Source organism: Leucoraja erinacea, chromosome 11 (genome assembly GCF_028641065.1).
Source record: "Leucoraja erinacea ecotype New England chromosome 11, Leri_hhj_1, whole genome shotgun sequence".
In the NCBI taxonomy this organism is placed as follows: domain Eukaryota; kingdom Metazoa; phylum Chordata; class Chondrichthyes; order Rajiformes; family Rajidae; genus Leucoraja; species Leucoraja erinaceus.
The window spans coordinates 28,059,699-28,348,056 of record NC_073387.1 but is presented as its reverse complement, the minus strand read 5'-3'; positions in this window follow the sequence as shown (position 1 = coordinate 28,348,056).

The following is a 288,358-nucleotide window of genomic DNA, read 5'->3' as shown; positions in this document are numbered from 1 at the left end:
TACAAACTCCGTATAGACAGCACCCGTAGTCAGGATCGACCCTGGGTCTCTGGTGCTGTAAGGCAGCAGCTCTACTGCTGTGCCACCATGCCACCATGCCACCCTATTCCTGTGGTGGAAGATTGCAACCTTCACATGGTCCGCCCTATTTCGACGAATGCAATCAAATAAGATCAAATAGAACAAGTTGTCCGACAACTTTAGGCTGTGCACGCTATACGCAAGAAGAAGAAGACCCTATTCCTCTCTATTATTTCTCTAGGACTATGAGGCTGTATGGTCAAGACCAAATTGCATCTCTTGAATTGCAACATGATCAGATCAAGATAATCACAATAGGTTCTTCAGATTCATTCAATAGTTCAATCTGATCATGCACTAATTATGTAGAAGACATAGAACAATTATATTGCAAATGACATTTCAGAAGGGTGGAAGTTCACTTTCATTTTTTCTGTAGGTGATAAAATACACAAGTTGGTGAAAACCTTGCTGGCTTCCAACAACATTTATAGAATGGTGACAGCAGGATACCCCCACTCCTAGTTCTGTTGTTCAAAGGTACATGTTGAACAGCAGGGAGCAGCATCCAGATCATCTTTTGCAGACATTGGTGCAGTTTTGAGGCATATTGCTGAACACAGTGAGTTTGGAGATGATGCATTGTTCATGGAATCCAACATGTGCGTACTGAAAGGACACTGCTCAATGAGTGAAATGGAACGGATCCTTATAATAATCCTGGAATAATCGGACAAGAAGCTTAGTTTAATTCCATTGCTTTTCACTTTAACTTGGCACATTTCTTTCACGTCAGTCAGAAGGGGGGGGGGGGGGGGGGGGAGAAGTGTGGGGGGGAAGTGGGGGGGGAGAAATGGGGGGGGGAGAAGTGGGGGGGGGAGAAGTGGGGGGGGGGGAGAAGTGTGGCGTGGGGAGAAGTGTAGGGGGGGGAGAGAAGTGTAGGGGGGGGAGAAGTGTGGGGGGGGGGGGAGAAGTGTAGGGGGGGGGGAGAGAAGAGTGGGGGGAGAGAAGTGTAGGGGGGGGGGAGAGAAGAGTGGGGGGAGAAGTGCTTACATTTTTTCCCCCCAATGAGCCAATGAAAATGCTCGGTCAGCAAAGGCGATTAACTAAAACTACCTACGACTAGCTCGACTATCTATAACTACATGGTGACCCCACTACAACTGCACCTATGACTACAAAAGTATCGATTGTCTCCATGACGACCATTTTTCAACGTGTTGAAAGATTTCTGGCGACCATACTGAGGCTGCGACTAGTTCCCAGAATGCGGGAACTCCTCGCGACCATGAACGACACTCACCAGAGACCACCAGCGAGCATGTGGCGAGCATGTGGCTATCATGTGGTGAGCCTAAAAAGTCCTGCACTCGCCTAAAAAGTTGCCTAAGTGGGACAGGCCCTTTAGGATGGGATTTATGATTATTTGGAAAGGCAAAAACTGAAGAGAATGAATCAGCAGGGTTTTGTGCATGAGAAATTCAGCCTTTTAATTCTGATTATGTTTAGGATGGCACAGTGATGCAGCGGTAGAGTTGCTGCCTTACAGTGCCGGGAATACGGGTTCAATCCTGACTGTGGGTGCTATCTGTATGGATTTGGTTCGTTCCTCCTGTGACTGCATGGGTTTTCTCCAGCAGTGGTATATAACAGGGATTGGTGCTGGGATCTTTTTATTTGTCATATCTATGTGGCTTAGAGGAGATTTTCTGTGGTCTGATATGTAAATTTGTTGATGATACAAAAATGATAGTTACAAATAGAGAGAAGATAGACGCAAAAAAGCTGGAGTAACTTAATGGGACAGGCAGCATCTCTGGAGACAAGGAATGGGTGATGATTCAGGTTGAGATACTTCTTCAGACTGGTTATTGATAAGGGAAACTAGAGATATAGACGATGAGATAAAGATCGTTGAATGAAAGATATGCAAAAAAGTGAAGATGATAAAGGAAATACCATTGTTTGCTGTTTGTTGGGTGAAAACAAGAAGCTAGTGTGTCTAGGGCGGGGGATAGAGAGAGAGGGAATGCTGGGCTACCTGAAGTTAGAGAAATCAAACCACTGCCCAAGCAAAAGATCAGTAGCTGGTCCTCCAATTTGCATTTTGCCTCACTCTGACAATGGAGGAGACCTAGGACAGAAAAGTATGTGTGGGAATGGGAAGGAAAGTTAAAGTGTTTTGCAAATAGAGAGAATGGTTGCCTACAGGTACAGAGGAATATAGATCAGCTGGAAATGTAGGTGAAGCAGTGGCAGATGGAATTTAATTCAGACAAATGTGAGGTAAAACACATTTGGTTATTTATTACTGACAAGACAAACAGAAAACGACAGGGACTTTATAAGTATTGATGTACAGAAAGTCCCCAGGGTATGAGTTAAAGATACAAGTTGATAGGGTAGTGAAAAAGGAATTCAGCTTGCCTAGCTTCAAAGACTGGTTTTGAGTACAAGAGTTGGCACATCAACTGCAGCAGTTGTACACACAGTGATTAGACTACAACTGGAATATTGTGTGCAGTTCCAGTCACCACACTATAGAAAAGATGCAGTAACACAATAAAGAATGCAGAAGAAATTCACCAGGATGTTGCCTGAAATAGAAGGCTTTATTTACAAAGAGCTTTTGGATAGGCTGGGATAACTCTGACAGGAGCACAGGAGGCTGAGGGGTGCCCCCAGAAATGTTCACAAAATTATGAAGGCAGAGGTAGTCTCCCAAGGGGAGGTGGGTGAGTGGGTCTAAAATCAAATACATTGTTTTAAAGTGAGAAAGGAAATATATAAAGAATAATTAACGGAAAATGGTGAGTATATGCAACAAGCTGCCAGAGAAGGTGGTCGAGGCAGGTACAATTCCAGTGTTTAAAAAACACATTTGTACAAATACATGGACAGAAAAGGAAAATAGTGATATGGGCCAGGAAAATGGGGTAGTGTAGATTGGTATCTGCGTCGGCAAGGACATGCCACGCCAAAGTGCCTATTTCCCTACTGTATGACCCTCTGCCTCCCTGTATACAATAAGAACGCAAAGCATCTTTACCTTGAAAGTCCATATCTGCGTAATTAATCTCCTGCAGAACCGTCAAGGGGCAGCAGAAGCAGAACCTTCTAACAGTGCATAAATTCATGAGAGGCAGAGATAAGGTGAATGTACACAGTCTAAAACTAGAGGGTATAAGTTTAAGATGAGTAGAGATAAGATAAAAGGCACCTGAGGGAGAACTGTTTTGCATAGTGGTGCATATATGGAATGATCTGCCAGAGGAAGTGGTTGAGGCAGATGCAATAACAATGTTTAAAAGATATTTTAAAAAGTTCATGGATAGTGCATAGGAGCGTGAATGTAAAGTAAGATATAATTTTTGAATTACTCCTAAAAGTCCTATCTGCGAAGCCAGGAGGCTAAATTTCCAACATGCACCAATATTTCATCTTGTACTTCTGCATCAAACTTCTGGTGTGGGACACTTACAGAGAACGGAGGAGTCATGCAAGTAATAGAGATACAGGAGCAAAATCAAAAACATGATATCATGAAAAGAGAGGCAAAAAGAAGCAAAAAAGGGAAGGGAAAGTGAATGAATGCTTTTTAGAGATTAAATTATGAAGAATTAAATAGAGGCAAGTTACAGGAACTGCAATTCAAAAGTGCATGTTGGTGTGTAACATCCCACAAGACCAACTATATGCAAGATAAAATTTTATGTCTTATAAATATTTTGTCCAATAAAAAAATGAAATAGGCCCTCACCTAAGAGACATCTGAGCAAGAGACAAGACTAATAATTGAAATTCAGTTACTTTCAAAATATGTTATTGTTCTTGCATGGTTAAGAATCTAGTATAAATGGGAACTGGCAACATTTTGCTTTAATGTTGACCTAGACTGAAAAAACGCAGCAATAAATACATTAGAAATCGTTGAAGTATTACAACCACAGTTAAAGGTAATAAATAATTCTTCAATAAAGATGAAAATTATTGAATATAATCAGTATTCACACATGCTATTAACTATTTATGTTCACTTTCAAAAGACCAAATCACAGTCCACTAAATGTTGTTGATATACAAAGTATTTTTGATAACACATTTTCAAATTATCTCAGGAGCATTAATCCTATCATTCATTATGCTGACTCCATACCAACATGCCTAAAATTAAAGATTAGGTTACTTAGATCATTCAGATTCAAATTCAATTTTAATTGTCATTGTCAGTGTACAGTACAGAGACAACAAAATGCATTTATTTACTGGTCTCAGTTGGTAACATCTTTACATGAGTTAGAAGTTCATGGTTCAACCCTATGAAGACATCAGTACAATTTAGGTGAGCATTTCAATCCAGTACTAAGAGAAAATTGTGACATTCAGATGAAAGTTTAAACCAAGGTCCTATCTCCAACTCCCAAAGTAGACTTGTGTATTTACCCAAAATGTTGATTTAATACATCTCCTTTGGCCAAAACTACCAAAAACATGAATGGTCGTAGGAAGGAATTGCAGATGCTGGTTTCAACTGAACATAGACACAAAATGCTGGAGTAAATTAACGGGACAGGCAGCATCTCTGGATAGAAAAATGGGTGACGTTTTGGGCCGAGACCCTTCTTCAGAACACATTATTGGTCATCAGCTTGCTACTTGTTTTTAGACCCTTGCTAAGCATGAATCAACTGCTGCACTTTATTTGACAATACTTCAATATTAATTCATTGATTATAAATTGCATCTTCATCCAGTGGATGTTGCTCTGCAAATGCCGCCCCTCTTGTAATTTCCCAGGTTAATTGTCTTTAGCCTTTGTATGCCATTACTTATACAATCCCTGCATTTGACCACAAGTACAGCCTGTCCTGCTGAGTTTTTCCAGCCCATTCTGTTTTACTTTGATTGGCAATTGACCAGTAGATTCATGGACAGTGATGTTAATATTAACTAAAGCGCTCTTAATTCCAGAATTAATTGAATTTAAATACCCTAACTCCCATGTGGGATTTGAACTCATGTCTGAATGCTGGTCCAGTAACGTGACCATTGTTGTTGCTGTTACGTCTTCTAATTGGCTGGAGGGGAACAGAGCGAATGCTGCACAGCCAGCCACCAATGGTTATTCATCAGGAATAAGTCACCTTCAGCTTTAGAAAGGCCAGCTACTGCCTTGTAATTCACATCATCAAAGTGTACACTTCTGTAGCACAGCAACTAGCTGCATCTCTAATGCAGTTATGTTGCCACCAAAAGGCCTACACTTGATTGTAAATGCACCAAATTTACATTTATATATATATTCTATGAAATAAATAAAAATAAGCAAAAATGAACGGAGCAGTGAAAGGGATTTTATAATTAAATGAATGACAGGCACCCCTGTCAGATCTTCTCAATGCCAGAGCTGCAAGAGCCCTGAGTTTAATGCAGGCCTTAAAATGCAACATCTGACCTTGGTAGCAGCTTTTATCTGTCGAGTTCATTCGTCAAAAACGGTATATTCAATATTTATTTGGATTAAATTTATTGTCTCGGATACATTTTCATGAATGCAATGCCAGAGAAAATGTTGCAAAGATTACATAAATCTGTATCTGTCAGAGGCTGTCTTTTGGCTCTGGTTTGTGCAATGTGAATTCAGGGTCCCTTGAGTCAGTCCGGCAGAGTCTTATGCAAGATAATACCCACCTATCACAGTAGAAGCTATCCCCTCATTTACAGGAAAAGATCAACATTTGCGACTGTCAACAAAGCACTGAAAGAAAGCCACAATCTGCCTGGTTTAACAACTTCTAGTAACAACTTCTAAATACCAAATGCAAACATTTAACGACTGCAAACCTGAAATTGAGAAAAACTCTCTTGTAGCTAATGACAATGAAAGGAAAGAGAAAATAAAGTTACACGCAATAGGTTCAATTTTTTCATACAGAGAGTTGTGAGTGTGGAATTCTCTGCCTCAGAGGCCGGTGGAGTTCGGTTCTCTGGAAACTTTCAAGAGAGACCTAGATAGGCTCTTGACGATAGCGGAGTCAGTGGATATGGGAAGAAGGCAGGAAAGGAGTACTGATTGTGGATGATCAGCCATGATCACATTGAATGGTGGTGCTGGCTTGAAGGGCCTTATGGCCTACTCCTGCACCTATTGTTTATTGTCTATTGAATTCTTCCATGAATTTTGAATCGTGTCCTTTTAATGAAATTTCTCTTGTTCAGTTTCACTTCATGTAAAATAAATACTAATATTTCAATACATAGAAAACAAATCACAACACTAAGCCCACTGTCAGCCATCTTAATTGTGTACATCATAAGACAAAAGTGTGTTTCATATTTCAAACCTATCATTTGGTTGAAAACATTAGAAGTTTATTTTACTTTAAAATTATTTTAAATTAACTCCTTGAGTAACATTTACTCTCAAACAATTCAAAGATTTGAAGTTATAAGTAAGTGAGAAACATAAATTACAGTGATGTGTTCTTTAGGTTTTTTAAATCAGTGTAATAATATGCCAGAAGCAGTAATTAACTGTTCCATACACTCTGTTGAGATGAATAATACTTGCACTTGGCAAGCTGCAAGAAAGCTGTCATTTCACAGATCAAGATAGTTAACCATCAGTTACTCAACGGTCTGAAAGTCCTCCCTTATCTTTTTTGCATAAAATGTTAGGCAAAACACAGGCCCCATTGTATTGCCCATTATCTTGTACTATTATGTTGCAAACAATATGCCCTTATTAAAAGTGGGGAGGATGTTGGTATCCCTGAGACTCACAGGGTCATTCAATGCTAATTTGATCCAGCATGGCAATAAATCCTGTGCAAGTTACGAGTTGGATTCATCAATGCTCCTTGACAGTCATCTGCTTGGCCAGCGTTCTGCTTGGTCTGCCTATAAACTAAGACATTCATTGTGCATAGTCATCTCTTTCTTTGGCAGCTGCTCCATTGATGTAGAATGGAGTCAAGTGTTGAATTGTCATATGCATCAGGAACCAAACAATGAAATTCTTACTTGCAGTAGCTTTACAGATACACTAATGCAACAACACAACAAATAAGTATACCATAATTATTAACATAATAACTGTGACTGTGCATAAGCTGTGAGGTGTGGCTGGAGGCTTGCAATGCTATTAAGAATGCTGGGCTATTTGAAAGTTAGACACCCATCCCAAAAGTTGGAGATTACCTCTGGGTGTGGTGACTGAAGCTGATGATGCGAATGGTGACAGATAGGAGTTTAAGATGCATTCACTAACACTGGCCACATTTTAAAGAACAGCTCATGTCCATGGGACATCACTATTGTGAATTGACTTTTCTGACATTAACCACATGCCTGTCTGGCTTACTGCTCCCTGTGGATTAGATCACACCTCTCGCCCTACTTTACTTTTTTACCAAGGCTTCTTTATTGCATTTGAATCTCTGCACTCTGAAACTCCCAAGTTTAACCTCCCAATTTTCCTCAGTCTGCACTTATCTGAAATAAATGTAATCTGCCATTCATTTGCCCACTTTGCTGGTTCAGTTAGATCTTGTAAATAATTTGCTGTGTTTCCAGCAAATCCCACTGGATTGGCATCTACCACTCAGTCACATAACATAGATGTTCCACTACAAGAGGCACAGATTAGCTTTAATTACCAGTATCTAACTTTAACGTATACTACCCACTTGCAAAATGTGTGCCTGTGGTTATATGTAAGGTGATTCAACTACACAGTTATTGCCAACTGATCACTGAGCAACAGCCAAGTCAAATGACTAGTACTTCACCAAATTGCTATTGGTTAATCGCACAGCACAGTCTCAATGTATATTTTCCATCCTTATCTGCTTGACCCCCCACAGATGCAAATGATATAGGAATATAATAAGATTACAGAGACTACTAAGTGATAGAGAGAGCTAGATTTAGCTCTTAGGGCTAAGGGAATTAAGGGATATGGGGAAAACGATGGAATGGGGTACTGATTTTGGATGATCAGCCATGATCATATTGAATGGTGGTGGTGGCCTACTCCTGTACCTATTTTCTATGTTTCTATGTTTCTATAATAGCAAGAACCTTCAAAAGACATCTAAGACATGCCAGACCTCATCCTCGTGTTCCAGTTTCACACTCCTGGACCACTCTCTGCTGCTGCTGCTCCAGTGGATTTCCCACAGAATCCAAAGAGGCAGCAGAAAGCTCTAGTCACACAGACAGGGTGACCTGACCACCCTGCTGAAATAATTTATTTATTATATATTTGAAAGCTTTTATGATTGGAATTAATTTTTTGATATACACTTGGTTTTTCCCTGTGCAAACTGTAAGAAAAAGCAATAGTGTCAATCTTTTTGTACAGTTTCAAAGGACACGAGACATTAACCTGATCCCAGGCATTACTTAAAGTTTTGTGAAGGTAAAGGGCATTGACCAGAGTTCAATGGCCCCAATACCATTAACAGTGATGCCTGTGTGCCAGGGAGTGGGGCCTTATTGGTGGTCAAAACAACAATAAAGTGAGGGGAGCCAGGGTATCTATGTTCAACACACCAGAGGAACATTTACCTGATTTATGGTATTTCAGTCATGGGTGTGCACAGGAACAGTCTTTACGGAGATGCACGGAACTGCAGACATTTGATTCTTGAACAAAACACAACATGCTAGAGGAACTTAATGTGTCAGGCAATATCTATGGAGGAAATGGACTGAAGACGTTTTGAGTGGAGATCCTTCTTTAGTCTGATAGTAGTGGGGAGGAGAAATCTGGACAAGAGAGGTGAGGACGGGAGAATGCTGGCAAGTGATAGGTGGATACAGCTGATGGGGGGTTTGAATGCCAGATGGGTGGAGTAACTCACACAGGCTAGAGATGAAAACATCCAAGGAGTCTGGTGGAGTGAAAGGTGAAGACCAGGGGATCTCTAAACCCCCACCAATAAAAGCAAGCATACCATGTGCCTCTTGTTTACCACTCTATTAGTGTTGCCACTATCAGGGACTTGGACCCCAAGATTACTCTGTGCATCAAAGCTGCTAAGATTCATGCCATTAATTGTATATTTCCCCCATATATTCAACCTCCTAAAGTGCAACACCTCACAATTGCTCAGGTTAAACTTCATCTTCCATTTCTCCGCCCATTTCTGTCGCTGAGTATATCCCGCTATAACCTTTAACAGCTTTTCTCACAGATTGCGACCCCAGCAATCTTGGTGTCATATGTAAACTCACTAACCAGCCAACTGCATTACATCCAAGACATTTATTTATATCACAAACAGCAGGTACCAACACGGACCCCTGCAGAACTCCACTGTTCACAGACTTCCAGCCAGAATACATGTTCCACTACAAACCTATGTCTTCAATGGGTAAGCCAGTACTGAATCCACATGTCCACGTCACCATGGATCCCATGCATCTTAACCTTCTCAGTCACCTTTATCAAATGCCTTACTAAAACCCATGTCGACAACATTCACTGCCTTAACCTCATCGATCACCTTTGTCACCTACTCAAAAAACTCAACCATTCATAAGACCTAACCTGCAATGAACAAAGCCACGGACTGTCCATAATTAGCCCACTCTCTGCAAATGCATCTAAATCTTATCCTGAAGAATTCTCTTCAGTATTTTGCTATCACTGACCTCAGGCTCACTGGCCTATAATTTATTGGATTCTGAAATGAAGGAACACGAGTGGCTACTCTCCAGTCCTCCGTGACCTTGCCAGGGGATAGAGAAGATACAAAGATCTTCATCAAAGCCCCTGCAAATTCCTATATCCTCTCTCTCTCACTAACCTGGGATAGGTCCTATCAGGCCCTGGGGATTTACCACTTTAATGCTCTTCATGAGCTCCAACCCCAGCTCTTCTAGATCTAAAACTGCCCTAGCATATTGGTAATCTCCACACTGATCTCAATGTCCACCGGCTCAAATTATTATCGGATTTCTATTGAAAATGTTCAATTAGATTTCTAGATTGACTGATTTGATTTGGAAATGGTTGCAATTGAATCCATTTGAGATAAGAATTTCGCAGACTCATCATTCTGAAACAAAGTTGCTACATGTCTGAATTTCTGACTAGAATGTGGGTCATTACAGCTGATATGAAATATTTGAGGGAAGCCAAGGGAAATTGACAAATGTAGCTTCAATGAGGCTTCTATGTCATGAATGGGTATTGGCGCATGTGTCATTAACATGGTGATGATGCCAGTGTTAATAGCATCAGTTCATATTATCTGCATTGGTATATTTGGTGTTTTAGACTGCAATGTATGCAGTGGGCAGGCAAACCCAGAAATTAACATTCAAAAGTAATTGATGGGTTCTAAAATTACACGGAGCTTGATGATGGTGCAAAAGGTACTATTTAAATGCACGTTTTTTCTAACATTGTTTGGGTTACAGTGAAGGTGACAAAAAGAGTAAATGATTTTGTGACAAGATTTTTTTGTTCAAATGTATTGCTTTGTGTGTTTCTATAGAGAACATGCCAAACTATGGGTGTGAAGCTCAGTCATTGTCTAACAATAAATGAGTGGTGTTAAACTCGTTTAACACCAATTGGCCAAGATTGACTGGCAATTAATTCTAAAAGGGTTGACGGTGGATATGCAATGGAAGACATTTAAAGACTGCATGGATGAACTACAAACATTGTTCATCCCAGTTTGGCAAAATAATAAATCAGGGAAGGTAGTGCATCCGTGGATAACAAGGGAAATCAGGGATAGTATCAAAGCGAAGGATGATGCATACAAATTAGCCAGAAAAAGCAGCATACCGGAGGACTGGGAGAAATTCAGAGACCAGCAGAGGAGGACGAAGGGCTTAATTAGGAAAGGAAAAATGGATTATGAAAGAAAACTGGCAGGAAACATAAAAACTGCCTGCAAAAGTTTTTATAGATATGTGAAAAGAAAGAGATTAGTTAAAACAAATGTAGGTCCCTTGCAGTCAGAAACAGGTGAGTTGATCATGGGGAACAAAGATATGGCAGACCAATTGAATAACTACTTTGGTTCCGTCTTCACAAAGGAAGACATAAATAATCTGCCGGAAATAGCAGGGGCCCGCGGGTCAAAGGAGTTGGAGGAATTGAGTGAAATCCAGGTTAGTCGGGAAGTGGTGTTGGGTAAATTGAATGGATTAAAGGACGATAAATCCCCAGGGCCAGATAGGCTGCATCCCAGAGTACTTAAGGAAGTAGCTCCAGAAATAGTGGATGCATTAGTAATAATCTTTCAAAACTCTTTAGATTCTGGAGTAGTTCCAGAGGATTGGTGGGTAGCAAACGTAACCCTACTTTTTAAGAAGGGAGGGAGAGAGAAAACGGGGAATTACAGACCAGTTAGTCTAACATCGGTAGTGGGGAAACTGCTAGAGTCAGTCATTAAAGATGGGATAGCAGCACATTTGGAAAGTGGTGAAATCATTGGACAAATTCAGCATGGATTTACGAAAGGTAAATCATGTCTGACGAATCTTATAGAATTTTTCGAGGATGTAACTAGTAGCGTGGATAGGGGAGAACCAGTGGATGTGGTGTATCTGGACTTCCAGAAAGCTTTCGACAAGGTCCCACATAAGAGATTAATATACAAACTTAAAGCACACGGCATTGGGTGTTCAGTATTGATGTGGATAGAGAACTGTCTGGCAAACAGGAAGCAAAGAGTAGTAGTAAACGGATCCTTTTCACAATGGCAGGCAGTGACTAGTGGGGTGCCGCAAGGCTCAGTGCTGGGACCCCAGCTATTTACAATATATATTAATGATCTGGATGAGGGAATTGAAGGCAATATCTCCAAGTTTGCGGATGACACTAAGCTGGGGGGCAGTGTTAGCTGTGAGGAGGATGCTAGGAGAATGCAAGGTGACTTGGATAGGCTGGGTGAGTGGGCAAATGTTTGGCAGATGCAGTATAATGTGGATAAATGTGAGGTTATCCATTTTGGTGGCAAAAATGGGAAAGCAGACTATTATCTAAATGGTGGCCGATTGGGAAAGGGGGAGATGCAGCGAGACCTAGGTGTCATGGTACACCAGTCAATGAAGGTAGGCATGCAGGTGCAGCAGGCAGTAAAGAAAGCGAATGGTATGTTGGCTTTCATAGCAAAAGGATTTGAGTATAGGAGCAGGGAGGTTCTACTGCAGTTGTACAGGGTCTTGGTGAGACCACACCTGGAGTATTGCGTGCAGTTTTGGTCTCCAAATCTGAGGAAGGACATTATTGCCATAGAGGGAGTGCAGAGAAGGTTCACCAGACTGATTCCTGGGATGTCAGGACTGTCTTATGAAGAAAGACTGGATAGACTTGGTTTATACTCTCTAGAATTTAGGAGATTGAGAGGGGATCTTATAGAAACTTACAAAATTCTTAAGGGGTTGGACAGGCTAGATGCAGGAAGATTGTTCCCGATGTTGGGGAAGTCCAGGGCAAGGGGTTACAGCTTAAGGATAAGGGGGAAATCCTTTAAAACCAAGATGAGGAGAACTTTTTTCACACAGAGAGTGGTGAATCTCTGGAACTCTCTGCCACAGAGGGTAGTTGAGGCCAGTTCATTGGCTATATTTAAGAGGGAGTTAGATGTGGCCCTTGTGGCCAAGGGGATCAGAGGCTATGGAGAGAAGGCAGGTACGGGATACTGAGTTGGATGATCAGCCATGATTATATTGAATGGCGGTGCAGGCTCGAAGGGCCGAATGGCCTACTCCTGCACCTAATTTCTATGTTTCTATGTTTCTATGTTAACATTATATTTTAACAACAAAATCTTTTGTATTCATGTATACGATAGTCATAACTTTTTTCTCCAGCCAGAACATCGAGAATTTATCCTTATTGCACAATTATAATGAAAAAAGCCCAATAATGGAAGCCTTTATGAGAGGAAATGCAATATCATATAAATCATCGTTCCCCACTTTATAGTCCACATAATGAGTTGTTTCATTTTACTCTGAGATATACAACTGGTATATTGAGTTCTGGCCAGAAGCCTTTCAGGAAATTAGCATTCATACATTCATTTTTTAAATCTCTACACTACCATGCATAGCAGTACTATAAATCTACCACTTTTCAAAGGTTTCTTTAGGATAACCAGAAGAATAAATGAAAAAACGAAATGAAATGAAAATCCGGTTAAGTAACATTTATCCACATGCTTAAGGGGCTGTCCCACTTGGGCGACATAATCCGCGGGTTCTGGCGAGTTTATCCTCGCCTCATACTCGCAGCATGGTCGACACAAGATCGTAGGAGGTCTTCGTAACTCTCCTTCATGCTCGAGAGTGGTCTCCATATACTCAAGGCCTCAGCTAGGTCGTGCCGTTTTTTTCAATGTTAATAAATGACCACGAGTAAAAAAAAGGTCGCCATGGAAAAAATCGATACTTTTTTCACTCGTAGGTTTAGTCGTAGTAGGTCGTAGTAGGTCGGCATGTTAATCATAGGTAATCGAGGGTATTCGAAGGTAGTTGAGGGTAGTCATAGATAGTCTTCATCATAGTCGAAGGGAGGTCGAAGGGAGGTTGAAGGAGATTGAAGGAGGTCGTCTTCCCTCTCCACTATTCGGTGTCCAATTTTCCCGAAGTTAGTCGTAGCTAGTCATAGCTGGTCTTCAACTTAGGCGCAGGAGGTCAAAGGAGGCCTTATACGTAGTCGAAGGAGGTCTTCAACATGTCATTTTTTTCAAACTCTTCTAAACTCGCCAATTAGGTCGCCCAAGTGGGACAGTCCCTAAATAACTTTAAAAATATAATGAAATTATGTTTCATGCAATATCTCATCCCTTGCTAGAGGTGGAGAGAGAATCCAGTACAAACTGTGTTTTGCAACCGTGGACCAGGGTTAATTGTCAAAGTATTCAAACCAGGCTTTTCAGGAGGCCTTTCGGGTAAACTTATGCGTTTCCAGATTAATGGTAATTTGGATATTACTATTAATCCCGGTGTTCCACAGGGGTCAGCGCTGAGTCCGCTATTCTTCATTTAGTATATCAATGACTTGGATGATGGAAGTGGCTGCCTCGCCAACAGTCTGCCTGTCCTTTCTTCTTTTAGTTATTTTAATTATGTGTTAAAAAGTATGTTTTAATGTTCCTTGGTTTGTTTTATGTGGGGGGTGGGGGGTGTGGGGTTGGAGAAACTTTTTTTTTCAATCTCTTATTGGTGGAGGGGCAGGTAGTGTAGAGAAGGCAGAAGGACCTGGACAGGTTGGGAGCGTGGGCAAATAAGTGGCAGATTGAGTACAGTGTAGCAAAGTGTGGAGTCATGCATTTTGGTAGTAGGAATAAAGGTGTAGACTATTTTCTAAATGGGGAGAGTATTCAGAGGTCCAAAGGGACTCGGGAGTGCTGGTGCAGGATTCCCAAAATGTTAATTTACAAGTTGAACCGGTTGGAAGGAACAATGCTAATACATTGCATTTATTTCAAGAGGGCTTGAATATAAAAACCCTGAGGTAATGTTGGGGCTTTATAAGGCACTGGTCAGACCACATTTGGAATATTGTGAGCAATTTTAGGCCCTATTTCTTAGGAAAGATGTGCTGGCATTGTCGAGGGTCCCGAGGAGGTTTATGAGAATTATCCCAGGAATGAATGGGTTTATATATGATGAGCGATTGATGGCACTGGGCCTGTACTCGCTGGAGTTTACAAAGATGATGGGGGACCTCATTGAAACCTACCGAATAGTGAAAGATCTGGATAAAGTGGTAGAGGATACGTCCATGAGGGGGAGAGTCTAGGACCAGATGCCATAAAGAAAAGAGATGCGGAGGTATTTCTTTAGTCTGTGGTGAATCTGTAGGATTCATTGCCATTGACAGCTGTGGAGGCCGTCAATTAATATTTTTAAGGCGTAGATTGACAGGTTCGTAATTAGTACGGGTGTCAGGGGTTATAGGGAGAAGGCAGGAGAATGGAGTTGAGAGGGAAAGCTAGATCAGCCATGATTGAATGGCAGGGTAGACTTGATGGGCCGAATGGCCTAATTTTGCTCCTGTGTTATGATCTCATGAACATGAATATGGAGATGATCTGATAATGTGGAAACAAAGAAATGCAGGTGCTGGTTTACTAATAAAAGGTGTTGGAGTAACTCAGCAGGTTGATGATCTGATAAGCTGTGTATTTCTTAACTTGAGGAACAGCATACTGCACTGCTTCAACGTACAAAATAATGTATTATTTAGTGTTGAGCAATTTCTGCACAATCCATCACATTTAACAGTTAACTTTATTGGAATTCAATTTATCTATTCTTCAGCAAGATCATATCTTTTTTTCAACTGAAGCATTAAGTGTAGTTTTGATTCACTGAACACCAAAAAGACCAGAGGGAAAAATGGAAGGTCGGTTCCAGTCTTTATTTAACTGGACGGTTGGTTTTAGAAAGGAAAAGTTAATCAACACTGTTTAACAGTGTGCTGCAGGATTGCTAGGTAGTGAGCTTGTATTGTATGAGATGCCATTATATAATGATGCAATAAAAAAAGATAGCAAATAATTTAGATAAGTTCATGAATTTTATAGATAGGAACACCTGCCAGAAAGTTTAAGTGGATGTTTCTATATTTTTTCCATTTGTTTCACACTTTTTTGTACCACTTTCCACGATGGCATTTTGAAGCCTCAGTATAGCTTTTAATATCACCCTCTCAAGACCATTAAGGAAACTGGACGTTATTGGGGGGGGTGGGAGATTGCAACCTTCTAGTGAGCCGCCCTGTTTCGACGAATACAATCAACCTGGCGTGGACAATCAAATAAGATCAAATAGAACAAGTTATTCTACAACTTTAGGCTGTGCACGCCATATGCAAGAAGAAGAAGAAGAAGAAGAAGGTTTTAGGAATCTGGTACAGAAAAGGTGATGCATTCTGATAGCATGTTTTTTATGATGCATCTGTAGAAATTGGGAGGAGTCATTTGCCGAACTTTCTTAGTCTTCTGAGGAAACAGGTGGTTAGATGTACAGCATGGAAACAGGCCCGTCAGCCCACTGAGTCTGCAAGGATCAATGATCACCCATACACTAATTCTATCCTACACATTAGCCAATTAACCAATAAACTTGCACGTCTTTGGATTGTGGGAGGAAACTGGAGAACTTGAGTAATCCCATGCAGTCGTAGGAACAACATACAAGCTCAGTATGGACAGTACCCATAGTCAGGATCAAACTCGGGTCTCTGGCACTGTAAGGCAGCAACTCTATCACTGCACCACTGTGTCACACCTGAAAGCCAGTTGGTGTGCTTTCCTGACCATATCTTAGACATGGATGGATCAGGACAAATTGTTGGTGATATTAACATCTAGGAACTTGAAGCTCTTGACTAACTCAACCAGCAGCATTGATGCAGACTGCGGCCTATACTCCATCCTGCTTATTCTAGATTGAATGGGATCCAAGGAGAGATAGCTGAATGGATAGAAAATTGGCTTCATGGAAGGAAGCAAAGGGTGATGGTGGAAGGTTGCTTCTCGGACTGGAGGCTAGTAAATAGTGCTGTGCCTCCGTGTTTGGCGCTGGGCCCATTACTGTTTGTCATCTATATCAATAATTTGAATGAGAGCATACATGGCAAGATTGTCAAGTTTGTAAATTATACAAAAGTGGGTATTATTGCAGATAGTGAAGATGATTGTCAAAAATTGCAGCAGGATCTTGATCGGTTGGCTAGATGGGCTGAGGAATGGTTGATGGAATTTAATACAGAGAAATGTGAGGTGTTGCATTTTGAAAAGTCCAACATGGGGAGGACTACATGGTGGATGATAATGCTCTGGGGAGTGTTGTAGAGCAGAGGAATTTAGGAGTGCAGGTACATAGTTCCTGGAAGGTGGCGCCACAGGTACATAGATAGGTTAGTCAAAAATACTTTTGGCACATAGGCCTTCATCAGTCAGAGTATTGAGTAGAGAAGTTGAAAGGTCATGTTAAGCTATATCCGATGTTCGTGAGGCCGCCTTTAGAGTATTGTGTTAAGTTCTTGGCACCATGTTATAGGCAATAAGTTGTTAAGTTGGAAAGGCTACAGAAAAGATTTACAAGTCTATTGCCAGGATTCAAGGGTCTGAGCTATTGGGAAAGGTTCACAAGGCTGGGATTATTCTTTGAGCACAGGAAGATGAAGGGTGATCTTATAAAGGTGTATAAAATAGATAGGGTAGACGCTCAGAGCTTCTTGCATAAAGTAGAGGAATCGAGATCCAGAGGTCATGTGTTTAAGGTGAAGGGGAAATTATTTAAGAACTTGAGGGGTAACTTTTTCACACAACGGGTTATGGGTGTATGGAACGAGCTGCCAGAAGAGGAGGTTGAGGTCGGGACTTTCTCAACGTTTAAGAAACAATTAGACAGGTACATGGATAGGACAGGTTTAGAGGGACATGGGCCAAACATACTGTAGGCAGGTAGGACTAATGTAGATGGGACATGTTGGTCGGCATGGGCAAGTTGGGCCAAAAAGCCTGCTTCCACACTGTATCACTCAATTACTCTATGACTGAATTGATAACTAGCTCCTTTGTTTTGCTGACATTGAGAGAGAGATTGTTTCTGTGTGGATATTTATTACTTATTACACAACATTAAATTCCATTCACAAGTCCTCAGGGAGAAAAATAGCATTCCATATGTTTCATGACCCAGAAAATATTCAAGAATGGGTTGATAAATAACATTCACAGCATGTAAATGCTGTTGGACTAGACAGCAGGCCAGTTACTATGCTGAAGATGTACTTCAAAGCTAGATGCATCTATGGCCAACAAAAGGCACTCTAATCACCTACCCATAATATGAATGATATTAACATTGTTTGCCCCCTCTTCTCATATTCAGGAATCACCATTAACCAGACATTTCACTGAGCTAACATATAAATACTTTGTAGAAACAAGAAACGACAGATGCTGGTTCATACCAAAGATAGACACTAAGTGCTGCAGTAACTCTTTGGGTCAGGCAGCATCTCTGGAGAAAAAGGATGGGTTATGTTTCGAGTCAGGACCTTTCTTCAGATTGAAAGTTCAAAAGCTGCCACCATCACCATCATGTGTAGGAAAGAACTGCAGATGCTGGTTTAAATCGAATATAGACACCAAATGCTGGAGTAACGCAGCGGGACAAGCAGCATCTCTGGAGAGAAGGAATGGGTGATGTTTCGCATCAAGACCCTTCTTCAGTCTGAAACCTGACTCACTCCAGAGATGCTGCCTATCCCGCTGAGTTGCTTCAGCATTTTGTGTCTAGCATCTCCATCACCTTCTTAAAGGGAACTTGGGATGCAAGATAAATGCTGACCTTGACAGTGGCTCCCGCATTGTGTAAAACTCCAGAAGAATATAGATGGAGAAATGGCAGGTAGAATTAAATGCAGTGAACTGTGAGGTGAAAGATTCTGGTAAGAATAGAGAATTTTGGGGTGTACTTACATTTGGAAGTAATAAAGAAAGTCGAGAAAGCTTTTAGAAAGATATGCTGAACCCTGAACTGCATAAATTAAGATATAGAAAGGTGACATTGGTGATTCCTGTATTAAGTGGCCACCCTCAGCAGACCTTGAACAAATGGAAGTTAAAAGCCAATCCTACGCTGGTACACACATGGACCAAACTAATTAAAGATTGTTATTGTTTTTTTGCTCTCTCTGATGTATATTGTACAGATGGATTATTATAAAATGATGATTCAGTATGAAGAGACATGTTTTCAAAATTGTAGGACTATTTATTTAATTAATTACATTAATTCATCAGTTGTTATTGGGTAATTTGTACTTGCTTCTTGTGATTGTTCATCCAAGCATTAGGCTTATCGTGTGCTGTATATCCATGCCATTCCCATGGCTTTATCTTGATTACAAATATGTTCCAAACTGTTCTACAGCCAAAGACATAGTTTTTAACATATTATTATTGTTGCAATCTGGGAACAACAAAGAACATAAAATCTTTATAAAATACCAAATAGGCCATGCATACACTATTGTGGAAAATTATCAACGTCGTACAAAGGATGCAGGGAAAATTGCTGTAATGGTATCAGCGATGAAAAATAGTAAGATTAAAAGAAAACTTACCAGTTTGAAGTTTGATCGTTATTTTATGAGGAGTAACGTTGAGGGAATACGTGAAGAACCCCGCCAGGACGCATGCATGTCATTCTTCAAAGCAGCGGTGTGAAATCACAGATAACTGTAATGACTAAACATAGTAAGATTAGAGAAGAGATACCAGTTGAGTATATGATCAAGGGTGGGAGCGAAGGGCACGTATTCCCTCAACGTTACTCCTCATAAAATAACGATCAAACTTCAAACTGGTAAGTTCTCGTTTAATCTTACTATTTTACTTCGGAGTCACGTGAGTGACTACATGAAGATTTTAAAGCTCTGTGATTTCATGCCGTGGAAACGAGTCCATGCATCACATCTGCCTTGATTATGGGGAGAATAGAGTTAACATCATTAGACATCAATACGATATTGAAACCCAATGATAAATATATTAACACCAACTATTGCCCCTATTTATGGGGTAAATTATATTACAGAACTTAAATTTGTTTCTGCAAATGTTCCAGGTTCAATGACTGGTTTGTTATAAAGTCATTGGAAAGTTTCCTCCGTTGACCATCCTGCTGTCTTGAGGATTTGGTCCATAGGAACGTTCAACTTCATAGCTGCCAATGTAGCTGCAGCCCTGGTGGAGTGAGATTTAAAAATGCTAGTGTCTACTCCAGCCTTTATTAGGACCTTTTTTAGCCATCTAGAGATGGTCTGGACTGTCACTGTTTTGAGTGGCTGTTTGTAACTGATTAAAGTGACATTTCTTTCCCTCTGATGATCTTAGTATACTCCATATATAATAGTAAGTGTGTTACAATACAGAGACGATCATCTGTCGGATAGGCCCTGAATTCTGTTTTTAGGCCTGCTGACCCCTGTCTGTTTTGTTTGACTAATTCATTGATGTGAAAAGTTAAATTTCCAGATGAAATAGTCATGTTGTCCAGCCTTAGTTTCTGTAGTGACTGGACCCTTTGTGCCGTGACCAAGGCCATCAGCATGACTGTTTTCATAATCAGTTTCTGTAGGGACAGAGCTGTAGCTGGAGACCAGTTTCTTAACATGGTCAGTACAATGCTCACATCCCATATTTGGGAGTACCTGGTTCTTGGGGGATTAACATTAAAATGCCCCTCATGAGTTTGGTTAGCAGGGTGTGTCCCAACAGAATGCCGCTCTGTTCCTTGCCACAGGTATGTTGACAGAGCACTTCTGGCGCAGTTGATGGCACTATAACTGAGCCCCTCATCGTAATGGAGGCTTGCCAGGAATTGCAGAATAGACGGGTGTTCATAGATCTGTGGGTGATGTTTATCGTTGTGACAGTACTTCCCATTTCTGGATGACACCAAGTACTGTTTTTTGGTGCACTGTCTGTGGGCCGCTGAAATAATATCTACTGTTTGGTCCGTCAGTCCCAGGTGTAGTAGAGGTGCTTTCAACTCTATAAATTAATAGGTTTATATAATTATGACATGGGTAACTACCCCTTGTTGCGGGAAGAACCAGTAAATTAGGTCTATGATGGATGGTGATGCATGGTTCTAAAACCATGTCGTGTATCACAGGGACCCATGGTTGAGTAGGCCAATCGGGTACTATCAAAATACCAGATGCGGAGTCTACTATATATTCCTAAATACCCGACTGATGAGGCAGAAGGAGGGAATGCATAAATAAATAATCCCCCAATGCAGCGAAATGCATCTATACCACTGCCCCAGGTTCTGGTTCCCATGAACATAATTTGATAACTGGTGAGAGCATGGATGCGAATAGGTCGATATCTGGTGTTCCATACTGTGCTGTAATTTCAGCAATACATTTTTTATCCAACATCCATTCAGTGTTTTCATAGAATTAGCGAGACCTGTTGTCTGCCACTAATTCAGTTTACCTGGTAAGTAGGTAGCTGATATCCAAATATCTCTCTGGATACACTATTGCCAAATTGTGTCGGCCAGATTGTCACATGATGTCGATATGTTTCCATCCATATGGTTGATATATGCTACCACGGTGGTGTTGTCAATTTGTAGTCTAACATGCTGGTGATATAACCCAGAACAATATGACTTAAAGCCATGGAATGCACTCAACATTCCCGGGTAGTTTATGCCCAGTTTTTGTAATAATGATGCCTCCTGTGCATTCCATCTCCCCCATAGCTGGAGATGGAATTGGTAGCATCCCATCCAAGTGCACTGGCATCAATATGTAGTTCCATAGATGGGTAGCTGATAATGTTTGGATCGGAACAATGCCTAATGTTATGTTTCCATCATTTTAGTTCCATTGTGGCCTCTGTTGGTAGCTTAATTGGTCTGTCAGAATGACCCCCATAATTTTTGAGTGCACGAATGTTTACCCTCTGTAATTTTTGATAATGTAAAGGTCCGATTTGTGTGGCTGGAAATGCAGCCACTATAATGCCAATTATTCTTGCTACCAGTCTGATGGATGGTTTTGTTTTGCTGCAAGCATCCATTAAGGCTGTAACCTTTTCTTTCGGCAAAGTCACTGACATGTGAACTGTGTTAAGTAACATCTGTGGTCACCTCTAATGGGTACTGTATAGTAAGCATCTTTTAATACGATGCTTGCCATGTAGTAACCTAGGAATCAATTGCTTAGCAGTAACAAAGGTTCCCATCTAGTAATGAATATATAGTACGAAAGTATTCAAATTAGTCAAATCTATGATGATGTGGCAACCACCATCTTGTTTATGATAAAGATGTTGGACACAAACTCCTGTGATTCGTGTTGGATATCCTCCATTACTCCTTTTTTACATGGGCACTGTAGTTCAGCATGCACTTTTGATTTTTTTTTCTTTTTTTTTTCTTTTGCCTGTAAGCATGAACATTCGGTTCGGTACATGCTGAACTGGAGGATTATGTTTTGTATAAATTCTATGGTATAACCCTATACTTCTGAAAATATAAGTGTCGGTAGTTAATTTATTCCATGCATCCAGATAGAATTGTAATCTCCCACCAACCTCGTAAGGAACCAGACCCACCTACCTCCATGGTTACTATTGGTAGGTTTGTTACTTTTTCGGCATCCTCCGTGGATGTTGAGGTGCCGGTGTCTGGATCTGTAGTTGGGTCAGTGTTGAGGGCTAGCGCATTCCCCAGGAAGTAGTTTTTAGACGTTGCTTTAATGAGCCCCAGGGTTTTACCCTCTTTGTCAAGTTCTTTTACCTGTTTTGATAAGTTGCCTCCAAATAGTAATATTGATGGTTTGGAGGTTCCAGGTTTGCATAGGCCTGCAAATTAGGGTCTAAAGCCGGTTGGATGGCACTTCTTCTAATGCTGTTTACTCGTATTGGTAGTTGCAAAATAAAGCCAGTGCATCCTGGTGATCTTGTGTCATGTCTTTTTGTTTATTGTGTGGGCGAAATCCGTAATTCCCGCTGTTAGGACTTTCAGAACTTTCTGTTGTTTCAAGTCCCTGGCTCTGCCATGTTTTCAAATACACTGGTTGACACTGGGAACATTCAGTGTTTTGCAGTTCCCTGATGGTAAGTGTCTTCCAATAGGTTTTCTTGCACCCCATGTGCACTAGGGGTATGTTCTGCACCCCTCTTCAGGTTCAGCCCAGAATTGACCCCCTATACTCCCCTCTGATGAGGGAGAAACACTGTGCAGCCCTACAAGAGGTACTGCTGTAGGACTTACTAGCTGCCCCCTGTGACTAGTCTCCATCTCCCGGAGCCTGCCACTTACCTGCTCCAACAGCCTCTCCAGCTGGCTCCGATGCTCTCGGGCACTGGCCACTCGCTGCTGCTTCAGTTCCTGCAGCCGCTCCAATTGGCTCCAATGCTCATGGTCACTGGCCGTCGTGGCTGCTCCTGAAGCCGCTACTCCTGAAGCCGCTCCTCCTCCAGTTCCTGCAGCCGCTCCAACCGGCTCCAATGCTCACGGGCACTGGCCGTCGCAGCTGCTCCTGAAGCCGCTCCTGCTCCAGTTCCTGCGCTCAGACCAGGATTGACCCTCCGTGCTCCTCTCTGATGAGGGAGAAACACTGTGCAGCCCCACAAGTGGTACTGCTGTGGGGCTTACTAACTGCCCACTGTGGCTAGCCTCCATCTCCCGGAGCCTGCCACTTTGGAGTATTTCCTCCAGCAGCCGCTCCAACTGGCTCTTATGCTCTCGGGCATAGGCCACTCGCGGCTGCTGCTGATCCTGCAGCCGCTCCAACCGGCTCCAATGCTCACGGGCACTGGCCGTCGCGGCTGCTTTTGAAGCTGCATTCCTGCAGCCGCTCCAACCGGCTCTAATGCTCACGGGCACTGGCCGTCGCAGCTGCTTTGTTCCCCGCTCCCAGCCGCTCCAACCGGCTCCAATGCGCACGGGCACTGGCCGCTCGCGGCTATTCAGAGTCGGACTCATCGGAGTCAACGACTCTGTTGGTTTTTTGCTTCGCTCTACCGGCAGGCCGTGGCCGGTGTGGGAGCGAAGTCGGGCACAGCTGTTTTCATTACGGGAGATTGGCGTGCCGTTGGCTGCTGCTGCCGGCTGCCCGCAACTCCGCGGTTCTCCCCCGCCAGCTTTCTCGCAGCTTTCGTGGATCTGGTCCATGTCTCCACCTGTAAAGTAAGTGGAAGGAATGCAGAGTCTCCTTACCTGCTGTTCCCAACTTTCAATTCTGGAACGCAGAGTCTCCTTACCTGCTGTTCCCGGCTTTCAATTTTGCCGCTAAGGGGAACGTTGTTCCCCCTGCTGTGACTCGTTGCAATGCATGTAGCGATATGACACGCATGCGTCCTGGCGGGGTTCTTCACGTAGTGACTCCGAAGTAAAATATTGAGTATGCAGTGAAATCCAGGGAGATTCTCCAGAGTTATAAAGGAAGAATTGATATACATAATCATTACTATTTTCATTATGTGCATGAGAAAAAATCTATGAAGACTCAAAATCTATGAAAACTGTAGATGCTGGAATCTTGAGCAAAGCAGAAAGTTCTGGAGGAACTCAGTGGGTCATGCAGCATCTGGGGAGGGAATGGACAGGTGACAATTCCGGTTGGGACCCTTCATGAAATAATCTATTTTCAGTTATGAGGATCAATAACCAGAAGATACAATTTTAAAGTGATTTGCAAACTGAACAGAAAGGCTTTGAGGAAACGATTTCTGCAGCAGGTTTTTCTGATCTGCAATTCACTGCCTGAAACAGAAATGCAAGGAGTGTCAATAATAACCACCCAGAGTGAATGAGATGAGTTCTGGGAGTGTAATTAAATTGGATTTGTACCTCTCTTGGTGGGTAGGATGGAACTGGGCATTTTTTACTTATTGTGTTGTCAATGGTCAACTATATAGTCCATGAGAAAAGACAGCGGGATGGGACTATTTGGATATTCTTTAAAAGAGTTAGCATAAGCATAATGGGTTTAGGTCTCCCTTCTCATCCTCATTCTATGAATCTCCTATTTTGTCAGTTACTATGTCAAATTTGCCCCTTGACATGAAAAGATATTTCAATAAATACACAATTCTACATTTTAAAATGATTATTTTCACTCTGAAGATATTTGGCGCTGAACAATTTGTTTCAAGTTAATCAGAGTAATCAGTCTTGCTGTGCTTGTGAATTATTAGTTTCTATCTGAATCCAATGTAATTGCAGGTTTATCGGCTTTTATTTCACTGCATTGTTGAGCTGCAGCTAAACCTTCTGCCATTAATTGGGAAACCTGGATTTGCAGTTGAATTTGAAGAAGAAGAAGATAAACTCTACTCAGATTTCCAATCTGCATCTGTGCTTATCTTTATAATGAAAGGCCTAGTGCCAACTTTGAAGTAGTATTGCAGGATTATAGGTTGCAATAGCTTAATGTGTTCACCAATCTATGGTCAGTTACCTATTAAAATGGATGTCTCAGTAGATATTAAAGAGTCAATGAGTCATAAAGCCGAACTATTTGGAGGTGTCTCACATCTCACCACTTCTTTTGAAGTAAACTTCAGTGATAAGTGGTGCAATATCAGTAATATAGCACAGACTCATTGCTATTTAAATCGAGAAGCACAAGTGAATCTCATTTCAAGTGATTTAGAAGCAGCTCTCAATAGCGCAGTGAGTAAATGCACTCACTGGTTGCTGTGTTAAGTGAGCATCAGCATCAGGTTCCATATTTAAACCTATTTCCAGCTTCAAAGTTACTGGACCTAAGGTGGCAAATCAATGCATTTGCACTAATTGTTTCCATCATTAGTTTGGATGAAGAACAGTCAGCCAGAGTGGTCATTCATTTTTTTAATTGTTATTTTGTTACCCTCTTATCGGGGTGCGAGTGGTGCAGATGTACCGCAGCCTGACAATAGTATAACTTGCTTAAAGTTGCCAATACGACTCAAAGCTTGGGTCTTGGAAGGGGATTCATGCTGTAACTCAGCTGCGAGAAAGGCTAAAAAATAAATCAGAAAATATCAAATGTATAGGGCAGCAAAATTGGCCCCAAATTTCAGTATGATTTCAGTTCACGCTTCAGAAAAGCTGAAATGTATTTGCTTAACGACAAACACAACATCTTCCTGTGATTGTATTATTAAATAGAATCAATTCTCTGTTGCCAGTAAGAATTATATCTTAAAATACATGGGTTCTAAGACTGTGCAGTTGTATTAACCTAGCTGCAAATAAGATTATGTAAAATATAAATATCTCAAATGTATTTGCAGACTTTAGCCTGAGTAACCAAATATAAATACATGTAAAATGTCTCTAAAATAACATTATTAGGTATTGGTGTACTTTCATTGGTTTCTTATTAAAGCAAATATATGAAAAGGTTTTATTAAAGTCATTGTATATTGAAGAAAATGAACAGAATTGGAAGCTTTGTTGTATTAATTTGCTAGACTTTACCCAGTGTTTTGACCCAGTCCCTAATCCAGGCCGTGAACTCTGAAATCCTGAAAACGACAAGCATAAATTGCTTTGGTTTAACATATTTCAGGTTAACATTCCCTGACATTTTTTCAAGGGTTTGGCTTGTTCTGTCATGATTGTGTTGAGTAAGGCAAAACCCAACATTTGTATACACAGATGAGGGATTAAAAACAGTAAAGACATGTGAATCCACATAGTACCTTCAATATCATTAGCCAAGATCTTGTGGCATATCTGTGTGTAATCTGGGTTTAAACTATTTCTTTATGCTTTTAATTACCCCTCTAAAATTGGATTATAATTTAAAAACCACACAAAGTATTCAATTGCTACGTGATAAGAATACTCTTCAATGTTGAACATAATTTTGTTGGAGGTGGGGGTGCTATGGGGTTGTTGGTGGTGGGTTGAACTGAGGGGGTGTGGAGAAGCTGTTGAATGATCTTTTTGAACCTACTCCATGCCTTTCTTCTGCAATAAGAGAAAAACATGTCTCCTAACGGAGTCGCCTCACAAAACATGTCTCTTAAGGGAGAGATAGTTGGATTCTTGATTAGTAAAGGTGTCGGAGGTTATGGGGACGAGAATGGGGTTAGGAGAGATCAGCCATGATTGAATGTCGGAGTAGACTTGATGGGCTGAATGGTCTAATTCTACACTTATCACTTATGAACTTATGACCTTATAACATTGCCAAAAAAAAGCCACAAAAGTATTAGAATGTAGTTGCCCAATGCTCCTCGTGCTCAGTATTTGTTTAAATAATGTTTCTGACTTTAGCTGTAAAATCAAACAACATTATGCTAATTGACCTTAATTAGCCAGTCAGCAAAGATAGCAGCTTTTGTTTCCCAGTTTGTTATCTAGTAAATCTTTATCTCAAGAATAGGATGCAACATTTAAAATTGTAGTTTCATAACATATGTACTGAAGAAACAGTTTAATAGTTGATCTATGACAATGATATTGAAGCTCTTGGAGGATTTTTTTGTAAATTGCATTAAATAAGATGAAGGACTCGCAAGAAGGTCACACGAAGGTCATGTGAAGTTCATTGTCTAGGAAGGAACTGCAGATGCTGGTTTAAACCAAAGATAGACACAAAAAGCTGGAATAACTCAGCAGATCAGACAGCATCTCTGGAGAAAAGGAATGGGTGACGTTTCAGGGGTTGAGACTGAAGAAGGGTCTTGACCCGAAAAATAATCTATTTCTTTTCTCCAGGTGAAGTTCACTTTCAGTTTTTAAAACAGCAGCATAAATGAAAATATTTTTCATGAATTCCCAAACAAGCCACAAAAGCTGGGTGCATGTCTTCTTATGCAGCTCCTTATGATGAATGATGACTTGCTTTCACTCCGGTAATGTGAGGTCAATGTAGGAACTGTAGGTTCATCCAAAGATGGGCAGAAGGTGCCTGACGAGACAGGTGGGTGGGTGCGTGGTTCATGGAGTGGTACACTCCTACCACCACTCACCTCATTCATGGCTTTAGGTTCTCAATATTATCCCAAGTTATCTTTCTTCATTTTGAATGGCCATGAGGCAAAGATTCCCCAGAGGCAGTGGGAATGTTGCTTCGCTTCAAGGACATTTGGAACACATTCCAGAATTGTTTCCTCTGCCCGCCCAATAATTTCTTCCTGTGATAATGTACTGATGAGACAGCGTCAAGATTATTGCAGCTCCACGAGTAAATAAATAATATGTCATGTCTGAAGAAGGGTTTCGGCCTGAAACATTGCCTATTTCCTTCGCTCCATAGATGCTGCTGCACCCGCTGAGTTTCTCCAGCTTTTTTGTGTATCTTCGATTTTCCAGCATCTGCAGTTCCTTCTTAAACAATATGTCATGACCATTGTTTACATGTGAGGAGGTAATCTTGTTATGTGCACTTTATTGACAAACCCAAAATTAATTATGTATCCCTCAAAGTCCTGTCAAAATGGTGTTGGGACCCTGATGTACCAATTACCATTGGAAGCAGTGTCTAAAAGTAGTTTAGAATCATCATGGTGTTATGGAAGTGGAATCGTCACCAGAGTGAACTGGGGAAGGGTTCCAAATATCCTTTCTTAAATAATATAAATAATAGAATGTTTTGATATTCAGACAGTGGTATGGTAGTTTTCATGGATACAAAGATTTCCTTCACTTTCCAGATAGTTTATAACTGAATTCAAAGTAAATTGGAACGCTGTCGAAGTTGATTTTGATACAAGGAGCAGACCAACTTCATGCTGTTTGCTCATTTGCATGATTGCAGTGTGTAGCCAAACTCAGCTGTCCCTCAGTGTTTCACCGCGGCAGGTGCTGAGTTTAGTGAGTGACTGGCACTGGCAGTCAACCCTAGCCTGGGATTCTTAAAGGGCAGATGAATACATCACAGTTGTTACTGACTTCATAAGAAAATGTGTGGAAGAATGTGTTCCCATGAAAACCATCTGAGTGTTCCCCAACCAGAAGCCTTGGATGAACCAGGAGATCTGCGTTCCTCTGAGGACCAGGTCTCAGGCATTCATGTCTGGTGATGCAGAGTCATACAAGAAGTCCAGATATTACCTTGATAAGGCATCAATAATGCTAAAAGGGGCTTTCACTCTAAACTGGAGGATGAAATAGATGTTCGGCAGCTGTGGCGGGGTTTGCACACCATCACTTCCTACAAGGGAAGATCAGGGGTTAGCTCAATTGACAGCAAAGCATCACACCCAGACAAGCTCTATACCTACTACCACGCTTTGATAGGGAGAACACTGATGTGCCTCCCGAGCCCCCAAAGCCCCCCCGATGATATTACAGTCACAGTCACAGAAGCCGACGTTAGAAGATCCTCGGAAAGCGTCTGGATCTGATGGTATACCTGTAATGGTCTTAAAACTAGTGCAGAACAACTGACTGGCGTTATTGTGGACATCTTCAACCTCTCATTACTGAGGTCTGAGCTTCCCACCTGGGAATCAATAATACGAATGCTTCAATGACTACTGATAAGTGGCACTAATGCCCGCGGTGATTAAATGCTTTGAGAGGTTGGTTATGGCACATATTAACTCCTACCTGAGCAAGAACTTGAACCTACTAAAATGTGCTTACTGTCACAACCGGTACAATCTCCCTGGCTCTCCACTCTGCACCGGACCGCTTGGACAATAAAAACACAAACATCAAGAGATTCAAGAGAGTTTATTGTCATTTGTCCCAGATAGGACAATTACATTCTTGCTTTGCTTCAGCACAACAGAATACAGTGGGCATGAATACAGAACAGATCCATGGTGTCCATATACCATTATATATATATATATATATATATATATATATATATATATACACACATGAATAAATAAACAGATAAAGTGTAAATAAACAGATAATGGGCTATTAATGTTCAGAGTTTTGTTTGAGTTGAGTTTAATAGCCTGATGGCTGTGGGGAAGTGGCTAATCCTGAACCTGGACTTCACACTGTTGTTTATAGACTACAAACAGCGTCCAACACAATCATACCCACCAAACTGGTTACCAAACACACGGAACTGGGTCTTTGCACATCCCTCTGCAAATGGATATTTGATTTCCTTATCCTTATCAACAGACCACAATCGGCACGAATTTGCAGCAACACTTCTTCCTTGGTATCCATCAGCCCATGTTTGGTGTTGAATGATGTGTGGCTTATATTGTAGATTTATGCCACACTATGCTTCACGATCTGAATTATGTTACAGCAGCTGCACTTGCCTTCCCATACAGGAAGGCACTATAATCACACTTGGTGAATACTTCTTTCTATTTCAGAAGTCTCTTCATCGCATTCTCGGCATAATTCTCCCTTCATATGGGAATGCCCTTCAGGTCGAGCAAGTAAGAAAGAAATAACAAAACAAAGGTGGATGTTCTGGTTGTTGGGATGTGGTCCAATTATAGTTTTGATGTGATAAACATTGCAGTCAATTTTTATACAGCAGATACCTTCCCCTTCACCTTGAATCCATATATTCTGGTCCTCGATTCCCCAACTCTGGGCAAGAAACTCTGTGCATTTACGTGATCTATTCCTGTCATGGTTTTGTATACCTCTGTAAGATCATCCCTCATCCTCTTGTGCTCCAAGGAATAGAGACCCAGCCTACTAAACCTCGCCCTATAGCTCACCCTTTAGTCCTGGCAACATCCTTGTAAATCTTCTCTGAACCCTTTCAAGCTTGACAATATCTTTCCTATAACATGGTGCACAGAACTGAACACAATATTCTAAATGCAGTCTCACGTGGGGGATCGGGAAGGCACATCAGTATTCTCCCTATCAAAGCATGCGTAAAACGCATTGAGCTCGTCAGGGAGTGATGTTTAGCCGATAATCGAGCTGCCTCCTGGTTTCGCCTTGTAGGAGGTGATTGCATTCAGGCCCCACCACAGCTGCCGAACATCTGTCTTGTCCTCCAGTTTGGAGCATAAGTCCGTTTTGGCCTTTTTGATGGCCTTACCAAGGTCGTATCTGGACTTCATGTAGGCCACTGTATCATCGGAAGTGAATGCCCTGTGTCTGGACTTCAGAAGAGTGCGGATCTCAAAGTTCATCCAAGGTTTCTGATTGGGAAACACTCGGAAGGTTTTTGTAGGGATGCAGTCCTCCACACATTTCTTTATGAAGTCTGTAACGACTGTGGCATATTCGTTCAAGTTTCCGAGTCCTTGAACATTGCCCAGTCTACAGACTCCAAACAGTCCTGGAGTTGTTCCTCTGCCCTCCCCAACCAGCTCTGTACAATCCTCACCTTTGGGGGTGCGCTCTTCAATTGCTGCCTGTAGGCAGGAAGAAGCAGCAGTATGGTCGGATTAACCGAAGTGAGGGCGAGGGATAGAACGATAGGCATTCTTGATTGTGGTGTAGCAGAGGTCAAGGGTGTTAGGTCCTCTGGTGCAGCAGGAGACATGTTGGTGGAAGTTAGGGAGTGATTTCTTTAGGTTTGCCTTATTGAAGTCCCCAGCAATGGTGGTAAATGCCTTGGGGTAAGACGTCTGGCGATTGTTGACCACGGCGTGCAGCTCGTCCAGTGCCAGATGGACGTCTGCCTGGGGTGGGATGTAGACCGCGGTCAGGATAATGGAGGTGAATTCCCTTGGGAGGTAGAAGGGACGGCACTTCACCGCCAGATGTTCGAGGTGTGGAGAACAGGAGTTGGACAGGACTGCCACATCTGAGCACTATGCAGAGTTGACCATGAGGCAGACACCCCCTCCTCTCCCTTTCCCAGATGCCAGGGTACGGTCCATACGGTGGATGGAGAACCCTTCAGGCTGGACCGCTGATTCTGGGGAGCTGGGGGTGAGCCATGTCTCTGTGAAACAGAACACAGAGCATTCCCTCAGCTCCCTTTGATAAAGCAGCCTTGCCCTTAAGTCCTCCACTTTGTTTTCAAGGGACTGTTGGCCAGTAGGATAGTAGGGAGAGGGGGCCGAAGTCCCCTGCGCTTCATTCTGACCTGAAGTCCTGCCCATCGGCCACGTTTCCGGACACAATGGACACAATGGAGGCTTCCAGGTACTGTGCTTGCTGTACCTGATGTTTCTGCGGACCTGCGCTGGAACAGGGATTCCCTCACAGATGACAGCTCCAGCTCTGTGACGAATGGAGGTTCCCTCAAACCTCACCAACGTCTTATACAACTGCAACATGACCTCCCAACTTCTATACACAAAACTCTGACTGCTGAAGGCCAATGTGCTAAGAGCCTTTTTGACTACCTTATCTACCTGCGACTCGACCTTCAAGGAAGCATGCACCTGCACTCCCAGATCCCTCTGCTCTACAACACTTCCCAGAGGCCTATCATTTACTGTGTAGGTCCTGCCCTTGTTAGATGTCCCAAAATACAACACCTCACTTCCCTTATTAAATTCCATCAACCATTCCTCAGCCCATCTGGCCAATTGATCCAGATCCTGCTGCAATCGTTCACAGCTATCTTGTCCATATGCAAAACCACTCACTTTTATATCATTAGCAAATTTGCTAATCTTGCCCTGTATGTTCTCATCCAAATCATTGGCGTAGATGACAAACAGTGACGGGCCCAGCACCGAACTCTGAGACACACCACTAGTCACATAAGATTGAGTTTGGCAGGCAGAAGGTTTTGAGGACAGACAGAAAACTGATGGAGCAATGTAGAGGTTGTGTGGTAGAGGAAGGGGATGGGTGAAAAGGAAATCAAATAGTATGAGGAAGACATTAGTCGGGGGTGGAATCTAGTAATAGGGTGGAACAGGATGAAATCACTAAGAATATTGGGGGAAAACAAAAACTTACTTTAAGATCTCATAGAACATTCAGCAAGGCACTTCTCTGCCCGACCCCTGGCACCATATTAGTAACATTGAAGTGTGCTGGTCCACAGCAGAGCTGACATCCATCATAGACTGTGAATACACAGTGGTATTTGTTGTTTGTATGCCAAGTGATCTCTGTGCAAATGCCCATATGATAGTTTTCAAAGTGCATAATGTATGCTCTATGGATTGTTTGATTGTAATCATGTATTATCTTTCCACTGTCTGGTTAGCACGCAACAAAAGCTTTTCATTGTACCTCGGTACACGTCACAATAAACTAAAACTGACAACTAAAACTGATTAAACTAAAACTGAAAACTGAAGGAATGGGTTTCCAATAAATTTCAATTGTATAGCACATCAAAACATTGTACCATATGAATGAATTACAAAGCCAATGATCTTCAAAAATATGAATAGATTTTGTTTCTGAAAACTTGTTTAACTAGATAAAGGTGGTGCCATTGTTGCATTGTTGGTGCATTGTTGCAGTCTGCATGACAATTTGGACAGTGCTGAAACAGATTTGTACAAAAATCTAGATATATTTAAAAAAAAAGTTGTATTATGGAATTAAAGTTAGTTGATAGACACAAACCTAAGACAGTGCTGATGAGATGCAGAGAAAGAATTTGGCAAGCAAAAGGAGGATTGAATGGTTTCTAGAAGACAAAGCCATATTAATGGAAAGGGCAAATTAGTAACAGTTGTAAATTAACATGGGAGAATATGAGTTAACACATTTGGAGGGAGAAACTAGGAGGATAATATAAATGGAAAGGTATTAAAGGATGCGGCCAAGTAAATTTCTGCCCAGTCACATGGTAAATGCATTTATACAGTAGAGCTGTGCACTATTCTCAGCTTGTGGAATTCCGTTGTCATGAACAGCTTTTCAGAAACAAAATGCAACACCCAGCTGTTACCTATCTCATAATTGGCACAAACAATTCAGTAATTTTTTATCTCAAGGGTTCAAATACAACATTCTTTGAAGCTTTGATTACAGTAATCCATGGTTACAAAACAATTGTTCCATATTTTAGAAAAAAATAATGCAAAACTATGAGTGTGAAATGATAATTACAAATAGATACAACATTTTAAATATCGTGTCTTAGCAATTTTTCTTTTGCTATTTGTATTAAGCATGAAATCTGATAACCAATTTGCATTGAATCCCAGTTTTGAACTTTAGTCGTGGAATCAAATTTCAGAATCAATATTGATGGGTTACTACATCTTGCAATCAGTGCAGACAACAGTGGCTACATTTCTGTCTAATATATAATTTTGGAGCCATATGACAGAAAGAACATAGGCAGCAAAAAAATGGTATTTGTCAGGAGAAAAATGGAGATCTATTTTAAGGACTTTTTAACTGTGTTTTAATTTTGTCAATACAAGAACACCATTTGGGAAGTTAGTGATGAATGGTTATTAAATGATCAAGATCAGATTACCACGACTTTATTCACTACATTGGCATGTTGAAGGCATGGGTTGAGATTTTGCTAAATGAGACCTACCATTTTCAATGTGGATACTCTTTTACCCCACACTTACTGTACATGGTTTTGCTCCACTTTACTGCTACCTTAGAATACTGAAGACCTGATCAGTGAGGCCTAATGAAGGCACCAGCATTTTCCACAAACAAAGTTTAGTTGCATGGATGGGTCACAGCAGGTCATGCATGTATAATTGTGGAGGAAATCTTTCTCATGTTGCTAGTTTTGCTGTCAAGCTTTTAAAATAATCCTGGTTTCAAGATACAATGCAGAAACAGGCCCTTCGACCCACCGAGCAATCCCCCCACATTAACACTATTCATCATACACCAGTGATAATTTACATTTATACCAAGCCAATTAACCTACAAACCTGTACGGCTTTGGAGTGTGGGAAGAAACTGAAGATCTCGCAGAAGACCCATGCGATCAGGGGGAATGTACAAACTCCGTACAGACAGCACCCTTAGTCGGGTTCGAACACGGGTCTCCGGCGCTGCAAGCACTGTAAGGTAGCAACTCTACCACTGCACCACCGTGCCGACCTGATGTTCAAACCTACTCCACGAGGTTGCCCACTGATTTGTCAGAAGGCCAATCATTTAGTTAGCTCACCACTAACCTCACAAGGGTTAGAAATAACAGCCTTGACAGCCAGGTCTAGACCCTGAATAATTTAAAGGAAAATCAGCAACATTAAAAAGTTGATTAAGATGAACTGTTTGCTAACTTTTAAAATATTATATATTATTCATTAAAGAAACAAAATTACTTAAAACAATTAAAAACTCCTAAAACGTGACTAAACACAACTAATTTATATATATATCTATATATCTACATATATATATATTGCCCCTATAGATATATAAATAATTTACTTTGTTCTTGCCTTTCTTTTTTAGTAATGTCCAACAAATTGAGTAAATGACTTCACTGATGAACAATTAATGATGCCCACATAAAACAGTTAATGTCAAAAGATGGAAAATTAGTTAAATCTTGCAAGGTAATTAGAAACTGATAAAAACCAAAATAATCCAGATGCTTGAGATCTGATATAAAACGATGGCAGGACTAAACAGACCATGCAGCATCTGTGGAAAGAGAATCAGTTAACATTTTAAACTGATGAAAGGTCTTTGACCTTTATATCTCTGTTTCTCTTTCCACAGGTGCTTCTTAGCCTGCTGAGCATTCCAGCATTTTCTTTCTGTTTCATATCAGAAATTGAGTTGAGTATACGAGCAAAGAGGTCCTTCTGTAGTTGTACAGAGCCCTAGTGAGACCACACCTGGAGTATTGTGTGTAGTTTTGGTCTCCCAATCAGAGGAAGGACGTTCTTGCTATTGAGGGAGTGCAGGTTAATTTCTGGGAAGGCGGGACTGTCATATGTTGGTAGAATGGAGGGGCTGGGCTTGTATACTCTGGAATTTAGAAGGATGAGAGGGTATCTTATTGATGCATATAAGATTATTAAGGGTTTGAAGACGATTGAGGCAGGAAACATGTTCCAGATGTTGGGAGAGTCCAGAATCAGGGGCCACTGCTTAAGAATAAGGGGTAAGCCATTTAGAACGGAGATGAGGAAAACTTTTTCACACTGAAAGTTGTGAATGTGGAATTCTCTGTCTCAGAGGCTGGTTCTCTGGATGTTTTCAAGAGAGAGCTAGACAGAGCTCTTAAAGATAGCGGAGTCAAGGGATATTTGGAGAGGGCAGGAACGGGGTACTGATTGGGGATGATCAGCCACGATCACATTGAATGGCAGTGCTGGCTCGAGGGGCTGAATGGCCTACTCCTGCACCTATTGTCTATTATATATTGTCTACTGAATAAGTTTAAATCTAAAACGTCACCTATCCCTTTTCTCCAGAGATGCTGTCTGACCCGCTGAGTTGCCCCTGTTTTTGTGTCTATCTTCAGTTTCAAATTAAATTGGGTTGGAACCACAACTTGAAAACAAAATCAGAGATCTGAAGGGTAGGTTTCTCACAGAGGTTAGCAAATATTTGGAAAAAGGTGGTGGTAATGGAAACAGATGCTGTTACTACTACAACAATGCTATCACAATATTTAAAAGGTATTTGGATAGGTACTAGTACATGGATGGGAAAGGAATAGACAGATGTGGACCCAATGCAGGCAAATGGGAATAGCATCACAGTCAGTTAGCATGGGAGAACTGTGATTTACCAATATTTTCCTAAAGACAGGAATCTAGAGATGAGAACATTAGTTGTGCAACCAGTGGAACATCATCACGACTAAAAGGAAGAGAGAATTGAAAGACAGGGCCACTTTGTGAGAATAGGCTGAAGAAGGGATATCAGTGGGAGCTAGTATCTTCACTTTGTGGAACAGCAACATGACTGGAAACTAAGATTCTGCCAGGATCATGTCACTGAGATGCTCCAGCCATAGAACTGACCTTGGACTACTCAGATATGAGACTAAGAGAATCACATGACAGCGATGGTATAATGGCCTTTTGCTCCTTGGACATTAGCAGATGCCAAGGAGCAGTGGCATGCATCAGCCTTGTGGTGCAGGTTGCAGCTCATTGTTGCATTTCAGACATCATAGAGATGCTCAGCTAAAGGAGAGGCAAAGTATTTTCCTTCCTATTTGGATGTTATGAATGAATAACTGATAGTCATAGAGTTATTCAGAATGGAAACACAGCCTATGGCCAAACAAGTCCACACTAACCATCAAGCATGCATTTATACTAGTTTTAATTTATTCTCCCACATTCTCATCAACTTTCTCCAGAATCTAATACCCACCTACACATAAGGAACTATTTACTGTGGCCACAAACCTGGGATTTTTGGGATATAGGAGATAAATCCCAGGGGAAACCCATGTGGTTACAGGAATAACGTGCAAACTCCACGTAAAGAGCAATAATGCCAGTGTGTAAAAGCTCTGAATTATGATTGTGAAGCATGCAGGATGTAATAGAACAATGTGAATGTTGGGTATCAGTCCAGAATGGCAGCAGTTACTGGTAATAATTCATAGTAAATCAATCAGCTTCTCAAGGTATTAGTGCTGTTAGTTTGATCTGACATTTGAAGAAGCAGTCAATGACCTTAACCAATGACCTTATGCAAAGTCATTGAACATTTTGCCACATTGCATGCCGTCCATCAAGACTTGACATTTGGTATTAGATCCTAATGCTGTCTGCTCTCTTTCCTCCTGATTGTATATCTGGAAATCATTGCTCCTTCATTTCACCTCCTTCACAATTTATGGAACACACTACCACAATATATCACTCTTCACAGTCTCCCATTAGTTTCTCGGACAGAATGCTGACCTATACCTTCTTCAACCACAATGAACTCTCCCTTTGAGTGATGTGTGAAGGCTTTAAGCATTTCAAGCTAATTTTAATTGATGTAAGTCATTCACGATACTGGCCCATTACCAAAGCTTCCAGCCAATGAAGCTAGAGCTGGCTGGAAGCTACAATCATAATAATGAGCATGCAAGTTGGCCTGCTGTTTGCATTTCTCTCCACAGGCACCATTAAGTTGCCCAATGCCCATTTTCGGGGTTACTGAACTTAGCCCCCAATAATTTGCTTATCAGCTGTGCTGTCAAAATGATTGAAATATAGCTCTGATATTTAAAGATATTTATGATTATCATTAAGAAATTCTATTCTCCCTTCACTGAACTGTAATTTAAATCAACCCTTTCAAGCGGACGGCATGCATGAAACAGAAGTGTGAAATCTGCACTTAATCCTCACCCTCACTTTCTTCTATGTCCCAGCCACAAATCAGTTCCCAAATGATAATTTTGCTTCTAAAAGCTTTTAAATATTTTAGACAAATGTTGGTAAGTAAAAATGGTTTCTTATTTAATTGGTTTGCCAGATTGCTATTAGTTTTAGAATATTTGTACTTTAAAATCATGTTTAGGAAGCATATGTTTTCATTCCTTTCAAAATGTATATAGTGCTTAGACAAAGGCCTACTTTACAAAATGAAACCATGCTGTTTTAAATTTTAAATGATGCCAAACTATATTTTATTTCTCTGGATCTAAATTTATAGCTATATAGGGCTTTAAAAATGACAACTTCACAATCCTTCTTGCATTTTCAATATTCTCAAAGGAATTATATAACTATATGCTTATGGTTCATGACTGATAGTTTAAAACATTGCCAGTCAGTAATCACATTACTCAGCTGCAAGTCAATTGTCTGATAAACTCAAATGACTTTTGTCTACAATTTATTAATTTTCAGATTGTGGCAATTTGTACATTGTAAAGCAAGAAGGCTTGATGTATTCATAACCTACACAGAACACTACAACCTAGTATAACACCTGACACTTGGTTATGTTCATACAGAAGCATTGTGGTTTTCCTTGATTGCATTGAACTGGAGATAACAAACTAGCCATTATGCTGTTTCAGATTTGCTGCTAACTTTTTGGGGCTTAACCAGAAGTGATGATTTGCTAACAAGTCAGTGATTAGTGTCACCATTATGCTTTTTAGTTTAGATTTATCAGATTGGTAATACAGCATCAGTAGGCTAGCCAGAGGGCAATGCATACTCAACTCGTAAAGGAAATGGTTAGAAATGGAGAGTGCAGTTTGGAATAATTGGACTTTTCACAGATTTTATTATGAATTCAGGTGTTGTGATGTGCAGCAGGGCAAATATTTAACACAGGATTGCTGAAGGGGTTTTGAAGTAATGCTTATAAGATAAAGCAGTTTCCTCATACATAAAATAAAATTCATTTTTTCAACTTTCTGATTCGGATGCAATTGCCAATCTGAATCCAAAAGTGAACCATCTTTTTTTCTCAACTTTGTGCTCAAAGCTACTTAGAAATTGATGATTTAAAATTCATGCAATGCTTCAAACATTGTTTTAATAATAAATTACAAAGGATGTTCCCCCTGTGGATCAGGCAACATCTGTGGTGGGAGATAAACACAAAAAGCTGGAGTAACTCAGATTTCTGTGGCGGGAAATGGACAGACAATGTTTTTGGGTGTGGAAGGGTCCCACCCTGAAATGGTGTCTGTTTATTTCCCTCCACAAATGCTGCTTCATCCATTGAGTTTCTCCAGCTTTTGGTTTTGGCCAAAATGCCAACATGTGCATTCTCATTCCTCTCCACTGTTTTCATAATATTTGCTTGAAACATATAATTCCCTTATATATTTTTGTGGTGACAGTGCATTTTATTAATATGGCTGGAAATGGGGTTTAACACAAAAAAAATCGGTAAATTAGCCCTCCTGCGTTGATTGATTAAAATAACTGAAACTGATTTTCAAAATATTCAAAACTGTTTATTATCGTCAGATGTACGCAATAATCGTTCTTTTGCATTTTTTTAAATGTACATTCAAAAGTTTTTGAGGTGCACCCCATGTACAAAAGAACCAACTAATTTTGGAATCTCCTCAAAAGCTTGCAGATGAATGGAATTAGCAGAAGCCCCCAGGGCTGATGAATTCCATCCAGGTAGGTGTGCAGTTTTATCTCAACTTCCTGTGCAAATGGTGGTGATGATTCAAGTTGAATGCAAGTTGTGCCTAAATTCCAGAGAACTGTTGTGAGGATTTAGCTGATTCAAATAAGGCAATGAAAACATTTCTTTCAGGAGAAACCACCAACGCAATACCTGACCACCTGAGTGGCTAGTGTAGCTTTGTGGATTTACCAATCAGCATGAATTATTTCTTTCATTCTTGGCTCTGTTAAGTGTAGAAGGTGATGTATGTAAGAAAACACTCACATGTTATTTTTTGTCAAAGGTTTCCTTAGTCCAATTCAGTCTTTTTCTATGGACCTCCAATTAATTTGCATTTGTTTGGATGGGCTGTGGATGGAGGGTCTCTGAATACAGTTTTACTTCAAGTCAAACAACAATAATCTGCCCAAGTTTTGTTTTGCACGACTTTCCACAACTTTCATTTTGAATATAGTAAAATATTCTGAGACTGTTCTTACACAAAATTTGATTTGGTTTCAAAGGAGAAATATTACGGCAGATGGAAAATAGATGAAGAAATAACAATTATTTTTGGAGGCATATAGAGGAATAAAGACAGAAGTCGAAGGAGGAAGTGTCATAGTTTGGGGGCCATGTAGTTTAAGGGGATATCTAGGTAAAAGCATAACCCGGAAGTAATAGGTGAATGGAAGTTGGTGCAGCATTTGAGTTGTACAGAAGTCTGTATATGAACGAAGATAAGAGGCTGACCATGGTAAAATTACCATGGTGGAATCCATAGATAAAATAATGCATTATAATTTCAGAGGCACTGACAAAAGGAGGTTGCAGTTGATGCATGAGCCCATGCCCCTCATTAGTTGACCATGAGGGTGGAAAGTGTCTCTTTCATCAAGGGAGAACATTTTGGACTTTAGTGAGAGAAATAAGTGGTAACACTTTTGAGTGGTCGGCAGTATTTTCGGAAATGTTCATGGACTGTTGGAAGTTAAACATCTAAGAGGCCAATCCTGATCATCATGGTTTAAGAAACCAAACACTATGCATATAAAAGAATATAAATAAAACGAATGAAATAATAGTATGATTTTATTGTATAACCTTTAGCGTTACTGTCGTATTCGCGTCAAAGTGACAATCTTGCTCAAGCGTGAACTGCAGGAAATGGTTTCATTAATTTTGTGAATCATTCTTTTGAGTTGCCATCATTTCAATGAAAGTACTGAGATCTGCTGAAGGCCATCATAACTCTTGATGTCTCTCTAGCTCTCTGTGTTCTTTTCTGCTGCAAAGAGATGACCCATTAATTAAAATTATTTGTGCAGAACAACTGAATCAAGGGCATCTATTGACAGGTTTTAGGTTGAAGAGACAAAACACTGAATAATTAATTTATGATTATATAATACTCTTACAAAAATTATGTAGAAGCACTGGTGCATTGACAATTTTCCTGTATGAGACCACGGCTGAAAGACCACAGAGGTCAGGAAATTTAACAGGCTGGGTTTTCGTCCAGAGAATTAAAGTCAGGGAATTATGGAAGATTTTAAGTAGATATAGAAATGTTTTGAAGTCTCTCATAAATGGATGCAGGGTTACATGAATCTAATATTGTGTCTGATAATCTTGTAAAGAATTCAAAACAACCTACTTTATGCACAAGTGTTTAAGAAAGAACTGCAGATGCTGTAAAAATTGAAGGTAGACAAAAATGCTGGAGAAACTCAGCGGGTGAGGCAGCATCTATGGAGTGAAGGAATAGGTGACGTTTCAGGTCGAGACCCTCACCAGTCTGAAAAAGGGCCTCGACCCGAAACGTCACCTATTCCTTCGCTCCATAGATGCTGCCTCACCCGCTGAGTTTCTCCAGCATTTCTGTCTACTTTATGCACGAAGTGAATGGGATATGGAGCAGTCTCTCACTTGGTTAGTTGGGGCAATTAAGTCACCTTTAAGGAGGAAACTAGGTAAGCACTTTAGGAAGCAATGAAGAGAAGAATATATTGGTCAAGGATATAATATCAAATGTGAAGAGGATTGTTGTCCAACAGGTCTCTAGAACATGAGCGGTTTACAGGATTTTCCATGCATACATTCCTTCTCTCTTCCCTGAAATAAATAAAATAGGTAACCTCTGGGATTCCAAACCTAGAGAGGAATTGATAAGCATTAACCCAGAGCTAAATGATAATGTTGTGATAATTTTATCACGTTATTCCCCTGTTTTCTGTCTTGAAAGCTGGTCCTTGTGCATTATTCCATGCTGTTTTCTTGGCAGCAAATGTAAAATGTCATAGAAGAAGGAGCAATAGATTGCAAATCGACATCAGCATAACTTGCAGATACTTATTATATAATAATTCACATTTTTTCTATGATTAGGAAATATAATTTTAAACATTTCTTAAAAGATGACATTTTGACAGTGACGGAAATTAATGCCTAAATTCAGTTTTGCATTGGCACTCAGTAGTAAACTACTTTGAAAGTAATTGCCTGAAAAATGATTTTTGATCAAAAAAATGTTCTTCCAGTTGTTTGCTGCATGTGAACAGGATGCTGGACAGAAGTTATCTATACTACTAAATCTCTGACCGCTTTTGGCCCACTGTGCTGCAATTTCCGACAGAACGCCACCACCTACGGCCATCATCTTTGGCCACCTCGCTCAGAGCCCCCCTCCGCCTTATGGATGCGGAGCATTTTTCCCATCGATGACAAATCAGAGACATATTAATGTTTTTTAAAAATTCTCTCTGCTGCCCCTGCTGAAGGGAGGGGGAGGAACTATAAAACCAGGAAGTGGTGTGCCTCACTCCGTCTCTGCACGATGGATGAAGCCTAGGGTCATGCCTCTCTGAGCTCAGAATAATACTGAACAAATGTCTACACAACCGTGAGTACCCTTAATGTGGTTTGAAAATGAAAATATGGTTTGTTTGAAGTAAAAAGGCACTGCCTGCAAATGGTTGTTTGGGTGCTTTGGCTTGAAGTTGAAAGGCACTACTTACTGCAAATGGTGGCTTGGGCGATTTGGCTTGAAAGGCGCTACTTACTGCAAATGGTGGCTTGGGTGCTTTGGCTTGAAGTTGAAAGGCACTACTTACTGCAAATGGTGGCTTGGGTGATTTGGCTTGAAGTTGAAAGGCACTACTTACTGCAAATTGTGGTTTGGGAGCTTTGGCTTGAAGTTGAACGGCACTACTTAATGCAAATGGTGGCATGAAGTTGAAAGGCACTACTTACTGCAAATGGTGGCTTGGGAGCTATGGCTTGAAGTTTAAAAAAATCACCATTCTCTTTGCTGCCCCTGCAGGAAGGAGGGGGTGAGACTATAAAATCAGAAAGTGGTGTGCCTCACTCAGTATCTCCAAGATGGATGAAGCCAAGGGTCACGTCTCTCTGAGCAACACTGAACAAATGTCTACACAACTGTGAGTACCCTTAATGTCGTTTGAAAATGAAAATATGGTTTGTTTGAAGTAAAAAGGCACGGCCTGCAAATTGTTGTTTGAGTGCTTTGGCTTGAAGTTGAAAGGCACTACTTACTGGAAATGGTGGCTTGGGTGCTTTGACTTGAAGTTGAAAGGCACTACTTACTGCATATGGTGACTTGGGAGCTTTGGTTTAAAGTTGAAAGGCACTACTTACTGGAAATGGTGGCTTGGGTGCTTTGCTTGAAGTTGAAAGGCACTACTTACTATAAATGAGGGTGGGTGATTTGGCTTGAGGTTGAAAGGGACTTCTTACTGCAAATGGTGGATTGGGTGCTTTGGCTTGATTGAAAGGCACTACTTACTGCAAATGGTGGCATGAATTTGAAAGGCACTAGTTACTGCAAATGGTGGCTTGGGTGCTTTGGCTTGAGGTTGAAAGGCACTACTTACTGTAAATAGTGGCTTGTGTGCTTTGGCTTGAAGTTGAAAGGCACTACTTACTGCAAATGGTGGCTTGGGAGCTATGGCTTGATGTTTAAAAAATTCACCATTCTCTCTGCTGCCCCTGCTGGAGGGAGGGGGGGGGGGGAGACTATAAAACCAGGAAGTGGTGTGCCTCACTCAGTCTCTCCAAGATGGATGAAGCCAAGGGTCACGTCTCTCTGAGCTCTGAATGAAACTGAACAAATGTCTACACAACTGTGAATACCCTTAATGTGGTTTGAAAATGAAAATATGGTTTGTTTGAAGTAAAAAGGCACTGCCTGCAAATGGTTGTTTGGGTGCTTTGGCTTGAAGTTGAAAGGCACTACTTACTGCAAATGGTGGCTTGGGTGTTTTGCTCGAAGTTGAAAGGCACTACTTACTGCAAATGGTGGCTTGGGTGCTTTGCTTGAAGTTGAAAGGCACTACCTATTGTAAATGGTGGCATGAAGTTGAAATGCACTACTTACTGTAAATGGTGGCGGGTGCTTTGCTTGATGTTGAAAGGCACTACTTACTGCAAATAGTGGCTTGGGTGCTTTGCTTGATGTTGAAAGGCACTAACTGCAAATAGTGACTTGTGTGCTTTGGCTTGAAGTTGAAATGAACTATTTACTGCAAATGGTGGCTTAGGTGCTTTGACTTGAAGTTGAAAGACACTACTTACTGCAAATGGTGGCTTGGGTGCTTTGGCTTGAAGTTAAAAGACACTAATGCAAATGCACTTACTTCCTGTTTGCACTCTATATTGATTTTAGATAAAACGCTACCACTCTCGGCTGTCATTTTTGGCCATCTTAGTCCCCCCCTCCGCTGAGCAGGTGCAGAGAATTCTTCCCATCAATTAAAAATAAAAGTGTTATTAGTGTTTAAAAAATGTTGAGAATCTCTCTCCTGTCAATTACGCACTGAAAGCCACACCTTTTCCAGTGGGAGGGGGAGGGGTTATAAAACCCGGAAGTGTGGGTGTGGCTCAGTCTCTGCATGATGGGGGAGGGAGAGGTCATGACTCTGTCTGAGCTGTAAATCAACTGAACACACAGAATGTCTACTGAACTGAGTTTGGTGTTTTGTGTGGATTTATGGTGGTTTCACCTTGCATGAAATGGTATGAAGCTGCATTTGAATTTGGTGGCCTTGGACCCTGCCTGAAGTGGAATGAAACTGCACTTGAATTTGGCGGCCTTGCATCCTGCTTGAAGTGGTATGAAACTGCACTGAATCTGGTGGCCTTGCACCCTGCTGAAAGTGGTATGAAACTGCACTTGAATTTGGTGGCCTTGGATCCAGCTTGAAGTGGTATGAAACTGCACTTGAATTCAGTGGCCTTGCACCCTGTTTGAAGTGGTTGGAAACTGCACTTGAATTCGGTGGCCTTGCACCCTGCTCATAGTGGTAAGAAACTGCCCTTGAATTTGGTGGCCTTGCACCCTGCTTGAAATGGTGGGAACATGGATTTGAATTTGGTGGCCTTGCACCCTGCGTGAAATGGAATTTCAAGGAATAGTCATGAGTCAACTGCCAGCCCACCAGCCGTGAGTGAGCTGCCAGCAGATCAGGCTTGTGGGACTGAGCTGCCACCCCAAGAACCCATACCAGCACTCCAGAAACCCCCCGACTGGCCACTAATATTGGAATTGGTGGAGAGGTGGAATATTGCATTGGGGGACCAGCCCTCCTGTGTGAACATGCGACCCAACAGGTCCCACTTAGTCTAGTCTTTTAATAGATTTATGTATTCCACTGTTGGATTTATGAAGAGTATTCTTTTACTATTTATGCAACAGGCATTTCTTCCTTACCTTAATTTTCATAATAAAAATTGTGTATAAATTTAGAGATAATATAAAGAGGAATTAGCGTAGGAAAGAACTGCAGATGCAGGTTTAAATCGAAGGTAGAACCAAAATGCTGGAGTAACTCAGCGGGACAGGCAGCATCTCTGGAGAGAAGGAATGGGTGACATTTCATGTCAAGACCTTTCTTCAGATTGATGTCAGGGGAGTGGGCGGGACAGAGTTAGAATGTAGTTGGAGACAGTAAGACTGGTGGGAGAAGTGGCAAAGGGGAGGGAATGGAGAGAGGGAAAGCAAGGGCTATTTGAAGTTAGAGGTCAATGTTCATACTGCTGGGTGCAAGCTACCCAAGCGAGATATGATATGCTGTTCCTCCAATTTGTCCCCTTCCACCCAAACCACCCCCTCCCCAGGTATTTTCCCCTGCAACTGCAGGTTGCAACACCTGTCCCTTTACATCCCCCTCGATTCGATCCAAGGACCCCAACAGGCTTTTCAGGTGAGGCAGAGGTTCACTTGCACGTCCTCCAACCTCATCTACTGTATCTGCTGTTCCAGGTGTCAGCTTCTGGACATCGGCGAGACCAAGCGCAGGCTCAGCGATCATTTCGCTGAACACCTCCACTCAGTTCGCTTTAAACTACCTGATCTCCCGGTTACTCACCACTTTAACTGTCCCTCCCATTCCCAATCTGACCTTTCTGTTCTGGGCCTCCTCCATTGTCAGAGTGAGGCCCAGATGCAAATTGGAGGAACAGCACCTCATATTCAGCTTGCATAGCTTACACCCCAGCGTTATGAACATTGACTTCTCTAACTTCAAATAGCTGGAGTTACACCAGCATTTTGTGTCCAAGAGGAATTGGTGATTAACTTCCAGGTGCAATCGCTGCCATTTAGTTTGATCTTGGCTGGACTATAACAAATCCATCTATTTTTCATTACCCCATGTACAACAAATCTGCAGTTCTATCCTGCATAAATCCCTAGATATTTTGGAATAGTGCCATAAATAAACATAATCCAAAAAGTGAAACTACATGGGAAATTCCCCCATCCCTTAAGCAGTGCTGCTGCAGAACAACCTCTGTGCATGCACAATGGGCATGGCAAAACTAGGTAAGTATCATGAGTTCAGGACCTTCTGTGCCGTTAGACACAGTAACCACAATAACGAACAGTGGGATGGAATGGGGTCAGGTGGATAGATTGGGTCAGAATTTACTTGCATTAACAGATGGGAAATGGGAATAGGTATTCCACATATCCAATAGAAGATGGGAGCTGCAATGATTTCATAGGTTGGCAATTTAATGAATGATTTGAGCAGTTAGACACCCCTCCTCTTAATAATTAGAGTTTTCATTCAACTGCTGAAGACTTGCTGGTTACCAATTGTATTTATTGGCACTTTCCTGATAGCAGCTCAGTTTAAAAACCCAGATACTTTAACTGTATCAAAGCATCCTCCTTCTGCTACAAATGCCTGTCCAAGATGTACATTTAAATATTGAAAGATGACGACCAAATATTGCACAGCATTTAATATCACAAATGTACAACTAACTATTTTTGTGCAAAGCACACAAAGGACCACACTATAAATTTAAATGCCACACTCCTAGATAGATTTCCATTTTAATGCCTATTACACAAAAAAAAATCCTACGTTTATGAAATGTTATGTTAACAATTTTTTCTACTTATACCCCAATACTTTCCAGTTGGCGGGGTTCAAGTAAAAAATTGACGACCTCAATTTCTGTTTCAAATTGTGTGTGTGTTGAACAAATAATCAAAAATCAAAATAAAACTTACATTAAATAACTCACATAAATTCCATTTAGGTTCCATTGAAATTGTGCAATAAATACATTATATTGAGAAAGAAACTGATATTGATGCCTGGAACATTTTCTTTTCACACTTGCCTTATGTTCGCACAAAAATGTAATCTGCTTTCATTTTGCATAATGGTGCTGAAATTAACAGGGAACTTGGATGAATGAGTGCATAATAGAGCCATGCACTGTACTTATCATTTTGTGCACCTTGGTTTTAATCTGGCCAGGCAGATGAATTCGAAGCTTTCTTATTCTCAAATGATATCTAAAATACTGTATTTATTAAAGGAAAATTATTTTTATCTGGCCACCAACCATAGCACTAAAATATTCAAGAAATAAATGGCTGGGTTGTGCAAGAATTAACTAAAAATTAAGATTGCCTCTTTGATTCATTAATCCCTCTACTTATTGCAGAATCCATGAGGCAGTGCACCATTTCAGTTGCAGTTCTGGCTCAGATCAATGAACATAGCATGTGCCAAGTATAAAGATGTTACCTTTCTGGTCTGCAGGACCATTACAACTCTGTCAGTATATATATCCATTAAATAGAAAAAGCATACTAGTGCAATGTTTGTGAAATCTTGAAACATGATGCACCTTCAGTGTAGAATGCAGAGGGGAAAAAAAGTGATTTTGGACTAATGGGAAATTTAAAATTTGTTATAAACCATTGGCAGAAATTCATTGTCACAATCCATCAATGACTATAATTACTCTTTCTTAAAAATAATGGAATATTGGTAATGGTAATGGTTTATTAGTGTCATAGAGGCTCCTCACTCAACTTGTCCACACCAGCCAACATGTTCACCTATTCTAGTTCCACCTGTCTGCATTGGGTCCATATCCCTCGAAACCTGTCCTATCCACGTACCTGTCTAAATGATTCTGAAGCCTGCCTGAACTACTTTCTCCGACAGCTCGCTCCATACATCCACCACTCTTTGTGTGAAAAGGTTGCCCCTCAGATTCCTATTAAATCTTTCCCCACTCATCTTAAACCTATGTCCTCGGGTTCTTAATTCCCCTACTTGTCATGTATTGAAATGCGAGAAATAAAGCTTTATTTTGCATGCTATCCAGTCAAAACCTACCATACATGAGTACATTTGAACCATATGCAAGCACAACAAGTAATGTTTTTATTTCATATCTCAGGTTCATTGTTGGTGATTTATGAATTCCATGAGGGCGAATTTCTGTTGTCCAAATTAGTAACATAGTAAAATGTAATTTAAAAAAAAGGAACAGCAGACGCTGGCTTATACCAAAGATAGACATGAAATGCTGGAGTGTAAGTGGGATGGGCAGCATCTCTGGAGACAATGGATGGGTGATGTTTTGTGTGTTGTGACCCTTCTTCAGGCTGATTATAAGGAAACTGGAAGAGAGAGGAGGGGGACCCACTGAGTTAATCCAGCATTTTTTATCTATGTTTGCAGCAATGAAGGGTGGGCATGTGGTGTGTGAGGGGGGGGGGGGGGGGGGGGGGGGGGGGGGGGGGGAAGGGGGGGTTGAGTGGGAGAGGTACTGTATTTGCCCATTAATGATTGTGCGTGGGTGTGTGGCTTTGAACAACTCTGTTACAAAGGGAATGAAACAGCAGAAGATCTATAAACCAATTTGGTAGCCATTCTTTATTACAATGATGTCCCAATGGGCTGCAATAGCCAGTCTTCACGCAATGTAGTACTTAAGTCAGCACTAGAAATTATATTGTTCTCCTCTGAAATAGTTCATGCTATTTCCGAGCCCTCTGGACTATGTAAAGAAAGTGAAATGTACCAACAAATAAAACATGAAATTAAGGGCAACAAAATAATCTGCTCATAAATCTTTGCATTTATTGAAATTTCAATTTGGATATACATCTTATATGCATTGTAATTTAAAATGTTACATGAACAAAGACTTGAAGGATTCTGTTAGAACAATGCAAACGGTTTTATAGTAGAAGCAAAGGACTGCATTTGCTGGTTTATTTAAAAAAGACACAAAATGTTGGAGAAACTCAGCAGGTCAGACAACATCTCTGGAGAACTTTGATAGGTGATGTTTTGGGCTGGGATCCTTATTTAGACTGATCATAGGGTAGAGGAAGAAAGCTGGAAGGTAGAAAGGGCAGGACAAAGTTTGGTAGGTAGTAAATTGATACAAGTGAGGAGTGGGTTGGGGAGGTTGATAGGCAAATGGTAGATAAAGGCCTGAGATGAAAAGACAGTATGAACGAGACAGCAGTATTGAAGAGTTGCAAAATAAGGGAGGTTAGTGGGGGAGGAAGGGAGGGATGGTTTGTAGTTACCTGAAATTCAATGTTCATACCATTTAAGCTACCCATGCAAAATATATAGTGTTATTGCTCCAGTTTGCATATAGCTTCACTCTGGAATGGAGGAGGCCCAGGACAGAAAGGTCAATATGGAATTGGGAAGAAGAGTTAAAATTGTTAGCAATCAGGAAATCCAGTTGGCCTTGGCTGACCAACACTAGTGTTCAGCAAACCGGATGCTGAGTCTATCCTTAATATTGGTGAGTGGTGTTTTGGATGCAGAGGCTGGTGGGGTGAAAGATGGGGACCAGGGGATCTCTATCCTTGTCTCAAGAGAGGGGGAGTGAGAGCAAAACTGCAGAAGATGTAGGAGACACAGGTGAGAAATCCATCTATGACAGCAGGGGGAAAACTATGTTTACTAAAGAATGAGGACATCTTAGATGTCCTGGAATAGAAAGCTTAATCTTGGGAGCAGATGAAGAGGAGACAGAGAAATGGAGAGAAGGGGATAGCATCTTTGCAAGAGGCAGGGTGGGAGGATGTCGTCCAGATAACTGTGCGAGTTGGTAGATTTGTAGTAGATTTAATAGAGTATTCAGTAACACTTTTATAGTGCTTTCTACTTTAAGAAAAAAATATTTAGTTGTATTAAGATAAACATCAGTCATTGAGACCACATCGTTTTCAATGAGGTATTTCACAATATTCTCTGCAAAGAATGGGTCATAGAATTTTCAACAACAACTCAAAAATATTACGGTAGTAAATAGTTAAACCTGTGTATATTTCAGACAATGATAGCTCAGATTTTTGATACATTGAACATTACCATTGTTCAGCAAAATGCTGCATGTCTGCAAAATCGGTTGGGTTGTAATTATTTTGCCTGTGCAAAACTATCAAGGTAGATCTAAAGATTTATGTGACCGATATCTCTTCTCATTTTTGAGAATATTTATTCACCAGCAAATACTCTTCAGATAAGCTTTTCTAAATTCACTCTTGCTTGCATGAAGTTGGGAGATAAACTCACTGTCAAGAGCCCACAGTTTTCCCACTAATATAATAGAAAGCCATGCAACAATGCCAAAGATAGCAGGGCCGTTAAATATTGTCTTTTGCGAAGTGTTTTTCTTCCATAAATAAAACAACTGCGAGTGTCCATGTTATATGCCTTTCGATTCATGCATCCTTGAGAAATCCCATGACTTACAGAATGCTTTACTGCTATTTTAAATAATGAACACAATGGTGAACGTGTCAAATTGACTGTTCTGCATAACACGTTCTCCCTGTGACTATGTGGGTTTCCAGTGGGTGCCTCAATTTCTTCCTGCATTCCTAAAATGTGCAGGTTGGTAGATTAATTAGCTGCTGTAAATTGCCCCTTGTGTCGGTAAAGTGTAAAATTTGGGGGACAGTTGACTAGAATGTGAGGAAATTAAAATTGGATTAGCATAGGATTAGTATAAATGTGAGCTTGATGATCAGTGCAGCCAAAAGGATTGTTTCTTTGCTGTATGAATCCAATATGAATTAAAAATTTCAAAACCTAGAAATATAATTTAAATAGGCATTTCAAGGGAATAAGATAGTTGGGTAACTATTTACTGATCATTAGTCATTAGTATATTTATTTGTCATTTGGACCCCTGGAGGTCCAAATGAAATGCCGTTTCTGCAGCCATACATTACACACAAATAGACCCCAGACACAACACAATTACATTTTACATAAACATCCATCACATAGCTGTGATGGAAGGCCAAAAAAACTTATCTCTCCACTGCACTCTCCCCCCCCCCGATGTCAGAGTCAAAGTCATAGCCCCTGGCTGGCGATGGCGATTGTCCCGCGGCCATTAAAGCCACGCCGGGTGGTGCGAGGTCGCACACCGGGTCTAGATGTTGGAGCCCCCGGTGTGCGCTCGCAGAGTCCCACGGCCATTCCAGCCGCGCGGGGCAGTGGTGTCAGGCCCCGCTCCAGGAGCTCAACCCCGCAACCCGGGCGGGAGAAGTCGCCGTTGCAGGAGCCCCGAAAAGCGGTCTCCCTCCAGGGACCCGCGGGCTCCCGGTGCCGCCGTCCGCAGACCCGCAGCAGCAGCCTCCCAATCTCCGGAGGTCGGGCAGCAGCAGCAGCAGCAGCAGCAACAGCAGCTCCTCCACCGCTCCACCCGCTCCGGACTCGGCCAGCCCCGCGACGTCGACGGTGAGTCTTAGCACCAGAGTCCCCGGCTTCTTCCTGTTGGAGGCCGCTCCTCATTGCGGCCCCAACGACCCCACTGAGACCCGACGAGAAAAGGTCGGGTCTCCAGTGCAGGGAGAGATTTTTAAAAGTTTCCCCCCCCCTCCCACCCCCACCCCCGCACCCCCCACACACACACACACACACACACCCCCGACATAAAATAACAAAAACTACATTAAAACACAGACAAAAATAATAAAAACGCGGACAGGCTGCAGAGGCCGCTGCTGACCAGAGTCGCGCCGCCTACCGGATCAGGGAGAGAAGATGGTGGTGGTATGATGACCAGCAGATGTTGGGAATTTAGGCTGGTGGGAACAGATAGAGGTAAAGGTTTGGTAGTGGAAATGGGTCAGAGATATAAGGTGGGGTCAAATTGGGATTGGAGAAAAGCTGATGCAACATAGTTTAGTTGACATACCTAAGGTAGTTTCTAGCGATGGACAATTAGATTTGGGATGTTTCCTTCAAGTAAAAATGAGGCATATCTCATGGCTGAAATGTTACTTCTGCAGACTAGCTCAAGAAAAATGCACTTGTGGCTCGCATGCACGGATTGCCATTGTAAATAGCTCGTTCTAAGCTTCCCCTGGTCTAGTTTCAGTCAATAAACTACTGAGTCAAGCACTTGCGCATCTAAACTTTATTTTGGAAAAACACAATAATAGTTCCCCCCTACTATACCTAACCACCGGGGGTACAATCCTTGTATCTACTTGGCCAAGCCCTTCTAGCCTCGTGCAAGCAGAGACACTCGGGTCACGCAGTCCCAAGCGTCTTCCAGAAGATCAACACAGGACCTCATGGGAGCTACCTTTTATAGGTCCCCGAACCTTGAGGGGTGGTGGTCTCTTTACAGTCCAATAACAGATATCGACCAACACAGTACATGATAGACATTTCCCTAACTCAATAATACAGTAACTAATACAATGTATTCAAATGGAGCTTCTGGAAGGAAGCAAAAAAACAATAACATTTGCCCAGATATTCAAGAAACCCCGACAAGGCTCAACACTTAACCCAATCAACATCTAGCAAAGTAAAGCTTTGCAACAATATTTACAATGTGTACGTCTGGTTTGCATTCACCCAATCCGTTTCATGCAATTTACACCTAATCGTAAGAATCTGCAGAGGTCCCATTCTTTCCCTGCAACTCTCATCTAGGCTCCAGACAAGCTGGCACCATTCTGCAGCTTGACCCATTTCTGCAGAAGTCACATTTAAATTGACCAAATGGCCAAGCAGCCCAAAAGCCTTTACTCAATTTTAGTGTCGTGGCATCTCCAATTTGGCCAGAATTAAAGGTGTATATTGTATGCTATCAATCAGCACTTCATGTGTCTGAGTATCAGGGAATCAGATACATTCTGGAATGAAAATCACCAAACATTTGCAAGCCACAAAGAGTCCATGATATTCTTTTGTAATTGATTTTGCCATAAAAATATCAGGATTTTACAGAATGCAATGATTTTGTTGGACATGAGAACTAAAGATTTTCATTTTGTTTTTTTGTTTGATAATGGTCAAATTTTTAAGCATTTTCTCTTCGTTTTTAATCTAACCCAGAGTTGAAGGTAAATCACACATGCAGGAAAATATGCCACACTGGTTTCTTTGATATCTGTTCAGTATATTTCAGGATAAACAATCAAATAGGAACAATAGAAGAAAGAAAGGTTTCCATTTATAACCTCAGTTCATCTCAAAGTAGCATCCAACCAATTGATGCTTCCATGTGGTGATTGCAGCAGTCATTTGGCATGATCCCACAAATAGGAAAGTATAATTAATCAATTGATTTAGAGTAGATTGGGCTTTGTAAGCTAAGCTAGCATTTAATTTCCAATCTTTAATTGCCCTTAGAGTAGATTGGGAGTACATTCTTAGTTTAGGAGAGATCCATTCAAGAGCCTAATAAGAGTGGGAAAGAAGCAGGTCGTCTGAAGAAGTGTCTTGACCTGAAACATCACCCATTCCTTCTCTCCAGAGATGCTACCTGAGCTACTCCACCTCTTTGTGTCTATCTCCAGTTTAAATCAGCATCTGCAGTTCCTTCCTACTCAAGTTGTTCTTGAATATGGTGGTACGTGCTTTCAAGCTTTTGTATCTTCTGTTATGTAAATAACTTCGAATATAATTTTGCTGCACACCCATGAGTGTATAGAGCAGGAAATTAGATATTTTACCTGACTCTAAGAGGGTGGAAGGTGTAATTCGTCATCGAACAAAAAAAACAATTTTTTCAATGGCACAGCATTCTCTAACACAGCTCTCAAGTGTGAACCTTGGCTTTTGTGTTTGGTTAAGAGGAATCTGAACCTACATCTGTGAGTTAAGAAGACTGCTAAATTAGCCTTTGTAGATATTCAGAGTACATCTATGTCCGTATTAAATTATCAATTGAATCGTATACAGTTTTAATTGGAATATAAGAGCCTACACATTGTTCTGATCATGTCAATTAAGAGGAATGCAGTGTTAAGTCCATGTATAAAATTGATAGACACACTAAAAGCTTATGCGTTGTGTGTGATCCCCTTTTGACCTACATTGGATTGGATTGAAATTTATCCCATGTATAGTGTAAACACCAATAGGATCGACCAAGTTAAACTAAAAACAATATATGTGTAGGAAGGAACTGCAGATGCTGGTTTAAACTAATGATAGATATAAAAGGCTGGAGTAACTTTGCGGGATGGGCAGCATTCCTGGAGAGAAGGAATGTTTCAGGTCGAGACACTTCTTCAGACTAGTCGATGTTGGTATTGTGGAAATAAAACGGGGAAAAATGGGCTTGGAATTAATCCCCAGGCCAAGAAGGAATTGGAGAGAAATGTAATTCAGAACCCGGGTTTCAAGTCTCAGATCTTTTCACAGATTGCCCAATCAAGTGACAACTGGTAGCTTAGATAGTCAAATGCCGTGAAGGTTTAAACAGTAAACATTGGCCTTACTTTATCTCTTTTCATTGTGTATTGATTATGTGCAGGAGCCATCTCTTCTGTTTTCCAACACCAGTTTCTCACTGTTAGGGTTGAGGTCATACATACCATGTCAGTAATGAATGCTACACGCCAAGAGTCAAGACTATTTCATTGTTACTTGTCCCAGATAGAACAATTAAATTATTACGCAGCAGCACAACGGAATATGTAAACATACTACAGTAAACAATAGGATAAATGAGAAAAAATGTTCAGTGTGTGTAAATATACACATACTCACATATACATTTATTATTGTCGTGTGTGTGTGTGTGTGTGTGTGTGTGTCAGAAATTCAGTATGTGCTGCCTGCATGAATTGCAACTATGCAGGATTCTCTGCTAGCTAAGGTACTTAGGCCATATTATGACATTACTAATATCACATAATAAGTATTGATTACAACGTGGGGCTAATCAATGTTGCTTTGGTCTCTGCATCAACTAGACTCTATTCTTTTTTGCCTTCATGATCACTTCTGTGTGAAACGATAGCATCAATTAACTTAATTTTAAGTTCATAATTTGTTAATCATTTTAATCTTCACTTGCTTATTAAAATTGCGACAATGTCATATTATAGTCTGCTAATACTTGCAGTCTACAATTAAGACTTCCAATTTTCCTTTTAATGATGAACTTTTATCTGATTTTGATGTATATCTTGTCTGATTTCCTAATCCATTTCCTTATGCTTTTTGTATTAAATAATATCTCCCACTGTTCCCTCTTCTGCAATGTTGTTAAATGGTGCAGATTTGTAAACAAAAAAAATCCTAAAACCTCCTCCAATATAATTCTACATTTTAATACCATCCAGACAAAATGAAATGTGTATTCACGTATTTTTTTTAATATACTGTACACAACCTCTTTATGTTGGACTGCTAGCAGCACTGTGTTGAAATGTTATTGTGGGCTTTGTTTATCTGTGCACCAATTAACTATTTGTTTTACCAGAAGCAACAATATACCCATCAAATTCAGTTTGAGCCCCAGCACCACTGGCAAAATGCATGGGATCGTATGAGGGACACATGAAGTTGACTTATTTCAAAATATTTATTTCTCCATTATTGCAGTATTTGGGTTAGTGGGGCGTAGTACTTCAAATACATGCAATAATGGAGAAAGTTTCCTTTACTTTCTCCATGCTGTCAGCATTTTGCACAATGGTGATATCAGTTACATAGATGCCAATATCAGTTCAGTGCAACAGCATTCATCATATCTTCAAACATGCTTAAAATGTCCTCCACTGAACTACTTCTATTAGAATCTTTCTGATTTAATGGGATATTGCATTAATGGGAATGTGGGGAGAATAATATGAGATCCATCTAGCATTGTTTTAAATGGTGCTTGATGATCAGTGATGACTTGGTCAGTTGAAGGGTCCAGTTCTCTACAGTATGGCAATTCTTCACTGATAAAAAATACAAATGGCATGGAGAGCCCATCGACATTTCATGGGACCCCCAGCATCTCCAATCTACCCCTCACAGGGCCTGAGATGAGATGTTTAATGGAAAGGTTCTCTGCAAAATAATGTCTTGTCCACTGTACCAGAATTGTCTCAAACATGCCTCAATGTGTATTGCCGGAATACAGAGATTAAAGGATGGACTCGTTAGAAGGGTGGGGTCATTAGGTACAGAGCTCTGGTAGATAGCAGTGAGAGTTGATGGTGGTAGGTACTACGTGGTGGAAGATGCACGAATGGAATCAGAGTTGATTTGAAAAGCCTAAGAAACATTGGTAGGGATTTGGGTACTTTGAGTGACCATAAAGAATAATTCATAACACAAAGCCAAGCCAACTTACAAAAATTGGTGGCTTTGAATTCCGTCACAACAGGTTAGATCTGGTTACCTATAAGTAACCCAGAAAGTGACATCAACTCTCTTGTTAAGACGGTTCTGATTGAATTGTGTACCCCTTTAATTCTATCACCAGTCTGCTTTCTAATATTCCATTATGATTTTTCTTCACTTGTATTAATTGTAATGCACCTAATTCTACCTTAAACGTGGATTTTAGTACACAGTTATGGTCATAAAAATGTTAAATAATCTTTTAAGTACATTAATTCCAAATAACCTCCTTTGGATTTTTCTCACTGGTTCTGTATTTGAGCCTCATTCTTACCAATTCATTATTATTGTAAATTCCCTTTCATGAAATACTTTCTCTAATCCATTCTTCATTAGAGGGCTTTTAATAAATTACTTTAACTATCTCTTCTCCAGTAAATCGCTAAATCTTCTTTCATATCTCTCATCATAAGTACATCCTCCCCTCAATGGTAAATTAATTCTACAGTCTCTTCTATGGTTATTGATGGTGTTCAAGATGGTGTAGACACACAAATCGGTATGTGTCTAATTTCCCTCAACAGCATCTCATACAGATTTATCATCATTTCGGTTTCTATGTTCAATGTTCCTGTATGTAAATTTGTAAAGTTGCACATCTGGACCCCAAACTGCATGCAGTTTATATATTTAAAATTATAGATTTTTGTATCTCATCAAACTTATTTACTTTCACATTACCATTCACATTACAGAATATCAGTCCATTTTAGTATCTTAACGATATCCTGCAGGGAAAAGTTACCTATCAGATAAATACTTATATCTTGTCTAGTAATTGAGTACACATCTATTATTTTTTTCCAACATTGGCATGTCCAATTGTATCTTTGGCACTGGACCCACAAAAACAGCATGAATAACTTTACTGCTTACTTTTTAATTTGCTGCACACACACACATGGTATGGATTTTCAGTTTAATTATGTGTTTTATGAAGGATAACATTAAATATTCCATCAAACATATCCATCATATCAACAACATTATTATAATCCACTTAAGCCTGAAAGTATGCTATTTGAGTGTTAACACATATTTACAACACATTTCTAAGAAATTGTTTATTAATTTAACAGGCACTATAATTTTTTTTAAATAAAAAAGTGAATGCGTCTGCTAATGTAGTGGTGAAATGAATTTTGTGTAATTGCATTAAGTGTTCATGCATTAATAGTTAAAGAGCCCATTTTGTTAATCCCAACAACATCTTGAAAGAACCTGGATAGGTTTTCAGACAAAACTTGTTTTTCATAATACCACATTAGTTTACATTTGTTTTGTTTATTTTAGCTGAACCTGAATTACTTCTGTTTTGGCATGCTCCATAGATTTAAATTTTTATGAAAAATGAACCTTCTTGAATCATGAAGACATTCAATGGGCTTCAAAATACTTCTGTAATAATATGAAAATTCAATACGTTCTGATGCTCATTGCGGATTGGGGGCATGCAATGTTGTGCAATGGCCAGAAGAAAAAGTATTCAGATGTTTTTCTTCGCCCTGAGGTGTTTTAGTGTGAATAGGGATAGTTGTATGTACAGCAATTTAACAATAATTACAATAAATTAATTAGCATACATTTGATTACTACACATTACTATAAATAGTCAGTCTCTAACAGAAGTACCAGGTCCATTGCATAACTGTTGTGGAGAAAATTAAGGAAGTGGATGAGGGAGGCTTCATACTTACTCCAAAGATGCTAACTTTGAATTGGACCTCTTCACTGTTTGATTAAAATGGGTGTTCAGTAGGCTTATTCTGCGAAAGGCCACAAATAAGTCATTGTGGGATTGATTTTTATTACTATTATTTTGGCACAGTAACGGCAGCAGTTTGAACCGTCACATCAAAGCACATAAACCACTTCTTTAGCACTTGGAATTCATTGTTAAGAATATTGGAACCTGTTTCTCTATTCCATAAACATTGTCCCCTGGAAACCCACTCTTTCCCCACTACCAGAGGAGCAATGCCTGCCCATTGTTCTAGAACTGCTGCCTGCATCTTCCCATTGATAATGCTTATTTATTCTAATATTTAAATTATTTGGAATGTGCAAGTAAATCACATTAACCAGCTTGTAAAGATCTGTTGGTTTCTGTGGATTCTCTAGATATATGAACTTTTCACAGGGATCCAGCTCAAGAATTGCACCAATGGAGGGGGCAAGAGCTCAGGAGATGTGCCAGTGAGAAAGGGAATGGAGAACAGTCAGGCTAGGCCAGCTGGTTGACCCTTCTCTGGTTCCTATTCTTCCTTATAAAACCCAACTATCATTCCGAATATTTGCTGCTCCCTGGAAGAAACCCCATGAGCATCCAAAGACTCTGTTTTTCCTGAAAGAATGGAAAGTAGCAGTTTTAGGCATGTGCCTAATCTGGCAGAGGTGCTGACAGTCTCTCGGACTCAACAGGTGATTTTCAGCACATATAGACATCCATGAGGCAACTCCAGATCTAACCTGGCCCTGGTTATGCAGAGGTGAGGGCTGAGTGTGTGTGCTTGTATCCTGCTGCCATTGTGATCAGTGGACTTGACTGGATCTCATTTGTTTCTGCACCACTGCTCTTCAGAGAACAATGTTCCCCTGATTCTTTCCTGCTACCCCAACTGCCTCCACATTCAACCAGCTCTGATAAGCTTAAACCACCAGAAGCATTTTCCCTTCTCCTCCCCTTTCAGTATTTTAGAAGTGACCATTCCCTGTGTTACTCCCAAGTTCACTCTTCCATCCCAACGACCACTCCCCATCTCACAGCAACTGCAAGAGGTGCATCACCTATCCTTTCATTTGTTCCCTTCCCAACATCCAGGGATCCAAACAGTCCATCCAGGTGAAACAGCTATTCACTTGCATATCTTCTAATGTTGGCTGCTGCACATTGGAGGAAACAATGCAAGTTTGGTGATTGCTTTGCAATGCACCTGCATCTAAACTACTCCAGCAACCTTGAGGTCTCGGATTTCAGCCACTTTAAATTTTCATCCCGCTTCCACTCCAACCTGTCTGTATCCTCCCGCACTGTTACCAAGATCCACTTAGTGCTTGATGAACAAAACCTTGTCGTTGGGCTGGGCAGTTTGCAGTCAGATGATACACTGGGATATACAATAGTGGAGTTTAATAAATGATTCATGTGCAGACAGATGAGATCAGTTCAGCTAGGCCCCTTAGACAAGCACCAGGCCACTATCTCTAGCACCATCACTGACTTCATCAACTCCGGCCCACTGCCTCCCCACCCCAAGCCTCCAACCTCATCATTCCCCAGCCCCGCATGGCCCTATTTTACCTTCTCCCAAAATCCACAAACCTGACTGTCCTGGTAGACCCATTGTCTCTGCCTGTTCGTGCCCTACTGCATTTATTTCCACATACCTCGACTACATCCTATCCCCCCTGGTTAAATCCCTCCCTACCTATGTTCAAGACACATCACATGCTCTCCGTCGTCTCCAGTAATTCCGTTCTCTAGGCCCTCATCCCCTCATCTTCACCATGGACTTCCAGTCACTCTACACCTCCATCCCCCACCAGGAGGGTCTCAAAGCCCTCTGTTTCTTCCTCAATCGGAGAACCCACCAATCCCCGTCTACAGATGCTCTCCTCCGCCTAGCGGAGCTGGTCCTTACCCTTAATAACTTTTCGTTTGACTCCTCCCATTTCCTCCAACCACAAGTTGTAGCTGTGGGCACGCACATGGGCCCCAGCTACGCCTGCCTCTTTGTAGGGTACGTCGAAAAATCCTTGCTCATGACATACCAGGGCCCCATTCCCGACCTCTACCTCCGCTAGCTACATCAACGACTGCATTGGTGCTACCTCCTGCACCCACACACAACTCACTGACTTCATCCATTTGCACTAACTTCCATCCAGCACTCAAATACACCTGGACCATTTCCGACACTTCCCTACCATTTCTAGACCTCACAATCTCCATCGCAGGTGATAGATTACTGACCGACATCCACTATAAGCCTACTGACTGCCATGGCTGTCTGGACTACACTTCCTCCCACCCTGCTTCGAGTAAGGACTCCATCCCCTACTCCCAATTCCTCCGTCTACATCGCATCTTCTCCCAGGATGAGATGTTCCACACCGGGGCATCGGAGATGTCCTCATTCTTCTGGGAATGGGGGTTCTCATCTCCTAACATAGATGAGGCTTTCACCAGGGTTTCTTCGATACCCCATGACACTGCTTTCTCTCCGCATCCTCCCCCACATAACAAGTACCCTCTAGTCCTCACCTTCCACCCTACCTGCCGCCACGTACAACAAATAATCCTCCGTCATTTTTGCCACCTCCAACGTGACCCCACCACTTGCCACATCATCCCATCTCCTCCCCTGTCTGCTTTCCGCAGAGAACACTCCCTCTGTAACTTGCTGGTCAATTGATCCCTTCCCACCCAAACCACCCCCTCTCCGGGCACTTTCCCTTGCAACCACAGGAAATGCTGCACTTGTCACTTTACCTACCCCCTTCAAGGACCCAAGCAGTCATTCCAGGTGTGACAGAGGTTCACCTGCACCTCCTCCAACCTCATCAATTGCATCCATTGCTCTAGATGTCGGCATCGGTGAGACCAAGCGTAGGCTTGACGATGGCTTCGACGAACACTTCCGATCAGTTCGCAATAACCAACCTGATCTCCCGGTGGCACAGCACTTCAAAACCCCCTCCCATTCCGAAGACTCAGTCTGAAGAAGGGTTTTGGCCTGAAACGTTGCCTATTTCCTTCGCTCCATAGATGCTGCTGCACCTGCTGAGTTTCTCCAGCATTGTTATCTACCTTCGATTTTCCAACATCTGCAATTCCTTCTTAAACAGCTAGGCATCATGTTTGGCACAGATATTGTAGGCTGCAAAATAAAATGATCCTTTTCTAAGCTGAAACAGTGCAGTTCTTACATTTTGATTTTCTGGATTTTCTGCCCTTATTTCAGATTTCCTGCACAATGTTGCATTGAAGCAGTTTGATAATGTAATTGAAGGAATTGTCAATGCCACCATTAGCCCAGCACCCTATTCTCTTTCACTTCCATTGTACATTACAACACTAAAATGCAGCCTTGGTTTGTTTTCTAAATAGGATATTGCCCCTCTGACAAAGGATGCTATTTCCCCAAGAGTGAAGATATTAATTTTATCCTCTGAACGTGTTAAAACAACATATTAATTGTTTGCATTGCAGAGGGATCAATCATTGTTCGTTAATTTTATGAGGCTCTTTGCATTGAAGTTTATTAAAGTAAACAACACTTACAAGTCAGAACAAATACATTAGCATTTAATTGATTAAATCTGATGCACTGTTGCTTTCTAAGGATTTCTAGGATTTACTAACATATTTTACTCATTTTGATGGGGTCTTCTCAATGGGTTTCTAAACACAGACATCCGTAGTTTCTGAGTTAAGGGCCTGTCCCACTTAGATGATTTTTCAGTAGACTGCCGGCGACTATCACGTTTGTGGCACTTGCCAGAAAAACCGGGAACTGGAACAGTGACTGTCAGAGTGGAACACACACACGCACACACACAAACACATGGTAAAGGCGGCGGCCAGCGAAAGCGGGGGAGTGACCATACTGAGTCCATGACTAGTTCCCAGAATTTGGGAACTCCTAGTGACCATGAAGGACACTCACCAGAGACCACCAGCGAACATGCGGCACATATGTGGTGATCATGAGGCGATCGCAGTCTCCTACACTCGCCTAAAAAGTTGCCCAAGTGGGACAGGCTCTTTATGTTACTGTATTGAAATTAGGATAATGCAACAATTATGGTATGCATGCTGGCATGTTGGCATGGGACTACGCATTTGAGACTGCACGACAATGTGCATATGCTCTTGGAGCCCACAGAATATGTAACATTAACAAAAATAGAAGTACCAATCCACAGAAATAAAAAGGGTAAGCACACATTATCATATTCACAGAACCATGGAGACGTACAGCACAGGAAGATGCAGTTTATCCATACCAACTGAAACAAAAGTATTCACACAGATTCCACTTTCCAGCTCTGTTGATCATTTATGGGTGAAAATTCATTCACCTGAGCCATTTATTGTCCTCAGCCTCCCCAACTCTTAAAAATAGGCATGGCCTATTCTATCTTACATAATAGTTAAATTAATCCAGATTTGACAACTATTGTAACCGCATTTCCATCTCATTTTTCCTGCTGTGCACAGTGCTCCAGCTGTGAGCAGCTCATGTGGAACATGAATCCTCTACTCTCATACTGTAGGTCTTGGCTGGTGAGGCGAAGTACTCAGTGTATCTTCAGGCATCTGTGGACCCAAACTCCATTCCCTATTCTTTTACCTTTTGCAATATCTTATCCTTTACCTTGGATTGTGTCTTTTGCTTTGCCATGCACTTCCTGGGATGAAGTTCTGTTCCGCTCATCTAATGAGCCCATTGACATCATCCTGAAATCTTCATCCTATTCCACTCTCTGCAAACTTCTTCATCAAGCTCACCTTATTCAGAAGCATTTAAGATACAAATATTGGTTTTGGCTTAATTTGAGGACATTACTGAGGATGAAGGATTTTTGTCTTCTCTTGTTAATGATTTAATACCAATTGATACAAAACTTGCATCATTTGGATTATTTTGATGTTGTACCTGATTTATTAATTTTATGAACTGCAGAGTGTTGTAAATAGTTGCTCCAGTGACTTTGGTTCAATCCTTTCCTCCGGTGTTGTCTATGTGGGGTGCGCATGTTCTTGTAACCGCATGGGTCTTTCCTGAGTACGCTAATTTCCCCCCACATCCCAGAGATGTGTGGTTAGTTAGTTAAATATGTTGCCTTAGTGTGTAGGTGAGTAATAGAATCGGGGTGGAGTTGATAGGAATCTGGAGAGAATAAAGTGAGTTTGAAGAGGGGCATGAGGAACGCCAAAGCAGCCTATAAGCAAAGGATTGAGAGTCACTTCAACAACTCAGACTCCGTTGCATATGGCAAGGTATACGGCACATCACCAATGACAAGACCAATACCAACAAAGCCACCAGAAACAGTGCCTCTCTGGCAGAACAGCTCAACCACTTATTTGGCTGCCATGAGAGAAGAGAGACGGTCATGCCCACTACTCTAGCTCCAACACCCAACAGCCAGACACTCATCATATGCACTCATCATATCACACACACACTACGGAATGTTAACATAAGGAAGGCAGGTGGTCCGTACGGAGTCCCAGGACAGGTTCTCAGAGACTGTGCTGATGAGTTAACTGACGTATTTACAAACATTTTCGATCAATCCCTGGCACAATGCATGATCCCCACATGCCTAAAAACATCGGAAATAGTGCCAGTTCCGAAGCAGACAGCCATAACCTGTCTCAACGACTACAGGCTAGTTGTACTAACACCAATAATCATGAAGTGCTTGGAGAGATTAGTCCTTAAGCACATCAAGGCCGCTCTCCCATCAACCCTGGATCCACACCAATATGTGTACAGAGCTAACAGATCAACAGATGACACCTTTGCCACTGCCCTCCATACTGTACTGCTTCACCTAGAAAAACAGGGAGCATATGCACGACTGCTATTTGTAGATTACAGCTCTGCATTCAACACAACCATACCCAGTAGACTGGTCTCCAAGGTGTCCGACCTAGGCTTCGAACACAACATCTGCCTTTGGATTAAGGTCTTCCTAACGTACTGGCCACAGTCAGTCAGAATGGGACCTCACCACTCCCCCACTGTGACACTCAGCACAGGAGCTCCACAAGGCTGTGTGCTGAGCCCCCTCCTCTACTCCCTCTATATCTACACTGCTTACCGACCCACAGCATGAACACCATCATTAAATTTGCAGACAACACGACAGTGGCGGGGTTGATCATTAACGGCGATGAGTCAGCTTAGAGAGAGGAGGTACAGAGGTTAATAGGCTGGTGCTCAGAGAACAATACCAAGAAAACAAAATAGCTCATTATTGACTTCAGGAAGAAGCAAGGTGACCATCCCCCACTGCACATAAATGGAGTAAGAGTGGACAGAGTCTCCAGTTTCAGGTTCCTGGGCACCCACATCTCAGGTGGTCAACTAACATGAACTCCCTGGTGAAGAAGGCACAACACCGGCTTTACTTCCTAAGATCACTCAGGAAAGTCAACTTGCCACAACAGCTGCTAGTGTTGTTCTACCGCTGCGCCATAGAGAGTGTTCTGACACATGGCATCCTGGTGTGGTATGGCTTCAGTTCTATACTGATGCCATACTGATGCCATTCAAAGAAGTCTCTGCAGAGAGTCATCAACACAGCCCAGAAGATCACCAACACACATCTGCCTGCCCTGGAAGAGAGCTATAGCTCTTGTTGCTTGCGAAGGGCATCACGCATCCTAAAGTACTCATCTCATCCCGCACATCACTTGTTTGCCCTACTGCCCTCAGGAAAGCGTTACAGGTCCATCATTTCAAACACCACAAGATTAACAAACAGTTTCTACCCCAAGGCCATCACCACTCTGAACTCTGCACTGAATACACATCCCCCATAGCCAATATTTTGTACTGCTATAACACTATACTGTGAAATATTGCACATTCTGACAACAAAAATTTTATTGCCATTATTATTTGTCGTTATTATTTATCTGATATGTTGGAGCTCCGCTCGGGCAGTGCGCCTAAAATTTCGTTGTATGTATTTACAATGACAATAAAGTGCATTATTATTATTATTATTATTATTATTATTATTATTATTATTGTTATTAATGTTGGATAAGAGAAAATTGCGATTTAATGGTGGGTATGAGCTCAGTGTTTCTTTGGAATATGACTTCGACTATGAACTTGAGTTTAACATATAGGCCAATGGCCTTCAATTAGTTTTATTCGAACCAATTCTGATATCGGCTAACTTGTACATTATAGGGGTCATCCCATTTTTTCTGAAATATTTTGTATTCTTCTTCAGCAACCAATGACTAACTAGTTGTGAGTCACATTTTTGACTGTTCTAAACTGTTTATTGCTGCCTGTGTGTTTGTAAGAAGAAAAGAACACACTGAGTGATCATTAGCTTAGATGTGTTAATAATCATTAAAATTCGGATCCTCGCAGCAATTTAAAATTACCCACTTTTGTTTCTCAAATTATTCCAAACTACCTTCTGTTTGTTGATTATTATCACTAAATGACCAAGAAATTCAGATGCAGAATACATGACTTTTATGGACTGTAGGTTTGATTTAAAGTCTAAAAATAATCATATCAGTGTGATTTTATCTCAGGCACACAACATAATCTAACTCTTGATCATGTGTGTGTGATATGCTCAAACATGTACAAGCACAGGTGACTTCCATCATTTCAAACTCCCGAATGATATATTGACTAAGAAATAATTTCAAATATATGCAATTGAAGTTAGTTGAAGTTGACATACAGTATTGACAATGTCTGAATGTTTAGAACTCATCTTTCCTGAACCATGAAGTGAAAGTTACTTTCTCTGAATTGGGACATGAATGCTTTAGTAATTGTACCACTGGGCCTCCAACATGACCAGCAGGAGAGCGGCCAAGTTTAAAGCCTCAATCACACAGAGAATGTCAAACAAGGATGGTTAGAAGTGCTTAAGAAGGAACTGCAGATGCTGGAAAATCGAAGGTAGACAAAAGTGCTGGAGAAACTCAGTGGGTGAGGCAGCATCTATGGAGCAAAGGAAATAGGCAACGTTTCGTGCCGAAACCCTTCTTCAGACAAGTGCTATACCACTAATTGTCTTTTTTTTAACCTAACACCACCTCCTTTGGGAACAATGTATTCAAAGGCAAAGTGATGTGGTGACAGAGAGTTAATAATAATAATAATAATAATAATAATAATAATAATAATAATAATAATAATAATAATAATAATAATATATTTTATTGTCATTGCACATAAGTGCATCGAGATTTGGGTATGCAGCTTCCATCCGACATCATAACTTAAGTAACTACTAAAATTTAGGTTTAGATGCCCCGAGAACATGGTTTGTACAAAGAACATTACAACAGTAAAATAGTCAAAGCAGACTAAAGTGCAGATGTGTCTGTGCGACCTGACCATCCAAGGGAGACAGTCCGTGGGGGTGGGGGGCACTCAACAGGGCCGGTTCAGAGCAGCTATAGCTCTAACACCTTCTGAGCCACAACTATTAGCCAAGACGTGTCGAGGTAAAGGCCGCTGATGCCTTGAGCTTCTTAGTCTTTATTCCAGGTGTAAGGATTCATCAATGCCTCCATTGTATATGGAACATTACAGATAATCTTTGTTCAGGAAAAAGGAGATTAATTTGTTTTTTTCTGGAAAACAGAGCAGCAGGTTATGTGGAGACCAAGATTTGGATCCAGGATTTACAAGGATCTCAGGAATGGTGGACAACATCCTTGTGTCACCTCGCATGCCAACCCAAACAGCTTCATGAACAGCAAAGACTAGCAGCTTCGGAACATCTAGAATGTGTGTTTAAATCAACAAAAATGTTTTTAAATGATTTAAATCAACAAAAGAGCCTGTATCTGGGAAGCTTCTACAAGTTCCTGAAGCAGTCTGCAGTGTTTACTATATTTCTGCAGATATCCCAACTTGATAGCTCCTGGGGAAGAAGACCTATCCTTACATTCCATTCTGGTGTACTGATTATGGTGGGAGCACAATGCTATCTACAACCATAAACCATGAGCGACTTGGTGAAGAGTGTCATTTGGATTCTCAAATGTTGTTTCCTGAACAACCCAGGAAGGACCATGTGGTACTGGCCAATGAAGGTCTCTTGCTTCTTTGCTGCATACATCACAATCCCACTATCATGGGAATACAGCCCTTGCTTTTAGTGCAGCATTAGGAGGAGGAAGGTGGGAAATGATTTATGCAGAATGGGATCTGTGTCCCACCAATACAAGGCAGAAACAACAATGAAGTACATTCCTAAGTGCAGCAAGACCTTGGCACCATTTGAATGTTTCTTCATGGTTCATCTGACCATTTCCAGATGACTTTCAAGTGTATTATCTTTATCCATTCCAAAACAACATCAAGGAAACACCATTGACCAGAAAGATACCTGTTCCAAGAACTTAACCAGCATGTCTCTATGAAGACAAAAGTATACATAAGCCTCAATTTGCTACATAACTTTGACACTGCTGCAATTTAAACATTTGGTTCCATTTGATATTGGAATTATGGAAATAATAAATTTCATTACATTATCTCATTGATGATCAGAGGGACGGCTAGGCATTAGGAAATTCTTGATCTTAATGTCCTCCACTCCATATCCATGCAACTAGCATAAAGGAATATTACCTTTACCAAAATTCTGTTGATTCTGGAATCATCTCAGCAGATTGGAGGATAGCCAATGTAATAGCATAGTTTAAGTAAAGAGGTGGAGGTAAAATAGATCATTGCCCATTAGTTAGCCTGATATCTGCTGACAAAATGTAATAATTCATTACTAAGTATACAGTAACAGGGCACTTAGAGAAAATGGTAATATGATTAGCCAGTCACCATAGTTTCATGAAGGGAAAGTAGAGTTTGGCAGAGTTTTTAAAGACGTAACTATGACAGGGAATCAATGGAAGTAGCATACTTGGATTTTTTAAAGCCATTTGAAAAATTACGAACAAAATTTTGTTTCATTAAATAAAGGAGCACGAGGTTGAGGTTTAGCATGTTAGTGTAAAGGGCTAGTTCATGGGCAGAAAGCTGAAAGTAGGAGTAATCAGCACATTTTCAGGTTAACAGATGGTTACTTGTAAAGGACCTGAGAGGCCAGTCATGGTAATTAAAGTACTCACGATGTATATTAATGCCCTATATCTAAATCATTAATGCCTACTCTGAAAAATCAACATAAAACAGTCCCAACTGTAATAATTTAATATCATCCTGCGTCCATTTCAGTATTTCAATTCTAATTTTAGAATAATTTCTTAATTTGATTCTATTGATCCTCTACAGTGTTTGCCATTGAGTATTCCTCCAATTCAAATTATGTAAGAGTTCAGGATCGCATCCAAAATGAAAATTAACTTAAAAATCATTGTTTGTTCTTCATGATTCAAGTATCTCAATTGGTTAGATCATACTTGGAATGATCTCTTTAGTTGTAAGCAAACTAACAGCTTGAGAGAAAACAAGACTGTGGTGTGACCCAACTTAAGGATTTTGAATGCTTTTTATAGGGGAGGTTGATAAATTATTTCTACTTCCAAGAAACAGAAGGTAAGATAGTCACCAAATAAGGAACTCAGAAGAACCTTTTAATGAGTACTAGACCAAGTGCAGACCCGTTGGGTCTGTTCCTCCAATTCCCGGTTGCGGTGGGGGGGGGGGCGGCATGTGGCATCACACTCACTAGCCACCCCCACACACACGCTAACTACCGTTGCTTGATATAATATTAATATTATTAAGAGAGGGGGGGTAGAGAGTGAGGGCAGAGAGAGAATGGAGGGGAGGGGGGAGAGAGGGGGAGGGGAGAAGGGAGGGAGGGAGGGAGGGAGAAGGGGGGGAAACGGAGGGGGGAAGAAGGGAGGGGGGAGAGGGGTAGGGCCGCCCAGCAGCCGTCCGCCGCAGCTCTGGGCCTCAGTTCCATGGCCTCGACATCCTTGGCACATCCTCTCTGTACCCACGGAGCCAGCCGATTATCTCCGGGGCATCACAGAGGACCGATTCCCGAATGCTTCAGACCCTGAGTACGGGGAGTGGGGGGAGGGTGGAGTGGGCAGGCGGGCGTGGTCCCCAGTGAGCCTGCGGGCCGCCAACGAGGCACGGAGCAATCTGAGGAATCTGGGGAAGTGGAGGAGAGCCGGGCGGCTATTACTCCCTCTGGATCTTTGGTCCGCAGCACAACGGGAGGCAAAAAAAAATGACTTGGGGGACTTGGGGGGGGGGGGGCGTGGGAGAAGGGTGGTGGAAAGTGCGCTTGCGCGTTGAGAGCATCTGCTTTATTTATTCGAGTGCGGGGAGGGGGGGGGGGGGGGGCAGTGCCTCCGTATTGTGAACAACTTTATTAAAAATCTGGAGAAATAATTGATCAAATTTAGGGAGGAGTCGATTTCCGAAATAATAAGTAAAATCGCCACCGCAATATGTAAAAATCTCAGCGTATTTGTGTCTGGTTTTCGAGGAAAAAAAAGTACATTTCAAAGCCACACACACACACACACACACACACACACACACACACACACACACACACACACACACACACACACACACACACACACACACACACACACACACACACACACACACACACACACACATACACACACACGAAGAAGTGAATGGAAGAATATACAGGTGTTTAAATTTAATAGACACAAAATGCTGGAGAAACTCAGCAGGTCAAAGAGACATAGAAAATAGATGCAGGAGTAGGCCATTCGTCCCTTTGATCCAGCATGGCCATTCAATATGATCATGGCTGATCATCCAGAATGAGTACCCTGTTCCTGCTTTCTCACCATATCCCTTGATTATGTTAGCCCTATGAACTACATCTAACTCTCTCTTGAATACATCCAGTGAATTGGCCTCTGACTGAAAGTTTTTCCTCATCTCAGTCCTAAATGGCCTACCCCTTATTCTTAAACTGTGACCCCTGCTTCTGGACTGAATGTTCCCCAACATGGAGAACATTTTTCCTGTATCTAGACTGTCCAATCTCTTAAGAATCGTATATGTTTCTATAAGATTCCCTCTTATCCTTCTAAATTCCAGTGAATATAAGCCCAGTCAATCCATTCTCTCATTATATGTCAGTCTCGCCATACCGGGAATTAACCTGGTGAACATCCCTCAATAGCAAGAATATCCTTCCTCAAATTAGCAGACCAAAGCTGCACACAATATTCCAGGTGCGGCCTCACCAGGGCCCTGTACAACTGCAGTAGGACCTCCTTGCTCCAATACTCAAATCCTCTTGCTACGAAGCAAGAAGCTTTCTTCACTGCCCACTGTACCTGCATGCTTACTTTCACTGACTGATGTACAAGAAAACCTAGGTCTTGTTGCACCACCCCTTTTCCTAATCTTGCACCATTCAGATAATAATCTGCCTTCTTGTTCTTGCCACCAAAATGGATAACCTCCCATTTATCCACATTGTACTGCATCTGCCATGCATCTGCCCACTCACCCAACCTATCCAAGTCACCTTGCAGCCTCATAGCATCTTCCTCGCAGCTCACACTGCCACCCAGCTTTGTGACATCTGCAAACTTGGAGATGCTATTTGAGTCAGGTGTGTTTGAATTTGGTAGGGTAAGTAAAGGTTTATGTTGAACACAGCCCAATTGAACTGTTTTTTGTAATACATTGAGGTGTGTAATTGAAACATCATGATTATGGTGCTATTTTTACTTTTTCTCTTGTCATTTCTTATTGCCAGGTTTTTGGTAACAGATAAAACATGCTAGTTCTTATAATGAAAGCGTACCAAGTGTTGTGATGAATGCAGCTCAGTGGTGATATATGGTGCAGTGAAGGGAGATTGGTCTGATGGTTTTAAAGATAAAATTTAATGTTTAAACACAGTTCAAACTAATATTATGCTTAATTGTTCAGCTTGAATTCTAATTGTTCTTCTGTAAGTATAGTGAGATCTCTGCTATCAAATCACTTTTTGTGCACTAAGCACATGTTTCAAACATATATTAAGAAGCAGTCATTTTTTGAGCTATTGTTAATTAATTGGTACCTTTTGCTCCTCATAAGACATTCTCCTGGGAGAAAATAGAGATAAACTCATAAACCGCATACATCATAAGATTGGTGAATGATAAAGGATTGGCTTCAAAGGACTTAAAAACGACTGATTTTGGAATGTTTTGCTAGCATAGCCATATGGAAAGGAAGTTTCCCCTTATGATGAAGAGCATAATCAGGGGCCATAAGTGTGAGAGACTCATCAAGAAATCTAAGAGGGAACTCAGGAGAAATTTTCAGTAAGAAAGTGAAGCTCACTACCACACAGATAATTTGAATCAAATAGTCCAGATAAATCCAGTGGGGGCGCTGCAATGGCGGCAGCCCTATCAGTAGCGCGTTAGTTTTTTCAACTTTTTTAACTTTTTTAGTATGTTTTAAAGTATGTTTTTAATGTTTCTTTGTGTGTTTTGTGTGGGGGGTGGTGTGGAGGGGTGAGGGGGAAAACTTTTTCCAGGTCGCCTCCCCGTGGCCTAACAGCAAGGATCGGCGCGGCCTTTCCCGGAGACGTGCCCGGGGCTTCAGCGGCGGGCGCAGCGTGGACTCTCGGCATAGAGCAGGCGAGCCCTCGCTGGGGCTCGCTGGAGGGGAGTGCTCCGTTTCGCTGGCCCAGGGCAGCCGGCAGCCTGAAGCAGCGGTCTGCACAGCTCCAGCTGGCGCGGCATCTACAGCCCGGGATCCCTCGTGGGGGACCCAGGGGAAGAAGAAGCCATCACTGCCGGCCCGCGGCCAACTTCTACCGCGGGCCCGGCGTGAACTTACCATCACCCCTGGAGGGGAGCTTCGATCGCCGATCCTGCAGTCTGCGGTGCTTCTGTCTGCGGTGCGGCGGGGACTTTAAATCTCCGACCGCCGGCCTGCGGCCTACACCAACTTAAAGCCGCGGTCTCCGGTGGGGAAGAGCCGACTCTGGACTTACCTGGACTTGTACCTTGTCCTTTTACCATCTGGACGCCTGCAGCAACGGCTGTGGAGGGTTGAGGTCCTGACCACAGGGGGAAATGGAGGAGGACTGGCCAAATTGTGTGCCTTCCACCACAGTGATGAATGCTGTGGTGGATGTTTATGTTAAATTTTTATTGTGTTTTTGTGTGTGTTCTTTATAATTGTACCGCTGCTGACATATTAATTTCACTTGCACTTATGTGCAATGTGACAAATAAACCATATTGTATTGTTGTATTGTAGGACAAGACTATGAAGGAAAAGCAAAGAGGGTTGCAAATTGGATTTAGATGAAAGAAGATGGGAGAAGATGTTGGCAAGGTTGCACCAAATGGCCTGTTTCTATGAAAAAATATCATGAGTAATCCTCTGTAAATAAAGCTTCATGAGAAGATATTTAAAGCAGTACATGCATGACAGATGCCCATGCAACCAAATATGAGAAAAAAATAATTTAAACTTCATTGCAAGTGACTACATTTCAAAAGTATTTGGGAATCATGTCGGGACAGCCCAGAGATGTGAAATAAGGTTTATATCCCCCCCCTTTCTCCTTTTCTATCTCTCCCATTTCTTCCCATCTGGTCCTTCTTACTCTCTGTTACCCCCTCTTTTTTTAAACCCCTATATCTTTCTTTCTTCAGCATTCATCAGTCCCACACAGCAGGAATAAAAAAGGGAACACATCTGAGGCTGACACATCTAATAACCTAATGCTATCTTCACTTAATTCAGTAGAATGAATCACACACACACAGATCTTACTGTACTTTACTAAATTATCATACATTTTCCACTGTGCAAAGTTAAAGAATAAGCATTTGTTGAACTGTCTCTGATTTATTGTGAAATTTAAATACTTTTTCTAACTATGCAATTAAAAAAATATACTAGGTTATTTTGATGGTTAAAATAACATCTCATCTCCATATTAGGAATAGACTAGACTAAATGGGACCCGTTGGGTCCCAGTCACCAAGGGGGGGGGGGGGGGGGGGGGGGGGGGTGTGGGGGGGGGGGGTTGTGGAGTGGGAGGGGAGGTGTGTATGTGGGTGGGAGGGGGTGTGGAGGGGAGGGGGTGTGGAGGGGAGGGGTGTGGAGGAGAGAGGTGTGTGTGTGGGTTGGGGGATGTGGGCAGGAGGTGTGTGGAGGGGGGTATGTGTGGGCAGGGGGTTGTGGGGGGAGGGTGTGTGGGGGGTATGGGGGGCAGGGGTTTGTGGGGGGAGGGGGGTGTGGCAGAGGGGTGCGTGTGGGTAGGGGGAGGGTTGTGAGGTTTGTCAGGGTTGTGAGGGTGTGTGGAAGAGAGGGAGGGATGTGTAGGGGGGGTTGTGGGGGGGATGGGTGTGGGGGGGGAAGGGGGTGAGGGGCAGGGGGGGGGGTGTGGGGGCAGGGAGGGAGAGAGAGCTCAGAGAAAAGACGGGGGAAGAGCCATGAGGGAGAGTGCGGTATCACGGGGAGCGGGGCAGGAGCCAGCGAGGGGGACCAGAGGGGAAGGATTGGCGGTGCGATGGGGACTCTCAGAGGGCTTTGGCCGCTAGCTGCTGCTCACTTCACTGGTCACTGGGCGATTTGCTGGTCGCTAATCGTTCTCCTCCGCCGGGATCAGAGTCTCCTCTTTCTGTTTGGCCACACCGGCGCCATCTCCAACTCCGCACTGGGCTGGGCTGGGGCTGCGCACGCGCAGTTTTAACAGCTTCCACCGATGGGAAGAAAACTTGGTGCAATTGCAGCGCAGCCAGCGCAATAACCTGGCCCTCAACACCAGCAAAACCAAGGAACTGATTGTGGACTTTGGAAGGAGTAGGAGTGGGACCCACAGCCCCATTTATATCAACGGGTCGATGGTTGAAAGGGTCAAGAGCTTCAAATTCCTGGGCGTGCACATCTCTGAAGATCTTTCCTGGTCCGAGAACACTAATGCAATTATCAAGAAAGCTCATCAGCGCCTCTACTTCCTGAGAAGATTAAGGAGAGTCGGTTTGTCAAGGAGGACTCTCTCTAACTTCTACAGGTGCACAGTAGAGAGCATGCTGACCAGTTGCATCGTGGCTTGGTTCGGCAATTTGAGCGCCCTGGAGAGGAAAAGACTACAAAAAGTAATAAACACTGCCCAGTCCATCATCGGCTCTGACCTTCCTTCCATCTAGGGGATTTATCACAGTCACTGCCTCAAAAAGGCTGACAGTATCATCAAAGACCCACACCATCCTGGCTACACACTGCAGGTAGAAGGTACAGGAACCTGAAGACTGCAACAACCAGGTTCAGGAATAGCTACTTCCCCACAGCCATCAGGCTATTAAACCTGGCTCGGACAAAACTCTGATTATTAATAAACCATTATCTGTTATTTGCACTTCATCAGTTTATTTATTCATGTGTGTATATATTTATATTATGGTATATGGACACACTTATCTGTTTTGTAGTAAATGCCTACTATGTTCTGTGTGCTGAAGCAAAGCAAGAATGTCATTGTCCTATACAGGGACACATGACAATAAACTCACTTGAACTTAAACTTGAGAACTATGAGTAAGCTGGCAAAAAATCGTAGCGCTATCGCGTACTGTTTTTGTGCAAATAGCGTGACTGCCAAACCGGAAGATAACAAGATCAGAGTTTTATTTATGTATAGATAGATAATACTTTCAAACAATTAAATAATTAAGAAATGCATTTAATATGTTTTCCTCTAAATTCTCATACCCTTTCCATCAATGATTTCATTCAGTTATTCTTTAGCTCTTCAAAAATTTCAATAATGTAAAGTCGTAATATTGTCACTTCTTTTTTGAGATACCTTGAAAATTGTATTTAATTTGTCATTGAGATAGTTTCAGTTAATTAACATATGATTTTGGCTGTTAAAAACAGTTGCAATCTCCTCTCATGTAGGCATGGTGCTGTTTATGGAATTATCAGATTTGAGACAGAAAGATAGTGCAGAAATAAGTAATTTGTCCCGTTGTACTGGCTCTATCTTCCTTCCTTTCCTCATACTCCTCAGATTTATACCCTTTGAAATACTTTTGAAAGAGTTTATATTTGATTCTGCTTCTACCATTCTTTCAGATGTTACATTCCAGAGTTTAGGAACAGTGTTGATAACTATCAGAAATTAAAGCACATTTTAATTACAAAACTGGAGCTTCATTATTATCCCTGGATGGAATTGGGTCACTAATTTGCTCACACACCAGTTTCTTTCTATTTCTGAATCTTTAATTCCTGATGAGTATTCATGAAACTGGATTCCTAAATATTGTACCTCGCTCATGTAGAGCCGTTCCCAAATAAATACCTACTTTAGCATTTTTATTCAAAACATGATTTGCAGCTTGGCCTTCAATATTACCATTTAGAAACAAACTGAAATAACTCAAAAATATCATAATTGATATTTGGCACAACTATATATTTTTGAATTGGTATTTTTTTAAGTGATAAAGCTTAAATGCGCATCGCTGCAGCTAATTGCAATTTGGTTCTATGATTTAATATTATCTAAGTGACATTCTGGTTGTATATAATACCACAATGTTATCACATACTTGACGAGATAAGTCTGGCAGCAGAGGGTTCCTATCTTATTGACCTCCATTCCATAACTAAGCAACAAAGAACTAAACGTTTGAAACCCTGTTAAAAGTGAGAATAATGTTTATGGATGTTTATTTTTGATTATCACCAAGAACAAAATCTGACTGATTGGATCACATATTTCTGATGAAGGTCTCCTAAGTTTTCTTCCATTTAATTGAACGTTTGGGAAACCAGCCATCACCCATACCAGGTGCCTTTTTTTCCCCCATACTCCTCTTTCCTCTTTACAAGCCCCATACGGGCAAAGTGTGGATGACAGTGGGGATGGGGAAGCTTTATACAAGAAACAGCAAGTTAAATAGAAAAGAATGGGTCTTTCATCTTTGACTGGTTTATCATCTGGAACACAGCCTTGCATTTCAGGAGGACCTTGGAGTAGACCACAAGATCAGGTGAGTGCCATGTTGACTATGTGATTTGTGGGGAAGGTTGATTAGAGGGGGTCTTTGAACCCAGATGAGTTTGAAGATTTGCATGAGCTGCAAAATGGAGTCATAAGTGATCGCAGATGCTGGAATCCTGAGCGAAAAATAAACTTAACAAGTCAGGCAGCATCAATGGAGGGAAATTAGATGACATATTCCTGATGAAAGTCTCCTAACTTTTGTTTCATTTAATTTAATGTTTGGGAAAATAGTCATATCCTACACCACACTATACATTTCCATGCTGCATCAACTGATGAATCCCCCCAGCAGTCTGTTTACTAATTGCTGTTTACTTAGAGCTTCATAGGGTTGGAGAATTATTCACTTGTTCTCTTAGTCAACAAACAAAGCTATGTGGACACCAACCTTGCCTCCCACAAATGCTGCCCCCTTAAATCTTCAAACACTGGGGTTTCCTGAAGCTGGGAGGCCTGATGGTCATATTTTTCAATCACCCTCTTCCCCATTTCATCTGGGCATGTAAGAAGTGATTCTGTTGAGGAACTTGTCAATTCATTGTATATAGAACAAAGAGCTGCTTGTGTTAGTTATAGTCAGCAATCATTTTTAATATTCTCATTGTTTACTGCTGCCATTAAGATAACAAGCTATCACATTCAAATTAAATCTGTACCTTGTCAGGATGACTTCTTCATACTGATGAAGTGAAGAGAAACATAGAGCCATCAGTGGATTTTGGAGATTGTGGGTGTCAAGTGTTCCTGGGCCCTTTAGAATGAAGTAATATAATCCTCCCCGTGTCAGGGAGTTAATATTCAGACATAATTTCAAATAAATTATGACAACTTTCAAATATTTGCAGTATTACTTTAAAATCATATCTGTCCTAGTTCTTTATGCTCACAAAGATAAATCTATCCTCTTTACCCCTCTATTCTTAATAATATTTTACAATCCACACAGTATGATTTGTTTAATCCACATTGTAATGCATCGAGATGTTTAACTAAAATAGAATATAGAAGTGGCCATACTATCTTAAGTATCATATTAAGGACACCGGGAGAGAAACCATTTGATATTTGATCCTCTTTAATATACTGCCATGAGATCATCTTGGATAACAGGCATCTACGTTCCCCATCTCTTTTTACTTTCTTGAGACTACTCTCACTGCAACTCCTTGCTTCACCCACACTTCCCACTCAACCTGCCTCTGTAAATTGCTCTGAGCATGTAGGGAGTGGATGCAGAGGGAGAACACAGAACTTGTGTGAACGAGGGAGTGATGGCTGGTGACCATCTTTGTTGGACCAAAGAGCCATGCTGTATCTCTCAACTAAACTAAACTTTCTCTACAGGTATCCCAGCTGCTCTTTCAGGTGAAATAGAGGTTCACAAGCTTGTCGGTTACATTTAGTGCTCCCAATGTAACCAAGCGTAGACTAGATGATCATTTCACTGAACAATTGCTTAATATTTTAACTCCCCTTCTCATTTCCATAATGGCTGACATTGCCAGAGTGAGGGGACATGCAAAATGGAAGAAGAGCACCTCAAATTTTACTTGTGTAACTTATAGTCCAACAGTATTAACATTGAATTTTGCAGTTTCCTCTCCAGCCCCCCTCTCTCCCGTTTTCCATCTCCAGTGCACCAACTCCACCATCTTCCCCGCCCATCCCTTGTTCTTTTTTTCCTCTCTGTACACTCCTCTCATATCCATCAGTCCCATATTTTATTTTATCCGCTCTTTCCGCTCGCTGTCCTCTTGCACCCATATTTCTCCCTTTCTCCTTTTTATCTGACACTCTTTTGTCTCACCTTTTCACCTCTCTGCTTTGTCACTCTCTCCAACCATCTGTTAATCCAGCTCCCCTCACCTACAGTATATCCGCATATCACTTGTCAGGCTTTTCCGCACTCCCACCTCTCTATTCTTGCTCTCTACCCAATACTCTATCGGTCTGAAAAAGGGTCCTGACCCAAAAAGTTGTCTATCCATTTCCTCCACAGTAGGTAGCTCAAGATGTACAGCAGAATAAAACTTTAGGAATGCTTAAAATGGATGTGTCAATATAACTTTCTTACAAACTGTAGTAATTTCTAATGCTCAGTGAAGCAGCAGACTATGCTCAACCATGCTTCATAAAACCATTGCAATAAGTGACTACATGGTTTGTTTTAGTGTTGTCACATGGGTAGAAATGTAATTCAGTATAATCCCCAAATCCTTGTTTAAATGTGTCATGAGGTTGAAAAGTTAACAATTCAACAGATTTTCAACATTACAGTTCTCCCTCATTATCATCCTAAATTATGCTTTTAGAGGGAATTCAAGAGGGGCAAGAGTAATGGACACTACATTACAGCCAACACTAGGAGCCTTCTGAGAACAACTAGTGTTACTTTTGCATGATTTTCTTTCCTGTTTACACTGCAGTCATGCACTACCAAACACAGTTACAGTAGCATTAAAGCACTGGTGAGCTTTCACTTGCCAGTACAGTATTCTTTATCAAAGCAAGGTGCTGTAAGAACTCAGCAGACAACATCTGTAGAGGGGGATGCATTGACAATGTTTTGCTTTGTGACCTTTCTTCAGCATCAAAAGTCTCTCGTGTCTCCAGTCAGTTCTCTTTCTCAGCTTGTGGAAAAATACAGAGAGGTTTTTAAGTCATCTGAATATCTGATGCTTATGCACTAACTCTGATCAGATATACACCCAATGTAAGGCTACACAATAATATCTGGGATTGGGATATCATCCATTATGTGTTCGTTTTTGAGATCAAACTTGTGCTTGCGCCACCAAATGGAAAATGTTATTCCTAACTTCAAATAATCAGGTTCTACTGAACAAAGAAATTTCAACTGCAGCATTTTCCCTCACAAGTAAATTGCACAAATGGCAACATTAATGAGACCTATTTTCTTCCTGAATATCTTACAAAATTGTATCTTCCAATCATGTTTTTGTTGATTTTACACAAATAAATTGAAGATGAGCAAAAAGGAAAAGTGACCTGAAAGTCTGCCTGATAATATCCATGAAACAATATATCATGAAAGTGGATTGCTTTATATTGCTTCCTCGCCTTTACTTTCGTCTTTGCAGCTATATACTCTGAATTTTTCATTTGATTTGCTCTGCACTTCATTAGCTTGAGATAGTGCAGTCATTGCTCAAGGATGTTACTTCAGAGACACAACCAAAACATATGGTCGTGCTGCTGGAACTATTTAAGTGGTTGAGTTCAGTTTCACATTTATTTGAAGTTAAATTATTGAACGGCAGTTGCATTAACCCAGTCTTACACTCTTTGTTGTATTAGCCATTAAATTGACAAGCCCTCTATTTTGCCTATGTTTAGGTACTAAGCATTCAAAATCAAATGTTACTTCTCTGGAAGTTATAAATAATAAATATGCCTCTTGGCGTACAACTGTCTTAATTTTTTGATATTTAAAAGAACCCAACTGTCATTCTATCTTAAGGTGATTACGGAAGCATCTCTAAAAGTGCATTCTATTGATGGAATCAGAGAAGTATAATTTCACCCCACTATCATGATGTACCTTTTGTCATATGGAGATTAAATCTTTTGCGTTTGAAAAAATGAATTTAAGAAATTTATAATAACAGAACTCATAAGGTCAGATATATTTCAAATGAATTTATAGGGAAAGGACTGAGCTAATGATGTTTCCCTTTCTTGTAAATCCGCTCAACCTACTCAATCCATCCTTCAGTCTTCATTTAAACACTTGGTAACTATAGATTGTCAGCTTTTTACGGGGACATGGTATTACAGATTGATGTGTCATCCATTACACCAAGTTATTGTAACCATTCAGTTCAAATAAAAATAGATTTGCACAAAATAAACATTTCTGGTTTTGAATTAGCTTGGATTTGTTTGCAACTGGAAGCGTTTCAATCCTATCATAATAGATATGTACTGTAGGGAGGCTTAGTGGATAGACTTGGCTGATTTTCTATCCATTAACTTGAACGAAAAATTGGAAACAGTTACGGTATTACTAATGAACCAAGTTGGCTCAGTTGTTTGGTAGAATAGACTGATTTTAGATCAGAATCACTGTATGAATAGTACGGGAAACTTGTAAGGTCCAAATTTATTATTGGGTTGATGGGCCAATGCTGTGCCTGCAGCATTTCCACTAATATTTTTTAAATGGAAAAAAACGCTTTAGATTGGTGAATTCAGTGCTGAGAGCATCAAATATAAGGTTATATCACAGAAAGCAACATGCAGTGGATGGAGGAAATCTGATGCCAAACAGAATCACAGGAAATGCTAGACATGGAGGGAAAAACAGAGTTGGTGTTGCAGTTAATTGTTTTAATCAGAACTAGAGAAAGGTCAGTGGCACAACAAGTGTGCAGTCAGCACAGGGGCTGATAAAAGCGGGAGCTGCCAGGATAACACAGAGTCTGCCTGAACCCCCTTCTTCAAACCCAAAGCTCAGTGGCCAGGATAAACTTGAGATTGCCAAAGCCTCCACTTGAGGCATGGGTGAACGGCAGAGAGAAGCCCGTGATTTCCACACCTCCCCCTGGGCAGCAGGGTGATTGCCAACGTCACCGCACATGCGCCCTGGTGTGAGGGACAGTGCCCCCATGCAGTTGTGAACTTCCTTACCACTTAATAAAATATATCTCCTAAGTTCACCCTAGTGTGAGTGTGATAGAACTATTTTCTTATTTGTGAGGGATGACTTTGAAATAATCTTCCACGATGACCACTGACCAGTTTTGCCAGAATATCTGAATGCCTTTCTTGTTTAAATGGCTCGTTAATGACAAGGGCGATCATTCTCAGCTCACCCCTTTGAGCTCTGTGATCCATACTTCGATGATGACTGTGGTGAGGTTTGTCGATGTGTGATGCTGACTTATGCTGAGTGCCACTTGAATGAACTGTCAATGACACCTTCCATCAGCTAGCTGAGGATTTGGAGCCTACTGATCAGATAGTTGAGAAGGCTTGGTCTTTTTTCCAGAGGCTAAATGGTTATGGGGTAAGCTTGTTGAAAAACAGATGGATCATCAGCACAGATATAGGGAAGATGTTCCCCAAGTAAAACAGTCGTCAACTCGCGTGGTAGGCGATTTGAAACTAAAGTGGGGAGACATTCCTTCTCGCAGCAGATGATGAATGTTTGGAATTTTCTTCCCTGGAGGGCAATGGGGGTTCAGCCATTTAAAACTGATCAGTAAATCTCTGGATATCTTTGGAATCAAGCAACAGGGAAGGAAAATGGTGTTTGAGTTAAAAGATGACCATTAAATTTCTGAATGACGATAAAGGCTCGCAAGGACTAAGTAGCCTGTTTATATTCTTATTTCTTATGCATACTATTGAATTGAAACTCTGGATCTGTCCTCTGTTTTGGTCAGAATGGACACAGAGATTGTAATGAAGTCTGACAATTTTACTATAAAGTATGATTCTATGAGCATGAATCTTTCAGGGTGATTTGATGTTGGGACAGGTTTCACAATTTCAGCAATGGTCCCGGGTGTTCACGAAAAGGGGCTGTAATGTGAACTCAGCTTTATCATGAATTGGTCTGTGTATGGATGAGACCAAAATGTAATGAACTATTTGATCAATGGACTATAAAAAGTCCAATGAACAGTAATTTATATACTGTGAGAAATAGAGTCTGCAAGCATTTGCAGAAAATAATTTTGAACCTGGTGATAAGGAGAAATCTTTTTTCATTACTAAGTACATGGCTTAAATAAATACTGCATGCATAGTAAAATTTCTGAGCTCCTTAAAAGTATGTACCACGTGAATGAGCATAATTTAAAATAAATACTTAAAGATCATGTACAACCAAAAAGGATCCAGGATCATTATTTGGCTCATTGAAAGGCATCGGCACACAAAAAACACAATTTTTAAAAAATCATTAAAATATAATTATGAATGGTCAGTTGACAAGTTTCCCTTGGCTATGAAGATAAAGACATAAAGAAAAACAGAACGGAAATACTTTTTTTCTCTCTGAGTCCCTTTTGCCTTTCAAGCACTCGTTTTTACACTAATTCTACCTTCACCTATTTTATTCTTGTCACTGCCATCAGCTCCCTCCTCAGATTCTTTCACTTGCCTTCACCTTCAGGGAAATTTATAATGGACAGATAACTTACCAACCTGCATATTTTGGGGATGTGGGAGTTAACTGGAGCACAGGGACCGTGGTCACAGGTAAGATGTGCAAACTCTACAGAGATAGCTTTGGTTGGCAGGATTAAATCTGGGCCATGAGAGCTGCAAGCCAGTGGGTCGACCTGCTGTGTTGCATCAAATCTTGAGGAGAACTGCATTTGATAGCCTGGTATATCCAGACCTGTGAGAGAAGATGAGCAAAGGTCTCCAGACTCACATGGATCTTTTGGTAAGGTGTCCTAGTAAGCTAGGGATGGTTTGCATTATGTGCCATCTGGGCTGTTTCTGCAATAGTAACATGCCTATAAAATATAATTGGTTGTGTATGAGATAACTAGCATATGTTAATTCCCTCTGGAGATTTTGAACATGGGACAGACGCTTTAAACAAGACAATGTGGCAGGTCATGTCTCACTAACTTGATTGAGTTATTTGAGGAGGTGACAAAGAAGATTGAAGGTTAGGTGGTGGATGTTGTATGCATGGCTTTTAGTAAGGCTTTTGATAAGTGTGTAAGAAAGTGTGTAGATATTGGTTTAAACCGAAGATAGACACAAAAAGCTGTAATAGCAGCAGGCAGCATCTCTGGTTAGAAGGAATGGGTGACGTTTCGGGTTGAGACTGGTTAGAGATAAGGAAAATGAGAGATATAGACGGTGATGGGGAAAGATAATGAACAATGGGATAAGATTCCTCATGGTGGGCGATCCAGAAGATTAAGATTTATGGGATTCACGATGACTGGCTTTTTCATAGAAAAACACAGGGTTGTGGTGGAAGATAGATATTCTGAACGGAGGTTTGTGACAAGTGAAGTTCCACAGGGATATGTGCTGGGGCATCTGCTCTTCGATATATAAATGAATGACCTGAGATAAATGTAGATGGGTTGGTGAGTAAGTTTGTTGATGGCACCAAAATTGGAGGATTTGCAAACAGTGAGGAATGCTGCAGATGGTACAGTGGGATACAGACCAGCTGCAGGAATGGGCAGAGAAATTGGAGATGGAGTTTAACCCAAGCAAGTGTGAAGTGATGCACTTTAGAAGGTTGAATGCAAGGAGAGAGTATACAGTTAATGGCAGGACTTGCAGATTTGACGTGCAGAGCGATCTTGGAGTCCAATTTTATAACTCACTGCAGGTGGCAGTAAAAGTCGATAGTAAAGGGAAAAGTTTAACGGAGACTCACAGGGCATGTTTTTTTACACAGAGAAGTGGGGGCTTGGAATGTACTGCCAGAGGAGGTGGAGGAGGCAGATACGATAGTGGCATTTAAAAGGCTTTTGGATAGGTACATGGAATTGCAGGGAATAGAGGGATATGGATCATGTACAGGTAGATAACCATATAACCATATATAACCATAGAACAATTACACCACGGAAACAGGCCATCTCGACCCTTCTAGTCCGTGCCGAACACATAATCTCCCCTAGTCCCATCTACCTGCGCTCAGACCATAACCCTCCATTCCCTTCCCATCCATATAACTATCCAATTTATTTTTAAATGATAAAAACAAACCTGCCTCCACCACCTTCACTGGAAGCTCATTCCACACAGCTACCACTCTCTGAGTAAAGAAGTTCCCCCTCATGTTACCCCTAAACTTCAGTCCCTTAATTGTCATGTCATGTCCCCTTGTTTGAATCTTCCCTACTCTCAGTGGGAAAAGCTTTTCCACGTCAACTCTGTCTATCCCTCTCATCATTTTAAAAACCTCTATCAAGTCCCCCCTTAACCTTCTGCGCTCCAAAGAATAAAGCCCTAACTTGTTCAACCTTTCTCTGTAACTTAGTTGCTGAAACCCAGGCAACATTCTAGTAAATCTCCTCTGTGAAGAGATGAGATCAGTTTAACTTGCCATTATTTCGGCACAAACATTGTGGGCCAAAGCGCCCGTTCCTGTGGTGTATTGTTCTAGGCTCTATGGTTAGAAGAAGCAGGTCTTGAACAATTGTCTCATGTATCAAATCAAAGGAACTATTAAAGGATCTAACTGAAGGATCGCAATGATGCCATGAACCTTTTGACAGAAATTTGTGCAGTGTTTAAAGGCTACACAAATCTAAAGATTAAATTCTGGCATGTGCTATTTGCTATATTGATACCGTTTCAATTTTCTCGGATTACTTTATTCCGCGTTGTGTCTGTTTCTGAATGTGAGACTAGCTTTTAATGGTGTTCCATGGGTTTGATGTATTGTGACATTTAGACCAGAGCATTATCAATTATATTGTGGAAAGAGCTACATGCCTGAATATTTAACTGCGGTCTATCAACTAGAGGATATTGTAGAAGGTACAGTATGTGTAGTTAAATACGATTGCGATTCTAATGCTAAAATATACTAGACCAAGCGCAAACCCGTTGGGTCTGTTCTCCCAAAGTGTGGTCGGGGGGGAGGGGGAGAATGCGGCGTCACACACACTAACTACCCCCCGCCCCCCCGCACACACGCTAACTACCCCCCTGATATTATATTTATATTATTAATTTGCTCCTTTTACCCCACAACCGCCCACTGACGCATAGCCCCCAAAGCGCAGGCGTGTCTAGAGAGGGAGGGGGTAGAGAGTGAGAGCAGAGAGAGAATGGGGAGAGACAGAGAGAAAGGGGCAGAGAGAAGAGGGCAAGAGACAGAGGGAGAGGGAGTGGAGGAGAGGGAGGGTGGGTGAGGGGGGAGAGAGATGGGAGGAGTGAGAGAGGGGAGGGGAGAGAGGGGGGGGGGAGGGGGGGGAGAGGGGGGCTGAGAGGGGGAAAGTGAAAGGGGGAGGGGGGAAGGAAGGGGGAGAGGAAGGGGGAGAGGTGGGGGGGAAGGGAGGGGGAGGTGGGGAGGGGATGGAGTGGAGGGAAGGGGTGGAGGGGAGGAGGGGGGGCAGGGCAGGAGGGAGATGGGGTAGGGGAGAGAGTGGAAATCGTAGTGTGGAGGGTGGGGGAGGAGGGGGTAGGAGGGAAAGTGGGGAGGGAGGGGGAGATGTGGTAGGGGAGAGAGGGGGAAGAGTGGGGGAGAGGGGGAGGGAGAGAGGGAGAGAGGTGGGGGCAGTCCATTTATTCCCCACCCTATCATTATTCCCTATCACCCCTACTCCTCTCCCTCTATTCCCACACTCTCCCTCCTCACCCCTATTCCCCCCTCTTCCTCCCTACTCCCTCAATCCCCCCACTCCCCTCTTCACCTCCCCAGGATCTCGCCTGTCCTCCGGATCTGCAGAACTTGCTCGTTCACAGAGAGGAACACAGAACATGCAGGAGTCAGAGAGCCAAATGCCAGCACGCGTCGGGGGGGGGGGGGGGGGGGGGGGGGGGGTGTGTGTGATGACGTAACTCGGCCTCGCGACGCCCACAGCCATTGATAACTGCCAGCTGACAACAGCCCTTTAAAGCCGCTAAGGCAAATGCGTTCGCCCAGGAGCAAACGTTGACAGCAAAGAAGCACCGGCTTCTGACTCTCTGGAAACCCACAGCTGGAATGAGCGCGCAGGGGATGGGAGGAGCGTGCAGGCGGGCGGGGCTTCACGAGCTGCACCGGCTGTGAGGAGAAAGTTCAGCAGAACTTATGAGGAGAAGTTCAGCGCGCGAGGAGTCGCTGTCCGGAGATCTGTAGAACAAAGAAGCTACAGCGGAATGCAGCTGTAGAATCTTTGTTCTGCAAAACTTTCTCGATCTTCCTGTGCCTTTAATCCACAGCGGTGTGGGGCGGGGCCAGACGCAGGTGGGCCTGGATTGGTGGGCATGTGGGCATTGTGACGTCAGCAGCAGGTGAGCGGCAATTATATTAAAAAAATTGAGTTTTGTTAACAATTTTATTCAAAATCTGGAGAAATAATTGACCAAAGAGTGGATTTCTGCTCGTAAAATACCCACAGAAATTGTAATAATCTCCGTGTTTTTGCTTTGAAATCTGTTTCAAATTGTAGTCTTCTACACTTAAGAAGAAATATGGTATGTTTGCTTTAATTGCTGGGGGCATTGAATATAAGGGTCGGGAAGTCATAATGCAGCTACTTATGACTTTGGTTAGGCTTCATTTGGAGTATTGCATGAGCTCTGCTCGCGCCATTGCAAGGAAGATGTGGAGGCTTTGGAGAGGGTGCAGAGTAGGTTTACCAGGTCTGCCTGGATTAGAATATTTCAGCCACAGGGAGAGATTGGATAGACTTGAATTTTTTTGCTCTGGAAATTCTGAGGTTGAGGGGAGCCTTGATAGAAGTATATAAAATTAGGTGTGGCATTGCTAAGGTAGACAGTCAGAACCTTTTTCCCAGGATGGAAATCTACAACACTAGAAGGCATAGTTATAAGGTGAGAGGGGGAAAGTTTAAAGGCAAGTTTTTTTACACAGAGTAGTGGGGCCCTGGAACTTACTACCAAAGAAGGTGATGGAGGCAGATACGATAGTGGCATTTAAAAGGCTTTTGGATAGGCATATGGAATTGCAGGGAATAGAGGGATATGGATCATGTACAGGTAGATGAGGCCAGTTTAACTTGGCATTATTTACGGCACAAACATTGTCGGCCAAAGGGCCCGTTGCTGTGGTGTATTGTTCTATGCTCTATGGTTAAAAGATGCAGGTCATGAACAATTTTCTCATGTATCGAATCAAAGGAACTATTAAATAATATGACTGAAGGATTGCAACGATGCCACGGACCATTTGACTGAAACTTGTGCAGTGTTTAAAGGCTACACAAATCTAAAGATTATATCCTGGTATGTGTTATTTGCTACATTGATACCTTTTCGATTTTCTAGGATTACTTTATTCCATGTGGTGTCTGGTTCTGACTGTGAGACTAGCTTTTAATGGTGTTCCATGTGTTTGATGTATTGTGACATTTAGACCAGAGCATTATCAATTTTTTTGTGGAAAGAGCTACATGCCTGAATATTTAACTGAGGTCTATCAACTGTAGGGTAATGCAGAAGGTATGTGTAGTTAAATGCGATTGTGATTCTAATATATAGTGTAGAAGATTGCAATTTAAAATCTGTTGGATGCTGGATGATGTGGAAGTGAGTGAAAAGATTGAGAAGCCACTTGGCTTCTATTGCTATTCAGTGATTTCTGCTGGAAACTACCTGTAGGAATAGGTTTTGAATGATGATCAGATGATTCTTGTGTGTGATGTCTTCCTTCGCTCAAATATGTAGAATAGGAACTTGAAGCCATAAAACAGCTAAAACCAGAACTTTCAGAAGGACTATGAGTGCATGGTCAATATTAAAAAAAAACGTTATCTTACCACTGGTATCATATGATGGAAGTGATGCAATGTAAAACCTTTATCCTTGGAAATGAATGTGGAAATAAACTGTTACATTTGAATGTTTTCTTGACATAAAAAACTTAGCTAAAAACCACATGCAACAACAAACCTGAATTTTTTGTACATATTAGAATGGAAGAGGGTCAAGGCTCTCTGTTGAGAGCAGAAAGTAAGATAATTATTTTACACTGGACGTGTCATTTCTGTCTAAAAACAGGGAGTACCATGAAGCTATAATGAGCCAATGAGAGAATGAAAAACTATTCCTGGCTTTCCGATTTCTTTTTATTACCTGTAAACTTTGCACTTATCAAAAAGAGAAAGTGTTTTGAAAAATGGTGCAATCTTTGTGCTTAGTTCAGAACCAAGTATTTCCTGATAGGTGAACATCTGTTACAAGAAGAATAAAGATAATTTCTGAGTGCTTTAATAATGTGCTTTAACATTAGAAGAACAGCTTGTACTGCCCCAAAGAGACAATTTCACATTATGTACAGGCCAGCTGCAGTCTTCCGTAATATCAGAACATAACACAATTTCTTGATTCGAATTGCAACCCAATTTCAGTTAACTCCTTGTACCACAATGTGATCTTAATAACAGTTCCGCTCCAGGTATCTCTGGACTCATGCTCTGTAAATACCATAATTTGTTTTGTGGACATTTGTAAATGAAAGTCAGTTGATGCAGATGCCGTTTTGTCTATATTTTCACATTTGATAGAAATTAGCAGCAATTGTTCACAATGTCACATCCAATATACCATGCAGAACCACTCACTAAACTAGTTGGTCCATGCCAGCATTTGTGCTCATTTAACTCCTAATTTTATGTGTGTATCCAATGACTCAATCCATTCTGTCTGTTTCTAGTTTTCTGTGCATCAAACAGTTCTATGCTGGAGGCATGAGAGGTAGGAATTGTTTATTCAATATATAAAATGTATTGTTTTTTTTTTGTTTTAAAGCTATGAACACGCAATCCTGAAGATTAACGCAACAATGGAATGAAAATTCCAGATGTCTACTGATGTTCAAAAGATAGATCATTTGTGGTTAATGCCATTCTCTTTATGATCCAGCTGGATCTTCCTCCAGTCTATTTCCTATAACTGCTCTCAAGAGCGACCGCTGTTGCACGTGACTTGCTTTATTTATGTTTGCAGTTTTGTGTCGTTATTTCTGGATGCAGGCGGATTAACCTTTATTCATGTACATGATCACTTTTGAAGTAGCTGCTTAATGTTGAAGCTGATATACCTGATTGACTGGAATTAGGGGGGAACGAATTGTCTCCATTGCTCATCCCTCAGCACTCACACTGGCCTGCTGCCTGTTAGCAATGTAATAACATAGTGCTGGCATGGAAGACCAGAAGGCTCTCAACATTGTCTATGAAGTTATCTTCCTATGATAAGTTTGAGGAATTTATCTCAGTATATATAGGATGACTGCACATGGGGCGGCATGGTGGTGCATTTGGCCTTGCAGCACCAGAGAACCGAGTTCGATCCTGTCTACAAGTGTTGTCTGTACGGAGTTTGTACGTTCTCCCTGTGACCACATGGGTTTTCTCCAGGTGCTCTAGTTTTCTTCCATATTCCAAAGACGCACAGGTCTGTAGGTTAATTGGCTTTGGTAAAGATTGTAAATTATTCCTAGTTTGTAGGACAGTGCTAGTGTGCAGGGATTGCTTGTCGGCGCGGACTTGGTGGGCTGTACCATGATGCAGAACATGTCATAAAGGCTGAAAGGTCTGTTGCATTGAATTATATATTGTAAATTGTTTAAACCTTTTTGAATGTGAATGATTTTATTTTTTAATTGCGTTAAGTATCTGTATGCGATTCCCAACTGACAATACTGCAGATAAGAAACGACAGTCTTATTTCCAGCATCTGCAAGTCTTGCTTGTGGGCACCTATGAAACACGTTCTTGTTTTTCGGATTCCTAGTTGCATTGCCTTCATGGCGGTCACTTTTGGTGAAAGCAGAAACTTGTGCAATACCATTCGTTTGTGTTAGAAGCAGTAATAGATATCAAAAACATAGATAGAATCACTCACAGCAGCCGAATAGCACTAGAGTACATAGAGATATATCGGGTGCAGGAATCGGCCATTCGGACCTTAGGAGCCAGCCAGCCGCCAATCTAATGTGATCACTTGGACGATGATCGCGTGCAAGTGTCAGGGTCACCCTGGGTCTGCTCGTTCTACCGGTAAGAGCTCTATATATACTGGATTTATTAGCCCCTCATTGCGGATGGATAGAAACGCAGAGCGAGCCTCACGGAAGCTGGATGGCCATGCCGTTTGATTTAGTTTTAAGGGTATTACAGCCATGGGAAAACAGGCCATCAGCACACAGACGATCCATGCCGCCGAAACAATAACCCCGCCGATCTAGCCCCTCATACGGGTAAGATCTCAGTCATACAAAACTGGGTCAACTTTATAGGAAGCAACCTAACCTAGCAAGACTGCAAGTCTTCGGAATGTAGTAGAGGAAGGATAATCTTGGCAGAACCCAGAGGAAAACCACACGTGCTATCAGCCATCAAATGTCACCAGAGGGTAGCACACGCGTCAAGGGACACCACGTCGTAGTGACTGCCACACCTTTCCTCTTAGAGAATGGGTGGCTGTAAAGGGGAGTGCCTACGAAGGTTAGGGGGGATGTGGAGAGAGGGAGGGAGGGGGGACTGAAGAACAGGAAGGGGCATCGGGTATGCCCGTTGAACGGCTGCGCGTCGAAGAGACACCGAGTCGCGGCCGCTGTCTGCACGCGCAGTCCCGCACAAGCTCCTGTGTCGATTGATCATAAACTGCTACCTCTGAGGGCCTGACCGCCTATGTCGTTGTGTGCTGATTGCTGTATGTGAGACAGAAAGGATAAGCGGGCAGGTGGGTCTGTACTTGGTGTGAAGCTACTCGCATAGTTGTGACGCAGAGAACTTGGTACGGTGGCGGCACCAGTGAGACCAACCGCTGGCGCGTTGTTCCCATCATGCATCGAACCTGTGGACAGTGAGGGTTCAGGTGCCGTTGTTAAATAAATCCACGGTCTTACAGGGATCTGCAAATGTACTGTTGGTGTCGTATGGTGATCGGGCAGCAACAACTTTTACTTTGTTCCAGGGAGGTAATGCAGGGAGTGATTTGATATGAGCAGAATATAAGAAAGGGTCCGCGCAGCATGGAAACTTGTCCTTGTCTGTACTTCTGTGAACATTCCCAACGTTTGGTCAGAATGGTTATGTTTTTTTTTTGTAGTGATGGGCGGTGTGTTTTTTTCGCCTTCCCCCCAAAAATGCACAGGGATTAGTTTTTTAGTTCCGGGGTGCCCCCTAGGTGCAAAGCCCCCCGTGGTAGGTTTTGTTTTCAACGCATGTGATGATGTTATGGTAGACATTTGGTAGACGAATATAAATATGAGAAGGAGATAGAATAGTGGTGTGGCTCGTGTTTTTTGATAGAGAGAGTGTGAATTTAGTTTTTGTTTTGATATCAGAGGGTTTAGTAGAGAGTAGCTAGAAGATAGTTTTTTTTTAAAAGTTTTTTTTTGTAGAGAAAGTTTAATGGAGATGTAGCACTTAGTAGGTTTAGTTCAGTTAGTAGGGTTCTACGAGATGTTAGGTTGTTTTGCCTAGGTGTAGTTTTCGATTTGGGCCTACGAGGGCGGGGTCGTAGAAAACGTGCACCAAGGAAACGTGGCAAGTGATTAGAGAGTTCATGTTTTTTGCCCAGGCAGATGTTTTGTTTAGTTTGAGCTTAGAGATGTTTAGAGACAACGAAACATTTTTGTAGACCAAGGGTCAAAGTGTTAGCCCCGATTGTGCGATTGGTAGTTAGAGATCTCATAGAGCTGATAAGGGCGTAGATTTGTGGTAGCTAGTAGTAGATTGTAACAGAGATTGTACCAGAGGTCAAGCCAGATCAAAGCACAAGAGCGTGTTGAAGCATACGCTCCGCCATGCAATATGAGGTTCTAGCCTATGGGACAGATGAAGGTAGGGAAGTTTAAGGAGATATGCTGAACGACAGGCGCACCCGCCCACGAGAATGTTCCTACACAGGCAGACTACACTCGTTTTTTGGACTCTGACATACAAAGGAGTTTCATTTGTTCTCGGGTATGGTCCGTGTCACCCAATACGGCAGAATTACAGAGGTGAGTCTTCCATGTTTACCAATGTGCTCTTAGCAGAAGGCACAACTAGGATAGTGCAGGGAATAGATTCGAGGTGTCGAGAGTACGTCTAGGATGTAGTTTTTTTAGGATTTTAGTTGGCCAAACATTATTCGACCACAATTTTTAGAGCGTTTAGTTATGCTGTATAGTTCTATATTCTAGTGTCTATGTAGCTATTTATCATTTAAGTAGAAACCGGTCACAGGACATTCACCCAACAATATTTTAGTCCAGACTTGAGGATTCGGGACCCTTGAACGACTAAATCCCTTTTATTGTGTTGCAAAGCATTGTTACTCCACTACAGTAGATATGGGGATGACATACAATTAGGTTACCCAAGCTAGCGATGCGGTGTTTATTGTAAGATGTAGACCAATATAAGGTACAGTGCGGGTCATATTACCATGACATAGATCACTGACTTATGAGTCTTAGCAAATAGGCAGTTCTAGGATTGTGGCGCAGCGCAGTTTAAAGAACAAGTTTGGTGGGTAGATGGAGCTTCTTCCTGAAAGGTCAAACCAGAAGATTAACTTTTGTTTATTTTAATCACATTAGTTTTTGACTTAAAGAATGCATTGCCAGGTGGAGGCAGATACGATAGTGGTGTTTGAGGCTGCTAGAAAGAGTCACTTAGTCACCACTTAGTGACGGCACACATCACTTCTCAGGTTTGGGGCTGTGAGGGAGTGCCCAAGAAGGATATGATGCAGGAGAGTGGGATGTGAAGAGAAAAGGTGAGGAGGGACAGAGGAAAGGGAGGGGTAGGGTTGCACAGTGCAGTGAAGGAAGGAGGGAGCCAAACAGCATGGCACAATAAAGGCTAGAGGGAGGGCCTGATAATTGGAGATTAGGAGTCAGGGGGAAAGGGCAGGTTGGGGGGCTGGAGGAAAGTTGGAAGCAGAGAACATGGTCCTCTGTGCCTGCGTAGTGGTTCTTCATTACCCATCATGACAGTCTTTGCAGATTCCCGGGTCAATGTCAGTCATTGAAAGTGTTCAAGAAGGAACTGCAGATGCTGGAAAATCAAAGGTAGATAAAAATGCTGGAGAATCTCAGTGGGTTTTTGTCTACCTTCAGTCATTGAAAGCCTGTTCGGATCTGTTTCAGCAACAATAACCCTTAGCTTAGTGTGAACTATCTTTATTAACCACAGTTTAAGAATAAGGGGTAAGCAATTTAGAACGGAGATGAGGAAACATTTCTTCACACAGAGAGTTGTGAGTCTGTGGAAGTCTCTGCTTCAGAGGGCTGTGGAGGCCGGTTCTCTGGATACTTTCAAGAGAGAGCTAGATTAGGCTCTTAAAGATAGCGGAGTCAGGGGATATGGGGGGAAAGGCAGGAACAGGGTACTGATTAGGGATGATCACATTGAATGGAGGTGCTGGCTCAAAGGGCCAAATGGCCTACTCCTGCACCTGTTGTCTATTGTCTATTACAGTTTGGCTTTGAACTGTTGTAGTCACTCATGACATTGCTTATTGCTGATGCTGACAGCAAATTAACAGCACAATTAGTGTGGCTCTCCACAGCCTTCATCTGAACAAATGGGCAGCATTCATCAGAAGCAAAATAGAGGTAAATCATCCACTGGAGTCGCAGCAGCTTTCTGCGCGCCATTAAATTACAACCTTGTTCCTAAGCAAGTTTGTTGGTTCATCACCTTCCTTTTAATTAAATGATCATTGGCATGCCATTTGACTAACTACAAATCTAAGAAGTGAAAATATTTAGTCACAATTACTACTTATGTCACAATCTTAACAGTTCTACCATGGAATTACTCTGAAATTTAGAAGAGTGAGAGGGGATCCTATAGAAATATATAAGATTATTAAGGGTTTAGACACGCTAGAGACAGGAAACATATTCCTGATGTTGGGTGAGTCCAGATCCAGGGGCCACAGTTCAAGAATAAGGGGTAAGGCATTTAGAACGGAGATGAGGAAACACTTTTTCTCACAGAGAGTTGTGAGTCTGTGGAATTCTCTGCCTCAGAGGGTGGTGGAGGCCGGTTCTCTGGATACTTTCAAGAGAGAGCTTGATCACATTGAATGGCGGTGCTGGCTCGAAGGGCCGAATGGCCTACTGCACCTATTGTCTATTGTGGCAAGAACATTATGTTTGTGCATTGTTAATACTGTGAATGATATGAATTCATGGCCATTGTCTCGTCTGCACGCAGCAACCACGCATAATTTGAAAGTGCACAAAGTACCGAATCAAAAGATTTCAAAGAAAATTCTGTTGTATGGAGTATACAAGGGTGGGTGACAGTGATTTTTTTAATGGCCCAAGTTCAATACTAAATAAATCATCTCAGAGGTGTAACTGTTATCAGGAATAACTTGCACATTTTCTTGATTTTGTTCATGTGTAGCTTAAGAATAGGACAGCAAAGTGGTGCAGCAGTTAGCGACGCTACCTCACAGCAACAGCGACCTGGATTCAGTCCTGACCTTGGGTGGTGTCCGTGTGGATTCTGCATGTTCTCTGTAGAGACATGCTCGTGAGTTAGATTGGCCCTGGTGTAGGTGATGGCAAGAGATGAAAGCAATGGGCATGTGAGGGACAATAGGTGGGTTAATAATGGGACTGTTCATGATGATAAGATAGGAGACCATTTAGCCCATGAAGTCTATCTCACAAGAAAATCTGAAGAAAAATCATCCATCCCCATCTGATGATCTTTCAGCTGCATGTGAGCAGCATCAAAACAGTGGTATATTTGCTAATATATTTGCAAATGAGAATGAAAAAGGTATTGAATGTACATATCCTGGAGAGATTATTTTATTTATCCATGCAAACTTAAGTTTATGATAAAAATAACCTAGATTTGAGAAATTGTTTGCTGTTCCCTATTGGACTAGTTTCAATAATTAATATTTTGTATCCCTTGCCCTTTTCAAATTGGCTATATGTGTACCTAATGTTTACACACCCCAACTTTAGGTTCTGGACATGAAAGCAATGTCAGTGCTGTACTGACTGAAACCAAACAGCGGAAAGAAAGCAATATTTAATTCAGATTTTAATTATCATGAAAATTGTATATACAGTGTGCGTCTGTGTGATTGGAGATGCAGTTTGTACATTCCCAGAAGCTTGACCAACATCAATATGAACCAAAATGGGTAAATATCTCCATTTTACTGCTTGTATTGCCCAAGAAATCTCTTAACTCATCTCCCGTGAAATGGTTAAAATGAAGTCAGGGGCTTCACTCCTTTATGGGTGCTAATGGAAAATGTTGCAGGCAGTCAACAGAATGTGTGTTGCGAGAAATAATGTGAAAAGTAGTGTATTTTTCCAGCACTGATGCTACTTCAAAACAGTATTGTCAGGTATGTGGAAAAAGGCAATTTGTCAGCATGAGCACAGATAGAAAAGCTATCTCTTTTTACCAGGCTTTTTATGCACATTTAAATTACCTTCACATCCCAGAGTGAAAACAATTTCCAGTATGAACACGACATAAGAAAGTGGTTTTATTATGTATCTGTTGACTGAATGCTCCAAGTGACTCATTTTTTCTTATACTCAACACAGGTTTGCCCACTTTACATTCATATATTTGCATGTCCTATCATTTCTTTGCTCTTTTGTGTAATATTGGATTTCAATCCTGCTGGTCCCAATCTTCATCAGTTTATCTTTTCATCAGCCAGGTTCAAACTGCGACAAGGTGTTCGATGTGATCGTTGCTGCAAACATACCTTGACGTTCATCAAAATCACCGAGTGACTGCCTAACAGATTGATTGTAGTGAAGAACAAAAGATAATGACAGATCTTACTCATTCTTTGAGCGAGGACGGTCTATTTATAATCATTTGGTTCTGGGTATCAAACTGATTAATGACTGGCATCAGCAAAAAAAAAATAGTTAGCCCTTACATAAATGTGCTACACACGAGACCAGTACTGGGTTGTCAGGGTCCAAATGAAACACATTTTCATTTTATCATATATAAATGATAAGTATTTGAAATGCTTAGTGCCTTGGTTCTTTTATTTTGCACGAAAAACGTTTTACCTCACAGAATGCATTTCGTTGTCTCTGTACTGTACACTGACAATGACAATTAAAATTGAATCTGAATACTGCTTTTGTGCTAAAATCAAATTACCAGAAGAACTCAGTGGTTTGGCCTGGAGTTGTTGGCATTTCAGGTTGAGACCCTGCACAAAACCGATGAGAGTATTAACCTGTCGAGAATTCCTTTCCCCCACAGATGCTGTTGAACTCACTGAGTTCCTCCAACAGTTTGATTTTTGCTCCAGTTTACAGTATATGCAGTCTCTTGTGTCAACCTTGTTGTGCTAATTGGTGTAAGAGCACCAGCTCAAAAATAGAGAGTAAAGCCCATTGTTGCAAGTTAATGAGGAGATTTTTGGTTACACTGCCACAAATGATCTTCAACAAGCCAAGGGCTGTCCCCAGCTCTTGTATCAAGGACATCATTATCTTTGCTGTTTAGATAAAGATCAGAAAGGGTTTATGAGCAATGCAAAAATGAATCAGTAGCAAGAGATCACCAGCAAGATATATATATACAGGAGTAATCCAGCACAGTCTTCATGTAAATGCTGCAAAAGATCCTGCTACACAATTATTTGCCAAGGATGGTACTGCAACCCTCAAGTGCCTTCTATCAATTAAACAGTCTCCATCTCTCAACTCACAATCTATATACTCACAATTATTCCACTATAATTTCTATCACTGCAAGCTATCAACATGCTGTAATCATATTTACTCAACACAGAGTTCACAAACCTAAATGTAGTTGTGCGTAAGCAACATAGTTATGCATAAGGAACATAGATATAAACCTAACCAAAGTCTATTTTACAGAATGCATACCAATACAACTGAGACAAAAGTAACTGCAAATAGGTGTAGAGGAAGGAACTGCATATGCTGGTTTAAACCGAAGATAGACACAAAAGCTGGGGTAATGCAGCAGGTCAGGCATCTCTAGAGAAAAGAAGTAGGTAACGTTTTGGGTTGAGACCCTTCTTCAGACTGAGAGTCAGGGGAAAGGGAAATAAGAGATTTAGATGATACATGGACCAAATGAATTAAAGATATGCAAAAAGCATGATGATCAAGGAATGGTGGAGCCCACAATGGTCCATTGATGGCTGTGGGATAGGTGATAACAAGTTATACAGACAGTAAAACTAGTATGATGACTACGGTGGGGTGGGATGGAGAGAAAGGGGATGCAAGGTTACTTGAAGTTAGAGAAATCAATATTCATTTTGCCAGGTTGTAAGCTGTCCAAGCTACAGGAAATAGAATATTGACTGATGTCTATTATAAACCTACTGACACCCACAACTATCTAGACCAGTGGTTCCCAACCTTTTTTAGCACATGGCCCCCTTGGGCTCTTTAAATTTTTTTGTGCCCCCCACCCTGACATTATTAGCGGAAAAAAGGTGGCACCCTTCATTGAACCTAAATCCCCACATTTTTCTGTGCCCCCCCCTGAAATTTGCCATGGTCCCAGGTTGGGAATCACTGATCCAGACTACACATTCCCACCCTGCCTCCTGCAAAGATTCTATCCACAACCCCCAATTCATCTGTGCCCAATATGAGGTGTTCCATACCAGGACATCCAAGATGCCCTAATTCTTTAGGGAGCAAGGGTTCCCCTCTTCTATCATAGATGAGGCCCTCACTCGTGTCTCCTCAGTACCCTGCAGCTCTGTTATTGCTCCCCAAGAACCAGGTCACAACAGGGACGGAATCCCCCTAGTCCTCACATTTCACCCAATCATCCATAGCATACAGCACATAATTCTCGGCCATTTTCGCCACCTCCAACGGGATCCCACCACTGTTCACATCTTCCCATCTCCACCCCTTTCTGCTTTCTGCGGAGACCATTCCCCCTGCAACTCGCTAGCTAACTCACCCTTTCCCACCCAAACCAACCCCCTCTCCCCAGGTACTTTCCCCTGCCAACCGCAGAAGATGTAAGACCTGTCCCTATACCTTTTCCCTCGACTCTGTCCAGGGCCCCCCGACAGTCTTTTCAGGTGAGGCTGAGGTTCAATTGCACCACCACCAACCTCACTTGTTGTATCCACTGTTCTAGGTGTGGACTCTTATACATTAGCAAAACCAAACATAGATTGGGAAATTATTTTGCTGAACACCTTTGCTTAGTTCACCTTGCCTATGTGTTCTCCCATTTGCCAAACACTTTAACTCCCCTTCCCATTCCCATACTGATGCATTTAACCTCATTAACTTCACCACCAATTTCCATCGTGCACTCAAATTCACTTGGACCATTTCCGACACTTCCCTCTCCTTTCTTGCACCTCCTCCAACCCAATCTAATGTATCCATTGTTCAAGGTGTGGACTCATACATTAGTGAGACCAAACGTAGACTGGATTATCATTTTGCTGAACACATTCACTCAGTCCACCGGGACCTACCTTTCTCACGTAGCACACAGCTAAACAATGGCTTGTTAGAAAAAGTCTCAAGAAGAATCTCGACCCAAAATGTTACCCATTTCTTCTCTCCAGAGATGCTGCCTGTCCTGCTGAGCATTTTGTGTCCATCTAATGGCTTGTTTACTTTTTTGCATATCTTTCATTCTTTGTTCTATATTTCTCTATGTCATCTATATCTCCTGTTTCCCTTTCCCCTGACCCTCAGTCTGAAGAAGGGTCTCGACCCGAAATGTCACCCATTCATTTTCTCCAGAAATGCTGTCTGACTGGCTGACCTGCTGAGTTACTCTAGCTTTTTGCATCTCATTTCAGTTTAAACCAGCATCTGCAGTTCCTTCCGACACATACTAACCTTTCTGTACTGGGACAAACACAAATTGGAGGAACAGCACCTTATATTTTGTTTGGGCTATTTACAGCCATGTGGTCTGAATATTGAATACAGACACAAAATGCTGAGGTAACTCAGTGGGACAGGCAGCATCTCTGTAGAAAAGGAATAAGTGACGTTTCGTGTTGGGATCCTTTTTCAGAAGTCTTCTTCAATATTCTTCAGATGAATATAGATTTCTCTAACTTCAAGTAACTGTTGCAAGTCCTTTCATGAGTATTTTTGTAGTGGTATAAATAAAAGATAGATCTATGCTGAGGATATTTTCTGAGTACTGCCAGACATAAAATAGGCATTCCTTTTAGGGGTATGAATTTAACAGCAAAAGGCAAATGGCTGTTGAATTGCATGATCAGCACAGTACAACATTACAGTACTCGTTGAGAGCATTGTGTAATTAGGTTAGGGGAATGCTCACAGACAGACTTGAGTTTGGAACTGCAGACTCAAGGGTGTGAGAAAAATTGCTTTGAGACAATAAGATGACCTTCGGGAAAATACGCGCGTTTATCAATTGGCAGAAACCTGCCGGTGCAACTTGAAGCAATTAGTGAGTCAACAGGATGGAATGCGAGTTCAGCGCACGATACACAGGAAATCTCCAGAGGTGACAAGAGAAAACAAAGCTACGGCAAAATATGCTACAAGAACTTGAGAGCATCAGAACAATGGGAGGAAGCGTGGGATCCTCAGGAGTGAACTGTTTCCTACGTTGGCTTTTATCATGTTATTTTTTAATGACTGAAAAAGCACTTTGAAGAAGAATCATTGAAACAGAAAAAAAACATCAGAACAATTGATTTCACCACGAACAGTAGATGTCAGTGATGTTAATATTTTTGATTTGGAAAATGAGGAGTCACAGGTTAACAGGAAGGTGAGATTTCAAATAGATGTGGCACATCAGTGAAATGCAATTTCACTTCACTTATGTAAGAAATTATCCAAAGATTTAAACCTGACCATGCGAAGATTGGAGCTTACGTTAAAGTTCATCTTCCTGTTGGAGGACAGGTAACACCATTAAGTCCGTGATTATAAATATGAATTGAACAGTAATCTTATGCCTAGTGACACAATAAGATGTCTGTTGGATAGAAAGACAATATTGGTCAAGGATATTATCAATTATAATGAGAATAATGTAATTTATAGAACACCATTCAATAGAGTCACGGAGTAGGATTTAAATAACCATAATCTACTAACCAAGTGAATATCCGCATGTTTTTGGTAATGGAATTAATAATTTGAAGAAAAGTAAGAAACAAAGCAATGAAGCAGTAAAACTTGTCAAAATGCATCATATCAGGTCACAGTCTTTGAGGCTAAACTGAAAGGAGCACTAGGTGGTTCAATCAGGCAGCATATTCTAGCTTCAATAACAGCACTAACTGCTTGTGTCAATTCAATAGTGGCAATATCAAAGAAGAGTGGTTCAATGCCTGAATGTTTAGATACTGAAGACTTGAATAAACTCATAATCCACTTCCAACAACCAAAAATGTGGCTAAAGACCTACATGGAACTAACACTTCTTCAGTTACTAAATGTTCCCTGAATCAATGGGCTTATTTATGATCCGGGACATGCATATCTCTAAAAAATCTGTCCTGGACTCAGCACATTGACGGTGTTTCGAAGAAAGCTCATCAATGTCTCTACTTCCTTGGAAGATTGAGGAAATATGGTATGTTGATGAATACACATTATACCTTCAATGGTGTACCACAGGGAACATATTGACTGGTTGCATCATGAACTGGTTAAGTAATGAACTCCCGGGAATGATGGAGATTACAAAAAGTAGTGCTATGTGCTCTCGTTGTGCAACTCCAAGATTGTTTTGATTCAGAAATAAAACATTACTTTTTTTTAGGGGAAGGATGTTAAGGAGATCCATGTGCTCACTATGTAAAGACTGTTGCAGGGGGTCACATGAGTATGTTTATTTATTTAAACAATTCCAGAGCTCTTGGGTATTTGAATGCAGCAAATAAAGCAAGATAGATTTTACCTAAATTGTCAGAAAGCCTTTGATAAGGTGCAACATGTGAGGTTGCGCTGGCAAAATGCGAGCCCATGGTATCAAAGGGGAGATACTAGCATGGATAGCAGTTTGGCTGGATGACAGAAGGCAAAGAGTGGCAATAAAGGGGGCTTTTTCTAGTTGGCTGCCAGTAACGAGCAGAGTTCCGTAGGGGTTGGTGCTGGGGACACTACTCTTCCGGTTGTATATTAATGCTTTGGACGAGGGAATTGAAGGATTTGTGGCCAAGTTTGCAGATTATACAAAAATAGGTGGAGGGGCAAGTAATGTAGAGAAAGCAAGGACTCTGTAGAATGACTTGGACAGGTTGGCAGAGTGGGCAGATAAGTGGCAGATGGTAGACAGTGTAGCCAAGTGTGGAGTCATGCATTTTGGTAGTAGGCATAGACTATTTTCTAAATCTAGAAATTGGAGGTGCAAAGAGATGGGAGTGCTGATGCAGGATTTTCTCTAAAAGTTAATTTGTAAGTTGAATCAGTAGTAAGGAAGACAAACACAATGCCAGCATATATTTCAGGAGAACTAGAATAAAAAAACAGGGATGTAATACTAAGGCTCTATAAGGCGCTGGTCAGGCACATTTGGAGTATTATGATGAATTTTGGGCCCCATATCCAAGGAAGGATGTGCAGGCTCTGGGTCCAGAGGAGGTTTACAAGTTGATCCCAGGAATGAGTGGGTTAACATATGATGAACGTTTGGCCGCACTGGGCCTATACTCACTGGAGTTTAGAAGGTTAACGGGGGACCACATTGAAGCTTACCGAATAGTGAAAGGCCTGTATAGAGTGGATGTGGAGAGGATGTTTCCACAAGTGGGAGAGTGTAGGACCAGAGCTCATAGCCTCAGTATTAAAGGATATTCCTTTGGGAAGGAGATGAAGAAGAATTGATTTAGTCAGGGGGTGGTAAATCTGTGGAATTCATTGCCACAGATGGCTGAGGAGGCTATCAAATAATATTTTTAAGGTGGAAATTGACAGATTCTTGATTAGTATGTAAATCAGGGGTTCTGGGGAGAGTGGGATTTGGAGGGAGAGATAGATCAGCCATGATTGAATAGAAACATAGAAACATAGAAATTAGGTGCAGGAGTAGGCCATTCGGCCCTTCGAGCCTGCACCGCCATTTAATATGATCATGGCTGATCATCCAACTCAGTATCCCGTACCTGCCTTTTCTCCATACCCTCTGATCCCCTTGGCCACAAGGGCCACATCTAACTCCCTCTTAAATATAGCCAATGAACTGGCCTCAACTACCCTCTGTGGCAGAGAGTTCCAGAGATTCACCACTCTCTGTGTGAAAAAAGTTCTCCTCATCTCGGTTTTAAAGGATTTCCCCCTTATCCTTAAGCTGTGACCCCTTGTCCTGGACTTCCCCAACATCGGAAACAATCTTCCTGCATCTAGCCTGTCCAATCCCTTAAGAATTTTGTAAGTTTCTATAAGATCCCCTCTCAATCTCCTAAACTCTTGAGAGTATAAACCAAGTCTATCCAGTCTTTCTTCATAAGACAGTCCCGACATCCCAGGAATCAGTCTGGTGAACCTTCTCTGCACTCCCTCTAATGCACACATTAATTCAAGTCAGACTGTGGTTAGTCACATGACATATAAATGGCGTCAAATTGGGAAAAGGGGAGTACAACGGGATCTGGGGGTCCTTGTTCATCAGTCAATGAAAGTAAGAATGCAGGTACAGCAGGCAGTGAAGAAAGTGAATGACATGTTGGCCTTTATAATAAGAGGAGTATAGGAGCAAAGAGGTCCTTCTGTAGTTGTACAGAGGCCTAGTGAGACCACACTTGGAGTATTGTGTGCAGTTTTGGTCCCCTAATCTGAGGAAGGCCATTCTTGCTATTGAGGGAGTACAGCGCAGGTTTACAAGGTTAATGCCCAGGATGGCGGGACTGTCATATGCTGAGAGAATGGAGCGGCTGGGCTTGTACACTCTGGAGTTTAGAAGGATGAGAGAGGATCTTATTGAAACATATAAGATTGTTAAGATTGGACACGCTAGAGGCAGGAAACATGTTCCCGATGTTGGGGGAGTCTAGAACCAGGGGCCACAGTTTAAGAATAAGGGATGCCATTTAGAACGGAGATGAGGAAACACTTTTTCTCACAGAGAGTTGTGAGTATGGAATTCTCCGTCTCAGAGGGGAGGTCGGTTCTCTTGATACTTTAAAGAGAGAGCTAGATAGGGCTCTTAAAGATAGCAGAGTCAGGGGATATGGGGAGAAGGCAGGAATGGGGTATTGATTGTGGATGATCAGCCATGATCACATTGAATGGCGGTGCTGGTTCGAAGGGCCGAATGGCCTACTCCTGCATCTATTGTCTATTGTCTATTGACACAATTCTGAAGGGGTATTGTCTTCAAGCCATAACTATTGGTTGCACATGATCTTACATATGTTAGAAACAAGGGACTGCAGGTGCTGGTTGGCCAAAACAAAACAATGTGAAGAAGGTTACCGACCCGAAACATCACGTCCATGTTCTCCAGAAATGTTGCTTTAACCACTGATTACTCCAGCACTTTGTGACTTATTTTGCTTTTGCTGCAACATATATAGAGATGTATAATGCATATCCATTTTACCATTGACACAATCTCCATCAATGCATTTCAGAAGCATTGAGGGGACAATGGCTTTCAGATACATCAATTGACATTGTTAAATGAATGATTGCTGACAATCATGTACTATCATGGCTAACTGATAGAGGATGGGCGTACATACTGCTCCAATCTGATTCAATCCCTCTTCCTCTTATCCCACACTATGACATTATATTATGCCTCCATTCATTAACATGCCTTGTCAGCATCTAAATGTGCCATCAAACCCCCACACTTCATCATGACCATGTGTTTTTACCTTCATCATTGTAATATCCCAGATGGTACCTTCCACCCATCTTGCAGAGGAGCTAGAGTCTGAGATTGAGGAGAAGGGGGACTTTGCATCCCTGCATTCATGCTCCTACACAGGTGCTGGGAACTCATGGAATATAGATGATCGAGTAAATATATCATGGTTTTATAATGGATTACTCCCAGGCCATGGACAGAGGATAGGTAGTGCACCAACTCTCAGAGGGTGAGATCACACACACTGGCCACGAGGAGACAGCCTACAGTGGCGTTGCGGTAGAGTTGCTGCTTACAGCGCCAGAGACCTGCAGTCCCCATGATGCTGGACTTATCTGCGGCCCTGGGCTTGGAGACTGTCACAGCAGCTGAGCATTTCAAGGTAACGTAAATATTCACAAAATAACCGGATGCTTGCCTTCAGGTCCTCTCACAATTGAGCATGCAGTACAACCAATGGAACTATCACTAAAGTACCATGCTCCTTCTCCCTGTGACCATTTGAGTTCCCTCTGGGTGTTCTGGTTTCTCCCATGTTCCAAAGAAAAGCTAATTTTACTTCGGAGTCATGTGAGTGACTTCGTGAAGACCCCGCTTCCAACGCATGCGTGTCATATCGCTACACGCATTGCACGAGTCAACAGGAGGGGGAGGACGTCCCCCAGTAACGGGAGAGTACAAAAGGACCAGCAAAAGGCAGGTAAGGACTCTACATTTTTGGATTTACAGGAAAATGGATAGAGTTAAGAAGAAGCGGCCTGCAAAGAAGCTGCCCGACAAACGCGTGGAGAACACGGGTGAACGGCAGAAACAGCAGCCGCCGACTATGGATACCTCGGCAGAGGTACCAGCTGTGCCAGAAAGCGTTCTGGCACCGCCAAAATTTATTGCCCGGGCGGGAGGAAAAGTTCGGCGAAAGACTCACCACCTGGAAGAGGCCGACTTTGTGCCACAGCGGGAGACCAGCCCATATCAACACACTACGGCTGAGGAGCGGGAGACAAAACAAACCTGCTATGAGTGGGTGCACACAGAGCAGCCACAAGACACCGCGGACCGGGAACACAGTCAGGAACGGTATGGTCAGCGGCCCGATGAAGGAAGCCCGCAAGCCAGCACCCGTGAGTACCGGGGACGGGAGCAGCGGGGATATAGCAGAAAACAGCACATTGCTGAAAGCCTGCAAGATTTGGGGCAGCCTAAAATGCCTAGTGCAGCCCAGCACAGAGAGCACTTAAAGGAGCTGCTCGAGGAGCTCATTCACAGTGGCAGTCCCGAGAAGGAGACTTGCCAGAGTGGGCAGGCAAGCCCCATAGGGGTACCCTGTGAGGGACCCCCACAAATCTCAGACTCCTCGGAGGAGAGTGGGCAGGACCCTGATGGGCCAGAGCCCGACAATACAGAGGCCCATGATCCAAATACAGCAGGGACTCTGCTGGACATGGTGGCCACTTATTTTATGCCAAGTCAAACAGGGGGAGACTTGGATCCCAGGATGGCAGCAAGTATAAACTATATGTCTGGCCACAAGCTACAACAGGAAATATTTACCGAAACTCTGGCCAGACATCTGCCACCGGGAAACTGTGAGGCATTACAGGTGCCCACCGTGAGCCAATCTATTTGGCAGCATATGGGGAGGAACATAAGAACTCAAGACCTCAAGATCCAGAGAACACTTAAGGGGCTGATGGCAGGTATCACGGCCTACACCCGCACCTTGGACAAAACAGAGCTCACCAAAAATCATCAGGACGCACTAGCTCTGTTTTGCAATATGCAATACGAATTAAACAATATGCGGAAGACTGCCATTCAGCCAACACTAGACCCCAGATATGCGCCTATCTGCAAACAAAAAACCACCAATACATCAACCCTTTTATTTGGGAAGGACTTGACCGCACAAGTCAGAAAACTCGATGACGAAGCAAAGGCACTGGGGCTCATTAAAGCCAGTGCAAAGGCCTATTTTGGAGCTAGATATCAGCCACATACAAGACCTAAAAATGTGGCTCAGACCAGTCGCAGTTCCAAAAATCAAAATTACCAACAGCAGCCTTTTTTAGGGTATGGCCAGGCCCGGCCACCCTGTAAGATGCGGAAGCCTCAACCTCACACACAACCCCGAAGGGATATCAAACCAGAACCCCCCTTTTTCAGAAAACCAAAGAAATAATTTAACCACCAGTAACCATGGAGGTAGGTGGGTGTGGTTCTTCTGTAAAAAAGGGACCCACTATGGTGGGGGGGAGGTTGCAATACTACAGCTATGAAAAATCACTACAGACTCGTATATTCTTAGCAGTATTCAAGGTTATCTGATAGAATTTACTTATCCCAAAAAAACCCCAGTACAACATACACCAGAAAGGCATTTTGTCCTTACAAAATCTGAACAATCTAAGGCCCACATGGAGCTACAAAGATTGTCCTCAAAAGGTGTGATTGAGCATACTATTCATGAAAAATTAGAATTTGTATCAAACATCTTTATTAAAAATAAAAAAGATGGGGGTTGCAGGATTATCATTGACCTTTCTACCCTAAACACATTTGTTCAATATTTTCACTTTAAAATGGATACTTTTATTACTGCTAAAGAATTAGTGTCAACTGGGTTCTATATGGCAAGCATTGATTTAAAAGATGCATATTATACAGTACCCATCAGAAGGGATCACAGACGGTATTTGAAATTTAACTGGATGTGGGAATCTGGCAATATAGAGCCTTACCAAATGGGCTAACATCAGCCCCCAGATTATTTACTAAAATTCTGAAACCAGCTTTGGCTTTGTTACGTAAATAAAGCCATAGGGTGATGGCATATTTAGATGACATCTTTATTGTTGGCACAACTTATGAATTGGCATATCAAACAGTGCTCGCCACAAAACTATTGTTTGAACAACTAGGGTTTGTAATCCATCCAGTTAAGTGTAAATTGATACCAGCAACTAATATGGATTATTTAGGATTCACCATTAACACGGTCAATATGTTAATAACTTTACCAATAGATAAAGCCGCAGCCCTACAGGAGGATTGCAGCGAGCTTCTTAACACCTTCAGACCCTCCATTAGACGGGTAGCCCGAATAATTGGGAAAATTGTGGCCACTTTCCCGGCCGCACAATTTGGGCCATTACATTATCAAAATTTGCAAAGAGCCAAAATTAGAGCACTCAAATTTAACAAGGGTCATTTTGATAGACCTATGGAGCTGCCTACGGAAGCTATCATTGAACTACAGTGGTGGGTTCATAATATTAGGTATTGCTTCAACCCCTTCATTATTGACAACCCGTCTATGGTATTACAAACAAATGCCAGCGCCATTGGTTGGGGAGCCACTAACTCTGTTTCCAGTTGTGGAGGGAGATGGAAGGAAGAAGAGGCAGTATTACTTAACTCACGTGGCATTAATTACCTAGAGATGTTAGGGGCTTTTTATGGCCTTAAGTCATATTGCTCAGCAATTAACCACCAGCATGTACGATTACAAATTGATAATACCACCACAGTGGCATATATTAATCACATGGGTGGAAACATATCGACATCTTGTGATCAATTGGCGAATTTAATTTGGCAATGGTGTATCCAAAGAAACATAAGGATATCGGCTACTTACCTACCAGGTAAGCTAAATTTAGTGGCAGACACCAGGTCACGCAAATTTAACGAAAACACGGAATGGATGTTAAATAAAAATATATTTGCTGAAATTACAGCAAAATATGGCAGACCAGATATTGATTTGTTTGCATCTAGGTTGAATCACCAATTACCAAGGTATGTGTCCTGGGAACCAGACCCTGGGGCAGAAGCTACAGATGCTTTCTCTTTGCATTGGGGGAATTGTCTCTTTTATGCATTTCCCCCGTTCTGCCTCATCAATCGGGTACTAAGGAAAATTCAACAAGACTCGGCATCTGGGATTCTCATAGTACCCGATTGGCCTACTCAACCATGGTATTCAGTCATACAGGGGATGGTATTAGAACCATGTTCCCTTATTGGACATAGCCCGAATTTATTAATTCATCCAGTGACTGGGGGTAGCCATCCATGCCATAAGACTATGGATCTGTTGATTTGTAGAGTCTAAAAGACCCACTACACGGCATGGGGCTGTCAGACAGGACGATGAATCTCATCTCATCTGCTCAAAGACTGTCAACAAGGAAGCAGTACCTTGGACACATAAAGAAATGGGGCTTATACTGCTTGCACAACAACCTGGACCAGAGGGCCAACAACATTCCGGCTGTATTGGAATTCTTAACGAGCCTCCATCATGATAACCGATTGGGCTACAGTGCCATCAATAGTGCAAGAAGTGCACTTTCCAATTATCTGGCACAAGGATTGGAGCGGAACACGGTGGGAACGCACCCCCTGGTAATAAAACTTATGAGGGGCATATTTAATGCAAATCCTCCTAAAACCAGGTACTCCGAAATCTGGGATGTGGGTGTCGTTCTAAACATGCTGAGGAGCTGGTCGCCCATGACAGCATTGTCACTCCAGAAATTGACCATGAAGATGGTTATGCTCATGGCACTAGTTACCGCTCAACGAGTCCAGTCATTAAGCAAACTGAGACTTGACTCCCTGATCACCTCACCCGAGAAACTGGTGTTTATCATACAGGAACTAATCAAACAAAACAGACCAGGTTCATCGGGTCAAGTGATCGTATTCATGGCGTATCCATATGACGAACAACTGTGTATAGTAAGGCACATCCAATTATACATCAAAAATACTAAGAGTATACGAGGTCAGGAAATGGCCTTGTTAATCAGTTACAAGAAACCGCACAAAAGGGTCACGACCCAAACTATTTCAAGGTGGCTCAAATATGTCCTAAAGATGGCAGGAATAGATACTGATGTTTTTAAATCTCATTCCACCAGGGCTGCAGCAACATCCGCAGTGAAAATGCTGGAGGTGCCCACGGACCAGATCCTCAGAATGGCAGGATGGTCATCCGAGAGGACATTCCAAAGATTTTATAATAAACCAGTTTTGGAGCCATCATCATCATTTTCAGAAACCATTTTACGTTCAACCATATAATTTGCCCTAAAGAATACAGGGCTATGATTTCAATTAATAAATTTAATTTTGTTTTTTACCACACAAGTCTTTGTATAAGTGTGTTTTAAACTTACTAATGATGCTCTCTCCCAATACCCAAGGCAGTTGTGAAGCATGGACTCGTTCCACGGCATGAGGTCACAGAGCTTTGAAATCTTCACGAAGTCACTCACGTGACTCCGAAGTAAAATAGTAAGATTAAACGAGAACTTACCAGTTTGAAGTTTGATCTGTATTTTATGAGGAGGAACGTTGAGGGAATACGTGCCCTCCGCTCCCACCCTCCTATGATCATATCACAAACTGGTATATCTTTGATAATCTCTTACTATCTTAGGTCATTATAGTGTTTCTGTGACCTCACACCGCTGCTTTGAAGAATGACACGCATGCGTTGGAAGCGGGGTCTTCACGTATTCCCTCAACGTTCCTCCTCATAAAATACAGATCAAACTTCAAACTGGTAAGTTCTCGTTTAATCTTACTATTATACACTGCTATTTTCCCCAAGGGTGGGGTTGAGTGGTTGAATCTGAAGGGAGTGTGAGGAAAATAAAATGGCATTAGTATCGGATTAGGGTATATGGATGGATGATGAACAGTGTAGACTCATTGGGCTGAATGGCCTGTTTCCATGCTGCATTTCTCCATGACTACCTGTAGTAAAAGAGAAATTACATATAAAATGGTGTTCTTTGTTGATCAACAATTCTTAACGCCGTTGTTCTTGGACTCATGTGGCCCCTGAAAAGCATCTGACATCATAAATACTTGACTCTCCAACGAAGCTTCAACTGGTTGATAACTGTGTTCAACAGTAGTGTTAAACTGAAACACAGTATAAGCCAGGCTGTTTTTAATAAGAAATATGCAATGGAATTTCAGTAAGGAACATCCAAAGGTTGTTCACTCCATGAGTCAAATATCGTTATGCGCTGCATGCTGCATAAGCTGGCCCCTCAGGGGTATGCACATACTGGTAAAAAATGTGCATTATATGTGAAGTGTACTGTTGTGCTGGATTTGCAGAATGTGTCTTGATACTGAGGCTTTCCATCTCATGGTACTTTAAAAGTACTACACAATGAAACTCCTGTGCCATACAACAAAAGCAAATTAATCCATGAAACTATTTGGGTAAATCATAGATAAAGACCATTACATGTTGGCCGCTACGTTTTTATGAGAAAGACTTATATTTACAAAACTTATTTTATAACCTCCGGATGTGCCAGAGTGTTTTACAAATAATAAAGTACTTTTTTGCTGTGTCATCTCTGTTCTACTTGTACATGATGAGAACTCTTTTGAATGTGGAAAATTCAACTGTGATTGTCCACAGGGCTTAAACGGTTTATATAAAGTGTGGATTCTTAAAAATAATTTTATGTAATTGCTCGTCTAATTTGCATATTTCCCCTCTTATTATGCTTATTCGGCCTGTCCCACTGTACAAGCTAATTCAAGAGCTCTCCTGAGTTTCCCCCGATTCGAACTCGGAGAATTACGGTAATAGCCGTTCATAGGTACTCGGGGCTCTCGTGGACATTTTTCAACATGTTGAAAAATCTTCACGAGCTTACCGGGTTTCCCGAGTACCTGCCGTTAGCGTAACGAGCCGCTAAGCGACGTCCCGAGCTCCGACATACCCTCTACGCACATTCTACGTGCTTACCACGAGTTTGATTATGATTTTAACTCGGGAGAGCTCTTGAGTTACCTCATACAGTGGGACAGGCCCTTAATCGTCCCTGATTGAAAATTATAGATAAACTATTATCCAATTATTCCCTCTATATTTTCAATAGGAAGGAAATATTTATATTTGTGTCATGTCCCATGAGATCAGACATCTACCAGCATTTCACAAACAGTTATATACTTTTAAGCCATCATCTCCTTTGTAGGAAATTTAAATGCCCCTCAAAATGTAGAATTAAATTCTCAGATCTTTTCAATATTTTATCTAATAAAATACATTAATGAGTCTGACTGCAGGCAATTAGTTTTCAGCTAATCACTTAAACATGTTGAAATAAAGAAGAGATTTTATCACGAAGCAAAAAAAATGGTGAGATCACTCAAGGATAAGAATTATACAACATCGAGGTGATGCCACAGAATTATTTCTTGGAGCCCAAGGACAAATTGAGCTAACTTTTAAAGAGTTGATGTAGAAATTTACCTTAAATCGTCAAAGTTATGGTGACAGATTGAAATCAGGACAGAGATTGCAAAGTAAACCACGAGAGGAGGCTCACTGATTGCCATACAAACCGTACTCCAACCTTGAAGCAAGTTCAATCAATGAAGTAAAATCAGAAAAGAATTGCACACATGAATCAAAATGGCAGCTGACAGGCTGGAAGTAAATGCACAAAATATGGAAAATAACCATAGTGTTGCCCCAAAGCTGAAGATCTAGAATGCAGCCGCCACACTTCAGTTTTATAATGTGAAAACCAAATCCACCTTCAGGCATCAAATTATGAGAGACTGGTTTCTAAGCACTGCTACCTCCCAGCAGTACAATAAATAAGACGTCAAGTTCCTTACGTCAAGATGATTCCCCATGAATACAATAGTCAAATCCCCAATTTGTTTGCAGAGATTGTGTCTGAGAAGAACAGCGAAGACAGAAAGACAGCAAAGACAAACAAACAAAGACTTGATCAGAGGCAAGTCTGCTGAAGACCGAAAAAGGCTTTTGTGTTGGAAAAGACATAACTGAAAAGCTCAGTCAATGACAAACTTGTCGATGAAGTAGATGTAAATCAGTCAAAATTTTTCTCCACACATAGAATGGCTTGAGTGTTTATATATTTTATAACAATAAACGAAAATCACATATTCAAGGACATTAATGACAGAATTTTTTTAAAGTTCTTCATGTTTTAAATGGTAAAAAAAAACAGTAGCTCGTGAAGATGGTATTTACAGTATTTAATAAGAATGTGGTTTAGTCTGGTTGTGCATGGATGTACACAATCTTTGTACACAATGTTATATCCTTAATCCCCTTAAACCTTATTATGTCTTCACCAAGAGTATTCACAGATATATTTAACCTCTCCCTATTCCAATCTGAGGTTTCCACCTGCTTTCAGAAGACCGCTATCATCCTGGTGCCAAAGTACAACAATGCCTTAATGATTATCATCCATGAAGTGTTTAAAGACGTTGGCCATGATGCACATCAACTCCAGCCTCTCAGAAACCTTGATTTACTGATGTGCAATTCTTTTAATGCCACAACAGGTCCATGACAGATGCCATCTCCCTGACCCTTGACTCATCCCTGGAATTACTGGATAACTAGCACACCTATGTGAGATTCCTATTTATTAACTGCATCTCTGCCTTCAATACCATAATTCCAACCAAACATATCTCCAAACTCCAAGACGTAATACACCACACCCTATTCTGCAAATGGATTATTCACCTCCTGAGCCACAGAGCACAGTCAGTAAGGATAGATGACAAAACCTCCTCCATGATAATTCTCAACATTGAGCCTCAGAAGGCTGCATCCTTAGCCCCTTGCATACCAATGTCTACTCTAACTCAATTTATAAGTTAGCAAATTAAACCAGCACAGTGGGCTGGATCTCAGTAAGGAGTAAGGAAGGAGATAGATGGCTTAGTAGCATGGCATCAAGATAAGCACTACTCGCTCAATGTCAGTAAAATAAAGAAGCTGGTCTTCATCTGCAGATGGGCAGTATTACATACTCAGTCTGCATGTGTGGTACTGAAGTGAAGATGCTCAAGAGCTTCAAGTAATAACACCGACAATTTGTGTAGGAAGGAACTGCCGATGGTGGTTTATATCGAAGATAGACACAAAGTGCTGGAGTAACTTAGCATGTCGGGCAGCATCTCTGGAGCAAAAGGAGAAACATCACCCATCCCTTATCTCCAGACATTCTCCCTGACCGTCGTGTTACTCCAGAACTTTGTCTCTATCACCAAAAATTATCCTGGTCCAACCACTTTGATGATATGGCCAGGAATGGATACCAACATCTCTCTTTCTTCAGAAGGCTAGGGAAATTCAGTATGTCTCCATTGACCCTTACCAAATTCTACAGGTGCACTGTAGAAAGTATCTTCTCTGGATGCATCACGGTTTGATTTGATAACTGCTCTGCTCTGACTGCAAAATATTGCGGAGAGTTACGAATGCAGCTGTCATGTGCACAAACCAGCTTCGTGCTTCCACTCCTCCTATACTTCACATTACCGTGGGAAATTTCCATTTCTTTGCACGGCAATTGACAGTAATGCTCCTCAAACCCAACTTTGATTCCTTTCTTATCCCAATGCCATTTATCTACCTTTCCCTCTCACTGATATCTGCTTTTTTTAAAAATTGTGCGCTCTAGCATTCTCTTTGGTTATTTGATCTCTTCCAATCTCAACCCCATTGTGAACCACACTTGGAACCAAGTTTGAGGAAGCATTGTGTTCTCAGGGCAGGTGTCAGGCTAGACTGGGCACCTTGCCAGAGAACAGAATATCAAGCCGTTACCTCCGCCTGACCTGCTGAGTGTTTTCTGTGTTCTATTTCAGATTTACAACATCCACAGTATTTTAAATTCATAATATAAAGGTCACTGCGAAGAAGAGATGGGCTGAATATTTGCTTCATTGCTGACTATAAATTATAAAGTCTGACTGAACTTTAGTCCTGCATTTCAAATGCTTATTTGAATGTGACTCATTGCATTATCTTATCTTGAAATTAATTAAAAGTTATAGCTTGTTTCATTTTCTTTTTAGAAAGATTCTGTTAAATGGAAGTTGATTTCAATATTGTTGTTTGCAACATTGAGTCATTTCTTTAGGCTGACCCTCGGGATTGAGTATTGGGGATGATTTGTTTCTATTACAGTTCTGGGGTTCTTTGTGAGATCTACTGACTGCCACAGGTGTGACAGGTAGGGCTTTTGATGGAGCAGAGGGGTGGGTTGATAGAATTATTGTGTGTTTTTTTTTACTACTAAACCTTAACCTCCATGTGCTCTTGTCAGTGAGTCTGGAAATACTTTTCCATCACGTTTAATGATCTCAGGTCATGAATGCTGATAATGTGATTCATCTGTTAAAGCCTAGTTGAGTGTGATCAAGCCTTGATACTATGGATGCTGGCCAACTGTTATCATAAGGTTAGGATTCGGGATGCCAGTGGATTTAGTCAGAGGTTGGTGAATCTGTGGAATTCTTTGCCACAGAAGGCTGTGGAGGCCAAAGGAGGGCTAGGAAGGAGAGATAGATCAGCCATGATTGAATGGGCTTGATGGGCCGAATTGCCTGATTCTACTCCTATCACATGACCTTATAACCTTATGACCTTATGGATTTGGAAGATATTGCAGAACCTCATTGTACTTCGGTAGGTTGCTCCACATCTCTAATACATAGAGGAAGGTGAGAATTCTGTCTTTGGGCACTGGTATTGTTCATTTTCATCAGATTTCTGAGATTAGTAAGTATCAACAACCTCTGAACTGATTTGATAGAATCAGAGAAGTTAAAATGTTCCGCAAATGATTAAAATCAATGAGTATTAGTTCTGAGCTGGAATTTTAAAAGGCTTACCTTGGAAAATTGTTGAAACTTTGATGAAATAGAAACAAAATCAACAGAGATATAAAGGTACAAACAATGGTCATAGCTCTCTTTTTAGCTGCATCTGCCATCACCATCCCTCACCCCAGTTCAATCGGGAATATTTCCCTCAACATTCCATATGCCCTAGTCTTCAACTTCCTACTTGGCCTGAATGATGTAACATCTTGTTATAGTCATAGTCATACAGCATGAAAACAGGCCCTTTGGTCCAACTTGCCCACACCAACCAACATGCCCCACCTACGTGCCCCACCTATCCTAAACCTTTCTTATAACAGCATGACCAAAACTGAACACAATATTCTGGGGTAGTTTACACCCCAGCAGTATGAACATTGACTTCTCCAATTTCAGGTAGTCCTTACTTTCTCCTTCCTTCCCCTCCCCTTCCCAGCTCTCCCACAGCCCACTGTTTCCACATCTTCCTTTCTTCTTCCTGTTCCCCTACCCCCACATCAGACTGAAGAAGGGTCTCAACCCGAAACGTCACCTATTCCTTCGTTCCATAAACGCTGCCTCACCCGCTGAGATTCTCCAGCATTTTTGTCTACCTACAATATTCTAAATGTTGCCTCATCAATGTCGTGCACAATTATGACATGAGCTTTCAACTTCTATACTCAATACTCTGATTGATGAAGGCAATTATGCTGAAAGCCTTCTTGACCAACCTATCCACTTGTGACACCACTTTCAAGGAACTATGTACCTGCACTCCTAGAACACTCTGCTCTTCAATACTCCCCAGAGTCCTGCCATTCACTGTGTAGGTCTTGCCCTGGTTTGATATCCTAAAACACCTTACGCTTCTCTGTATTAAACTCTGTTAACCGCTCCTCAGCCTACCTGCCCAACTGATCAAGATCCTGCTGTAATTTGTGACAACCATCGTCACAATCTACAATACCACCCACTTTAATGTAATTTGCAAACTTGCTAAACACGATTTGTATGTTTTCATCCATATCAGTGATATAGATGACAAACGGCAATGGACCCAGCATCAAACCCTGAGGCACAGCACCAGTCATAGTCCTCCAGTCTGAAAGACAACCTTCCACCATCACCCTTTGCTTCCATCCATGCAGCCAATTTTCTATCGTCAGCAGACGCTCCTTGGATCCCATGCAATCTAACCTCCAAGAACAGCCAACCATGTGGAACCTTGTCAAATGCCTTGCTGAAGTCCATGCGTACAACATCGACAGCTCTGCCTGCAGCAACCATTTTGGTCACATCTTCAAAAACTAAATGAGATTTGTGAGACAATCTCCCACATACAAAACCATGCTGACTATCCATAATCAGTGCCTATCTATTAAAATGCATCTATATCTTTTCCCTGCTGTATAGTCTCCCGTAACTTTCCGTCCAGAGACTACCAACACTCCAGCTTCCTTCTCCTGGTTTGTGTATGAACTGACCATACCTCTTCTCATCAGGAACTGTCTCATTCTCTTTCAAACCTGGCATTGTAGATCCTCTCCTCAAAGTAATTCCCATATGATGCTCAACATCATGCCTAAATATCCCAAATCAGTTTTTTTGCTTTATCCACTCCTTTGAAATGGCTTCCATTAATATCACAACTTGCATCTTGTGTGACTTGCATGATGTTTGCCTCTTTCTCAGTACAGCTTTCAACCATCCTTATGTTGATCGTCCAATCCTCTTCCAATCTCATTCTTGTCATCCAGCCGGAAGGGTCAATTGTTATTCTGTTATCCATAGCCAGAGAATCACCTGCTGAAAAATATTATTTTCCTGCTCTGGAATTGCTGTCTCTGGAATTCCTCCAACCTCTTACCGTTTTTCTGCTCCTAGATCTCATCTACACAATGCCACTCATTCTAATTATTCAAACATTTACCAGGATTCAGACATATGGAGACGACACTCAGAACTTTGTGTTGACAAGCATCTGAGATTGGTCCAGTCCCTTACATTGTCAGGCTACATGCCAAACTACATGTCAATAACTGTACAAGCAGAAATGTCCTCCAACTGAATGGGTAGAATAATAAAGATTAGATGAAATAGCTTTAAGGTGAGAAGGACAAAGTTTAAAGGAGACATACAAGGCAAGTTTTTTTACAGAGAGTGGCGAGTGCCTAGAACGTGCTCATAGGGATGGAGGCATATACAATATGGGCATTTAAGAGGCTTTTAGATAAGCACATGGATATGCTGGAAAAATGGAGGGATACAGATCACATGCAGGCAAAATAGATTAGTTTAACTTTGTCAAAATGTTTGGCATGGACATTGTGGGCCGATGGGTCTTTTTCTGTGCTATACTATTGTATGTTCTAAAGTCATTGCCTTTTCGCTCGCATTTTCTCAGTTCTGATGGAAAGCTATTAACCGGAAACATTAATTAATTTCTCTTTTCATACATGCTCCTTTACTGACAGTATTTGCCCTTGCAGTATTTTATGTTTTTTGTTTCAACTCCTGGCATCTGCTGTTTTATTTCTGTTTCATTGGCCTTGAATTCTGTGACAAATCTCTTCCTCAATTCTTCCAATCACGTCTCCAATCCTTACTGTTACAATTAACTGCGACCGAATGAAGTGTATAAAATGATGAGAGGCATAGATAGGGTATACAGTCAGAACCTTTATCGCACAGTGGAAATGTCACTGAGAGGGCATAGCTTTAAGGTGTAAGGGGCACAGTTTAAAGATGTGCAGGTGTTTTTACACAGATGGTGCCTGGAACACCAATGATAATGGTAGAGGCAGACATGATAGTGATGTTTAAGAGGATTTTAGATAGACACATGGAGAGAATGGAGGGATCTAGAGGGATGTAGATCAAGTGCATGCAAATGAGATTGGTTTATTTCAGCATCATGTTTAGCAGAGTCATTGTGAGCTGAAGGGCCTGTTCCTAGTGCAGAACTATTCTACGTTCTAATGATCTATGAATGAGAATATATACCATCTTGATATTATACAGTACAGAGGTACCCACCTGCTTTAAGAAGCCCACTATCACAATAAAGACAATAGTAAACTAAACAATATTTGTGACTAAAATGCTTACTTTTTCTCCAAGAATGTCAGCTGACCTGGAAAACATTGGCAGATTGAGGCCCCTGACTTGTCCAGTCTACTGTTGAAATCCGTAAATTAAGAATGTATTAATCCACAGCGTTTCTAGCCTCCATCTACCAACCTCTACAACAATTAATTTAATTGCTGCCACTTCCTATGTTGCACTTACCCATCATCCCACATTAACTGATGTACAATTGCTCTGAATCCAACAAGCTATTAATTTTAAACCCTGCTTCTTTATTTCACATCACACCATCCAAGATTTCTCTGCTCGTCTAAATCTGTCTTGTTGAGTACTGAATGCTGCATAGAAACATAGAAATTAGGTGCAGGAGTAGGCCATTCGGCCCTACGAGCCTGCACCGCCATTCAATATGATCATGGCTGATTATCCAACTCAGTATCCCATGATTGTCAGCCATATCTTTAGCTGAATTACCTTCAAAACCGGCAATGACGTTGTGTGAATAATAAGTAATGTTCTTTTATCCATGCACCTGGGAGCATTGACATTTTCTTGTCTTGCCACTCATTTTAAGATCCATTCAATAATGCTCTTGTGAAATGCCTTAGATTATTTCCTACATTGAAGATGCTATATAAAGCAAAAAGGTCAATGTCGTCCTCAGGTGCATAGGAGGAGTCTCATTATGCTAATTCATCTAACATCCTACATTGGCAATTATCATTATATCTTCAGCATACTGAGACAAATGACCTATTTTACCGTACTGGTGTCCCTTCACTACATACTGCTGTTGCTCACTGCCATTTTCTCAAGGACAAGTAGGAAGGCAATAAATGCTGCTCTTCCTGCCACATCCCGAGAATTAACTGAACAACGTGCTTGAGCAGTTATGGAGAACATTACTCTGCAGCTAACCCATGTTTACCTGATATGGGTTATGTTCTGCCTACTACATTACTTCGCGATCAAAAAAACCCCAAAATTGAAGCTAAGTGGACAAATGGCACTCACATGTCAACAGTTGCAAGTTATCCTGACAAATGCTTTTGAAAAGTTACATAATGTATCCACTAGCAACTGGAAGTGAAGAGAACACAATATACTCTCCCATTGTTCGTAGATGGTAATAATATAATTCTCGCAAAGCTTAAAAGGCTGCTTTTTTTTGTAAGGTTTATTCACTGCATATATTTATGAAAAGCTTTTGTGTTTCAGTAGCAGTAGTTTGCTGTGCACCCACACAATCCATTTAGATTCAGATTTAAATCATGCTAATTAATGCTGGATGCTGCAGAATTTGTTGAACCTTGTGTGGATACATACGTAATATAATGTGCTAATGGCTTAATGCATTCACCTCATTCTCCTTCAAAATAGTTTTTTTTAAAACAAAATTTGCCATAATCCATTTACATCAAGGTGGTATATAATAATTTAGAAACTCATGGATTGCATTCTTCCTCTCAGTCATTGTAACATCGCTGCCTCTCCCACTGATTTAATGCTTTTTGCCTTGATTGTTCCCATTTACTTTAGTCACTGACTCCACTGGCTTGATTTATGTCTATGACTCTTGTATCATTCAGAGATTTCAGGAGACCATTAAAAAAATGGGTCACCAGAATAAATTTATAGCAATATATATTTTGTAACCATATAGAATTTAAGATGATATAGTGTATTGGGTAATAACTTAGGAACTATATTAATTGGACTGCTTTAAATGCAAATCTAAGTAGATTATGTGGGAGATGAGTAATCTGATGGTTGTGACTTGGCCTTTTCCTGGTACGTGCTTGCACGTGACAACCAAACCATTTGGGTTCAATCCAGCAGCTTGTTGTTATTCAGTTATTTAAATGGCAGAATCCTCTTCCCTGCAACTTCTTGGACGTGGATGAGTTGGAGCGTAGGGCCTTTTCCTTTCTGCATAACTCTATGCCTCTAGAGACCACATGAACCCAATGTAAATATGAATGTTAGACACAAAATGCTGGGTTAGCTCAGTGGTAGAAGCAGCATTTCTGGAGAGAAGGAATGGGTGATGTTTCCAGTCGAGACCGTTCAGTCTGAAGAAGGGTCTCGACCCGAAACGTCACCCGTTGCTTCTCTCCAGAGATGCTGCCTGTCCCACTGAGTTACTCCAGTGTTTTGTATCTATCTTTGATGTAAGCATCTGCAGTTCCTTCCTACACATAAATATGACTGTTCATTTTTTTAGGGTGGAGCTTGCTCTGTACAGCCAAAGGTGATAACATTTGATCACAATAATGTTTACAGGATACCAAGAGCTTTCAAAGAAGGCGGCGTCATTGTAAACATGATGTTACCATATAACCAAATGTTACTGTCTATAACCACATACCTGAAATTACATATATATAACTACAACAGAATTATTCTTTTTGAAAAATCATCACTCTTATCAAGTAAACACATTAATTACAGATTAAGTCTCAGTTGATTTGTAAACAATAGACAATAGACAATAGGTGCAGGAGTAGGTCATTCGGGCCTTCGAGCCAGCACCGCCATTCAATGTGATCATGGCTGATCATCCACAATCAGTACCCCGTTCCTGCCTTCTCCCCATATCCCCTATCTTTAAGTCCTATCTAGCTCTCTCTTGAAAGTATCCAGAGAACCGGCCTCCACCACCATCTGAGGCAGATAATTCCACACTCACAAATCTCTGTGTGAAAAATTATTTCCTCATCCCCATTCTAAATGGCTTACCCCTTATTCTTAAACTGAGGCCCCTGGTTCTGAACTCCCCCAAAATCGGAAACATGTTTCCTGCCTCCAGCATGTCAAAACCCTTAATAATCTTATATGTTTCAATAAGATCACCTCTCATCCTTCTAAATTCCAGAGTATACAAGCCCAGCTGCTCCATTCTCTCAGCATATGACAGTTCCGCCATCCCGGGAATTAACTTGTGAACCTACGCTGCACTCCCTCAATAGCAAGAATGTCCTTCCTCAAATTTGGAGACCAAAACTGCACACAATACTCCAGGTGTGGTCTCACTAGGATTGATTGATGAACAAGGACCCCCAGATCCCATTTCCCAATCTTGTTACCATTTAGATAAAATAATCTGCTTTCCTGTTTTTGCTACAAATGTGGATAACCTCACATTTATCCACATTAAACTGCATCTGCCCACTCACTCAAACCTGTCCAAGTCACCTTGCATTCTCATAGCATCCTCCTCACAGTTCACACTGCCACCCCGCTTTGTGTCATCTGCAAATTTGCTAATGTTACTTTGAAACCCTTCATCTAAATCATTGACGTATATTGTAAATAGCTGGTGTACCAGCATCGAACGTTGCGGTACCCCACTAGTCACTGCATGCCATTCTGAAAGGGACCCGTTAATCCCTACTGTTTGTCTGCCAACCAATTTTCTATCCATGTCAGCACTCTACACCCAATACCATGTGCCCTAATGTTTCCCACTAATCTCCTATGTGGGACCTTACCAAATGCTTTCTGAAAGTCCAGGTACACTACATCCACTGGCTCTCCCTTGTCCATTTTCCTCGTTACATCCTCAAAAAATTCCAGATGATTAGTCAAGCATGATTTCCCCTTCATAAATCCATGCTGACTCGGACAGTTCCTCTTACTGCTATCCAAATGTGCCGCTATTTCATCTTTTATAATTGACTCCAGCATCTTCCCCACCACCGATGTCAGGCTAACTGGTCTATAGTTCCGTTTTCCCTCTCCCGCCTTTCTTAAAAAGTGGGATAACATTAGCTACCCTCCAATCCACAGGAACTGATCCTGAATCTATAGAACATTGGAAAATGATCACCATGCGTCCACGATTTCTAGAGCCACTTCCTTAAGCACCCTGGGATGCAGACCATCAGGCTCTGGTGATTTATCAGCCTTCAATCCCATCAGTCTACCCAACACAATTTGCTGACTAATGTGGATTTCCTTCAATTCCTCTGTCACCCCAGATCCTCTGGCCACTAGTACATCAGGAAGATTGTTTGTTCTCCTTAGTGAAGATGGATCCAAAGTACCTGTTCAACTCATCTGCCATTTCCTTGTTCCACATAATAAATTCACTGTTTTCTGGCTTCAGGGGTCCAAATTTGGTCTTTCCTAATGTTTTCCTCTTCACATACCTAAATAAGCTTTTACAATCCTCCTTTCTATTCTTGGCTAGCTTACCTTCGAACCTCCTCTTTTCTTCCCGTATTGCCTTTTTAATTATCTTCTGTTGCTCTTTAAACGTTACCCAATCCTCTGGCTTTCTGCTCATCTTTGCTATGTTGTACTTCTTCTCTTTTATTTTTATACTGTTCCTGACTTCCCTTGTCAGCCAGGGTCGCCCCATACTCCCCTTGGAATCTTTCTTCCTCTTTGGAATGAACTGATCCTGCGACATTTATATTATTCCCAGAAATACATGCCATTGTTTTTCCACTGTTATCCCTGCCGTCTTTCCAGCCAACTCCTCCCTCAAGGCTCCATAGTTCCCTTTATTCAATTGTAACACTGACACCTTGGATTTACCCTTCTCCCTCTCAAATTGTAGATTAGAAACATAGAAACATAGAAAATAGGTGCAGGAATAGGCTATTCAGCCCTTCGAGCCTGCATTCAATATGATCATGGCTGATCATCCAACTCAGTATCACATATCTGCTTTCTCTCCATACCCCCTGATCCCTCTAGCCACAAGGGCCACATCTAACTCCCTCTTAAATATAGCCAATTAACTGGCCTCAACTACCTTCTGTGGCAGAGAGTTCCAGAGATTCACCACTCTCTGCGTAAAAAATGTTTTTCTCATCTCGGTTCTAAAGGATTTCCCCTCTATCCTTAAGCTGTGACACCTTGTCCTGGACTTCCCCAACATCGGGAACAAGCTTCCTGCATCTAGCCTGTCCAATCCCTTAAGAATTTTGTAAGTTTCTATAAGATCTCCCCTCAATCTCCTAAATTCTAGCGAGTACAATCCAAGTCTATCCAGTATTTCTTCATAAGAAAGTCCTGTCATCCCAGGAATCAGTCTGGTGAACCTTCTCTGCACTCCCTCTATGGCAATAATGCCCTTCCTCAGATTTGGAGACCAAAATTGTACGCAATACTCCAGGTGTAGTCTCACCAAGACCCTGTACAACTGCAGCAGAACCTCCCTGCTCCTATACTTAAATCCTTTTGCGATGAATGCCAACATACCATTCGCTTTCTTTACTGCTTGCTGCACCTGCATGCCTACTTTCAATGACTGGTGTACCATGACACCCAGGTCTCATTGCATCTCCCCTTTTCCTAATCGGCCACCATTTAGATAATAGTCAGCTTTCCTGTTTTTGCCACCAAATTGGATAACCTCACATTTATCCACATTATACTGCATCTGCCATGCATTTGCCTACTCACCCAGCCTATCCAAGTCACCTTGCAGCCTCCTAGCATCCTCCTCACAGCTAACACTGCCCCCCAGCTTCGTGTCATCCGCAAACTTGGAGATGTTGCATTCAATTCCCTCGTCCAAATCATTAATATATATTGTAAATAGCTGGGGTCCCAGCACTGAGCCTTGCGGTACCCCACTAGTCACTGCCTGCCATTCTGAAAAGGACCCGTTTACTCCTACTCTTTGCTTCCTGTTTGCCAGCCAGTTCTCTATCCACATCAATACTGAACCCCCAATACCGTGTGCTTTAAGTTTGTATACTAATCTCTTATGTGGGAATTTGTCGAAAGCCTTCTGAAAGTCCAGATATAACAAATCCACTGGTTCTCCCCTATCCACTCTACTAGTTACATCCTCGAAAAATTCTATAAGATTCGTCAGACATGATTTACCTTTCGTAAATCGATGCTGACTTTGTCCAATGATTTCACCACTTTCTGGAGCTTTCTGGAGCACTAGTATGGATGTTGTGGGCTGAAGGGACTGGTTTCAGGAGGGCTAGTGTGGACATTGTGGGCTGAATGGATTCTTGGGCTAGCAGCTCAGTCACTCAAGCCTGGTGTGCTGGCAGCTCACTCACTCACGGCTAGTGGGCTGCCAGTTGACTCACAGCCCACTTCAAGTATAGTGCAGGCCACCAAATTCAAATGAAGTTTCCTGCCATTTCAAGCAGGGTGCAAGACCACCAAATTCAAATGCAGTTTTCTACCATTTCAAGCAGGGTGCAAGGCCATCAAGGTGACCGTGACCTCTCCCTCTCCCTCTCCATTTCAAGCAGGGTGCAAAGCCATCAAGGTGACCGTGACCGTGACCTCTCCCTCTCCCTCTCCCTCTGCCCCGACAGCTCCCAAAAGGGTGTACCCATTTTCATTAGGTACAGCTCCTGCACTCCACGGTTACTCCTCACTCTTACAGTAACCCTCCTTCGCTCTTCCTGTAGCCTTGGCATGAAAACCACACTGTAGGTCCTGTCCAGGAAACTCTAATTTTCCCGGATGTTCCTGAGGTCATCAAGTTGCTTCTCCAGTGCCCCAATATGGTTCTTCAGGAGCTGAACCTGGACACACTTACCACAGGTGTAGCAGCCAGAGGCACCATCAGAGTCCCTGGCATCCCACATCCTGCAAGCCTCACACTACATCAGTTTACCCATCATGTCTTCACCGCGTCCCGTCCTCTCCAACTTTTAATGTAGTCTCCTCTCCTCAGCCTCCTCGCCGAAGACTGTCAAGCCAAAGGCTCACACTTTACTCACAAGGCACTTCCCTCTCATCCCTTTGATCACCTCAGTCAGATCATCGAGAACCTTTCTGATATAAAGACATAAACATTGGAAGTAATTATCAGTTCAGGCAACATGTGTAAACAAAAAAATAAACTTGATGTTTCAGTTGGATCATACTTCATCAGGATTAGGGAAAATGAGAAATTAATAAGTTGTTAAAGAAAAATAACAAATTAATATGTTGTGGAGAAAGCAAAGGGAATTTTCAGCTAGGGTGGAGACCAAAAGAAACTGGATGACATAAATTTACGGTGTCAGCTGAGAGAAGATGTGAATGGCTTATTAATTATAAATACCTTTTCCCAGTTGTGATGAAAGATCATTGTCGTGAAATTGTTAACTCCGTTTCTCCGTAGCTGCTGCCTGACCTCTGGGTGTATCCAACGTTCCCTATTCTTAGTTAAGGCTCCCATGTTCAATACATTATAAAATCATTTTCGAAAATAGACACGGACTACTGGACAGAAGTGTTATTATCGAGTCTCTAACTTGCTTACTGTCCTGATGATTCTGACTTTTTCACTCTGTCAGCATTGTTTTCCATCACTTTAAGTCATTGCCTTCTGCTTCAATGGCTGCCTCTCTACACTCCCCTTTATATTAGGCTATACCAAGCTCAATTGCTTGTGGACTAAGATGAATTACCAACTCTGTAACAGAAAACCTATCATAAGTGTCATGCCTTATAATTTGAAGCAAAAAAGGTTACCCATAGATGATTCATTGTGAATCTGATGTAACCTTGAAATGTTTGCTTCTTCAAGGCTTCTTTCATCATACTTACAAATCTTATTGCTGCCTTATTAGAAGCCGAAAGCAGATAGCAGATCAATGCTGCATTGTCAAATACTAACTTTATCAGGAGTAGCTAAGTTCACAATCACCAGGTGGCGGTTCCATGGCAGCCTCGCCTACAGTCTGACTGTCCTTTTCGTCTTTTTATTGTTATTTTTGTTTTATGTGAGGGTGGGCGGGGTTTGGGGGAATTTATTTTCAATCTCTTACCTTGCCGGAGATGCGATTGTTTTCTGGGTCGTATCTCCGGTCGCTCTGCGGCATAACATCATGGAGCTGGAGGCCTTGCTCGAGACTGACTTTGAGCCCCACTACGGGGCGTGGACTTACAATTGGAGCCGGTTCCTTGCCTGGGATTGATGCTCCAACCACGGCCTGTAGACTTTAACATCAAGGAGCTCGCAGTCTCGGGAGAGACCGAGTCGGGAAGCTCCAAAACCGCACGACGTTGAGATAGCCCTGACCCGAGGTAGATCGCCCGGCGCGGGGCAGCTGAAATTCCACCCTGATGCAGGAGCTTGATAGCCCTGATGAGGAGGCCCGTCGCCAGCCACCGGTGTAAGATCATCCCATCAATGGCAGGCTAGAGGCCCCCGGCCACTGGAGGACAAAGAAGGGAAGAGATTTAACTTTTTTTCGCCTTCCATCACAGTGAGGAATGTGGTGGATGTTTATGTTAAAACATATTTTGTATGTTCTGTTGCTTTTTATTAGTATGACTGTATGGCAAATCAAATTCCTCGTATGTTGCAAAACATACTTGGCTAATAAAGTATGATTATGAGGATTATGCTTAATTTGAGATCTTCAACAGCTCAGTAATTCGCACTGCAAGTAGCTATACATTTGATTTCATTCCTGTTTGAGGGTACACCAGTGAGAAGAAGGAAGCAATATTTTCCTGCAACATGATCTTATTGGAATGGTTGATTTGTCTGCCTCCGGTAATATGAGGTGGACCTTTTACACCACCCAGCAGCTAGTGGTGAGTTCCTAGAATACATTGCCTGAGAAAACGGTGTAAGCAGGGTCACCAACAGCAATTAAGAAATGCTGGACAAGCACTTGAATCATCTGGACACCCAAGGCCACATGCAATCAGTTGTATGAAGGTTTTAATGTGTTTGTGTGCTCACTGTTTGGTGTGGACATGGTGGGACAAATGGTCTATTTCCATTATAACTCCATTACTTCAATTGGTAGTATTACTGGCTATTGCTGAGAAACTAAACACGTTTACGCAATTTCTTCTGAATCTTCATTAATATTTAGCTAAAAATTCTAACAATGGCATTCACATTGACTGGGCCAGCAAGTTTGAAGGAAACATCTATATGTCCCCATCAATGTCCCCATTTTCTTTCGCCTTCCATCACAGTGAGGAATGTGGAGGAGTCACTGTGGTGAATGTGTATGTTAAAATGTATTTTGTGTGTTCCCTTGCTTTTTATTTGTATGACTGACTTGGCAAATTAAATTCCTTGTATGTTGCAAAACATACTTGGTTAATAAAGTATTATTATGATTGTAATTGTGATTGATTGTGAAGTGACTATATGTTGAGAGTTCAAGTGTTCTATTGTAGAATGGCATATGGATGCCCATGTAGGTTATTTGATTATTTCATAATATTTTTCTAGGCTTGTTTCAGGTATAACTCTTGAGTTCCCCCGTCATTTCATGGAGAACCCCCCATCTTTTAGCTGCAATATCAAAGGCCTATTTTCAATGAAGACAATTAATATGGTAAAAGGAGACAGGATGAACATAGAGTCCTAGAGTCATAGAATAATAGTCATGCAGTGTGGAAACTGTCCTTTGACCTAAATTGCCCACACCGACCAACATGTCCCATTCACACTAGTCCCACATGCCTGCATTTGGGCTATATCCCACTAAACCTATCCTATCCGTGAACCTATTCTGCCATTTAATACCATTTCCCATTCTCTCTTTGAGTTTTTTTATGCCTTTTGGGTCCAGAAATGTATCTAGCTCCTATATGTTCAATGACTTGGCCTCCTCTGCCTTTGTGGTAGAAAATTACAGAGGGTAACCACCTCTATGGGTAGAAATTTATTCACTTCTCTTAAATGTAATATCCATCTATCCTGAGAATGAGACCCATGTATCTTCCCGCAGCCAGGCAAAACATCTTCCCTGCTCTAGCATGTGGAGCCCAGGAAGAATGTTGAAAGTTTCAGTAATTGTATCTTTCATTCTTCTATGTCCTTGTGAATTTAGGCACAGTTAATCCAATCTTTTTATATGACACTCCTGTCATCTCAACCACCAGTCTTTGGGCTTTTGTTGTATTTCCTCTCTGTCCAGTACATCATGTCTCAGGTAAACCAAAGCTGCATGCAGATGTGGTCTGCTAAGACCCTATATAACTGTGATAAGACACCATGCGGCTGTACTTTAAATAACCCTTGCAATATATGCTTTCCATTTGCTTTCTTTACTGCTTACCTCCATGTTTCTTTCAATGACATAAGTACAACTAAGACCCATATGTTGATGACCCACCTGTTGGAGGGTGCAGACAGGGACTGTGGTCAGTTCTATCATTGCTTTGTGATCAATATTTAATACCCCTGATGGATTAGTGAGCACAATATCAAGTAGCTTTATATCTCACGTTGATTCATTCACCATCTGTGCAGGCCTGGTCTGCCAGCTATGCACAACAAATAGGTTTCCAACAATCTAGTAGCTTTCGTGTTAAGACTAGAACTAGTAATCCAGAGACCCATGTTCAACTCCCACCACAGTAGCTGTGAAAATTAAATTCAGTTAGTAATCTTGAAGAACAACAACTTGTGGCAGAAATAATGATTACTGGTATAGATTATATAATGATTATAGGCATAGATTATTATAAAAAGAACATTAAACTCAATAATGGCCTTCTGTGGTGGAAATCAGCCATCCTTACACAGCTGGTTTATATGTGACTCCCAACTCAGCAATGTTGCCCTTTAAATGTCCTCTGAGGTGGACAAACAAAGCTCACTATTGAATCATTTCTGAAATATCTGTGTAAGTGCCAAATATTCACCAGCTATGAAGCACATTGTTTCTATCTGGCAGATCGTTCCATACACTTGCTATAATCTGAGTGAAAAAGTTGCCCCTCAGCTTCCTATTAGGCCTTGCAGCTTTTCTCAGTACACCCTAAAATATGGCATCAACAGTTCTGATGCAGATCGGCATCAACTGAAGAAGTTATTAAACAATACCTTAACGATACATTTGAAAAGGATCAGTTTAATATTGCCTTCACCATGGGACTCTGAAAAACATTGTGTTTGCAATATAAAAATGGCAAAAAGACTTGCACATGATTTACATGATTGTTACATCCATTGAAAAAACAGTCAAAGAAATGCCAGTGAATATTTGGAATGTACTGGGATGTTCAGTCTTTATTCATCACTTTATCAAACCATTAAATTGAAAGTTAATCTGAATTAAGTCATAGAATTGTAGTCATACAACATGGAAGCAGGTTCTTCAGCCCAACTCATCCATGCCAACCAAACAAAATCTACCCACGTTTGCCACATATCCCTCTAAAGCTTTCCTATACATGTACCTGTCCAAGTGTCTTTTAAATGCTGACATAGTACCTGCCTCAACTACCATATCTGGCAGATTGTTCCATGCACCTGCTATCCTTTGAGTGCAAAAGTTGCCCCTCAGGTTCCTATCAAATCTTTCCCCTCTCACCTTAAACCTTGATTACTTTACTGTTGGTAAAATACACTGTGCATTCACGTTATCTATTCCCCTCGTGATTCTATACACTTCTAGAAGGTATCACTGATTCATTATTTTCACACAGCTGCTGCAACATTGATTTCTGGATACAACCTGACTCTAAAACCCCTCGAGCCTGCTGACGGGTTTGTTTTGAATAATGTTTTTTCTACTAACCAAGACTGTGCCTGTTCTTCTACAATGGCATAAAAGGTGCCACAAAACTATTTTGAAGAAGTACTGAGAACATCCTAGTCAATATTAAGAATCATAAGAACACAAAGGCAGAAGAAATTATCAATTTCTTGGCGCATGCTCCACCATTCTTTATATCACGGTTGTTCTTTTACCACAGCACAATTTTTCAGCGTTATTCCCATATGAATTTCTTATTTCTGGAAAGTAATTGATTTGTTTCTTGATTGAACATACAATTTGTTTGTCTACGACCCTTTGAAGTAGAGGAACCCAAAGACTCACAACCTTCTAAGAGGGAAAACAATTCTCCTCTTCACAACCCTAAAAATCATACCCCTTATAATGAAACTGTCCTTGTTCTTAGATTCTTCAGCCTGGGGAAGCACTCTCATGCATCTAGTCTGTCAAACCGTCAATTTTGTTTTGTTCTGTTTCTATGAGATTGCCTTGCATTCTTCCAAACTACACAATATCTCATTCCACAACAAACTAGACATTCCTGGAACCAGTCTAGCAAATATTTGTTGACTCTCTCTATGGCAAGTACATCCTTTCTTCCGCAAGGAGACTAAAGCTATGCACAATAGGTCCTATACAATTACAATTACAATGAGACTTCCTTGCACTGTGTTCAAACCTAAGGCGCTGGTCAGGCTGCATTTGGTGTACTGTGCGCAAATTTGTGCCTCATATCTGAGGAAGGGTGTGCTGGCTTTGGAGAGGATCCAGAGGAGGTTTACTAGAATGATTCCAAGAATTAGTGGATTCACACATGATGAGCGTTTGACATCTCTACTTGCTGGAGTTTAGAAGGTCGAGGGGGGACCTCGTTGAAACTTGCAGAATAATGAAAGGCATGGATATAGTGGATGTGGAAAAGATGTTTCCACTGGTGGGAGAGTCTAGGACCAGAGGTCATAGCCTCAGAATTAAAGGGTGCTCTTTTAGAAAGGAGGTGAGGAGGAACTTCTATAGTCAAAGAGTAGTTCATCTGTGGAACTCATTGCACTCAATCTGTGGAACTCAAATACACACTGGTAATTAATTTTACCTTGGGGCCATTTCTCTGGGCAGGGCCCATGTCCAGCCAAATATTTGTTTAAGCCAGTAGAAAAGTTCACAGGCCTCCATTTAAGCATGGAATCTTTCTCGGCTAATTTCAGCTGAAGTATGCTTAAGCTGATGCTCAAACGTTGATGTTAAAAGACTGGAATTAAAATTATTACACATTGTATCATCTCTGACATCTCAGCTACTCCATTAATGCTGTAAAAAGCATGGTCTTTGGGAAAACTCTTAATCCTAATAATTTGCCATTACTTTGGGATGGAGATGCACCTACCTCTTTATAGGGGTGTAATTATACCATCACTGATATATTGATTTTGGTGCACGTTTGACATAAAAGTGGCAAAATAATTGTAGAGTAAGATCTCTTTATAGAATGGCATCCTCACATCATAGAATGATAGAGAATGACAGTAATTGGCTAAAGAGCCAAAAGTGGCTTGAGCTAAGTGTCTTTTTAGAAAGGGAGCGATTAGTCTGGGGGAGCGATGGATGCAGATTCAACTGTGGTGCTCAATAAGGAGCAGGATAATATTTGATTCAAGGGTTGTGGGGAGAGGTCATGGGAGTGGGACGAATGGATGCTCAAAAAAAAGAACCTATTCTCAAGCTATTGTGGCGGTTCCTGGGGTGTAGGCCACTCACTGGTTCATCCCCCTCGGCACTTGATGGACAGGTCTGGAAGCGGCTCCCAGCTACGAAGATAAGAGCAGGGATTTTTGGCGTGAGGCTAGTCTTCAGTCTCTCACTGAAGCAGAGGGTAGTGTGCTGTGCTCATTAAAGCCTCTACAGAATTTGTCTGGCTCCTCACCTTCATTCCGGGCTCTCTCACGCACCCGCTACACTGATGACCCTCGTCATTTCGTGGCAATTCGCGAAGGACCCGAATGTTCTACAGGACGCACAACCCGGTCAACCGCCCTTGGAACACACTACAGAGAAAACAATCCAAGTCTATCCAACCTCTCGCTTCAGCTAATACCCCCTAATCCAAGTATCATTCTGGTTCACCCTTTCCAAAGCTTCCACATCTTTCTTGTAACGGAAGACCAGACTGCATGTAATTTTTCAAATGCCACTTAACCAAAGTCCTATAAAACTTCTGTATGATTTCCTGACTCTTGTGCTCAGATCAATGTAGGGGGTATTTGGGGGAGCTCATTGAAACTTACAGAGTAATAAAAGGCATATATGGAGTGGATGTGGAAAGGATATTCCCACTGGTAGGAGACTTTTGGACCAGAGGTCAGCGCCTCACAATTAAAGGGTGCTCTTTTAGAAAGGAGGTGAGGAGGAACTTCTATAGTCAAAGTGTAGTTAATCTGTGGAACTCATTGCCACAGAGGACTGCGGAGGTCAAGTCAATGGATATTTTTAAGGCAGTGATATACAAATTCTTGATTAGAATGGATGTCAAGGGTTATAGGGAGAAGGCAGGAAAATGGGATTAGGACGCAAAGATCAGCCATGAGGTAATGGCGGAGTAGACCCGATGGGCCGAATGGCCTAATTCTACTCCTATAACTTGTGAACGTGTGAACTTCTGAAAACAAGCATACCATATACCTTGTGTAGGAAGGAATTGCAGATGCTGGTTAAAACCGAAGATAGACACAAAATGCTGGAGTAACTTAGCGGGACAGGCAGTATCTTTGGAGAGAAGGAATGGGTGACATTTTGGGTCGAGGCGCTTCTCCAGATACCATACACCTTCCTTAGTTCTTGATCGACTTGCTTTGCCACTTTCAGGAAGCAATGGACTTGGTCCCCAGATCCTTCTGGACATCAATGGTATTGCCATTAATTATATATTTCCCTCCTTACATTCAATCTCCCAAGGTGCAACACCTCACACTTGCTCAGTTCAAACTCCCTCTGCCATTTTTCTGCCCAATTTTCTAGCTGATCCCTATACCACTGTTTCCTTTGACAGCCTACCTCACAGTCTAAGACCTCAGCTATTTCGATATTTTGAAATTTACTAACCAACCTGTCTACATTTATGTCCAAGTTATTCACAAACAACAGAGGTCCCAACGCAAATCCTTACAGAACTCCACGGGTCACAGACCTACAATCTGAATATTGTCCTTCCACCAAAACCCTGTTTTTTTAAAGAATAAGCCAGTTCTGAATTCATCCGATCAACTCACTATTAACCCCCTGCTTCTTAATCTTCTGGATCAGCCTACCATGGGGGATGTAGACAATATCTACCACCCAACCCTCATCGATCACCTTTGTCACCTCCTAAAAAAAATTGTTCAAGTTAGTAAGACACAGCTTGCTATGTACAAAGTCATGCTGACAGCTCCCCAACTCACCCATTCTCTTCCAGAGAAGGCTGGAGCACCTGCCTTGTCTTGCATGGAGTACTGGCCTCCAGTACCGGCTGAGTTTATAGAGTGGAACCCTAAACTTTCAAGGCTGTCTCAAAGACACTAAGAACATTACTAATTCCAGTGAGATCTACTGAGGTCTCACAACAGTCAATTCGACATCTGGAAGAAACACCAAAAAAGTTGAATTTTTTATTACGTTTTATTGCCCAAAATCTTATAATTTATCTGCAGCCTGCTGACATTTTTAATCCCAATTAAGCCTGCTCATAGTAATAGAATCATAATGATGTGGCACAAAACAAGACACATTTGACCAATGTCAGCTGTGCCAGCTCTTTGTTTAATTAGTGCTATTCTTCATTTCCTCCTTTATCCAATTTCCTTTTAGTTGTCACTGGACTAAGTGGGACACGTTGGGTCCCATTCTCACATGGGAAGGCAATATTCCACCTTTCCACGATTTCCAATATTCCACCACTCACGCATAGCCCCCAATTGCGCAGTTGCGGGTTCCTGTCATGATGCCCCTGATCATCCCATCTCCCCTCACCCCCCCCATTCTGCCCCTTGCCCTTCCCCTCCATGGACTCACTCCATACCCCCTCAAACCCCTCCCTCCCATCGACTCCTATGGCGGAGCAGCTATTCCCGCCCATTGGGTTCCCATGGCGAAGTAGAATACGCAGGTATTACTGTGCAGGTGCACAGCAAGTGGAAAATGGATTTATTAAAGCTTAAAATGTGAAAAACTCTTAAAGTATAACACCAATTTAATGTTAAAGAGGGGCTTTTTCAGTCCATTCTTGCTTTTTGCATCTCTTGTTGCGTTCTGCAGCCAGGGGAGAGGGTCGGCTTCAGGCGAGGGCTGTCGGGGGGGCAGGTGGGGGGAGTGTCCTGCAGCCTGGGGAGGGGCACGACTTCAGGGGGGGGGGGCTGTCGGGGGCCAGTGAGGGAGGGGAGAGCATCCTGCAGCCAGGGAAGCAGCACGGCTTCAGGCAGTGGCCAGAGGGGGGGGGGGGGGGGGGGGGCTTTCTGGAGGGCTAGTATGAGTGTTGTAGGACGAAGGGACTGGTTTCCAGAGGGCTAGTATGGACATTGTGGGACGAATGGATTCCTGGGCTAGTCCTGCAGCTGGGGGTGGGGAGGCTTCACGTGGGGGCCGGTAGGAGCACTCTGTAGCCGGGGGAGGGGGACAGCTTCAGTCAGGGGCCAGTGGGAAGAAGCGCTGCCATGGCCTACCACTGCCGTGGCATGCTGCTGCCGTGGCCTGCTGCTGCCGTGGCCTGCTGCTGGAGGGGAGGTGTGCGAGGGTAGGGGGATGGGGGTGTGTAGGCGGGGGTGGTAAGCCTTCTGGAATCACAGTTCACTCACTCACAGCTTGTGGACTCACAGTTCACTCACGGCTTGTGGACTCACAGTTCACTCACTCATGGCTTATGGACTCAGAGTTCACTCAGCTATGTGGACTCACACTTCACTCAGCCATGCTTGTGGACTCACAGTTCACTCAGCCACAGCTTGTGGACTCACAGTTCACTCAGCCACGGCTTGTGGACTCACAGTTCAGTCACTCACGGCTTGTGGACTCACAGTTCAGTCACTCACGGCTTGTGGACTCACAGTTCAGTCACTCACGGCTTGAGGACTCACAGTTCAGTCACTCACGGCTTGTAGACTCACAGTTCAGTCACTCACGACATGTGGACTCACAGTTCACTCACTCACGGCTTGTGGACTCACAATTCACTCACTCACGGCTTGTGGACTCACAGTTCTGGACTCAACTCTTTCTCACGGCTTCTGGGCTGACTGACTCACGCCTGGCCTCCGGGGCTTTATTCTCATCGCACCCGGAAGGAACGTTACCTTCATGATAACTGACAGGCGAGAAGAATAATCTGCTCATCTCATGATTTTTTAAACCTTCATTCCTTTTGTAATATTCCACCGATCGGAACAAAACTTGGTGCACTTGGAGCAGAGGAGAACGGTGAGTAAGGTGACAAAAAATCCTAGCGTTTTGTGGTACCATTTTTGTGCAAATTTAAAAACAACGCAGACTGGAAGTGGTCAAGATGAGAGTTTAGTAATAGTATAGACTATTAAATCTACCACTAAGATTTACAGGCAGTGCACTGCAGATAATTTCTAATAACTTAGATTTGTATCCTTTACCTACTATCTCCAGTTACTGGTAGACATTGTTTTACTTTTGATGACCATTACCATCTGCGGCAAACTTAGTGCTACATCTCACATTTTCTCGTAGGAAGCCATTCGGATAGATAGATAGATAGATAGATAGATAGATAGATAGATAGATAGATAGATAGATAGATAGATAGATAGATAGATAGATAGATAGATAGATAGATAGATAGATAGATAGATAGATAGAAGATAGATAGATAGAAAGAATTTATTTGCCACACAACCAGGGTCGGTGGAATTTGGGTTGTCAGCAGCAGTACAATAATAAAGAACACACAGCCACAATAAAAATGTAACACAAACATCCACCACAGCATTCATCACTGTGGTGGAAGGCCCAAAATTTGGTCAGTCCCCCTCCATTTCCCCCCGTGGACAGGACCAGAGTCCAGAGTCAGTCCAGGATCGGCTCTTCCTCACCGGAGACCGCGGCTTTAAGTTGGTGTAGGCCACAGCCCGGCGGTCAAGATTTAAAGTCTCCGCCGCAGCCAGAAGCACCGTAGACTGCAGGGCCGGCGGTCGAATCTCCCCTCCAGGGGTGATGTTAAGTTCACGCCAGGCCCGCGGTAGAAGTTGGCCGCGGGCCGGCGGTGGTGGCTTTTTCTTCCCCCCCGGGTCCCCCATGAGGGATCCCGGGCTGTAGACGCTGCACCAGCTGGAACTCTGCGGGCCGCGGCTTCAGGCTGCCGGCTGCCGCGGGCTTGCGAAACCGAGCGCTCCCCTCCGGCGAGCCCCAGCGAGGGCTCACCCGCTCCACGCCGAGAGTCCACGCTGCGCACACCGCAGAAGTCCCGGGCGCGTCTCCGTGGAAAGGCCGCGCCGATCCATGATGTTAGGCCACGGGGGAGGCAACCTGGAAAAAGTCGCCTCTCCATGGAGGAGGGGACCGAAGCGGTTTCCCCCTCACTCCCCCACACCACCCCCCACACAAGACACACCGAGCAACATCAAAAACATACTTTAAAACATGCTAAAAAAAAAAGTTGAAAAAACGAACGCGCTGCTGACATGGCTGCTGCCAGAGCAGCGCCCCCTACGATAATACTATTAAGTTCATACTGCCTTTTGGCACATTCCAAACTGTTCCATTCCCATCATTTATTTTTCCAAAACTTATTCTCTCCAATTTGTTCATCATCTTTAACCTTCAACCCATCTACACCAGGGATAATTTACAGGGGCAAATTAACCCACTTATTGAACATCTGAAGAAAACCCACGTGGAAATCCAAAGGGATAATGTGCAAACTACACGGAGGGAGAACTGGGGGGTCAGGATCGAACGACAGCAATTGCTAGGCAGGAGCACACCGACAGCATGCTGTTCACATTATTTAATTTAGGTAAAGGTGTGGAAGCTTGGCACTGAAAATGTTTCAACATCTTATCTTTAGAGTCATGGAATGATACAGTGTGGAAACAGGCCCTTCAGCCCAACTTGCCCATACATGTATCTGTCCCAGCTATACTAGTCACACCCTCCTGCGTTTGGTCCATATCCCCCCAAACCTGCCCTATCCATGTATCTGTCAAACTGATTCTTAAACGTTGGGATTGTCCTAGCCTTAACTAGCTCATCTGGCAGCTTGTTCCACACACCCACCACCCATTGTGTGAAAAATTTACGTCTCAGATTCCCATTAAATCTTTTCCAATTCACCTTGAACCTACTGTAGGTCCTCTGGTCCTCAATTTCCCTACTCTGGGCAAGAGACTCTGTGCATCTACCACTCTTTGTTGTCGTGTTTAAAAAAAAATCTGAACTGAGTTATTGCCAAGTATGCATAGGTACAATCAGAAATTCCAGCACCTGGCAATCAGTTCAAAAATTGGTGTAATTAAGTTTTAATGATAAGATGGTTTCACAGTAATCCAACTGGAACAAACAAAACTGACATGTGCCGCAGAAATCAAACTATGTGAATGCTTTATGGACCTGTCCCACTTAGGCAACTTTTTAGGCGACTGCAGGAGACTATGCAGTCGCCACATGCTCGCCACATGTTCGCAGGTAGTTGCCGGGGAGTCGCCTTCATGGTCGTGAGGAGTTCCTGCATTCTGGGAACAAGTCGCAGCTTCATTATGGTTGCGACTAGGATGAAGCCGCCATGGAGAGCAGTGAGAATTCTCATGCCATAGGTGGGTTGCCAGGAGGTCCTAATGGGTTGCCAGGAGGTCGAAGTTTCTTGTAGGTTCTCGTAGGATGTAGCCAGTTCTGACCCGTTGAATTTGATTAGCTCACTTTTTAAGAAAGGCAGGAGAGAGAAAACAGGGAATTATAGACCAGATAGCCTGACATCGGTGGTGGGGAAGATGCTGGAGTCAATTATAAAAGATGAAATAGCCGCACATTTGGATAGCAATAACATGATCGGTCCGAGTCAGCATGGATTTATGAAGGGGAAATCATGCTTGACTAATCTTCTGGAATTTTTTGAGGATGCAATTAGAGATGTAACATGGTATTGGGGGTAGAGTGCTGACATGGATAGAAAATTGATTGGCAGACAGGAAACAAAAAGTGGGGAATAACGGATCCCATTCAGAATAGCAGGCAGTGACTAGTGGGCTACTGCAAGGCTCGGTGCTAGGGCCACAGCCATTTACAATATACATCAATGATTTGGATGAAGGGATTCAAAGTATCATTAGCAAATGTGCAGATGACACAAAGCTGGGTGACAGTGTGAACTGTGAGGAGGATGCTTTGAGAATGCAGGGTGAGTTGGACAGGTTGGGGTAGTGGGCAGATGCATGGCAGATGAAGGTTAATGTGGATCTACGTGAGGTTATCCACGTTTGTATAAAAAACAGGAAGGCAGATTACGTTCTAAATGGTGTCAAGTTGGGAAATGGGTAAGTACAATGAGATCTGGGGTTCCTTGTTCATCAGTCTATGAAAGTAAGCATGCAGGTACAGCAGGCAGTGAAGAAAGCGAATGGCATATTGGCCTTTATAACAAGAGGATTCGAGTATAGGAGCAAAGAGGTCCTTCTGCAATTGTACAGGGCCCTAGTGAGACCACACCTAGTGTGCAGTTTTGGTCCCCTGATTTGAGGAAGGACATTCTTGCTATAGAGGGAGTGCAGTGTAGGTTAATTTGTGGGATGGCGGGACTGTCATATGCTGAGAGAATGGAGCGGTTGGGCTTGTACACTCTTGAGTTTAGAAGGATGCGAGGGGATCTTATTGATACATATAAGATTGTTAACGGTTTGGACAAGCTTGAGGCAGGAAACATGTTCCCGATGTTGGGGGAGTCCAGAACTAGGGCCCACAGTTTAAGAATAAGGGGTAAGCCATTTAGAACGGAGATGAGGAAACACTTTTAATCACAGAGAGTTGTGAGTCTGTGGAATTATCTGCCTCAGAGGGTGATGGAGGCCGGTTCTCTGGATACTTTTAAGAGAGAGCTAGATAGGGCTCTTAAAGAGAGTCAGGGGATATGGGGAGAAGGCAGGAACGGGGTACTGATTGGGGATGATCAGCCATGATCACATTGGATTGCGGTGCTGGCTCGAAGGGCCGAATGGCCTACTCCTGCACCTATTGTCTATTGTCTATTGTCTATTGGGGAAAAAAAAGATAAGCAGTAGTTTTCAGAACCAAGGATAACCAACCGGTGATGTTAAATGTCCGCCGAGCTTCACAGTCGTGTATCGCTGGCTTCTTAAATGTTATCTCTACTCCTTCTTTCCCCTTCTTCCCCCTCTCCTCCCCTCTTTTAAAGAACTTACCGTACACTGTGCTTTAGCCATCTTAATTACAGCGCCAACCTTCCTGTTCATCGTAGGTACACAAAAATGCTGGAGAAACTCAGCGGGTGCAGCAGCATCTATGGAGCGAAGGAAATAGGCAACGTTTCGGGCCAAAACCCTTCTTCCTGTTCATCGTGGTGTTTGTACCACCTTGGCTTTGCACCATGTGAATTTTTTAGACAGGGGGGAGGGCTGTCTAAAAATTTCACACGGGCTGGTGAAGAAAGCGATATGTTTGTGTGTGTGTGTGTGTGTGTTCCACTCTGACAGTTGCCGTTCCAGTTGCTGGTTTTTAAGACGACTGCCGGCAACTTGACAGTCGGTGGCAGTCCGCTAAAAAATCACCTAAGTGGGACAGGCCCATTAGCCAGGTTTATTAGGATTCACTTTCTTACCAATGACATTCTCATAACAGTTTGAAGCTATGAATAATTATTATGTTTTAAATTGGAAAATGGGAAATGGACCAATTTCACTTTTTTTTTCAACGAGTAAGCTTTATGAGAAACTGTAAATGAAATTGGATTTGGGAATTTGAATCAAATATTTGCCAATCTGTTTTTGCAAAGTATTAAAAATATAAATCCAGGAACAAACATAACCTATTCTTCTATGATAATTAGTTTTAGAGTTTTTTGTGGCCCCTTCTTGTAATGGAAAGAAACCTATTTACACAAGTGAGTTTTGTGCAGGATAGATTCAGTTTCCACAATCAATCATTGTAATATTTACTTACAGATTTGTTATTACAACCTTTGGGAGGGGGTCTGTAGTCATTTTTTTTTATCAAAGTCAGATATTTGGTCATCAACATGGCAGTTTTAGGTACCATCTAATCTTCTTGCCAAAATAAATGCAATTATAATCTCTTTATCTGATTGACAATAGGTGGACAAGAGACTTATCTTACACCCTGTCTCTGCACTGCATTATCATGTCAAGTTAGCATTTCTCATGACATTTATTGATTTTGATGTGCTTACTCTTGTCATTCCAAAACATTTTAGTGCTGTCAGGTTGTGGGTAAATCAACACAAAAATAATCTGATATGATCAAATATTTGTATCAATTTTTCAAAGTATAATGATTTGATGGAGTAAGGATGGGTGACCTGCTGAAAATTGAAGAGAAGTGCTACATGAAGAAATATTTCAATGCAGAATGTCATCCGTGACCTTCACCTCTTGTTATGAGAGCTGTTGTCCCACTTGAAAAAATCCGTCTTTATCAGTCTGAACATGAATTACTCCCTCTGCCACGGGCCAATGCAGATTTTCACTAAAAGCTGTGAATGAGAATTACTGTTAGCGTACTCTGAATTCATTTCAGGTGAAGCCTTGTCATCAGAATGCAAATCACATCGTACATTAAATTAAATGCTGATATGTATTGCATAAAGTGACAGCTTTTTAATTCCAGTGCAGCTTCAAGCAAAACTTGCTGCTAAGAGCTTAACAATTTCAAAAAATACATGTTTTCAACGTTTGAAACAACAATGTTATTTTTGCTCGTGGTTTTATATTTTGTTACAGGTGAATGATCAATGGATGAGATTATAGATGGAATCGAACAAACAAGTTGGAAGCACGGGTGCCAATTTTCATACAGCTCCCATAAACTGATATTTCATCTTGTGATAATAAAGTGATAATAAAATTGCTTGCTCATCTTCAAGGTAGTGCCATAGAATCAATTATGCAAACCTGAGTGAATGCAAAGAGCTTTGGTTTAACATTTCATTGAAAATCATTTCCAACAGCATACCAATGCCCTGGCACTGAACTGAACTGCTTGTCTCAACCTTTGTGCTCACGCCTTTGGAATGGTAGTCAAACTCTGTAATCTACTGACTCTGAAACAAATGCATAAAGAGATAATACTTTGGGGAGTTGTTTGTTACTGGAGGAAATCAGCTTCAAAGCATTTGCCATGTTCAAGAATTGCCTCTTTGCCATTAAAGCTGATTTGATTTTACCAGAATTTAATGATAAAGCAGATATATATTAAATCATCCACGGGAAAATTGTTAATAGAAATACTCAGCTATTATTGAATAAATCTCTTGTACAAGTGACTCGAGAATGTTTAATTGTCATCTGTAGCAGGAATAGAACAATGAAATTATTCCACCATACAGCTGTTGCAGGCCCATTAATCCAAACTCTAAATCTGAATTTATAAACTCTAAAACTCTAAACTCTAACTATTATCACTTCCGGCTGGCGCTGACGATGGCTGCCATGGTGTACTGCTCCTTGCTGTTTTGTATGTGTTTGTTCGTTTGTGTCGTCTGCGAAAGCCTCACAAAGATCACTTTCACGAGAGAGATACTCATTAACATCAGACACACAGTACCTCCAAACATCGTTCCGGATTTCTCTCACTCACTGGATTATTTGGACATACTGTTCGGCGGAGGAGGACCCGTGGGAAGCGCTCTGGAGCACTCACCCAACTCCAACGATGAGGATTACGCACACCGCTCCTGAGTATATTCCTTGCAAATCTACATTCTCTCAATAACAAAGTGGACAAACTGCGCCAGACAAACAAGGACCTCACTCAAGCCGCTGCCCTGTGCTTCACTAAGACCTGGCTGCGTGAGTCGACCCCGGACAATGCGCTGCAACTGGCTGGCTTTCAACTACATAGAGCGAACTGCGAAACAGAGGCAGCGGGAAAATAAGGAGGTGGTGGAATATGCTTCTATACTCACCAGAACTGGTGCGGTGACATCATGGTACTGTCTAACTTTCTAGAATTTATAAACTGCAAACCCTTTTATTCTCTGAGGAATTTTACAGATTTTATTCTTGCTGGAGTTTAAATCCCCCCCCCCTCCCCCAAGCCTGCGTACATGAGGCGCAAACGCAACTCACTGACCAGGTAGTGAGAGTAGAGAATGACTTCCCGGACTCCATGGCCATTGTTTTGGGGGACTTTAACAAGGCTAACCTCAGCTGAGGCCTTCCAAAGTACAGACTTCATGGTACCTGCCCCACCAGAGGGTGGGAATACTCGATCACTGTTACAACACAACCCTAATTGGACTGATCCAGGGTGGGGAGGAATCTGTCTACAGACAGGAAGTGACACGGCTGGGTGCCTTCGCAACAATGCTGGACAACGTATTGTCCGGGGTCGACTCACACAGCCAGGTCTTGGTGAAGCACAGGGCAGCGGAACGAGAGAAGTCCTTGTTTGTCTGATGCAGGAGTTGCAGTTTGTCCACTTTGTTGTTGAGAGAACGTAGATTTGCAAGGAATATACTTGGGAGCGGTGTGCGGAATCCTCGTCGCCAGAGTCGGGTGAGTGCTCCAGAGTGCTTACCATGGGTCCTCCTCCGTCTCAACACCTTGAACACATCCACAGACCTGCCGACGAGTATGTCCAAATAATCCAATGAGTGAGAGAAATCCGGAACAATGTTTGGAGGTACCAAATCTATCTATCTATCTTTCTATCTATGGAGTTCATGCCAACTTGCGGTTGAGTGGTGCCATCTGCTTCATGATATCCTGCCACTCTCTTCTGTCCTTAGCCAGCCTGCTAGTTATGACCAGAGAGTTGATGGTTTTTTTGCGGCAGTCTGCTTTCAGGCAGTCACTCCATCTTTTTGGTGGTCTTCCACTTGGGCGGTTTCCATGGACACGTACCTCAAATGCTAGTTTGGGAAAGCGTGATGGTGGTATTCGCTGGATATGGCCGAAGTAACGTAGTCTTTCTGTTGTAATTCTGTCCAGAATGGTTAATTCCATACCAGTGGTTGCACGTATGGTGGCGTTTCGAATCCTGTCGAGAGATGACACTCCCATTATTTTGCGAAGGCACATAATTTCAAATGTTGAAAGTCTGTTTTCATCTTCCTTCTTTAGTGCCCATGTTTCAGCTCCACACAGCAGTATTGAAAGCACTTTATAGAACTCGATATTAGTGCTGCTTTGGATGTCTTTGTTGCTCCATATCTTTTGGAGATATTGAACAGTTCCAACAGCTTTCCCAATGAGCAAGTTTATATCTTCGGAGCAGGATCCAGTTTGACATATATTTCCTCCTAGATATGTGAAATCTTCAACCTGGGCTAATGATGTACCATTGATTTTGATATTTATTTCATGTTCTCTTTGTAGATTGCCTACACTTGTGTTTTTCCTAAGTTGATTTTCAGTCCCAGCGCTTTACTGCTTTCATGTACGAGGTTTACCAGCGTCTGGAGTTCGGTTTCACTCACAGCAATGAGTGCAATGTTATCTGCGAAGCGCAGGTTATTTAGAAGCAGACCTTGGATATTTACACCTATATTTGTGTCGTGCAATGCATACAACATGACCAGTTCGAGCAGATGTTAAATAGCTGAGGTGAGATCACACACATTTGTCGTATTATAACTGCAGTGGTAAACCAATCGCTTGTGGGCCTGTCCCACTCAGACGATTTTTCAGGCGACTGCCGGCAACTGTCAAGTTGCCGGCAGTCGCCTGAAAAACTGGCAACTGGAATGGCGACTGTCAGAGTGGAACACACACACACACATCACTTTGTTTCCACAGAGAGTGTCCTTCCCCCTCTCTCATCTGTGCTGACTTGGACACATGCAAAGCCAATGTGATACAGCCACACACCGCGATGAACAGGAAGGTTGGCGCTGTAATTAAGATGGCTAAAGCACGTGTACGGTAAGTCCTTTAAAAGAGGGGGTGGGGGAGAGGGGAGGAGAAGGGGGGAGAAAGAGTGGAGAAAACTTTTAAAAAGACAGAGATACACGGCTGTGAAACTCGGCGGACGTTTAACATTACCGGTCGGTTATCCTTGTTGTTGTAATTCTGAAAACTACTGCTTATGGGTTTTTTTTCATTGAGCCAATGAAATTGACCAGTCAGAACCGGCTACAACCTACGAGAAACTTCAAGAACCTTCAACCTCCTGGCAACCCACTAGGACCTCCTGGTGACCCACCTACGGCACGATAAATCTCGCTACTCTTCATGGTGGGCCTAATTTTGAAAGATTGCGGCGATCATGAGGCCACGATTAGTTCCCAGAATGTAGAAACTCCTCACGACCATGAAGGCGACACCCCGGCAACCACTCGCGAACCATATGGCAACTGCATAGTCTCCTGCAGTCGCCTAAAAAGTCACCTAAGTGGGACAGGCCCATTAGTTCCCCATTCACTCTTACAGCACTTGTAGATTTCTGATAAAGTGCTTTTAGTAGTCATAACTTTGTTGGAAAAACCAAAGAAACAAAATGCCACAATCTCTCCTGCCGCACAGAATCGAAGGCCTTTTCAAAGTTAATATAACAACAGACAAGTCTTTTTTCTTTTCGAGGTGTTTTTCCATTGTTTGCCATAGAGTGAACAGTTGATCAATAGTTGACTGACCTGGTCTTAACCCCGCTTGGGCTTCTGATAATATCTCTTCTACCCTTTTTGTGTTGAGTCTTTGAAGTATTATGATGAGTATTTTGCATGAATGACTACATAGTCAAGGCCCAACAGAGGATGTACGTCCTGCGGCAGCTGAGGAAACACAATCTGCCACAGGTAATGATGGTCCAGTTATTTACTGCTATCATAGAGTCTGTTCTCACCTTCTCCATCATGGTCTGGTTTGACTCAGCCACCAAACTTGATATCCAGAGGTTGCTGTTGATCAGCCTAGAAGGTTGTTGGCAGCAACCTTCCCCCCCATCAACGAACTGAACACTGCAAGGGCCAGGAAGTGGATGGGTAAGATCATCTCTGACCCCTCTCACCTTGGCCACAAACTCTATGAAGCACTTGCGTCTGGATGGCGACTCCGGACTGTCAAAGCCGCCAGAGCCAGACATAAAAACAGCTTTTTTCCAAAAGCAGTAGCTCTACTCAACAGCCAAAAGTCTGTAGCCACCTTTTGCTCTGGTATTTTATTTAATTCTGCACATGTTTAAATTATAATGTTTTATTTTTTTAATTGGCTACTGTATATCGTGTTACTACATGTGAGCAACACATCAAGCCAAATTCTTTGTACGTATGCATAATTGGCTAATAAAATGTATTAAATTAAATTCAATTCAATTCAATAAGGATAGAATAGTTACGAATTGTGAAGCCAGAGGAAAGAATATAGGTGGAGGGGGAAGGTGAGAAATGGGTGTGAACCCAAGTCAGCACAGGTGAGGGAGGGGGAATGACGCTCTCTCACAGTTCTTCTCGTTTCATCTCTGGCCTTTGTCCAAACATCTACCAAAAAAACCTCACCTGTATCCACCTATCACCCGCCATGCTGTGTGCTGCCCCCACATCTCTTTCAGCTCTTTCCATCTCCCAAACATGATCTATCGGAAGAAGAATCCCAACCCAAAAAGTCACCTATCCATGTTCTCCAGAGATGCTGCCTCTCCCGTTGAGTTACTGCAGCACTTTGTGTTTGTTTGGCATATCTGTAAGATGTGGAAAGGAACTATAGTACGCTGTGGAGATCCATGCTGCCACAGTGAGAACATGCAAGCTCCACATAGACAGCACTGGAAATCAAGATTGAATCTGGGGTTACTGGAACAATGAACCAGCAACTCGATAGTACTTAGGCTACATTTGGAGTATTATATACAGTTCTGGTTGACCCATTGCAGGAAAGATATGGAAGCTTTGGAAAAGGCAGTGGAGGTTTACCAGAATGCTGCCTGGATTAGAGTATTGCAGCTATAGGGAGGGGTTGCATCAACTTGGATTTTTTTCTCTGGAACGTTGGAGGTTGAGGGGATAGAATTATATAAAATTATGAGAGGCATAGATAGATGTGACATTCAGAACTTTTCTCCAGGGTGAAAATGTCCAACACTAGAGGGCATAGCTGTAAGGTGAGAGGGAGAACATTTAATGGAGATGTGTGGAGCAAGACGGTAACACAGAGGGTGGTGGGGGCCAGGAACACATTGTCAATGGTGGTGGTGGAGGCAGATATAATAGTGACATTTAAGAAGCTTTTAGATAGGCACATGGAAGTGCAGGGAAAAGGGGGCTATGGATCATGTGCAGGCAGATGACATCAGTTCAACTGGGCATCATGTTCAGCACAAACGTAGATGGCCGAATGGCCCATTCCTGTGCTGTACTATTCTATGTTCTAGGCACTAACTGCACAACTGTGTCAGAATTCTGGACACACCCAATAATTCAGATGGCATATGTGTAGAGAGATACAGGGTTATCGTTTCAAGTCAAAAATAGTCAGAAACCGAACATATTTTAAATTATTGAGATGGAGTGAAAAAAAAAGAATTTCTGTCATAACTGTGGTGTTGACTGAGAAAGGATGGGGAAGGTTGCTAAAGGACAGAGAGGAGAGAAAATAAAAACTAAGCTGAAACTGATAGATGTGAGAAATAATGGAGCCAGCTGCAAATATTCAGCAGGCTAGGTACAGTCTGAGGAATCGTCTCGATCCAAAACTTTATCTATTCCTTCTCTTCAGAGATGCTGCCTGAAGATCTCTGAGTTACTCCAGCATTTTGTGTCTATCCTAGGTACAACATCTGCCCTTTTACCTTTTCCTTTCCCCCTGTCCAAGGGCCTAAACTATCCTTCCAGGCAAGGCAGCACTTTTGTGTTTTCCAAGTTAGTGCACCATGTTCGATACTCACAATACAGTCTCCACTACATTGCGAGGAACAAATACAGATTGAATTATGGAACACCTCTGTTCAGTCTGAAGAAGGGTCTCAACCAGAAACGTGGCCCATTCCTTCTCTTTAGAGATGCTGTCTCACCCGCTGAGTTACTCCAGCATTTTGTGTCTACCTCTGTTCAGTCACTGGTGTGACCTAAAGCTATCAGTTGCCTGTCACCTTAATTCTTAATCTCACTTCCATTCTGCCCTCTCTGCCTTTGGCTTCCTTTAAAATCCTAACAAAGCCCAACTTCTAACCTCGCCCACACTTTGACATCTAGACACCTGTCAAAGCAAAGCCACTGTTCGGTCTGAATGTCTGTTTTTAGTTCAATTTTTAGGTTTATTTTAGATATGTTAATTTTAAAGTTGTATGTATTTATTCTGCTTTTATTAACTGCACTGACAGGAACTGATTGAGAAACAATTTTTTGTTTCTTCTGTGTATATAAGTACTCAGTGAAAATGACATTAAAGTAAATACTGATACATACTGAATACTGAACATGAACTGAAGAAAGAGTATCTCACTCCGTTACAGGCTTCAGGACTCAAAGATTTCAGATAACCAGCCTATTGCGCCCTAGATGACCAGCTCTGATGTAAGTTTGTCCACCCGTGTAACATTCATACGGTTTTCTCTCTCCACAAATACTCTCTGACTTAGAAACATCAAAAAAACATAGAAAAATAAAGGTGCAGGAGTAGGCCATTTGGCCCTTCGAGCCAGCACCAACATTCAATATGATTTATTGCTGATCACTCCGAAATCACCACCCCATTCCTGTTTTTTCCCCATATTCCTTGATTCCATAAAATCATGTTGCCTCTGCCTAGTAACATTGCAATTCTTGTTAAGTACTTACACCATTTTCTATTTTTGTTTCATATTTCCATCAACATAGTTTATTTTTATCCTTCATCCCAGAAATCAAGCTAAAATACATTTTCTGGATTGCCTGTACGGAAAGTACATCATTCCTTCAATGAGGACACTGAAACCCTATGCAGTATTCCAGGTGAATCTCATCAAAGCCTTTTACAATTACAGCAAGACATCCCTTCTTTTATAATAAAATCAGAAAATGCTGGAAATTTTAGCAGGCCAGGTTGGAAATGTGGGAAGAGAGACAAAGTCAACGCTTCAGGTCGAAGATCCTTAATCAGATCCTTAATTAGAACTACGTAATTCTGATTTCCCCTGTAGAAGTGGGATGCAGGGGATATGTTGCTACATCTACGACTTGAAGAAAATGGGGTGAGGGGTCACTCCCTCCAAGCAATCAAGTCATTGTCAAATTCAGCAGAAAAAAAGCAGCTTTGGGATTAAAAGGAAAGACAACAATTGGGCTGCAAAATGAAGACTGGAGGGTATGGAACTGAGGGGGTGGGGGGGGGGGGGGGGGGGGGTACCTGGGACGGCAGGTATCACCATTGAGCCCTCTGGAGATGTTGTGGGCTTATCAATGAAACGCCAAAAAAGGAGGGTGCCCACCTGACGACCCCGATGACGTACCTACCCTACCTTTCACCACTCCAATCCCACTGCCAATATCAAGAATGCCGATTTATTACAGGGATTGAAACATCAAGTCCTATTAGCTCTACTGATAGAAAGGCCTTTTACCCGAGATGTAAATTCTGTTTCTCACAGATCTTCCCACAGATGTATCCTGATCTGCATTTTCTGTTTATCTGTTAATTTCAAGCATTTTTTTTAAAATTTCATACTCAATTCCCCTTGTAATAAAGGCCAACAATCTATTTATCTTTCTTTTTTTTGCAGTAACTGCATGTTAGTCCTCTGTGTTTCCAGGTGGCTTTGAATGCCGTTAATGAACCAATAATGTTATTTAAATAATTTACATAATATTCTGCTTTTCATTTCTCTTTACTGAAATGAATAACCTTATATTCCCTCATATTTTAATCTATGTACTATTTTTGTCCCCAGTCACTTAATCTGTTTATATCCCTGTATAGATTTTATGTGGCCTCTTTGCATCTTATTTTCCCACCTCTCTTTGCATAATCATCCGATTTGGGTACAATACTTCCGGTCTATTAATCTAACATCTCAATACAAATTGTAATTAGCTGAAGCCCCAGCAGTGAGCCCTGACTCACCTCATTAACTACATCTTACTAACCTATGACCAACCTATTGCTTTAATTTCTCATTCTGTTTGCCAATCCCCTGTCCACGCTCGTATATTACCCTTAATTCTATGTACCCTAATTGTGCAGAAAGCCTTTATGTGGCATCTATTGAATATCTTTAGAAACCTAAGCGCACTAATTCACTGGTTTCCCATAGTCCACTCAGCTAATTCCATCCTCAAAGAGCTCTAATAAATTAGTCAAACACAATTTCCTTTCCATAAAATCATGTTACCTCTGCCTAGTACATGGCAATTCTCAAAATGTTATCAGTTCTTTAAGAATGGACTCCAGCATTTGTCCAATGGCAGATGATAGACAATTAAGCCTAAAGTTCCCTATTCTATTCCTATTTTTTTTCCTGACTACAGATGGGTTGGCATAAATCTTTTAGCTTACATGTTGCAGTTTTCCTCCTGACTTGTCCATCTCCTGAGGTGACATTGAGGCTCGGAACTGTCATTCCCTAATGAGGAACATGACAATTTGTTGATAAGGTCTGTGAATATTTTTAATGCTGAGGTAGATAGATTCTTAAAAAGCAAAGGTTACTAGGGATAGGCAGGAATCTGAAGGTGAGTTTGCAATTAGATCAATCATGGTCCTATTGAAAGGCAGAAGAAGCTTGAGTGTCTGCGCATCCGCTTGAGAGCCTGCGTATCCGCTCCTAATCCTGTTTACATGTTTGAATTTGTCATGTGCCTGGAACATCTCTTGTACCTTGCTCAGGTGTGTTTTGTTTTGTTGGATTAAATCAAAAGTATTGCCAAGGTAAGATGTTTTGGTCACTGATGCTTTTTATTTTATTATGATGTTCATTTTCCTCCCATTAATGCAATGATGAAAATGGAACGTATCAGAAGTTATTTTGATAATAGTAAACTGGAAGCATTATGCCTTACAATATTTGGAGAAAAAACAATGCTAGATGGTTAGCATCATTTTCCCTGACACTGAACTTAAAATCTGCAAGCAATTTATCGGCTTCCAAATTATCTCAGGAGAAATGTCCTCATGCATTGGGGGACTGCATTCAATTGGCACTGAAAGTTAAATACATAATGAAAATTTAGGGGAAGAGTCCAAACATTCACTCACAACAGTTATGTTGCACAATTTTGAGAAAAGGCCAGGCTTTTTTGTAGAGACCAAGATATCTTTGTCTTTTGCTTGAATGACAAAGATTTCCAGTTCTATTTATTCAACTGTGCCTGGTTAAGCATTTCCCTTTTAATTGCCACAGCTGTAATATTTTGGCACAGCTGCATCATTTTGTCACAGCTGTATTCTTTTGTCAGAATAGAAGACAACGCACAAAACAATTTTATTTTGAGTGCATTTGAAAGACATGATTTAATGATCTCTGAACCCCAAGTTTGCACAGTGCATCCTTAGTGAAATCAAAGATCTAAGAGTGACGAGTGATGTGAAGGCTGATAGCACAAGGGAATCTGTCTCCAAAATGTTCAATGATTTAAAGAAAATGAGAATGCATACAGCAGTTATGAAAGACAGAATGTTTACACTGCGCCGAGATGAATGGAATATTCAGAAACATAAAATGAAGAAACTAAACTGCTTGTGATACCTTCATAAAGAGATACATTTGTGCTATTCTGTCCTACTCTAAATCATGAATATTAAAAACAAGACTATTATTTTGGCACATAAAGTACAATAATGACAGAAGTATAATTATCAAAAATGTACGGCGTTGGAATACTGATGATTTTTTTTCTGAGGTCATATATCAGGTGATATAAACCAGCATGCCTCAAACTAAATGAAAATATGAAAAATCTTACCAATTTTTGGACTTGCTGGCATCTGCTTCGTTGAAAAAAAGCAATGACAGCAAACATCTCAGCTTTCTACCGTGCATCTTGCTAGTTCTGTGATAACATTTCCCTTGTGTTGATAAATTCTATTTTTATTTGACTGCAGTTTTTACCAGGTTGGATGCAAGGAATGAGAGAAGAATCAAAATCCACTCTCACCTACCCCATGTCATTCTTCATTCAATCCTGTTTGCTTGAAGCTATATCATACCTAAAATGGCACCTAGAAGCCAATGACTAGTTTGACATGATATATTAAGGAGTACCCCCATAATAAAGCAAGCTAAAATTGAAGATGGTAGGTTGGGTACAGGATGTGGACAAGGATTTGGTACATGATGTAGACAAGGATGTCTTCAGATTTACTTTCCTGATGCTTTCTTTATGTTTGTTGAAAAGGTAAGGGTAAAACCATAAAATTGCCATGAATACCTTTCAAACTTTCAGGATGTTTCTATCAAAAATATCTGAACCAATGTTTCCAGACACACTTACTGCATCAGATTGCAAACTTGTTCAAAGTAAAATAAAACCTTTTTCAAAATGAAATAAAAAGTAATATCATACGTGGATCAACATTTAACATTTCTGGGACAAAGGGTGTATGTGTAAAGCTTTAGATCAAATGTGATAAGAATGTTGTTGAATCATAGCAAACAATAGCAGATCAGGACGAGACCACACATTTCATTAATCTGGTTCTGCCATTCAATTACCCGGCAATTAAGACGCACCTGCGTCAAAGACGCACCCCCATTTTGAGTTGCTAAAATTTGAAAAAAAGGCTGGTGGGACAGGATCAAGGGTTTGGTTTAGTCAATAGAAAGGAAGATGTGAAACTCCTTCAAGGAGGCAATCTGGATGGGGGAGCCTCCATTTTCGCCTATCCCACAATGTGCTGTGCGGTTTAGGTCTGAGTGACGGGGACTTCCTGGGTCATGGAGATCACCCAGGAAGAGAGAGAGACAGAGCCCAGGACAGAGCAGCCAGCCTTCCGATCAGTAGCTACCTGCCAACCATCACCTCCACCGGTTGCGCCTGTGTCGATGGATACCGTGGGTGGCTGGCCGGCCGGCCGGCATAAAACACTGAGGTGGTCGCCGGTTCTGTTGTCCAGTCCCGGCGGTCACTCGCAGCCACCCGAGCTACTTCCCTCCCCGGCCACAATGCGGTTGCTCCGCACCCGGAGCGCCTTGGCAGCGGTGAGTGAGTGAGTTGCTGCCATGATCCCCGACCCCTTCCTTCTCAACGTTCCTGCCCTCCCCATAACTTTACCCTTGGCGGCCCAGCAAAGTTTGCAACTTTGTGCAGTCAGGCTGTGCTGACCCGGGCCAAACTCCCCACACGCTGTGGAAAGGAACTCTCCACCCCGCCCAGCTGTGCTGCCCTTTTACAGCCGCTTCCCACTTCACATAGTTGATAATTCCAGGGTCGAAGGCGTGGCAGGTTCCGCGGTGCAGTCACAACGAGAGTGGCATTGCTCTGCCTAACCTTCAGCAGGAAATACGGTATATCATAACTATGTTTTGTTGCAAACAATCTGAAATTCTCAATATCCCAACTTAATAAAAATCTCTCAATTTGATTCGTAATTGTGGTTTCATACAAAATGGCCTAATCTCATTGTGGCTTATTTATAGTATAAACGTTTTTATATGAAATGTTTAGATGGGGGTGAATCAAAATGATTATGATGATTTGTACAAACATCCAGAATTACTCAATTAGTCATTCTAATCTTCTTATGACAACAAAATGGAGGACGCCTTTACGAACCAGTTGGACTCTCTACTGTCAATGTAGGAATGTTACAACATTTTGAGATTTTAAAAATCATGCCTGTAATTTATCCCATCAGATAAAGCACAAAAATAACTTTAATTTGATACCTAATTCACTTTCATATCTTCAGTATTAAAAACGTTATGGTCATTTTCATACTCGGAAATTAGCATCTTTTCCATTGACTTAACACAAAAGCTGTGATTGAGGACAGACAAAAGCCCATAAGTTTCTCAAATTTTAAGAGAACTGAATGAAATTTTCAGTTATTATAGATTGAAGCATTCTGAAACAAATATAAAACATCTTACTTGGATAACCTGAATTTAAAGCATATAATTAGTTAGTTACCTAATTGTAGTTCCGGAAGTGGCGGCGCTGTTAACAGCTGCTGCTCGCCTGCAGTCCGTCTGTCTTTACTTTTTGACTTGTTTTGGCTAAGTTTTAGTTTATTAGGTTGTGTTAATAACCTAATGGGGGGGGGGTGAAACATGTTTTTTTGTCTCTCCCTTCGGGGGAATGCGACTTTTTCTTGTCGTATCCCCCTTCTCTGCCACCGTCTGCGCTGAGGCCTAATGGCGGAGCTGGCGGTCTCCAACCTGTGACCGACCTCGAGGCTCCGGAGGCAGAGCCAGCCAGGACTTACCAACGCGAGGCTGGCCGTCTTCGGGGCCGAGGCAACGGTGGCCCGACTCGCTGATGCGGCGTTCCAGCTTTCGGCAGCGGCCTGGAGCTGAGACTGCGGGACTCGGAGCTGTTGCAGCGGGACTCAGAGCGAATGCAGCGGGACTCGGAGCTGATGCAGCGGCCCGGAGCTGAGGCTGTGGGACTTGGACCTGGGGCAGCGGGACTCGGAGCTGATGCAGTGGGACTCGGAGCTGATGCAGCGGGACTCGGAGCTGATGCAGTGGGGCTCGGAGCTGTTGCATCGGGACTTGGAGCTGATGCAGCGGGACTTGGAGCTGATGCAGCGGGATTCGGAGCTGAGGCTGTGGCGGTCCGACTCGGTGCAGAGACGGCGTTCCGGCTTTCTTCAGCGGCGACATCACTACGGAGGTCCGCTGGACTGGAGAGCGGCATCTTCGGCCTGGATCGATCGCCTCAGCGCAGAGGGAGAACAAGGAGGGAAGAGACAGAGACTAAGACTTTTGCCTCAACCACAGTGAGGAGGTGCTTGGTGAACTCACTGTGGTGGATGTTAATTTGTGTTTATTGTATGTTTTGTTATTTATTGTTACAGTGTATGACTGCAGGCAACGTAATTTCGTTCAGACCGAAAGGTTTGAATGACAATAAAGGAATCAAATTCAAATTCAAATGTAGCTAATTACATAATTGACCGTTGTGACGGAAATAGTTATAAACACCTAGACTGCCATGAAAATTAAAAAATGTGATATTCTCAAGATCAGAACATTAATATTATTATATTATATGCTGTAAGTCCGTAACAGACAAGTAAATAAATGACAATTTCTAGCAAAAGACCAAGTATTTCTGGAGAAGATCAGTTGCTAGCTGGTACATTGGCATATCATATTCAGTGGCATCACCATACTCTTCAGATTGTAACCAATAAGCAACTCTGTACACCTTGTTTTTCCTCAACTTTTCATTTTTGGCATTGTAACCTACAAGTTTTTGCTCTTCAAACCACACATGGCATGCCTTTCCGCCCACTACATTCCCATTAAGTATGTCCTGTAGGTCATCACATTCGGAGTAGTCCAGATTTGGATAATCTCTGCGAATGCTGACTAAATCAGTCTCTTTCACTGGGCATTTGGATTGACAATTTTTCATTTCTTCTTCGGAGACGTCTGTTTAAAATGTAAAGAAAAAAAAAAACACTGAACAGCATTCACTGAAACAAGTTATTATTTGCAGTTTTAGAAAAAATGTAGAAATGTTAAGGTTAAACGCTAAAACAAATAGTAAATACCCAACAAAAATGTCATATTCATCAGTTTCATCAAATTAAATTCTAAATTCATATAATCATCTAAATTGAATTACTAGTTCTAAACATCTATCCATTTCTTAAGAAAAGGCTATTTTTTTTAAATAGCCTAAGTATCCAAATAACAAATAACAAACTGAATTCACACAAGAATTCACAATATAACATGATTTTTAAATATCACTTTCTCAAAGATTTATATGCCAAATGGAAGGAATTTTATGTTTAATTCCCATAAATTAATCACTCTCAACATAATCAAAATCATTATTTTTTGCACAATACATCTGACTAAAACGCTACTGTAGATATTTAGTATGAAAATATTGATAATGGACAGTCAATAACACAAACTAATTTGATGATTTAGATTTTCTTATGACATGATTGTGCAAAAAAAAAAGAATTTGATTATCTTGAGACTGGATGTTTCTGGAATGTGATCGAATGGAATGTTGCCGTTGCCATACATTTTAAGCCAAATCGGCAGGCAAGACATAGCTGATTCGTATGTGGGCCTCAAGTAATAAATAAGTTATGGCCATTTTCATACTCGGAAATTAGCATCTTGTTCCCTATTGATTTTCTATGGACATAACAAAAAAGCTGTGATCGTGGACAGTCAAAAGCCCATAACCCATAACTTTCTTAAAAATTAAGAGAACTGAATGAAATTTTCAGTTATCATAGATTGAAGCATTCTGAGACAAATATAAATCAATCTTACTTGGATGACCTGAAATTAAAGCATATAATTAGTTAGTTACCCAATTGGAGCTAATTTCAAACTTCAATTACTAGATCTAAACATCTATCTATTTCTTAATAAATGATTAACATTTTTAAATAGCCTAAGTGTCCAAATAATATTCACAAATAATTCACAATAAAACATGATTTTTAAATCTCATTTACATTAATTTATAGGCCAAATGGAAGGAATTTAGTTCAATTGCTGTAAATTAAAGTCAATTTAAATCAGCTTTCTAGTGGGTTCCTGTGAACGCGCTGGTTTAGAACGTTCACATTGCGCTGATTTGTGCCCTCAAATGCCCAGAAAAATACTGCGGGATATAATGGACCCAAAATGAGCTACTCACAACTTTAAACTTTGTATAAAGGGATCTTAAGAAGCCCTTTTTAATGTAAAAATAAACAGCCTACCTTCGGTTGTCTGCTGTATGAGACCCTGTCGGTTGCCAGTGGTCGCTGGTTTAGAGGTTAATTTTTAAACTACTACAACAATTATATAAAGCCTTTAAAACTTATAATAGCTAAAGCGATGGAATATTCCAGCGATTTTCCATTAATAATTAACTAGGCTGAACATCCTCGATTGGAACAGCCTAGGGAAAATCGTGTTTTAAACCCGCCCCCTCTAAACGGCGCCAAAATCGCGCACACCCGCATCGACATATTTTCAGCGATGCTTCAGGTAGGCTTTGCAACATACCTAGTTGAAGGCATAAAAGTCGCATTTAACTTCAATGCATTGATTAAATCGTCCAGCAAATTTAAAAAAACTCCTGGGAAGGGAAGCTTGTACAATTTTTCTTCATCAGCTAGCAGCCTGAGGAAATCCCTCTCTGACAACCAATACAAACTTGCATTTAAACCCCCCCCCCCCCCAAAGCCCCCGGAATCACACGCACAGGCAAAGACAGATCTGTAGCGCCACTGATGGTAGGTTTTGTAACAACGCTAGTCAATGTCCATCACCTGAAGTACATTTAATTTATTGAGCACAACAGTACTTCATTTTGAGTTTTGTCAATAGTGGGCTTGGCAAACATCATTTCTGAATGTCCACACTCTACAATAATAAAGGTATGGTGCGGACATAAATAAATTGAGGGATTAGAATGAGAGAAGTCAAGACTCAAGAGTATTTAATTATCATATGTACCGAAACAGAACAATGAACTTCTTTCTTGCAGTAACACAATAGGTTTGTAAACACAGTACTCAATTGATAACATTATAAATAAACAAAAACAAAAAATTCAATTAATAAAAAAAGACAATATAGTGCAAAAGCAATCAAAGCCCAAAGTCCCTAGTACAACCAAGGCAGTTCGTCGTCAGAGTATAATTAGAATTCATAGTGTTCAATAGCCTATTGGTTGTTTGGAAGAAGCTGTTCCTGAACCTGGACATCACAGTTTTAAAACCAAGTTTATTGTATCTTTCTGAAGAAGGTTTAGTATTTCCTTTCCCTGATATGATTGTTTCTGCCCTGTACATTAAAAGTCACAGTGTTAATATTACCCATTTAAGGATATAGCATTCATATGCACAGAGATGATTTTATGCTGGATTTTTTATTCTTCTTCAGAGATAGATTGAAGGCTGCAGAGAATAGATACGTCATTTATGTATGACTATTTCATTTGCTTTCAGTATAACAGATATCTGAGGTATTTTGGGTGCTTGCAATAACCCAGTAAATCTACAATACCAGCTGTTAAATTGGAATAAAACTGGTTTTATCTGCACTATGTCCTTCAGCAGTTACCTGATTAGTTTTCTTGCAATCACAGTGTCAATGTTTGATGGACAGTTATGTAAAACAATATTGTTATGAGATGAATTGTAAAATTGTAAGTGAGGAGATATTACGATGTGTTGGAATTCGCAATGTATTTGACCTGCAGTTAGGGTTAATTCTTACCTCATTTTCGTAGACATTTCAGGTATTATTTACAGTGACATCTGTGCGCAGGTAATTAAGGGCAAATGGTGGATATCCTGAGAGTCTATGGAATAGTCTCTTTCATTTGACCCAAGGGAAGTTAATTATTCAGGCTAAAGCACTTTGCTGTTTTGAAAATATCATTTCACTTCTAATGGTAAAATGGAGGAAAATGAGAAAAGTTTTTTGTAAAAGTTGACTGACAGACTGAACAAAATGCTTTTGTTTGTCTGCAGGCATTATACTACAATAAGTAATTTTATGTGTATTTTTTGTTGAATTTTAAATATAACACATCATTTGCAACATGACTATGAAAGTAAATGGGCTTTGTATTACGTGGATAAACCAACATTCATTTTCTCAACGATAGACACAAAATGTCGGAGTAACTCAGCGAGACAGGCAGCATCTCTGGGAAGAAGGAATGGCTGCGTTTCGGGTCGAGACACTTCTTCAAACTCAATATCTCGACCCGAAAAGTCACCCATTCCTTCTCTCCAGAGATGCTGCCTGTCCCGCTGAGTTACTCCAGCATTTTGTGTCTATCTTCGGTTTAAAACAGCATCTGCAGTTCCTTCCAACACGTTCCTTTTCTCATTGCAAAATCCGTTATTGCCCTCCATTGAGTTGGAAACCTATCCCACTTGGGTCTTTTCTTCTATATAACGCATGACAGCTTCCTACAACTATCCTTTGTTTACCTGTCTTCATGCAAGCAAAGTGCATTTCTTTTCTCATATTACTGAACCAATACTTTATCATCCCCACCATCATTGACAGTAAACACTTACTTTGTAAACACCATTTTCTTTTTAAGGTTTTGTACAAGTCAATTAACATACAAACACACAAACCTATTTCATGCATGCAACCTTTTCATTTGAACACTTATTTATTTGCACAAACATTTTGTTCTAGTGTTTCAATGTATTTCTAAATCATTCAGACATTGCGAGCAAGTTTAAAATATGATGATTTAAAACCATACAGTTACTTTTTAAAAACAAAATCAGCACATCAACATTACACACACTGGTTCAATGAAAAGACATATCCGGCCTACTACAGTCTCTATAATTGATCCTTTATGTCCTAATAGCTGATGTTCACCCAGCAGATTACACTAATATTCTGGAATTTTCATTAGCTGAGCACAAAAGTTTCAAAATTATTTTTTTTAACTTTATGAAGGTGATAAATTTGGGTAATGAGAAATCTACTGGATTAAAAATTCCACCATTGATATTGGGCAGCTACTTATTTGTCTAAATAATGTAATTAAATTGTTTTCAAATTGACTGCAAACGTTTATATGTTCGTGCAGTTTTCTCAGGGTTTGGGGTCATGTCCAGTGAAAGGAAGTGTCTGTGGTTGAATTTGTTAAATTAACATAGAAACATAGAAACATAGAAAATAAGATCAGGAGTAGGCCATTCGGCCCTTCGAGCCTGCACCGACATTCAATATGATCATTGCTGATCATCCAACTCAGTATCCCGTACCTGCCTTCTCTCCATACCCCCTGATCTCCTTAGCCACAAGGGCCACATCTAACTCCCTCTTAAATATAGCCAATGAACTGGCCTCAACTACCTTCTGTGGCAGAGAATTCCAGAAATTCACCACTCTCTGTGTGAAAAATTATTTTCTCATCTTGGTCCTAAAAGACTTCCCCCTTATCCTTAAACTGTGACCCCTTGTTCTGGACTTCCCCAACATCGGGAAACAATCTTCCTGCATCTAGCCTGTCCAATCCCATACACCCAAAGGTGTAACCATTGCCTTATTTGAATTTCACCAACTTTTTTAGTTATGAGCACCTGTGAAAATATAACGATGTACAACCATGCAAGATTATGAATTGAGAGGATCAGGGTGAGAAATTCCTTGCACAGCAAATCAAAAGATGCAGATTATAACTGTCCATGACTGCGATGCTGCATTGACGCGGGGACTACAATGTGCATATGGGAGAGGTTTGAGGTGAATGAGGACGAAGAGACTCTTTTTACATCTTCATATCAGGAGAAAGGTGAGATGTCCATTACCAAACTGAAGCTTACGTTTCCACCAGGAATTACAGCTATTGTTGAGCAAGTGCCATTTGATCGACTACAGATTGCTGTATGTTAAATAAACTGATTGGTAACTAATTAACCAGAATGTTTCCACAACTTCCCATTTCACCACAAGGCAAGTGATTCTTCTGTGCATGATGAAAGAAATTTAAAATTATTTTAAAGCCAACAAAGAAGTTTATATGAGAGAGTGTAGAAACCAGGAACTGCAGGTGTTGGTTTATAAAAAAAAAGTTTACATTGTCAGAAAAAGCAGTTGATAGAACATTAAGTATTGAATAGCACAGCACAGGAATAGGTCCTTCAGCGCACAGTGTCTGTGCCGAACATAATTCTGCTCTATTTCTGCTCTAATTTGTATGTTCTTATGTTTTCATATTATTAAGTAACTATTTCAACACCCAAAATATTTAGTGGATGCTTTGATATCCAATATTGGCAGCCATGACTATGCCATAATAGTAAGATTAAACGAGAACTTACCAGTTTGAAGTTTGATCTTTATTTTATGAGGCGTTACGATGAGGGATTACGTGAAGCCCCCGCCAGCACGCATGCGCAACATACTTCAAAGCAGCGGTGTGGAATCACAGAAACAACATAATAATTGAAATAAACATAGTAAAGATAAGGAGAACTAAGATACCAGTTGACCTTTATAATTGAGGGTGGGAGTGGAGGGCACGTAATCCCTCATCGTAACTCCTCATAAATTAAAGATCAAACTACAAACTGGTAATTTCTCGTTTAATCTTACTATTTTACTTCAGAGTCACGTGAGTGACTACGTGAAGATTTTAAAGCTCTGTGATTTCAAACCGTGTAACAGTCCATGCTTCACTCACTGACGAAGTCATCCAAGGGAGGAAGTATGTTATCGTAATCAAACATGAATCTGTTTATAAAACAATAATGGTATTTATTTGAAACAATAACAAAGAAAATAATGCTCCTCTGGGCTTAAATTATATATTTGCAGAGTCTAAAATTCTCTCTGGAAATGAAACAGGTTTTACTATTGGCTTGTTGTAGAATGTTTGGAAAGTTCTTTCCATGGACCACCACGCTGTTTCCAGGATGTGGTCCAATGGCATGTCCATTCTGTTAGCTGCCGATGTGGATGCTGCCCTGGTGGAGTGAGATGTGTAAATATCAGTATCCACTCCAGCAGCTCCCAATACCTGTTTGAGCCATCTAGAGATGGTTTGACATGACACCCGACCATATGGCTTTTTGTAGCTGACCCATAGTGCCTTTTCTCTCCCTCGGGGATCTTTGGTTGTGTTGATATATTGTAGTAGGTGTGTCATGACACATAAACAGGGGTCAGGTGGGTATGCCCGGAATTCCATAATGAGTCCTGAAGTTCCTGGTCTGCTCTGTTTTACCTGCTCCTGAATAGTGAACGCTATTTGGTCTGATGTTATGTCCATATTGTCCAGTCTGAGTAGGTAAATGGACTGGACCCTTTGTGCTGAGACTAACGCCATCAGCATAGCCGTTTTCAGGGTTAGCTGTTCCAAAGTGAGGGATCTGGCTGGTGGCCATCCCCTTAGGTATGTCAGGACAACACTGACATCCCAGATCTTGGTGTACCTAGGTCTAGGGGGGTTTGTATTAAAGATCCCTCTCATTAATTTGGCCACCAGCGGATGAGACCCTATGGCCTGTTGTCATGGTGCCTGCCCCAGATAGGCTGACAGTGCACTTCTAGCACAATTGATAGTGCTATAGCTCAGACCCTCATCGTGGTGAAGGTTGGACAGGAACTCCAGTACATTAGTTATGGTCGTTAATCTGTACGTTGTCCCTGTTCTTGAGCAGTATGTTTCCCATTTTCTGATACTGGAGAGATATTGTTTCTTGGTGGAAAGTCGGTGAGATGCTGTCATCATGTCCATGGTCCTATTTGACAAACCCAGGTCCAGTAAAGGTCTTTTTAGAGTCTGCAACCCAACAGGTTTATTCTGTCATGGCAAGCGTGACTTTTGCCTGAGACAGGGTGGATCAGTAGATCTGGTCTGCTGGGAGTGGTCATGGGTGGTTCAATGACCCTGTCAAGGACCACTGGGAACAATGGCTGTGTAGGCCAGTCAGGTACTACCAAAATACCTGAAGCAGAATCCATCTGTATTTTGCGTTGTACCCGACTGATGAGGCAGAAGGGGGGAAAGGCATAGAAAAAGTAGTTCCCCCAGTTCAGCGAGAACTGCTTCAGGGTCTGGTTCCCAAGCGACATATGTTGGTACCTGGTGATTCAGTCGGGATGCAAAGAGATCGATATCTGGTTCCATATTGCTTTGTAATTTCAGCAAATGCTTTGGGGTTTAACATCCATTTGGTGTTATCATTGAATTTGCATGACCTGGTGTCTGCCACCGTATTTAGCTTACATGGTAGGTAAGTTGCTGATAGCCAAATATGTTTGTCGACACACCATTACCGGATTGTGTTGACCAGATTATCACATGATATCGATTTTATCACGCCCATATGGTTAATATAGGCCACCACTGTGGTATTGCAATCTGTAAACGGACATGCAAATGGTTCATAGTTGAACAATAAGCTTTTAACCCATAGAATGCACCCAACATTTCCAAATTGATTGATTGATTGATTGATTGATTGATTGATTCTTTTAATGACCACACAGCCAAGCTGGTGAAATTTGTTATGCCAATGCTGTTAGGCCGCGAGGACGGGTCGAGAGTGCAGCCCGGAGAGAAGTTGCATCTCCGACCAGGTAGGGACCCTGAAAATTAGTTTCCCCCTTCCCCTCCCCCCTCCCCCACACTTAAAAAAAGCTAGAACTCCTAAAACAAAACACTAAACTAACTAAAAATAAGAAAAAAAAGATGAAAGGACAGAACAGCTGCTGGCTGGGCAACCGTACACAAGGCAGCGCCCCCTAAATAGTTTATACCCAGTGTCTGTAGTAGTGATGATTCTAGATTATTCCACCTACCACCTGTACTGGATATAGTATTAGTTGCTCCCCAACTTGAGCACTAGCATCTGTTTATTTTGTTAATGTTGGATTATGATGGGACTGGAACTATGCCAAATATTTTCTTTCCACCATTGTAACTCTGATATTGCTTTGATTGGTAATTTCACGGTTCGGTCAAAGTGACCTGCATGTTGTTTTAGCGCTTGCACCTTTGCTCTTTGTAAGTTTTGATAATGCAAAGGTCCAAACTGGGTAGCTGGAAATGCTGCTACTATTTTCCCAATTACTCTTGCCACTTGTCGAATGGTTGGTTGATTGTTAACCGTTAATTTGTTGCAGACTTCTGCCAATTCTGCTGCTTTTATTTTGGCAACGTTACAGACATGTGGACTGAGTTAATTGTGAATCCCAGATAGTCCATTGTTGTGAATGGCGTCAACTTAGATTTACCTGGATGTATGACAAACCCCAAGATTTCAAATACATGTTTAGTAGCTAATATTGCTGAATTAGCTAATTCCATGGTTTTGCCCATTATCAAAATATCATCAAGATATGCCATGACAATATGTTTTTGTTTTCTTAGTATTGCCAGGGCTGGTTTTAATATCTTGATAAACAGTCTTGGGGCTGATGTTAGATCATTAGGCAACGTACTGCCATGGTTGCCCAATCCAGTTAAATTTTAGGTATCTACGATGACCCTTATGAATGGGTACTGAATAGTATGCATCTTTTAAGTCGATGCTTGCCATAAAGTATCCTTTGGAAATCAATTGTTTGGCAGTTACAAATGTTTCCATTTTAAAGTGTATATACCTTCAATCATGATGTGACATCCACCATCTTTTTTGGTTTTAGTAAATATATCTGATACGAATTCCAAAAGTTCATGTTTAGACTTTTCTATTATTCCCTTTGTATGCAACCTCACCAGTTCTGCTTGTCCCTCGCATTTTTCTTTTAGTGAGAGGGTAAATCCCCTTTGGGGTGCATGCTGAACTGGTGGCATACTTTCTTGAATAAATTCAATTTTATATCCTTGAATACGTTTTAGTATATAATTGTCAAGTGTGATAGTCATCCATGCTTCCAAAACAGGTGTAGCCTCCCCCTGTTAGCAAAGACTTTTTATGTACCAGACCAGACCCACCTACCTCCATTGTTATTGGTAGAATTTTCACTTCTTGGGCTTCTGGTTCCTTGTCTGTTGGGGTGGTGCTGTGAGGGGGGCGGGGCATCTTCCATGGGGTCTGCTCTGGGCCCTGTCCTAAAAAAGTCCTCCGGGGATGATATGTGGGCCCCGAGCTTTCACCAGTACCATGAAGTACCCCTACTGGTGGCTGCGTAGGGGTACTGCCATCTGGGTTGCGTGATTTTGCTCGTTCCGGGGCCTGCCCTCATGAGTCCAAATGCCTTGGACTCTTTATCCAGATCTTTCACTTGCTTTGGTAGGTCTTTGTCAAATAGCAGGATCTGTGGCTGTGAGGTCGGCGTTTTACACAGTCCTGCGAATTTTGGGTTGAGGGCAGGTGTTATGGCCTCCTTCCGGAGGTTGTTGATCTCACACTGTGTGTTGCACAGCAGAGCTAGAGTGTCCTGTTGATTGTTTGTCATGTCAACCCCGTCCACGGGACGAGCATATGAAGTTATAGCCGACGTCAGGAGCTTCAGTATTTTTTGTAATTTGAGTTCTTGGGTTCGGATACCCTGCCCAATGTACCCCCAGATTTGACTGTTAATGGCTGGTACATTGAGAGATATGCAATTTTCGTATAGATCCATCGCCTCATTGACTACCTGTTCGTGGAGTGCTTTAAAGGACAGGTATTCAATACTGGCCGCCAGTTTGGGCTTGGCTGTGCAGAAATATTGTTGGTGACTGAGGATCGCAGCGTGTGCAGTCCAGATGCCGCCGGTCGCCCCCCACTGCTGGGACCCTCCTGGTCCATTGCAGTCGGACGGGGTACGACCTTCTTTGGTTGTCTTCCCTTGTTCATTGCGCTGTAACGAGAAGCAGAACAAGGATTTCCAAAATACAACCTCATAGTAGTTTACTTACCTGGAGGTCCTGTTTTTAAACTTGCTGCGGGAGAGCTCGTTCTCCCGCCAGTCGCTGTGCACTGTGTGAGACGCTATGTCGCGCATGCGTGCTGGCGGGGTCTTCACGTAGTCACTCACGTGACTCCGAAGTAAAATACCTCTGTATACTATTGTTCAAAAGGGCTTTGAAAGTATCACAGCACTGCAAGAATTCATCCTCCACTAATTACTAGAAGTGCCTGGATTAGTGGAACATATTTAGCCACCCCGTCGGGTTGAAAAACATTGGAAATCCCATGCCCCCCATTCTGCCCATGCCCTTGCTGTCAGCCAGCCAGCCCTACCTGCTGGGCCATCACTGACTAGGGCTACTTGAGGCTGGCCATCTGCAGTGTTCTCCACTGAAACCCAGCAGCAGACTTCCAGAAGTTGGCTACAGACACTGTGGGAGCACTATTTAAACGCGATAGATAGGTAAGGACTAACAAAGGGCATGCACTAAGGTTGTGCACAAAAGTCATTTGTTGATGCTTGCATGCCCTTTGTCTTATTTGGATACATAAACATGGTTTGAAACGTTAACAAGGTTTAGTTTTGCATTGATTGATTGTGGTCAAGCAGATATTAAGATGAACAACAAACATTAGAACATGAAGGTGAGATATCCGTATTTTCTTTAGTTTTATTGGCTCATTGTGTTAAGGTTCGTTTTTACTTCAAACAGATAACAACTCAAAAGTCAATAATACAGTAACGTCTTTACTTCGCTAGGCGGGTGTGGGATCAACTCTCCCAGTATGTAAAATACAAACTACAGAGTATCTCTTACTCCACACACAGAGGTAATGTTCAATCAGATATATGTATACCCTAATTATCAGCAATTCAGCAATTCTTTATCTTACAGAACATTGTACAGCCTCTTGCCTAGTAGGATTGACAGGTTCTTCTGATAGAGAAAAGGTTAGCCTATATATGGTTATGCTGAAGAAGCTTTTTTTTTTGCAGATTCAAGCACTTGACTTTTGACCTTGTTGATGTACATTACTATCTGTGGAATAAAGGGTAGGAACAAATCGTCTGAACATTTTTCTGATTGTTTATATCTTAGAGCAAAAACATTCAAGTTATTGTGCTGTAATCTCACTAGTGTTGTAGAAGAAAGGTGAAAACATTCATGTTATTGTGCAGAACTCTCACTAGTGTAGTAGGAGAAAGGCTTGGCATTAATTTTATTGCTTCTAAATCTACAGCAAAATCCATTTTGTAACTTCTAAATCTTTAAATTCTTTCACTCCTTCCTCTTTATCATAATATGATAACATTCACAGTCCTCGGTAGGTACACAATGGTCGCAAGCATTAAACAACAATAAAAATCAGAGCAAAGATTAATGAAAAGATAGAGCCATAATGTAACACCATACCCCAGAGTCCACCAAACCAACGGAAAGGCCACCAGCTTCCACTCCCTTCATTGTACTCATGCATGTCACTGCCAACTTTATGGATTTTCTCAATTTCTTGGGAAATGTGTGTAGCAAGATCAATGATATTAGAGGATTCATCAGCGATCTAGGCACAACACTCTCATCTTATTATAACACAGGTGCCTCGTTGATCTTTATATTACATATTATAGTAGTCAATAATCAATAGTCAATTTTATTCATCGCATACACCCAAAGGTGCAATGAAAGATTTTGAATATTTTCTCTCATTAATCATTTGCAGAAATGGAGGCATACATGTGTCTTGGTTTGAACTTATCATTGAGCTCGTAAAGGGATACGGCACAAACCCAACATTCTAATCAGATAAGGAAGCTTGTTTGCCTTACTGCAGCAAATTCACTGTTAACACTTCTATCATAGTAGCCCTCGCCGTTACAACTCATAAGCAGGCTGGCATGCTATTTACTACTGCTGGTAAAGTCATAGAATAATAGGCTACCGGTCTTTATGCAGGGGTATGGAGAAAAAGGCTGAACATAGGTCAATTACTGTAAAGGTGTCGGCTTCTGCCGGTATGGGTGACAGAATAATATTGGTGTCCGGTACTAAAGGAGTACTATTTTTAATAGCTCTCAGTTGTTTGACAAAACACCATTCATTACGTCTTCCCACATTTGAGATTGACAGAATAGGAGTATTACACAGTCTTTGCATTTTCACTAATAGTATTTGTTGCAATAAAGATATGATGACCATAGGTATCCCTTCTGCAGCCTCTAGGGCCAGTCGATATTGTTTTAAACATGGCAAGGCAGCACCCTTTTTTAAAGTCACTTTATGTTCTGGGGCTGAATGCACTCATCCCACATGATTCTTATGCTTTGCCCGTAGTTTAAAGGATACTTGGACCAGAGCCATTGGTAACCTTGGCGGATCCTCAGTTGGCAGCTGTTGCTTTTCATAGTGTCCCATTCCTTTATGACCCATGTGATCTTTCCTTCCGTGTCATTGGCAACTTTAAAACATGAATTGTCTGTTTATCTTTCAGCCATTGTATCATTTTTCCTATTTCTTTTTCTGTTTCTGGAGGTCTAGTAGCTATGGTTAAGTGTGACTCAGAGGTGTCCCCCATCTCAATTCGATCCCTTTTGTTTTAAGAGAGGTAGACCATTATTCCTAATCCCGGGAGCCCAAAGAACAAATAAGAGGTCACTGTTAATTGTTCAAGTTTATTCAACCAGGGGGAGACTTGTTCCTGGTATCCGGGATTAGAGAGGCATGTATATAATTCAGTGCAATGCTCTCACTTATGTTCATGGCTGGTTTTAACAAGATACTGTAAATACTGGCCTTTTAAAAAAAAAAAGTTTTTGTATGGCTCTCTTTTACCTCCAGTCTTGCAGGAGGACATCGAAGTTCATACTTCCTTTTTCCAGTTTACAATTCTTTTGCAATCGGTTAGGTGTATCCAACGAGGATTATTTTCAACCTTCACTGCTGTAGGTGTAGTCAGTAATATACTTGGAAGGGCTCCTTCCACCGTTCTCCCAATTTCTTCCGATCCCAATTTCTTATCAGTTCACGATCTCCTGGTTGTAATGATTCACCGTTGTGGTCATCTGATAGTGGGTTTCTGTCTTTCTGTGGTTCAGTGGTTTCTGTAAGACTGACAAGGTTCAGGTCAATTGCTCAATATGTAATTAATTCATCATTAATGTCCTGTCCAGTCTCAGTCAAGGCTTTACTAAAACTCTTTAACTACTTACAAGGCAGACCCTTTAAAAATAGGTCATCATAAATAAAAATGTTTAAAATGATTCCCAATTCTTTCAATCCATCTCCCCAAATTCATAATTTCAAATTAACAGATTTTTTTCTGAGATAGTCAATTCCAATTCTCATCCAACACGCCAATCTGAATCCCACATGTCCAGTGTGCAATTCAGATCTCTCTTGAATTCAACTCAAAAGGTAAGAAATAGGAAGAAATCAAAATTAAAATACCGACAAGATCACCAATCCTAATGCCAGGTTAAGCAGCGAAGAAAATGAATAGTCTCTTTGCTGAGCCACATCCGCTGTTTAATAAAAGTTGAGAAGACAGAGAATAAACAGTTAATTTCCACATAGATAGCCAATGCATTTCCAAAGAGCAAAGGAAAAGAAAATAATTGTGTGCGGCTCCACCCCCACACAACTGCAACTTCTTAAATATGCACTACGTTTTAAACCACGAGACTCTACAAAGATTTATCACGTAAACGAGCAAGCCCATTCAATGACATCCTATGTCATCTGAATTATAGGATTAATTCAACATTCACCCAAAAACGGTTCCACAAACAAGTAACAGTCTTTAAACTCACTCATTCTACACCCTCTTTTCAGTGACATTCACTCACAAATTTCCACACCTCATGCAATATGCTGAATTTCAGATATTCACACACTTTAAAGCAATAAAATTCTCACAAGAGTAAAACACAGTTATACACATCTCAAGGAAATCATGCAAAACTCTTAAAACTTTGATACACCCAAAAATGTTCATACTTTGTTCATAAATACAACACATACTGAAGAACGGTCTCAACCCAAAACACACATTTACACATCCCTTATATCCCACTCGACTCTCTCTCTTTCTCTGTTGCTGCTGCTACTGCTCCCCCTCTTAGACACAGGTCATTTTATTAAAGCTTCAAAGTGTAAGCTGCATTCCACATTCCCTTCCCTCCTTATCAGCATGTGTAAGGAAGTGTATATAGTGGTAAAGAACGGGCAGAAAAACCTCAGGTACACAAATTTGTCTGAGAGGAGTGAGCCAGAGGCCCGCCAAAGGCGCAGCCCACTCATTTCCACAGATCTTTTTACATGGCAGAACTTTACATTAATTAACTTTACATTCCCATATCTGACAGAGCTGTTCTGTCTACGAGAATTTTTAGTACCGTGGGGCCCAATGTGTAGTATTTGTAATCTGCTGTGCGGGCAGTTATGTCAGCTAGGGCATTCCCCTGGGAGACTTTGTTGTGGCCACTTGTTTGGGCATTGCATTTAATAATGGCCAGTTGGACTGGGAGGGCTATGGAAAGCAGTAGCTGGCGCAGGGGCCAGTGCTGTTTTTATGTTGCAAAAGTCTTCTTCGTGTTGGAGTGAGAGAAAATTGCTGCGGTGCCTTGGCAGAGATATGAGCAACAGTAGTTTAATTTATCCACTGCAGGTAGAAATTAACCAAGCCCAGAAAAGCCCCCATCTGTTTAGGGGTGGTCGGGCTGGTATGGTTCACGATGGGATTGGTCCGATTCCCTATCATTCATGGTCTTGCCACACCTCACACTTGCCCGGTTACTCACAAAGTTTCCCCTCTCCCTCCATCAGGGACACAAGCTCTGTATTTGCAAACAGGTCAGAGTCTTTTGTTTCAAGTTTGTTTTAAACTGTACCAACTGTTAGCTGCAAAATGTTAAAGTTCTTAGGGTGGTGAGCAGCCTCAATTCTTGCAGGATAGTTAAAGTACAGTGCCTCAAAAGCCACCAGCTCGACATCCTGCTTTTTCCCTTTTCTGTCTGCTGTTTCTCTTTCTCTGGTGCTCTGTGGTGTTTGACTCTCACTGCTGGATTCATTGCTGTTCTTCCACTTCTGCCTTAAGCCTATCTCCCTTCTTCTTTCTCATCTTCCTTTTCAGTTTTTCCTTCTTCTAGTGTTGCCCTTCCCTGTAGGTGTACCGGACCCCTTCCTCTTCATGGGATCTTAGTGGAGTAGCTCCTGCTGTTAGTAATCGGTTGCCAGGGCATGGAGAAGGTGGTCTACACTATTTCCAATTTTGTTTCTCTCCCTGAATTTGTTTCTCATCCCCCCTCTCTTTTTAAACAGAGTCACCATTTTTGCATACCAATTGTTTAATATTATGTTGGCCAACCATATTCTCTTTTTTAAATCTATTCATTATGTAATCTTTACATTTTCCTGGATCCAAATAACACATATGTTGCACCGAAGCTCGCACAAGTACCAGATCTCCCACATCACTCTTATCCAGAGCCTGTCCCATCATTTGACTCTATAAACGATGATTATCACACCCATTAATTTAAACAGACTGCATGTATTCTGACCTGATCATTTGAAAATACGGGTCCCGGACCCTCTAATATCTTATCTGCAATCTCGACCCACATGCTACTCTCGGAGCACTAGTTCCCAAGTCTGAGCTGCTCAATCAACAAAAATGTCTTACCTTACCTTATGTTATCTGTCAAAGATCTTGGCAGGGAACCAGATCAACTTCGGACAAAGAACCACAGTGTTCTCAGGATTTCAGACTCAAGGGGTCCAATAGTGCACTTTATACTCCCTTCGAGATCCCGGCCAAACTGTAGCCTCTTACGCAGTCTTCAGCAATAGTTTCCAGCAAGATCCTGCTGCCTAGGCCAATGTTAAGGTTTGTTTTTACTTCAAACAGATAACAACACAAAAGTTAGTAATACAGTAGGCAAATAATTAATAACTACCCATTGAACATAAGAGGATTAGTATGGAGCTACCTTCTTTAACTGTTGCAGGAACTTAAAAGTTTTGAGCTAGTAAAAATGATAGATTACTGATTTCCAACTCAGGATGTAATGTGCCTTAGTATTCCCACATGATTCTTTCTAATGGTAGCAATCATTGCAGATGCCATCAAAATAACCATTAATTGGTGGAGAAAGTTAGCAGCATCAATTTTTTGGGCATTAACATTTCTAATGATTTGTCCTGGACCTAGCAACTAGATATAATAAAGTAGGTGCATTCATGCCTCTACTTTCTTAGAAGTTCAGAGAGATTCAGCATGGCACTGAATGTGCTGACAAACCTTTACAGATACATTGCAGAAAGTATGATTGGTTGCATCATAGCATCATAGCATTGGTACAACAATTCCAACACAAAGAAATGTAACGGGGAGATAGAATCAGTCCAGTCCATCACATGCCCGCACCAACATTAGACTCTTTATCAAGAAGGCGGCATCTATCATCAAGGATCTGTTATAGGAAAGATGTTAAGCTAGAAAATGTACAGAGAAGATTTATGATGATGTTGTCAGGACTCAATGGCCTGAGCTATAGGGAGAGGTTGAGCAGGCTAGGACTTTATTTATTGTAGCGCGGGAGGATGAAGGATGATTTTATAGAGGTGTATAAGATCATGAGAGGATCAGAAAAGGAAAATGCACTGAGTCTTTAACAAGAACCCGAGGATGTAAGTTTAAGGTGAGGGGGATAGCTTTAATAGGAACCTCTTCACCTTGAACCTATGTCCTCTGGTCCTCGATTCCCCTACTCTGGGCAAGAGATTCTGTGCACCTACCTGATTTATTCCTCTCATGATTTTATACACCTCTATAAGATCACCCCTCACCCTCCTGCACTCCAAGGAATAGAGACCCAGCCTACTCAACCTCTCCTTATAGCTCAGACCTTCTAGTACTGGCAATATCCTCATAAATCTTCTCTGAACCTTGAAAATTATCTTTCCTATAACATGGTGCCCAGAGCTGAACACAATATTCTAAATGCAGTCTCACCAATGTCTTATACAACTGCATTATGACCTCCGGCGTGGAGATGGGGCATGTTGGTTGGCGTGGGCAAGTTGGGCAGAAAAGGCCTGTTTTTGCTCTCTCTTACTCTATCTGGCCTTCTTCTCGCTGCGACCATTGGATAAGGCACGGAAGCCTGAAGAACCGCACCATGCAGTTCAGGAACATCTATTTTCCGACAACAATCAGGTTTTGAACTGACCTGCATAACACTGATCTTACCTTGGCAACACAGCACCACGGACTACATATTGCACTATATTGGAACTGCTATTTAATTGTGTTTTTGTGCATATAACCTTTTTTTAGATGTATTTTTACAAAGTTTTGTTTCTTGCACAGTCTTCTTCTTTTCAATGGTTTGTAGAATTGATGTGTAATTAATTTATGTGCTGTCTGAGTCTATGTGACTGTGATGCTGCTACATGCAACATTTTCAGTGTACTTGTGTCTCATTTATGCAATATAATATAAACTCAACTTGATTCGACTTGCATTGAGTTGCAACAATCAGATTATAATGATATTGTGCACAGGAAAGATGAAATCGGGGCCGTGGTGGCGTTCCGGCGGCAGCGACGCGACTTCGGAGCCTCGGAGGCTAGGCTTGGTGTGGACTTGTCTCAGTCCAGTTGGATATAGAGGGAGTGGACCACTCTCATTTTTACTGTAATTTTACATTTTAATGTGGAGCCTAGGGATGTACTTAAGGGCCTAGGGATGTACTTACGTGTCCTTGGCACGCAAATTACATGACCTCATGGTCGCGTTGAGGTGCACGGGCATCGGGCATTGTATAGCCACACAGGGCCGGTCCCACTTAGAAGCGTGGAGGGGTATGTAATTGTGTGCGATATCGCGCGGGGCGCCTCCAACAGCAGCAGAAGCAGGCAAATGATCGTCTAACTTGGCCTGGGGCTCATGGCCGTTGCGGCCCAGATCCGCCCCCACTAATACTCCCAAAGCGGGGCCAAGAAAATTGAAGATAGACACAAAATGCAGGTGTAACTCAGCGGGACCGGCAGCATCTCTGGAGAGAAGCAATGGGTGACGTTTCGGATCAAGACCCGTCTTTTCAGGCTGAAGAAGAATCTCGACCTGAAACATCATCCATTGCTTCTCTCCAGAGATGCTGCCGGTCCCACTGAGTTACTCCAGCTTTGTGTCCATCTTCAAATGACGGCACGCGCTCCAGACGGCTGTGCATACGCTTGGAATCGCACCCGACCTTCGCGGGACCGTCTCGGCTCAAAGCGACCACGAGGTTGCGTAATTTGCGTGCCTAGGACATGTAAGTGGGACAGGCCCTTTAGTTGCCATATCCACTAACCACTGCTCTCAGCTCCAATAGATACATATTTGCCTTGCTTTAGTAGAAAGTCTTTGAATTCTAACTAAATCCTCAGTCATCTGTGATGATACCAACAACATGGAATAGCTCTGAGGTGAAACCACTATCAACTTTAGAGCCAAATGTAAAACATTCCTTACTTTTCCTTGAAGCTCTCACATCCTTATCTTATTGAAGACCCAAAAGACGGCTACTAACGGCCCATCTCCACCAGCAGTTTCATATGACCAAAGGCATATCTTCTGTAAAAATTAATAACTCCAGTTCTCTCCAACAAAGTCAACTCCAAATGAGCTGTCAGTTAAAGAGAATCACTTCTACTAACTTTTGTGAGGTGGAATAACTGTGGTCACACGCACTGTAAACAAAACACGCCCTTGCGAGATTAAACCATGAATTTAACAATATTACCAGCAGCCCATTTGGGAGACTGACAACAATAAACATTCCACAGGGAAATAATTCTCCAACTACCTTGTCTGCTTATTTTCAATATGTTTGATAGACAACTCAATTGCCTGAACATCACAAATTGCGTTTACAAATGTATGCTCGCCATTCAAGAATAAAACTCGATTCAGATTGTCACCCATGGTGCCATGTCAGAAACACTCATGGTCCCTGTGATATATCACATCCAGCATTCCCCTTTCAAGTCAACTGAAATCAGAAAGACCTTAGGGTGGAGATGAATTGTTGTTGAAGCTCTGTGTTCAGGCCACTATAAAGTCAAATCATTTGGATGTGTAACTGAAAGTCTGTCTGAGAAATAATTATGTGGTGTTAGTCATTGCCTGTAGGAGAAAATGGCAATTTCTCTGGACAGGAAGGGAGATGGATTTGTGTTTGTCTTACAGTGGTACTTGGAATGATCCATGCAGGTTTATCTTTCAATTGAGTTCTGCTCTTTTATGGGTAATAACAGGACAGGATTTGTAGAGAGATTAGAAACAGATATCTGACATGGGTATTTATCTTGAATACTGAATAAATATTTAATCTTTAACCTTATTTTCTCTTCAAAGTACCTTCTGAGGATTACTAGCCAGTTAACATCTGGCTGTAAATTTAGTTTATCAGCCTGTTTAGATTCCATCAACAGACTTCTGAACAAGCATGATTAAAAGGAGTAAGATTCATGAAAGTGCAGATGCTGGAATCTGGAGCAAAGAATAAAATGTTGGAAGAGTTCTGAGGATGTAGCAGCATTTGTGGACGTAAATGCATGGTTGAAATTAGAAGGGGGGGAGGGGTGGGGTGGGGGGGGGGGGGGTGGTAGATGAAAATGTGTAAAAAAATTATTGGGGTTGCAGGCTACCCAAGCAAGTTATGGTGTACCATTCTTCCCGGTTGTGCATGGCTCTACTATGACAGTGGAGATGGGCGAGAACAGACATGTCAGTGTGGGAAGGGGAAGGGGAATTTAAATGACTTGCAACCTAAAGTTCAAGATGACCATTGTACAAAGAGCACAGATGCCTTGTAAAATGGTTGCCAGGACAATGCTTCATCTCACCAATATATAGAAAACCACATCTTGAGCATTCGATGCAATAGACATTAGAGGAGGAGCGTGAGGATCTTTGCCTCACCTGGTAAAGTATTTTTGGTTAAAGGAGGGCAATGAGGGAGGAGGTGTAGGTGTTGCACCTCTCATGGTTACATAGGAAAATGTCAGGGGACAAAGAGGAGTGGGTGGGAAAGGTTGAGGAAAGGAGAGAATCGTCCCTACAGAAATGGGAAACTATGGATGATGATGGGATCCTATTGCAGCTGATGTAAGTGACGAATGATGATATGCTGGATAAATGAAGCAAAAGTTGCAATTCATGTCGAAGGAATTGGAGAAAGATCACAAATGAACAGTTGTTAATCCACTTCAAAAGCATAAGCAGCTACAATGACAAGGCCAACTCCTGCACCTATTGTCTATCGTCTCTCTGTGGACATGCACACCAATAATTCTCTGATCCTTAATATGTCTCAGTATTCTTCTGTTTATTGTATGTTTTCTTGCTTCTTTGCCCTTATTTTGTCACAGTAGACCAGTATTATGTAAATTGTTAATTTACAGATGAGATTAAAGATTGAGATTGAAATAGGTAAGCATGATCAACGAGTTAATTTCTTATATAAAAGATAAATTAGCCATAATAGAAATGGTGTATTGAATAAATAACAGATTATGTTTATAATTAGCTATGCTTCCAGAATTGTTGTCTTTCTCTGTGGTTTGCTGTACATGAATTGTGGTCTACTGTAACATCATTCTTGAGGGGGTGTTTATACCTCGTGGATTCTCTGCTTCTGGCTGGATTCATTTACTGTGATTATCATCCAAAGGTGGTTGAACTTTGATGAACTGTCCACTTTGCTCCATTGTAAGAAAACATGTACAAATAAGTGACACAATTATTTCCATGTATTTGGTTGCTACAATTCTCTATTACAACTTAAAAATTATATTTCCATTATTGATGGACTTATGGGGATTGGTCTGGAGATGTCACTCCCACCATTAATTCCTACTTGCTTACACAAATAAATGAATGGTTCATACAATATGGCACTAATGCCATCATAAAAGTTGCTTATTACACCTTCAGAGCTCCCTGAGCTTTTTGTGGACTTTTACAGGCAGTTTATTATCATCAGCTGTTTAAAGAGTAAAACACCATCCACAGAGATCTGAGTAAAGAGAGAAAACAAGAGCATATCGATACCACCAACTGGATCAAAGAATGCTTAACAAACCATGCAATGGTCAAACAGGGAATGGTGAGTTAGAAAATATTCACTCAATGTAAACTTGTGTGCAAAACGTACAAGGGTGAAGATCGGATCAAGAGAAAGAAAAAGAACAAAAGACAAAAAAAAGGATAAAGTAGGTTTTAACATATTGAACAATATTTAAACTGCTTGTTTATCTCTGCGTTTAATTTTCTATCAAGGACCGAAGCTTTGGGATACTATCAGCAAGCCTCTCTATCTCTCTAGTTCTCCTTCTTAACAACATTCATGTGGAATGTGCCTTTTTAGTGTTTAACTTCAATTTTTGTTCTTGATAATACTTCTGTAATGGTTTGCTTCATTATCACATTGTCCTAAATACAATTCTGAAAGCAAAGTCCACAGTCTGAAGAAGAATCTCGACCCAAAGCATCACCCATTCCTTCTCTCCAGAGATGTTGTCTGTCCGACTCCAGCATTTTGTGAATATATTAGGTGTAAGCCAGCCTCTGCAGTTCCTTCCTACACAAATCCACACGCATCCTTGTTGTCCATGATTTCTAAACAGACCTTCTCTATGAAACAATTAGAGTGATACATGTGATAGAATAATCTGCTTGAGGAGCTGTATTAGCCATCCTGTCGATATAGGCTGGAGAATCCTGACCTTACAGGAAATTCAGTATCATACTTTGCAGGCTTTTTATGCACAATCCCATAAACAGTTAGCCATATCTCCAATGGCCTTAATTGCATACCCCCACTCATGAACTCATTAACACTTGATTGCAGAAACCTTTTGTTGATTTTTAAGATTCTATATTTTGGATTAGCGACTGATTACATTCTGGAAAACAGATAGGCGATAATTCTCAGAGTACATCTACTGATTCAGATTTCTCAAGTCTTTACCTCTTTCTTTTGCTGAACTAGTATCCTTTGGGTTAGATGTTTTAAAGTATAACTCGGTATAATATTTCAGAGGTTTTACCTGTAAAGAGTTTTAATTGTGTATGACTGGGAATGCTTGGGAGAAATTGTCCTCTTGTTTGCTCTTATGCTTGCTTTTATTTATCTTCTATTCATCACATTCTGCCATCTCTTCATCTGTGTCAGAGACGATGTGGATTATGGTCAGAATGCATAAAGCTTGAGAAGATGGACATGTGCTGCATGGCTAGTTAGCTTGGTGCAGTTCCCTGTAAATGAAAATGCTCTCAGGAGCTGGTGGGATTGTATATATATTTCCTTGAAACGTAGAATGTCAAGAATATCACCAAGATAAGTTTATTCACTTAATTCGTGTTTCATGCAGACTTTGTTGGTCTATTGGTCTAATCAAGATTTTTCATTGAGCCTACAAAACAAACAGTATGTGGTACCAAACAAAGTTCTCCTCCTCTCTCCAATGAGAGATGCTGCCTGTCCCGCTGAGTTACTCCAGCATTTTGTGTCGACTATGTCATAATGTATGTTTAAACTTGGCTTGTACTCGCTGGAATTTAGAAGATTGAGGGGGGATCTTATAGAAACTTACAAAATTCTTAAGGGGTTGGACAGACTAGATGCAGGAAGATTATTCCCGATGTTGGGGGAAGTTCAGAACAAGGAGTCAGAGTTTAAGGATAAGGGGGAAGTCTTTTAGGACCGAGATGAGAAAATCATTTTTTATACAGAGAGTGGTGAATCTGTGGAATTCTCTGCCACAGAAGGTAGTTGAGGCCAGTTCATTGGCTATATTTAAGAGGGAGTTAGATGTGGCCCTTGTGGCTAAAGGGATCAGGGGGTATGGAGAGTAGGCAGGTACAGGACAGTGAGTTGGATGATCATCCATGATCATATTGAATGGCGGTGCAGGCTCGAAGGGCCGAATGGCCTACTCCTGCACCTATTTTCTATGTTCTATAATAGATACAGGGGACATACAGTACATCTGATAATGAGTCTATTTGATAATCTCTATATATTGGGCAAGAAGATAATAATAATAATAATAATAATAATAATAATAATAATAATAATAATAATAATAATAATAATAATAATAAAAACCGTATTGATCCCCTCAGGGAAATTCAGATGTCCAGAAGCCCCCCAAACAACAAATCCACACATTCAAACCGAACGCAGACAGAAAATATATAAAATACAATGTGGACACAACCTGAGAGAAATAAATACTTAAAAAGTCCAATAATTACCAATTAAAAATTAAAAAATGCAAAAATGCATCCCCCTACAGCCTAGCGGTCTGAATTATAAAATCTAATGGCTGCAGGGGTGAAGGATCTCCTGAACCGCTCCGTTCTACAGGGCAGGGAGAGGAGCCGGTTGTTGTTCCGAGTGCTCTTTTGACTCTCCAGAATTACATGGAGGGGATACCCGGGGTTTTTCAGGATGACCTGCACCTTGCGCCTCATACACCTCTCAAGCACATCCATCCCAGAGTCTACTCTCCCCTCCAGCACTGACCTAGCTCGTTTAACCAGTTTGTCCAGCTTCTTGTTGTTTTTTGAACTAATGCTGTTGCCCCCGCAGACAACAGCGTAGAAAATAACACTTGCAACCAACAGTGTAGTAAAACATGTGCAGCATATCATTATGCACATTGAAGGATATGAGCCTTCTGAGAAAAAAGAGTCCGCTCTGGCCTTTTTTGTAGAGGGCGTCAGAGTTGACAGACCAGTCCAGTTTGTTATCAAGGTGCGCTCCAAGGTATTTATATGTCTGCACCACCTCAATGTCAGCCCCTGCAGCGTTGACCGGCTGAAGGGGGAGCTTGGACCTGCCAAAGTTAACCACCATCTCTTTAGTCTTAGTTGTGTTCAGGATGAGACAGCTCTCTTTACTTCAGGCACAGAAGGCACTGGTCAAGTTCCTGTATTCCTCCTCATGCCCGTTCCTTACACAGGCCACAATCGCTGTGTCATCTGAATATTTCTGTACGTGGCATGTGTGAGACTTATAATTAAAGTCTGCAGTATACAGGGTGAAGAGGAACGGGGCCAGAACCGTTCCCTGTGGGGCTCCAACATTGCACACCACTGTGCCAGAGACACAGTCCCCCAGCTTAACAAACTGTGGTCGACTCATCAGGTAGTTGTATATCCAGGAGATAAAGGTGGAGTCCACCCCCATCTTCTTAAGCTTGTCATTCAGAATCAGGGGTTGGATGGTGTTGAACGCACTTGAGAAGTCGAAGAACATAATCCTCACATAGCCACCTGGTTCGTCCAAAAAGGAGTAGATCCGGTGCAGCATGTAGAGGACTGCGTCATCCACCCCAATGTTCTCCTGGTATGCAAACTGTAGTGGTTTGAGTGCATGCTGGACTTGTGGTCTCAGGAGACGAATGAGTAGCCGCTCCATTGTCTTCATGATATGGGATGTAAGGGCCACCGGTCTGTAGTCGTTGATCTCGGTCGGCTGCCCTGCTTTGGGAACCAGCACGAGACATGATGTTTTCCAAAGGCCTGGTACCCTCCCTGACTGGAGGCTCAGGTTGAAAATGGTCTGGAGAGGCGCCACCAGCTGAGCCGCACAGTCTTTCAGTAGCCTGGGACATACACCATCAGGGCCAGCTGCTTTACCAGGGCGCAACCTCCTCAGCTCAGCTCAGCTCTCACCTCGTCTCCCGTGAAGAACAGTTGAGGGGATGCCGGCATAGGAGGTGCTGCAGCTGTGGTGTTAGGGGGGCTGCCTTGTGGAGGTGATGGTGGGGGAGAGGCTGCACCTGTGGAGGTGGGAGGGGACACCAGATCAAACCTGTTATAGACTCATTGGCCTTGTCCACGTCTCCTGACGGCAGGCTTCTCTTCTCCTTGAAGCCAGTGATGGTCTTCATTCTTCTCCACACCTCTTTGATGTTTTTGTGGTGCAGTTTCCTCTCCAGTTTCCTTTTATAGTCCCCTTTTGCCTGCTTCATCCCCCTTTTCAGGTGGTGCTGTACACTCTTGATCTTTTCCCGGTCACCAGCCTTGAAGGCCTCCTTTTTCTCATTTAGGAGGCTCTTGATGTTGCTTGTAACCCAATAATTTGTTTGTTATTGGGAAAGCAACAAACAGTTCTTACTGGCACAACAACAGCCCAATAGAAGTTGATGTAGTCCTTTATGCATTCAGCCATCCTGTTGAATTTCTGTGGCTCCATCAGTATGTCCCAGTCTGTGCATTGAAAGCAGGCCCTCAGTGATTCACTGGCCTCTGGTGTCCACTTTCTGAAAGACCGGGTGGTTGTAGGCTGTCTCAGTACACAGGGTTTGTAAGAAGGCCTTTGATAAACCAGGTTGTGATCTGATTTGCCAAGTGGTGGAAAGGCTAAGACACTATAGGCCTCCTTGACATTGACATAGCACAAGTCCAGAGTCTTATTGTGCCTTTTGGGACAGTCAACATACTGTGAGAAGCCTGACAAGTGGGGGCTGATGATCTACTCAACAGGGAAGATTTACACTTACAGAGATTCTTTACAGAATATTGTCCCAAAGCATATTATAACATATTAGGGTCTTTTGTGGTTGGACATAGACAACAAAAACTGCAGATGACAGAAATCAGATATAAAAATAGAAAATTCTGGCAGACTGAGCTGGTCAGACAACATTTGTGGAAAGAGAAAAAAATGATTATTTCAGGTCAAATACTTTGTACCAGAAATGGACCAGGGCTTCTAACACTTGTGTTCATTGCTTGTATGAGTTACAGTGCCACTGTTTTAAAATGGAAGCGATTCAAGAATGTTTATTTGTCAAATACACCAGATATAAACCAGAACAATGGATTTTTTACTTGCTGAAGCTTTACAGGCACGTTAGACAGAACAACAAAAAAAAAACAATAAACAATCATTTATTCAAAGAAAACTTGATCATGAGAGTTAAAAAACAATGTATGTAGAGAACCCATTGCAGTGCAAAGTCCAGAGTGTTCAGGCAGGATTATGGTTTGGGTTAGAGGGCATTCAGTAGTACTGAATGCTTTAGTGAGCTCATGGAATAGTTGGAAGTGATTTTAATGTTAAATCAGAGTGGTTCTAATTTTACCGATTTATTTACTAATCTTCTGAGAATTTCTTTTGGAATTGAGCCTTGGGTTAAAGTCCAAATTTTGCAGCTGCAGTTATCATTTGCCCACTTTGTTTTGTGGAAAAGAGAAATGGTGATTTTGTTGATTTATTGGAGGAACTATTTCACTTTAGTATGATATATTCAGAACTAAAATTGGTTCTCAGTTTAGGTCAGGTTAAGATGAGCCACGCAGCTGCACCAACCAAGAACAAAGAGTCCATCTGATGCCTTTCTTTCTTTCTGTATACATTGTATTCTCTGTGCTCTATTGACTTGACATGTTCTAGTGGGAAATTTCAGCACCTACGTTATTAAGATCAACCTGTGTCTCTGTCCCCATCTGTCCTCTCATGTTTTTCTTCTCTGTTTCCATACCTCATCTTTAATCTGCTATCACCTAATTGTGTCAGAGTTTGATAGATTATATTCAGTTCTTTGAAGTGGGTCAAACATGATGAATAAGATGGTTACCCAATTATAATTATGAATCTCTGCTGAAGTGATTGAAGATGGTGGGATCGGGTGGAGCCATTGAAACTTTATTTAATGAACACACTTTTCTAATATCTTAATTTAGTTGCACATTTTTTTTCCATTGACCTTTTTAACATAATTTATTTAATTAGTGTATGTTATACTTAAATAAGTCTACATAAGTCGTTATTTGTAATTGTGTGATAGTATACACACTTCAAAATCTGATTCAGTTAACCACAGCTGAACTGAATCTTTGAAGCACGGTACAACTCACATGCACTACTGGATTGTATATTTAGCTCAGGAAGCTGAGATTGATTTTCTGTCCTAGTATTCAAGGAAGAAAAAAATCTTACATTTTCTGGAATAAGGCAACAATATAAAGGGTAAGGACTAAAACAATGTTAGTGTTTCGAAAAAGAAAGATTACTCTCAATTTTGTTCTTATTCAGTTGTGTCATTCCCCTCCCCCCCCAATATAGTTTTCTTTAGTTTGCAGAGTATTGCAGACTTCCCAGGCCATTTTTGTAGAAATGTGCTAATGAGACTCTTTTATTCAAATTTTTTTTTTTGTAGTTTCAAATTATTTGACCAACTTAAGACTTTTATGGAAAGCACTGTTTTTCCTTTCTACTTAAACATTTACGCAAACTATTTATGCTACTGGTTTCAGGGATCTGTGGTCATGCACATTAAAAATCTCTGATCCTCAATATGTCTCAGTATTCTATTGCTCATCGTGTGTTTTCTTGCTTCTTTGCCCAATTTTGTCACAGTAGATCAGTATTAAGTAAGTTGTTAATTTACAGTTGAGATCAAAGATTGAGATTGAAATAGGTGGGCGTTCAACAAAAGTTGATTTCTTATATAATAGATAAATTAGCCATAATAGAAACAGTGTATTGAATAAATAATTGATTATGTTTGTAACTAGCAATGCATCCAGGACTTTTGTTTCTTTCCATGGGTTGCTCAGTATAATCAATTTGATTAATTAATTTACTATTAATCCCATCATTGAATTTTCTTTTTCCCTTTAATGTTCATCTGATGCCTTTTGAAACTATGTTATTCGCAGTCATTCCTTCATGATTAATAAATTTAAGTATATAATTTATTTACATAAGCAGAAATTGTATTTTGACCATGAAATAATTGTTGTTAATTTCAAAATTTAATAAATGCCATTGATGTTTGAAATTTTGTCTTACTCAATATCTAATTCCATTTCTGTACTCGTGTTATTCACAAAATGGCCATCTCAAGCCGTCAATCATTTTATTTTCCTTACAACCGTACAGTTACATTTCTGCCATTAGGTTTCATCCTTTAAGTAACATTCTTATCTATGAGTTTGAGCAACGTATTGTGATATAAAGCATTGATGGGATGACACCATTAAGCTGCAGCAGCCTTGATTCTCCATCACAGTTCAGTGGCAAGAACTGCAGCTGCTTTTATTTCAGGCCCAGTAGACACAAAGTAGCTGGCTGACTAGCAATTGGACTTGGTACATTTGTAAATTCTGGGATGTCACAACAATTCATCTGTCAACTAATTGGGAACACTTAGAATGCATGTTCAAACCTTTTAGTTGTGCTATCTTTTATAGAAACCCTATTTTTAAACTCCATAAAACATTTGCTATGAGGCTTAAAGTGATGATGAAACCAAGTTTACTTTTATATTAAAAATATGTTATTGTCCAAATAATCTCTCCACATCTCAAAGTCAGTATCAATTACCTTGATAACTGCACATTTAAATAAAACACAGACTAGCACAGGAACAGAACCTTTGGCCCATGACACCTGTGTCGTTCAAGATGGAAAATTAAAGTAATCCTTTCTGCCTACATGTGATCCATATCCCTTCAATCCCTGCATATTCATATGCCTCTTAAATTTCACTATCTAACCTTCTTCCACTACTACCCCTGGCAGCATACTCTAGACACCTAGCACACACTTTGTAAAAAAAAAAAAAATACCCTGTAATTCTCCTTTAAACTTTTGCCTCTTACCTTAAAGCTATGCCCAATAGTCATTGACATTTCCAATTTGTGGAAAAAGGTTCTGAATGACTATCCAACTAATGCCTCTCATACTTTTATAAACTTCTATCAGGTCTCCCTTAATTTTTTGATGCTCCAGAGGAAATAATCCAAATTGTCCTATATCTCCTTAAAACTAATAGTATCTTCACTCAAACCTCTATTGCATCTCTCCAAAAACTCTACATCATTCCTTTAATAGAGGTGACCAGAAGTGGAGTGTTTCTGAAAGCCAAGAGAGTATGAATGGGAAGACAATCAAGGATCAAATTGAAAATTAAGCATGGATGATTCACTGTCATGTGTCTTGCTTGGAGAATACTGTCTGGTTCAAAGATTCGCAGTTCACGGTTGTCTTTCCATTTCTTTAATTGGCTCAAGATTTCTCATCCAGTGTTGCTTCTTCAGCAACCTTTCTGATCTAAACTAACAGGATTAATGTTAATTTCATAAGTATCAAAAGTTTAACTGGGTGGAAGCATAATTTAACTCCAAAGAAAACAGTCTCAAACTAGTGCTGCATTATAATGGTTTATCGATTGCTCACTCTGGCTGCAGCCACTCTGTAAAATAAAGAAACAGATGAATGATGAGACGGGAGTGAACAAAGACAAGACACAGACAGAGAGTGAGTGAAATTGGATGGAGATAATATCTTATAAAGTAAAAAAGGTACTGAAGAGACAGACTAAATTATTTTTCTACTTTGCAGAAATTACACCAGAAAATTTGAAGTTCTCCCTTATTTCTATTTTTATTGCTCACTGAAGCTTCATCTAAAATATATCAACACTTTGTCTCTTTTTTAAAGTTTTTTATTAGATTTGTTGAATTGAGGCAGACTGTTGAAATCTCATTCATCATGTAATTATTTGTTACTGATGTATTAAAGAACATGTTTGTTTGATATACATTTAAAACAATGATTTCTGCCTTTGGTAAAACAATTTCATTTTCTTTGTGAAATTCATGGTTGAAAGGTGAGAAAACATTTTTTTTTGGTTCATTTCATGCATGTTGAACTTTATCAAACTAATTGCTAAATGATTAAAGCTAAGCACAAACTAATTAAGGGCTATTCTACCGATCAATGCTTAAAGGTGAATCCTTGGCATAGAAATATGATTGTACAGTACAAGGTTTTTATCTGCTACAAAGCAAATTTTAATGCAAATGTGATTACTTGTTTTATGTCTTTCGAACAACTCCCCAATAAATATAATTTACCTAATTCACACTTTTTAAGATATTTAAAATTAGACATTTTTTGAAAGCTACTGTACCCTTTTTTCCCCTACCACATCAAACCGAAATCTTGGAAACATTTTTACATTTGAACCCTTATCAGAAAGGATTAATAACTACTATTTATGAGTTGATTTTGAAATTACAAATAGATATATTTGATAAAATTAAGAATGACTGGGAAAGAGAACTCCAAATTTCTCTATCTATAGAGAAATGGGAGAGGATTCTTCAATTAGTTAATACTTCCTCAATGTGTGCAAGACACGCTCTGATACAATTCAAGGTGGTTCACAGAGTTCATATGTCAAAAGATAAGTTAGCTCGTTTTTATGGTCATCTAAATCCTACCTGTGACAGATGTAACTCAGGCCTCACTGACCCATATGTTTTGGTCCTGCCCACTTTTGGAAAAATATTGGAAATACATTTTTGATACTATTTCTGTAGTTTTAGGTATTGATTTACAACCTCATCCTATTACTGCAATTTTTGGGCTACCAATGTTAGATTCTATTCATTTGTCCCGTTCCGCCCATCGGCTAATTACTTTACCACATTAATCGACAGAAGATCTATTTTATTTAAATGGAAAGACTCTAACCCTCCGACCACACTCCATTGGTACTCTGAAACAATATCATGTTTAAATATAGAAAAAATCAGGAGTGACATTGTTGAACCCTTGGTTAAATTTGATAAGACTTGGGGAAGATTTATTCAACATTTTCACACAACATAAATTGCTCCCTCTCTAACCGTTATAAAAAATATTTTACCTTTATATGGTGGAACGGACTTGACGACAAACAGGGACTTAAATTTTTGAAATTCGCAGCTCAGGTTCTGTTTTGCTTTTTTTTTCTAGTTTAGTTCTTCCTTTTTTCTCTTTTTTCTCTTTTTTTTTCTTTTTATCTTTTTGTTTTTTTTTCCGCATATATAAGTTTTATTTTAAACATTTAACTATATTTACATAGAGACCTGGAGGTCTATATTCAATGTGTATTTTGATACTGGACTCATATTTAGGTTATACCTGTTATTAATGTAATCCCGATCCCTATATATCAATATCATTGTTATGTTTATCATTATTCTTTTTGTTTTGTTATTTGTGTTTGGAAAAAAACTAATAAAAAGATTTTAAAAGAAAGAAAATGTGATTACTTTGTGCACGTACAGAATATTTAGTTTAGTTTAGTTTAGAGATACGGCATGGAGACAGGCCCTTCGGCCCACCGAGTCCACGCCGACCAACAATCCACACAGATTAACACTAACCTACACACACTGGGGCAATTTACATTTAAACAAAGCCAACAAACCCAAAACCCTGTATGTCTTTGGAGTGTGGGAGGAAACTGAAGATCTCAGAGAAAACCGATGAGGTCACGGGGATAACGTATAAATTCCATACAGACAGCACTAGAGGCCGGGATCGAACCCGGGTCTCTGCTGCTGCAAGTACTGTAAGGCAGCAATTCTACCGTTGCGCCACCATGACACCCTGTTCCATAAATTGTACCATTGTCTCCTGTGCATGTGATCTGTATGTCCACTAAATCTGTATATCTATGCGCAATGACCACAATTGGTGTCAATACATGATTGATATCATGTGCTATATTGTAATACTAGACTAAGTGGGACCCGTTGGGTCCCAGCATAACACGGGAGGGCTGGTCACCAATGCAATATTCCACCTCTCCACCAATTCTAATATTGCACACCAGTGGGGGGCTGTCTGTTGCGCTAGCATGGGTGTTGCGGGCCGAAGATACTGGTTTCCAGAGAGCTAGTATAGACATTGTGGGCCGAATGGATTCGTGGGCTGGCAGCCAACTGTTGCAACGATTTTAAAAGCCAAGGCGAGGCAAACAATTGGGCTGCAGCCACAACTGAAAACCAAAATTAATTTTGTGTACACAAACATTTTTAAAAAGGCGAGGCAAACAATTGGGCTGCAGCCACACCTGACAACCAAAATTAATTTTGTGTACACAAACATTTTTAAAAAGGCGAGGCAAACAATTGGGCTGCAGCCACACCTGACAACCAAAATTCATTTTGTGAACACAAACATTTTTAAAAAGGCGAGGCAAACAATTGGGCTGCAGCCACACCTGACAACCAAAATTCATTTTGTGAACACAAACTTTTTTAAAAGGAGAGGCAAACAATTGGACTGCAGCCATTTTACAGCCGCATCAAGGGGACTCACTGTGGAGTAGACGTGCGTTCAGTGTGATTTACAGCTTAGAGAGCCGTGACCCTCTCGCTTCCTGGGGTCTGCCAGAGTCTGAGTGAGGGACTACACTTCCGGGTTTTATAGTCCTTCCCCCCTGCCGCCAGCAGGGGCAGCAGAGAGAATGGCAATTTTTTTTAAAAACATTAATATCTCTCTGATTTTTCATTAATGGGAAAAATCCTCTGGTCCTGGAAGGTAGAGAGGGGCTCTGAGCGAGATGGCCAAAAATGACGGCCGTAGGTGGCGGCGTTCTCTCGGACATCGCAGCACAGTGGGCCAAAAGCAGTCAAGATCAGACTTTTAGTAATATAGATGGGCTTATGAATTGGATTGACCTCCACTGCAGCAACAAATCTTAAAGAGAGGACTATGATAAAGGCTTTCCCTTTTCACTTGCTTGACTTAGAGTCCCAGAGTCATAGAGTGATGCAGTGTGGAAACAGGCCCAACGCCCACAGCGGCCAACATGTCCCAGCTACACTAGTCCCACCTGCCTGAGCTTTTCCATATCCCTCCAAACCTGTCCAATCCATGTACCTGTCTAACTGTTTCTCAATTGTTGGGATAGCCCCAGCCTCATCTACCTCCTTTGGCAGCTTGTTCCATACATTCACCACCCTACGTGTGAAAACATTACCCCTCAGATTCCTAGTAAATCTTTTCCCCTTCACCTTAAACCTGTGTCCCTGGTCCTTGATTCACCTACTCTGGACAAGAGACTCTGTGCATCTACCTGATCTATTCCTCTCATGATTTTATACACCTCTATGAGATCTTCCTGCACTCCAGACAATAGAGTCCCAGACTACTCAACCTCTCCTTTTAGCTCAGACCCTCTAGACCTGGCAACATCCTCATAAATCTTCTCTGTACCCTTATAGCTTGGCAACATCTTTCCTACATGAAGCTGGCCAGGACTGAATACAATACTCTAAATGCAGTCTCACGAATGTCTTATGCAACTGCAACATGAACTACCAACTTATTTCCTCATATTTTTATGAATCGTTTACTTGTAGTCTTTTGCCTCCGCCTAAATTCCTGTGGTTAGATTTCCTTTTGCAAGTAGCTGTCTTATATGCATGGTAGCAGACTTAGCAACCATGGATGTCAGGCAATGATAATTATAAAATATTATGTCCCTACCAGAGCCATTGTCAGGAGCGCACAACCCTGATGCTATTTACCTTGCTGTTTCTTAAAGAAAGCTCCTGTCTATTTCAAACACAATTGGTGAATGCTCCTCACCACTATTCCCTTGATAAACCCAATCCATGATTACTTCCCTATTTCCTTGCTCTTGCCCCCAAAATGCTATTGCATCATTTCCTTTCTTTCCCACAATCATGTCCTCATGACTCCTTACTTCTCACCTTTGCCATGATAGGAGATTGCAGAAGCAAGACCTATTTCAGAGATTGTGTTCAAGAAGGAACTGCAGATGCTGGAATATCGAAGGTACACAAATGAGTCTGAAGAAGGGTTTCGGCCCGAAACGTCGCCCATTTCGTTCGCTCCATAGATGCTGCTGCACCCGCCGAGTTTCTCCAGCATTTTTGTGTACCTCCTATTTCAGAGATTATGTGTAAAATAACTAGAATTGACTGCTCTAATAATTGCAACATTTTTTGGGTGATGAGCATGTTAAAATATCAGATCCTTGCAATCTCAATGTACTGGCATGGCTTGCCCATCTATTGATGACCCTCTGGTTTAATGTTACATTTTTACAACAGTAACATAGTTTTCCACATCCAAGACTTAAAACCAAGCTCACCCCAGTGGTATTTGAAGCATAACACCAATATTGAAAAAGGGCTCCAAACCTGAACTTTTTTAGAAAACTGCAGTATAAACTATTTGTGATCTAGGCAATAAATGTATGAACTTTTTATCTCAGTCCTCACACTGTTCTTTGGACAAATGGAAATAAACCAGGTAAACAATTATGTTCAACAATCTTTGTGAACTCCGAATCCCCGATTGTTATAACAACAGTCTTGAGCAACTAACCATTCTAACCATGTCATTGCATTGCAATTTTGTCTGAGCTTCCTGCCTGAATTTACTAATGACATCCTCAAACCTGATGCTATGCTGGAGCTTGGCAGAGGTGTGATAATGAGTCAGGATGCTACAAATGTTGTACTGTGTGGGAAGACTCTGGGACATTCTGTTCATCAGTAGCTTGAAAGCAAAGGGAGAAAAAAAAGTCACGTTTTGCATGAAAAGTATTTGGAAACATAATTTTCATTCCATCCTAGTCTTGTTTTGCTAAGGTTGAGCATGTGTGTCCACAACAGTCAGCATTACATAACATGAAAGTAATGGTGTAAGCCATGACCTCAGGTGAATTCTACAGCTTCACCAACCCCCACTCATTTAATTATTAGTAGTTTATTAATTAAAAAATGTTCTTACTAATGTGGGCTATGGACACACTTTTTGTACAGATCAGTTAAATCCCACTCTGATCTGTGCGAAGAATAGAAAAACATTAAGCATATATAAAGAAGAATAGATAGTGAATGCCCACTGCCATAGAAGAATCAAAGATTCAGGGTGAAAATAGGACTGGAAAAGGTCAGTTAGCTCCTCAAGCCTTTCCCTCTATTCAATGAGATCTTGGTTGATCTGGTTTTATTTTTCATTCACCTCCTTTTGATCAAAATTCTCTTATACCATTACTGAACATAACACCAATGTTCAAAATTTAAATTGACCCAAAATCTAGAGCCTTGTGGGACAGGTGAACTTCAATTGCACTTTGTGCACAGTGCTTGTGATGATCCTTTTGAATGGGAAGCAGTATATTAAAGATTGATCTCTTTTATTTTAGAACCCCTCATCAGAGGAAATTTCTGCTCTTGCTTGCCACATATCAAATCTTTTTATTGTTTTAAATGCATCAATTAGGTCACACCTCAACCTTCCGCATTCAAGTAGATCCAAAGCAATTGTGCAATATATTTTCATGATTTAAGCTTTAATCCCTGGTATTTTGATAATTCCTAGGTTGCATTTGATAAATAGTTTGCCCCTGACAAAGTTTCTATGAACATTAAGTACACATCTCTCCCCTTTGTCTTCTATTCTTGTTCATGGTAAGGTCTATCCTTCCACCTGACTTTATGATTAACATTAGCTGGACATAATGCTTTAGCCATTTGAGCATGACTACCTGAATCTTTTAGCTCCTCCGCATTTCCAAAGCTCTAGTTATGAAAAGAATATTCTAATTTATTTTTCAGATGCAAGGTGGATGACCTCACTTTCTTGACATTGAATCGTGCAGTCAGATTTTCCTAATCGCCAATTCTGTGTAAGTTCATGTAAAATATCACTTTCTACAGGTAACTGAAACTTTTCATCGCTAGTATCACTCCAGTAAATCTCTTCTGCATTCTTTTCAGGATTGTGAGTTTCTTCCGAGAATGTATTATCCCAACTAGACCTAACATTGAGTTCGATCTAGCTTTTTATTTCAAGGTTTAGCAGTTTATTAACAGCTTTTCCACTTTATTCCTGTATTCTTTCTCATCTTAGTAGCCAAAGAAATCTAATATTAATGTTTATGTCAGAAATCCAGGCCAGAGCCTCTCATTGTTCAGCACTAAATTTCACTTGCCATATATCTCCCTAATTTAACAGCTAGTCGGTGTCATCCTGAAGACTATTTTTAACATCTTTTTTAGTTTACCGCAATTCTAAATTTTACATCATCTACAAACTTTGAATCCATGTCCTTGGTACACAAGTCCAATTCATTGATACATACCAACTATGAATGTGGCCACTACTATCTGTTTTATAGTACATATTTTATGGAATTGAGAAATATGATACTCCCATAAAGTACACCCAGTATATATGAAATGAAAATAACTCCGTCATAAAATAATATATATTTCAAAGAAATCCCCGAAGGTGAAGAGATGGAATTGTACTGTTTTTTTTTTCTGAGATTTTTACAATTAGTCATTCCCAAACCATCAGTTGTAACATGGTGCCTATAATGCCATATTGTTCTGTCAATTGTAATCCTGGCTCATGGGGAAACAATACTGTATGTTTGCTCAAATACTAATCTGTTTCTGGCAGGCAGAAAATGCTCAAAGCAGTTTTGACAAGCCATAGTATAAAGATAAATGCATTTACTTGGATTCACACTGAAGTGTAATTCTCTTTCCATTAAAAGAGAAGAAATGACTGAATTCGATAACTACTAAAATGGGCATGGGGATTGTAATGTATAATTAACATGCCCACAGCTTCCAATGCCACCAGCATACTGAATGGATATTTATTGGCTGAGGCAGGTGATCAGTCTGACCAGGGAGATTCTTGATTAGTACAGGTGTCAGAGGTTATGGGGAGAAGGCAGGAGAATGGGGTTAGGAGGGAGAGATAGATCAGCCATGATTAAATGGTGGAGTAGCCTTGATTGGCCGAATAGCCTAATTCTATTCCTATTCCTTCTGACCGTATGACCTTATGATATTGCATTGAAGAGTGTAGGTTCCAATATTTTCAAATGCATGGCGAGGGCTGGTGAAGATGGAGAGGAAGAAGGATATGATGTAAAAACAGGAGGAAAGTTCGAGAAGGGATAAAAGAGTAATGTCAGGGCCAATTGCGAGCGGTGCGAGGGGGGACATGAATATGGAGGTCAAAGTGTTGTATATGAATGCACGAAGTATAAGAAATAAAGTGGACGAGCTTGAGAATTGGCAAGTATGATGTTGTGGCAATTACAGAGACATGGCTGCAAGAGGGCCAAGGCTGGGAACTGAATACCCTATCGAAAAGACAGACAGGTGGACAGTGGGGGTGGGGTAGCTCTGTTGGTGAGGTATGAAATTCAGTCCCTTGCAAGGGGTGACATTGAAACAGGAGATGTGGAATCAGTATGGATAGAACTAAGGAATTGTAAGGGTAAAAATACCCTAAGCAGTAGCCTTGACATAGGGTGCAAGTTGAATCAGGAGTTAAAATTGGCATGTAGCAAAGGTAATGCTGTGGTTGCTATGGGAGATTCCAACATGCAGGTAAACTGGGAAAATCAGGTTGGTACTGGACCCCAAGAAAGGGACTTTGTAGATTGCCTTTGTGATGGATTCTTAGAGTGGCTTGTATTGGAGCCTACCAGGGAGAAGGCATGCTGAACAACACTGAACCTCGTACTGTCACACCTTGATCGGAAAAATACTTATGCCAGGATCCTCTTCATAGACTTCAGCTCTGCTTTTAACCCAATCATTCCGCAATCTGGTGGAGAAGTTGGAGCTATTGGGGGTTGATGCTGGCACATGTAACTGGGTCCTGAACTTTCTATCGCAACGGCAGCAGACAGTCAGGGTGGGCAGTAGGACATCAAAAACCATAGCCATAAGCACTGGCTCGCCCCAAGGCTGTGTCCTAAGCCCCCTGCTGTTTAGTCTGCTTACACACGACTGTACTGCTAGACTCAACAACAACTTCATCAACAAGTTCGCTGATGACACAACAGTGGTGGGTCTCATCAGTGACAATGATGAGTCGGCATACAGGATGGAGGTGGAGTTGCTCACAGGATGGTGCAAATCCCACAACCTCATTCTCAACAGGGGAAAAACTAAGGAGATGGTGGCTGACTTCAGGAGGGCGGGAAAACAACACCATACACCACTGCACATCGATGGAGCTGATGTGGAAAGGGTCAGCAGCGGGAAGTTCCTAGGACTCCACCTGTCAGATGACCTGACGTCCACGACCAACACCACAGCACTGGTCAAGAGAGCCCAGCAGCGACTACGCCCTCTCCGAAGACTACGTAAAGCAGGTCTCCCCACTACACACCTACGAACTTTTTATAGGGGGACAATCGAGAGCACATTAACCTACGGCATCACTTCCTGGTTCGGGAGCTGCAAGGCGTACGAACGGCACCAACTAGACAGGATTGTGAAGACTGCCAGCAGGATTATTGGTGCTCCACTCCCTTTGCTGCTGGACATATACAGGAAGAGATGTATCAGCAGAGCCATCTCCATCATCAAAGACCCCTACCACCCATCGCATCACATATTCTCCATCCTGCCATCTGGGAAGAGGAACAGGAGCATTAGCTGCAAAACCAGCAGGATGCTCCTCAGCTTCTTCCCGCAGGCTATAAGACTGATAAACGGACTTTGCCCCCTGCCAAAGTATCGCGCACCAACCATCAACCTGGACACACTGCAGCAGCTGTCGATCGGAACGCCTGTTGATGTTTAGTAGAGAGTAGAGTGTTTAATTTGTTCATGATATATGTATTTTATTTCTATTTATTTTTACTGCACACTTAATGGACACTGGTTGAGCAACGTTTTTTTGTTTCCTCTGTGTATGTGAGTACTCAGGAAAATGACAATAAAGATATATATACTATACTATACTATACTATACTATACTATACTATACTATACTAATTCTGGATTTAGTGTTATGTAATGAACCGGATTTGATAAAGGAACTTGAGATTAATGAGCCATTAGGAAATAGTGACCATATATGATCATGTTTAATCTACAATTGGAGAGGGAGAAAGGTAGATCGGAGGTGTCAGTGTTACAGTTGAAAAAAGGGGACTATGGGGCCATGAGGGAGGAGCTGGCCAAGGTTGACTGGAAAGAAACCCAGCAGGGATGACAGTGAAATAACAACAGCGGGTTTTTCTAGGAATAATACATAAGGTGCAGGATCAGTTCATTCCTCGGAAGAAGAAAGATTCCAAGGGGAGTAAGGGGTGACCGTAGCTGACAAGGGACGTCAGGGCCAGTATAAAAATAAAAGAGAAGAAGTACAACGTAGCAAAGATGAGCGGGAAACAAGAGGATTGGGTAATGTTTAAAGAGCAACAGAAGACAACTAAAAAGACAATACTGGAAGAAAAGATGAGGTACGAAGGTAAGCTAGCCAAGAATATAAAGGAGCATAGTAAAAGTTTCTTTAGGTATGTTATGAAGAAAAAAATTAGTTAAGACCAAAGTTGGACCCCTGAAGACCGAATTCAAAATTTAAAAAGACTGAATTTATTATGGGGAACAAGGAAATGGCAGATGAGTTGAACAGGTACTTTGGATCCATCTTCACTAAGGAGGACACAAACAATCTTCCTGATATGGTAATGGCCCGAGGATCAGAGGTGATGGAGGAACTGAAGGAAATCCACATTATGCCAGGAAATTATGTTGGGTAGACTGATGGGACTGAAGGCTGAAAAACCCCCAATGCCTGATGGTCTATATCCCAGGGTACTTAAGGAAGTGGCTCTAGATATCGTGGATGCATTGGTGTTAATTTTGTCTAGACTCAGGATGAGTTCCTGTGGATTGGAGGGTAGCTAATGTTATTCCACTTTTTAAGAAAGGCAGGAGAGAGAAAACAGGGAATTATAGACCAGTTAGCCTGACATCGGTGGTGGGGAAGATGCTGGAGTCAATTATAAAATATGTAATAGCCGCACATTTGGATAGCAGTAACAGGATCGGTCTGAGTCAGCATGGATTTATGAAGGGGAAATCGTGCTTGACTAATCTTCTGGAATTTTTTGAGGATGTAACTAGGAAAATTGTCAAGGGAGAGCCAGTGGATGTAGTGTACCTGGACTTTCAGAAAGCAGTTGATAAGGTCCCACATAGGAGATTAGTGGGCAAAATTAGGGCACATGGTATTGGGGGTAGAGTGCTGACATGGATAGAAAATTTGTTGGCAGACAGGAAACAAAGACTAGGGATTAACGGGTCCCTTTCAGAATGGCAGGCAGTGACTAGTGGAGTACCGCAACGCTCGGTGCTGGGACACCAGCTATTTACAATATACATCAATGATTTGGATGAAGGGTTTCAAAGTAACATTAGCAAATTTGCAGATGACACAAAGCTGGGTGGCAGTGTGAACTGTGAGGAGGATGCTATGGGAATGCAGGGTGACTTGGACAGGTTGGGGGAGTGGGCAGATGAATGGCAGATGAAGTTTAATGTGGATAAATGTGAGGTTATCCACTTTGGTATCAAAAACAGCAAGGCAGATTACTATCTAAATTATGTCAAGTTTGGAAAAGGGGGAATACAAAGGATCTGGGGGTTCTTGTTCATCAGTGTATGAAAGTAAGCGTGCAGGTACGGCAGCCAGTGAAGAAAGCGAATGGCATGTTGGCCTGTATAACAAGAGGAGTCGAGCATAGGAGCAAAGAAGTCCTTCTGCAGTTGCACATGGGCCTAGTGAGACCACACCTGGAGTATTCTTGTTATTGAGGGGCCAGTGCAGTGTAGGATTGCAAGGTTAATTCCTGAGATGGCGGAACTGTCATATACTGAGAGAATGGACTTGTACACTCTGGAGATAAGAAGGATGAGAGGGGATCTTATTGAGAGATATAAGATTGTTAAGGGTTTCGACATGCTAGAGGCAGGAAATATGTTCCTGATGTTGGGAGAGTCCAGAACCAGGGACCACAGTCTAAGAATAAGGGGTAGTCCATTTAGAACAGAGACGAGGAAACACTTCTTCTCACAGAGAGTTATGAGTCTGTGGAATTCTCTGCCTCAGAGGGTGGTGGAGGCCGGATTTCTGGATACTTTCATGAGAGAGCTTGATAAAGCTTCATTAAAGATTGCGGAGTCAGGAGATATGGGGAGAGGGCAGGAACGGGGTACTGATTGGGGATGATCAGCCATGATCCCATTGAATGATGGTGCTGGCTCAAAGGGCCTAATGGCCTACTCCTGTGCCTATTGTCTATTGAGACCAAGAAACCCCAATGCCAACTCCATGAATATCACCCCCACATCCTGTTGCTGACCACCCAGGCAAAGAATATGGTGGGTCTGTCTATTTAAGCATGTATAATTGGCTGTCCTCCTTGAATGCCTACTTACAATGTCAAGAGGCATAGAGGACCCCAAAGACATTATCGTACGAGGCTTTGTATAGACAACAATCAGTGAAGATAGGTGACAAGGCATCCTCCATAATAATTCTCAACACCAGTGCCCTGTATGGTACATTCTCAGCTAAATTCTGCTAAAATTACATCTACAGGCTTGCAAATGACACCACTATAGTGGGCTGGATCTCTAACAATGGCAAGGTAGAATACAAGAAGTGATATTGAGCTTAGTAACATGGTGTCAAGACTATGACCAATCTCGCAATGTCAGGAGGATAAAGGAATTAGTTGTTGACTGCAGGAGCACATGCCCCAATCAGCATCAATGGTGTAGAAGTGGAAATGGTCAAGAGCTTCAAATTTCTAGGTGTAAATATCACCAACATTCTGTTCAGGACCAACCACATTGAAGTTGCAGCCAGAAAAGCAATGTCTCTATTTCTTCAGGAGACCGGGGAAATTTGTCAAGTCTCCAACAACGTTCATGAACTTCTACAGATGCACAATTGAAAGCATACCAGTGAGTTGCATCAGTGCTTGGTTTGGGAACATCTTTGCCCAAGACTGCAAGATGATGCAGACCCATTCATGTGCACTTAGCCCAGTCCGCGACATAGACCAGATTCACACCATCGACTCCCACTGCACCATGAGTCATTCCCTCTTCTCCCTTCTCCCATTGGGCAGAAGATACAAAAGCTTGAAAGCACATACAGTACCAGCAGATCCAGGAACAGCTTCTTCCCTTCTGTTATCAGACGACTGAGCTGCCCTCATATTGTTTAAGGAGTAGACCCGATCTTCCAACCTACCTTCATTGTGGACGCTGGACAATTTCTCTGTAACTCTGAGGCTAAAATGCTATAAAACTCTATCTGCACTCTTTGCACTATCTGTTGTAATTGTGTACGGCTTGACTGTATTCATGTATAATTTTATCTGATTGGATTGCACACAATCAAAAGCTTTTCACAGTACATGTGACAGTAATAAACCAATCTCAATAAAATTCCAACATCAAAGAAAATAACTTGCAAGCCTACAGGGAAATAAGAGAATGAGATGGTTCTGTTCAGAGCAGGCATGGACCTGATGGGCTGAATGACTTCTTCCACTACAAATATACACATATATACCAGGTGCCATATTGACTATAACTAAAACAAAAGTTACTTTTGAAATGATTTGCAGTACAAAACATTACATTTAGTTCGTTCTTCATAAGTTGAGGAAATGTTAATATTTCCCATCTGCGAATTGTAAATTAAAAAATGAATGTTCCAATGTTACTTAACAGAGCGATGCATTATTTTTGAATATGAACATGGAAGAGTCAGAATGCAGCTAAACTGTCAGAAACAGGCACTTCAACCATCCGTTAATGCAAAAGTATTTTTAAATTGTATATCCATACTTCCCTTATGAAATATGCATGTAACTGTTTCTTGTGTCAGTGTCAATGAATGCTCTCTACCTGATTGCTAAGTAAAGGATGAAGACACTCCAGTAAAACAAAACCCATTCTTATACAGAAATCCAGCAGAATGGTACTCAGCTGGGAAGAGACCACATTAAAGGCGGGCACGATGGCACGATGCTGCCTTACAGTGCCAGTAGACCGGGTTCGATCCTGACCACGGGTGCTGCCTATACGGAGTTTATACCTTCTTCCCATGGGTTTTCTCTGAGATCTACAGTTTTCTCCCACATTCCAAAGACGTCCAGGTTTGTAGGTTAATTGGCTTGGTATGTGTAAATTGTCCCTAGTGTGTGTAGGATAGTGTTAATGTGCGGGGATCGCTGGTCGGTTCGGATTCGGTGGGCCAATGGGCCTCTTTCTGCGCTGTATCTCTAAACTTAATACATTTTCTTTAAGAACCAATGGGTAAAAGCTGTGGGATTGCCATCTAGAGAACAAAGGAACTTGCGTTTCCCACGTGAGCTAATCCCCTGACCATTAAAGTGATATAATTCTGTTCTTAACTCCCATAAATTATTCAGAGATCCTTTCTGAAAAGGTATCTCTCGAGTGTTTGGTGAGAAAACGTAATTATGAATTGGTGAAACACTTGGTCTCGAGAGAGACTTGAAAAATGGGCACTTGCACATCTGTCCAAGAACGGCCTGTGCATGAAGGGTCAAAAATATAAGAATGGGGAAGAAATTCAGTTGAACCTTTTTATCCTTTCTTAGGAGAGTCAGAAAACTGGACCAAATGAAATATTTTTGTTCATTTTCTTGGTATTGCTGGCAAGCACGTACTTTTATTGCCCATAAAATAAAGAATGCCAGCAGGTCTGCAGCTTCTGTGGAGAGAGAAACAGAATTAATGCTTCATGCCATTTCAGCACATTGTGCAGGATCTATCTCATGACCTATAGTCATCCCCTATGAGAGAGCCATGTTTGTGACCGTGTGATTCCCTGTACAGTGGAAGTGTTAAAGCTGTCAGCAACCTCGAGGTGGAGTGGTCAATGATCAGTGACCAGGTCCAAGGTGGTAGAAACTCAAGCCACAACCACGGACCATCCTGATGAGTCTCTGACAACTCATGGTGTCAAACGCATTTTCATTGTTTCCCAATGATGTCAAGAGACATATTGGAAATGTTAAAATAATTCAAAACATTAGAAATAATGAATAAATTACATTATTCAGAACCAATAAATGAACTTGAGGGCACATTAAAATGATCTATGTTAAATAAAACCAATAACATTAATTAAAATACACTATAAATAAATAATTTACTTAAGTTCACTTTTCTTTTTAAGGCAGGTCTGTGTTCCAGTTCAAATAAATTGTTTTAATGAAACGTGCCAATGGTAGCCAGTGGTCCAAAGGTCCATCAGCATGGGACATTGGTGCTCCATCCCTGGGTCAGTGCATAGTCCTTCGGTGGAGCAGGGCTTGCATTGATTGGCGCAGCATGTTTCAGACATTTTGGTGATATAATGGTGTAAGAAGCAACCTGATCAGTGGGAAGGATGTCACAAAAATTAATGCAATACTTTGTTATTAGGATTTATTGTCCATCTCTAATTTATTTTGAATTGAATATTTCACTAAGTCATTTCACAGGGTTCTTAAGAATCAGCGTTTTGGTTGTGTATGATCAGCAGATTTTTTTTCTGAAGCATTTTAGTGAATTAAGAGGGTTTTGATGATAATTTTCTTTCTGTCAGGATTATCATGACTGATATAAGGATTTTATTACATTTAAATTTGTCTATTACTCTGTTAAATTCATACTTATGTTTACAGATCATTATTTTTTGATTACTGGGTCAGCAACTTAACTACAATGCTACTTTACCTAATGTAACCAAATCAATGACTACCAACTACAGATGGTACAATCTGAAGATCAAATCAAAACATAGCCTAAAGGGGCTGTCCCACTTGCATGCGATTGCGTGCGTTTGCCGCGACCAAATGGAAGCAGAGTTTCACGCGAAGTTCGCGCTAAGTACGTGCTAAGTATGCGTTAAGTAAGCGCTAAGTTCGTACTAAGTTCACGCGTGACGTCATTTGCGTCATGTTTACGAATCAGCAGGGCAGGTGGCGGGCCGACTAAATTTGGGTGTTGCATGGCGTCGGGCGGTGACGCCATCACGCAACGCCACACCGGTGGTGATGTCATCTCGCAATGCCACGCACTAGGCGTACGCCGTCAAGACACTACGTACGACGTCATGACGCTGCGTACGACCGCAATGCACCTGCGTGCCGACAGGCCATTGGCGCGCTAAGATTTCGGCCATTGCAAGAATTTCGGAGCCCCCGCGATGTCGGGACCAGCCCCGCACAACTCCACGCTTCTAAGTGGGACCGGCCCCGCGCGGCCATACGGTGCCCATATGCCTCAAGTGACCACGAGGTCGCGTAATTTGTGAGCCAAGGTCGTGTAAGTGGGACAGGCCCTTTAATATTTCAATCTCATTTATTTTCTGAGTGACTAAACAGCAAACTGGACGAGTAACAGTGTACTTTAAATTTTCCCAAACTTTGGTCCACTCCTCATGCTGAAATGAAGAAAGCAATCAAGGCATGCAGCCTGTAAACATTACAGCTTTCCCGCTGAGGTGGAGCGATGTGACTAGTGCACAGCAAAAATAACATTTCAGCAGGAGAGAACTTTGGAAATGCCCATTTTTAAAATGGGAGAATACCCTGTGGAGAAAAGTAACTCAGAATAGCATGAGAAGGAACTATTAAAGAATGTGATGTGGTCGCAATCCTAGAACAGATGACTTCTCATATGATCTCTATCGAATTGGCAACTTTAACAAACCATAAAATCTTGCCATGTAACACATTTTAACAATCCTTCACTATGAACGGTGGATCATTGCAAAGATAAATATCACAGAATTATATATAGCATGAAGTTCACCTCTACAATGCTTTTATTCCCTGTGCATCATGCATATCTGCATCTTTTCCATGTCTCCTTTATTTGGAACATCCCAATTTTTTATACGCACTTTAAGTTAATCTATTGCTAAAACATTTTCTCATGTGTATATTCATCATGTGCTGTACACTTCCTCAAAGTCCATCATCATAATGCAGTTCCTCAAGACCTTTATCATATCCCAGACCGCTGTCAGATATTTTCAGTTACAGATACAGACATATAACTTTTCTTAATGGCTCAATGTTAATTCAGAAATATAAAGAGACAATTACCATAGCTTCTCTAGGTTAGTTTTATTTAGTTTTTAAAATAGATTTTTTTTTACAAATGACAGTGGCATGCCTTGTATCTTTGATGTTTCATTGAAATTTTTGTTTAAATTATTAAATAATTGCCTTGTTTCGTTTTTCAAACAGATGAATGTCAGTTTGATGTATGGCTAATGTTGCAGTAGGTGATATCAGCAAAAACTGACAGACTTGGTACCACAACTGGCTTCAGTGCTGGCTTTAGTGCTGCTAGGCCTCTGAATACCATGTAGATTGTGTTTCCTGATTCTGATTTAAAGAACCATAATGTTGATAACATGTGAGAACAAGTATGGATTCAGACACTTCTTGTGATTGGCAATATTCACAGTCAGGATTCGTACAGAAAGAAACTCAGACAAGCGATATAGGGCTACTTTTGGAGTCAGCTGCAGTTTAGTGGTAGTGGTTAGAGGGTTATGAGTCAGTTACGTTAAAGGCAAGGAGCACAGATTTCGGACTGTCAGCCAGTGCAGTACTGAGAGAGTATTGTACCAACATAGGTCTTCTTCTTTACGTGAAGGGATAAACCAAGGCATTGTCTTCTACGTTGGAAAGATTTAAAAAAAAGACAAATAATGCTAGTTAAACGAAAAACAGAAGTGATCACTTTCTAGTGGTTTGGGCCAGAATTTCTGCCTCACCAATATCCCTAAAACAAATGACCCAGTCTTTATCGTATTTCTGTCTACAGGAGATGGTGTGTGCAAATCCTTCTCATGTGTCTTTCTTTCCCACAATATTTACACTTTAGAAAATTTGTCTATCATGCAACTTGTGACCACTTAAATTCCAGTTACTGGACAGTACTGGACAACAATAACCAACAAAAGCAATCGTAGCCATACTATAGCTTATAGTTGCGTAAAACCCTCAGTACTCACAATATAGATTTGCAAGCCCACGCGATCAGTACTACAGGTGCACAACCTTTTATCCAAAATTCCAAATAACGAAAAGCTCCGAATAGTGGACATTTTTTCGGTCCTTGAAGAAAGGTCCTTGAAGACGTTCACCGAGGGCGGCCCGCAGAGGTGACAGCGGAACCTCCGGTCGGTCCTCGAAGAAAGGGGAACTAAATCCCCATTCATAAAAGAGAAGGTGAGGGTATATTGCGCGGGAGGGTTAATAATTGACAATCTGCTGCTGCCTGCCCGCTGAGTTAAAAAGTTCCCACGGTAGACTCACGATACACAGTGTATCGTGAGTCTTGCGTGGGAAACTTTTTAACTCAGCGAGCAGGCAGCAACAGATTGTCGCTCCCTTCAGTTTCACCTCACCTACACCCCTCTGCTTCCTGGCCATGTGTGTGACCCCTTCCCTCCCCTCTCCAGCTCCCCGTCTATTGCACTGGCATGGGGGCTTTACACTGTCTTCACGTCGGCGATGCCAGCAGGCCAGTGCCAGTCACCGGAGACGTCAGGACCAATGGGACACCGACCCCCAGGCCCACTGCAAGCACGGAGATCCCAGAGACCCACAGCCAGCAGCAGCCCAGCCCCGTTCCAACTCCAGAGGAACACGCTCCCCGTAGGAATAGAAGCTGATGGTGTGCAAGGTACGTCTTGTTCTTGGGGTTGCGGATGAGGGGGCGCAGCTCAGGCTGTGACGTCTCCGGCCACCCCCCTGTACAGGAACTGAGACTGGGAACTGTACCACCATTGCAGGTGAGCAGGAGAGTGGGGTTGTTTGCAGTTGCAGAGGGAGGGGGCAAGGGCGGTACAGTTCCCAGTCTCAGCTCCTGTCCAGGGGGGTGGCCGGAGATGTCAGGACCAACGGGACACCGACTGCAAGCATGGAGATCCCAGAGACTCACAGCCAGCAGCAACTCTAGCCCAGCCCCGCTCCAACTCCAGAGGAACCCGGGTTGTGGATGAGGGGGCGCAGCTCGGGCTGTGGGCGAACTGCCACTTGTCGCTGTAGCGGCCCATCGGGGAGCGGGTTCCTGTTGGTTCTGATGTCTCCGGCCACCCCCCTGGACAGGAGCTGAGAGACATCAGGACCACCAGAAGCCGCTCCCCGATGGGCCGCTATGGCGACAAGTGGCAGTTCGCCCACAGCCCGAGCTGCGTCCCCTCATCAGGACACCGACCCCCAGGCCCACTGCAAGCACGGAGATCCCAGATCAGCAACTCCAGCCCAGCCCCGCTCCAACTACAGAGGAACATGCTCCCCGTAGGGGCAGAAGCTGATGGTGTGCAAGGTAAGTCTTGTTCTTGGGGTGGCGCAGCTCGGGCTGTGTGCGAACCGCCACTTGTCGCCGTAGCGGCCCATCAGGGAGCAGATTCCTCTGGAGTTGGAGGGACAGGGAGACACAGCGGCTTTTGAGAATGGTGGGCAATCACTTCCAAAGTTCTGCCCACACAGTCAGTACACCTCTCCTACACTTGTCTCCTGCACTAAGATCATCTCGCAGAGAATGATCCCAGCCTAACCCTCCCTATTCACCCCTATTCTGCAAGAAAAAACTACATTGAAGACTCAAATTCGCGATCGAGTAACTGCCGGGATCGAGGCATAAACTTGCGACCTTGCGGACATGAGCCGAGCACTCTACCACTCAGATTCAGATTCAATTTTAATTGTCATTGTCAGTGTACAGTACAGAGACAACGAAATGCATTTAGCATCTCCCTTGAAGAGCGACATAGCATACGATTTGAATAAAAAATAAATAATAAGTGTCCGGGGGGGGGGGGGGGGGATTGGCAGTCACCGAGGTACGTTGTTTAGTAGAGTACCGGGACAGCCGCCGGAAAGAAGCTGTTCCTCGACCTGCTGGTTCGACAACGGAGAGGCCTGTAGCGCCTCCCGGATGGTAGGAGGGTAAACAGTCCATGGTTGGGGTGAGAGCAGTCCTTGGCGATGCTGAGCGCCCTCCGCAGACAGCGCTTGTTTTGGACAGACTCAATGGAGGGGAGCGTGGAACCGGTGATGCGTTGGGCAATTTTCACCACCCTCTGCAGTGCCTTCCGGTCGGAGACAGAGCAGTTGCCATACCATACTGTGATGCAGTTGGTAAGGATGCTCTCGATGGTGCAGCGGTAGAAGTTCACCAGGATTTGAGGAGACAGATGGACCTTCTTCAGTCTCCTCAGGAAGAAGAGACGCTGATGAGCCTTCTTGATCAGAGTAGAGGTATTGTGGGTCCAAGAGAGGTCATCGGAGATGTTGACTCCCAGGAACCTGAAGCTAGAAACACGTTCCACCTCCGTCCCGTTAATGTGGATGGGGGTGTGCGTGCCACCTCTGGACTTCCTGAAGTCTACAATGAGCTCCTTGGTCTTCTTGGAGTTAAGGGCCAGGTTGTTGTCAGCGCACCATGCTGCTAAGTGCTGAACCTCCTCCCTGTAGGCCAGCTCATCGTTGTTGCTGATGAGGCCAATCACCGTTGTATCATCTGCATACTTGATGATGGTGTTAGTACCATGTACAGGTGTGCAGTCATAGGTGAAGAGGGAGTAGAGGAGGGGGCTCAGCACACAGCCCTGAGGAACGCCGGTGTTCAGGGTGAGGGTTGAAGAGGTGTGCTTGTCTAACCTCACAGACTGGGGTCTGTTGGTTGGAAAGTCCAGTATCCAGTTGCAGAGGGAGGGGTCGATGCCCAGGTTACCGAGTTTGGTGATCAGTTTTGATGGAATAATGGTGTTGAATGCTGAGCTGTAATCGATGAACAGCATTCTTACATAAGTGTCTCTGTTGTCAAGGTGGGAGAGGGCGGAGTGAAGTGCCGTTGAGATGGCATCCTCCGTACTCCTGTTCTTGCAGTAGGCAAACTGATAGGGATCCAGTGTGGGGGGTAGGCAGCTTTTGAGGTGTGCCAGGACCAGCCTCTCGAAGCACTTGGTGATGATGGGGGTAAGTGCAACTGGGCGGAAGTCGTTGAGGCTTGCCGCAGTGGAGTGTTTTGGCACTGGCACGATGGAGGTGGCTTTAAGGCAAGTGGGGACAACTGCTTGGGCAAGTGACAGGTTGAAGATGTCAGTCCAGACGTCTGTCAGCTGCGCAGCACAGGCACTGAGCACGCGCCCGGGGATGCCGTCAGGGCCAGCAGCCTTACGTGCATTAGTCCTACTCAGTGCCACGTACACGTCGTAGGGGGTGAGTGTGAGGGGTTGGTGATCGGCAGGTAGCACAGCCTTGATGGCTGTCTCTAGATTGTCCCTGTCGAAGCGGCCATAGAAGTGGTTAAGCTCCTCAAGGAAGGAGGCGTCGCTGGATGTGGGGGTGATGTTGGAGGGTCTGTAGTCCGTGATGGCCTGGATGCCTTGCCACATGCGTCGGGGGTCGGAGTTGTTGTTGAAGTGCTCCTCAATCCTGAGCTTATGGCAGTGCTTGGCCTTCCTGATGCCCCTCTTCAGGTTAGCCCTGGATGAACTGTAGGCTCGAGCATCGCCTGACCTGAAAGCGGTGTCCCGTGCTTTCAGCAGTAGCCTGACCTCGCTGTTCATCCATGGCTTCTGATTCGGGTATATGGTCACCTGTTTGAGGGAGGTGACACTATTGATGGTGGAGTTTATAAAGTCCAGAACAGAGGATGTATAGGAATCAATGTCCGTGTGAGAGTCAAGGGTGGCCTGGGCTGCAAACGCCTTCCAGTCAGTGTTTCCAAAACACTGCTGAAGTGTGAAGTCCGCTTCCTCTGACCAGACTTTAACTGTCCTTACAGTTGGTTTAACCCGTCTGATGAGTGGGGAGTACTTAGGGAGCAGGAACAATGAGACGTGATCAGACTGACCAAGGTGGGGGAGGGGGATGGCTTTGTAAGCTTCAGCCATGTTGGTGTAGACTTTGTCCAGTGTCTTGTCTACTCTAGTGGGGAAGGATACATGTTGGTGGAATTTGGGGAGTACAGTCTTCAGGTTGGAGTGATTGAAGTCACCCGCAACAATGAAGGCTGCCTCAGGGTTGTGAGTCTGTTGTTTGCTAATGGCAGTATGCAGCTCTTTCATTGCAAGCTTGGCATTAGCATCAGGAGGGATATAGGCTGCAGTCACAACAGTGGAGGTGAACTCTCTGGGCAGATAGAACGGTCTGCATCTAACCAAGAGGAATTCAAGGTTAGCTGAGCAGTGACTCTCGATGATGGTGGAGTCCATGCACCATGCTTTGTTTACATAAATGCACAGACCCCCCCCTCTGGTCTTACCAGAGTCTGATGTCCTGTCCGCTCGGAGTAAATGACGCCCCGATAGCTGGATGGCGCTGTCAGGAACGTCAGTGTTGAGCCAAGTTTCAGTGAAGATCAAGATGTTGCAGTCCTTGATCCGGTTGTGGGAGGTGATCCTTAGCCGGAGTTCATCCATTTTGTTTGCCAGTGAGCGCACGTTGGCGAGGAAAAGGCTAGGAATCGCTGCCCTGTGTGGGGCTAGCTCTAACCTGGCCTTTAACCCACCTCTGCGTCCCCGGCGGTGTTTTCGTACCCGTCGCCGTCTGTTGGTGCTTCTGGTGGGCCGAGCTGGCTTGGTGCGTGCTGGTGTTCTGCCGCTCCGTTGCTCCGCGTCTGCGTTACTCCGCAGACTGAGCCAGCCGTTAAAATCTACGCTAAAAATCTTCCATTCCGAAAGCCGAAAAATTCCGAATTACGAAAAGTGTCTGGTCCCAAGGCTTCCGGATAAAAGGTTGTGCACCTGTATTGAATTTGCATTACATGTCAGTTTTTCCAAATATAAAATATGGGGAGTTGAGTTTTGGGAAAGGTTTGTGCTTAATGCAAATATTTAAATAATGTTTATACCTTTAAACAGAAGGCCAATGAAGGTTAGTATCAGCATAAGACATGCCATAGTAGGGGGCGCCATCTTGGGGCACGGCTGCCTAGCCAGCAGCTGTCCATATTTTTCACTCTTTTCCTTAATTTTTAGTGAGTTTTGTGTTTTGTTTTTAGGATGTCTAGGCTTTTTTATGTGGGAGGATGGGGGGGCGGGGGGAAGGGGGAAACTACTTTCTAGGTCCCTACCTGGTCGGAGAGGCAGCTTTTCTCCGGGCTCCACCGTCGACCCGTCCTCGCGGCCTACCAACGGGCTTGGAGCGGCGTTTTACTGTGGGACCGCCCAGCACCTTCGGCTTCGGTGGCGGCACAGCGCTGGAGCACTACCGTGGAGCGGAGCGAGCGATGCCTTGCCTGGGTCGCCGCGCTGGAGCTCCGGTGAGCTGAGACCACCGAGAATAACATCGCGGAGCTGTGGGTGGCGGTGCCGTCTTTAACATCGGGAGCCTGGGATCTCTCGATGAGATCACCAGTGGTTGAGCTCCAACCATCGCGACCTTGTCGGCTTCGGAAGCCGCGGTCTCCGGTAAGGAAGCGGCCGTTCCAGGTGCCCCAAGCCGCTGTGAGGACTCTCCCGACGCCGGAGCAACAGCACCCAGCGAGAACGGCCTGGAACATCGGGACTCCATAGAGGCAACTGTGGAGGCCTCAATAGGCCCGACTATGGGTGAAATGGGGTTGGGGACTGGACATTGTGCCTTCTCTCATAATGGAAACCATTGTGGGGGGATGTTTTTATGTTAAAGATTCTTATTGTTCCGTTTCCAAGATGGCTGCCAGAAGGGAGAGTGAACGCTGGCACGATTAGCTGCTGCTGCTCTCTCTTTGAATTGTGTATTGTTGATGTCTTTACAATTAAAACAATTTTTTTTTGTTGTTGTTATTTTTTTGTTTTGTTTCATTCCGCTTGCATGTTTTGTAATCTGTTTACTAAATTTTGTAAGGTGTCCTTGAGAGTCCTTGAAAGGCGCCCATAAGTATAATGTATTATTGTTATTATTATGCCTAAATTAAGAACATAAATTTATACATGAATTATGTATGATTGGATGGCAACATTATGTGAAATATTCAATGATTGTCCACCACTGACCTGGATGCAATAATGTAATAACTGTGCAGCTGCAGTTTTTTATATTACTGCCATCTCTTGTTTGTCAATCCAGACCAAGTGAGATATGGAAAACAGTAATATATTAAAATACACCTTATCTTCTGCACAGCACTGCATTAATCTTACTGGAAATATGCACACCCCCATTCTTTCCCCCCAGAAAGCAGTCAAGTATAATAGGTGATATATATACACATACATACTTAAGAAGATTCGACCCGAAACATCATCCATTCCTTCCCTCCAGAGATGCTGCCTGGCCCACTTGAGTTACTCCAGGATTTTGTGTCTACATACATACATATTATCTTCACCCCTATATATATATATATATAATATATATATATATATATAAAAAATCAAGGCATCTGGAGACTATAGCTCTTGACTGGAAAGTCCAGGGATGAAGATTCAAAAAATATATATTTTTCTTGAGCATCAAATTTACATGTTGTAGAGCTTGAGTTCAGCTGGCCACAACTTTCCTACAAGGAGTTAAATCAGTTTTACGCATTGTTTTTACCTCTGACATTATTTTTCTGGACACTCTGAATCTCCATATAAATTGCTTCTCTAAAAGGCCTTGGGGTAAAGCTTTTATTTCGCCTTCTTTCCACACTGCCCTTCCTTGCTATTTTCTGTTCAACAGTGCCGAGAATCCTAATGGCTCTGAAACACAACAAATTGTTGTTACTGAGGTCTGGCCTCCATGTGACTTATAAAACTTCTAGAGTCCATCATGAATCAGCAAACATTTTTTGAGTTCAGTTAATTGCATCTGCCTTTGAGTAATTGTCTTATTTGAAGTTTTAATTTTCCGGTAAGGAATTGAGTGATAGGTTTCTGCAAACTTCTTTTGCACACTATTTCAGTTGAGCTACTTAAGTGAATTGAATAACTGGATGATGGAAATACTGCAATGGATAAAGACATTTTAAGCAAATGTGTTAACTCATATATTTGTAGAAGAAAAACCTCTTGGATTTTGGATGCAAAATATCTAAAATGTGAAATTCCTTATCAGGATCTGAAAATTGTGCTGTTTTGCATGGTTTAGGTTTAATCCTCTTCAACTGGTGGGGAATATCTCTAGAAATTATCTGCAGTGAAGTGGGTTCCTGATAAAATAGCAATCAATTGGGAAAGAAACATTCTGTACAATTTACAAAAGAGATATACAAGTATGTTTAAATCATACAAAGTGGGATTTTATTATTTGTCATAGCTCTTTCCATTCAAGAGGGAAAGAAAGATGAACCATTCTGATGGAAATTATTGATACAAGGACTGTGGTATGTCAGGACTGTCTTATGAAGAAAGATTGGATAGACTTGGTTTATACTCTCTAGAATTTAGGAGATTGAGAGGGGATCTTATTGAAACTTACAAAATTCTTAAGGGGCTGGACAGGCTAGATGCAGGAAGATTGCTCCCGATGTTGGGGAAGTCCAGGACAAGGGGTCACAGCTTAAGGATAAGGGGGAAATCCTTTTAAACCGAGATGAGAAGAACATTTTTCACACAGAGTGTGGTGAATCTCTGGAACTCTCTGCCACAGAGGGTAGTCGAGGCCATTTCATTGGCTATATTTAAGAGGGAGTTAGATGTGGCCCTTGTGGCTAAGGGGATCAGAGGGTATGGAGAGAAGGCAGGTACGGGATACTGAGTTGGATGATCAGCCATGATCATATTGAATGGCGGTGCAGGCTCGAAGGGCCGAATGGCCTACTCCTGCACCTAATTGCTATGTTTCTATGTTTCTATAAATAATTAACTGCACAGAGGCTGGATGGCCTGCTGACTATTTCCAATATTTCTTTTTTTTTAGATTCTCAGCATCCACACTGTGCAGTCCCTGCTTAATTTTCTGCATCCATGTACATTTTGTCTCGTATTACAAAATAAGTCATTACAGCTTATCAACATATCCTGACATGATAACATTTTACTACAAAGCTGGATGTACAGTGAAAGAATGATATTAAAAAAAGGTAGCTTAATATTCAAATAATGATGAGAGAAGCGCCAGAGACTTTTGTGACAAAGAACTGCAGTAATCTCATGTACTAGTTGGGTAAACAAAGGCAAAGTTTAAACAATGTCAAGAGAGACGCAGAGGTGATGACTTTTCCTGGTTGCTATGGCCCAGTAATATCATGGCTATGCTATAAAAATATTTTCTGATGTTTGCAACTCCCAGACATCTCATGGACAAACTCTAGCATATCAAGGGGGGTTGCAGGACAGGAAGTGAGTGAGTGATAAAGAGCGAGAGAAAGAATCACAGGCAGAGACAGAGATTAAACCCCAGGGATGAGGTCTTGGATGTCTCATCATAATTTATCTTGGATTCCATTTTCCTAGGTGCTCCTAATGTTTAATCAGGCAAATCTTTTAAAAGTCAGACCTATTCTAACCTACTACACCAGCAGTCTTTGTACTGACCCTTATGAACATTGCTAATTTGTTCGCTGAAAACTGGGTCAAATCATGTAGATGCAATTTAGCTGGTAGTATAGGCTGTCAGAACATATTACAATCCATTTATTCATACATTCTAACCTAATTTATGGGTATAGTTTAATAAAGCCATGAATAATTCATTTGTACTCTTATATATGACTGTAACTGCATTTTATATAACACCATCGTAGATTTTCAGCAGAAACCTCAAAGCATATTTATCAAATATTTATTTTTTCTGTAAACAATCTATGATGAGACTGGATTGATATTATGTTAAACCATACTATTACAATTATGGAATTGTATAAAGATTTTTGATTTGTTGCTGCCAACATTCTATCAAGGACATGTGTTGACAAATGAAGCATTTTTATTCCATGCCAAATAGAGTGCCAGTTTTTGAGGGCTAAGTTATATTTTTTGGTGATGATTTGCTGCATTATTAATAGTGCTAATACATATTTTTTATATTCAAAATATATGTCTTATATTGTAGACTTTAGAGATACATTGCGGAAACAGGCCCTTTGGCCCACCAAGTCCACGTCAACCAGCAATCACCCCGTCCACTAACACTATCCTACACACTAGGGACAATTTACAATTTACAGACACCTACTAAACTGCAAGCTGTACATCTTTGGAGTATGGGAGGAAACTAGAAAACCCTTGCAGTCACAGGGAGAACATACAATCGCTGTACAGGCAGAATCCCTAGTCAGAATCGAACCCGAATCTCTGATGCTGCAAAGCAGCAACTGTATTACTAATGACCAGAATTATTGCTTCATGGCAAAATGATTAAGAATAAATTAAGTCTTAATTGGGGACGGAACAGTGAAGAATATAGACAGGATCTCTAAGATGTCAGTGATATATTCTAGCATTAATTCCTGTTGGGCCTAACACTGCCATGCCATTATATTCTGGCAGAAAGAGCTTTTAGAGCAACGCCAATCTTTTTCATATAGCACCAATGGGTGATGCAAAGAGGACCAAACTCCTTTTAATCCAAATTTACCAGCCAAGGTTGAATTTTCAAATTCTTTTTGAAGAGCAGTAAACACGAGTTCAATAGACAAGCGCTAACTGAGACAAATGTCCTTGTTATATCATGATTTTATGTGCTGATTTTTTTTTTCCTGCAGCTGTACAATTTTGGCAGGAGTACAGAGGAGCTTAATTGCCCTGTAATTTGGCTGCCATGCCTCTGTTGAGTAATACAGAATAGGATACTTGGCAATGGTCTGGTACTGTTCAGGAGAACAGCTGGGACCGATACAGTGTTCAAGAAGGAACTGCAGATGCAGGAAAATCGAAGGTACACAAAAATACTGGAGAAACTCAGCGGGTGCAGCAGCATCCATGGAGCGAAGGAAATAGGTGACGTTTCGGGCCAAAACCCTTCTTCAGACTGATGGGGGGTGGGGGGGAGAAAGGAATGAAAAAGGGGAGGAGGAGGAGCCCGAGGGCGGGGGGATGGGAGGAGACAGCTCGAGGGTTAAGGAAGGGGAGGAGACAGCAAGGGTTAGCAAAATTGGGAGAATTCAATGTTCATGCCCGCCGGCCGCAGGCTAACCAGGTGGAATATGAGGTGCTGTTCCTCCAATTTCCGGTGTTGTTCACTCTGGCAATGGAGGAGACCCAGGACAGAGAGGTCGGATTGGGAATGGGAGGGGGAGTTGAAGTGCTGAGCCACCGCGAGTTCAGGTAGGTTCTTGCGGACTGAGCGGAGGTGTTCGGCGAAACGATCGCCCAACCTCCGCTTCGTCTCACCGATGTAAATCAGCTGGTATCGAGAGCAGCGGATGCAGTAGATGAGGTTGGAGGAGATACAGGTGAACCTTTGTCACACCTGGAACGACTGCTTGGGTTCTTGAATGGAGTCGAGGGGGGAGGTAAAGGGACAGGTGTTGCATTTGCCTGATACAATGCCTGACAAGATGTAGTACCTGTGCTAACCTGTGATGCACAAACCTGTGCACAAACCTCTTTGCTCTTTCTCAAGGTTGTTGACTCTCACCAGTAACAGTCTGACTAAGCATGTGAATGTCTGCTTGGTCTATTATCCTTGGATGCTCAAAGACACACTTGGCTGGAATGAAACTAATTCTTCTTCCAGTAACTTCCCTTGAGAAACATGGCAAAACATTAGTGAATAACTTACAGGTTTTCAACAAAGTAACTGACGATATTCGTAATGTTCCTGGCGATGTAGGTAAAGAAATCCAAGGAAAATGTGAGAGAGTAAATTTAGCAAACAAAGATCTTGAGGAAATAGAAAACAGAGCTAAAGTTCTCAAAAGTAGTTGTAATGCCACAAGATATTGACATGAATATAGACTCTACAGCTTGTTTCGGGTATGCACCAGTGACCTCAGCTAGGTTAGAAAGAAGTTTTTCACAACTGAAGCATATTCCGTCTGACAGGCGGCATAGTTTAACACCAGATAATTTGAAAAAAATTCTAGTAATTATGTGCAACCAGGCAACTTTGGTCATTTAATGCAGTATACCTTTATATTATAATTTTTAACCATATTTTGGTGGTGGAAATAAATGCATCTATGCCTTTTTTTGTCAATAAATGCCTTTTTCATGCCTTTTTGTAAAGCTTTTTGCCTGCCTATTTCAGAGTTTTTCAGTGTCTAATCCTGGCTCTAGTGATTAATATCACAAACAAGAATGTGCTGGAGAGGTTAAGGACATTAAAGGGCAGCAAAATTCTCCTGGGCTGGTTGGTTATATATTCAGGATTAGACAATAGACAATAGGTGCAGGAGTAGGCCATTTAGCCCTTCGAGCCAGCACCACCATTCAATGTGATCATGGCTGATCATCCACAATCAGTACCCTGTTCCTGCCTTCTCCCCATAATCCTCTGACTCCGCTATCTTTAAGAGCCCTATCTAGCTCTCTCTTGAAAATATCCAGAGAACCGGCCTCCACCGCCCTCTGAGGCAGAGAATTCCACAGACTCACAACTCTCTGTGTGAAAAAGTGTTTCCTCATCTCCGTTCTAAATGGCTTACCCCTTATTCTTAAACTGTGGCTCATGGTTCTGGACTTCCCCAACATCGGGAACATGTTTCCTGCCTCTAGCATCTAAACCCTTAATAATCTAATATGTTTCAATAAGATACCCTCTCATCCTTCTAAATTCCAGAGTATACAAGCCCAGCCACTCCATTCTCTCAGTATATGACAGTCCGGCCATCCCGCGAATTAACGTTGTGAACCTATGCTGCACTCCCTCACTAGCAAGAATGTGCTTCCTCAAATTTGGAGACCACAACTGCACACAATACTGGTCTCACTAGGGCCCTGTACAACTGCAGGACCTCTTTGCTCCTATACTCTTGTTATAAAGGCCAACATGCCATTTGCTTTCTTCACTGCCTGCCCTACCTGCGTGCTTACTTTAATTGACCCCCCAGATCCCGTTGTACTTCCCCTTTTCCCAACTTGACACCATTTAGATAATAATCTGCCTTCCTGCTTTTGCTACCAAAGATTCTAAAAATTATGTTTGTGAAGATAGCAGATGGAGCCGTGAAGAGCTTCCAAGCTCATGTAGAACCTAGAATAATTTCATTGATTGCAAGTTGACAAATGTGACGGTGTAGTCAAGTTAAAGAGAGTGAAAGTATATAGGGAATGGTAGAACTGTTCGCCTCTTGTCAGTACCAAAAGGAAAATATTGTAGATGCTGCAAATCTGAAATAAAAACAGATAATGCGGGAAACCTTCAAATGGTAAGGCAGCAGGTGGGGAGAGGTGGATGGATAGCCTTGCAAATCAACATTTTTTGCCAGTTCGTTGTGTTATCATAACATCCCAATTTAAGGAACAGGGATTCAAACCGTCCTTTATTTGATTTTTAGATTAAGTACAATGAGCTGGGTTTACTTACTTATTATAACAACACCAAAGGAGGCAGTTCAATCTACTGATTCCATGTCACTTCAAGAGAGCAATCCCATCAATCTCATTCCCATTCTTCTCAATGCCCTACACCCTTGTGACTTGTTCTTTTGTCCTTTGATTATTTTCCTACTTACCTGCACGGCAGTGATTTATAACATTCAAATAACATACCATGGTGGGAAACCAGTGCACTTGATGAAAAGTCACATGGTCACAGAGAGAAGGTGAAAAGTCCACACCAAACCACCCAAGGTCAGGATCAGCCCTTGTGCCTCGAGGTGTGAAGTTGCGAATACTTACCTTGCAACCGTACCACCCAAACTGTGATTGTGGAATCAAAGATTTGTGCAAATGTAGCTAGCATGATAGATAAGAATAATTCAGTAGATATAGCATACTTGGACTTTCAGAAGGTGTTTGACAAGGTAACGCAGACAAAATACAATAAAGCCTCAATGAATTAGGGGCATTATTTAGCATGAGGTGTAGGTTAATGGAGGAAAAGCAGAGAGTATGTACAAATATTTATTTTGTGAATTGGCTGGCCAATTGTAGTCTTGTGCCTAAAGGATTAGTATTAAGCCCTCAGCTGTTCACAATTTAGATCAATGACTGAGATGAAAGAGCAACACATCCAAGTTTGCTGATCTTTTGAAGCTAGGTGGAAAACTGAATGTAAGAAGGAGCAGAGTCTGCAGGGATATAGATGTGCCAACCGAGTGGGCAAAAGATGGCAGTTGAAATATAATGTGGTTAAAAAAATCAGTTTATTCACTTTGGTTAGACATTAAGTTAAGTAGAAAGGAACTGCGGATGCCAGTTTACACTGAAGATAGAAACAAAATGTAATTCAGCAGGACAGGCAACATCTCGGAATGGGTAATGTTTCATGTTATGATCCTTCCTCGGTGTAAAATTGATGTTTTTAAATGGTGAGCTATTAGGAAATACTGGTCCATTCCAGTGTGTTGCTTCATGAAACAAGACACATAAAGATAGAGTCATGGTCATGGAGTCATAGAACAATGCAGCTCAGGAACAAGTCCTTCGGCCCAACTTGTTCATACCGACCAAGTTGCCTAACCCAGCCTTCCCACTTGTCTGTGCATGGCCCGTATTCCTCTAAACATTTCCTGTCCCCATGCACCTATGTCTTTTAAATGAAGGTCCAAAAAGCATTAGTGAGCCAATTGGTAAATTTGCCTTAATTACAGAAAAGCTGGAGAACAAGAGTAAGTAAGTCCTGTTCTTAATCCTTTGGTGAAACTAGACCTGGAGTGCTGTGTACCATTTTAGACTCTATCCTTGAGGAAGGATATATTTGCCTTAGAGGAAATGCAATGTAGGCTCACTTGGCATTGCTAATCATTCGGTGCCAAGATTAGAAGGTTTTTGGACAGAAAAGGGTTCAAGAATAAAGGAGATTCAAGTGACTGCAGATGATGGGTGCAGCAGCATCTATGGAGCGAAGGAAATAGGCAATGTTTCAGGCCAAAACCCTTCTTCAGACAACATCCCTGGAGGACGGATAGGTAACGTTTCAGGACTGAGCCCTTCTTCAGACTGATTGTAGTGTTTTAGTGGGTGGGAGAGCTGAAAAATACATGGGAGTGAGACAAAGCCTTACATATGTGAGGGAAGTTTTGATTGGCAGATGGGTGGACAAAGGCTGGAGACGAAAAGGGAACAAAAGGGTAACAAAAGGAGACAAAATGGGCCGGTGACCAAATGGTATCTGATTAGAAGTGATAGAGGAGTAAAATCTAAAGTCATAGAGAGGGATATAGATTAAAGGAAGTGGGGGTTGAGGGGAAGGAGATAGGCTACTGATAGAAATAGGTGCACACTGGGGTGGGGGATGCATAGTAAAGAGAGGGGAGGTGTTATGCAACAGTGGAAAATTCAATGTTTATACCGCCGGGGCTGTAAGCAACCAAACTGGAATTAAGGGATGCTATACTTCCAGTTTTCCCATGGTCTCACTCGCATTGGAAGAGGCTTAGAGAAGATTGGTCAGTATGGGAAGGGGAGTTAAACTAGGGGATCCAACAGGGCTTGGCGACCGAGCGCAAGTGTTCAGTGAATTGGTCCCTTAGTATATGCTTTGTCCTGCCTATGTAAAGGAGACAATATTGGAAGCACCAATTGCATTAGAGGTTAGAAGAGGTGCATGTGAACCTCTGTCTCACTTGGAAAGTCTGCTGGGGTTGCTGGATGGATGGGATGGAAGAAGTGTAGTAACAGGCATTATATTTCCTGCAGTTGTAGAGGAAAGTACGAGGATTTGCAAAGGGAGTGCTCTCTACGGAAACCAGAAAGGGACGAGGATGGGAAGATGTAACTAGTGGCGGAATCACATTGAAGGTTGGGGAAATGACAGAGAGTGAGATAACGGAGTGATGGATGCGGAGCCTGGTGCGTTGAAAAGTAAGGACCGCAGGACCCCTATCGTTGTTTCATGTGAGGAGGGGAGGGGGGCAGCTAGAGCAGAATTGCAGGCCACAGAGGAGACATAGGTGAGTGATCTATCTACGACAGCACGGGGGAAACAACGTTTACCAAAGAAAAATACATATTGGATGTTGTAGCCTCACCTTGGGGACAAATGTGGTGGATGATGTCCTTGCAAGAACCAGGGTGGGAAAAAGTGTAGTCAAGAAAACTGCAGAAGGCTGTTGGTTTATAAAATATGTCAGTTCCAAAGGAATTGCAGATGCTGGAATCTTGAGAAAAATACAATTTGCACGAGGAACACAGTGGGTCATGGGTCAGGACCTCCCTTCTTCAGTCTGAAGGGGCCCCTGACTCAAAATGTCACCTTTACATTCCCTCCTCAAGTGCTGCCTGACCCGCTGAGTTCCTTCAGCTCTTTGGTTTTTCCTCATCTATTTTTCATTATCCCAGCTAAAGACAGGAGATCATAACATGCGTGAATATCCGTGTACAACAGATAGTGCAAAAATAGAAAATAAACAGAGTGCAGAATATTGTGTTGCAGCTGAAGAGAAAATGCGGATTAAAAAAATATAACGTCCACGACTAGGTAGATTGGGAGATTGGAAATAGGTCCTTCCACGCTATCAGGTGATGTCACTCCAAGGTACAAAATGTTTTGTTTGGTCCTTTTATCCATGAAAGCCTCTCAAGCTGCTAAGATAACCACTTTCAGTATAAGCATTTGGTTGTGAATGTTCTATCTAGTATATTAGGGATATGCTACAGCTCAATCTAAGGATGCGTCATTTCCAGTTGGTAAACTAGCATGATTGCTACTTACTGAAGAAAAGAACAAAGTGTAGCAAGAGAGAACTATTATTTTGATGATTATTTTAGTGGCCAGTAAGTAGACTGGGACACTTTTTGTTCCTGGTAGTTGACAGGTATTTGAATGCATTAAGATTCAATGTCTGTTGGTATTGGTTTATTATTGTCACGTGTACTGGGATACAGTGAAAAGCTTTTGTTTGTGTGCTTTGCAGTTTAATCAGATAATACTATGCATAAACACAATCAAGCCATATGCAAGTACAGCAAGTAGAACAGAGAGCAATATATCAGAGTGCAGAATATAGTTTTTAATATTGTAGCATGGATGTTCCAGAGAAAAAAATCCAATATTTGCAGTGAGGTAGGTTGAAAGATTGGGACTACGTCCAGACTTCTGGAAGAACCGTTCTTAGAGGGGAAGAAGCTGGTACATGCTTTCAACCATTTGTATCTTCTACCTTACTGGAGATGGAAGAAGAGGGATTGACTGGGTAACAAAGATCCTTGATTATCTTGGCTGTTATTTCCAAGGCAGCATGAAATGTGGATGGAGTCAAAGTGGGTAGTGTGGTCTGTGTGATGGACGGGGTTACATCCACAACTTTCTGCAATTTCATGTGGTCTTGGGCAGTATTCCCTAACTAAGTGGACTTCAGAAAGCAGGAGGGGGCATCAGAATGGAGTAGTGGGCAGTTAAAGATGTCTGTGCAACTCCTGCCCGCTGGTCTGCACAGCTCCTGATGACATGGTTAGGGATTCCATCCAGTCAATTGCTCTCCACAGATTCACTCAAAACAATAGACAATAGGTGCAGGAGCAGGCCACTTGGCCCTTTGAGCCAGCACCGCCATTCAATGTGATCATGGCTGATCATCTCCAATCAATACCCTGTTCCTGCCTTCTCCCCATATACCCTGACTCCGCTATCTTTAAGAGCCCTATCTAGCTCTCTCTTGAAAGCATCCAGAGAACGTGCCTCCACCGCCCTCTGAGGCAGAGAATTCCACAGACTCGCCACTCTCTGTGAGAAAAAGTGTTTCCTCGTCTCTGTTCTAAATGGCCTACTCCTTATTCTCAAACTGTGCCCCCTGGTTCAGGACTCCCCCAACATCGGGAACATGTTTCCTGCCTCTAGGGTGTTCAAGCCCTTAACATATGTTTCAATGAGATCCCCTTTTACCCTTCTAAACTCCAGAGTGTACAAGCCCAGCCACTCCATTCTCTCAGCGTATGACAGTCCCGCCATCCCGGGAATTAACCTTGTAAACCTACGCTGCACTCCCTCAATAGCAAGAATGTCCTTCCTCAAATGAGGGGATCAAAACTGCACACAGTACTCCAGGTGTGGTCTCACTAGGGCTCTGTACAACTACAGAAGGACCTCTTTGCTCCTATATTTGATTCCTCTTGTTATAAAGGCCAACATGCCATTCACTTCCTTCACTTCCTGCTGTACCTGACGAGGACAATCCTACATCTGCTACAGTGACACTCCAGACTAACAGGCAGGTGATGCCCATCCACCAACCTACTGTTTAAGCGAAACACGGAATACAATTGAACTAATTGGGGAGAGTATGTTGTTGCCAGTGAATCTGCCCAATTACTTTGTAACCCATAAAAAGCATATAAACCTTGCCCCAATTTGCGGATCTATATATGGTTACCTCAGGGGTCTAGCTTGATCTGGAATTTCTTACTTGATGTCTTTGCGAAAGTTGTAAATAGGTTTCCTGTATCGGTTTGAATTGGTTGACTTGAGCATTGTAGACTTGGACTTCTCCAGGAAAAGGAGTTCATGCTTCATCCATGGGTTCTGGTTGGGGAACAGTAGTATTGACTTATTTGATGTGCACTCTTCTACACATTTACTGATGAAGTTGTGATGGCAGTGGCATACTCCTTTAGATTGGCTGCAGAGTCTTAAAATATGAACCATCTGCTGACTCAAAGCAGTCACAAATGGTATTATCAGCTTCCTCAGACCAATACTGCAAGACCTTTGGTACTGGATTCTCCTGGTTCAGTATTATGGGTGCTGTCTGTACTGAGTGTTTGTGTTCTCCCCATGATCGCCTGTTTTCTCCGGGTGCTCCGATTTCCTTCTGCATTCCAAAGACGTGCAGTTTGTAGCTTATTTCGCTTCTGTAAATTGTCGCTAGTATGTAGGGTAGCTCCCCGTTGTTGCAACCTTGTCATGGTTGGGGAGCTTGTGCGTCTCACTGACCCCTAGAGCTAGAGATTTGTCACCTGTTAGGATCTCCCATGCTGGATAGGTCGAAGGGTAGAGGTGAGATGAAGAGCGATCCACTGGTCCTCCAGGTTAGATGTTGAGCATAGGGCTAACAACCCTGTCTCGTAAAACGAATATGTTACGGAAACAGCAACTGAAGGAATCAACACTGCTGGGCATGATGGACTTCCAGGGCTACCTGACCTGGGGTAGTGTCCAGGAGTTAGCCCAGAACAGACAGGAATGGAGGACCTTTGTTGCTGCCCTACATGCCAGGAGGCATAATAGGCAGTACGTTAGTAAATATGTAGGGTAGAACTAATGAATGGGCGGACATTAGTTGATGCGTACTCGGTAGGCCAAAGGGCTTTTTTCCATGCTGCATCTCAAAACCTTTGTTTGGATAGGAGATGTGCTGACCATATTTGGTGGCACACTCTTAAGGATGGCTTGATTGAAGTCCATGGCTGCTATGACATTGTTCAGTTCCTCAAGTGCAAGCTAAACATCAGTACGGATGGGATATAGACCACTGTCAAGATAGCTTAAGTGAAGTCCTGCATCAGGTAGTAGGGACATCATTTCATGGTTACATATTCCAAATCCAGTGCGCAGGAACTCGCTCCAATTGACGGTTTGTTACAAGCAATTCATGGTTTCAAATGAACCAAGGACTTTGAAGATAAATGATTCTGTATTTTAGTTGTGCAATGAATCCCTTGACCTTCATTTGTAAACCTGATGTTATTTAATTCAATGAGAAAAATCATTAAGAATTGAAGGAAAGTACCCAATGATTTCCTTACATTTGTTGCAATATTGTCATTTGATATTTCCAGTAAAGGATGCATAATGTGTAGGTGGAAGGTAAGTATACATTAACACAATCAATAATTCCATTATTGTTTCATTGTTTTCAATGTTCAACTGGTCTAAAGACCCAATTCTGAATCGTAGAAAGAAAAATCACAATCTCTATAGTCATAAGAGATGTACAGATAGATAGCCTTCTGAGGGTGAGAAGGTCAAAACATTATTACTGAATTATGGCATGAATCATGGTGGCATTATTTGGATAATTAAAATATTGTCTATGAAGTAGCAGATGTAGTATTGCTCATGTTCATATTAAACTGAATTGATAAAACTTGAATAGCAGGTGTTTTAGAGATGATAACAATGAATCCCCCCACTCCCTATCTACAGTACTTAATTGAGGCCCTTGCAATTAAAAAAATCAGCATTTTCTCTATAGCTGTAACTCAATAATCTACATGGTTTCCTTTCTCGTTTTGCACTACTATTGTCCTCATTTATGGTGTGATTGTACTCGTGTATGGTATAATTTGCCCAGGGAGCACACAAAGCAAAGTTTTTCACTGTATCTTGGTATGTGAAAATAATAAACCAAAACAAGATATATTTGTGGTGAAGTTTGTTTAACATGATTATTATAGAATTGTCTGCTGTTTAACATTAGCATTTACAAGATGTATGCTGTTTTTTGGAGGTGTCTGTTGTACCTCATCCCTAGCAGAGCTTAAAGTAATTTTATACAGTACTGGGGTGCACAACATTTTATCCGGAGTTCCGGAAACCGAAAAACTCTGAAAACCGGCCATTTTTTCCAGGATCTCGTCTGCACACCAAAGCTCGCGTTTGGCGCCAAACTTGACCTGATGCGACCCACGGTCAACCCAGGTCTGTACCACTGTAGCGGCTGCATCCTCCCCGGAGACCGGGGAGACACTTAAACATCTGTAAATCATTGCTTAAATGTTAGTCAGTTGGTTTGGAGGGCTTTTATGTGAAGGGGGGGGGTGAAGGGGGAAACTTTAATTCTTAGTCCCCTACCTGTCGGAGAGGCGGGGAGCGGTCAATGCCTTACCGGGTCGCCGTGCAGTAAACTCCGCAGCGCTGTGGCCGCCAACTCCCAGCTGGGGCTGCGGGCCGCGCCGGTTGTAGCACCGACCCCGGCAACTTTACCCCTGGCTGCGCGGCACTCTAAATCCAGCGCGGCCCGCGACCGGACGCCCGCAGCCCCAGCTCCGTGATGTTGTGTGTCGGCGGCCACAGCGCTCCGGAGCTTACTGCACGGCGACCCGGTAAGGCATTGCCCGCTCCCCGCTGGTATCCCAGCGCTGCGACGCCGCCGACTCCCAACATCGTGGAGCTGGGGCTGCGGGCGTCAGGCCGCTGCCGATGGGGGCAGGAAGGGGCGTCGCCATCCTGGCCGTGGCATTGACTGATAGGAGAAGAGACCAATCTGCGTTGCGCTGACTGAAGGAATTTGCGCATGCGCGTTTTTGAAAACTTTTAAACCTCGATAACTTTTATAATATACCACCGATCAGAACAAAACTTATTGCACTCGCGGCACAGGAGAACGGAGAGTAAACTGGAGAAAAATTGTAATGCTATCGCATACCTTTTTTGCACAAATAGAAAAACCCTTCAAACCGGAAGAGCACAAGATCAGAGTTTTAGTTATGTACAGATTTTTGGTCAGTATGCAGTTTTCTCATCCATTTCAATCTAATATAGAAACTACCAGTGGTCATTGAGGCAGTAGTCTGGGCAATGGTATGAAAGTGTATTTCAATGATTAATATCATCATTGCCATGCAATAACACTGGTGATCTGAACTGTGGTTGAAGAATGGATCAAAATGAAATATTTAAACTGCTGATCAAATGTACAATTGATATCATTAGGACTAATTCAGCTTGAAGCAACATATATCTTGCACAGTTTTGCAAGACTATTCAAAGTCAAATGAAAATCTCACCCGTCACTGGATAAAACTTTTTTTAATTAATGGATTACAGATTATTCAATGATAGAAAACAAAAAATATTAGCTAATTCGTGCGTAAAATAGGATCTGACTGCAGTGCTAATGAACTTATTCAATACTTTGAAGGAAGTGTATTTTAGAAAACATGATGTCAGTGCATGAAAATTACCCTCCCATTTGATTGATAATAATATTTTCCAAGTTTTGTTAGTCAATCTTTGCAGAAGCATCTTGGGAATGACTGAACAATAATGAAATAATTGATTTAAGGGAAAATAATCATCAGAATAGATTGTAAATTGTCAGAAATAGAGGGAGGCCATGCAGGTAATCATGTTTAAATACTTTGAAATTGTTTGTTCATTATATCTGGAAAACAAATTGCTGAACTAATCTGCTGAACTTACTCTATTGTGCAAGGAACCTAATTGAAGGGGAATCTAAAAGCATATCTGACGTTTTAAAATACAGACATTTATACAAAGTGGAAACCAAGAAATTCCGTTATTATAAATTCCTGTTTAATGTTAACTTGAACTGTGCAGACTCACTGCATCTTTCATGTTGATTATGAAGACTATATAAACCTGCCTGCAGAGATGGAAAGAATTAAACATAATTTGTGACTATTAATTCTGTCTCAGTTGGATCTCTATTGCTATTTGTGCTATTTGGTGTGATAAAATCTACAGAACTGGAATGCTTGATTTGTTTTGTAGCTCATTAAAGGGAGAGGTGGAATGGAACATATGTGTTAACAGTGTAGGCGGGCACATCATAGCCAAGGTTAGCCACGGTACTGGGCTGATTCTATATTGCCATGACAATGTGGATGTATATTGATGTGCCAAAATTTGGATGTCAAGACTTTGTCAAGATGAAAAGAATACAAAGTGGAATTTTATATGAGCATTTGATTGATGCACACTTTCATTCTTTTCAGCAGACTAGAAAGGAAGGTAAAGGGGGGGTAGTCAAAACACTAAAAAAGGGTTATTTCCATTTATAATTGTTTAATAAAAATTCTTAAGTACCAAACAACCACCTTTTCAACAATGTCTGACATAATAAGAAATGAACATACCGTTCATTCGTTCATAATGTAAAATCCTTAGACTTAATCCTTCCCTCTCCCTACTATACAGATTTTTTTTCTCCAAAATAGTACAATTGAAACAACCTCAAATGTCTCACTAGCGTGTTAGAATCCTGTTGCTATTGGTAACAACATTGACTGTTCTAAGCTGCTGTCATAGTTGTGATTATCTATTGTCATAGGCAGTGCAACAATACCCCTTTAAGTATCATTAAACCTTTACTGATGGAGAAACGAGTAGGGAGAAATGATTAATAGCAGACATTATATTTTAAGGGTTTTTTTTGTGATTTTTGTATCAATTAATAAATGAAGCCTGGTCCTCTCTAATCTAGAATTCCAGATGTGGTCAAATGCACTGTTGCCAACAAAAAATGTCAGGACATTTGGTAGTACCTCGGTCGGTGACTGCCAATCACCCCCCCCCCCCCCCCCCCCCCCCCCCCCCCCGGACACTTATTATTATTTATTCAAATCGTTTGCTATGTCGCTCTTCAAGGGAGATGCTAAATGCATTTCGTTGTCTCTGTACTGTACACTGACAATGACAATAAAAATTGAATCTGAATCTGAATATGGTGTAGGCTGGCGATTTTCTGGGAATTGTTCAAAGATTGACAGAGATCAATTCACTGATGGGTGTTATCAGACTAGGAAGATAATTCTCCATCTCCTTTCCAGCACAATTTCCTCTGAGCTTCAGAATTTTTTTCTAGAAATGCTACTGCAAAGATTGATTAATTTTGCTGATGGCAACTGATCATCCAATGCTTGAATAGGACACTTAATAGAATGATGATTTAAAACCAAATCTGAGATTAAAAGGAAAGACATTTGTTAGAAAACAGAAAGCGAACATAGACTTTCTTCATGAAAGAATAATGGATATGTCACTCTATACAAGTTTCAATTCTTCATAGATTTTATATTTATAGCTCACCCTTCAGTTGGCTTAAAGGCACAGAGAAGTCTCTTCCCCAGTCCCACCTGCACAGCTTTATAAATTTTAGGCAAAATAAGATACAAACCAAGATTGCTCATAGAATCTTTAGGAAACACATTATATTTTATGCAGCAGTTATTTTTGACATTGTTTCCTAACCCAATAGACAATGGGTGCAGGAGTAGGCCATTCAGCCTTTCGAGCCAGCATCACCATTCAATGTGATCATGGGTGATCATCCACAATCAGTACCTTTTCCCCATATCCCCTGACTCCGCTATCTTTATGAGCTCTTTCTAACTCTCTCTTGAAAGCATCCAGAGAACTGACCTCTGAGGTAGACAATTCCACAGACTCCCAACCCGCTGTGTGAAAAAGCACTTCCTCATCTCCGCTCCAAATGGCTCGCCCCTTATTCCCAAACTGGGGCCCCCGGCTCCGGACTCCCCCAACATCGGGAACATGTTTCCTGCCTCTAGCATGTCCGGAAACGTCTTCCTGATGTTGGGGGAAGTCCAGAACCAGGGGCCACAGTCTAAGAGATGAGGCCAATGAGATGAGTTCAAAAATCCATATCATCATGAAGGGTGTGAAGGATGGGTTCACTTTGTTGCTTTTGTGCGGGATCTGGCAGTAAGCAAATTATATAAAGTAACAGCAACACCTTCAAAATTCACTATATTCTCTAAAACAATCATTCTAAGTCACCATAACTCACACCTACAATCAATCTTCATTTACTGTGCACAGAGCCACATTGATACTGCTCCAATCTTTGCAAATCTTTTAGCTGGGAGTTTGGAATTTGCTTTTAAAAGTGAGCTCATAAATCTTTGACCACGAGGCTATAAGAATTGGATTGATATGAAAAAACCTTCCCATCTCTAGTACTGTATTTCTTTAACAAAGATATACAGCTTTTTATGGAACTTGTAACTTAATATCCCTGCATCTGATCAACTGGCCTGGATCTTTTCCAGCAAGAAAACGCTTTCAGACTACACCAACCACCACTTACAATATATTACCATTCACCAACCAAAAGCACTCTAAGGTTCAGAACTTCATGTAAATCTGACTGACAGTTATATTGCTGTAAATGCTTGCATCTTGGCCTGAGTAGTACATTAATAACACCCAAAGCCATTCTGTTGGGAAAAATCAAAAGGACTTTAGGCTTGCTCATCTTCTAGCTCTGTTGACAGATTTCATGGGATCGAGAGTAAAATTAATGGTAGAATTTTCTTCTTATAAGATCTGTCCAACAATGAATAATAGGAATGGAATATACTTTTATTAATTAATGAAAATGACACAAGCTAATTGGCTGCAATAGCTTTTAACCAGCATGGTGATCTGTTGTGTAAATTTTCAAAGATTTTTAATAGGACAGACAAAGTATATTACATTATTGCCAGTTGATGCAGCATCTGCTCTGAGAACTAGGAAGATCAAACTATACAAAGGGTCAGACACATAATCTATTTTATTTGTCAATGTCATCATGGATGAATGCTAAATTGAATGAGAATAATAACTACGAATGAGCAATTTACAGTATATCTAAAAGTAACAGGAATTTTAAAAGAAACATGTTGATCTTTCGTGGTTTGTGTATCTGCAATGTAACATGAGATTCAAACTTGATTAAGACTTAACCACAGATGCACTTAAGTCTTTCATCAAGAATTTTCTTTGGTATTTGCTTCCGCTAGCTCGCATGATGGATTTTCAAGAAGTCCCTGCTCATGTGTCTGGCCAACACCAACATCCACTTCAACCCCAAGGATCCTCATGCAATTGCTTATCCAGACCTGCCCTGGATAGCCCATGCAGTCCTCTCCTCAACCCCATCACTGATTCATGTGTCCAATATCTCCATCTCAGATAGCCCAAATACAGCTGTCAAATTGCATAAATACTTGGGCTTGCAGCAATGGTTGGCTTCTTGTGGTTACCAATGGTAATCAACTGCACACACGTGGCAATCATATATTTCCAGATCACTTTTATGTGTCAGTTGAAGAAAGACACAAAAAGCTGGAGTAACTCATCGGGTCAGGCAGCATCTCTGGAGAAAATGAATGGGTGATGTTTCGGGTCGGGACCCTTCTTCAGACTGAGAGTCGGGGGAAAGGAAAATGAGAGATGTAGATGGTGATATAGTGAGATATAGAACAAAGGAATGATAGATATAGTAAAAGGAGTGACATTATCCCACAGACCCTCAATACTGGAATTGGATTAGGGATTCCAAAAGTGACTCATGACAGAAGAGTATGATCAAGTCTTTAGAGTGACCTGAGACAATTCAAAATGATGGTTATCATGCATTGTTCTTGAAAAATAATTGACTTTCTATTGTGTAATGCTATGAAAAACACTGTTATGCAATTGAATTTCCAGGCACACATAATGAAATCCATTGAATATGTTATGTTGTCAGCCCATTGCCGAGGGTTATAATGAGTGGGAGGTGTGGAGGACTCTGTGCAATGCATCCAGCTTTGTACACCTTAAGTTTATTTTCACATAAGCTGCACATGAGAGATGAAGAGGATGGATCAGTGGGTAATGAAAAATTTGGCAGGTTCCATTGCTGCCTCGTATTTAAACAATACCTCATGATCCAACTCTTACCGATTCTAAATCTCAGCCAGTCATCCAGATACACCTGAAGGCTTCCTGTAACCACACTGGCTTAATAACTGCAGAATTATGAGTGTAATTGAACTACAGGTGGGGAAAAAAAAGGTGCAAATACAGTTGCGGCACAGGGAAGAGTGGGAGAGGAAGGAAGCGCTGTTTGTAGGTTAGTTACCTTCAATGCCTATAATGCTCACATCATTAGGCTGTAAGTTACTCAAGCAGAATATGAGTTGTTTTTAATTAAATTTGTGTGTGGCCTCACTCTGGCAATGGAGGAGGCCCAGGACAGAAAGGTCACTATGGGAATGGCAAGGGGAGTTTGAAGTGTTTGGCAACTGGGAGATCTCCCATTCGGAATGGGATGGGAAGGGGAATTAAAATGGTTAGCAACTGAGAGGTCCAGCAGGCCTTGGTGGACCGAGCACAAATGTATAGCAAAACAGTCATAGAGTCGATCTTTAGAATATTATCTTCTCCATTATCCTCAAATCTATCACTTACTTAGTCACTAGGAGCAATTTATTCTCGGCAACTTACCGACCTACCCACACAGATTGGGATGTGAAAGGAAACTGGAGCATCTGGATGAAACCCAGGTAGTCACAAGGAGACTGTACAACTTCTCCAAAGGTCATAATTTAATCCAGGTTTCTGACACTGTGAGGCTCTACTGACTGCACCCAAATGAGTTTGAGTTTAGTTTATTGTCACGTGAAAAGCTTTTGTTGCATGCTAACCAGTCAGCAGAAAGACAAATCATGATTACAATTGAGCCATCCACAGTGTACAGATACATGATTTGTATCTGTAGCGAAAAATTGCAGCATGGTTTGGGAACATGAATAACATTTAATGCAAAGATAATACGAGGGTCTCCAATGTGGTAGATAGTAGCTGCTGCTCTCTAGTTGTTAGTAGGATGGTTCAGTTGCCTGCTAACAGTCCCAGTAAACATACCCTGGTTTGCATTGATAGCACCAAAGCAGAGATGGTTGAAAGCTTCAAATTCCTATGAATAAATATCACCAGCAACTTGGCCTGGACCACCTATATTGAAGCAATGGTCAAGAAAGCACATCAATGCCTCTACTTCCTTCGATGGCTTGGAAGTTCGGCATGTCCCCAACAACTTTTTATCAACTTCCACAGGTGCACTGTAGAAAGCATTTTATCGGGATGCATTGCAGCATGGTTTGGGAATCACACAAACTAACCTCCATTCCACTGACTCCATTTATTCCTCAACGCAGCACTCGGGGCGGGCAAAAGGCCTGCCTTGACCAGCAAATAATCAAGGAGTCCTGGGAGATTTGAATCTGGATGTGTGCAGAGAGGTTTCTGGAGCATACAATTCTATACCTCTTGGTCTGATGAGAGAGGGTTGTAAATAATGTTGCCGAGTTTGACTTCGCCAAGTGTTGGGAGAGGGCCTTGTCTGGTCGGTGTGTTTCTAAGTTGACTTCCTTGATTTTTGAATACTGTATTGAATGGCCTTGCCGAGGGGGGTTAATCGCTTTAATGATTGAGAGACCACCCCCATGTGGTTTGGCCCCTCAAGGTCCCGGGACATATAAAAGTCCGTGATCATGAGGTTCAGCGTCGATCTTTTGGAAGAACGCGTTTCTGTCTGAACATGTGTCTCTGTCTGAACGAGGCCTAGAGGGCTTGAACAGGCAGACACAAGGATCGAACCTGCAGTGGGATATGTACAGTAGTTGAACTGTAACGCGCTTTTGGTAAAATAAAATTTAGTTGTTTCAACTGCTTGATTCAGTGTTTTTACTAAAACCAGATGGGGGAAGCTTAGAAACGAGCAATCATCAAAAGCACTTGCAGCGCCAGAGACCCAGGTTCGATCCCGACTATGGGTGCTGTCTGTATGGAGTTTGTACGTTCTCCCCATAACCGCATGGAATTTCTCTGAGATCTTCAGTTTCCTCCCACGCTACAAAGAAGTACAGGTATGTAGGTAAATTGGCTTGGCAAATGTAAAAATTGTCCCTAGTGTATGTAGGATACTGTTAATGTGCAGGGATCGTTGGTCGGCGCTGACCCGGTAGGCGAAGGGCCTGTTTCCGCACTGTATCTCGAAACTAAACTAAATCAGTGATGAGAGGCTTGGAAATCCTAATGCTGTGAGTATATTGCTCCTTGGAAAGTGTTGGAAAGGAGGGAAGAGTCGATCGCAAATTCTCTGTTGGAATAGAGTTGTTGCCAAGGAGCATGCTATTGTTTCCTACCCTCTAGTCTTTAACCCACTCTGCTTGGTTAGTTCTTGCCTTATTAAGATTATTACGAAAAATGTTGATGGTGTCAACACCTATGACAATAGGTACAGGATAGGCCATTTTGCCCTTCGAGCCAGCACCACCATTCAATGTGATCATGACTGATCATCCCCAATCAGTACCCCGTTCCTGCCCTCTCCCCATATCCCCTGACTCCGCTATCTTTAAGAGCCCTATCTAGCTCTCTCTTGAAAGTATCCAGAGAACTGGCCTCCACCGCCCTCTGAGGCGGAGAATTCCACAGACTCACAAGAGAAAAAGTGTTTCCTTGTCTCCATTCTAAATGGCTTACCCCTTTTTCTTAAACTGTGGCCCCTGGTTCTGAACTCCCCCATCATCGGGAACATGTTTCCTGCCTCTAGTGTGTCCAAACCCTTAACAATCTAATATGTTTCAATAAGATGCCCTCTCATCCTTCTAAACTCCAGAGTATACAAGCCCAGCCGCTCCATTTTCTCAGCATATGACAATCCCGCCATCCCAGGAGTCAACCTTGTAAACCACTCTCTCAATAGCAAGAATGCCCTTCCTCAAATTAGGGGACCTAAACTGCGCACAATACTCCAGTTGTGGTCTCACTATGGCCCTGTACAACTGCAGAAGGACCTCTTTGCTCCAATACTCGATTCCTCTTGTTATAAAGGCCAACATGTCATTCGCTTTCTTCACTGCCTGCTGTACCTGCATACTTACTTTCATTGACTGATGAACAAGAACCCCCAGATCCCGTTGTACTTCCCCTTTTCCCAACTTGACGCCATTTAAATAGTAATCTGCCTTCCTGTTTTTTTTATACCAAAGTGGATAACCTCACATTTATCCACATTAAACGTCATCTGCCATGCATCTGCCCACTCCCCCAACCTGTCCAAGTCACCCTGCATTCTCATAGCTTCCTCCTCACAGTTCACAATGCCACCCAGCTTTGTGTCATCTGTAAATTTGCTAATGTTACTTTGAATCCCTTTATCTAAATCATTGATGTATATTGTAAATAGCTGCGGTCCCAGCACCGAGCCTTGCGGTATCCCACTAGTCACTGCCTGCCATTCTGAAAGGGACCCGTTAATCCCTACTTTTTGTTTCATATCTGCCAACCAAGTTTCTATCCATGTCAGCACTCTACCCCCAATACCATGTGCCCTAATTTTACCCACTAATCTCCCATGTGGGACCTTATCAAATGCTTTTTGAAAGTCCAGGCGAATAACTATTTCAGCAACAAACTGTTAGAGAAAACATTCTGCATGAATGTCAGCTCTCTCGGTAAGCTTGGAAAGGTGATTAAGTAGCCACATTAATTTCTGAAAGCAAGTAGTCAATCCAAACCTCATTAATGGAAAAGTAACAAAATGTAATGTGCTCCTAGATGTACTACGACTGATCAATGACGAATACGGACCGCACCTTCAATCCCCGATTCATGCCGGCAAGAGCGGAATTTGTGAACTCTTGTGCTCGTCAGAACCCAGAGAAATGGTGGATGCATTGATGTGTTAAATCATCAGTGCAAGAAATGCCCAGTAACTTAGCCAATGGGCACTATCACACCTAGAAATGTTCATGAGAGCAATAATCCTAGGTTAAATCTCTTATGTGGGTGATTTGTGTATAGGTGACAATAAATAATCAATCCCATTTCTATGTATGTGTCCCTTCAGCTTAGGTGACTCATCTACCAATTTGCAGAATCTATAGTTGCGAACAATACCCAGTCAATTATTTTTTGAGCAAGGGCATTTTCTCTCGAACCTACTAACATTGAGGCATCTCCCGCCTTTAAGACTTGTCAGAAGGCGTCCGCTCTGCCAAATGCTTGTTCACCGCAGTATAATCATTCAGATACACACAGAATATGGCGAGGTCTGCACACTATAACTGGCTAGCAGTGAAGTCAGGCAACATCATTGGTGGTAGTACGGCTCTACCTGAGCTTAATCCTTTCTATGCTTTGGGCAGAAGGCCAATAGGCAATGACATCCATCTCATCGGTCTCAAATGTGCCTCCTCCCAGGGTCACTGTTGCAGAAGTTATCAACCTTTCTGAAGGTGAACCCATGGAAAGCAACTGGCCAGAACGGAGTCCTTGTCCGCATCCTTCAGAACTGCGTGAGCCAACTAGCGGGAATGTTCACGGACATATTTAATCTCTCCTTTTACAGTTCTGAGCTACCCACCTTCTGCAAGAAGACCACTAACATCCCGGTACTGAAAGAAAGCAAGATATCATGCTTTAACGACTACCATCCAAAGGCCTTGACATCCACCATCGTTAAGTGTTTTGAGAGGCTGTTATGGAACAGCATGGTTTGTGAACAGCTCCATCCAAGACCGCAAGAAATTGCAGAGAATTGTAGGCACAACCCAGATCATCACACAAACCAACCTACGTTCCATTGCCTTCTTTATTCCATCTACACTTCAAGCTGCCTCGGCAAGGCCACCAGCATTATCAGGGATGAGTATCGCCCCAGTCACTGCCTCTTCTCCCCTCTCCCATCAGGCAATTTTTTCTGATTATGCTTTTGCTTTTGTAAAGAGATTTTATACAAGATAAAAACAACCTGTTCTTTCCTCTGAGAACGATGAAGATTCAAGCTCCATGCAAGAATGAGGATGCATGAATGTGGGGACCAACTTGAGATATACAAAATTCTGAAGGGTGCAGATAGAGCAGAAAGTAGGAAATTATTCCTTATAGAAGAGTATCTCAACTATAGGTTTAGGGCAAGAGATAGGAGGCTTAGAGGGGATTTAAGGAAGAAATGTTTCACACAGACGGTGGTCAAAATCTGGAACACTCTGCATGATGAGATGGCCGTCAGAAACTCTGTCATCTCTGCATGAATCTGTAGAAATACAGAAGGCCAAATACCACTAAATTGGATTGGTATAGATCAGTACTTTACGGTTGACCATGGCCCAATGGGCTTGCTTCTGCTGTATGACTCTAATTCTAAAACAGTTACAATGATCGCCCGTTGTATGAGTATCACTTGAGAGGTTGGGTGAGATACTGCCCTTTAGATGACCCTTAACCTAAACCCTTATGTTCTGTTCAAGTGGATGGATAGAATCCCACCGTTTTATTTATTGAGGAGCAGTCAATTATCTAAAGTAGGCACAAGAGACCGCAGGTGCTGCCTGTGCCACTGAGTTCATGCATTGCCCATTAATTCACTCTATCTGTGGAATCTGATATGCTACATAGGTGTACAGGCACTTCAGCACTTTTGGACATCCTGAGGATGTGTAGATATTACCTAAAAGGATATCATCCTCATTCAAAATGTCTGTAAATAGTAATTCTAGTGCTTTGACAGGAAGGAAGGCTTCAAGTGCAGAGGCAAAATTGAGCATTGAACATTTTCTAGACTTCTTGAAGAAATCCAGGATGACAACAATCATAAAGTCGTAAACTATCAGAAGCGGAATTACCTAATTCTACTCCTATAACGTGAACTTGTGAACCTGTGATTCTTCAAGCCCAAGTTTATTTCAAGGCTGTGACGGTCCAACATATTCCTGGAAGATCTCATTAGAATTTGACCTACAAAAGACTGCATTTACAGAATAATTTGTGAGAATATAAAAACATAGAAAAAAATAGGTGCAGGAGTAGGCCATTCGGCCCTTTGAGCCGGCACTGCCATTCAATATGATCATGCCTGATCATCTAAAATCAGGAGCCCTGTTCCTGCTTTTTCCCCATCTCCCTTGATTCCTTTAGCCCTAAGACCTAAATCTAACTCCTAAATCTGACCTATTGAAATGTTGTGCATGAAAATTCTTTAAAAAATGAAGCTGATCCTGATCAAAGATGTATGCCTATGTACTATTATTTTTATGTTTGAAATGCATTCATACATAAAGATTCGGTGCCAGCAAATTCACTAATATGTTTCAAAGTTAAAAATAAGTACTCATTACATAGGTAGGAGAGTTACAAACTACCTTCATAACATCATCTCCATTCAAGCCTATTGTGGTAGAATGTCTACCACATTCTGGATATTATTCTGGAGAAGGACATGAGGAAGGTCATGTGAGCAGCTTTGTGTGAATTGACTACTGCATTATTAACAAATTCAATCACATCTGAGCCATGAGGTGACTTTAAACTAAGAAAGAGTAACAGTCAGGAGAACCCATGCATGTACTCATGCTGACGATATGATAAAAAATGGTTTTTCATTTATCTCTTGCATTTATCTTTCTGATGGGTAAGTGTGACTTGTCTTGTAAGAAACTCGCGTGATTATGTTAGCTTCCAAGAACGCTTTTAAAGTAAGTTTCATGTTGCATTGCAAGGGGAACATATATTACAAATTACCAGTCAAAGTTTAGTGTTACAATCATCACAGCTTTTTAGATTTTTAACCTTGCATTTTCAAGTTGGTGAAAGCTATTAATGTTTTGCTTACAGATTGAAATAATGGAATTATTTTTTCAGAATATTCAAGTGTTAGAACAGATTCAGCAACGGTTTTAAGATTAACTGCATATATTCATTAGGCTTCATAAATATTCAGATTTTATGAAGAGCTGGATTCTTTTCTATACTGTATTTAATTTCTTTTGCTGTAGATATTACTCGGGTTGACCAATGTTCTATGAAAATTGGTCAAAAGCCAACTTTTCACTTTAGTTTTTTTATTAGTGCTCTCTGGTTACTTTCTATATAGTAACTGTGATGCAGAGCCTGCTTAAAGTCTGCATAGCTAAGACATGAAGAAAAATGGGACTGTCTGGATGAGTAGTAAGCTCCTTAACATATTAATTCAAGTCAGTTATGCTGTTTTTAAAGAGCAGCAGTACAATATTGTTTTCACTTTTGACCCTCTCATCAATACATAATTTCTCAGTGTATATGATTGATCCATTGAACAAGCTGAATAATATTCCCTGCATTTAGCTCAATTAAGTTCCATTGAAATCTGCAGCTACACTGATGGTACAATTAGCAATCCCTCTGATATCACTCAGACAAGTCGGGATTTTGACCTTTCTGATCTCCTCCTTAGGTTCTGCAGCAGTTGAAAGAGTTTAAAGCTGATTAAAATAGATTTCCATTTCTGCTTACTGCCAGTTTTTAGATGAGTGCTGTTTTTATTGACCTTCTCCCGGGGTTAATATTTTCACAGCAAATGATGAAATGAAAGAATATAAAAACATCGTGGACCTCTGCAAATCAAATTCCTTCCTTTCCCCTCACTCAGTAAGAAAGTCACGTTTAATTAAGATTGAAGAGTTCATTTTAACAGCACTCCTCGTGATGTAGATGTCTTCAGGAAAAGAATACAGTGAAGTGCAGCATTAAAACTGCCATGCTATTTATGAGAATGAGTGTCAATCATCTTTTAGCTGAGTGAATGTGAACAAGTTGCCAGTAATGCATTTAAATAATGTACATCTCGAGGTGACATCTAGGTGGTATCTTTTATACAGAGCAGCTGGCAGGGATTTACACTTAAACTAGAGTTAGGGATTATTTAAACCTGGATCTGTCAACGCCCCTTACCTATGGCCACCAGACATCAGATTTATGGAGAAATGTTTTATATGTTGCGCACTATTCTGTTCTAAAATAATACATCATTTGACACTACAGTACCATCACAATATGGCAGGAGCAGTTGAAGTATATTTTAGTTGTTAATATTTTGTATCTTGTGCATGGAGGACAACTTGGAGTCATAGAGCCTTATACAACTGCAACATGATTTCCAATTTCTATTCTCAATACTCTGACTGATGAAGGCCAAAGTGCCAATAGCCTTTTTGACCACCTTATCTACCAGTGACTCGACCTTCAAGGAACCATGCACCTGTACTCCTAGATTCCTTTGCTCTACAACACTACCCAGAGGCCTACCATTTACTGACTACGTCCTGTCCTTGTTCGACGTCCCACTCATTTCTCTGTATTAAATTCCTTCAACCCACCTGGCCAATCGATCCAGATCCTGCTGCAATCGTTGACAACAATCTTCACTATCTGCAAAACCACTAACTTTTGTCTCATCTGCAAACTTGCTATAATCTTGTCCTGTATGTTTTTATCCAAATCATTGATGTAGTTGACAAACAGTAACGGGTCCAGCACCAAACCCTGAGGCACACCGCTAGTCACAGGCATCCAGTCAGAGAAGCAACCTTCCACCATTACCCTCTGCTTCCTTCCATGGAGCCAATTTGCTATCTATTCAGCTATCTCTCCTTGGATCTCCATGTGATCTATTACGAGGTCATGGTTTTGTGCAATTACACAACATAGACACTCCAAGGGCTGCTAAATATTGAACCCATCTCAGCAGAAAGTGTTGAATTATTGGTTACCACAGCAACAACAAGAGCTTAGATTCATAAAATGCTTTTAATGTGGCAAAATGTCCCAATGTGCAATGCATGGGTGTAGAGGGATATAGGTGCCGAGGTTTTGATGTTAAGATTAGGACAGCTAACCTAAAGTGTGGTTAAAGAGTCACCATTAATGAAACTCGAAAAAAAAGAGAAAGGTACAGATGTAAGGAGAAATTCCAGATATCGAGATCCAGGCAAGTTTAATGTGGGGACAAACAGAAGACCTTAAGAAAGCCCTGCATCATCACAGAATTTGCAGAATGAATAAATGAACAAATTTAATCTTAACTCTTCTAAAATAATAACTAAATATGGAAAGCAATTATATTTATAAGCTGCTTGAAGAATTTAATGTACATTACAGCTATTCTTAATTAGTTACACAGTTTAAATAAGATGCAAGTAAATGCGTAGTGTTTTGTAATTGGCAGCCTGATCATCCATTCTGATGACATGTTTCATTGACGTATAACCACATGAAGGACATCAGGGAGCATCTTTGCTCTTTTCAATGCTTTGCTTTCCAAAACATGTGTATTTATGTGATTTGCATTATGTCTTTACAAAAAATCATTTTTCTTCATAAGCAGAGGAAATTAGGAAAGAGGCTTTAAAATAGTTTTTCACATTATCAAGTACTTTGAAAATATGCATTAATAAATTGGCAGATCAATTGACTTTCATATAGCAAAGGAAATAAAAAAATATTCCATTTGGAGGGACAAAATAATGTACAGTAATTTACAAAGTGTAGATTTGCATAGAAACCGGGTCCTGTAATTCTTCTTCACATAAATATTAAAGCATAAATTTCTAGTTCATTCATTTATTTCTCACTCATTTTTCAATAGTTTCCTTACATGCACAATGATATCAATTGGTCCCTTTTATCGGGACTATACATTATGATTTAGCTGCATTTTTTATTGCTATTTGTGCTTGCAACATTATAGCATGGCTCCCTATACACACATAACTGCATGGCCAAATTATGCTCTAACTTCATCCACAATTTTACAGATGACAGATGACAGATATCGAATAATGACCAGATAGAGTACAAGAAGGAGATTTAGAGCATCGTAAGAATGGTGCAGATGTTTGAGAGCTTCAGGTTTCTTGGCATTCACATGGCGGGTGGTCATAGAAATGGACAAACAATTGCTTCCATTGACATTTGTGCAACGATACTCTATTAAACAATGTAACGTACAACCATCAGTAAACTTGTAGCTATTAAAAAGAGCGTTCTTTTTGAAAAGTCCCATGGGAGACGTATCTTTCTTAGTGTGAGCCTGCATTTCTCTAGCCTCTAGCCCTCTTTACCATATAACCATATAACAACTACAGCACGGAAACAGGCCATCTCGGCCCTACAAGTCCGTGCCGAACAAGTCCGTGCCGTGCTCTTTCTCCATTCACACATTGATTTTATAACGTGTTATTCTGTAACTGGTATTTTTAGGAATGTACCTATCTTGTTAAAGCAGAACTACTTATAGTAAAGCTGCAGATGGCTTCTGATGATAAGGGCTACCCATGACTCTTTGGCTTCTGATTTTTTTTTAAAATAGGCTTCTGCAAACACGCCTTGAGAGGCACAGGGCTGTAAGTAACGTAGAATATGCTGGAAACACTCAGCAGGTTAGGCACCATCAATGGAAAGAGAAGCAGAGTTAATACTTCAGGTCAAAGGCCCTGGGTAAAATAGAAAACAAATTGGTTTATGTTGCAGAGAAGGTGGGGGAGAGGTGACTGGGATGGAGAGAATAATCTAATAGGGTGAGTCCACGACTGGGGATAAATTTTCTTGGTTACTTGCAAAGTGCTTAACTAAAGTAGTTACAGAGAAGGAAAATAAACAAAAACTATAAACTGGGGCAATTGAGAATGAGAATACAAACACAGGGACCTAAACAAATTAAATTCATAGATGCATAGAGTTGTACAGCATGGAAACAGGAGCTTCAACCCAACTTGTCAATGCCAACCAAGATGCTTATCTATGCTAATCCCTTGGCCTAAGTTGTCCCATATCCCTCCAAACCTTTCCTCACCTACCCAAATATCTTTTCAATGTTGTAGTTTCATGAGTGTGATAGAGAATTAAAGTGGTAGAGAAGTGATAGAATTAAAGATCAGATTCTCCTCATGGAGTGAATGCAGGTGTTCTGCACCCAATATGCATTTTGTTTCTCCAGTGTACAGAGACCACTTTGTGAACACTGAACGCAGTACATAGATTGGAAGAAGTGCAAGTAAATTGCCGCATCATTTTGTAAGACCGTTGTGAGGCTTATAGATGGAAAAGGTGTAAGGGAATGTGCTGCAGTTCATTTGAGAACTACATTCAACAAACCAATAGTACAGTCAAAGAAAGCAGTTGGTGTCTGCAAACATTCTATCTTACACTGGTAAATGGCCAGGTATCATTTTATTATTAAATAGCACTGCTATTGCTCAGGCCCCATATCCTGGGCATTACTATATCTACAACCGCACTTTCAGAAGGCCGACTGAACATTTGGATCTGTAGCGTCTTTCTTCCATCTGAAACCATGAATTATATCCGTAAATGGAGTTTCCTACTTGTAGATTCAACCACATTGAAGAATGTTCTCTATTTGCCTGGTTGAGATTTCTGATCATACTATAGAAACTTGACATCCAACAGGAAAAAGCAGTTCACATGATTGTCACAACCAATAACCCCCCAGAATCTTCATTGCTCTCCATTATGACTGCCATATATATCATCAGTAATATTGATGGCATCAGTCACCAACATGTCATATTTACATTACTCATGGCATTGGAGACCATTCAGCCCATTGAAACTATGCCAGCTCTAAATGTATTCCCATTCTCCATTTATGCTCTATTGTCTGTCACATGCTCAACAGTGTCCCTTTGATCCTCCTCCGAGAGCACCCATTAAACATAAAACCTGCATTATTATTGAAAGGCAAGGGCAGCAATCCTATGGTTATATCTTCAAATTACATCCAAGTGGCCTCCAAGTCACCATTGTAACTCAGAAAGAAACCACCTTTCTTGAATTGCCACTGAGCTGCAATGCTATAAGTGACATTTAATAATTATTAATGACTAATTATTAAGTACTGATATGCCAGCAATTTCCCCGTCACATGAGTAGAACAGAGAGAAGAGGTTTCTGAATTCCCATAGCAACACAGTTCCCAAGTTACGAATTATTTAAGTGTTTGCTCAACCACGTATTTTGAAGGTTCAACCGAATCATCAAGTCACGCATATTTATTAATTGATTCAATAACAGAAAAACACAATGTCTGGCCATTTACATTTCTACCATCCCTTGATGCCAGTTTTCTATGTGCTTTTTTCCAGACCCCTGTTCCTGAGCACTTGCCCCAGCTATTGCTGCAACTAACTAGTTGTGGTTGTTGCATTGAAGTGGAGAAGTCTGCAGCACTGTACTCGATTTTGGAATGCATCTTCTTCCCATGAATGGCAGCAATCTGAGCCAGTTTATGGGCAACAGAAAGGGCATTATTGTAGTGGTTATGGTGGAATCATAATGTCTTCATTTTCTCACTTATGCTCGGTAGGGGCAGCACCTGAGAAATTCTGTATGAGTAAAAGTTTGCTAGAGGGCTCTTAAATCTCCTTTGATTCATGGAATGCAGAGTGATGTTGGCAACAAACCGAGTTTGGAGTCCACTTCATTTTGTCTTCACTGTGGCTCTCAAATGTTGGATGGCTTTTGGCTGTGTAGGAAGTGGACATTGATTATAAGAACTTTAGCAAGGCCTTTACCAAGGAGCATTATGGTAGGCAAGTCAGGAAGTTTGAATTGCATGGAATCTGAGGAGAGCTAGTGTCTAAAGGCACGTGGTGTTATTCAGTGCTGGGTCCACTATTGTTAGTTATCTACATTAACAATATAAAATGGTCCCAACCTGAAATGTCTCCCATTCTTTCTCTCCAGAGATGCTGCCTGTCCCACTGAGTTACTCCGGCATTCTGTGTCTATCTTTGATGACATTATAGTTAAAATTGTTAGTAATTTTGCAGATTATAGTAGAATTGGTGGTGCAGTGAGGAAAGATATCCAAGTTTACAACAGGATCTACATCAACTGGGAAGGTGGACCAAAGAATGGCAAATGGAATTTAACTCTGACAAATGTGACATGTTGCACTTTGAAATGTCAAACCAGGGCAGGACTTACACAGTAAAATAAAGAGTTGGTGGGACTGTTGTGGAACAGAGAGACTTAAGAGTACAGGGGCATGGTTCCCTTAAAAGTGATGGTTCACGTGGACAGGATGGTGAAGAAGGCATTTGACAGTCCTGCCTTCATTAAGAGGAGCATTGAGTGAGGTGAGACTACACTTCGAGTACTGTGTGCAGTTCTGGTTACCCAGCTATATGAAAGATGTCATTAAGTTGGAAAGGTACAGAAAATATGCTACTTGGACTTGTGGGTTATTGTTATAGGGTGCGGCTGAATATGCTGGGACTTGATGCATAGAAAGCTGAAGGGTGATGTTATTGATGTGTACAAAATCACGGGCCATAGATAAAGTGAAGACTCACAATCTTTTTATCAGTGAAGAGGATTCTAAAACTAGAGATCATAGACCTAAAGTGCGAGGGTAGAGATTTAAGAGGGATATCTGGGGAAATGTTTTCATTCGGAGGATTGGCTATATCTGAGGTAAGCTGGCAGAAGAAGTTATAGAAGCAGATACATTTACAACATTCAAAAGAGGTTTTGATAGATATATGGTCAGAAAGGGTTCAGAGGGATATGGGTCAAATGTAGGCAAATAGGACTTACCCAGTATGCTATCTTGGTTGACATGGCCAAATTGGGTAGAATGGCCTATTTCCATACAGTATAAGTCCATGAAACCAGGATCATTTAATCTTAGCTGATAGATACTACACCACTCCAGGCAATTGAAGCTGATGCTCACTTCCATGTTGGAAAAGATGGGCTGCAAAGCTAAGATTGGAACCGTTCCTCCCATGCACTTGACATTTCAGGCAGTTCTAATGATGATTTAATTACATCAAAAAAGAAGCCAGTCCTTTTGGATGTAATTCAGAGAAGGGGAAGGTATTTACTGGAGTGCTACAATATGCCTGCCAGGATTGAAGAACTGAGAGTTGATGTATTTTATTAGATGTATAGAGAGGGAGGAAGTGAGGAAGCTATACGCTTCCGATTGTCCTCCCACTGCAGATGACATGTTCCGTAGTATGACGTTTCCCCGAATTGACGATGAAGCCATGAGAGTCTTGGGTGGTCCCATAACTGTCACTGAGGTCCAAGCAGCCATCACATCGCTGCAAAGCGGAAAGTCGCCCGGTCGTGATGGCTTCACTGTAGAATATTACATAGCTTTCTCTGCTCTTCTCGCACCAGTCCTGAGAGATATGTACAATGAGGCGTTTTTACATCGTCGCCTACCGCCCACCTTGTCGTGGGCTACTATCTCCCTAATTCTTAAAAAGGAGAAAGATCCCCTGCTTTGTAGTAGCTATAGACCAATTTCACTCTTGAATGTGGACCTCAAAATCCTTTCTAAAGTTCTTGCGCTCCGTCTTCAACAAGTGATGCCCTTTATTATCTCGTTAGATCAAACGGGGTTTATGCCAGGCCGACAGTCCTCCCACAATACTAGGCGTCTCCTTAACATCATCCATTCACCAAGTAGTGAGACCCTGGAGATAGTGGTCTCCCTCGACGCTGAAAAAGCTTTCGACAGGGTCGAGTGGAAGTACCTATACGAGGCGATGGACAGGTTTGGCCTCGGCAATAGTTTCATTCATTGGGTCAGTCTATTATACTCGTCCCCGGTGGCCTCAGTACAAACAAACGACACACTGTCGCCCCACTTCCCCCTTCGGAGAGGTACCAGGCAGGGTTGCCCGTTATCACCACTTCTGTTTGCTGTCGCGATAGAGCCCTTGGCGGTTTGGTTACGCTCAGAGAAGGGCTTTAAAGGTATCACACGGTTTGACACAATTCATAAAGTCTCATTGTATGCGGATGACCTGCTCCTGTACATCTCGAATCCAGTCAGCTCTCTCCCTGTGATTACGAATATTTTAGAACGGTTCGGTGCGTACTCTGGTTATAAACTTAACTACCAAAAAAGTGAACTATTACCGATTAACTCATCGGCTAAGCTGCTCCCTCGCTCTTTAACCTCATTTAAATGGGCAGAGGACGGATTTCGCTACCTCAGCGTTTTTATCACAATACCTATATCTGATATGTTCCGCACAAACTTCCTGCCTCTGGTTGAGAAAGCTGAAAGAGACTTTGACCGCTGGTCAGTTTTACCGTTATCCCTCGCGGCCCGGATAAATCTGGTCAAGATGGTCGTCCCAAATTCCTGTATCTTTTCCAGCATGTTCCTATATTTATCACTAAATCTTTTTTTGATAAATTAGAAAGGAGAATATCTAAATTTTTATGGGGTAGCAAACCGGCCAGAATTCGAAAGACGGTACTACAGTCTCCTAAGAGTGACAGCGGTTTGGCACTTCCTGACTTTAGGCGATACTACTGGGCTGCTAACTTGCAAAAAATCCTGTACTGGATGACTGATGATTGCGACCACCTACCGATCTGGGTACACATGGAAAAGGCGAGTTCACATCTCCCGTTGCGGTCAGTCCTATGCTCTCATCTTCCCCTTTCTATAACATCTGCGGGGGCAGGCCCAATTGTGTCCCTCTCGCTCAAGATATGGAGTCAACTTAGGAAAAACTTTGGTTTACAGGGCCCATCTTGACCCCACTGCTTAAAAATCACATCTTTAAACCTTCAAGTACAGACTCCGCATTCAAAACCTGGCATAGTAATGGCATCAGTAGTATCAAAAACCTATACAAGGATGGCATTTTTTCGTCTTTCGTCCAACTATAGCCTCCCAAACTCCCACCTTTTTCGTTTTTTCCAGATTAGAGATTTTGTGAAGAAGACATTCCCCCATTTCCCAAATCGTCACCCTGAAACCCTGACCGATTCCATCCTAGCTCTAGATCCCAACCGGAAGAAATGCATCTCTTTTTTGTACAACTTGTTAGGGTCGGTTATATTGAAACCTCATACCTCATTAAAAGCTGTATGGGAGGGCGAGCTGAATATGAAACTAACAGACCAGCAATGGGACTCTGCCTTGGATTTGATCCATTCTTCCTCCATATGTGCCCGTCATGGCCTAATCCAATGCAAAGTCCTTCACAAAGTCCACTACACAAACGCAAGATTTTCTAGAATATACCCCGCTGTTAAAGACACCTGCAACAGATGCAATCAATCCCCTGCCAACCATAGTCATATGTTTTGGTCTTGCCCTAAGCTAGCAAGCTTTTGAAGGAGTGCTTTCAACGTGCTAAGCAGAGCCTATGGCCAGACTATTCTTCCAAACCCACTGTCAGCTATTTTTGGTATTCCTCCCAACAACAACCTCTCTGTTGCATTGAAGCGGGTCCAGGCTTTTACAACGTTGTTAGCCCGGAGACTGATCTTGCTTAACTGGAGGCTTACTTGTCCCCCGACACATGCCCGCTGGATCAAGGAGGTGCTCTACAACTTAAAGCTTGAAAAAGTTAGGTTCTCTCTCAAAGGCTCTACCAAGACATTCCTAGATACATGGAACCCTTTCCTGGAACTTGTTAACTCTCTTAACTTGTTTCCGGACTGACATCTCTATTCTTTGCAGCCTCCTGCATTTCTGTTTGTTGGAATTATAGTTCCAGGCCACGTGCAACTCTTTAGGATGTTTTCTATTGTGTCTATGTGGTTTAGGACTTGGGCCTTTGACTTTATGTAGTATCTGTTGATGACATAAAATTAAATGAAGGAGGCATGAAGAATGGTCTTGCATATGAGGACAAATAATGGTCATGCGGTTGACTGGTAAACTAAGACAAAGTGTAGATTTTTTAATCATTTTGGCAATGAAATGGGAAGTGGAGTTTAGCCCAGATTAATGCGATAAAATGCATTTGGGAGGTGCAATATGCAATACGAATATGCAATAAATGACAGGGTAATGATGGTGGTGTGAAAGAAGTGGCATTGGAGTGTATGTCCACAGATTAAAAAGAGGACCAGGGCATGCATGGAAAGTGGAAGCAGGGAGATTATGCTACAATTGCATTCTATACAAGTTGCATCACAAGTTGAAATCTGCATGGAATTCTGGTCACCATATTACAGAAATGATGATATTTACAGTGAATGGTTTCTTGGTTCTTGGTTTCTTGGTCCTCCAAAATATTCCAAATGGAATTTAAACTGGAGGTGGTGAAGGGAGGGCTCTGAGGAATGTTTAGCGCAGAGGGATCTAGGAGAGCAGGTACATAGTTCAGTAGTAGATAGGGTGGTCCAGGAGGTTTTTGGCACATTGGCCTTCATTATTCCGGGTATTGAGTATGGAAGTTGGAATGTGTGAGAAGGAACTGCAGATGCTGGTTTAAACCGAAGATAGACACAAAAAGCTAGAGTATCTCAGCAGGACAGGCACCATCACTGAGAGAAGGAATGGGTGATATTTCGGGTCGAGGATGTTATGCTACCGTTATGATGATGGTGAGGGCACATTTGGAGTATTATGTTCTATTTTGGTCACCCTGTTATTAAGCTGGAAATAATACAGAGATGTATGAGTATGTTGCCAGAACTGAGGGCCTGAGTTGTAGGGAGAAGTTGGGCAGGCTAGGACTTCATTCCTTGGAGTACAGGAGATGGAGGGGTGATCTTATAGAGGTGTATAAGCTCATGAAGGGAATAGATAGGATAGTCCAGAGACTTCGACCCAGAATGGGGGAATCAAGAACATAGGTTTATAGTTAAACATCATGGTCAGTATAGATGCTCTATGACTCTATGTGATTATGCTGGAGATGGTGCAGGAGAAATTTAAGAAACTATCACCAAGTGTGAACATTTTTGTATCTATGAGGAAAGTTTGAAAAAGCTGACGTTGCTCATTTTGGAATTTAGGATTGTAGGGATGTGGAACTCAGTGTCTGAAAGAATGGAAGAGCCAAAAATCCCTCATCACATTTAAAATGTACATGGATGTATACTTAAAGAATTGTGACTAGCAGCACTATGGACTGAGTGCCATAAGATGTGATTATAATGGATCGCTTATTTATGACCCGCACAGCCACAATGGGATGGTCTGCCACATTTTACAGTATGTTGTAAATTTTCCATAATTCTGTTCTATGATTTGGTATGCCAGGCCATGAGGTTACTGATTGTGGTTAAAAATCATCTGCTACTTCAGATGGCTCACAATGCCTCATTAATGTCTCTTTTTGAACAACTGGATGTGTTATGAATTAATTTATATGAAGATCATTTTACAAAAGATGAAAGAGAGTGAGCTTGATATGGAGATGGGAGTTTGTCTTTAAAAGAACTGTGCATGAGTCACTGAAGAAGGGTCTCGACCTAACACATCACCCATTCCTCTATCCAGAAATGCTGCCTGTCCCACTGAGTTACTCCAGCATTTTGTGTATATCTTCACATTCAATATGATCATGGCTGATCATCCAACTCAGTATCCTGTACCTGCCTTCTCTCCATACCCCCTGATCCCTTTAGCCACAAGGGCCACATCTAACTCCCTCTTAAATATAGCCAATGAACTGGCCTCAACTACCTTCTGTGGCAGAGAGTTCCAGAGATTTACCACTCTCTGTGTGAAAAATGTTTTTCTCATCTCGGTTCTAAAGAATTTCCTCTTATCCTTAAACTGTGACCCCTTGTCCTGGACTTCCCCAACATTGGGAACAATCTTCCTGCATCTAGCCTGTCCAACCCCTTAAGACTTTTGTAAGTATCTAGAAGATCCCCCCTCAATCTTCTAAATTCTAGTGAGTACGATCCGAGTCTATCCAGTCTTTCTTCATATGAAAGTCCTGACATCCCAGGAATCAGTCTGGTGAACTTGCTCTATGACAAGAATGTCTTTCCTCAGATTTGGAGACCTAAACTGTACACAGTACTCCAGGTGTGGTCTCACCAATACCCTGTACAACTGCAGTAGAACCTCCCTGCTCCTATACTCAAATCCTTTTGCTATGAATGCTAACATACCATTTGCTTTCTTCACTGCCTGCTGCACCTGCATGCCTACACTTTCAATGACTGGTGTACCATGACACCCAGGTCTCGTTGCATCTCCCCTTTTCCTAATCGGTCACCATTTAGATAATAGTCTACTTTCCTGTTTTTGCCACCAAAGTGGATAACCTCACATTTATCCACATTATACTGCATCTGCCATGCATTTGCCCACTCACCCAGCCTATCCAAGTCACCTTGCAGCCGCCTAGCATCCTCCTCACAGTTAACACTGCCCCCCAGCTTCATGTCATCTGAGATGTTGCATTAAATTCCCTCGTCCAAATCATTAATATATATATTGCAAATAGCTGGGCTCCCAGCACTGAGCCTTGTGGTACCCCACTAGTCACTGCCTGCCATTCTGAAAAGGACCCATTTACTCCTATTCTTTGATTCCTGTTTGCCAGCCAGTTCTCTATCCACATCAATACTGAACCACCAATACTGTGTGCTTTAAGTTTGTATACTAATCTCTGATGTGGGACCTTGTTGAAAGTCTCCAGAAAGTCCAGACATAACACATCCACTGGTTCTCCCTTATCCACTCTACTAGTTACATCCTCGAAAAATTCTATAAAATTTGTCAGACATGATTTACCTTTCGTAAATTCATACTGACTTTGTCCAATGATTTCATCACTTTCCAAATGTGCTGCTATCCCAACTCTAGCAGTTTCCCCACTACCGATGTTAGACTAACTGGTCTGTAATTCCCCGTTTTCTCTCTCCCTCCCTTTTTAAAAAGTGGGGTTACATTAGCTACCCTCCAATCCTCAGGAACTACTCCAGAATCTAAAGAGTTTTGAAAAATTATCACTAATGCATCCACTATTTCTGGGGCTACTTCCTTAAATACTCTAGGATGCAGCCTATCCGGCCCTGGGGATTTATCGTTCTTTAATCCATTCAATTTACCTAACACCTTTCCCGGCTAACATCAATTTCACTCAGTTCCTCCATCTCATTTGACCCCCGGTCCCCTGCTATTTCCGGCAGATTATTTATGTCTTCCTTAGTGAAGACGGAACCAAAGTAGTTATTCAATTGGTCTGCCATGTCCTTGTTCCCCATGATCAATTCACCTGTTTCTGACTGCAAGGGACCTACATTTGTTTTAACTAATCTCTTTCTCTTCACATATCTATAAAAAAAATTTGCAGTCAGTTTTATGTTCCCTGCCAGTTTTCTCTCATAATCTATTTTCCCTTTCCTAATTAAGCCCTTTGTCCTCCTCTGCTGGACTATGAATTTCTCCCAGTACCCTGATAGGCTGATTTTTCTGGCTAATTTGTACGCTTCATCTTTGTTTTGGTACTATCCCTGGTTTCCCTTGTTATCCATGGATGCACTACCTTCCCTGATTTATTATTTTGCCAAACTGGGATGAACAATTGTTGTAGTTCATCATTGCAGTCGTTAAATGCCTTCCATTGCATATCCACCGTCAACCCTTTAAGAATCAATTGCCAGTCAATCTTGGCCAATTCACGTCTCATACCGTCAAAGTTACCTTTCTTTAAGTTCAGAACCCTTGTTTCTGAATTAACAATATCACTCTCCATCCTAAATCTAAATTACGAATCTAACATATCAATTAGGTAAATAAATTGTATGTTATGAGTCAAGAATGCAAGTGAAAAATAATCAATTAATAAATACAGTTTTAATGCATGGTTGTGATTCATTCATCGTGCATATTGTTGATCCCAATATTCCTGGCCCAAACTCAAAGAAATAACTTTAGGGAAAATAATTGATTCTTTGGCTAAAAGGCTGAACTTAAGCGGAGAAATAAAAACTTGGTCGGCATGGACAAGATGGGCTGAAGGGTCTGCTCCTGTGCTGTACAGCCTCATGATTCTATATGGGCTTTCCAAACATTGGTTAACATTCGGCCACATGAAGAAACGGTCAGAGAGATAACTAAGGAACATTGTAACAAAAACATAAAATAAGCTATTTGGTTAAATTAAATAAATAAACATTTTATCTAGTTTTGTCTCCTACAAGTAACATACATTCCATGTCACAAACACTGTGTCTGGGACAATCTTTGTCCAAGATTGTTCTCCACTTAGATGCTAGTAATAGGACAGGAACTGAGGGATTCACAAATAAATCTACTGTATGAAGGACAGTTAATAGTGAGGTTGGACTGGAGGGAAATATGTCCAGCTTTCTGACTTGGGGAAATGGGAAACATGTGACCTCAGAGATTACAGAAATAGTACAGATTGATACTTGACTATCATCATGGTCAGAATGGGCTAATGAGCCTGTTTCCGTGCTGTATGACTCATTGATTATGAAAAAAAAATCCCTTGATAAATATTTTTTGAATATGCTGGAGTATTGCCTTTAGAGATCATTGCTCAAATTTTGTTAAAAGGTGACTGGAAGATCATATATATATATTCTGTTTATTCATTTGACCTGGTCTAATCCTGTCTAACATATTCCATTGGTACTATCCATCCTTCCCCACCTTCCTTCAACTGAAGTTGTTTTTCCCTCTTCCCTAGTTCTGATGAAGGAACTTTGACTTCAAATATTAACTGCATTTCTCTTTCCACAGATGTTGCCAGACTTGTTAAGTATAGTTCAGCCTCTTTTGGTTTCATTTCAGATTTCCAGCATTTGTAGTTTGTTCTTAACATTGTTATATATGTTTTACTTCCTCTTTCATTTATTTAAATTAGTTTCATACATTCTTCATGGTTTCAAAAGACTGGTCCATTGAACCTTTATTGCTCCTTGAATGTTCTATTATGCAGGGCTTGCTCCGTGACCCACACAAGATAAACCCACAACGTATCCCTTTTGATTGAGATACAATGTTCGGAACTCTACCCATGGCCTCTGATTTTATGTCCATTACATTATCTCTCATGACATTCAGGTGGTAGATAAAATCATAAGGGACTGATGTAAGGTTATTTCCCCCGGGGTAGGGGGAAATTTATTCACATTATTCACATTATTTCCCCCGGGGTAGGGGAGTATAAAACTTGAGAGCAGAAGTTTAAGATGAAAGGGCAAAGATTTCAAAGGAGCTCGAGGAGCAACTTTATCTAAGAGGTGGTGTATACATGGAACAAGCTGCCAGTGGAAGTGATAGATCAGGTACAATTATGACATTTACAAGACATTTAGACAGGTATATGGTTTGGAGGCATATGGACTAGGCACAAGCAAATGGGACTAGATGGTTATGCAACTTGTTCTGCATGGATTAGTTGGACCAAATGGCTTGTTTCCACTTTGAATAGTTCAATGACTCTCTGACTTCGACCATTTCTGTTCCTGTCTGTGGCTTCCGGACCCCTTGATTAGAATTCCCTGACCACAGACAAAACCTTGACTGCAACCTTTCCTAATTTCCACTTAGCTACACTTTTATCGCAATTACATTATTTCCCTTTTCCAGTGATGTTTTTCTTCTGACCACAACCTCTCCCATGATCACCATCTCTTTCTCAACCATAGTCTTTATCTCAGCCATGATCTGTACCTTTGTCAATAATCTCTTGGCTGAACACTAATTCCCTTCCCAATAATAATATACCACTAATCATAATCTTTCTCTTTCACAAACCATAAAGAATACTAAAAGATGCAATAGCAATGGAGGCAGTGCAGATGAGAATCACAAGGTTGTTGACCAGATTTTAGTTATGAGGAAAGACTGGCGTGTTTAGGTCTATTTACTTTAGAATGGAAAAGGCTAAGAAGGGACATGTTTGAGGTATGAAAAATTAGGAAGGGTATAGATGGGGTGGACTGCAGGAAACCATTCACCTTATCAGTGGTAGATAAAACTATAGGACATAGATTTCGGGTAGGCATTAAGGGATTTGCAAAGGAGCTGCGGGGAACCCACGTGAGAACACTGAATACTTGGAATAAACCGTCTGAGATAGTGGTGCAAGCAGAGCTGCTGACAGCATTATAATGGTTTTAGATGATCACTTGAATTGTCGAGGCATAGTGACTGTGGGCTAAATGCTGGAGGATGGATTTAATAGAGATGGGTGCACACTGAACAACCTGGATGTGGTGGGCACGTTTCTAAGCAGCATGGCTCTATGATGATGAAAAGAAAGATCAAACCACAGAAAAGGAAACAAAATGAAAGATATTCTGATTTGTTTTCTTTTTCTTTTTATGTCTCCAGAAATTAAACCCTGTGGGAATGAGACATAACGTTTTCAATGCTAGGTGAGAAAGCAAATTAGTGATGGTCCTAAATGGGTATTTAAACGGGGGTTTAAACGGGGGGTATTTAAATGGGGATGTTTTATGTCAAACCCTATAGTGTGTTGTGTCCTGTTGATTTTTATTGTATGGCTGTATGGAAATTCATTTCACTGTGCCATCAGGCACACGTGACAATTAAATCTATCTTGAATCTTGATCTTGAAACTTGAATTGATTTAACAGTCCATTGTTTATTTACCTTGCATCTACCATGCAAGTACCAGGACTTCATGCCACTCAATGAATATCTACCAAACCAGTTCCTTTATACTCGGTATTCGTCTCCATTTGAAGGCTGGCATGCGCACTAAAATAACATCTGTTGTAATTGATGTGAGTTAATTTGACAGAAATTTGGGGACTTTCGGCTGCAGAAAGGAGTGAGATGTTTTTTTTTTTTCAGTGTTGATGCATGGAACTTGAGTTGCAGAAACAAAGTTAAATGCTATTCCTTGAGTTGGAAAATGTCAACCTATTTGACTTGTGCTGTTAGGAGATATTTCCTGATGTCTCTGCTCATCTGAGCTCTGCTTATTAAGAAGCAAGCTAGTGATCTGTGATGCGTATTACAGTTGAGGCTTTTCCCCAACACTTTTGTCGTGTTCACAGCTGGAAGTGCAGTTATCATAAATAGACTTGAGTCTTGTATGAATTGCAGTCTGTATCCTGGTGTGTGCTACGTGTTGGTTGGCACGACCCAGATTTAATAATTAGCCTCTTGCCATGACTGCACTGCTTACTGGAGAGTACATGGGGTGGCAACATGTTTATTTGTTTCTTCCGAAAGGTAAAAATGCCATCCTACTTTCTGAATAATATTATCAGATAGATTTCTGAGGATTCATATACAGCATTGTACAGAGAGAAATAGAATCACTCTGTAGGATAATGTACATTCCTTTCAGAGTGTGTTTATATCTGATAAGTGGTGATGTGAAGCATTCAGCTCTAACACTTGGTAGACCTCTGTTTTATACATGAATCATATCAGTTTCCTTTCATCTGCAGAATTTGGGCTTGCTGCCAAGCCTAAACCTCAGCAAGCAGAGCTGCTTCTCTTTATCATATTGCAAACATTTCTTTAAAAAAAGCTTTATTTCACCAGTGCTTTTCCAAAGGTAATAGAGAAAGTTTTAGCCAGGCTTTTGTTTCACATCATGTCTAAACAAATGTCAGTCAAGGCAATTTAACCCCTGATACTTCAAACACTAAAATCTTTAAAGTGGTCTGGGTGGGGTGATGTCCCAAAACATAATTTTAGCCCATGCCACTTTGTTAAGAGAGTTAAGGGTTAGGCCAAGAGGCTAGTTAAGCTGCTGATTAGCATGAAATTGCCTGCAACCTTTCATTATTGTAGTTAACACTTGACATAATGTCCTCTCCCAATAACTGATTGATGTGAGTAACCAAAACATTGCAGAAAATATTGGGCCACCATTGAAGAATATAACATCTTTAATTTGTTAGTTGGTTGGAAGAATATCTCTGAAACATATTCAGAGAACTATTTTGGCCCAATAACAATTCATCATGACCTCATCAAGAAGAATAATTGGCACCCGATTGGACACTATATGGGAGTTAGCAAGAGAAGGAAAAGTTTGCACATTGGAATCTTGTGTGGGCTCCTTTTTTACCTGCAATATGAATTGGAGGAGGATATCAGGCCAGGAGACTGATGACATGGAGGTGAGTGCATAAGTTTGTACTTCAAACTAACATCAATATTTTCTCCTGATTAGTCAGAAGAAGGATTTGGACCTAAAATGCTGCCTAACAGTTCCCTCCACAGATACTGCATGATTCATGGAGTTACTCCACCACATTTCTTCCATTGGTTTTATGGCACAACTTAAAGAAGGAAGAGAGGTAATGAGCTAGAGAGATCAATGGAGGGAACTGCAAAATTTGATGTTCTAGAAAAAAAGTGTTAAACCTGAAATGTTAATATCTACTTTTTTTATTGATTATTTCCAATATCTGCTGTTTCACGATATCAATTTCAAGAACAAACAATTTTGTTGGTTATACTCATGTCCTCTCTGATGTTCTTAATCTTTTCTTTTAATATTTATTTTATGAGAAGCAATTATACAAGGAGAAAGTAATCGACATAACAATTATACAATTTTCGTACAGCTTCAGTTTTAACATTTTATAAACTAATAAGTAAATCGGAATAAAGAAAAAAGGAAAGAAGGGAAAGGAAGAAGAAAGGAAAAAGAAAAGAACGAATTTCGAAAAAGATCCGAAAAAGAAAGAAGAAAAACCCCTGAACGAACGAAGAAGTAAGAAAAAAAAAAACGCGGAGATATAGCCCACTACCCTTCCCTACGCCCACTCACCCGACGGGTTTTGAATTTGTGTTCAACCATTCTGTTGTTGAAGAAATTCAATGAAAGGAGACCATATTTTGGAAAATTGATCTGATTTGTCAGACAAAACAAGCCTTATTTTTTCTAAATGTAGTGTCTTGGTCATTTCTGTGATCCACATCTTCACTGTGGGAACTGCTATCTTTTTCCAGAATTTAAGTATGTTTTTTCGCAGTTATTAACGTCAAGGAAGCGTCTTTGGAATATTGCTAACTTAGGGCAGCCCTCTGACATTTGAATCTGACTCCAATTGAATTTTGAGTGTTTTAGAAATGGTATTGAATATTCCCATCCAGAGGTTTTGTATTTTTATACAGGATACAAAATAATGGGTTAGGGTAGCTTCTTGGAAGTGACATTTATCACTGTTGGGAAGATCTTGTTCAATTTGGTCTTTGAGTAGTATAACCTATGCAATACTTTGAATTGTATCAGGTAATGCCTGGCATTTAAAGAACAGTAATGTATGTATAGTGTTGTATGTATGTGTTAGTGGCAGTGCCTAACGGCAGCGGCTCGACTACAGTCGTCTGTCTTTTTTTATTTTTGTCTTGTTAAATGTATATCCTGAGTTTTTTCTTTTTTTTAGCTGTGTATATGTGGGGGGTGGTGGGGGGGCTGTGGGGGAAACCGTTTAAATCTCTTCCCTGTGCGGGGACCCGACTATTCCCTGTCGGGTCTCGGATGTCGTTGGGCCTAACATCGTGGAGCCGGCGGTGACTTCTGGCCGGGACTAACCTGAGGGCTCCAGTTGCAGAGTCTGCGGAACTGACATCGCGGAGCTGGCCAACTTCGGAGCGGGAAGAGCTGTGGTGGCGTGTGGCTGCGACCCGAATTTTGGAGTTTGGAGGCACCGGCCACAGACCTGGTGGACGGGAATATCGGGAGCTCAAAGTTCCTGGTGGGAGACCGATTTTCCGAGCTCCGCGACGGCGACTTCTCCCGCTGGAATCACGGGTTTAAGGACATGGAGCCGAGGCCTAACAACACCTGGCGTGGCTTAAACGGCCTCAGGATTTAACATCGCCCGCCGGGGGCTTTAACATTGGATCCCCAGTTCGCCTCGACACTGCAGTTGGACTGCTGGACCACGGGAGAAGGAACAAAGGGAAGAGATAAAGACTTTGCCTTCCATCACTGTGAGGAGATGTTGGAGACTCACTGTGATGGATGTTTATGTAAACTGTGTTAAGTGTGGGTCTTGGATTGGTTTGTAATGTTAAAAACTGTAGAAATGATATTTTGTTTAAACCTAGGTTTGAATGACAATAAATTGCATTCTATTCTATAGCAGGCTTTCCTCCCATATATCTTTTGAAATGGGTAAACCCAGCATGTCCTCCCATGCTCACCTATGAACCTCAGAAGTTGGGGTATCAATATTTAGAAGAGTGTTATAAATGTAAGATATCAACTTACTTGTATTGGCATGTCTATTCAAACAATCATTTAATATATCTGGACCCATAAGAGGACAGTCTTGTGTATATGTTTTCATATAATCTCGGATTTGAAGGTATTTTAAAAAATTGTTGGCGTTCAAGTGATATTTCTCCTGTAGTTTTTGTAAAGAAGAGAGAGTTCCCTTCTTATAGAGGTCTCCCACAGTATTTATTCACAGGTTCTTCCATTGAACAAACATCATATCTAAAGTAGACGGTTTAAATGAGCGATTGTTCGCAATAGGAAGAAGGAGAGACGTGTTTCTCAATTTAAGACTGAATTTCAACTGTTTCCAGATACAGATAGTACTGTGTATTATCGGATTTTGCTCATACGTTGACTTATTCAAATGTTTTGGAGATAGGAGGATCAAGCCTATACTAAAAGGCAAACAATCTTCCCTCCCCATTTTTAACCAATTTACATGTTGACATGTATCGTCAAATCAGTAAGTTATATTTTTAATATTAGTTGCCCAGTAGTAAAAAAGAAAATTAGATAGAGCTAATCCTCCATTTTCTTTGGATTTGCACAAATGTATTTTGTGTATTCTATGGGTTTTGTAGTCCCAAATAAAGTTAGTGACAATAGAATCAATTTTTTTAAAAAGCTTTTAGGGAGATATATTGGTATTGATTTAAATAAATATGAAATTTGCGGAAGGAAGATCATCTTTATGGCATTTAATCTACCAATAAGGGAGATAGGAAGCGATTTCCATAATTGAATCTAGGCATATAGTTTAGTGATTAATGGTGGGAAGTTTATTTTAAACAGAGAGGAATACTTTCTAGTCATATAAATTCCAAGATATCTTAACTTTTCAGTAACAATTCTGAAAGGATTTTTTTGGAGTTGAGAAGGGTCTTGTTCTTTTATTGGCACAATTTCACTTTTATTCCAATTTATTCTGTATCCAGAGAAAGCACCAAATTGTTCTATAATGTTTAGAAAATTTGGAATACTAACTTGGGGATTAGTAATGTATAAAAGTACATCATCTGCATATAACAACATTTTAATGGTGGTATATTTGGTATTGTATCCATAAATGCCTGAGTGGGACCTGATACTCTCAGCAAGAGGTTCAATGGTTAAAGCAAATAACATTGGAGAAAGGGAACATCCTTGTATTTTACCCCTAGACAATAAAAACGTAGTTGAAAGCATTTGATTTGTCAGTATTCTAGCTGTCGGATTAGTGTGTAAAAGCTTCACCCATAAAGTAAAGTTTTCTCCTAATTCAAATTTTTCCAACACTGTGAAAAGATAAGAGCATTCCACTTGGTCGAAAGCTTTTTCTGCATCTAGAGAAATCATTGTTAAATCTTCATTTGGCATTGTCTGCGAATATATTATGTTAAACAAACGTCTCAAATTATAAAACAAATGGTGTTTAGGTATAAACCCAGTTTGATCTGGATGTATTAGTTTACTGATAACCAAGCTTAATCTATGAGCCAAAGTCTTAGCTAGTATCTTCTGATCCATATTTAAAAGGGCTATTGCCCTATAGGATCCAGGCTCCTCGAGATTTTTATCTTTTTTTTAGAATTAATGTAATAGTTGATTCAGCAAGGGTTTGTGGAGAAGTCTATTCTTTAAATACTTTAATATAAATGGCTTGTAAGCGTGGAGAAATTTTAATCATTACATTTTTTATAAAATTTGTTACTAAACCCGTCCGGGCAGGAGTTTTTCCACTTTTCAATGATTTAATAATCTCTACGATGTATTTTGTTGTTATCTCTGCTCCTAATTCATCACGTTCCTCCTCATTAAGGAATGGGAGATTGCAATTCTCAAGAAAACTTTTCATCTTTGCAGGATCAGCTGTTGTTTTTGATGAATATAGTGTTTGGTAGAATTGTAAGAATCTTTCATTAATATCTTGAGGCAATGTAAGCAGGTCTCCTTTTTCTGATCTAATTTTGTGTATTGTATGGTCATTCTCTAATTTGCGGAGTTGACATGCTAGTAGCTTGTGTGGTTTATCACCAAATTCAAAATGTTTTTACTTAGTATAATGAAATACCCTAATAATTTTTGCAGAGAGAATCTGATTTAATTTAAATTTAAATGCAGCTATCTTATTATGTTTTGCAATGGTTGGGTCAGCCGCATTTTCTAGGTCTATCTGTTTTATCTGTTTTTCTAATTCCAATTGTTCAGTCTTATTTTTCTTGTTTTGAAAAGCTTGGTATGCGATAATACAGCCTCTAACATAGGCTTTAAAAGTTTCCCACAGCAAAGATGGAGAAATACCGGGGGTGTCGTTTGTCTCAAAAAATGTTTTCATCTGTAGCTTCAGATAGTCACAACAACTTGCCTCAGCTAGTATTTGTGGGTTGAATCTCCAAAACAATTGTTTATTATACATTCCTTCCAATTTTACTGAAAAAGTGAGAGGACAGTGGTCCGAAATAATAATGTTGTGATATTTTGGGTTAAAGGTAAAAGGGATAAGTTTTGCATCTACCAGGAAACAGTCAATTCGTGTATATATTTTATGAACACCTGAATAAAAAGAGTATCCAGACAGATTGGTTATCCTCCATACGTCACTTATGTTTGTATTATTTATATGTGTTTAAAAGTACACTCGATTTTGAAGTACTTTTCCTTTGACGTGAAGATTTATCCAAGTATTGATCTAATACACAATTTAAATCTCCCCAATTATCAAATTCTGCTGACCAGAGTCTGAAATTATATTAAATATTTGGTTAAAAATTGGGGATTATCGGAATTAGGTGCATAAATATTCACCATTGTCAATGGAGTTGGATACAATTCCCAGGATATTATAATGTACCTGCCTTCCTTATCAGCTTTAGTGGATTTGTGTTTGAATGGTATACCTTTACGTATTCAAATTGCTGATCCTCTTGCTTTGGAAGAAAATGTAGAATGATATTATTGACCAATCCAGCTGCACTTCAACCTGTTGTGAGCTCCATTTTTGAGATGCATCTCCTGAAGAAATATTATGTCAGTATTAATAGATTTTAAGTGGACTAATACGTTACCCCTTTTAATTGGCTCATTAACGCTCTTAACATTCCAACTATAAAATGTAATTCCTCCTATTTTCCTAGGTACTTCATCTTGCATTTTAAAGCTTACATGGTCTCTTTTGATTTAAATGATCCAACACATTATTTGAAATATTTCCTTTAATTGCTGGGTGGGTGAGCCCTAGTCCCTTTTCCCCTATCCCCCAGAGATATCTCAGAGAAAAAAATGTACATTAGTAAAGATAGATAAGAAATTTAGTAAAGAAAATAGAAAGTGAAAAAGAGAAACAATGGAAATTACAGTATATAGAAATGCTGCTGGTGGTTGGATTAGTGAAAACCTCCGTAGGATAGATAATATTAAATAACTATGTACCTTAAGGAGTTAATTAAAACTAAACAAGCCTTAAAAATGTTTAACAGTATTTAAATCTGTCAAGGAATCAACATTCCCAAGGAATTAAGTATCTTGGTGTACTCTAATTAAGTAGTTGAATATTGAGAAGTTTAACTAATATACGGCACTTATTACTTAACTTTCTATTAATACTGTTTTGACGTATGAACCGACTGTAAGTCAGTGAGTCTATTACAACTTATTGATTACAAACACAGTTTCACACACTAATTTTCTCCCTCTCTCTCTCTCTCTCTTCTCTCTCTCTCCCTCTCCCTCTCTCAAGCACTCCAAAACTTTCCAAAACATTCTCTAGACTTTCCAAACCTTTCCAAAAAATTCTCAAAACTTTCCAAAACTTTCTCAAAACTTTCCAACACTTTCCCAGCCTGTCTCACACAATCATTCTCTCTCTCTCCCCATCTCCCTCTCCCTTTTTCCATCCGTCCCTCTTTACCTCTTCCCTTCCCTCTCTCCCAAAACTTTCTAAAATGGTCTCAAACTTTCTCCCACATTCATTCTCTCTCTCACTCCCTCTCCCTCCCTCCCTCTTTTCTCTCTCTACCTCTCTACCCCTCCCTCTTTCTCAATTTTTCCCTCTCTCTCTGTCTCTCTATCTCTCAATTTCTCTTTGACAAATTAACTGACTCTAAGTCAGTAGATTTATAACAACATATTAATTATAAACACAGTATAAACACACTATAAACCTCTTGATTATCATCATGGTTTAAACTCAGTGGAGTAATTACTTATCTCTTGACGGATCCCGCAGTATCCTGGGCAAACTTGAATGCTTTATCAGGATCGGTAAAAAAGGATTCAGTCCCTTTATAAGTAACTCACAATTTGGCAGGATAAAATAGGCCAAATTGGAAGTCTGGTATGTCCCTCAGAATAGCTCTTGACTTGGAGAAGTGTGCTCTTTTCTTAACGACTTCAGCAGGAAAGTCTCTGAAGATTCGTATGTTTTCGCCTTGAAAAGTTAGGTTTCTGTTGTTGACAACTTTCTGCAGAATGTCCTCTAGAACATGGCAGTGACGTACCCTCAGGATCAAATGTCTTTGTGGAGCTGTGCTGTCTGACCGGGATCTCAGAGATCTGTGAGCCCGATCAAGTTTAGGTTTTTCATCCAAAGAGAGTACATCTTGAAGTAGTTGAGCCGTAAAATCTCAAAGATTTTGACCATGTTCTTTGCCTTCTTTCATTCCAACAATCCTTAGGTTCTGACATTTTGAGTGCCCTTCCAAATCTAGACATTTTTCTGTTACCTTAACTAGTAACCCGGAGATACGTTCCACCTCAGCCGTCAGCCTGTGTGTTGTCTTGACATTTAAATCCGCAGTATTTTCCAATTCCCGAATAGCCTCGCTTTGTCTTTGTGAAGTAGTAAGAATAGGTTCCAAACTTAAGGATGATGTTGGTTTCAAGCCTGTCGGTTACCCCTTTTAAGTCGGAATTCACCTCCTCTATACGGGCATCAATCTTGTCAATCTTGCCACAGATTTCTACCTTCACAGCCGAAAGTCCATGAGACAATAGTGAACGGATGTCCTCCAAACCCGGAGGTTGCCTTGCTGCTTCCTCTCGGGGGTGTGCCATAATCGAGGTCAAGGCCTTCAGTAGCTTCTAGTTGATGTTTCAGGCATTTAGGCATATTAAAAGTACTGGGGACGCGTTCTGATGATATCACTTACGCAACTGCTGAACGTCTCCCGGTAAGTATTTTTAGATCTGTCCGGTTTGGATTTTCAGTAGTTTTTCTGAGTTTTAACGGTGCGGAGGTGAATAGCACGTGCCCTACACCAACATAGCACCACCGTGATGTTCTTAATCTTAACATCGCTCTCTCAACTTTCTTTCTGCCCCTTTCACCCAATGAGAAGTCATCCACAACACAACTCAAATTCTCCCTCCACTGCATGTGTATGTCAAGCAATCTTTATTCTAACTGATGAGTTTAAGGAACAAGCCATTGACGGCCTATCCACCACTATTGGAACAATAATAATCAGCTTGAAAGGAAAGCATTGTATGGCAAGGTAAAATTGCAGCGTTAAGAAAGAAGACCATGGATACATTTGAAAGCGAACATGAGAATTTTAAAATTAATATTTTATTAATATAATATGGGCGTGAGGATGAAGGAGAAATAAGGTTCAGAGTGAAGATACCATCAGTGGAGCTTACGATTCAGTTGGTTCTAGGCAGAGTGAAAAAGGGCATTCAGAAGGACATGGCAATACTCTGCAAAGGTATTTCAGTGAGGCTGATATGACAAATGTGCCAATGTAATATCAACTTGTGGCAAATGTCCCTTCAATGTTTTCCCACCTTTAAGGATTGTATCCCGTAACTACTGTTGCTGGTGATACAACAAGATTGTAGATGATACCTATCCCTGCTCCTATCCCGATCATTCCTACAAATTCAAAGCATATCTTACTTTTTTTAAATCCACCCGTTAACTATGTTTCATTACCACCAGTTAAACTGCACATTTCAGTGGTCTAGAATCACTGGTCCGTGTAATGCTCAAGAATATCCACGTACTTTTTTTCTGGCATTTTTCTGCTCTGCATGTCATGTGGAAAGCATTGCAATTATGAAACGATTTTCAACTTCACCTTTCCTATTATCATCATTTAACATTTATGTTAATTTGCTGTATTACCCCATTCACTGAATCTTTGTATGGTGAACATCTTTTACATTTTTATTATATAAAAAGTCAACATAGGATCACCACCTTTGTAGTTGATTATTGATCCAATTGATAAATTCTGCATTATTTAAGAGCAGAGAATTTGCCTTATTAGATTTTCTTTGTTAGTCAACCGTCATTGCATTTGTATGTTATGAAAGGACCTGATGTTTTATGGGCATATCCCACTTAGGCGTCTTTTAGTTGCCACATGTTCGAGGGTGGCTGCCAGGTAGTCGAATTAATGGTCGTGAGGAATTCCCGCATTCTGTGAACTAGTCGCAGCCTCATTATGGTCACCACAAATTTTTCAACATGTTGAAAAATTAGCAGCGACTAGAATGAAGCCGCCATGGAGAGTAGCGAGAATTCTCGTGCCATAGGTGGGTCGCCAGGAGGTCCTAGTGGGTTGCCAGGAGGTCGAAAGTTCTCATAGGTTGTAGCCGGTGTTGACCAGTGAATTTCATTGGCTAATTCGGGGGGAAAAAACATAAGCAGAAGTTTTCAGAACCAAGAATAACTAACTGGTAATGTTAAATGTCAGCCATGTATCTCTGGCTTCTTAAAAGCTACTCCCCCCTCTCCACCCTCTCCCTGGCCCTCTCTCTCCCTCTTTTAAAGGACTTCCGTAGACTCTACTTTAGCCATCTTAATTACAGTGCCAACCTTCCTGTTCATCGTGGTGTGTGTCTGTATCACATTGGCTTTGCACCATGTGAATTTCACTCAGACAGCGCTCCCGTCGCTTGCTCTGTCCTCCGCCTGCATAACTGGCTGGAACAGGAAGCGGTGTGTGTGTGTGTTCCACTCTGTCAGTCACCGTTCCAGTTGCCAGTTTTACAGGCGACTGACGGCAAATTGACAGTCGCCTGAAAAATTGCCTAAGTGGGACAGGCCCATTAGGCTTCTTACGTAACACGTTCCTTTAATTGCATGGAATATTTACTTTTGAACTGTACAATCCTTACACATGGTTGTTTTTTGATGCAACACTGCATTTCGATGGTGTCAAATTTATTCAAATTTAGAATTTGCTGTATTTATAGACCTGAAAATATTTTTCCTTGATACCATGTTGTATGATATCAGTTTATGAATGCAACTGATCAAAAATCAGAGTTTACTCTTCTTTAATGTACCAAACAAGTTGTGCTTGTAGTGCTGGAGTCAAATTGTATGATTTACAAACAAGTTGAGAAATTGATTAAACAAAAGGAAGAGGTGTGCGTTAGGGTGCTTTACGTTGGGCATTAGGTAATCAAACAATAGACAATAGGTGCAGGAGTAGGCCATTCGTTCCTTCGAGCCAGCACCACCATTCAATGTGATCATTATCTGTTCATTTCCCAACCACAGCTATCCTCAGAGCCCTGAGTTGCCGAGCCATTGCCAGTCAGCAGCATGGGAAGCGAGTCAGAACCACTCTCCATGGCCAGCAATTATCAACAGCAGAAAAGGAAGCCAAGGAGTTGAGGACTAACAAAGGCAAGGGGCTTGCACATCATCAGTGTGTTCAGCTAACAACCCCACTGTGAGTTGCCCCATGCCACTGTCAAACACTGTTCATCACACTGCTGTGAATTATGTAGAGACGCTGCACTAAGTAATAGGACACTCAGCGGTACAGTATGAAGCTTGCTGTGTATGAAAACTGAGGCTGACAACTGCCAAGAACAATATAGTGATGGAACAGTGGGCACCCTTTAAGTGATGTCTCCTTGCTGATCTTTTGCAGGGTTTATTCCTTGTTTATTTATGTGGTAACGCAGGTTATAGGTCAAATTTTTAAGAGCCAGTTCTAATTCATAAAAACAGAAATGTCCATGCCGCGGATGATGTCATTAATGAGCATCTGCTTCTGGGCAATCATCCGATGTTGTAAAGTTAATTGCGCCATGAATTAGCCTGGCCAATTTGCAGATGGCTACCAAGTGACCTAGAAATGATCTCTAGTATTATTTAATTCATATACATAATATAGAGTAACACAGCATGAAAGGAGACTCATTGGCCCAACTCACCAATGCCAACCAAGGTGCTCCATCTAAGGTAGTCCCATTTGCCATGTTTGGCTCGTATCCCTTTCCTCTCCAAGTACCTGTCCAAATTTATTTTAAATATTGTTAATATACCTGCCTTAATTACTTCCATACCCCACCACCATCACATTATATGGAAAAAGTTGCCCCTCGGGTTCCTATTAAATATTTCCCCTCTCAGCTTAAACCTGTGCCCTTTAGTTCTTGATTCCTCCTCGCTGAGAAAAAAAAACTGCATTTGCCCTATCTACATCCCTCCTGATATTATCCAACTCTGTAAGATTACCCCTCAGCCTCCTGTGTGCCAAGGAATAAAGTCCTAGCCTGCCCAACCTCTCTGTACTGCACAGATCCTCAAGTCTTGGCAACATCCTTGTAAATCTTCTCTGCACTCTTTCCAGCTTAATGCAATTTGTCCTGTAACAGAACACAATACTCTAAGTGTGGCCTCACTAATGTCCTAGCCATCTGTAATATAATGTATCAAAAGGACACACAAAGTCCTGGAATAATGCAACAGATCAGGCAGCATCTCTGGAGAATATGATTGGGTTGGGACACTTCTTCAGACTGATTGTAGGGAGGAAGAAGAAAGAGGGAGAAAGCGTGAGTTAGGATTGAAAAGTTGTGAATTGTGAAACCAGAGGGGGGAAATTAGCTGGAGCAGGAGAAGGGGAGAAATAGGTGGGGGCATAAGGGAGGCAGGAGGGGTGGGAGGCAAATAAGGGGTGTATGAGGGATAAAGGGGGATCAGGTAGAGATTACCTACAATTGGAATATAATATTCCATCTTCTATACACAATAACCTGACTGAAGAAGGCTGGCACACCAAAAGTCTTCTTAACCACCTGATCTACTTGTGCTATCACTTTCAGGGAACTACGTATTTGTATTCCTAGATCCCTCTGCTCCTCAACACTTTCCCACAGCCCTGATATTTACTGTGAAGGTCCTGTCCTGGTTTGACTTCCCAAAATACAACACCTCACACTTACTTGAATTAAACTCCATTTGCCATTCCTTGGCCCACTAGCCAAGCTGATCAAGGTCCTACTGTAATCTTGACGACCATCTTCGCTGTCTACAATAGCACCTATCTTACTGTCATCAGCAAACGTACTAATCATGCTTTGTATGTTCTTATCCAAAGTGTTCAGTTCGAGAAAAACACTTTCTACCATCTGCTTCCCATCTTTAATTTAATTATGTCTTGTGATGGTTAGCTCTCCCTGGATCACAATGCTATCAGGCTTTTCAAAGGAGCCCAACCATGCAGAACCTTATCAAAGGCCTTGTTGAAGTTCACATGAACTATACCTTTTTCCTGTAGAATCCTTTCCTGTATCCTTGTTAACACAGATGTTAAGCTTACTGGTCGATAGTTCCCAGGTTTTTCTTTGCAGCCTTTTTTAATTAGAGGTATAACATTACCACTCTCTAATCTCCTGGCACCTCACCCATGTCTAGCAATGATTCATATATCTCAGCCAGGACTCTTGCAATTTATTCTCTAGCTTCTTTACTAGCCCCTCAATTTTATCTGACCTCATACAACTTAGGACATCAAGCACCTGTCCACAAAATACCACCAAGTTCCCTAATCTTCTTTGGTTGCTGAAGCACTCAGTTTTCTCTCTCTAGTTTTCCTTTTCTCTCATGTCCCCTTTTTGCCATCCTGATTGATTTCTCATGTATGCTCCTCAATCTCTATACTCCTGCAAGGATCTATTTGATTCTATTCTTCAACTTTGCCTCCTTCCTATTCCTGACTGGAACACAATTTCTCTCGCTATCTTGGGTTCCTTATTCCCACCTGCTTAGCCCATCATTCTAACAGTAACTTCCATACCTTAAACAGTCATTGTCATACTTTTAAATGCCTCCTCCTTTCCAGATGTCCCTTTGCCTGGAAACAACTTACTCCAATCAACTTTTGTAAACTTCTGTCTAATAAGTTCCAGTTTAGATCTTCAACTTGTAGAACATCCCTACACTTATCCATAACTATTCTAAAGCTAATAGGCCAGTGGTCACTGATCCCTAAATGCTTGCTCACCGACACCTCAGCCACTTCCAATGCCCTATTTCCTAGGGGTAGGTCATTCTTTGCCCACTCCCATTTAGAGCTCTCTATATACTACCTGAGGAAAATGTAGTGAACACATTTGATAAATTCCACCAAATCTAATCTTTTGGCTCTATATGTATGCACATAGATCAGTGACACAACAACACACACATACACTGCTCCTGCACAAATTTCCCTCTCAAAGTTGGTAAGAGCTGCTATTGTATTTTAAAATCAAGTCCAAGTCCTTTTTATAGTTTCCATACAAAAGCAATAAAGTAACTTAATTCAAAAAGCAAGGCATTTGATGGATAATCATTGTATACTATTTTAATGTCAAGATTGAGTACAGGAAGGAGATATACAACTTAGTAACATCGTGCCAGGACAATAACCTCTCCCTTAATTTCAGCAAGATGAAGGAGCTAGTTATTGAATTCAGGAATGTACATGCTGCAATCAGCATCAATGGTGCTGAAGTGGAAATGATCGAGAGCTTCATGTTCCTAGGCATTAATGTTACCAATGATCTGTGTGAACCAACCACATTGATGTAACAGCGAAGAAAACACACCAATATCTCTACTTCCTAGAAGACTGAGGAACTTTGGCATATCTCCAATGACTCTTGCAAACTTCTTCAGATGCACCATAAAGAGCAGACATGTGCTGCATCATTGCTTGATTTAGGAATAAACCAACACCCAAGAAATTGCAGAGATTAGTAGAAGTAGCCCATTCTATCACAGCCCAGATTTCTAACTCCATCTACACTCCATGCTGCCTCGGAAAAGCAGTCTACATAACCAAAAACTTGTCACACTCAGTTCAATCCTAATTCCACCCTGCTCCCATCTGGCAGAAGGTACAGAAGCTTGAAAATGTGTACCACCAGCCTTCGGAACAGCTTTTTATCCTCTATAATCAGCCTTCTGTACGGTTCTTTCATAAGCAAGGGAACTGTCTGGTCTTATAGAAACTTACATAATTCTTAAGGGGTTGGACAGGCTAGATGCAGGAAGATTGTTCCCGATGTTGGGGAAGTCCAGGACAAGGGGTCACAGCTTAAGGATAAGGGGGAAATCCTTTAAAACCGAGATGATAATTTTTTTTTTTTCATACAGAGAGTGGTGAATCTCTGGAACTCTCTGCCACAGAGGGTAGTTGAGGCCAGTTCGTTGGCTATATTTAAGAGGGAGTTAGATGTGGCCCTTGTGGCTAAGGGGATCAGAGGGTATGGAGAGAAGGCAGGTACGGGATACTGAGTTGGATGATCAGCCATGATCATATTGAATGGCGGTGCAGGCTCGAAGGGCCAAATGGCCTACTCCTGCACCTAATTTCTATGTTTCTATGTTTCTATGTTCACCTCTACCCCGTTGCAGACATCGGACTTTATCTATGGACCTGATGCAAGACAATGCTAAGAAATACATATTCTGCACTCTGTATTTTCCATTTTGGTCTATCTATTGTTGATTAGTACGTCTGATTGTTTTCATGTTAAGTATTGTCTGATCTGATTGGATAGCATGCAAAACAAATATTTTTGTTGTACCTTGTTGCACGTGACAATAATGAACCTAAACCCAAACTAAATTTAAATAACTTTGTCCCGTTTACTGCTTTTTCCTCTGAAAACAAGTTTCCACTACAGGTAAAGTTCTATACGATCCCCATCCAGTGAAAACTGTTACAAGCAACCTTATTTATGGGACACTTCTTGACCAACATTGATCTTGCTCAGGCAAAATGAGGTCTCTTTCGATTTTAATTAAAATAGACATTTAAACTTAATTTGATTTAAAATACCAACATATAATTTCAGGAAAAATAACTCTTTAAGTGCTGCACGAATTGATTTAGAATTGATACAAATCTAACCATCAACAAACTCTGCAGCTCAATGCTGCTGTTGGTGCTTCTGAACATCTACAACACCGTAACTATCATTTGTCATCAAGGTAGTATGTGCATTTGTCCCGGTCCGAGAGAAATGCAGTGAATATACTTTATCTTATGGCCTCTGGTAAATATAATCAGCACATCTTCCTATGAGTGAACAGTGTCTAGTGAGCAAAAAGCAAAGCACTTCCATTGATATATGAAAATCGTAAAATCTGCAAATACTGGAAATCTGAAACAAAAACAAAAAGCGCACAGCAGGTTTGGAACCATCTGTTGATGAAGAAACCATGTTAACATTTCAGATCAGAGATCTTCACTTGGTCCTGGGATGTGAACTACAGTGGTTCTTGAGCACATCTCACCACCAGTTAGGGATGGGCAATTAAATGCTGGCTCGCCGAAAGAAGTCCACGCCCCTAAATGACTAAAAACAATTGTTGCTATTTCCACAGTTATCACCTGACCTTCTGATGATTTTTGCATTTTCAGTTTTTGTTGAATTGTTTTATGTTTAAACTTCTGAGGGAAAAGTCCCAAAGGCTTTTGCAGCCAAATAAATATCCTGCATTTCACTGCATCACTGTTTTTTAAAATCTAAATATAACAAACAATCTGTGCACACCAAGTTCCACAGCGATAAATAACTGATCACTGGAGGTGTTAATTGAAAAGGACACCGCAAGAATTCCCCTACTTCTACGTAAATAAAGTTCCTGGTACAACAACTTGAATATGTATATGGCAGATCAGCAGGAACCAACCATAACGAATGAATATTAGTTGGAACAATTCAATATTTGCAGCTTTCAATACGTCAACTTCTCTGCCGTTAGCTCACTCCGACCCTGTTTGCAACTCTTTCTCCATTACAAAACGGACTCCTGGCATCCTATTTCAACATGAGACAAGCTTACAGTTGCACATCCCCCTTTTTCCCCCGCATTCCCCCATTTCTCCCCTACCCTGGGCCCCAACTCAACTACCACCTATTTCTCTCCTCCACTATCCCTGCTACCTTCCTCCCCCTGGCTTCAATTTTCAATTCTTTAAAACCATGGCTCAAACCTTTTGTTCTTATCTCTGGTCCTTGTTCCAACCAGCATTCTGCTAAATAATCTCCTTTCCTGTGTTGACCTATTACCTACCATGCTTTGTCCTGCTGCTCATTTTTTCCAGCTTAGCTTTCTTCACCCCCCTGCAATCAGTCTCGACCCGAAACATTACCTATCCATGTTCTCCAGAAATGCTGCCTGACCTGCTGAGTTACTACAGCACTTTTTGTCATTAAAGTGCAATGTTTCTTTGAAAAAAAACATGTTAATAAATTACAAACGTGAACATATTATAAATAACAAGAAATGGTAAAATACGTTTTGTCAATTCTCTTTGCCAAGACCCAAAATGATAATTAGAATTGGATAAGGGAGGGATCATGGGCCCAGAGTGTGAGAGGTCAATGCATTAACTTATGTGGTGTATGGATCCAACTCAGAGACAACTCTATGAGGGATCAAGGATTTCACTCAAAGAAATGGGACCTCTTTTTGCCACAGAATCCCAATTTCTTGATTAGCGATCTCTAATACATATTCCACTGAGATATAATGCGAATAATTAGGAAAAGGTTCATGAATTGTACATCTAGTCATTGCTCACCAATTGCTGTGTTTTGCAGAACACCAAGGTTTAGAAGGCATTTGGACTTGTGGTTGCAAACTCAAGTGTTTCTGTGCAAATAATATATGGAATATAGCAGATCAAACACAATCCAATCCAGGCCGTTACACATTTTGAATGGTAAGTCTCTACTGTTTATGTCGTGTATAACACCTTATTTACTACCAATGTTCACTTAATGCAAAATTTCGTTGTTGTTCAATGGACTGAATCTCATGTCAATTACGAATCAATTATCATTTGGCAAGGGAGCTTTGTGGATTTGCAAGTGTTCCAGGTCAGTAAAATCCTGTAACTGAGTAACTAGATTTCTCTCTTCTAAAATAGGGTGTAGTTTTCCAGCTTTCTTTGTCAATGGAGCTTTATTAATGGTCCTGTATATTGATTTCTTCCTTCATTGTGGTTGCTATTATTATTCTAACCTATCTTGCAGGATGAACTTCAAAACATTCTGGCTGAGTTGTGGACAATGCAGATGAAAGGGCAGAAAATCTTCGTATTGATTAGGTGAGACAAACAAACAAGTTGTGTAAACAAAATTGTGATGTGCATCTGGGATTGTTTCCTACAACAGTGTTTTATGGAACCAAACCAGGAGCAGGTTATTTTAGATTTGAACATGTGTAATGAGGAAAGATTAATAAAATATCTTGTGGTTAAATATCCCCCAGAAGGTAGTGACTGCAATGTGATAAGATTCTACATGTGTGAACACCACAGGTCCAAAACTGCTGGCTCCAACTTCAATAAAGGTAATTATAAAAGTATGTACAGTAGGTGGAGTTGTTTAAAATAATCTCACAAACAAGACAATAGATGGACAGTGGCAGATGTTAAACAGCTGGTCCATAATACAGCAGCAGTTTATTAGAAAATAAAATTCCTTGAGAAGAAAGGACAATCTGTGGTTCCCTTACACCTATTTTATATCATTGTCTAACTTGGAAAATTTACGTATTATAATTTTATCCTTGATCTCCTTTATCAAAGATAAAATTATAATATGTTAATTTTCCAAGTTTGACAATGATATAAAATAGGAGGAAGGGAATACCGCGATAACAACATTGTGATTTGGCAACACTAGGGATAGGCTTAGGGCTTGGCAGAAAACCTGCCAAATTGGCTCTGATGATGAGAAGGAACCCATTAAACCTACTGAATAATGATGTTTCCAGTAATGGGAGAGTCTAGGACCAGCGGGCACAGCCTCAGAATAAGAGGATGTACCTTTAGAATAAGGACGATTTATTTTAGCCAGATTGTAGTGGATCTGTAGAATTCATTGAACGGATGGCTGTGGAGACCGTCATTAGGTATTTTTAAAATGGAGATTGATAGGTTTTTGATTAGTAAGGGTGTCAAAGGTTACGGGGAGAAGGCAGATTAATAAAATTGAGAGGAAAAAATCAATCGGCCATGATTGAATGGCAGAGCAGATTCAATGGCTTAATTCTCCTCCTATGACAATAGACAATAGGTGTAGAAGTAGGCCATTCGGCCCTTCAAGCCAGCACCACCATTCAATGTGATCATGGCTGATCATCCACAATCAGTACCCCGTTCCTGCCTTTTCCCCATCTCCCTTGACTCCGCTATCTTCAAGAACCCTATCTAGCTCTCTTGTAAGTATCCCGAGAACCGCCCTCCATCGCAGAGAATTCCACAGACTCAAAACTCTGTGTGGAAAAAGTGTTTCCTCATCTCTGTTCTAAATGGCTTACGCCTTATTCTTAAATTGTGGCCCCAAGTTCTGGACTCCCCCAACATCGGGAACATGTTTCCTGCCTCTAGCGTGTCCGAACACTTAATAATCTTACATGTTTCAATAAGATCTCCTCTCATCCTTCTAAATTCCAGAGTATACAAGCTCAGCCGCTCCATTTTCTCAACATATCACAGTCCCGCCATCCCAGGAATTAACCTTGTGAACCTACGCTGCATTCCCTCAATAGCAAGAATGTCCTTCCTCAAATTTGGAGACCAAAACACCAGGTGTGGTCTCACTAGGGCCCTGTAAAACTGCAGAAGGACCTCTTTGCTCCTATACTCAACTGCTCTTGTTATGAAGGCCAACATGCCATTTGCTTTCTTCACTGCATTCTGTACCTGCATACTTACTTTCATTGACTGATGAACAAGGAACCCCAGATCCTGTTGTACTTCACCTTTTCCCAACTTGACACCATTTAGATAATAATCTGCCTTCCTGTTTTTGCGACCAAAGTGGATAACCTCACATTTATGCACATTAAACTGCATCTGTCATGCATCTGTCCACTCACCCAACCTGTCCAAGTCACCCTGCATTCTCCTAGCATCCTCCTCACTGTTCACACTGCTACCCAGCTTTTGTGTCATCTGCAAATTTGCTGATGTTACTTGTAATCCCTTCATCTAAATCATTAATATATATTGTAAATAGCTGTGGTCCCAGCAGCGAGCCTTGCAGTACCCCACTAGTCACTTATGGTCTTACAATATGTGTGGAATTGTGAAGTCATGCACTTCAGTAAATAATCAACAGGTAGATTATTATCTAAGTTGAGTGACTCTGTCAATAATTGAAGGTCAGAGGGATTTAGGTGTTTGAGTGCATGAATCATCAAAAATTAACAGGCAAGTTCAACAATTTGTTGAGAAGGCAAATGGAATGTTGGATTTTATTGCAAAGGGGATGGAGGTTAAGAATAAGCAGGCTTTGTTACAGTCATATAAGGTGTTGATAAGGTCACACCTGGAACATTGTGCACAGCTCTCTCCCCTTCCAAAAAAATTGGCATTTCTGAGAGTTCAAAGGAGATTCACATGGCTAATTCCTGGGACAAAAGTGGTGTCCTATCAAGAGTCACTAAAGAGTTGGGTCTGTGTCCCTTGGTGCTTAGAATAATGAGGGGGTGACCTTATTTGTACATATAGGTTTACAAGGGACCTGTCAGGGTGGATGTTGAAATGTTTTCATTTGTGTGAGAAATATACAAGGGGACAGATTTACAAAATAAGGGACCAGTCATTTAAAGGGTGACGTGAATGGAATGACTTCTCTGGGAGAGTAACAAATCTTGGAATGTTCAACTCCCAAAGATGATGGAGGTCTGATCATTAGATACATTTAAGGTGGAGGTAGACAAACATTTTAATGATTGTGGAATTGAGGGTTATGGGGAACAGGCACAGAAGAGGAGTTGAGGCCATCATAGATCAGTCAAGATCTTGAAGAACCTGTTGGCTGAGACCTTGTCCTGTTTTTTTTTGTATTGGAAAATTTGTGATGAAGTCGATTTTCTATTTTTGGACTGTGATATTTATGGGTCGGGTTTGTTGGCATCCTGTTTTATATGAGCAATGTTCTCTTGACTTAAGACCAGAAATCGTGTTCCAAATTCCAGGGGCAAATAATTTTGTAGCTCAGATGGCCTTGCAATGATATCTAACCAAAATGAGATGGTGTGCTCTCTTTAAATTTTAATCTATGACATTATCTGAAAAAACAGATGAAACTAATGCTTTGGAACTATTCATAGACATACCTTCTAGAGTGTGGAAAATATTTTATGTGTTATGTCATTAGCAGCATACAGATCAAATTCACGTTACAGTGAAAATGTTAGTAATAAAATATTTTACTCTGAATCCAGGGCAATATATGTATGACATATGATGCATAGTAATTTATAGGAATGAATCACCAAGCAGTAAATTACAAATTTTAGGACTTGGCAAGATTAATAAAATCTTTAAACCAAAATTTCACTTTAAAACACTAGAGTTCTGGATGATTTACTGGTGTATTTTAATTTTTCTTTGTCTGTTCCAACAGGCTTAACCCCTGTGCCATCCTCATTGCAAGGACGGGAAAGAAGGGATGGGTTGTTATCTGACTGCATGATGCTTAATTGGCCAACTTTTATTGTACACTAAGTGCAACCTTTTGAGGTTGCAAACTTTTAAAATCCACGTTAAGACTGTAGATAAAGAAGGTAATTTCTTCACGAGAAAGACACAAATTGCTGGTGTAACTCAACGGGTCAGGTAACTAATCTGAAGGACATAGATTAGGTGATGTTTTGAGTTAGGTCTGAAGAATTGTTTCGACCCAAAACCTCACCTATCTATGTTCTCCAGAGGTGCTGCCTGACCCTTTGAGTTACTCCAGCACTTTGTGATCTTTTTTGTAAACCATGTCAGTTGTTTGTTTCTCCAAGTGAAGTTCCTTGTCAGTTTACGAAAATTGACAGGGGCTTGAATTCTAACATAAATTGTGGTGGAATACTGTTGGGAGGGATGGGGACTACATTAATATCTGGGATTTAAATGAAAATGGGTAATTGAAGTATTATAATACACGTTAATCTGAAAACTGACAATCTACAATATGGAGGACATTTAATTTGTGCTAGTGTAGATGAGGGGAAGTTAATTTGATTGTTGTTGGACTAACATTAGAACGTGCACATACTTTCCAGAATGTAGATGGATGTGTGTGGTATTTTACTGGTTGGTTCCTGATGCTGGAGAAATTAACATTTATCTGTATTTCCTACGTGGAAATATACATGTTCAGTAGCAATTATAGGGCCTAGGCACACTCTATTTTGCAAAGAGTGCAAATTTTAAGAGTGCCAAACTTTAATTCAATAGGTCTTTGGATTGTGACTTCAATTTCTTTTCCCGTCAGTCAAAATTAGATTGTTGTTATTTTATCCAGTTTTCTAAGAAGATCATGCTTATCAAACACCAGCAGTGGCAGGCATTGCTTTCTGTAGCAAACTATCTGTGACAGCGTCAAAAGCTTCAGTGTGAATCAGTGCTTTCTGGTATTACCATTTTATGCCTATCACAATGGCAAATTGATCTCTATTTTGAACAAATAGGTTGCTAAAATATCTGTATCATATTTTGCAGTTAATGCAATGCAGTTGCACTATATGCACGTTTGACTGGACTACTAACCCATTGTGTTCTTTTAAAAACCAGCTTTGAAAAAATAAATAATAACTTATACATCAATAAATTGATCAATGAAAATGTTTACTCATTCTGAAAGATTTGGTGATAACATTCTTAATTTAATTTTTGTTTGTGTAGGGAAACTATTAAAATTATATATAAAGCTCCTCTATGTGTTTCTACAGAAATAGGAAAATCATTTTCATTTCTCATTGGAACTTTGATATTAAATCTCTGTTCTCTTCGTTTAATGACAGGCAAGGCCATTTGATCCTTTGAATCCATGCTGACTCTCGGAGGAACAATTTTATGAGTCCATTTCCCTTCTTATTTATTTGTAACCTGTACCTTATTTTCTCTCAACTAAACCCTCAAATTCCCCCTTTGATTCGTTTTTGCCACTGATTACTGAAGGGTAACTAATAGTACCATATTAACCTATCAGCACACAACTTTGAGATGTAGGAGGAAACCAAAGCAGCCAAAGAAAAGCAATGTGGTTACCGTGAAAACGTGCAATCTCTGCACAGTGAGATCAGAACCAGACCTTGATCCCGAGAGCTGAAAAGTAGCAGCATTATTGACCGTGTCCTTGTGCCACCCATCCCGTGTCAGAGTCATAGAGTGATACAGCGTGGAAACAATGTGGATACATGTCCACACCGGCCAACATTTCCCAGCTACACTCGTCCCACCTGCCTGCCATATCCTTCCAATCCTGTCCTATTCATGTACCTGCTTAGACTCTCCTCTACATTGATGTTTGTAGGACTATTTTCAAAAAAACCTTTTCAATTTGGTCTGCATGGGTAACCCTGAATGTCTAATAACCTGTCACTTTAATTATTTTCCAAATCTAATGCTGACCACTCTGCCTTTTGCCCATACATTGCTCCAATCGTGCACAAGGTATGTTCAAGAAACTGCACCATATCTGTCATCCAGGTACATTGAAGCCCTCAGGACTAAATACCGAATGCAAAAATATCAAGTGTACAATCCACTTTTATCTCTCTTCACAGATTTTCCTCTTTGTTTCTTTCTTTCTCCAACTTTCAGTTTTTAAAAGCAATTGTAATCTTGACACCTTTGCTCTGCATCATATCACAGACTCTTTTCTCTCCACATCCACATCTCTACAAAGTAAAACATACTTGTCTTCTTCCTCTTCCAATTCTGATGAGTCCTTGACCCAAAAACATCAGTCCTATTTCTCTGTCTGCCGGGTCTCTAATACATTTTCAGTTTTAGTATTTATATAGTCCAACAGTTATTCTTTCAATTACAAAATTATGTCTGGAAAACATATTTATTTTATTGAGCACCAGTGTTGCCAATAGTTGTCTGCAGCAGTCCAAAACCTCTGCTGCTATCTAAATGGTTGGTGTACATTGAATTTTCTTTCTTGGGCATCATGGTAATACTTAAAGCTCCTCTAATGAGTAATTAATTGGATTATTGTGACATTCAACATGTAAGCTAATGTTGAGGGATAGGAAAGAGTGGAAATTCAAGGATAAACCCAATAGAAGGACTGACAAAGCAAGACAAATTGCCATCTAAAAGATTGTAATCTCCCAGTGTCACTGGTTATATTAAATCAATTATTTTTTGGATATACAGGTGCACAACCTTTTATGCGAAAGCCTTGGGACCAGACACTTCTCGGATTTCGGAATTTTTCGGATTTCGGAATGGAAGATTTTTAGTGTAGATTAGGTAGGTAGCGCGGGCGACTTGAAAAGTCTGGAGCAGCTGCCTCCTCCCCAGAGAATCATTGTAAATCATTGCTTAAATGTTAGTCAGTTAGTTTGGAGGGATTTTATGTGGTGGGGGGGGTGAAGGGGGAAACTTTAATTCTTAGTCCGACCCCGGCAACTCTACCCCTGGCTGCGCGGCGCTCCAAATCCAGCGCCGGACGCCCGCAGCCCCAGCTCCGCGATGTTGGGATTCGGCGGCCACAGTGCTGGGATACCAGCGGGGAGTGGGCAATGCCTTACTGGGTCGCTGTGCGGTAAGCTCTGGAGCGCTGTGGCCGCAGACTCCCATTATCGCAGAGCTGGGGCTGCGGGCGTCCAGCGCTGGATTTGGAGCGCCGCGCAGCCAGGGGTAGAGTTGCCGGGGTCAGAGCTACAACCGGCGCCGCCCGCGGCCGGATGCCCGCAGCCCCAGCTCCGCGATGTTGGGAGTTGGCGGCCACAGCGCTCCGGAGCTTACTGCAGGGCGACCCGGTAAGGCATTGCTCGCTCCCCGCCTCTCCATCCAGGTAGGGGACTAAGAATTAAAGTTTCCCCCTTCACCCCCCCCCCCCCCCCAACATAAAAGCCCTCCAAACTAACTGACTAACATTAAAGCAATGATTTACAGATGTTTAAGTGTCTCCCCGGTCTCCGGGGAGGAGGCAGCCGCTACAGTAGTACAGACCTGGGTTGACCGTGGGTCGTTTCGGGTCAAGTTTGGCGCCAAACGCGAGCTTTTGTGTGCAGACGACATCCTGGAAAAAATGTCCGGTTTTCGGAGCTTTTCGGTTTCCGGAACTCCGGATAAAAGTTTGTGCACCTGTAGTAAGATAACTATGTTTGTGCTAGAGCATTAAAAAAATTGCAGGCAATCATGTTTCCCACCTTATCTCCAATGACACATATGCTGGACACACATGGGTAAGTTGGACCAAAAGGCCTGTTTGCATGTTGTATGACTGACTCTGTGGCCTGTTTTGAAAGATGTCTCGGTAGCCCACTTACCGTTGCAGTACAGTGACTGTTGGGACCCGTGCCAGAAGCTGAATCCATTATCGCTCACTGTCCTTGAGCAAATCACATGTAAAAGCAATTTACCATGGTTTACTGATACTACTGATGATGACTGGATCTGTTGGGCCAATGCCTCAAGTATTTTTGTTGTCAATTTATTTTAATGCGGCTGACACATTAGGTCAACACAGTGGTGCATCTATTAGAGGTGCTACTTCACAGCTGAATTCTTCTGAATGCTCTAGTTTCTACCAACAACCAAAATAGCTATGACTGGTGGTTTAATTGGCTACTATCCCTCATGAGTACATGGGTGTTAGGATATGTGTGTGTTTAATGGGAATTTGGGGGTGATATAATGGTTTGAATGGATGACAAGTGTAAATGGGAGCTTGATAGTTGGTGCAGACTCATTGGGCTCAAGGGCTCACTTCCATTCTGTATGATTCTGTTCCTCAATAACAATTTCCTGAAATCATGTTGTCACATACACACAGAGAAAATTACCAAGTCCTCCTCCCCAAATATTTCCCTCGCCTTCATCACAGGATTTTTTTTATGCAGCATGTCTACTTTGAGGAATGTTTTTTAAAGCCTTGACATCATACCCAGCTAGAAATAGCAATGATAATTTCCCACTCTTAATGATGACTTAGCTCAAATACCACTTATTTATTTATTTGTCAGAATAAATTGGAACTGCTGGGCAAAACCAAAATTAGTGAACATTTACAAAAAAAACCCTAAGAGCACATTGAGCTGAGTGTCATCAATGTGGCGTCAGTTAGGTGTCTCCACCCTAACAGTAATGTTGTGTACTCAGTAAGGATGGCATGGTGGCACAGCAATAAAGCATTAAAGCAACAGGTGGCCTCTGCGTGGAGTTTGCACATTCTCCCTGTGAACGTGTGGGCTTCTCCAAGTGCTCTGCTTTCCTCACACATTCCGAAGATGTGCGGGTTTATGTTAATTAAGTAGTGTACGTGTAATCAAGATTCAGGATGGTCCCGGTGGGCCGAAGGACCTGGTTGCATGCTGTATCACAAGACCAAACCAAACCAAACTAAGCAGCATCTTCAGTTTCAAAAGCAGTGAAGATTTGCTAGCTCCATTTGATTGTAGTCTTGTTGTATTATGCATTAGAACTGCATGCTGTGATATCTGCCTCACTGATCAGCTCGTACTTCATGGGGGTGTTGGACTACTCGTGGAATGCGGCTCAATCAGAGCGTGTAATCAAATGCAGGCTGTCATCCGTGCACATACAGACATGCAGAGGCATGCTTGCACATTCACATACATAGAAAATCACCAGTACTCTCAGTCATTGCAGCTTTTTAATGCAGATGGTCTATGGCTGCTTTGAGGAGTGGCCGTTCAAGTCTTGACATCCTATCCAGCTGCAAAAGAATAGTGCAGGTGCACAAAAATGCTGGAGAAACTCAGCGGGTGCAGCAGTATCTATGGAGCGAAGGAAATAGGTAACGTTTCGGGCCAAAACCATTCTTCAGACTGATTGGGGGTGGTGGGGAGAAGGAAGGAAAAAGGAGGAGAAGGAGCCCGAGGGCTGGGGGATGGGAGGAGACAGCCCGAGCGCTGAGGAAGGAGAGGAGACAGCAAGGACTAAGCAAATTGGGAGAATTCAATGTTCATGCCTGCTGAATTCTCCCAAAACGTCACCCATTCCTTCTATCCAGAGATGCTGCCTGTCCTGCTGAGTTACTTATAGGGGTTCTTGCTTTAAATATGACATCAACTGCGACCAACTATAATTTTAACCAGAGGCTTAAGTGCACATGTTGCCCACCAGGGGCTAGTGGAGGCAGAAGGACATGTTCAATTTATCTCCATTCACAGTAGGGTCAGAAGGATTGTCTCTCAACATCCCCAAACTGGCAACCAACTAACAAGTTGACTATTGAGGACTTGCCCTCTGGCAATGGTCCACTGCAATGTGATCCTGTTCACTCACCAGCTAATGTTTCCCATTGGGTTTGAGTAAGAGATTAACTGGATCTCTGCTGTTAAAATCAGTTTGGTCTCACACTGCAAAGAGTCAAGACATTTGCCATCCAGAAGCAAATTTCATTTAATAGGCTGCCATTTAGCACAATTTATCTCTATTGTTATTTGGAAAATAAGTTTAGATTTTACTTGTTTATAGACGATAAATGTAAAGTAAAAGATAAAGAGGGCCTTTTAAAATTATTTAATTGTGTATGATTTTAGAGTAAACACATTGCTTGGTGTTAGAAAATGTAATGTTACAGAGGTATTGTAAACACATATGCTTATTTTATGATGCTGTAAATCTTGCAAACTGGAGGCCATTCTGACGGAGGTTAATATGAATTTATATCTAGCATTTCTGTGACCCTTATTCCATTTTATAGGCAGTACAGCAGTCAATTTTAATTAGGAAACAAACTAGCTCATCATCGCTTAAAGATGCATTCACATGAAATATCGGGTCTCATTAGCAGCAGAGCCAATCATGAAAAATAATATGGATGAATGCAGTATTTTGAGAAATTATAATAGTTATAAAAGGCAGCATAATCATCAATTCCAAGAGCACTTTTAGGTTTATTGTATTTGCTGAGAATTGGACTACGCTGCAATGTCAGCAAGGAAAGGAAGAAGTATCAATAAAGCAATGTATCCTGTTTTTGCGAATTAACTAGCTAGGAAAAGGCAATTGGATTAATTCCCTATTAAATGTAGCATGAATGCAATGCAAAGTAGTCACAGATGACCTGAAAGGGCAGACAGTCATTCTTTATTAGTATTCAGTTGTGGTTTTTACAGAGTCCAAGAGACTGCAGTACAGGCTCCCTAGGTTCTGTTTACATGAAGTGATGTAGTTTAGCAAAGACTGTCAGTATTAAGTTGCTCCTGTATTATCAGGAGGTAACTAACAATAACAAGTAACGGGTATTATGTAAATATAAATCAAAATGTGGCATGCCCTGACTGAATGTTTGGAATTATCCTGATTTCCAATTCCCATAAAACACAAGAACAGGAACTACAGTCGCTGGAATCTCGAGCAAAACACAAAAGGGTTGGAGTAATTCAACCGTCAGGCAGCACCTGTGGAGGGAATGGATGACACAAAATATTACCTGTCCATTCCCCCCTAATAAAAGTGATTTGAGTTGAAAATTATAATATTTATCACATAGATTTTTCTTTGTCTTTATTTTCATGAATTCATTTGCGCAGGTAAATGGAGAAATTACATTTTGGATCCGAACTTTTCTTCAGAATTTTCTTCTATCATAGAGTGCCAAAACAGGCCCTCGACCCAACGCAACCATTACTAACAAGATGCCCCATCCAAGCTAATATTTGCCCATATTTGCCCGTAATCCCTCTAAACATTTCCCATCCATGTACCTGTCCAAGTGCCTTATGAATGCTGATATATATTGTCTTCCTCAAATACCTCCTCAGGTAGCATGTTCCATGTACTCACCACCCTCTGAGTGAAAAGGTTGCCCCTTAGGTTTGTATTAAATCTTGTCCTTCTCACCTTTAACATATACAGTATCTTCATGTTTTTGGTACCCCTATGCTGGATAAGAGACTGGGCATTCACCCTATCTATTCTCATGATTTTTTTACACCTCTATAAGATTACTCATCAAGTCGTAGCCTGCCCAACCTCTCCCGATAGCTCAGCCACTTGAGCCCTGGAAACTTCACCATAACATCGTCTCTGCACCCTTTTGAGATTAATGACATCATTCCTATAGCAAGGTGACCAAAACTGAATGCAGTGTGGCCTCACCAATGTCTTGTATAACTGTAACATAACGTCCCAACCTCTACACCCTGACTATTGGCCAAAACGTGTCCTCGTCTGCTTCTTCAACTGCGAGGTTGATATGGCCTGGGAAACCAAAACTCCAAGTTTAAATCTGCATAAAAAGATAAACGAGTCTCCTGTTACATTAGCATATTGTGACAATGCCCCCTCCCTCAGATGCCACTCTGATCCCTATCACTAGCTGCCAGGACAGGCCCATCATCAGCATCATTGGTAACAGCTGGGTCCAATTAGCAGATATTGGTTGGCCACCAACTTTATCAGCCTTCTCCTTATAAAACCCAAGCATTCTAACCAGGGGAGAAATAGAAGTGGGAAAGGGAAAGGGAATAAAGGGAAAGGGAATAAAGGGGAAAAAGGATGGAAGGAAGGAAGGAAGTTCTCTCTCTGATAGCGGTGTTCCCCTGTTATAGGTTTGATGAAGACTGAATCACTGAAACCTGAGACCACCAACACCGCTATGTGATCAAGATTGGACGGCCGTGAAGAAGCCCTAGACAGCCAATGCCTCTTGCTGCCCACAGACAACAAGGGACTGCACCCACTCACAGAGGCAAACACTGAGACACCAGGATAATCCAGAGACTACCAGCGTTGCCTCTTCAACCCCAAACCTGAGCCACCAGGATAAATCTGAGACCGGCAGCCCCTCCTTTTGAGGTAGGGGTGAACTGCAGGAAGAAGGCCGAGATTGCCACGCCTCCTCCTTTGAAGACCAGGACTGTGCTGCCGGGACAACCCCAAGATCGCCAACTCTACCGCACATGTGCCCTGATGGTGAGGGTCAATGCCTCCATGTGGTCCTAGACTTTCTTACCACTGCAAACAAAATACATCATGTCAGTTCACCCTCCTGCGAGTTTCACTGCCAAACCTGGTATCATTCTCGACTCCAATATTAAAATTGTTACCCTCACCCACGAGACCAGGTTGATCACCTGTGCTGGCTCTGTTACATTTGGGATTGGTATGTTGGAAGTAGTTTAACACTCTTTGAAAGTTTGTCATTGTTCTGACCTGAGTTTTCTGGTGATTTAAAGCTATGCCTTATGCGCTTGAATCAAATTGCTCCATCTGCTATATTTGGAAAGTCAAATTGAAATGAAATGAATGAGTCTTAGCTAAATTGTGGAGACCAGAATTTGCTGTTCAAAGGTTACACAATAACATTGCACAAAATATTTTCCACGTCAGTAATTTATCTTTCAATATTTCACATAAAACATTGTTTTATGGGTTAGGAATAGGAAGAATTTTATCATGGATAGGTAATTTACTCTGAAAGAAATTTCTTAGTTTTGACAGTGGAATTAGTGCTTTGAAATATTCATGGGTTTATTTTAGAAATGCAAAAAGCAAACTGCTTAATTGTCAGCTTTATAGTTCTAAATGTAAGTATGAATATTCACACCATGTTTTTTTTTAGTAAGAACACTGAATGCTTAACAAATATTAGAATTTCGATCTTCAGCCTGAAAGTCCACACCAAAATTTAATTCACCACTGCTGGACAATAATAGCATTTAAAAAATAATTGACCTTATTCATATATACTATGGTCAGGAGACGATATGCAAATAATTTCAATTGCTGTGGGCCTATTGATGTCCTTGGTTACCATCTGGAAATTAAAAGTGATAACCATGTTTGTGTTTTTAAGGTTTTATGAATGTCACTATTTTGAGGAATCCTTTACAGTTTTACACAGTGACAATAAAAGGAGGGAAGCAAGAAAATAAACCTCAATTCTGTGGAAAATTAGACTGTAACAAATGCAGAATAAGGACTTCGCAGAATAAATCAATATGGAAATTACTCTGGTTGACAGAATTTAGACAATTCAATACCGTGCTCAGAATTTTAGGCATGATATCTTAATTTTGGAGGAGTAGGAATGTCAAGTCAATCCAGGTTTATTGGCACATGCACAAGCATGGTAAGATGCAGCTACAATGAAAATCTTGCTTGCTACAGTTGATTCATAAGCATGATATCAAGGTTTAATGGGTTACATTTTAATGACAGATTACATAAATTAAGTTTTGCATTCCTTTAAGATTGGAAATAATAAAACGGAGGTGATGACATTATAAGGGACTTCACGAGGATAGATAAGGTAAACAGTTTTTTTTTTAGAATGGGGAAATTAGAACACCAAGGAATGATCTAAAGACTTATAGTTAGTTAATGACATTAGGAAAGAATTTCACACAAAAAAATTGTAAACATCTGAAACTTTTTCATAAAAGACCTAATATTGTGAACTGTACACAATAGGTTCCAATTGATTTTTGTGTAGGATGTGGGATTAGAATGGGCCGAACAAACAGTGTCTGTGACCTATGTCAGCACACAGTCTCACAACATTTTGTTTGCCTGGCTGTGGCCATTCCCTTTACTTTACCACGGTGGCTATTAGTGAAGTGAAGTAGTTTCATGTTGTCTCTGTTTACAGGTTTCTTTGATTGAACAAAATATTTGGGGAAATTATTGGTAAATAATTTAAAGGTATTTAAAAAAATAACACATTAAATTCCTCTCCGGATGAATTTAAGAAAAATGAATAACATACAAAGATTTTATGTTAAGACCCCAAAATATTGCTGGTGTAAAATGTTAAGGGTCAGATATGAAGTGTCTCCTGATTTAGCGAAAGCGCTGGAATCTTCATTGAGAAGTCAGATGGTTGTTCATCTGATCTCCAGTGTGTTCCGAGCTTTAATGCAACAGTGCACGGGTAGTAATCTGGCACATGATGACTAAAGATTATGAATGATGGTTCAGTGGAGACTCATTGGTTGCTAGGAATGCATGCATCACCAATGACAAAGAGGAAATTCACATTTGGAATTGGTTGCCATATCACCCATGATCAAGAGGGTGAATTGTGACCTTTTGAAACGGAGAGAGAGAGAGAAAATGTTGAACTATATGCCAATTTGCTTGTCTTCAGTCATAGGGAAAATGTCAAAGAAGGGCACTTGGAAAACAGGAATAAGATCCAATTAAATCAACATGGATTCACGAACGGGAATTAATATTTAACATAACCTCTGAAAATGTTGAGATGATAGTAGGAGAATGATTAAGGAGAGGCGGTGATGCATTTGAACTTTCTGGGGGCCTTCAGTAAGGTGACTCCATGACTATTAAACAGAATGAGAACCAATTGCATGGGGCAATATATTGGTGTAGACTGATGTTTCTGTTGTGACTAGGAGATAGTATGAATAAATTGGTCATTGTTAGATTAGTAGGATATGACCAATTTGTCCTCGGGGATAAGTGTTGGGTTCACAATCTATATCAATGATTTGGATGAGGGATCCAAATGCAACATATCCAAATTTTCTGATGATACAAATTGGCAGTATTGGCTGTGAGCACTGTGCGAAGAAACTTTAGGGGATGTAGACTGGCTAAGTGAAAGATAGAGAATGAATGAATGATACATTATTATCATCTGTGACATGTCAACATGAGATTCTTTGTTTTTCATACACGAGAGTGTATATGGTGCCAGCGCAATAACCTGGCCCTCAACACCAGCAAAACCAAGGAAATGATTGTGGACTTTGGAAGGAGTAGGAGTGGGACCCACAGCCCCATTTATATCAACGGGTCGATGGTTGAAAGGGTCAAGAGCTTCAAATTCCTGGGTGTGCACATCTCTGAAGATCTTTCCTGGTCCAAGAACACTAATGCAATTAACAAGAAAGCTCATCAGTGCCTCTACTTCCTGAGAAGATTACGGAGAGTCGGTTTGTCAAGGCGGACTCTCTCTAACTTCTACAGGTGCACAGTAGAGAGCATGCTGACCGGTTGCATCGTGGCTTGGTTCGGCAATTTGAGCGCCCTGGAGAGGAAAGGACTACAACAAGTAGTAAACACTGCCCAGTCCATCATCGGCTCTGACCTTCCTTCCATCGAGGGGATTTATCGCAGTTGCTGCCTCAAAAAGGCTGGCAGTATCATCAAAGACCCACACCATCCTGCCCACACACTCATTTCCCTGCTACCTTCAGGTAGAAGGTACAGGCGCCTGAAGACTGCAACAACCAGGTTCAGGAATAACTACTTCCCCACAGCCATCAGGCTATTAAACCTGGCTCAGCCAAAACTCTGATTATCAATAACCCATTATCTGTTATTTGCACTTCATCAGTTTATTTATTCATGTGTGTATATATTTATATTCTGGTATATGGACACACTTATCTGTTTTGTAGTAAATGCCTACTGTGTGCTGAAGCAAAGCAAGAATTTAATTGTCCTATACAGGGACACATAACAATAAACTCACTTGAACTTGAACTTGAAGAGTCGCCATATAAAAGGGCAAAGTTAACAAAATTAAAAATTATTTCATTTAGTCCCCAACTTATTTGGAAAAAGCCTCGAAGTTTAAACTTTGAATGGCTCCTTAATTACACCCAAATTGGTAGCTGGTGAACTTAACAAGTTAATTAAATAAATCAGGTATAAAAATAAATTAGTAATATTGATTTTAAATTGCTGGACTGACATAAAAGCCGTTTGTTTCATTAACATCCTTTAAAGAAAGAAATACTAATTTTGTCTGGAGTATTCAGAACTTCAAAGTCAAGGAAATATAATTGACTTTTAATTTCCTCTGAAATGATCTAGCAATAAAATTAAATAGTGCCAAAGCAGCAAAAAAAACAAGACTGAAACTGGCAAGGTTTTGCTATCAAAAGAATCCGATCCTTTTGATCAGGTCCTGTCAATTCTGGAAAGTCCTTGGAAATGTGTCAAAGCTGAAAGTGATATTCTACAGACCAGAATGATCACTTACTGATGAAACAGAGTTCAGAAAACATTCCAAAATCCACTGCCATGGCCTTCTCTGTATATCTTTTAAGTATGACAGAACTTACACAAAAGACAACAAAGTAATTAAAGGAGTTACAAAATTGCTTATCATTAACTATAATTCTGCTGATTACAGCCTACTGCCATTACTCAGTTCTTACAACCTGCCTAACAAGCTGTAATTTACATTAACTGATTAATCTGACAACCCATACACCTTTGGAATGTGGAAAGAAACACACCCAGCCACAGGGAGAAGATACAACCTCCATGCAAACAGCACAGGGAGTCAGAATTGTCCCTGAGTCAATGGAGGTCTGAGACCGAGCACTCGTATGGGTGTTGTGGGCTGAAGGGACTGGTTTCCAGAGGGCTAGTATGGACATTGTGGGCCGAATGGATTCTTGGGTGGGCAGCTCAGTCACTCAGGCCTGGCAGCTCAGTCACTCAGACTTGGTAACTCAGTAACTCAGGCCTGTCGGGCTGGCAGCTCAGTAACTCAGGCCTGGTGGGCTAGCAGCTGAGAAACTGCCAGAAATTCTGCTGAAAACAGGTATCTCTGTGAGAGAGAAGGGGGAGCGGGTGAACAATCAATTTTAGACATTTTCATCATTTTTTACAGATCACACCAACGAAGGAGGAAAGTCTATCCTTGCGTGGATCTCTGGAGCGCTAGTATGGGTGTTGTGCGCTGAAGGGACTGGTTTCCAGAGGGCTAGTATGAACATTGTGGACTGAATGGATTCTTGGACTTGCAGTTCAGTGAGTCATGGCTGGTGGGCTGGCAGTTCACCAAGTCATGGCTGGTGGGCTGGCACTTCAGTCACTTACAGCTGGTGGGCTGGCAGTTCACTTACTCATGGCTGGTGGGCTGGCAGTGCGGTCACTCAGGGCTGGTGTGATGACAGTTCATTCAGTCACCACTCCTCTGCTCCCCCCACTTGCCATTCCCCTCCTCCCACGCATTCAGTCCATCTCCCCTCAACCTCCCCCCATGCACTATTAGTGGCTCTCGGACAGGGCAACCATTCTTGTCTATTAGGTTCTCATTGTGATGAAGAACGCGCAGGCATTGCAAGTGAAAAAAGGGTTTATTAAAGTTTAAAATGTGAATGACTTAAAATAAAACACCAATTTAAATGTTAAAGATTAGATTTATTGTTCTTTCTTGTTGTGTTTCTTGTTGTGTTCTGCTGCTCACTGCCTCTTGATACCTCTATGCTGTTGATTAGAAAAAATAAAATGTTAATATATAGAGATTGAGCGGTTTTAACGAAGAAAATCTGAGAATTTACCTCAAAAGTCATCATTCAGTGCAGACCTGCAAATCCAATCTCACAGCACTTGAAGTGGAGTGCAGGCCGCAAATCCAATCTCACAGCACTCCACTCCAAGCAGAGCAGGCAGCAAGTCAACCTCACAGCACACCAAGCAGAGCAGCAGTCTAACCTCACAGCAAGCAGAGAGCAGGCAGCAAATCCAATCTCACAGTACTCCAAGCAGAGTGTAGGCAGCAAGTCCAATGTCACAGCACTCCAAGCATAGAGCAGGCAGCAATTCCAACCTCACAGCAAGCAGAGTACAGGCAGCAAATCCAACCTCACAGCACTCCAAGCAGAGTGCAGGCAGCAAGTCCAATCTCACAACACTTCAAGCAGGTTGCAGGCGGCAAACATAGAAACATAGAAAATAGGTGCAGGAGGAGGCCATTCGGCCCTTCGAGCCAGCACCACAATTCATTGTGATCGTCCCCTATTAATAACCGTGCCTGCCTTCTCCCCATATCCCTTGACTCCACTAGCCCCTAGAGCTCTATCTAACTCTCTCTTAAATCCATCCAGTGACTTGGCCTCCATTGCCCTCTGTGGCAGGGAATTCCATAAATTCACAACTCTCTGGGTGAAAAAGTTTTTCTCTCACCTCAGTCTTAAATGACTTCCCCTTTATTCTGAGACTGTGGCCCCTGGTTCCAGACTCGCCCAACATCAGGAATATTTTTCCTGCATCTAGCTTGTCCAGTCCTTTTATAATTTTATATGTTTCTATAAGATAACCCCTCATCCTTCTAAACTCCAGTGAATACAAGCCTAGTCTTTTCAATCTTTCCTCATATGACAGTCCCACCATCCCAGGGATCAATCTCGTGAACCTATGCTGCAATGCCTCAATCCCAAGGATGTCCTTCCTCAAATTAGGAGACCAAAACAGTACACAATACTCTGGATGTGATCTCACCAGAGTCCTACACAACTGCAGAAGAACCTCTTTACTCCTATACTGAAATCCTCTTGTTATGAAGGCCAACATTCCTTTAGCTTTCTTCACTGCCTGCTGTACCTGTAAGCCAACTTTCAGTGACCGGTGTTCAAGGACGCCCAGGTCTCGCTGCACCTCCCCCTTACCTAACCTAACCCCATTGAGATAATAATCTGCCCCCTTGTTTTTGTCGCCAAAGTGAATAACCTCACATTTACCTATATAATACTGCATCTGCCACGCATCTGCCCACTCACTCAACCTGTCCAGGTCACCCTGCAACCACCTAACACCCCCCTCACAGTTCACACTGCCACCCAGGTTTGTGTCATCCGCAAACTTGATAGTGTTGCTCCTAATTCCCTCTTTCAAATCATTAATATATATCGTAAACAGTTGCGTCCCAAACACCGAGCCTTGCGGCACTCCACTCGCCACTGTCTGCCATTCTGAAAAGGACCCGTTCACTCCCACTCCTTGCTTCCGGTCTGCCAACCAATTTTCTATCCATGTCAACACCCTACCCCCAATACCATGTGCTCTAATTTTAGTCACCAGTCTCCTGTGCGGGACCTTATCAAAGGCTTTCTGAAAGTCTAGATACACTACATCCATTTTAATTGTCACATCCTCAAAAAATTCCAGAAGATTAGTCAAGCATGATTTCCCTTTCATAAATCCATGTTGACTTGGACTAATCATTTTACTGCTATCCAAATGCCCCATTATTACCTCTTTAATAATTGACTCCAGCATCTTTCCCACCACCGAAGTCAGGCTAACTGGTCTGTAATTCCCTGTTTTCTCTCTCGCTCCTTTCTTGAAAAGTGGGATAACATTAGCTATCCTCCAATCCACAGGAACTGAACCTAAATCTATTGAACATTGGAAAATGATCACCAATGCGTCCACTATTTGTAGAGCCACCTCCCTGAGGACCCTGGGATGCAGACCATCAGGCCCTGGGGATTTATCATCCTTCAGTCCCAATAGCCTACCCAATACTATTTATCGCCTATTGAAAATTTATTTCAGTTCCTCTACACCCTTAGATCCTCTGTCCTCCAGTACATCTGGGAGATTGTTTGTGTCTTCCTTAGTGAAGACAGAAACAAAGTACCTATTCAACTCTTCTGCCATTTCCTTATTGCCCATAATAATTTCGCCCTTCAGGGGACCCACATTTGACATTGCTTCCCTTTTTCCTTTAACATATCGGAAGAAGCTTTTACTGTCCTTCTTTATATTCCTGGCCAGCTTCCCTTTGTACTTCATCTTTTCAGCCCGTATTGCCCGTTTTGTTTCCTTCTGTTGTCCATTGAAAGTTTCCCAATCCTCTGGCTTCCGGCTACTCTTTGCTGTGTTATACATCTTTTCTTTTAGTTTTATTCTATCCCTAACTTCTCTTGTCAGCCACGGTTGCCTCCTACTCCCCTTAGAATCTTTCTTCCTTTTTGGAATGAAATGATCCTGCGTCTTCTGGATTATGCCGATAAATTCCTGCCATTGTTGTTCCACCGTCATTACTCCTAGGATCCCTCTCCAGTCTACCTTGGCCAGCTCCCCTCTCATGCCTTCATAGTCCCCTTTGTTCAACTGCATCACTGCCACTTCCAATTTAACGTTCTCCTTCTCAAATTGCAGATTAAAACTAATCATATTATGATCACTACCTCCAAGCGGTTCCTTTACCTCGAGTTCTCTTATCATATCTGGTTCATTGGACAACACTAAATCCAGAATTGCCTTTTCTCTGGTCGGCTCCATTACAAGCTGCTCTAAGAATCCATCTCAGAGGTATTCTACAAACTCTTTTTATTGAGGTCCTGAACCAACCCGATTTTCCCAGTCTACCTGCATATTGAAATCCCCCATCACCACAGTGGCATTACCTTTGTTACATGCCAGTTTTAACTCCTGCTGCAACTTACACCGTACATCCGGGTTACTATATGGGGGTCTGTACATAATACCAATTAGTGTCTTCTTGCCTTTTGACACGCATTTGTCTTCTTTTCATCTCTAGCTTTTGTCACTTACTCCAGCAATCTGCCAAGCAATGCCCCCTCACCCGAATCTGCCCATCACTTACCAGGCTTTGCCCCACCCCTACCTCTCTTTTCCAGCTTTCTTCCCTCTACGCCAACAATCTGATGAAGAGTCCTGACCCAAAAGGTCCATTCCCTACGCAGATGCTGCCTGACCCATTGAGTTCCTCCAGTATTTTGTGTTTTACACCAAGACCTCTACTTCCTCAAAAGTCTAAGGAAGTTTGGCATGTCTTAAACGACTCTTCCCAACTTCTGCAGATGCACCATAGAAAATATCCTGTTGGGAAGCAACCCAGCTTAGGTTCGAAACAGCCCTGCCAAAGACCACAAGAAATGCAAACAAAGTTTTTACCTGTGTCCCAGTACAGGTGACAATTATAACCAGTGCTGCCCTTCACTGACCCTCAAGATAAATCCCTACATTTACACATTACTGGTAACCATCAACATCAATGCTGCTTGGGTGCCTTGCTGTTAGGATGCCATAACCTATGTTAAAAATGTGGCTAATTTGAAGATCTGTCACTGCTTCATCTTTCCCAGAAATAAAACAGTGTTTTTAAGAAATATATATATATATTTTATTATATTTGATTATATATCTATATTACTAAAAGTCTGTTCGTGACCGGTTTTGGCCATCTGTGCTGCGATTTCCGAAAGAACGCCGCCACATACGGCCGTCATTTTTGGCCACCTTGCTCAGAGGCCCCCTCCGCCGCATGTTTGCTGAGGTTTTGTCCCGTCGATTAAAAATGACAGAGATATTAATGTTTTTACAAAATTCCCCATTCTCTCTGCTGCCCCCGCTGGCGGCAGGGGGGAGGGACTATAAAACCAGGAAGTGGTGTGCCTCATTCACTTTTCAAGATGGAGGAAGGCAGAGGGTCATGTTTCTCTGAGCTGTGAATAACACTGAAAACACATGTTGACAGGCAAATGTAATGTGCCCTTAGTGGGACATCCTAAAATGCTTGCAGAGAGTGGTGAATCTCTGGAACTTGCCACAGAGGGTTCTAAATTTAAGAGGCTTGTGGCAAAAAGTGTCTCTATTGGTTGATAAAATGCTTGCAAAAATTTATATGTTTCTATTAAGTGCCCTTAGTGGTTCTAAAATGCTTGCAAAAAAATGTCTATTGGTTCTAAAGCTTGCAAAAAGTTTCTCTATTGGTTCTAAAGCTGGCAAAAAAAAACGTCTATTGGTTCTAAAGGTTGCAAAAAATGTTTATTGGTTATAAAGCTTGCAAAAATGACTCTATTGGTTCTAAAGCTTGCAAAAATGTTTATTGGTTCTAAAGCTTGCAAAAAAAATCTATTGGTTCTAAAGCTTGCAAAAAATGTCTATTGGTTATTGGTTCTAAAGCTTGCAAAAAAAAGTGATTCATACTACTAGCTGTCCAGAAAGCCCCCCCCCCCCCTCCCCTCCCCTCTCCCCCCCCCTCCCCCTGGTTGGCTTGGCTTGGGTGTGTCTTGAAATTGAAAGGCACTACTTACTACAAATGGTGTCATTAAGTTGAA